The following is a 288,358-nucleotide window of genomic DNA, read 5'->3' as shown; positions in this document are numbered from 1 at the left end:
TGCCATGTAAGCTGCAGACTCTTCATAAAGATTTAGATTAAGAAGATCAATGGGTTTTGAAAAAGCAGAGCAGTGTAGAGCCGGAAAGCATGGATACTTTGTGCAAAGGGACTTCCAACTGGCTATTGTTTTAAAATTGTGGTCTCAATACAGTCAAATTACAATTTAGTTATTCTAGTAACTTTAAAATGAAAATGGAAAATGATCTTGAATACTACTGCCATGCTACAGGACGTATTGAACTTGGCAAGCTGCCCTCTTCTCACCATTATCTCCAGCAACAGACACAAAATGCTGGAGGAACTCAGTAAGTCAGGCAGCATCCATGGAAGGGAATAGACAATGTCATAGCTCACGTACGCTGCACTGCTTAGTTCTACCTCTGACCCAAGGTCCACAAACCTAGCTGTCGCTGTAGCAATATTTTTTTTGCCTATTCCTGCCTCCCTGCGCTTGCATCACCATACCTTGACTCCATTTAGCCATCTTTGTTCAATCCCTTCTTACTTATGTTCAGGAAATTTCACATGCCCTTCATCACTTCAACAACTTACCCAGCCCAGATTGCTTTATTTTCACTATAGATGTCCAATCTCTATTCATATCCATCCCCTACTGGGAAAGGCTTAGAACTCTGCAATTGTTTCTTAACAGCCCTAACCAGTTCGCCTCCACACCACCCTCCTCCATCAGACAGAACTAGTCCTTATCCTCAACAATTTCTCTTTTGCAGTCTCCTCTGCATACGTGAGGCTCAACAGAGACTGGGGACTGACCGCTTCATTGAGCACCTTCTATCTGTTTTCCTCTCAAGGCAAGATCTCCCCGTGAGAGGCCTCTCTCTCGTCTGCCTGCTATGGATTTCTCCGACATTTCATTCTCTACTGGATCCATGCCTTCCGCCATCAGTTCTTTGCCTTCCTCACCTCAAAGGTTTCAAAGGTACATTTAATGTCAGAAGAATGTATACAATATACATTCTGAAATGTTTTCTTCGTAATCATCCACAAAAACAGAGGATTGCCCCCAAAGAATGAATGACAGTTAAATATTAGAACCCCACAGCGCCCCCAGCTCCCCCTCCCATGCATAAGCAGCAGCAAAGCAATGATGCCCCCTCCCCCATCAGCAAAACAGGCATCAGCACCCAGCACCGAGCACCCAAGAGTGCAGCAAAGCAACAGCAAAGGCATAGACCAGCAATACCCAAAGACAACTTGTTCACCCAGTATTCAACATACCACAGGCTGTATGTCTCTGTCTGTCTCTCCCTCTCCCTCTCCCTCTCCCTAATAAGGGAGAAAGAAGTATCTCTGTTTCACTGTGAGAGGGGAGACATAACAAACAACTCGCTGATTTACGATGTTAAAAATCCGTTGCATTACTTTTTCCGAGCTCTGTGCACAAAGATCCCGGGTCTCTGGCCACACAGCCAGAGAACTTCTGTCTCCCATGACACATTGATTTCCAGCCGGGACACCAACCTTCGGTCCACCTGTCTTCAGAGACACGACATCCCTGAACTCCAAAGGTGAGCTAATCTCTTAGGACACAATCTTGGCATATCGAATAATGGCCAGTCATGAAACCCCGAGAGCTGGTTCCATTCCTGCAAAGAACTGAAGTCAGCGTGTAACTCCAGGTCAGGGTCTAAAAGAACCCTGAAAGGAAAAAAATAGAGATATTAAAGATGGAAATAGAGCTGTTCCCGAAGATGCAAGCAAAGGAGTTTAGGCACCATTGTCTCCTCCTAAGCTCCTCCTCTGACTCCATGAAGGATCGGAAGATCGCCTGTCTCCAAACCATGGATCCTGCCTCCAACTCTGGTTCTTGGATGCCTCTATATCAAAGACACAATCGTCGCCATCTCTGGTTCCAATAACCCCAGGCGGCTCCAGACCTTGGATTCCATTGCCGTCAACTCCAGTTCCAAAAACTCTGCATGCCTTCAGACTGCAAATTGCACAACTGCTAGCTCTGGCTCCAGCCAGGATCTCAGCAGCCAGCAACTCCAGGCCAAGATCTTCCTCGCTGTCACAGGGCAACATGGCACCCCTTCTACATCTCCATTCTCCAGCCCCAGGTCTTTCAAGCTCCAGTGTCACCTCTTGGGTACTAGGAGCCTCCATCTTCCTCCCACCCTACCTCTCCTGAACATCCCAAACTTCCCTGCTCCTCTGACACCACCAACTCTCTTCACAACCCCCCCCATGCCACCAACTCTCCACCCCTCTCATCCCAGCTGTAATCCCTGGCATGTCTTCACCATCCCTTCTGACCTTTCCTTTTCTGAGGTAGAATGTTCTGTCCTCAGCGGGGGCCTTACTTTTGTCCCTTTTCACCGGCACTTCAATGAGTTCTGCGTCTGCCATGATGCTGAGCTTTTCTTCTGCTGCTTCTGTCTCTGATCCCACTTCTTTGGCAAGAATTTCCCATACCTCACCAATGACCTCTTCTCCCATCTCCAACTCTCATAGTCATACTTTACTGAGCCCTTTCTCTTCATGGACATACTGCACTGGTTCTCTGCCTGCTCTGTATCTTGTTTTTTAATCTCAAATTGCCAACGAGAAATCAACCAACTTGACTTCAGCACTTCTCACTCTTCTTCGAATCTTACCCCCTCTGAACACACTGCCCTCCACTGTCTCTGCAGCAATCCCATCCTTACGACCAAACCCCACAACGGGGCTGCTGTTGTCGTGTGGTGGACTAAACTCCACCTTGCTGAGGCCAGGTGGCAACTCTCAGACACCTCCTCTTGCCTACCCCTTGAGGAGGACCCCACTGTGGATCATCAGAAATTGTCTCTGACGATCACTGACCTCATCAACTCTGGAGGACGCCTATCCTGTGTCGCCAGTCTTATAGTCCCCTTACCCTGCTCTGCTCACTTCTATGTCCTACCCAAGTTCTACAAACTGGACTGTCTGGGTAGGCCTATTGTCTCTGCCTGCTCCTGCCCCACTGAACTGCTGTCCTTATACCATGACTCCATTCTATACTTCTTGGTTCAATTCCTTCTTACCTACATCTGCAACATTTCACACGCTGTCAATCTCCTCCACAGCTTTAATTTCCCTGGTCCTGAACACTTCATCTTCATCATGGATGTCCCGTCTCTATACACTTCTATCCCACTTCAAGAAGGCCTTAAAGCTGTTGGTTTCTTTCTCAATAAAAGAACCTGCCAGTTCCCCTCCACCAACACCCTCCTCCATCTGGCAGAACTCGTGCCCACCTCTAACAAGTTCTTCCTCTGCTCCCGACACTTTCTCCAGACTTGAGCTAAAGCCATGGACACCAACATTAGCCCCAGCTGTATCTGCCTTTCCATTGGCTATATAGAACAGTCCATGTTCCAAGCCTTTCCTGGTAATGCTTCCCATCTCTTCCTTTTCTACATTGGCAACTGCATTGGTGCTGCTTCATGCACCCATGCCAAACTTGTCAATTTCATCAAACTTTGCCTCCAATTTCCACCCTGTCCTTAAATTAATCTGGTCGATTTCTGACACCTCTCTCCAGGTGTTCCATAACTTTTTGTGCCATGGAATAATGCCATTAAGCAATGAGTCTGTGCACCCCAGGTTGGGAGCCCCTGCCTTCCACCTCTTTCTCTAACTCTCTGTCTCCAGCTCTGGCAACAAACTATCTACCGGCATCTTTTATAAACCTACAAATATTCACGGTATTGACCGTAGCTCTTCCCACCCTGTCTCCTGTAAAAATACTATTCCTTTTTCTTTGTCCCCTCATCTCCACCACATCTGTTCCCAGGATGAGGCTTTCCTTTCCAGGTCATCAGAGAAATCCTCTTTCCCTAAAGAATGATGCTTCCCTTCCTCTACCATTGAGGTTGCCCTCACCTGCATCTCCTCCTTTTCCTGGACACTCTCACTCATTTCATCTTCCTGCGCATTAACAGGAAAAGAGTTTCTTCTCCTAACTTACTACCCCATGAACCTGTGCATTCCACACATCATTCTCCCTCCCCGCCCACTCTCTGCTTTCTGCAGGGATCACTCCCTCCATAGTTGGCTTGTCTATTCATCCAGAAGGCCATATGACATAGGAGTAGAATTTGGCCATCTGGCTCATTGAATCTGCTCCGCCATTCAATCATGACTGATCGTTTTCTTTTCTCCTCCTCCACCCCAGTTCCCAGCCTTCTCCGCATAACCTTTGATGCCAATCAAGAACCTATCAATCTCTGCCTTAAATACGCCCAACGACCTGGCCTCCACAGCTGCATGTGGCAACAAATTCCACATCTCTGTTTTGAAAGGCGACTCTCTATCCTGAGGCTGTGCCCTCTTGTCCTATACTCCCCCACCATGGGAAACATCCTTTCCACATCTACTCTGTCTAGGCCTTTCAACATTTGAAAGGTTTCAATGAGATCCCCCTCATTCTTCTGAAGTCCAGCGAGTGCAGACTCCCCATTAACCTCCCTCCTGGTGCTTATCCCTGCAAGCAGCCAAAGTGCTACACCTACTCTTTCAACTTCTTCCTCACCTCTATTCCAGACCCCAAATAGTCCTTCCAGGTGAGGCAACACTTCACCTTTGAATCTTTTGGGGTCATCTACTGCATCCGGTGCTCCCGATGTGACCTCCTCTACATTGGTTAGACTCGTCGAAATTTGCGGCATCACTTTGTCGATCATCTCCACCCTGTGCACCAAAAGCAGGGTTTTCCAGTGGCCAGCCATTTTAGTTCCTATTCCCATTCACATTCCTACATGTCGGTCCATGACTTCCTTCTGAGCCACGATGAGGCCACCCTCAGGGTGGAGGAGCAATGCCTTATATTTCGTGTCAGTAGCCTTTAACCTGATAAGATGAACATCAAGTTCTCCCTCCAATAATATTTACCTCCCATCCCCTTTTCTTCTTTTCCCCCATCTGGCCCTTACCTCTTCTCATCTACCTATCACCTGCCCCAGTGTCCCTCCTGCTTCCCTTTCTCCCATGGTCACTTCTGCTTTCCCATCAAATTCCTTCCGCTGCCATCCTTGACCTTTCCCACCTATCTAGCTTCACCTATCATCTAGCTGCCCTCCTAACCCTCTCCCATCTTTTTATTCTAATGTCTCTCCCCCTTTCTTTCCATTCCTAAAGAAGGGTCTCAACTCAAAATGTCGACTACTTATTAATTTCTATAAATGCTGTCTGTCCTGCTGAGTTCCTCCAGCATCTTATGTGTACTGTTTTGAATTTCAAGACTGTGCATAATTTCTTGTGTTTATCTCTCAGTGACCACTCATTTCAACTCAACTTCCCATTCCCATTCTGAAATGTCTGTCCATGGCCTCTCCGACTGCTATGATGATGCCAAACTAAGGTTGGAAACTCAGCCTCTAACCTAATGGCATAAATATCCATTCCTCTAACTTCCTGTAATTTGTCTCACTCCCTCCTTAGCTCTTCTTCCATTCCTCACTTGGATTAAAATCTCACCCCTTTCCTTCTCCTTACCTACCCATTTTCTCCTTCCCTTCCTTCCATAGTCCACTAACTGATTAGATTTCTTCTTCACCAGCCCTTTATCTTTTCCACATATCACCTCCCAGTTTCTTACTTCATCTCGCCCACCACTTCCCCAACATAATGCCTTTTCCCTCATCGGGACTCACATATCACCTTCCAGCTTGTACTCCTTTCACTACCCCACCCTCTTATTCAGTTTTCTACCCCTTCATTTTCATTTCTGAGGAAGAGTCTCAGCCCATAATGTTGGCTGCTTATTCCTCTCCATAGATACTGCCTGACTTGTTAAGTTCCTATAACATTTTGAATATGTTGCTTAAGATTTCCAGTATCTGCAGAATCTGTTCTACTTATTGTCTCCGGCAGTGTTATAAGAACAAAAAGTGGACCTAACTAGTATGGATTGTAGTTCTGAGGTGCAAGTGACAAGGAATGCAGCTCCATGGAGTCTCCTTCATCTTCAGCCATCCTTTAGGATTGAGGATTTAGGACTGATGATGGAGCCATTGTGAGAAATGTAGACTCACCCAGTGGTAACAGGTTGATGAAACTTTGTGAAGTGGAGCATTTCATCTGCCATTTAGGCTGGGCTTTTATATGCTACAGATGCATCAAGGCAAGTTTTATCCTAAATGCTACATCTTCAGTTTGAACAGTCATGAGCCAAATATTTTCAAGGATCTGGTAGGGTCTTTGAGAATATCCATGAATCTTTTCCTCGATCTGCCTGTTAATTACTTCCTGTGACAGAGCATAGAGTGTCTGCTTTGGGAGTCTTGCGCTGGTTATGTGAAGAAGTTGTCTTCCCAATGTCATATCTGGGTCTCAGTACTGGGGGCATTAGTCTGGGAGAGAACACGTTGGGGTACTACATCTATAGGGCATAAAATTCTGGATTTTGGCAACAACGGGATTTCAAAGCAGTGAAGGGAAGCAATGTTTTTCGGGTTTCTGCTGAGTGAGCTAATCTAATGAATAGTAGAATGGTAGGATGCCTTAGACCTGTAGAATGTATACCTGGTGCCATATGGGAATTCCAGGATGACAACAGCCGGAGGTGATTGAGTTTTGGATTTTGGAGAGTGAGCAGCAACTGAAGTCACTGTGGTTTAGCTTCAAGGCAACACTGTTACATGAATAACTTATTTCAGGAGGTAATTATCTTACAGAGCAATAGAATGCAGGCAGAAGAGGAATTAATGACTGCCAGACAAGCAAAAAGTGCAGGCAGGTAGTTCAGGAAAGCTCTGTGCTTGGTTCCAAATGCTGAGCTATGAAAAAATTCATTTTGCTTTTGTCTTGCAACACTTTACCTTTTCTTTTCTATCAATTCCCTCCAGCAGCACACAAGCCTAGCTATTGACATAATAGGGTGATGAAGGGAATGTAGTAGAAGTCAACTATGTATGTATATATTCAGAAGGAATTTGAAAAAGTCCAGCAAAAGAAATGTTATTTTGGAAAACTGAGGCCAACAGATTAAAATAAAAATCATTAGTAACATATATAAGAAAATGGCTTAAAGACAGGAAGTACAGTACTTGATGGCTAGTATGGACATGGTGGTACGAAGTGACAGGCCTGCACAGGCAGGCACCTCCTAGTTTCCATCCAGCTAACAGAAGTCATTTGTCACTCATTTCCAACTCATCACCTGCAGCCAAATGAAACCCAGCTCTCATCCATAGTCCTTGTTCACTCATTCAACCAGGCAGTCTCGAACAGTTGCTTTTAGTCTTCAGTTACATTGTTGCCTTGTCATATTAAGTATCTGTTCTCTCTTATTTTAAGGCCCATCATAGCTTATTATTTTGCATTTTAAATGCTAAATCATCTCTGCTGCTCTGATTTTGGGTCAGGTCTCCTTTACATTTCGTGACAGGATGGTGAAACAACAATCGACACAGCAGAGTATGCTCACCAAAAGGAAGTCATCCATTGACAGGAGCACAAGGTCTCAAAGCAGCAGAAAACCATTGACCATCTGCTCACCACTCTTACCCAATTCTCCATCTTGATACAGCAAACCCGTGCCAGACAACCTCCTTCCTTGTAGCCTCTGATTCTGGTGCCTGAAAGCATTGTCGTATCCCCAACCTGACGCTGCAAATTCCTGTCTCACTGCACCTTACACTTGAACTCCAGCCATCTCTGTATTCTACAGCCTGAGACAAAATTTCCTTTGTCATCTCTTTCCTGAATACAGTCTGAGCTCTGAGCTGGGCTATTGCTAACTGGGACAATAAAACCACTATTTGCAATAAATATGAGGAAATCACTGTTGAGATGCACCAGGTATTCAACATCCGGGAAGTGGAAGGGGGTAGCAGAAGATCAAATAATTCACCTGTATCAAGTCTTACGTTTGGCGTTGAATATCACCATGGAATTTAGCACCCTTGTAAAGGGCTGCAGGGCTGCTGGCCCATTACCATCAAGGCCTCTCAGAGCACTTGAAAGGTGAGTTGCCTGTCCAGAAGATGCCCACCAACCTCGAAAGCCTCATCACTCTGGCCCTTAAATTGGCAAGCATCTTTTAGAATGACCACCTATATCATTAGCCAGAACCCCAGTTCCATTCCCAAATTGATTTCAGACTGCAGTACCCTCATCATCAATGCCCCTTGCAGGTAAGGAGAGCTTATTTATCCCAACAAGCGTGTGAGTGCTGGAGGAGAAACAACTTCTTCTCTTACTATGGAGCCACTGATCACACACAAATCAAATGCAAACTGAGTTCAGGAAAATGACACCACTAGGGAGTTGAGGGGCCTTCTATCTAATAAGCTTCCCCCAGCCTCTCATTCCAGCACCATAGACTGACTCACTGTCTCTGTCCTCCTTCATATCCTGATGGCTTTACACACACAGGAGGCTCTGGTGGATACCAGCACAGCAGGAAATTTTCTGGACCGGGTTGGAGTACAGCCTGGACTCACTACTGAGCCTATCTCTCAGCCTTTCTACATCATGACCACTGACAGACTTCCCTTGGAGTTTGGGATGATCAAAGCATGCACCTGGCCTGTGCACATGAGCATCAGAGAGCACCACAAGTCCAACCAATTTCTCCTGATCGACTCACCCAACACTCCTCTCATCTTAGCTTGTGACTGGCTTTCCACTCATGACCCTCACTTTGCCTGGTCATCTGGTTCACTGGAAAGTTGGGAACCCACCTGCCTACAACCTCAGTTGACTTCACCTCAAAGATCCATAGAGATGGAGGAAACTCTCATCCTCACAAAACTCTGACAGGAATATCACAACTTAGCCATCACCTTCAGTAAAAGGGAAGCTAACACTACTACCTCACAGACCAAATGGCTATGTCATTGACCTCTTCCCAGGCACCACTCCTCTCCAAGGTCATCTGTTCTTCCAGGCCATGAATGGCAATATTGTCGAAGCACTACAGCAAGGCTTCACCCAGCTATTGCAGTCGCAAGCCAGTGCAGGATTCTTCCTTGTCAATAAGAAAATTGGGGATCTTTATCCAAGCATCGACTACTGTGGACTCAACAAATCACCTTTAAGAACTGATGTCCTCTTCCCTTGATGGATAGTGCATTCGAAGCATTCCACATGACTCATATTTTAACCAAACTGGAGCTATGGAGCACGTACAGCCTGCTCCACATCTGCCGGAGAGATACATGGAAGACAGTGTTCGTAACTCCCACTGGCTAGAATGAATATTTGCAATAATGCCATTGGGACTTTCCAAGCCTTTGTCAAAGAAATGCTCTGAGACATGCTGCACTGGTAGGTGTTCATCTACCTTAGAGACATCATCATCTTCTCGAAGGAACCCAAAGACCACATCTGTCACATCCATTCAGTCCTTCAGCATTAACTTGAAAACCAGCTATGCTGCAAGTTAGAAAAATGCCAGGTCCTCACCCCAGTCATTTCCCTTCCTGGCATTCGTCCTTTCACCCCGAGGCAAAACCATGGACCCAGAGAATGTCCACACCATCATTGAATGGCCTTGGCTGCACTCCCTCAAACAGCTTACAAGTGTTTCTTCGACTTCTCCAACTTCTACCACCATTTCATCAGGAATTATAGCTAAATCGCCACTCCTCTCACCTCCCTCACCAATAGCAACACGCTCAAAATGCTGGAGGAACTCAGCAGGCCAGGTAGCCTGATGAAGGGTCTTGGCCCAAAACATCAACTGTTTATTCTTTTCCATAGATCCTGCCTGCCCTGTTGAGTTCCTCCAACATCTTACAAGTGTTGCTTTATATTTCCAGCATCTGCAGATTTTTTCATGTTTGTGATACCTCACAGATAACCTGCCCTGCTGCTGTGGACCACGTTTTTGAGGAGTTGGAGAACCCTGCACCACCACTCCCATTCTCTGCCATCTGAGCCCCTCTGTACCTTTGAAGCATCTGACGAGAACGCCAGAGCGATCCCCTTCTGCAAGGACCAGATAGGAAGACATACCTTTGTGCCTTCTTCTCAAGCATGTTCAACTTGACACAGTGCTGTTATGGAGTAGAGACAGGGAGCTACTTACCATTAAATGGGCCTTGGAGGAATGGAGACATTGGCTGACAGAAGCCCTTCCTGATCTGAACTGACCACTAGAACCTCACATCCATACAATAGCCCCACCAACGCAACCCATATCAGGCTTGTTGGACTCTCTTCTTCGAGCAATTCAACTTCTCTATCTCCTACCAACCTGGCTCCAAATACACCAAGGCAAAGACCCTGTCATGACAGTTTGACACAGCTGAAATAACAATCGATCCTCATCCCATCATTTCATCCTCACAGATCCTAGCCCCAATCATCTGTGGCCTTGAGAAACAGATCCATCAGGCCCTACAGCATTAGCCTGCTCCAGCTGACACACATAACATAGGTGCCGGTAGCCATGCATTCTGGGACACTCTAGTAGACACACTCTTCACCCTTCTCTGGCCATCCAGGTGCATGACAGACACCAGATTTTCTGTGACACTGGTTCTTCTGGACCATTATGATCACAGGTATATGTCAGATCATCATTGCCAGTACTCAAAATGTCCAATACAATTCCTCCAACCAGTGGCCCTCTGGGGTCCTGCAGCCCCTACCAGTCTCCCAATTCCCAAGTACCCACATAAGCATAGTTTTCACCATTGGTTTGACACCTTCCGATGAAGCCATGGTGATTATGACAGGGATTCTCCAAGTAGCCCACTTCATTGCCTTCTGCTAACCTATATCAGCCATTGAGTCAACGGTCCTGCTTTTCCAACCTTTAGTTTGCCTTCAGGACCCTCAGAACATTGTCGGACCAAGACCCACAATTCATCTCCTACTCCTGGCGAGTCTTCTACTCCCTCCTCTGCACCTCATTGAGTTTGTCCTCTGACTATCAGCGCAGACCAACGATCAATCAGAAAAAGCCAATCAGCAAGTGGAGAAGTTTCTGCAATGCTTTGGTACTTCTAACCCTTCCACATGGGTCTAACGATCTACATACCTCCTCTGCTACAGGTATGTTACCCTTTGAAGTGCTTCATGCCTACCAACCCCTTTTGCTTCCACGGAGGAGACAACAGTGGAGGTCTTGTCTACCTGGCCCTGATTCGTCAATACCAGAGTTCTTGTATGAGGCCACAGAGGGCAATTCTAGCTGCCAACCACACCTACCACGACCTGGCTAACTGCTGTCAGCACCCAGCCAGACTACTCCGGTCCTGGGACTATGTCTGGCTGTCCACCCGAAATCTGCCCTGCACAAGCTCTCACACCTGTTTGTTGGTCCCTTTAAGATTACCCACTGGATCAACCCAATTATTTACCTTCTCCAGCTGCCACCTTCCCTCAGGATCACACCTACCCTCCATCTTGGATCCTTCACTCATCGAGGTGTTCTACCAGAACCATCCGGATCATTCTGGGCTGTTGGGTACCGGCTATAGGAAGGGTATTCTGAAAGGCCTGCACAGGCAGGCACATCCCAGTCTCCACCCAGCAAACAGGAGTCAGCTGCCGCTCATTTCCAATTCATCACCTGCAGCCTATTTAACCCCATTTCTCATCCCTAGGCCTTGTTCACACATCAGACCAGCCAACCTCAACCAGTTGCTCAAACCTTCTGTTACCGTGTCTGGTTAAATATCTGTTCTGTCTTGTTTTGTGGAATGTTGTGGCTTGTTATTTTGAAGTTTATTAGTAAAATATCATTTACTGTTATATCGTCTCTATTTTTGGGTCAAGCCTCCTCTACATTTCCTGACCTGAAGGGCCTTCATTGTTGTGTGCCTCTGTCTCTATGGTCACTTGGATAATCTATGTCACTCAATTGGCTGACAGTGACTCATAAAGCACTCTATGCTGAGTGCTTGCATGGGAAGAGATTACCAGGTGGATGGAGAAAAAGATTCAGAAATATGCTCAAACACTCCTTAAGGAAATGAGTCCTGGCTTAAGTGAGTACTGAATATAAAAATCTGGAATTCACACTGCATTTGTTGAAACATTGGTTAGGCTAGCGTTGGAAGTTTCTGTGCTTTTCTGGTCGCCACATCACAAGGAGGCTTTGAAGTGCTGCAAAACTGATTCACCAGGTTGGATTAGAGTCTGCATTAGAGTATTAGCTCAAAGGAGAGTTTGTACAAACTTGGCTTGCTTTCTTTAGAGCATCAGAGACTGAGTGGCAACCTGATTGAAGTATATAAAATTTGAGAGAGACAGACAGGGTGCATTGAGTCTTCACCCCCCCCCCCACCTCAGGGTGAAATAGTCTAACACTGGCAGTTATGGCTTTAAGGTGAAGGGAGGCAAGTTTAAAGGAGATTTACGAGGCTTGTCTTCTTTTTCTTTAAACAGTGAGTAGTGGGTGCCTGGAACACACTGACAGGGGAGGTGGTGGAAGCAGATACATTAAAACATTTCAGAGGCATTTAGAAAGGCACATGAATAGAAAGAAAATAGAAGAATATGGACCATGTGCTAGTAGGTGGGATCATTATTGACATCATAGTCAACACAGAAATTGTGGATGGTTCCTTTGCTCCTGTGTTCCAAGCTATATTCCTTGGCTTCAATAACTTTCCTTTCCTGAGGCTGAGTGAAATAGAATTGTGGGAGTTGTTTGGCATGTGAGAAAGAATAGGATAGAGAGACATAAGTGGGGGAGTGGGACTGATGAAGACCAGATATAGATTCAATGGGTCAAAAAGCATCCTTTTGCATTTTGAGAAAAAAAAACAACATCCCATTGACTTCCATTAATCTCTGTCCAATAATCATGAAAGTTTGGCAAGGAGCGTTCAGGATGCTATTGAGTACCCTGAGTCTACATTTGAAGATTAGACAAGACTGCATCAGTAATGAAGAAGAGAACAATTTCCCAAAATTATCAACCTATCTGCCTTGTCAAAAACTTCCTTCTCCAACTGGGATAGTTCCCAAGGAGACATTGGATTGCATTGCAGAAGACAGAGTCCAAAAGAAGCAAGCAGTTTTCTGGAAATGTAGAGGTGTCTTGAGCCAAAAGCAAAACAGCAGAGAACATTTATCAGTTAACAATAGTTTAATAGACCACAAAATAACAAGCCACGAGGGGATACAAAACAAGAAAAAACAGAAACTAAACACAGTCGGCAACAAGTTAAACTTTAGGCAAGGAGAAGGGAGGCTGCTGGCAACTGGTTCAGGCTGGCTGGTTCAATTGAACAAGGACTGTACAGAGAGCCTGGTTTAACTGGGCTGCAGGTAATGAGTCTAGAATGAGTAGCAGATGAATTCTATTAGCTGGGTGGAGACTAGGAGGTGCCTGCATGTATAGGCCTGACAGGACACTGCAACCCCACTCCAACAGCCGAGGATGATCTGCAATGGTCTAGTGTAACTCATCGGTGAATGATGGATCCAGTATGTACTTGCATGGCACCCAAGACCTCTTCTCCAGGCCGTATCCTTCCTACTGCACACCCCATCCATGGACATGAATCCATCAACCGGTGAACTGCATGCACTAGGTCACCTTCCACCGTCCTAGGTTTCAGAGGTACAAGCTGAGGTGGGTTGAGTTTCCATAGAGAATGGCTTGGGGCAGGACATGTGGAAAATAGATGTGATCTTGAGGGAGGAGGCAGGTAGAGATGGGAAGTAAATGGATTGATGCAATGGGTGATCAGGAAGGGACCAATGAACAAGGTGAAGGCACACAGGAGTCAATACATAGGAGCAGATCTTGGGTTGATAGCTAAACACATTCCCCAGGCTGGAGTAATCTCGCTGAGTGCTGACGCCAGTGGCCTAGTAGCAGTTGGCGTGGTTGGTGGCTAGGATGGCCCACTGTGCCCATCTCCAAGCATTCTGACAGCGGAAAACCAAAGTCCTGGCAGATGGGACCTCCACTGTGGGCTCCTCCTTGGGGATAAATGATGGTTGGTACCATGAAGCACTTCAAAGGGTGATATACCTGTGGTAGAGGAGATGTCTAGATTATGGATCAGCTCGGCCCAGAGCAGTACCTTCTTCCATGTGAAAGGGTTAGAGATGACGAAGAAGCACAGAAACTTCTCCACTTTCTGATTGACTGTTGTTCTGCGGCTGATAGCCGGAGGACAAACTCAGAGGTGCAGAGAAAGGCCCGTCAGAAGCGGGAGAAGAATTGTGGGCCCCGGTCTGACACAATGTCCTGAGGGAAATCGTGGAGGTGAACTACAAGTTGGAGAATCAGGTCCCCTGTCTCAGCGACTGATGGAAGCTTGGGGAGGGCAAAGAAGTGTGCTACCTTGGAGAACCAATTCACCACTGTCGTGATCACCATGGCCTCATCAGAAGGTGGCAAACTCGCGATGAAATCCAGGCAATATAGGACCATGGGTGCTGAGAGACCAGAGAGGGCCAGAAAGACCAGAGGCCCGCTGGAGGAACTGGACCAGGCACACAGAGTGTAGGTAGCGATGAATTGATGCACATCTATGATCATGGTGAGCCACCAGAACCAGTGCTGCAGAAAATCCAGTGAGAATGTGTCCAGTGGAGTGCATGAGAGCTCACAGATGCCAACATGTACAAGTGGCTGTTAGATGTGTCGGCTGGAGCAGTCTGAGCTGTAGGGCCTGGTAAACCTGGCTGTCAAGGTCCCAGGCGACTGGGGCAAGGATCTGAAAGGATGGAATGATGGGCTGAGGTTTGGTCTCCATTTCAGCTGGGATGACTTGCCATGACAGGGCAATTGCCTTTGTGTTCTCAGAACTGGATCAGTAGGAGGCAGTGAAGTTGAATTGTTCAAAAAAAAACTGGCCCAGCAAGCCCAATATATGTTGTTATGAGGTTCTGGTGGTCATTCCAGTACAGGAAGGATCTATGTTTCCAAGATCCAATGTCTCCATTCCTCCACAGCCCCATTTAATAGTGAGTATCTCCCGGTCTCCAACTCCATAACAGTAATGACTAGGGTTGAACTTCTGTGAGAAGTCACAAGGATGCATCTTCCCATCCACTCTTCATCTCAGCATCCACATCAGATGTGTCCACCTCTACCACAAAGGCTCTGAAGGATTTTGGATGGTAGAGAATGGGAGCATCTCTTGAACTCCTGGAAAGCCTGGTCTGTGGCAGCAGAACAGGTTTTCCGTGAGGTAGGTGGGAGGAGCATTAATTTGGCTGTAGTTTCTGATGAAGGGGTGATAGAAGTTTTAGAATCCCAAGAAGTGATATAGCTGAGAGTGCTCAATCAAGGCCATTCAACGATGGTACACACTTCCTCCGGGTCCATGGTTTTGCCTTGGAGTGAAAGGATATAACCTTGGAAGGAACTGACTGGGTGTGGAACTGGCATTTCTCTAACTTGCAGCATAGTTGATTTATGAAGAGATGCTGAAGAACTGAATAGATGTGACAGGCATTGTCTTGAGGTTTCTTGGAGAAAATGAGAATGTCATCGATGTAGGCAAACACATACTTGTGTAACATGTCTCAGAGGACCTCCAGCTGGGTAAATAGCTGGACTGCTAAACATTCTGAAAGGCATTACCAAATATTCATAGTGACTAGTGGGAAATATGAACACCGTCTTCCACTCAACTCCCCCGGTAGAAGCAGATCAGGTTATATGCACTCTGTCAATCCAGTTTGGTGAAGATTTAAGCCCCACGGAGTGCTTCAAATGCATTTTCCATCAAAGGGAGAAGGTAGCAGCTCTGAATGGTGATTTTGTTGAGACCATGGTAGTCAATCCAGGAACCGTACTTTTTGACAAAGAAGAATCCTGCTCTGGCTACGGGCCGGGTTGGGCAAATGAAGCCATACTATAGTGTTTCGGCACTCATGGCTTGGGTTTCATGACAGATGGAGAACAGATGGCCTCGGGGAGGAGTGGTGCCAGGATGGAGGTTGATTGTATAGTCATTTGGTCTGTGAGGTGGTGGGGTACTGGCTTCCCTTTTACTGAAGGTGATGGCTAAGTCACGATATTCCTGTGGGAATTTGGTAAGGTCGAGGTTCCCTCATTTCCTTGGATTTACAGGGTGAAGTCAACAGTGCAGGTAGTTGGGTCCTTGACTTTGAAGGTTATTGGATGTTTTGTGAATTGAGGTTCATGAATGGAGAGACAGCAGTAACCCAAGATGAGAGGAGTGTTGGGTAAGTCAATCAAGAGGAATTGAATGGACTCATGATGCTCTCAGATGCCAAAGCACATTTGCCGTGTGCACGCTTTGACTATTCCAGGCCCCCTGGGATGCCCATCAATGGCCGTGATGTTGAAGGAGTGAGAGAAAAATTCAGGAGGGATTCCAAGACGCACACACAGGATCCAATCCTGAAAGTTGTCTGCTGCTCTGGAATCCACCAAAGACATCTGTGCATGTAGAGCCGACCTGGTGTGGATGAGGACAGAGAGACGGAGAGGAGCTGTCATGCTGGAATGAGGGGCTAGGGTGAACTTGCCAGATAGGAGTCCCCTTGTCTCCACTTGGAGGCACCGTCCAGTCCCAGATGCGGTGGGCTGCTCTGTAGTAAGTGCACACAAGTTGTTATTACACTGACGCTCACGCTCCTGGGGGAAGGGGTTGTTAAGGAAGCTCTCACTAACTGCCTGAGTTCTGCAGGCATTGGTAATGAGGGCGTTGCAACATTAAATCATTCCGGGAACAGAATTAGGAATTTGGCCAATGAGAGTCCATGATGGTAACAGGCCCACAGCACTTCCATACTCTGACCGCACTCTGCCGCGAGGGTACTGAATTCCACCGTGTAATCCACCACAGAGCGTGAGAATTGTGCAGCTGAAGTATCTGATCTAGTGTCTCCCATCCACTTCCTTCGCAAATGGTCAAAAACCCAGTGCATCTCAGCAGCAAAATCCTCAGAACTGTTGCAAATGGTGGCTTTATTTTCCCAATTAGCAGTGGGCTAGATCAGAGCAAACCCAGTCGGAAGAGAGATGTGGAAGGTGATCTTGGTCTGCTCTGTAGAATACAGGGATGGCTGGAGCTCAAAGTGCAAGAATCACTGGGACAGGAAGTTGCGGCATTAGGCTGGAGACCCATCGAAGTATCTAGGCATGGGAATCCAGGGCTCAGAGGGAGGAAGTTGACTGGTGCAGAGTTGCTGCACCAAGACGGTGACCTGGATGAGAGTGGCGGGCAGATGGTCAAAGGTTTCCTGCTACTTCTAGGCTGTCTGCTCATATCAGTGGATGACTTCTTTAGGTAAGCATGATCTGCTGGGTCAATCAAAGGTTCACTCATCTAATCAGGAAATGTAGACCCAAAAGCAGAGCATTGGAGATAATTTAGTAGTTAATGATACTTTAAGAATAGACTGCAAAATAACAAGCCATGATTGTAAATAAGGAGAGCATTTAAAAAAAATCAGAAGTGCAGAGGGATTTTGGAGTCTTCATGCAAGATTCCCTAAAGGTTAACTTGCAGGTTGAGATGGTGGTAAGGACAGCAAATGCAGTGTTAGCATTCATTTCAAGATGACTAGAATATAAAAGCTGAAGCTTTCTGAAGCATTGGTCAGACTGCCCTTGGAGTATTGTGAGTAGTTTGGGCTCTTTCTCTAAGGAAAGATGTACTAGGATTGGAGAAGGTCCACAGGGTGTTCATGAGAATCATTACAAGAATGAAATGGTTAATATATGAGGAATGCTTGATGGTTATGAGCTTGTACTCACTGGAATTTAGGAGAATGATGAGGGATCTCATTGAAACATATCGAATATTGAAAGGCTTAGATAGAGTGGACATGGAGAGGTTGTTTCCTATAATGGGGGAGTATAGAATCAGAAGGCACAGCCTCAGAATAGAGAGACTTCTATTTAGAATAGAGGTGAGGAAGAATTTATTTAGCTAGATCGTAATTAATATATGAAATTCATTGCCACAGAGAACTGTTGAGGTCAATTCATTGGGTGTATTTAAAGCGGAGGTTGATGGGTTCTTGATTAGACAGAGTGTCAAAGGCTATGGGGAAAAACAGGAGATAACAAATCAGCCATGATAGAATGGTGGAGGACACTCGATGGGCTGCTCCAATGTTTTATGGTCTAACTGTGAAAGATTCTGCAGTTTCCACATTTGCCTTATCGGTCACCTCCAAACATATGGAACAGGAGAGGAAGCCTTATCCTCATTCCTCTGTGATTACTTCAGGAGACACTTCTTTAAAATATATGTTTTGGACATGGGAATGCAAGCTAAGTTCCTATGTTTTAAACTGATACAGAGCTTGGAAGTATGATAAACAATGAGACAGTTAGTATCAGTCTGCATGAAGGTGTATCTAGGCTGGAAGAATGTACAAACAAGTGGCAGATGAAAATTAATGCAGAAAGATTTGAAGCCACACACCTTGGCATAATGAATAAGAGAGAACACAGACTGAAAGAAACACTGTTAAAGGTTGAGTGCGAACAGAGGGACTTGGGTTTTATATGTACAAATCTTTCAAAGTGGCAATGCATATTAAGAGTGTTTATGAAGGACATGGGATTGTAGGATCCATCAATTGTGACGTGGAGTATAAAAACAGGGTACATGTTATTTGTAACTGGTGTGAGAGCAGACAGAAAACAAAATCTAAAATACTTCCAGTTATGACAAATTTCAGGTGCAAATTTCAAAAACAGAACGAGCAGTCATGCTTCTTGGAGCAACAAATTTGAAGGGAGATTTCATAAATGCGTATAAGATAATGACTGGTTTAGTAAGGGTGAATAAAGAAAAGTTGCCCCCATAGTGGATGGCTAAAGGACAGAGGTCCACAGATATGTCATCTAGAGCAAACAACAGAAAGATATGAGGACAAAAGTTTGTTCCAAGAACGGGCAGATATAGAATTCGCTGCCTGTGAGTGATTGGAATCAGAATAAATCAGTGCTCTCAAAAAGTACTTGGGAGACAATTTTAAGAGCAATGAGTAAAGAATCATGAAGTGGGACTGAAAAAATTGTTCTTTGGTGAGCCTACACAGACTCAACAGGATGAATTGTTTCCTTCTACTGAATTTCATAACTATTCTATGATCTATTGTGTATTAAGATTGTTAGTAGTTTTATTTCATCCTCTCCTCTAAAGCAAAGGCTGTTTCAATAATGACGGTAGTTTTTAATGTTCTGGATGAGATCCCCCACTGGTGGAGTCTTCTCTTACTTCTCAGAATTATATAATGATTTCCTCCAGAGACGCAGGACTCCAATCCATGGCCAGCTGTCTTGTCATGATTCACCATACAGGAGGATCAGATTTAAAGTGTCATGTTGCAGCACTTTAACAGATAATTGCTGTGCAGCAATCTGCTCCCACATAGTCCCCACCGGCGTTAAGGAAGCTCCAGCAGCAGAGGAATGGGTGGAACTGGCAGCATGATGGAACTGTACACTTCTACTTGCTAGATTTGATGGATATCATCTGTTGTTCCTTGGAAGGAATGAGTGCCTAAATTATTCAAGGTATTGGTAACCTTGATAATCAAATATCTTTGAAACAGTTTCAAGGTCTAGCCTCAGGAACCTGCAGAGTCCGGAAAAATATTGCTTTTGGATTGTCATCTCTGAGTGGAGAAGTCTTTGGTTATTTTTTTTCCCAGATGCTTTTGTTTGTGTATATGGATGGCAGGTTAAAACGGCATCCACGTTGCCAGGCTGTGTTTCCCTCTGACTTCCAGAATCAGTAGGTAGAATACGATTTTGTGTGGCCTTTCCATGATTATTTCTAATGCTTTCATAGAACAGCACAGCACAGCAACAGGTATTTTGGCCCACAGAGTTGTGCCAAACTTATTAAGCTGATAGTTACAAATCCCTTTCGTCTGCACATGGTCCTTCTCTCTCCATTCTCTACTGATTCCATGCAGCCACCATTCACCATGCAAAAGATTGCCCTTGACCTTGAGGATCAGATAATGGTTTATGAGTACCATGTGAGCACTATGCTACCTATATTAATCTTAAATATTCAGCCTCAACACACCAATTCATGAGATATTAAAATTACTCTGACTGAAACAATCAGGAAATGTATTTAAAAGTAATTGAAACTCAGCGAGATGTAGTCAGCTCCAAAATATAACTGGCTTCAGAGGTTGTCTAACAGAAGATAAAGCACAGTAAAGGTCATTCAAGTTGTGAAGAGAGTAGGTAGGACAGTTCCTCAAAACTTATAACGCTAGTGATTAATTCCTAGCAGTCAGAGCACAGCTTCTGTTCTGTTAAGATTGGTCAGATCAGCAGTCTAGGACACCATGGAACTCCATACTCGCTCAATGATCCCCAAACCATGCTCCCTTTATTACTGCTGGATAGATGATTCCATGTATTTTCTTTTCTTAACATTGGGTCTCTTCACCTCTGCATTGTTTCCATGAGGACTTCACACCCACGATCTCTGGTCACCAGCGAATAAGATAACACAGTGGTCAAAAGGCAGAATCCCCACCCCCCTGTCCCCTCCCCCCACACAACCCACCATACCAGATTTTTGCCTCTTCTCAGTGTGTGCATCTCCAATAATAAAATGAACAGATAGCAAACATTTAAATAGGATACTATTATTACATATTTTTCATTACCCAACTGGATAATTCAACAGTTTACTGAAATGTAATGTGCACACAGCCTAGGCACCTGTACTTGTCAGAGGTGCCTTTAGTGGGGCACATGACAGTCCTGACTACTTTGACAAAACAAAGAAAAATAGGCTTACATATCCGTGTCATAGGACGTTTCTGATCCATCGATGCTAAATCCTAACGAGTCAGCACAATGTTCACCGAACTGTTAACAGAATTGAACTCAACCGAAAACTGTAATGTATTCAATATTTCAGTACTATGAGTAATGTTGTAAATATATTGTTTGATTAAGCATTCTTTGCTTGTTTACATAATTCATTATGTAAGTAGTACATGAATGGTATACATCATTATGCCACCACGTCAAATGTGAGACCACCTACTTATAAAAACAAAGTAGTCCAATACCCTAGCTCCTGTGCTCTGCCATTCAATTAGTTTCTGAAGTTACAAAAATATAACCATGATGATGAGGAAGTTTTAAAATGAACCCAAGATGACTATCTACCAGTTAAAGGCTAACACATCTTTCTTCAGAAGAGAGAGCGAGGCGCTCAAGTTAAAAAAAAAGCACAGCAAGATTTTCTTCAGAATGGGAAAGAGATGTTCGAATCTAAAAAAAAAGTCAGAGATCAGACTTTTCGGTCTGAAACTTTGACTGTTTATTCATTTCCGTAGATGCTGTCTGATCTGCTGAGTTTCTCCAGTATCTTGTGTGTGTTGCTTTGGATTTCCAGTATCTACAGATTTTCCCATAGTATATAGTATACTGTTTGTGTAGAGATAGAGATCATTCTTTGTTTACATAATTAGTATGGATTATATGTCATTACACCACCATGTCATGTGTGAGTACCTCACTTAAAAAAAAGGAAAAAGAGCAATATAGAACAATATCCTGACTGCTGTGTTTTTCTTTTGATTAGTTTCTGAAGTTACAAAACATAACAAAATAATGAAATGTCTTTTCCCCTCCAGATTTTCAACCTGTTGAGTTCCTCGAACAATGTACAAAGTGGTGGAGGAACTCATCGGGCAAGGCAACATCTATGGAGAAAAATTCCCAGTTGACATTTCAGGTCAAGACTAGACTGGACACAGACGCTCCACATTCAAGTATCCAGTCTCTTATGTCTCCAATAAAAATCTTGTCCTGAAAACAGCTATTGTTTTCTTCAGAGCTGGGATCAGAACAAGAGGACACTGGATTTTGTGCAAGCAATAGGTCTTCATAAAGCACAACAAACCAATAAAGAAATGTTGCCTGAATCTTTACTTCCTACCCCACGTGTTCAAATGCAAGATGTGGGAGGAATTCATTCAATTATTATGACCATTGGCATTAAGTAATACAAATCAATTCCTGACATCCTGCTACCTGTTACACCAGTTACATTAACCTAATACTATTTGGAGGAGGCTATCTGGACAAATGGTTCTTAAAGGACAAAGAAACTACTTGGTGTTGTGAAATGTTGAATGAAATCAGCATATCAATATAAGAGCATGCCGTGCATTGAGAATGTATGTACATGATGTTGTCTGCAGACATGAAACAACCCATCTCAAATTTATTCAAATTATAGTTGGCCACTTTAACCAAGCTTGTTTGAAGAAACCCCTGCCCAATTATCACCAGCATATAACCTGTAGCAGCAGAAGTCCCAACATACTAGGCCACTGCCACTCTAAGGTAAGGACTGTCAACCGTCCTTGTCCAGACTGCATTTGGTAAATCAGATCATGTGACTGTCTTTCTCCTACATACATACAAGCAGATCCTACAAAGCAAGGCTCCAGAGACTAGGACAATTAAGAGGTGGTTGTGGGAGGCAGAGGAATGATTAGAGGATTGTTTTGAGTCAGTGGACAGGGGCTTGTTCAAGTATTCATCTGGAGATTTCAATGAATAAACCATGGTTTTAATGGTTGTACAGACTTTATTAAAACAGCTGTACATGAGTGTGTTCCCACTAAATCATTCAGAATCTTCCCTAATCAGAAGCCCTGAGATCTGAAATTTGCTGAAGGCCAGATTGGAGGCATTCAAGTCAAGAAAGCTGCACGAGATTTAAGTATGACCTCTGGAAAGCCATCTCATGGGTAAAGTGGAGATTCCGGACCAAACTTGAATCAACGAGGGATGCTCAATAGCTGTGACAGGGCTTGAATATTATCATCTCATACAAAGATTAATCAAGTGACATGGGAGACAGCAAGGCTTCACTTCCAAATGAGCTTAATGACTTCTATGCTCACTTTGATTGTCAGAACATGGAGGAACCACCATGAACCTCCACAGCTTTTGTTGATCCTTTCATCTCAATATTTGAAGTTGAAATTGCTATTAAAATAGAAGATACATCATGCTTGACGATTTTCATAGACGTTCCATGTATTCTGACTCATTTTGCTTGCAAAGTCTCTTTGTACATCTCGCCTCAGTCATTATCAGGTGCGAGGTGCCAGTCAGATCAGGATAGAAACTGTAGTTTAACAGCGATTTTCTTTAATTCTCCTGCTGTGGAAGATTACATTTTTTGCAACAATGGCAGAAAAAAAAACCAAAAAAATTTAGATTCAATTTAATTTGGAGAAAACAATTTTCTCTTGGTGTGAATTCCTCTGGGAGCTCAAGATTGTTATTATATTTAACTAAGAAAAAAGTTGATTATAAAAAGCCACCAAAACAAATTCTGTGAAAAACTAAGCTCAATGTAATTATAAACACAAGTGATGCTGCAGATGCTGGAAATTTTGAGCAGCATGCACAAAATGCCAGAGGAGCTCAACAGGTCAGGCAGCATCTATGGAGGGGAATAAGCAGTCGACATGCTGATGGCTTCATAAAGCATTGGTCAGAACACACTTGGAATATGGTGAGCAGTTTTGGGCCCCATATCTAAGAAAGGATGTGCTGACATTGGAGAATGTCCAGAAGAGGTTCATGAGAATGATGCCGGGAATGAAAGGGTTAACACACGAGGAGAGTTTGATGACTCTGAGCCAGTACTCACTGGAGTTTAGAAGATTGAAGAGAGATCTCATTGAAACCTACTGAATATTGAAAGGCCTAGATAGAGTGGACATGGAAAAGATATTTCCTACAGTGGCAGAGTCTAGGACCAGAGGACACAGCCTCAGATTACAAGAACGTCTCCTTGGAAGAGAGATGAGGAAGAATTTCTTTAGCCGTAGGGTGATGAATATGTAGAATTCATTGTCATGGATGGCTGTGACGATCAAGTTATTGGTTATATTTAAAGTGGCAGTTGATAGTTGCTTGATTAGTTAGGGAATAAAGGTTATGGGGGTAAGGTAAGAGAATGAGGTTGATAGGGGAAAGAACCAACACAATGGAATGGTAGAGCAGATTCAATGTGCTAAATCATCTAATTCTGCTCGTATATCTTATAAATATTTCAGGCCTCCTCGATATCAGTGAGACCTGACACAGACTGGGGGACAGTTTTGTTGAGCAACTTTGTTCTGCCCACTGCAAAAGACAGGATTGCGCTGCGCTATCTATTTGAATATGACTTCCCATTCCCATTGTGAGAAGTCTGTCCATGGCTTCCTCTACTGCCATGATGAGGCTAACTCAGTTTGAAAGAAAAACACCAAGCTCCTCCAAACTGATTTCATGAACATCAATTTTTCTAACTCAAAATATTTTCTCCCTTCCCTCATTCTCTCTCTTTTTCCATTCCCAATTCTGGTTACTCCCTTTCCTTCTCCTCACCCATGTATCTCTCATTCTACTTCCCCTCCTCCTTCCTTTTCTTCCATGGTCCACTATCCTCTCCTATTAGATTCCTTCTTCTTCAACCTTTTACCTCTTCCATTGTCCCTTTCCAGCTTTTTCCTTTATTCCCCCTCTCCCACCCACCTATCACCTACCAGCTCGTACTCATTCCCCTCCCCACCTTCCTTTTCTGGCTTCTGTCCCCCTTCTTTCCAGTGCTGATGAAAGGTTTGGGCCCAAAACATTGATTATTTATTCCTATCCATAGATGCTGCCTGACCTGGTGGGTTCCTTCAGCATTTTGTATTTGTTGCTCTCCGTTTTGTAGTTAGTCATTTACTATAAAGATCTGTATGCCACACTTCAAATTTGTCAGTCAAGCAAAACTTCCTATGCTTGAAAGTGAATTTGAACAGGTTACAATAATCAAAAGGGATATCATGTCCCTACGGAGTTACTTATGTACACAATTAAAGAAATTCACAAAATGAAAGGAATGTAAATGCAAATTTAGGAATTTTTGTTGATAACCAACTTATTTGGTGAAAATTTTCTTTCAACTTATTGTAAATTTAGTTTCTTGTCACTTGAGAAAGATGGTAAAATTCTGAAAATGACCTTTTTAGTACTAACACGAAACTGTTGAATAATAAACTATTTGCAAATTCCTTCCACTGAATTACTGTACATTTTGAAAACTTTGATCAAAAAATTATATCATAGAAAATTTTAATTATAATTATCAAGTGAGGAAGTTCCAAATCCACAACAGGAATATGCTAAGTGTCAGAATGACCTAAACTAAAGAAACATAATAACTTACACAATACTCCATGTGTGGACTCACCAGGGGCTTGCACAGCTGTAACAGGGTGTCCCAGCTCTCATACTCAATGTCACAATCAATGTGGTCAAGCATGCCATATGCCTTCTTCAACGCCTTGCAGCCACTTTCTGTGAAATACCTGTTTGTATGATGAATTCTGTTCAGTAGGGCAGTGAATCAAAATCAAAGTTTGATTGGTGAAAATATAATTGAACAATTGTAGATCTCAGTTTATTTATTTATTCATTTATTTATTGAGATACAGCACCCGATAGGCCTTTCTGGCCGTTTGAGCCGCGCCACCTAGCCATCCCCCGATTTAATCCTCGCCTAATCACGGTACAATTTACAATGACCAATTAACCTACTAACCAGAATGGCCTTGGACCGTGGGAGGAACCAAGAGCTCCTGGGGGAAATCCACGTGGACACGGGGAGAATATTCAAACTCCTTATAGGCAGTGGCAGAAATTGAACCTGGGTCACCTGTACTGTAAAGTGTTATGCTAATCACTATGCTACCATGCTGCCCTTTAAATTCCAGATGTTTCAGTTTAAACTTATGACCACAAATTATGAAGAAATTAAACCAGACGATGACAAAATGTATGGAGAGAAAAGCAGTTGAAGAGAGCACATGAGGGACATTGGGTTGTTAACTAGGTTGACTGCAGAAAGCTTAGAATGGAAGTAAAGATGGGAATCAGAAAGGCAAAGCGAAATCATGAGGAAAGGTTGATGGTGAATCCAAATCAAAAAAATTTCAGAAGATTTGTAAAGAAAGAGGTAGAGCCAAACGGAAACCAAAAAAGAAATTAACTTATGGGGGTAATTGGCCTAGATGAGGTCCAAAAAAACCACATTACCATCAATTTTCATTGAAAAAGAAGTTGCCATTGGACCAAAAAAGACAGATGCCCTTCAGGTTCTGAATAGGTAAGGAAACTGAAGAGTAGACACTCGAAAGGATGGCTGTGTGTAACAGAATTAAAACATCTGGTCCATGCAGGATACACCTTTGTCTGCTAAGAGATGTATGTTTGGATGCACTGACTGTAATCTTCCCAAAAACAGGTATAGGGATGGTGCCTAAGAGCTGGAAAATTTCAAATGTTACATCCTTCAGAGATTCAAAATACTTTCATTATCAAAGTACAAAGTACGTATGCAGTTTACGACTCTGATATTTGTTTCGTGGCTGTGGGGAAGTCAAAGAAGAACTATGGGACCTGATCAAAGAGAGAAAAAAAATCAACCCCCCCCCCCCACCATTACATGCACACTCAAAATAAAACAAATCACACAAACGGCAACAAAAAAAAATGAGCGGTAGCACAGAATACAAAAGCACAAAATCAAAAGACATATTCAGTATAGCTGATTGTACGTTATCTGCTGGCTGTCCTGATTCAAAATTGCCCAAACTAGCAACAAAAATAGGAATGACCAGAAAAACTATAAACACACCATGCATGAATTGAAGTCCACAATCCACAAACTGTGTTTAAACCTTGCTCTGGCGCTATCCTTTGACAGCATTGAGGGAGAGCGAGTGAGGGACCTTCCCTCAGGACCAGCGAGAGAAAGGGAGAGAGAGAACCTCAGACGCAGATACCTTCTCTGATAGCAGTGAGCGAATGGCTGGCAGGTGGTGCTTCAAAAAGTGTGCAGGAATAAAGGCTCTAGAAATTAAGGACAGAATCAGCAGCCATTTGAACAAAGTATTGATTGTTTATGGCAAGAATCTGGTTTGATTAGTCAAAGGTAAATAATATATGATTAACTTGGTATATTTTTAATGAAATGAGGAGAGGCCTATGATATGTTATATGTGGACTTCCAAATAACAAGTGTTATGGTCTTTTCTTCAAGACTGAATCCCAATGGATTAAAGTGAATGGTGCAAAATGAATAGCGAAATGCCTAAGAAACAGGCAACAGAGAATAGTAGGAAAAACACACAAAATGTTGGAGAGAATCAGCAAGTCACACAGCATCTGTGGAATAAACAGTCAACTTTTCAGGCTGAGTCCCTTCTTCAGGACTGAGAACGTAGGGGGAAGATGCCAGAATATCAAAGGCCGGGGTTGGTGGGAGGGGAAGGAGGCTAGCTGGAAGGTATGTGTTGCTTTGGATTTCCAACATCTGCAGACTTCCTTGTGTTTATGTACTAGAGGAAAGTTGATGATTGGACAATAGGGAGGTGTACGGTAGTGTTCCTAAGGACTGGTATAAGGTTTACTATATTTTTAACACGCATTAATGACTTGTACGTAAGTGCACAAGGCACAATTTTTAACAGTGCAACAACACAAAACATTAAATTATATTTAACTATGAGAAAGTGAATATTAGACATCAAGGAGATAAAGTCAGGCCAGAGGAATGGGTGGATAGGTGTCAGATAAGATTTAATGCCTAAAAATTCACATTGCATTTTGGTAGAAAGGATGAGGATAAACTGGAGGGCAAATTTCAAAAAGGATGCAAGGAAAGTGAAATCTAGGGTATGTTTCCATTGTTCCTTGAAAGTTGGAATAGGTTGAGAAATATATATTTAGTAAAATATATTGCAACTTAAGTTCTTTTAAAGAACTAATATAATGATATTATGATGAACTTTTATAATTTACTGGTTTCACCACAAATGAATTTTATCCAGTCCTGGAACCTTCCATTTGGGAAGACTTAAAGGCCATTGAAATAATGTAGAGATCCACAAAATAAATTCCATGGATCAGGGATATTAGTTGCATTGATAGATGGAAGAGGCTAGGGTTATTCAGCTTAAAATAAAGATTGTGAGGAGATCTGCTTGAGCCTTTACTATCATGATGTGTGTGATACTGTTACAACTTGGAGCATCTGAGTTTGTTGTTCAATTCCAGCACTGCCTGTAAGAAGATTGTATGTACTTCCTGCAAGTGCATGGGTTGCCAACCTGTTAATTGATCGTATAATATGTCCAATCCATATATTTCAGTATTTGTATTATTTTACGCTTTATTTTAGTGCAGATTCTTTGGGTAAAATAAATGATTTTGACATATTTAAATTTGTACACTGAATTTAGCATAAAAAATAAACAAGTAAATATGTCTGTTTATAGATTTAGGACCTCCTAAATGTCCCAAAACAGCATTGACTTAGTTTGTTTTACAGTGTACAGAGAGGACATAGAATACATTGCTCTGCTTATCATATACCAGTGTCTTCTACTAGGTGCAAAAAGGATTGCAGAAGTCCTTTGTGGCAAATATTCAAGCTGATACCAGTACTGTGTCCATTGTTGACATCAAAGGAGAACATTGCTGAATGGCCAAAAAAACACCTTAGGATCCACCAAAATGTATATATTAAGCTGATCACCTTTCAGTGTGTGATAGAGTTAAAGAGGAGTGTGTTTGCAATTCCAGTCCTTTATCTTTTGGGTTGGAGAGGACAATGATACAAATCAATATAGCCTGGTTTCTTGGGTGCAAAAGAATTGGATTCAGACTTTGCAATGGAGCCTTCATATTCTTTGATAACCATATGCATGATGAATGGGCTGGTGTTTCTGTGAGGTTCTTCTGGATGTACCAGCATAATTTAACTCAAGATAATGGAAAATATCACAGCACCTTAATCACAAGTTACATTCAGCAGAGTTAATGTCTGTTTCCAAATATCAATTAAATAGCTACCCTAGAAAGTACCTTTGCCCATAAAATGGTGCATAATCTCATACTGATTTAAACATAATGACAAATTGAATTTACATCATAAGACATGGCAACAGAATTATGGCATTCAGCCTAGCGACTCTGCTCTGCCATTCCATCATGGCTGATTTATTACCCCTCTATCACAGGGGTCCGCAACTTGGGGTCCACAAACCGCTCGGTTAATTGTAGGAGTCCATAGCATAAAAATGGCTGGGAACACTTGCTCAAACCCATTCTCCTGCCTTCTCCCCATAACCTTTGATGCCACGATTAATCAAGAATGTAGCAACATCCTCCTCAAGTATATCCAATGACATGGCCTCCACAGCTGTCTCTGGCAATAATTTCCAGATTCACTACTCTCTGGCAAAAGATAGTTAACCTCATCTGTTCCTCTTTGACTTCCTTTTTTAAAGAAAGGGGCTTCCCTTCCTCCACTATCAACTCTGCTCTTAAATGCATCTCCCCCATTTCACGTACATCTGCTCTCAGTCCATCCTCCCGCCACCCCACTAGGAATAGGGTTCCCCTGGTCCTCACCTACCATCCCACCAGCCTCCGGGTCCAACATATTATTCTCCGTAACTTCCGCCACCTCCAACGGGATCCCACCACTAAGCACATCTTTCCCTCCCCCCCCTCTGCATTCCACAGGGATCGCTCCCTACGCGACTCCCTTGTCCATTCGTCCCCCCCATCCCTCCCCATTGATCTCCCTCCTGGCACTTATCCGTGTAAGCAGAACAAGTGCTACACATGCTCTTACACTTCCTCCCTTATCACCATTCAGGGCCTCAAATAGTCCTTCCAGGTGAGGCAACACTTCACCTGTGAGTCGGCTGGGGTGATATACTGCGTCCGGTGCTCCCGATGTGGCCTTTTATGTACTGGCGAGACCCGACGCAGACTGGGAGACAGCTTTGCTGAACATCTACGCTCTGTCCGCCAGAGAAAGCAGGATCTCCCAGTGGCCACACATTTTAATTCCACATCCCATTCCCATTCTGACATGTCTATCCACGGCCTCCTCTACTGTAAAGATGAAGCCACACTCAGGTTGGAGGAACAACACCTTATATTCCGTCTGGGTAGCCTCCAACCTGATGGCATGAACATCGACTTCTCTAACTTCCGCTAATGCCCCACCTCCCCCTTGTACCCCATCTGTTACTTATTTTATAACATTCTTTCTCTCACTCTTCTTTTTCTCCCTCTGTCCCTCTGAATATACCCCTTGCCCATCCTCTGGGTCCCCCCGCCCTTGTCTTTCTTCCCGGACCTCCTGTCCCATGATCCTCTCGTATCCTTTTTACCTATCACCTGTCCAGCTCTTGGCTCCATCCCTCCCCCTCCTATCATTTTGGATTTCCCCCTCCCCCTCCAACTTTCAAATCCCTTACTCACTCTTCCTTCAGTTAGTCCTGACGAAGGGTCTCAGCCTGAAACGTCGACTGCACCTCTTCCTAGAGATGCTGCCTGGCCTGCTGCGTTCACCAGCAACTTTTATGTGTGTTTCTTTCAATATTTGATAGGTTTTAATGAGATCCACTACACCCCACCCCCCATCTTCTAAACTCCAGCAAATATATCCCCAGAACCACCAAATGCTGATCACATGTTATCACTTTCATTTCTAGGATCATTCTCATGAACCTCCTCTGGACCAACATTTCCTCTATTTTCTATTTTTACAGCTGCTTGGAGCAACCATCACTTTGAACAGGAAATTTTTACAACATTTTGATTTGCATACTATGAATATTTAGAATGAAAATTGAAAATCATATATTTTTGATTTTATTTATTAATTGAAGGATATAATGAAAAACAGTACAAAGAAAGTGTTCACATTTTGTAAACCTTTTCCTCGGCTGTCATTATTACAAATCCATTGTCTATAAACATTGTCCAGAATAAATAAACATTTAGATCATCCAAACGTTTTAATTCTAATCTGTTTCTGGATCTACATTTGATTGAATTCAACAGACTGAATCCACATTCGCAGTCAGCGCCAGGCCCATAAGATATAGGAGGCGAACTTGACCCGTCAAGTGTGCTCTGCCATTTCATCGTGGCTGATCAATTTCCCTTTCCTGTCGTCTTCCCATAACTCTTCATACCCTGACTAATCAAGCAGCTATTATCCTCTGCCTTAAATATACCCAATAACTTGGCCTCCACAGCCACCTGTGGCAATGAATTCCAGATTCACCACTCTGTCTGAAGAAATTCCTCTTTTCTCCATTCTAAATAGACATCCCTCTATTCTGAGTCTTGCCCTTTGGTCCAAAACTCTCCCACCATATGAAACATCCTCTCCACATCCAATTTCCTTTCAACATTCAGTAAGTTTCAATGAGATTCCCCCCCATTCTTAAACCCCAAGACATTAAGACATAGGATCATAATTAGGCCATCTGGCCCATCGAGTCTGCTCTGTCATTCAATCATCGCTGATCCATTTTCCTATCTTCTCCTCAACCCCAGTTTCCGGCCTTCTCCCTGTAACCATTGATGCTATGCCCAATCAAAAACCTATCAATCTTTGCTACTACTCAAAGGAGGATTGGGAAACTTTTAAAGAGCAACAAAAGGTAACTAAAAAGGCAATACACGGAGAGAAAATGAGGTACGAAGATAAACTAGCCAAGAATATAAAGGAGGATAGTAAAAGCTTCTTTAGGTATGTGAAAAGGAAAAAAACTGTTAGGACCAAAATTGGGCCCTTGAAGACAGAAGCGGGTGAATTCATTATAGGGAACAAAGAAATGGCAGACGAGTTGAACAGGTACTTTGGATCTGTCTTCACTAGGGAAGACACGAACAATCTCCCAGATGTAATAGTGGCCAAAGGACCTAGGGTAATGGATGAACTGAAGGAAATTTATATTAGGCAGGAAATGGTGTTGGATAGGTTGTTGGGTCTGAAGGCTGATAAGTCCCCGGGACCTAATGGTCTGCATCCCAGGGTACTTAAGGAGATGGCTTTAGAAATCGTGGACGCATTGGTAATCATTTTCCAATGTTCTATAGATTCAGGATCAGTTTGTGTGGATTGGAGGGTGGCTAATGTTGTCCCTCTCTTCAAGAAGGGAGGAAGAGAGAAAACAGGGTATTATAGACCGGTTAGCCTGACGTTGGTGGTGGGAAAGATGCTGCAGTCAATTATAAAAGATGAAATTACGACACACCTGGATAGTAGTAATAGGATTGGTCTGAGTCAGCATGGACTTACGAAGGGGAAATCGTGCTTGACTAATCTTCTGGAATTTTTTGAGGATGTAACTATGAAAATGGACAAGGGTCAGCCAGTGGATGTAGTGTACCTGGACTTTCAGAAAGCCTTTGATAAGGTCCCACATAGGAGATTAATGGGCAAAATTAATGCACATGGTATTGGGGGCAGAGTACTGACATGGATTGAAAATTGGCTGGCTGACAGAAAACAAAGAGTAGCGATTAATGGGTCCCTTTTGGAATGACAGGCGGTGACCAGTGGGGTACCGCGGGGTTCAGTGCTGGGACCACAGCTGTTTACAATATATACTAATGATTTAGATGAGGGAATTAGAAGTAACATTAGCAAATTTGCCGATGACACAAAGCTGGGTGGCACTGTGAAATGTGAGGAGGATGTTATGAGAAAGCAGGGTGACTTGGACAGGCTGGGTGAGTGGGCAGATGCATAGCAGATGCAGTTTAATGTGGATAAATGTGAGGTTATCCACTTTGGTGGCAAGAACGGGAAGGCAGATTATTATGTAAATGGAGTCAAGTTCGGAAAAGGGGAAGCACAACGACAGCTAGGTGTTCTTGTACATCAGTCACTGAAAGCAAGCATGCAAGTACAGCAGGCAGTGAAGAAAGCTAATGGCATGCTGGCCTTCCTAACAAGGGGAATTGAGTATAAGAGCAAAGAGGTCCTTCTGCAGCTGTACAGGGCCCTGGTGAGACCACACTTGGAGTACTGTGTGCAGTTTTGGTCTCCAAATTTGAGGAAGGACATTCTTGCTATTGAGAGAGTGCAGCATAGGTTCACAAGGTTAATTCCGGGATGGCGAGACTGTCATATGTCGAAAGATTAGAATGACTGGGCTTGTATACTCTGGAATTTAGAAGGCTGAGAGGGGATCTTATTGAAACATACAAGATTATTAAGGGATTGGACTCGCTGGAGGCAGGAAGCATGTTCCCGCTGATGAGTGAGTCCAGAACCAGAGGCCACAGTTTAAGAATTAGGGATAGACCATTTAGAACAGAGTTGAGGAAAAACTTTTTCACCCAGAGAGTGGTGGATATATGAAAGCTGTGGAGGCCAAGTCTCTGGATACTTTCAAAAAAGAGATGGATAGAGCTCTTAAAGATAGTGGAAACGAAGGTTATGAGGATAAGGCAGGAACTGGATACTGATTGTGGATGATCAGCCATGATCACAGTGAATGGCGGTGCTGGCTCAAAGTGCTGAATGGCCTACTCCTGCACCTATTGTCTATCGTCTATTGTCTATTTGCCTTAAATACACCCAATGACCTGGCCTCACAGCTGTATGTGGCAACAAATTCCACAAGTTCACCACCCTTTGGCTAGAAAAATTTCTCCACATCTCTGTTTTGAATGGATGCCCCTCAATCCTGAGGCTGTGCCCTCTTGTCTTAGACTCCCCCACCATGGGAAACTTCCTTTCCACATCTACTCTGTCTAGGTCTTTCAACATTCGAAAGGTTTCAATGAGATCCCCCCTCATCCTTCTGAATTCCAGTGAGTACTGACCCATCAAACATTCCTCGTATGATAACCCTTTCATTCCTGGAATCATCCTTGTGAACCTACTCTGGACCCTCTCCAATGCCAGCAAATCTTTTCTAAGATGAGGGGCCCAAAACTGTTCACAATACTCAAGGTGAGGCCTCAACAGTGTCTTATAAAGCCTCTTGTATTCTAGATCTCTTGAAATGAATGCTAACATGGCATTTGCCTTCCTCACCACAGACTCTATCAGCAAGTTAACCTTCAGGGTGTTCTGCACAAGTCCCTCTGCATCTCAGATTCCTGGATTTTCATCCCATTTAGAAAACAGTCAGCACAGTTATTTCTATTACCAAAGTGCATGAGTTACGGGGTCACCAGCAGTCAACCACAAAAGGCTGCCCTTATTCCCAATCTTTGCCCACTGCCTATCAGTCAATGCTCTATTCACTCTAATATCTATCCTGTAATACCATGGGCTCTTATCTTGTTATGCAGCCTCATATATGGAACCTTGTCGGAGACCTTTGAAAATCCAAGTGCACAACACCACCAATTCTCCCTTGTCTATCCTGCTTGTTATTTCTTCAAAGAATCCCAACAGATTTGTCGATCAAGATTTTCCCTTTAGGACCATGCTGACTATGGCCTACATGATCACACTAACTGACCTATAATTTCCTTTCCTCTGCCTCTCTCCCTTCTTGAAGAGTGGAGTGACATTTGCAATTTTTCAGTCTTTGGAACCATGCCAGAATCTATTGATTCTTGAAAGGTCATTACTAATACCAGCACAATCCCTTCAGCCACTGCTTTCAGATCCCTAGGTGTAGTCCATCTGGTCCAGGTAACTTATCTACCTTCAGACCTTTCAGTTTCCCAAGCACCTTCTCCTTAGCGATAGAAATGACACTCACTTCTGCACCCTGACACTCTTGCATTTCTGGCCCTCTGCTAGTGTCTTCCACAATAAAGACTGATTCAGAATCCTTAAGTACCTACACCATTTCTTTGTTCCCCGTTGCTACCTCTATTAGGTAATTTTCCGGTGGTCTGATATCCATTTTTGTTTCTCTTTCATTCTTTATATATCTGAAATAAGTTGTATAATCTTTTATATTATTTGCACACTTAACTTCATATTTTAATCATGAGAAAATCTGCAGATGCTGCAAATCCAAAGCAACAAACACACAGTTTCTGGAGAAACCAAGTCAGGCAACAACTATGGAAATGAATAAAGAGTTGATGTTTCGGCCCAAGACCCTTCCTCAGGTTCATCTTTTCTTTTTTTATAGCTTTCTTAGTTGCCTTCTTTTGGTTTTGATATGCTTCCCAATTCTGTACCTTCTCCCTAAATTTTGCTATATTATATGCCCTCGCTTTTGATTATATGCTAAATTTGACTTCCCTTGTCAGCCACAGTTATCTCATCCTCCCTTTAGTATACTTCATCATTGGATGCATCTTTCCTGTGCTTTCTGACTTGCTCTCAGAAAGTAGTGTTCCCTTCCAATTAACTTAGGCTGACATGCTTCTGTGATCTCCTTTACTCCACTGTATTACTGATACATCCAATTTTAGCTTCTGCTTCTCAAATTGCAGGCTTTATTCTACCATATTATGATGACTGTTCCTAATGTTTCCTTTACCTTAAACTCTCTAAGAAAATCAGGGCAATTACAAAACATCCAATCGAGAATTGCCTTCCCCCGAGTGGGCTCACCAGAAGCTATTCTAAAAAGCTATCTTGTAGACATTCTAGAAACTCCCTTTCTTGGGATCCAGCACCAACCAGATTTTCCCAATCTACCTACTTATTGAAATCCCCCATGATTATTGCAACATTCCCTTTTTTAAATGCCTTTTATATCTCCTGTCATAATTTGTAGCCCTCATCCTGGTACTGTTCTGAGGCCTGTATATAACTCTCATCAGGGTATTTTATCCTTGCAGCTCTTCAAAGTTTAAAGTAAATTTATTATCAAAGTACATGTATGTCATCATATATCTGTAAGCACATTAAATCTAACAAACACTATAGAATCAATGAAAATCTGCACCCAACAAGATGGACGAACAACCAATGTGAAAGGACAACTAACTGTGCAAATTCAAAAGAGAGAATAGTAATAATAATAATAATAATAATAACAACAACAACAAAAACAAATAAACAATAAGCATTGAGAACATGAGATGAGGAGTCCTTGAAACTGACTCCATAGTTTGTGAGAACAGTTCAGTGGTGGGGCGAGTGAAGTTGAGTGAAGTTATCCCCTCTGGTTCAAAAGCCTGATGGTTGAGAGGTAATAATATTTCCTGAACCTGATGATGTGGGTCCTGAGGCTCCTGTATCTTCTTCCTGATAGCAGCATTGAGAATAGAACATAGCCTGGGTGGTGGGGATCATTTCTGTGACAACACTCCATGTAAATGTGCTCCATAGTGGGGAGTTCATTATCCGCGATGGACTGTAAAAGTGTCCACTTTTTTTGTAGGATTTTCCATTCAAGGGCATTAGTGTTTGCATACAACGCAGTGATGCAACCAGTCAATAAGCTCTCCACCACTTCTCTACAGAAGTTGGTCAGAGATTTTGATGACATGCTGAATCTTCGCAAGCTTCTAAGTAAGTCGAGGAGTTGCAATGCTTTCTCCATAATTGCACCTACGTGTTGGGCTCAAGACCAACCTTCCAAAACAAATACACCAAGAAATTTAAAGTTGCTGACCCTCTCTACTTCCGACCCACCAACGAGGACTGGCTCATAGACCTCCAGTTTCCTCCTCCCGAAGTCAATATTCAGCTCCTTTGTCTTGCTGCCATTACTGCTATGGCAACATTCTAGCAGATTTTCAACTTCTCTTCTATATGCTGCTTTGTCACCACCTATGGTTCGTCCAAAGACAGCCATGTCGTCAGCAAACCTAAACATGGAATTGCAGATGTGTTGAGCCTCACGATCGTAATGGTGTGCACTTTTGGTTTCCTACCTACAGGAATATGTCGTCAAAGTTGAAAGAGTGCAGAGAAAATTTACAAGGATGTTGCTGGGTCAGGAGGACTTGAGTTATAAGGAAAGACTGTATAGATTAGGACTGTATTCCTTAGAACATAGAAGACTGAGAGATTTGATAGAGTTATGCAAAATTTTGAGGGGAGTAGGTCAGGTAAATGCAAGCAGACTTTTTCCAATGAGTTTGGGTGAAAGGTGAGATGTTTAAAGGGAACATGAGGGGAAACTTCTTCACTCAGAGAGTTGTGCTGGAATAAGCTGCCAGCACAAGTGGTTCATGCAAGCTCGATTTCAAATTTTGAGAGAAGTTTGAGTAGGTACATGGATGGTAGGGACATGGAGCGCTTTGGTCCTAGTGCAGGTCTATGAAAGTAGACAGTTTAAGTATTTTTGGCATGGACTAGATGGACCAAAGGGCCTGTTTTGGTGCTGTACTTCTCTATGACTCTATGAAGCGAGTAGAACAGAGGACTAGGCACGTAGCCTTGGGGTGCATGTGTGCTGGTGGAGATGTTGTTGCCAATCTGAACTGACTGGGGTCTGCAAGTGAGGAACTTGAGGGTCCAAGGCCTTGAAGTTTATTTATTAGTCTCAAGCCAAGCTGTAGTTGATAAAGAGCATCCTGGTACTGTCCAGATGTTCCAGAGATACCTTTGCTGTCCAGATGTTCCAGAGCTGAGTGAAACGCCTATGAAGTGGCTTCTGCTGTGGATCTGTTTTGCAGGTCAGCAAATTGGAACGGATCCAAGTCGCTTCTCAGGCAGGAATTGACATTTCATCACCTACCCCTCAAAGAACTTCATCTAATTACTACAAGATGATAGTCATTCAGGATGGTTCACTCATTCTTCTTAGGCACTGGTATAATTGAAGCCAGCTTGAAGCAGGAAGGTACCTCAGACTGCCGAAGCAAGAGGTTAAAGACATCAGTAAACACTCCAGCTAGCTGCTCAGCACAGGTTAGCCAGGTACCCTGTCTGGGCTGGATGCTTTCCATGAGTTCACCCTCCTGAAGGATGTTCTCACGTTGGACTCACGAGACTGAAGTCACAGGGTCACTGTGTGACGATTCCTCCATGTTTTGATGGTTAAAGTGAGCATAAAAGGCATTGAGATCATCTGAAGGTGAAGCCCTGTTGTTACCTACATTGCTTGGTTTCACTTTGTAGGAGGAGATTGCATTCAAACCCTGTAGGAGGAGATTGCATTCAAACCCTGCCGAACATCCTTCAGTGATTCAGTTTGGTCTGGTATTGTCACTTAGCATAAGAGATGGCTTTCCAGTGATTGCACCTGGACCTCTTATATTTTACTTGGCCCCCAGATCTGAACGCCATTAATCTGCTCCTCAGCAGATTGTGGATCTCATGGTTCATCCAGGGATCAGGTTGATGGACACTGAATGATTTTGTGGGGACACACTCGTCATGACTGTTTCAATGAAGTCTGTGACAACCGCGGTGTATTAGTCATAGTCATAGTCATAGTCATACTTTATTAATCCCAGGGGAAATTGGTTTTCGTTACAGTTGCTCCATAAATAATAAATAGTAATAGAACCATAAATAATTAAATAGTAATATGTAATTTATGCCAGTAAATTATGAAATAAGTCCAGGACCAGCCTATTGGCTCAGGATATCTGACCCTCCAAAGGTGGAGTTGTAAAGTTTGATGGCCACAGGCAGGAATGACTTCCTATGACGTTCAGTGCTGCATCTCGGTGGAATGAGTCTCTGGCTGAATGTACTCCTGTGCCCATCCAGTACATTATGTAGTGGATGGGAGACATTGACCAAGATGGCATGCAACTTAGACAGCATCCTCTTTTCAGACACCACCGTCAGAGAGTCCAGTTCCATCCCCACAACATCACTGGCCTTATGAATGAGTTTGTTGATTCTGTTGGTGTCTGCTACCCTCAGCCTGCTGCTCCAGCACACAACAGCAAACATGATAACACTGGCCACCACAGACTCGTAGAACATACTCAGCATCGTCTGGCAGATGTTAAAGGACCTCAGAAACCTCAAGAAATAGAGATGGTTCTGACCCTTCTTGTAGACAGCCTCAGTGTTCTTTGACCAGTCCAGTTTATTGTCAATTTGTATCCCCAGGTATCTGTAATCCTCCACCATATCCACACTGACACCCTGGATGGAAACAGGGGTCACCGGTACCTTAGCTCTCCTCAGGTCTACCACCAGCTCCTTAGTCTTTTTCACATTAAGCTGCAGATAATTCTGCTCACACCATGTGACAAAGTTTCCTACCGTAGCCCTGTAGTCAGCCTCATCTCCCTTGCTGATGCATCCAACTATGGCAGAGTCATCCGAGAACTTCTGAAGATGACAAGACTCTGTGCAGTAGTTGAAGTCCGAGGTGTAAATGGTGAAAAGAAAGGGAGACAAGACAATCCCCTGTGGAGCCCCAGTGCTGCTGATCACTCTGTCAGACTATGTCAGATTCATTCAGGTCCTCTGATTATTCCTTGAACACGGCCCAGTCAACCAAATTGATCAATCCCATAGCTGTTCCTCTACCTTCCGCGAACACCTCTTTGTTGTCCTAATTTCTGGAGCCTTGTTCTTTAGCTTCTGTCTGTAAGCACGTAGGAAAAGGACAGACAAGTGATCATATTTCCCAAAATGAGGACTAGGCATGGAATGGTAGGCATTCCTAATTGTAGTGTTCTAGTGCACTGGGACCCCTGGTGCTGCAGGTTGTATACTGATGATAACTGGGCAGGGATTTCTTCAAAGAAGTCTGACTGAAATCTCCAATCGTGATTTGAAATTCATCAGAGTGGGCAGTTTCTTGTTTGATAATGGTGGTATTTATGAGTACTTGGTTACCATCGGGTTTCGGTGGTATGAGCATGCTCCTTTGAATTAGTTACTCATTTTTGATGATTGTTTGCTTGCTGTTTTTAAATGTTTTGCACCCAGGCCCTGGAGGAACACTGTCTTGTGCAGTTGCATCTACGTATGGCTTGAATGATAATTAAATTTAATTGGTTTTGATCTTAACATGGGCCCTCAGTCTTGTTCTCCAGCAACTATACATTTGCTAACAAGATGCTGGGTAGAGGAAGAACTTTCTTGGTTTGGTGATTCAGCCTCGCTTGGAGTCCTCCCTTCCTCTGTCTCTTCTGGCTTTGGCAATGTACCTTCATCCACTTGAAGGTGCTGTACCTACATTTCTGAGAGTTAACTTTGCCGAGTCCTACAGAAGATCACTAGTTCATTAAGATGGTTCAAAAGTATGTTGTTTCAAGTGAGATCATATGGAGAGTAATTCAGAAGAGGTATATTCAGACATTTTGTAAGCAGCCCACAACACATCACTATGGTTCATCTGCACCACCTTGGCATCTTAACTCTATCCAGAAAGATTCAACATCTTCTGACCCTATGTCACCTCTATATTAGGAGTTGATTTCATCTTCTTACCAACAGAACCACCTCATCCCCTGTGCCTACCTGTTTGCTCTTTCAATGCAATGTGATTCCTTGGAGGTTAAGCTCCCAACTATGATCTTCTTTCAGCCATAGCTCAGCAGTGCCCACAACATCATACCTGCCAATCTTTAACTCCACTGCAAGACCATCTACCTTATTCTGTAAAAAAAGCATGCATTCAAATATACCTTTAGTTCTGTATTCATCACAGTTTTGGTTTTAGCCACATGTAACACTTTAGCTCATTTAACTGACTGCAACTTTGCTCCATCATCTGCTTTCCTCACGGTCTCACCACACTCTTCACCTACGTGTATACCAACTTAGCCCTATCACTCTGGTTCACATCCCCCTGCCAAATTACTTTAAACCCTCCCTAACAGCTTGAGTAAACCTAATTGCAGGGACATTGGCCTCCCTTGGGCTCAGGTGTAACCCGTCCCTTTTGTACAGGTCATACCTTCCCCAGAAGAGATCCTAATGATCCAGAAATCTGAAACCCTGCCCCATCACCAATTCCTCAGCCATGCATTGATCTGCTGAATCATCCTATTCTTGCCCTCATTAGCTGTGGCACAGGCATCAATCCAGAGATTATGACCCTGGACGTCCTGCTTTACAGTTTTCTACCCAGTTCCCCATATTCTCTCTTCATGGCTACCTCCCTTTTCCTGCCTATATTGTTGGTATCAATATGTACCAAAACTTATGGCTGTTCACTCTCCCCCTTTAGAATGCTATGGACTCGATCTGAAATATCCCTGACCTTGGCATGTGGAAGGCACCATACCATTTGCAGGCCATCTACTTTTTCAGCTCAACAGAGTCCAAAAGAGATTCTTAGCTTTTTCATTTGGGTGCTAGTATCTTTTCAAAATCACTATTGACAACATAACCAAGTATGGCAATTGTAATTTAGCATTCTTAGTAATTCTTGGCTGGTCTGAAACTTTTAGAATATAGAACGATACAGCACAGAAATAAGCACTTTGACCTACAATGACAGTGCCAAACATGGTGCCAATATAAACTAATCCTGTCTACTTGCATATGGTCTACATGCATCCATCCATCTTTCGTGTCATGAGCCCTGCTGGCCTCTATGGCTTGCCATATAGCTTTGGACTGTTGGGTTTCTTGCGCACTGTATTCACTAATTGTTAGAGCCAGTATACCCAGGTGCTTTTGGTTTAATCTTATCAAGTTAATTGTGACTGCATGTGTTGCCCACATTCTGTGATTATTTAAAGGAGATTCCCCATGTACCCTGTAAGTGGAATCCTACTGTGTTTGTGGAGAATGATTTCTCATGCAGTGTCACACAGTTGTGCCTCTGATGTTCTATTGGTATTCTTATGTCTAACCTTCTGTTTCCATCGCTAAATGGGGATTCTGCCACTCTCTGCCACTGAGCTGAGTCAGTGCCAACGATCACCATGGCAGAGAGAGTTTCCCATTCCTCTGCACTTGTCCAGTCTAGCAAGTGTACACCATGACACTTTGTCTATCATGGGCTTGTCTCTAATGCCTTTTAAATGTTGTCATTATATATGTTTCCACCATCACCTCAGACAACACATTCCGGGCACCTACCAGTCTCAGTGTAAATAAAACTTCCCTAAATATCTTCTTTAAACTTTCCTCCTCCCTCCTTAAACCGATTTAACATTTCCATCTTGAAATAAAGGCTCTGATTGCCAATGTTACCTATGTCTCTCATCATGTTATATACTTCTGTCGAGTCACTTCTCAGTTTCTGTTGCTCCGGAGACGATGATCTAGGATTGTACAATTTCTTTTTATATCTAATACCTTTATACCTCCTAATCAACCAACATCCCGATGAACCTCCTCTGCATGTCCAACACCTCCACATTCTTCATATAATGAAGCAACAAAACATTTACACAATACTCCAAATGTGGTCTCATTGATGTTTTATATAGCTTCAATATGATTTACTAATTTCATACTCATTGTCCCAAATGAAGAAAATAAGGCTGCTGTACTCCTTCTTTATCACTCCATGTACTTGTGTTACCATACCATCCTCCTCCAAAGACTCCAGCAGTTGGGTGGGATTTCACTGGGCAGTATCCATTCTTACCTAACTAGTCATAACCAGCAAATCACCTACAATGGTTCCTCTGTCCCACCAACCTCAGTTCATCTAACATCACCCAATCTAGCCTATGCTCCATCTATTTTCCATTTTCATGGTTCATCTCAGCAAAGTTATTTGAAATCATGTTATCCTGCTCAAAATGCTTACTGATGACACATAAACCTACTTTATCAGTCCCTCTCATAGCTTTGCTTCCATCTCTAAATAGTCAGACTACTGTTCCAACGTGGCAGTAGATGTGTGTAACACTTCAGTGAAGTTTAGATAGGTACATGGATAGAAGGAGTTTGGATGGATATGATACAGGTGCACGTAGATGGGACTAGGTTGGAAATCAGGTCGGCATGGACTAGATGGGTTGAAGGGCTTGTTTCTGTGCTATATTACTCCTTGTCTCTATGATTCTATGGAGCATTGAATGAACAGCTTTCTCTATTGGCCCAATCCTCCAAATGTTTGTGATTTCCTTTGGCCCTCCAACGTTCTTTATAATCCCTGGATTTAATTGCTCCAATATTAACAACTTCTGGCTTGAACTACTCATGTCTTCAGTAGTGTTATTCACAGTCTATTTCTCTCCACTTCTTAACCTCTCTAACCACCTTCAAGATAAGAGGTTCCTTAAAATTTACATCATTCATTAAAGTTTTGAACCACTGCTCCGACTTCTCCATGTAGCATGTTGTAATTATTGGATAAATGACTTTGTGTAACATTATTAAAATAATTTCAGCTATTTAAAATTGTGTTACTCACAAAGTGAAATAAATCCTCTGACTTTTCTTTTGAGAAAAATATATTTTCAGTAGTATCCTTGCAATTACATCAGCATGTTACCATTAATGTGCATTGGAAAACTATACCATGATAAAAACAAATAAAAATATTCTGAAATGCTATCTGTTCATTTGGTTTCATGGGAAGGGGAAGTTTTATGTCCACGCTTTTGCAAATGAGTTTGAGCGGAAGCATGAAAACAAAATCTTTTTCAAAATGCTAGCAACTGTGATTGCAACGGTGATGGTCAATTATACTAAAAGTTTACAGTCCTGGCCAATTGTATTGCTCTAATGCACTTTTTGCTCTAACTTCCCATCATTGTTCATTTTATCGGCATGGGGAGCGATGAATGAGGAAGTGTGAGGAAGACAGATTGGGAATAGGAAATGAGATAGTTGATGAAGAGGAAGTAGATTTTGCCCAAGTAGTGGTCCAGTTAAGGTTAACACATTTAACTAAAAGACCCCAATGTTTCAGTTATGATGTGTTTCAGTACCAAACACCCAAGTTATTTCTGAGTCTTGTTTACCACGCATAGTAGAATTTCTTGAAAACAAATGCAATGATAAAATGTGACACCATTTGTGAGGTGTGTGAATCTGTTGCATGAAAAACTAGATTGAACAGATGTAAATTCCCTCTGAATTATTTATTATTGATTATTAATATCTCTTTCAAACATTTAATGATCAATCATTTTAACCAATATTAACTAATAATAATTATTATAATACTAATATCTCAAAGAAGCTCAGTGTTAAAAGTGGGTCTGCAAAACATTTTTGGCGATCATCCTCACAGCCTGCTATGTCCTATCTGTAAGAATGGGATGCGTGTATGGTTAATCATAGTCATACTTTATTGATCCCGGGGGAAATCTGTTTTTGTTACAGTTGCACCATAAATAATTAAATAGTAATAAAACCATAAATACTTAATAGTAATATGTAAATTATGAAAATTATGCCAGGAAATAAGTTCAGGACCAGCCTATTGACTCAGGGTGTCTGACCCTCCAAAGAAGGAGTTGTAAAGTTTGATGGCCACAGGCAGGAATGACTTCCTATGACGCTCTGTGTTGCATCTCGGTGGAATGAGTCTCTGGCTGAATGTACTCCTGTGCCCAACCAGTACATTATGTAGTGGATGGGAGACATTGTCCAAGATGGCATGCAACTTGGACAGCATCCTCTTTTCAGGCACCATCGTCAGAGAGTCCAGTTCCATCCCCACAACATCACTGGCCTTATGAATGTGTTTGTTGATTCTGTTGGTGTCTGCTACCCTCAGCCTGCTGCTCCAGCACACAACAGCAAACATGATAGCACTGGCCACCACAGAACATCCTCAGCATTGTCTGGCAGATGTTAAAGGACCTCAGTCTCCTCAGGAAATAGAGACGGCTCTGACCCTTCTTGTAGACAGCCTCAGTGTTCTTTGACCAGTCCAGTTTATTGTCAATTCGTATTCCCAGGTATTTGTAATCCTCCATGTCCACACTGACCCCCTGGATGGAAACAGGGGTCACCGGTACCTTAGTTCTCCTCAGGTCTACCGCCAGCTCCTTAGTCTTTTTCACATTAAGCTGCAGATAATTCTGCTCACACCATGTGACAAAGTTTCCTACCGTAGCCCTGTGCTCAGCCTCATCTCCCTTGCTGATGCATCCAACTATGACAGAGTCATCAGAAAACTTCTGAAGATGACAAGACTCTATGCAGTAGTTGAAGTCCGAGGTGTAAATGGTGAAGAGAAAGGGAGACAAGACAGTCTCCTGTGGAGCCCCAGTGCTGCTGATCACTCTGTCAGACACACAATGTTGCAAGCACACGTTCTGAGGTCTGCCAGTCAGGTAATCAAGAATCCATGACACCAGGAAAGCATCCACCTGTGTCGCTGTCAGCTTCTCCCCCAGCGCTGCAGGGCGGATGGTGTTGAACGCACTGGAGAAGTCAAAAAACATGATCCTCACAGTGCTCGCTGGCTTGTCCAGGTGGGCATAGACACAGTGCAGCAGGTAGACGATGGCATCCTCATCTCCTAGTCGGGGCTGGTGGCGAACTGGAGAGGATCTAAGTGTGGCCTGACCATAGGCCGGAGCAGCTCCAGAACAAGAGTCTCCAGGGTCTTCATGATGTGGGAGGTCAATGCCACCGGTCTGTAGTCATTGAGGCTGCTGGGGCGCAGCGTTTTCGGCACAGGGACGAGGCAGGATGTCTTCCACAACACAGGAACCCTCTGGAGCCTCAGGCCTCATGAATACATGGCGAAGTACTCCACATAGCTGAGGGGCACAGGCTTTGAGCACCCTGGTACTGACATCATCCAGTCCAGCAGCCTTGCTTGGGTTGAGACGTTTCAGCTGTCTTCTCACCTGTTCAGCTGTGAAGCCCACTGTGGTGGTTTCGTGTGGGGAAGGGGTATAGTCATGAGAGCAGAGTGGGGGTCTGTGAGGAGGGGTAGGAGGGGAGAGTGGAATATGTGTTGGTTGGGGGCCAACAACAAATGACTCATGTAGGGGATGGGCAGGGGCCACAATGTCAAATCTGTTAAAGAACAGGTTGAGTTCGTTGGCCCTGTCCACACGGGTTGAGATAGTAAGCAATAGATCTAACAGAACTTGTGCAAATAATTACATTATTAAAATTCCATAACTAATTTATGTTGCAGTTGAAGATAACCTACTCAATTTCAAAGAATATTTTTGAGTGACATCATCAATGTGCTTGACCAAGGAAATTATGTAACTGGTATAATGGACCAATACAAAACTCAAAATGTATCTTGTGTTTGCATTTGAACAGATCCTCTGTCAGGTGAGAGCAGCAGTTGCCACTTATGCTTTCAATCAATGCTAGCGGTGAATTGGAAAGCCTTATTGATTGAAGTTCATGGATTATTATATGAACTGTCTGAAAATCCCCTTTCAGTTTGTGATTATCTGAAGATGTCAGTAGTTGTAGAAAGAATATAATTGGAAAAATCCAATATAAAACACTCTGCTATAAAACACATATACCACCTCTTTGAATATGATGAAGTAGGAAAGATTGAAGATTTAACTTACTGAGCAGTGCAACTTGAAAGACTAAACTGAGTTCCGAGGCTACGTGGAAGTAAACAGTGAAGAGACAGAGAGTGAAGAATAGAGTTTCCATGGGGAACAAGGTAAATGGAATAAATTACAACAATCTCTCCAGCTGAATAAAAGAGATGACAGCATTGAATGTTGGTGGTAATCAGGAAAGATTGGGCGTGGAAGTTGAAATGACTGATGAAGATGTGGAAATGCCAGCAAGTCAGGAAGTGATGTGCTTTGATGACCAACCTCTTTCAGTATCAATTACTGCCTGAGCAGTGACCTTGATCTTTTCCAATTACCCTATTGTCACAACAGGTCAACAGCAAATGTCATTTCTTTGGCTCTTCACTCAGTTCTGGAACTCCTGAATAATGAAGATGCATTCATCAGGACACTCTTCATTGACTACTGTTCAGCATTCAACACTGCTCAGCATCCCCTCAAAACTCATCACTAAACTCAAAGACCTGGCCCTTGGTACCACCCAGTGTAACCGGATTTTCAATTTTCTAAACTGTCAGAGCCCATTTAGTACAGATCAGTAACATCTCCTCCACACTCATTGTCAGTACAGGTGCACAACAGGGCTGAGTGCTTAGCCTTGCTCAACTTATTTTATACTCATGACTGTGGCAAGTACAGCTCGAATGTCATATTTAAGTTTGCTAATGACACCCCTGTTGATAGCCAAGTCAACAAAAGCGATGAATCAGCATATAGGAGGGAGAATGAAAATCTGGCTGCGTGATAGCACAACAACAACCTCTCACTCAACATCAGCAAAACTAAAGCACTGATTATTAGCCACGGTAGGAAAAAGCCTATGGTCCATGAGCCAGACCTCAGTAGGGGAGCAGAGTTGGAAGGGCCAATAGGTTTAAATTCCTGGTGTTAACTTATGAGGGGATCTGTCCTGTCCCTAGTACATACATGTCATCTTAAAGAAGGCATGACAGCACCTTTACTTTCATAGAAGTACATGGTAGGTGTGCCATATCACCAAAAGTCTTGACAAACATCCATAGATGCGCAGTGGAGAGGATCCCAATTGGTGCATCATGGCCCAGTATAGATACTCTGATGCCCAGGAGCACAGAATGCCAGAGAAGGTGATGGATACAGCACCGCCCATCACAGGAAAATCCCTTCCCACAACTGAGTACATTTACGTGGAGCACTGTCAGAAGAAAGCAACACCCAAAGATCCCTGTCATCCAAGTCACGTTCTCATCCCACTGTTACTATTAGGCAGAAGGTAGCGAAGCCTTAGGTCCCACACCACCAGGTTCAGGAATAGTTATTACCCTACAACAATCCGGCTTCTGAACTGGCATGGATAACTTCATTCACCACTACACTGAACTGATTCTACAATGTAGAGACTCATTTTCAATGAACCTTTACAACTTATATTCTCAGTATTATTTTAATTTGCACAGTCTTTCTATAGTTCATCATGAAATTCCATTGCATTTATTTTTCCCCCCCAAAAGTTTCTGCAAGCAAATGAAACTCAAGGCAGAATATGGTAACATAGAAACATAGAAAACATAGAAAACATAGAAAATAGGTGCAGGAGTAGGCCATTCGGCCCTTCGAGCCTGCACCGCCATTTATTATGATCATGGCTGATCATCCAACTCAGAACTCCGCCCCAGCCTTCCCTCCATACCACCTGATCCCCGTAGCCACAAGGGCCATATCTAACTCCCTCTTAAATATAGCCAATGAACTGGCCTCAACTGTTTCCTGTGGCAGAGAATTCCACAGATTCACCACTCTAACATATCAATAGGTACATATAATGTCAGAAATGTATACAATATACATCCTGAAAGTCTTTTTCTTCACAAGTATATACATACTTTGATGACAAATTTACTTTGAACTTGAAATTAAACTTTGAATTGCAGATTTTCTGGACTATTAAATGTTACTCCCAGTTAATACTTCAATGCTTTTCATTAATTTCATGTTTTTTAACATTGCAGTAGTATAATAAATTTTCCAGTTACCCTGTTTCAAAGGAATGTGGGAACAGGGCCTAGATGAGTTTAAAGGGAACATCAGAAACAAGACCCCACTGTATTAGAGGGAGTTCAGGAACAGGCACCGGGTGTATCAGTGTCAGGGCACTGAAGCAGGGACCCAAACGCAGACCAAATACTGTGCGAACTGTGATATTTACTGACTAACAAATCCAGAGGGGCAACAAAGTCAGCATTAAAGTTCAGGCAGAGATCAAAACTTCCAGAGAAATCCAAAAACCAGAATCGGGAAACAGGCAGGGTCGATATTCGGACGGACAGAGTACGGATATGAATTCTGGAAAGACTCAGGAAAACTCATTGGCACAATCTGGCCAAAAACAGGTGAAAACAAGACTGAAATACACTGAGCAATAAACAGAGAGGCAGATGATAGGTGAAGCACAATGAGACAGAAGTGGCAGCAAAACAGGTAATAATGAGAAACTTGATGAGAGGCAGAGTACTCAGTAATACAGGGGCTGGAGTAGAGCAGGACCAGGGACAGGAGCATATGGGGCATGAAAACAAACAAGAGTACATGGCAATACAAAACCACAGACTGATGGCTAGGGGGAAAATACACAAAAAGACAGAGTTCAACTGGAGGTACTGACAGTACCACCCCCCCCCCCCCCCAGACACTTCCTGGCATCACGGCAGGTAGATGAAAGTCCCTGATGAGAGAGGGACCAGGATGTTATGGGTGGGGACCCAGCACCTCTCCTCAGGACCATAGCCCTCCCAGTGCACAAGGTACTGGAGGCCACAGCCCCAGCAATGAAGATCCAGCAGCAGATGCACCGTGAAGGCCTCTGACCCATCGATGAGCCATGGGGGGAGGGGGCGTGGGGTGCAGGGTTTGGAGACTGGACACAGGGGGTGGCTCATGAAAATCTTGATGCGGGACACATGGAAGGTGGGATGAATGCAGTAGAGAGTGGAGGGGTGCTTGAAATGGACGGCAGCAGGGCTGATGACTTTAGCAATGGGAAAGGGGCCGATGAGGCGGCTGGGGGGGGGAGCGAGCTTGCAGGAATCCACCTTGAAGAGCAGGTCTCGGGTTGAAAGTCACACACGCTGTCCCTGGTGGTAACATGGGACCTTGGAGTGATGGTGGTCAGCTTGACATTTGATCCTAGCAGAGGCACGGAGAAGGGCAGAGCGAGTGCACCTCCACATCCACTGACAACGGTAGATGAATGCCTCAGCAGATGGAATGCCAACCTCCTCCTCCTGGGCAGCAAACAGTGGAGGTTGATAGCCAAAGCAGCACTCAAAGGGGGACAGACTCGTGGATGAGGATGGTTGGGAGTTTATGGTATACTCAGCCCAGGGTAGTTGCTGACTCCACGCGGAGGGGTTCTGGGAGCCCAGACACCGCAACACAGTCTCTAGTTGTCAGTTGGCCCACTCAGTCTAGCCATTGATCTGTGGGTAGAATCATGAAGACAGACTCACAGAGGCACCCAGAGGATTACAGAATACCCTCCAGAAGGTGGATGTGAACTGAGAGCCCCTGTCTGACACAACATCTACAGGTAAACCATGTAATTGAAAAACATGCAGTACGAGTAATTTGGCTGTTTCTTTGGCAGAGGCGAGTTTAGGTAAAGGAATTAAGTGTACAGACTTGGAGAAATGATCAACTATTGTGAGAACGGTGGTGCAGTGTTACCATCTGTTGGAGGAAGACCTGTGACAAAATCCTGGGCAATGGGGACCAGGGTCTCTTGGGGATAGACAGGGGTTGTAACAGACCAGCAGGTGACTGGTTAGACTTCTTGCCTTGAGCACAGACCAAGCAGGCTGAGTCGAAGTTGAGAATGTCATCTCCCATGGAGGGCCACCAGAACCGCCGACTGATGAAGGCCTGAGCATGCTTGGTTCCAGGGTGACAGGATAACCAGGAAGAATGACCCCACTGCAATACCTGTGAGCGGACAGAGCTGGGAACATTAACATGGTTAGTGGGGCATTGACTGGGGGCTGACACGCTCTGTTGAGCAGCTTGCACAATGGATTCAATGTCCCATTGCGCTGCACCCACGAGGCAGTGAGCAGGGAGGATGACATCGGGTACCTCAGGGATCTCAGAGGAAGGAAGTCTTCGGGAGAGGGTATCAGGTTTTCCATCTTTAGAACCAGGCTGGAAGGACAGAGTACAATTAAATCTTGAGAAAAACAGGGACCAACGAGTTTGATGGGAGTTGAGATGCTTGGCCGTATGGCTATATTCCAGATTCTTGTGATCAGTCCAGACTAAGAATGACACCTTTGCTCCCTCCAGCCAATGCCTCCACTTCTCCAGAGCTAGCTTCTCAGCCAGCAGCTCCCGGTTTCCGATATCGTAATTCCGCTCTGTGGGAGTGAGGCAGTGCAAGAAGAAGGTGCAGGGTGTACCTTCTTATTCTTGGCCGAGTGCTGCAAGAGAACAGCTCCTACACCAATGTCAGACGCATCCACCTCCACAATGAACTGCCGGTCGGTGTCGGGTTGAATTAGGATGGGGCAGAGGTGAAATGTTCCTTCAGGTCAGAAAATGCTTTTTCCACCAGCAGGGGACCAGGAGAATCTGATAGCAGATGAGGTAAGAGCAGTGAGTGGTGCAGCCCAAGAAGGTGTACTGTAATTTCTGATGAAGCAGCGATAGAAGTTAGCAAAGCCCAAGAAGCGTTGCAACTCCTGACGAGTCGAAGGTTTGGAGCCATTCGACCACCGTCTTGACCTTCTGTTGGTCCATCTAAATGGAACCGCCTGAAATTACATACCCCAGGAAGGAGACGGTATTGCAATGAAGCTCACATTTCTTAGCCTTCACAAAGCACTGGTTCTCCAGAAGATGCTGGAGAACTCTGTAGATGTGACCTGTGTGTTCAGCAAGGGACTTAGAAAAAAAATCAAAATGTTGTCGAGATACACAAAACAAATTGGTTCAGCATGTCCCTGAGAACGTTATTTACCAGGGCTTGGAAGACAGCAGGGGCATTGGTGAGACCAAATGGCAAGACAAGATACTTGTAATGGCCTGATGGGGTGTTGAAGGCCGTCTTCCACTTGTCCCCTTCACAGATGCAGACAAGATAGTAGGCATTACGGAGATCAAGCTTGGTGAAAACTGAGGCTCCCTGCAGTAGTTCAAAATACTAAGATCATGAGCGGAAGAAAGTAACGGTTCTTCACAATGACTTCATTCAGTCCCTGGTAATCAATGCATGGACGCAAAGACCCATCCTTCTTTTCAACAAAGGAAAAAATGGGCACTAGCAGGGGAGGAAGACAGGCAGGTGATGCCCGTAGCCAGAGACTCTTGAACGTACTTACTCATGACTTCTGTTTCAGGTACGGACAGGGAATACAGGTGGCCCCTTGGGGGAGATGTGCCAGGCAAGAGGTCAGTGGTGCAGTCATATGGACAATGAGGCTTCAGGGAAGTGGCCCAGGACTTGTTAAACACAGCCTTGAGGTCCATGTATTCAGGAAGGACAGCATTCTGGTCCAGAAATTTCTCGGGGGGATCTGAGCTTGGAGACAGGGAGATCTGAGCATGGTGGAGGCAGTGGGAGTGACCGAATGGGTTTCAGCCTACAATCTTGCGACTGAGCCAGTCAATGGGGGTGGGGGGGCGTTGTGTTTAACTAACCAGGGATGGCCCAGGACAATGGGAGCTTGAGGAGAGTCAATAACATAAAGGGTTAACTGTTCATGATGGTTGACAGATAAACTGAGACTCACCGGGGCCGTGACATGGGTGATGTTAGCCAGTCTCTGACCATTCAAGGCGTTGGCCACCAATGGTTACTGGAGTGCAGACGTTGGTAATCCACACTGGGCAGCCAAGCTGGAATCGATAAAACACCACTCTGCACCAGAATCGACCAGGACGGAGACTGCTCACCGCTGGACGCCCCACTCCAGAGAAACAAGTATGAGAGTGAGTGGCGTCGAGGAAGGCCGGACAGGGGTCACGCTCACCAGTACTCTTCATTCTACTGGTGAGCACTTGGCTTTTACTGGGCAGGTGGAGATGAAGTGGTCTGGTTGGCCACGGTACAGACAGGAACGGGTGCTGATTCTCCTTTGTCTTTCAGTTGGCATCAGGTAGGTACAGTCAACCTTCATAGCTTCGGGCTCTAGAACGGGAATTGTAGATGGGGGCAAATGGCAGGGCGATGTAGACTGATGGGGAGCCTGGAACTCATCCAGTGCCCCCAGGGACCCTCTGAAACCCTTCTCTCTGCGGTGCTGCTGAAGGCGAACATCAATACAGATGGCCAAATCCACCAGGGCTTCAAAGGTGGTAGAAAGGTCCTGGGTGACCTGATCATCTTTGATGTCTTCAAAGAGGCCATTAAGGAAGTGTTGTAGCGTGCTTCCGAGTTCCAGCCGCTGGAGGTGGCTAGGGTCCGGAACTCTACGGTGTAATCTGACACAGATCTGCGCCCCTGGTACATGTGCAGCATTTCACAGGCAGTCTCTCTCCCACGTTTGGAGCAATCAAACACTTTTCTCATTTCCTCAGAAAATAACTGAAAGCTGATGCAGAAAAGTGAGCCTGCCTCCCAGACGACTGTTCCCCATTCTCTCATACAACCGGACATTTGAGTGACGACATAGGCCACCTTGGCTCGATCAGTCTGAAAGGTCATTGGTTGTAAATCAAAAATGAGGGTGCACTGGGAAAGAAAAAAGTGGCAAGTACTGGGTTCACCTGAATGCTTTTCTGGAGGAGGCAGACAGGACTCTTAGATGGGAGGAGCAAGCAAGAACACAGAAGGCAGGGTGGAAGATGCAGTCGCAGAATGTTGATGGGCACTTGGACAGCTGGAGTGACTGAGTCTGGGCCACAAGATCGGCTACATTGAGAGAAAGCGACTCCACTGCCCTGAACACGGAATGCAGCTGGTCCTGGTGTCTCCCCAGCATCACTCCCTGTTGTTCCAGGGCAGCTCTCAGACAACTGGGGTCTGCTGCATCCATTCTGGCCAAATTGTACTGTCAGGGCACTGGGGCAGGGATCCAATCACAGACCCAGTACTGTGCACACTGTGATATTTACTTACTAACAAATCCAGAGGGGTAATGAAATCAGCATCAAAGTTCAGGTGGAGATCAAAAATTCCAGAGAAATCCAAAAAACCAGAATCGAGAAACGGGCAGAGTCAATATTCAGACTAATAGAGTACAGATACAAATGCTGGAAATGCTTAGACAACAAACAGGTGAAAACACAGGACTGAAATACACTGAGCAATAAACAGAGAGGCAGATGATAGGTGGAGCACAATGGGACAGAAGTGGCAGCAAAACAGGTAATAACGAGAAACAGGTGAGAGGTGGAGTACTCAGTAATACAGGGGCCGGAGTAGAGCAGGAGCGGAGACAGGAGCACATGGGGCATGAAAACAAACAAGAGCACATGGCAATACAAAGCCACAGACTGACTGCTAGGGGGAAACACACAAAAAGACAAAGTTCAACTGGAGGTACTGACAATCAGATACCAAAACACTGGGAATTCTGATCAACTGTTTAGTGGGATATCAGAGAGCTTCTAGATTTCTATTCGTCCCTGAAACACAAGTATTTGTTGCAGTCCACTAGATTTTTTTTTGTGATTCATATTCTGTAATTAGATTGAAAAGTGTGTCTATCGTCAAGTGGCTAAGTGATTTAAAGCATTCTTTTTACTAAAAAGTGAACTATGAAATGTGGGAAAACCATGTTATTTGCTGCACCTCATTGCACAAAGCCAGTGTAAACGTTCTAGGATGTCAGCTGCAGATACTTGGCAGAGATGGTTGTGATCCTGTGCAAGCAGCATGATTGCATTATCAAGGAAGGAATTTCTCATGAGTTGTTTGCACAGCCGTCAAATACCCACACAATAAATATTAACTGATAACGTTCACCACAATAATATCTTCCATTTATGTCGTCATCATTTACAAGAATGTTTTAGTTTGAGAAGTTTTGAGTGATGAATTTAGATACTCTGCTCTTTATCCTGTTAGAATGAAATTTGCCCTTGGACACATATCACTGTAACAATTTGAAAGGGTGATCGATTACATTAAAAACTGTTTATATGCACTGTTGCAAAGGGAAGTATTGCTGGAGGAAGGTCAGAAAGATTACTTTGAAGGAGTATAAAATACGAAGACCGAATAAATACAATTTCAAAATATAAGATATGTCTGCTTTTTCTGCTTTTTTATACTGTATATGTACCTTCAAGGCTTTCTATAATTCTGTCTGTGAAAACAAAAGAAAACCAAACATTTACAGGAGAGGAAAAAATTGTGAAATTATTATTTTGTTGATACAACAGATGGACACTAATCTTTGCTTGCAAGACCATACCTATCAATAATGCAAGATTTTTGATCAAAAAATAAACATATTTTAGTGTGACTACAAATTCAAGAATACAGCTAGAGTATTCATACCTTCACTTAGACTTAAGATATCATTCCTTCACAGGGTGTGATTTTCAGTCTGCTGCTTTTCAAGATGGTGTATCAATATAAGAAAGAAGATTTTATATTGTAAGAAATTAAGAGATCTGGATGAAAATTCCATCCTGCTTGGATGTTCTGAATGTGCAATGAAATCAATGAAATCAGTGCTTCACTTCCAAAAACATTGTTCCATTAAGGTCAATCTGAAGGCAACAGAACTGAATCTGAGAGGAACATAGTCAGTTATGCAAGACAGTCATTAAACAAGCAACACACATGCACATGTGCTGCCTCAGTGGTTCTCCAAAATTGACAAGACATTCATTTTCCATCTAAGGAATATGTAAGTAATGCAAACCAACAATTCTTGTTATGTTCTTACTGGCATCTCGACTTTTTTTCATTAATTTTACTACAGTTTAATTACATGTTGTTGCTTAATTAATTTATATAACACAGCAGTGTACTTGGATCTCCTTTATGTACTCAAGTAATCATGTTGCATTTCCTCTTCAGCACCTTTGAGGCAATCACTTCCATAGTCTTCCTTTTGCTCTCCTTTGTCACATCGCTAAAGTGATGTTGCACCGTTTCCTGTTCAGTCCTGATTTCCATTCAGTTTGCCATCTTTTTCACTTGTCTCTTCCAAAGTCCCCAAAGGCTGTCTAAAATGCAAATTCCTCAGAAGAAATATTGATGAGATTGGTATTGCAATAATGCAAAATGCCAATGGATGGCTCTGTTCTGCAATATGAACAGCTTCAAAACTTCAAAAACATAAGAGTATATTGATTAGACACAATGCAAAATGGATGATCCTTATCTGAAATGTGGACAATAATATGTACATGTACTGTTTGTGACAGGTGTTTGCATCTTGCACATGGACTAACTCACCTTCTCCAATCCAACTGTCCTGTCAGAATTCACTCTTCATACTTCTTAATTATACACTCTGTGTCATGTATTAGAAGTTAATTAGACAAAGAATTAGATAAAATTAATTAGTTAAAGGGGTTAAAAAGATAGATTTAATGCAGCACTGGATTCCTCGGTGGTTTGGTTTTAGTGCAGCTGGATACAGTGTCATTACTAGTTACTTTATTGTTTTGTGAGGTGAATTTAGTTTAATTATAAGGAGATCAATGAATTAATTGATTAGAATGCTTCATGAATTATGCAACATGTATATCATAGTGTATATTACATTTAAAGTAAGGCATTGATGTATCATCAAACTATCTCATATCCATGTGTTCCAATCATGAGCAGGATACTTTTTTAAAAAACACTTTTGTGGAAAACTGTGGTCATTTGTTATAATGCTAACATACCTCAAAAGGACCTGAGTGACATAATGTGCATCCTTTGCTGATTAGATAAAATATCTTGTTGTGCCTTAATCCCATTAACACATTATTTCAGAGATGCTGAGCTGAAGTTAAATCTTTCTGACCTCACAAGCATTGCAGTTCTCTCTCTCTCTCTCTCTCTCTATGTCTCTCTTTCGCTTTATGTGCTAATGAAGATAGGAACTTGCTTGTCATAAATTGCTATCATCATTTGTAGGAAAGTAAGTTTGCTGCCAATACCAGCAGATATACAGTGCAAGGAGAAACTGGTTCCTAGTCTGTACCAATATGAAGATTATGAACGTTCATATTCTGCAATGCACTCTGGAAAAAAATTGGCAATGTAATGTGGTAACAAAAGTACAAATCGTAGATTCAGATGTTATTTTTGTCCAGAATCCATGTACCTTTTTAATTAAATTTTTTATCATATCAGATTCCTGCAAGTGGGACCATTGGTACTCGGAGACACTGGTGCTCTGACATAAGAAGAAGGTTTAAAATTTCTACATCTAGTTTAAGTTATGTGGCCTCCTGAGAGCTGGTTATTATTCTTCTGTAGAACTGCAATTCCTGAAGTTCTAGTAGCTGTAACTTCAGGGTTCTCCTTTGGGTGTCGTGGCAGATATAGCATCCATGGAGATCTGCAAAGATCATCTTAAAAATATTTAACATTTAACTCCTTAAAATGAAATGCAATTCCAGCAAAAGGTCCTCCATTTTGTTTTCTGGACAAGCCTCCCCACAGAATGAACAAAAAAAATTCTGAAGGAAAGTTATTAAAGGAAGTAGCACATTTGCTTGTCAGTCGTTCAGCCCCTATTTAACACTGACACAATCTTGTGTTGATTTCCTTTACCAATGCATACCAACCTAAAATCCCAAACTGCTATTGATCATTTCAATCGCTTTTAACACATTTTACACCAAGGCAATTCATTGGCTACCCATTAAACAATTACAATACTCCCCTCAATATGTTACATCTCATTCCATTTGTATTTTTTGCACTAGATCATGAACTGGACATATCAAATGTATTATGACTCTAATTCTAAATTGATGCAAATAAATGTGATTGATAAATGCCTCAAATCATCCCAACCATGCTGCAGCCTTCATACTAATATTGTGATGAAGACTGGGTTATTTTACAATAAACAGATGTCTCTTTCCCAGTGTGAGTAGCTGCCTGGATGTGACATAGATGCAACTTATTATTGACATTGCCAATATGAATGAAAGTCAGCATTCACTGCTCGATGAGCATGTGGTGCAATAGCAGTGATGATGTACTACTTTGCATATTGATATAGTGCAAGCTCCATTAATATGCAAGATAACAGGAAAAGGAAAAGATGGATATCAGTGGTCGCAGCCATAGAATGACTTGGCTGCTTTGCTCATTCTTCTCATGTCCTCTGGGTTTAACAGTGTAATTCCTACTGACAAGTATCCTAAATAAAAATACTATTTGAGCAATAATGAGCCTCCCCACCAGGCACACAGCTGAAAACACTGACAAACTTCAGCATAAATATAGCAGGTAGCTAAATTGACTTCCATAGGGAATCAATGTCTGCTTAAAGAAGTGTGCAAAAGCCTTGTTCTCACCATTCCTTTTGACAGTAGTAGCTTGGGGCAGCAGCAGCGTTGTCCATAAACAAAAATTTATGTCACGTCTTTCTCAACCTTGTTAGAGTGTGGCAATGTCTCCAAGTGATTGCTTCGAGTGAGGAATGGATAGTGACACAAAAAAAGTTAGGCTGTGCACAAGCTAACTACAAGAATAGGAATGCCAGCATTACTTCCTGGAAGTTTTATGCTGTTTTTACATTCAGAAACCATAATATTAAGAAAGCATTGTTATCCAAATGCAGAGAGGTTGGATGTAATGGAAGAGGTTAATATATAAATTTAAGAACTAAAAAAAATGAACCATTGATTGTGTTAGGCTTTCAATATATCCAAATGACCTAGCAACTTACTCTTGCTATATTTTATAATGACCATTCAGTCCATAGAGTCTCAGAGCAATTCCATCATACTCAATTGCCCCCTCAACACCACGGCCACCTTATTTTCCTATAACCCATCTCCTTCACCTCTGAATATTATGTTTTTGCTTTCAATCCATTGACAAGCTGGTGTCTTCACTGAGAACACCGGGAATTAATGCCCAGTCCAATTGCCCTTGAGAAGGTGGTAATGTTCAATCATCTTGAAACCCTCTATCCCCTAAGATTGCAGGTATTCTACCATAAATATTTCTCAGATAATAACCAAGCAGCAGTGAGGGATTGGCAACACACATCCAAATCAGAATGCTGTGCAATTATATTGTTCATGTAACTTCTTACCTTCTAAGACGCATAGATTGTAGGTTCAGGAAGTGGGCATTTTTTTGTAGTGCGTATTGCAGTTGAGGTGGTCTAATGATAAAAAGGAACAAGTGTTTTGAATGGTGGCCTGAATGCCAATCAACAGGGTTACTGCATGTTCCCATGCTTCTTCAGTCTTTCTGGAGCCAGACAGATCCAAAGAATTTACCCAGACTTCTTGTATTCATAATGCATCATAATTGTTCAAATTTTGGTTAAGTAAAGGTAGATAGAAAACTGATGCTTGCTTTTGTCATTTACTTACATGTGTGGACATACAGATGCTGAGAAATTTGGTAACAGACTAACCGAAGTGAGAACTGAGGTGGTATGAGAAGTCTTCATTTTCATTTAATGGAAGATTTGGACTTTACTGATCCATGAAAATCCCCATTTGCTATGAACTTGTTATCCTGGTATTTCTATGCAGTGGAGATCATGGTGTTTCAATAGAGAGCCATTGTTATGCATTTAATAATCTGTACATATTGTAGTCAGGGTTTTTCCCGTAATGGATGGAGGGAACTCTTAGGGTAGATGGTGGAAATGACAGACATCTAGGATGTTCTTCAAGTTGCATTCATCCAGGTATAGGGAATCTTTTATCATATTCCCCTATAAGAATGGTGAAAAATCAAGAGCAGCGTGTCTACAATGATTAGTCCAGTTAAGTTTCTAGACATTGATGATACCCTGGATATTGAGATTGGGGAGTACTGTGATCAAGATGTATTTGAATGTCAGGAGAAATAATAAAGGTTTTAGCATTTTGTTTTTTATTGATTGTTTCCTGACTGATATTATTTATCACTTATTAAAGCATGTGTTGGTAATGTGGCCAAGTGGTTAAGACATTTGTCTAGTGATTTGAAGGTCGTCAGTTTGAGCCTCAGCTGTGGCAGCATGTTTGTGACCTTGAACAAGGTACTTAACCACACATTGCTCTAGTGTCTGTGCGAGGAGTGGCACCCCACATAGACTTCCAATCTGCACCTTGTAAGGCATGAAAATGCCCGACACAGGCCTCTCATGGTCTGAGTTGACATTCCCTCCCCTCCCTCCAAAGCATGACCTAATATTGTTTAGCTCTTGCTGCACTCAGCCTTCATTCAGCCCTTTTATAGTGATGCGGCTCATGAGATAGATGTAATAAAATGGTTAAACGGTCTTTTGCAACACATCCACACAGAAAGCTTTTTGACATCACGTCCAGCCCAGAAATTCATCCTTATTAGGTTGTGCCAAATTGAAATTAATTAAATGAATATCAAAAAAAAAATCAACATCCAGATACAATTATAGAGTGCATTTAATGCTGGGCAACTACTGTATGTATGCATTTTAAGGATTATTAATCGTGGTTATGAATGAGTAACATTGAGGAGATCTTGTTGACCTGCTTCATTTTGGAACTAGTCATCCACGAAAGAGAGAAGGTTCTGTCTGGAAAATTTTAGATTGCAGTTATAAAGTGGGACTTCACAGGATTACAATCTGTACCATGTATCAATCACATATTGATAAACATATGTTTAATTAATGTTTTAAATTAATTTACAAAACATTACAATTGGGGAAGTCTAACAGAAAAGAAAAAAGAGCAGAATTAATAGAAAGCTAGAAACAGAATCCAGGTGGAAAAGGCAAAAGAAATCAATCAGAATATAAATCAACCAGCTGTGGAAACAAATATAGATGACAGAATTTATTTATTTATTTATTTATTTATAAAGGCCTATTCCATGCCGTATCTCAATAAATAAATAAATCAATAAATAAATAATCCCTCAATTTAATCCTAGTCTAATCATGGGACAATTTACAATGATTAATTAACCTACCAACAGGTATATGTTTGGACTGTGAGCACCAGGAGGAAACACACACAGCCACGGGGAGAACATACAAACTCCTTACAAGCAGTAGTAGGAATTGACCCCGGGTTGCTGGTACTGTAAAGCGTTGTGCTAACCACTGTGCCACCCCTAAATGTAAATAGTAAATTACTTGGAATAAACATCCAAAAAAATGAAGGTATCTTAAATTGGAAGCATAGATATTTAAAAGAAAACACTTTGCAGAGAGAGGAGAAAGGCATGAGAACAAAAGTGTAGGGCTGTGGAACCTGGAGATATAGAGACTGTACAGTTCCACTGGCTGAAAGAGGGAGATAAATACTTCAAATAATTGTAAATAAGAAACAATAAAATAAATGCAGTTGATAAGAAGAGCTAGAAGATAAGACAGTGTTGAAGAGTTGAATGAAACCTGAAATTTCCATATAGAAGAAAAAAAATGTTTTTGTAAAAATATGAGATCAGATAGTTGATTACTCAAAATTATTGAATTTTATGTTGAGTCTGGAAAACTGTCATGTACTCAATCAGAAGATGAGTTACTATTCCCTCATTTGACATCGAGCTTTATAGGAATAATGTAGGATGTTAAAACCAAGGTCAGAATTAAAGTGAGATAGAAATTAAAGTTACAATAAGATGGATGTCCAGTGTGAAATTAGGTTGTTGGCAACCTCATTCTGATTTGCCCAGAGTACAGGACACCACCTCAAGGACACATTAATCACAGCAATACCCTGAAGAATTGATTGTGCCCCTAGATATCTGGACAAGAAAAGGTAACAGCCCAGGCATTGCATGAGTGGTATTGGTAGGGATGCAACAGTACATCCAAACAAACCATTGGGAATGATTTCTATGAAAGACAAAAGTAGTGGAAATTGGAAGAGGTGTCTGCTGGCGGGTTCACACTGAAGATGCTAAAAATTTCAGAGGATAGTATGTGGTGAGTAAGTGGCAGGGTGGAAAGTAAGGAGAAGGGGAAAGCTGAAGTGTGAGAGAGACTCATACTTGAGACATGTGTCACATACACCAGAGAGGCAATCATGGATGGAGGAAATGAACATCTTGTGACATCACCAAACAAGTGTGACAGAATGGAGAAACAGAGAGAAACTCTTTGCTCATTTTTTTTCTTCTGGAAATCTCTAAACTTCACCAGATCTGATGAAGAATCATTCACCCAAAATGTTTCTCTCTTCTTCTGTGCTGCATAACCTATTGTATATATCTGAAATAAAACAGAAAATGCCAAGGTTTCCAGCTTTGTAGTGAGCAATCAGGGGATTTTTTCATTGGAATCTGGTGAACAACTTGGTAGGGGATCTTAAGGTTACTAAAATTTTAAACAGTCTTTAGCAAAGTCTTTTGATTTATGTAGTAGAGCAGAAGTAGGTTCAAAAATGTGTCAAAAATAAATCATATTGGTAACTGAGTATTTTCACAACAAAATAAACTAACTAACAATGAGAAGTTTTTATCAAAGCTGTACAAATGGATAAGGAGAAAATTCATTGAAGAATATGCTGATAGAATTTGATGTAGAGTGGTTTAGAGCATTTGGCCATTTGACCTCTCTCTGTATTTTCTAGGTGCTACGTAAATATAAATATATTTATATGACCTAAATTAATATACCAACAAGCACTATTTTAACTGGGTGCAAAACTAGATAATGATAAGACAGCTCTAAGCTGGTACCACAATTAATCAAAATTTTTGTTGGATGAATTGGAAAACTAATTTTAAAATGCTGATGTAAGGCCTTTGACCTGAAACATTAAGTTTATTTTTCTCTCTCACTTTGAAAATAATGATTTACCATTCCCTAGCCTGATTCTAAACTGAGAAGCCTATTTTAATTTTCAATTTTTTTTAACCTTATTGTATAAGCTTAAAATAAGAATTAATCAAACTGGTGAAGGTTAAGTTTGTACTTCCTCCTCATTTGTTCATAGAGGCTCTACAGAATCATACAGATTCTACTTGTAACTTGCTAATCTCTGAAAGTAGTAGTAGTCACAGATAAACTCAGCTCTCAATGAATGGATGCAGAAAATTTTATAAACACATGTAACTAGATGTTTCTGAATTTTTTTATGTGATTAGAAATATATTGTTGACTTTATATAGTAAATTGAAATGACATTAAAAAATATTCAGACTTGAGTATTTTTTTGGTGGAAATAATAATGAAGGAGAGTGGCAGGCTGCCATATGTCATGCATTAATCATCAGCGAACAATTCTAATAGTAGAAGCATTTGACACTTGCTTGTATGCAGTAGAGTCTGTGGAAAACTCACTGCACAGTAAGGCACCAAATCAAGCAGTCACAGTGCAAGCTAAGAATAGATGACAGCGTTGATCATGTACAGCTGTTCCACACTGGTTTGTTCTACTTAATGCGCCTGTACTGTGTTAAATGGAGAAGCATTCTTTGGGCACAATTGAAAACGTTGTCTCACTTTTTCGATTTACGGTGAAGAATACGGCATCTGTAACTTCCAGTTGCAAATAATTTCATCTTTCTCTAGGAAAACCTTTTGATGTTGCAGTTATTAAATGTACATTACAGCAGCTTCAGTGGCTGTTTAATTACTGAATAATGCACACAAAATACTGGAGGAACTCAACAGAATTACTGAACTTAGGACTGAAATCCAACTGCCCAAGCAGGTGGTCTGCTAAAAAGAGATAGGCTCCCTACCCTGTCATATATTATTTAATTCCCTTTCCAAATGGCAACTCTCCCATCCTAACTAGTAGATAGCCAGAGCCCACCGGGTCTTTGACATAAAAAAATCCACCTGCTTTATTTCCACCTATTCTTTGAATACAGCTAATCTTAACATCACCAGAAAGAATATTCAGCCCTCCTTTTTCTCCTCAAAAACTCTGACTTTCTTTAAATGGATACAAACCTGATTTTTTCCTTTCACTGGTCTGCATTCTGAAGGGCTGTCGATACAGTTGATATTGCCCAGGGGGGAATACAAATTGTCAGCATTTTGATGAGGACATACTAATACAGGAAGGTATGCATTAGGTACAGGAATAGTCCATTCAAGCTTTCTCTGCCATTCAATAAGATCATGACTGATCTGATCGTACCCTCAGCTCTACATTTGCATCTTCCTCCAGTAACTTTTTATCCTCTTACTGTCAAGAATATAACTACCTCTGCCCTTCAGGTATTCAAAGACCTCACTTCTATCACACTTTGCAGAAGAGAGTTCTAAAGATTCAAAATTCTTCCACTCATAAATTGTCTGATTTAATTGGTAATATGATTTTTCCACATTCACCTTCTCAAGACTTTATCATATACATTTCAACTAATTCCTGATTTATTTTCCTAAAATGCCAGTAGAGACAAGGCTTCCCAAATTTTCCTCATAAAACATCTTTCAGATTCCAGGTACGTGTAGTAAATCTCAGAACTGCTGCTAACATATCTATATTTTTGATAATTAGGGGAAATGTATACTGTACGCAGTACTTCAGATTTTGACTCATTAATGTTCTACATAACTGAAGTATCATCATTAAGACTTTGACAAACTTCTATAGATGTGTGGTGGAGAGTATATTGACTGATTGCATCATGGCTTGGTATGGAAACACCAATGTCCTTGAATGGAAAGTCCTACAAAAATTAGTGGATACGGTCCAGTTCATCACAGGCAAGGCCCTCCCCACCATGGAGCACATCTACACAGAGCACTCTCGCAGGAAAGCAGCATCCATTGTCAAGAATCCCGAACATCCAGGCCATGCTCTCTTCTCATTGGTGCAATCAGGAAGAAGGTACAGGAGCCTCAGGACTCACACCACCAGGTTCAAGAACAGTTATTGCCCTCAGACATCAGGTTCTTGAACCAAAGGGGATGTTCACTTGCCTCCATCCCTGAACTGTTCCCACAACTTATGGACTCACTTCCAAGGACTCTTCGTCTTATATTCTCGTTATTTATTATTTTTTAGTGTATTTATTTTCTCTCTTTGGTATTTGCACAGTTTGATTTCTTTTGCACATTGGTTGTTTGTCCATCCTGTTGGGTGTGGCCTTTCATTGATCCTATTGCGTCTCTTGGATTCACTGTGTATTCCCGCAAGAAAACGAGTTCAAAAGTTGTACCTGGTGTCATATACAGCATGTATTTTGATAATAAATTTACTTTGAACTTTTGAATTTGAACCTACCTAGATATTAAATTCACTTTGTAATAAAGTACAGCATTGTATAAACTTCAATCATTTTCCATATCTGCAACCATGATCCCAGGACTCATGAACCTGGGAATGCACAAGATTCTTTTCATCTCAGAGTTCTTCAATCTAGCACCATTTGTAATTATTTGTTTCTTTTTTTGTAAGTTTTCTGCTAAAATTGACAATGTCTACATTAAATTTTTTGCAAGATCTTTTCCTATTCACCTACGTGCCTTTGTAATCTCCCTATGTCCACTTCAAAACTTATTTTCTGATATATCATTGTGTCATTGGCAAATTTAGCAACTACCTTTTTGATGCCTTCAAATTATACAAATGGCAAAATGTTGATTCTCTAGTAATGATTCCTTTGGCCACCAATTGTTTTGCCTTGCCAACCAGAAAAAAAACATTTATGACTACTTTCTAATTGATGTTAACAAGTCAATTTCCTTTCTAACAATTTCCTAATGGCAGATGTTGGCTAATTTCCCGGTAGTTTCCTGCTTTCCTTTTCTGTCCCATTTGAATATAGAAGTTAAATTCACAAATTTCCAATCTAATGTGAACATCTCTGATTCCTGGGAGTTTTGGAAGACTAAACTGGACCAGCTAGGTCAGTAGCCATTCTTTGTCAGACCCTTAGATAAAGTCCATCAGGAAAGTTCTTGCCGGGTTTCAGCTCCAACAATTTTTTTCAATTCCACTGCTCTGATGATTGTACATTTTCTCTGCTCTTTGCTTCTTTCCAGTGTATAGCTATTCATAGAATGTTACTTGTTTGCTCTAAAGTGGTGACCAATCTAAAATGCATGTTTAATGAATCTATATCCAGCTTACTTTCACGTATTCATTTATCATTCCCTTATTCGGTGGGACCCGCACTAACTTAGTTAGCTCTTTTCATTTTAAGTATCTGTAGACACTGTTATTTTGTTATTACATTTCTTCCTAATTTGATTCGTTCCTTGCAGTTTTTCCTAATTTTTAAATTGTACTGTTTCCTTCCTTGTTTAATCTTTCAGTCATCCTTTTCTTTTTAATATTCTGTCTCATTTTTGACCTGCTACCTATCTTTTCATGATGACTCATCAAAGGCCACCAATTGCCACCAATAAGCAGCATGTTAATCAGTTGGAGCAGTTCCATTTGGTAAATGATTTGAGTTATCGATGCATTTCAAACTTTTATTTTTTTTTAAACCAGGCAGTGTTTTGCAACTTGACGAAAAAGGATGTCAGACACCCATCTTCAGCTGGTGAAATAAGTTTGCAGAATCTGCAATGGGTGTGACAAAGGATTCTTTCCAAGATGCTATTTAGCACGCAAGTGCTAAATGGTTGCTTTTGCAAGTTGGACCAAGAAATTGCTGCTTAATTAAAATAGTAGAACAGCATCAAGGTAGAACTGTGACAATTGTACTTTGTGCAGATGCCTCTGTTTTAAGTATAATGAGAATTATAGCTGGAGGCGAAAAAGGCAAACATGTCTGTCTCTCCATGCCAGAAAACAGAATTAAACATTAACACCACATCAGACCCCTGCTTATCATCAACCTCACTATTTCTGTACTGACCCTAATGTGCATAAGCAATATTTTCATCCGCTTCCCCTTGAGATTTATCTGGCTGTTGAAGTAGAAAATGAATATTTTACAGTTCACTTGTCTGATCAATTACCTACAAGCTGTTGCAGTATTTTATAGCCACTGGGAGAGCTGTGTAGGTGATGATAGAGAAATCTAGTGGGAATCTGCTAACTGGCTATAGAAAGGATAATGGATGAGCTGCTTGAAGGAAAGCCTTTATTTGAAAAAAAAGCTTGCTCTGAAATTAAGGTATAACCCATAGAAGCATTTAAATGATAATCAAGAAAATGTGAATTCCAAAGGTGAATAGATTGGTTTGAATGATTGAAGTATAATGAAGTGCAAGCCAGTTCAAAGCCACTGCAAGTTAATAATGCAGCCTTCCTTTATAGTCAAAGTGTAATTTTTGACTGCAGTTAATTAAGTTTAAACTCTTTAAAGCTAATTATTTTGTAAAAGTCCAAGAAAGTCATCCGTACTATTCCTATTTAGTGTTATAGCTTGCTTTATCAAAGATAAAAAATAAAATGAAATTTGATTTTATTGTCAGCTGGCGGTACACAACATAACTGGATACTTTTGCAGAGGTGAATTTACATTCTGTGTTAGGAAATAAAAGCTGATTCACATGTAAATTAATTTTCATTGGTGAACACTTTGCTACCGTAAAAGTACACCAGAGCATGAATTTTAGTGTGCAATGTATTTCAATAGCAGTCCTTGTTGTACAGTTGCTGTACTCCAGCAGTTTGTTAATGGTATTGGCTGCTTACTCAGCTGGATGGCTACAAGTATAATGTCCTGTGGTGCTGTGTTACTACTCACGTACTAACCCATCAAATAGTTTTCCATTTATTATAGTGTGGAGCTTTGGTATTGGGAAACATCACTTTTCAAGTTCAAGTTCAAGTTTAATCGTCATTCAACCATACAGATGAATACAGCCTAACAAAATAGCATTCTTCAAAGCCCAAGGTACAAAACACAGTACCAAAGGTCACACACAGCACAAATATCGCATAAAGCACATATTATTATGATAGTAGAAAAACATTGCAACAAAAATATAATATAACCGAGTCCTTGAGTGTCATGGCCTGTAGATTGATGGTGTGTGATCATTACAAAAATAAGTTATAATCTATAACATTCTATGATGTAACTGGTTCTACCTGAAGAGTCAGCAACAGTAATACAATATTCCCAGATTACAAGCAGTGATGATTTCCTCAAATAAAATACGTTAATTTCTGTCCTTTTTGATTGGATTTATTTGGTTTTATTTATTTTTACTGATCTCTCTGGTTGTAGGTGTTGCTGGCTATATTCGAAACTCCCGTTATACTGGCCACTTGAAATTGAACTAGTTAATGGTTCAAATTCAAACACCATATATACTGTATATACTCTGCTCTATTACTTTCCATATCCATTTTTCAAACACTGACATTTTTGGTTCAGCTGAAGAATGATATACAGCTGCTAAAAATTTGGTGCTATGGTCAATCTCTGACCAATGGACTGAAACCAGCAGAATATATCATGTCTGTGGCCTTTCAATGGGAAAAAAAATCTTTTATCTGTCTATGAAAGGTCAAGGGGCATCAGGTCCCGGGACTGCATTAGACAGAGTTTATTCTGCTTTGCTGCACCAGCAGTGGTTATAGATTCCTGCAAGCCTTACACTTGATATTTGAAACATTTTCAACTTGAGTTATGATGATGACACTAAGCATTGGACAGGTTAAGACCAGTACCGGATAACTATGACATTTCCTCAACAATTTGGTTTCAAATCCAATCTAAGAAGTGCAGGCTCAGGTTCATCAGTTTTCATTTTAGCATTGTACAAGCCAAATCTCTTAAAACTAAGATTATATCATAAATCAGTATTCAACTACACTGACATTTTATGCAGCTGGCTCCAAGCAATTTAACTTTTTAAATCTTTTTCCTGCTCTAACCTTTTCATATGCTAAGGATTTTGCAGTCCTTTGCAGTACCAGTTAATCCATATTAATTGCTCTGCCTCTCAAATCTTATTCTGCAAAGTCCAAAATTCTTCTTAAGCTTGAATGATAAGACAATAAAGATTAGGTTTACATTTCAGACTATGGGAGTTTAATAGATATAAGGAAGTACATCATATTTCTTTCAGGAAATTTACTTTTTCCCTGTGTTGTCTGCATTAAACAGGTTAATAACCTTTCAAAAAGGGAATTTAATCTATTTTACTGAGCTATATTGAAACATACCACGAAGAAATTTGATGGTTTTTAATCTAAAAATTTATCTTTGCAAAATAGCTTTCCCTAGTGAAATGTTTAAGAGTATGAGAGAACAGCATTAAGGCACCAAAATATCTCATGTGGAATTACATTACATTTTTGTTGAAACAAAGCGTATCTTAAATAAGATTGTTGAAATGCAGATGTAATTAGCTATATAGGATTGTGATATTGTGCCAGTAACCAAGAGGGGCACAGTGCAGTACAAAATAGGTTTAACATGTATTGGGAGCCACTTTAATATCCACACAGTAAACTACTCATATTATAAAATGAAAATAACATTTGCCCAATTTGTGACATGTAAGTACCTGCACCATAATCTCAAGTGCAATTTATAGATAACGTGGCACAGTTTATCAATGGTTGCATTGTGTTCCTGGATTCAGAAAGATTAGGAAGACAGCAAAAGACTGAAAAGTACTGATTGGAAAGGATACTGCAGTCATGAAGAAAGAGCATGTGCGAGATTGATCAAAGACAGAATTTGTTTAGAATAAAAAAACAATAGACATATGATTATACAACCAGCAAAGAGCCCACTGCTGGATAGAATAGCAAGCAACAATTCTGCAAAGAAGTTGCAGGGATATGTGAAAGCTTTTGAATAATGATAATGAGGAAATAGAATATCCAAAGCTAGATTGAGCAAGCAATAAAATAACAAAGAAGTGTAAAGAGCAGGGATAATTTTATAACTTGTACTCCAGAGAACCTTTTGAAGCGTATCTTTCAAGCCCTGCGCCAGAGTGAATATGGTTCTAGGAAATGCACAAATAAAACAAACTGGGGAACTTCTAGGAATATCTAGTTTAGAATAGCAATAGAAAAAAAATATAAATCATACCAGATGACAAATTTTAATTGGAAAAGGACCCATTTTCAAGGGGATGAGAACAGATCTGGCCAGTGCAAATTAGATTGAAAGCTCACTAGGCGAAACTGCAGAGGTGATGTTTCTGGTTATTGTCGAGGTACATTTCAATGAACTGTAAGGGTAGAAAAATTAAAGCTACAGCCGCTTGGACAACTGAGTAGAATAAAGCAGATAGAATTCAGAGAGTGGATGGTAAACTTTGGACAGCAAGAAGGTGTACAGTGGAGTTATACAAAGATCAGTACTGGAATTATTTCTTTTCTTAATATATATTCATGAGTTAGACCTGAGTGTCTAAGCCAGACCTTTCAACTTTGGAGATGACACAAAATTTGGAAGTGTGGTGAACTATGAGGAGAATAGAATTTACTTCAAAGAGATATAGATAGGTAAATGGAATGGGCAGATATGCAGATGATGTTGAGGAATACAAAATGTTGCATTTTGATATGAAACGTGTGAAGGGTGAAGATTAGGAAGACATTAAAGAATACATTGAAACTAGCAGGATAGACTGAGAAATTAGTTAAAGAACATAGTGGATCTACTGCTTTATAAATAGAAGTATAAAGCACAACACCAAGGATGTCTTGACGAATTCGATGTATCCCTCTAAAGCACTGATTTAGCCATGGCTGGAGTGCAATCCTGGACACCATACTTTATGAAGAATGCAGGGTAGTTAGAAAAGGTGCAAAAGAGATTTACCAAATTAATTTGAGGGACAAGGGACTTTGTTATGTACATACACAAGGTTTATTCTTCATGCGGAGGTCGAGGTTCCACTAGTTAAGTAAGGAACTTAGAATAAAGCTGATTGCTATAAACACAAAAGCACAAAGAAGAATTTGTAACACTGCAAATGGTTAGGGTATGGAATGCACTGCAAGACTAGTAAAATTGGTAAATTGATAATTCAGTTGTAAAGGTCAAGGAAGCTGGATAACTATCAGTAAAAAGAAAGAATTGCAGGCCTAAGGGTAAATATCTAAGAGGTGGGATTAGCACATAGATCCTACATAGATTGGATGGCGCAAATAACCTCATTTCCTGTTGTAATCTTCCTGCGAATTATTATCACAAATCTAAATGCTGAACTCAATCAGTTTACACTAATTTTACAGGGCAATATGTTCCCAGTTTTGAGAATTAATGGCAACTTTGAACCCAATGCAAGTATAAACAATTGAAGTTTAAGCTTGCACAAAACTTAAAGAAAATTCTACACACTGGAAAAATATGCACCATTAGTCAAACAATAAAGAAGAGAACATACTTACAAACAGTATGTCTTCACACATAATTGGAAATCAAATCAACATCTAATTATAAAATGTTTCTGAAACAGACACTGTAGTTATACTTGAATAATCAAAACTAAATTATCTCCGCAAGAGAACTTTGTTAAATTATGTTTAGTCAAGCTTTTATTGATCATAGAAAGACTTCCTTCCTACTAGGAGAGGCAAAATCTCTCTCTCTCTCTCTCTCTCTCTCTCTCTCTCTACCTACCCTCTCTCCCTCTCTACCCATCCTCTCTCTCTCTCTACCCTCTCTCTCTCTCTCTCTCTCTCACTCTCTACCCACTCTCTCTCTCTTGCTCCTATCTTTCTCTCTCTCTCTGCTATCTCCTTCTCTCCTCCCCCCGCACCTCTCTCTCTCTTTTCAAGTTTAAATGAAGAATGTGCAGCATTTTATAATAAATGCTTTGACAATAGGGTGAATATGGCCAAATGAATGCATGAACCAAGATACACTATTAATTTAAAGCAGCAGTCACTTGTATGTCAAGGCAGTGATCTGCAGCTATTTCGATGAAAGCACAGTGTTTCGACCAAACTGTTGACAATTACTTCCTCCCACAGATACTGCCTGACACAATGAGTTCATCCAGCAGATCGTTCATTACTATTTGGTTGGATTTTGCCACAGACATTCCCACATCTGGCTTGACCCACGTTATAAAGTTAAGCAAAATGTTATGGCAATTGCACATGGGAAACCCTACAAACAAAGAACCAAATCACTTTGACGTACCTTTTGTTTCAAATTTCCACATAAAGGTCAAAGGTGACAACTTCTTTCAAAAACATGAGTGGTTTTTATAACAATCCAGCAGTTTCATCTTTATATTACTGAGCCTAAGCCTTTTTAAAAAAATCCAGTTTCAATTAGTTACTTAAATTGAAATTCCCCAGTTGCCAAGCGTGGATTTGAACTCATGTCACTAGATCAATAGACCAAACTACTCGTTGGCAGTCTAATAACCTAACCACTATATTCCAATCATACCTTTGCTAGCCCTCTGCTCCCTCTCCTGCAGAAATGATTAGTCTGCATGGCATCTGGTCTCACCATTTCGACCTTAAAATCACAAGCAAGTTGAAAGGACCTTGGTTTGGTAATTGAAATGAGCTTATCACTTGAGGCAACGCAGAAAGGTTCCAGTAACAGTGTCAAAATGGCACCGTTTGCATGGTTAGCTATTGAAACCGTTAACACAAAACAATACACCCATGTGACCTTTACATTTTTACTTTTAATTATTTTAGCATTAAAAGAGATTTGCAATCATTTACAAACATTTCTGCACCATCTGTAATCCATTGAGATTTTACTCAATAGGAACAGAAATTCAGGCCACTCCATCAGTCTTTCACAGAAATTACTATCTTGCTGTTAAATAAGCCAATAATTAGTTGGTAAAATATAGCCTGTTTCAAATGATAACTTGCAGTTCAAGATTTTAATTTTGTATATCACTTAATCTTTTGTTTTACTGATTTTCCATTCCCTGAAGGAATCAACTCCAATCTGAGATAGGAATCTACAGTACATCTGTTTTACACTTTCTAACACACCACAAAATGGTCATTACATTTGAACAGGCAGTCTACTTTAATAGATGAGTCATTATAGCACATCAGAATTATACCTCGCTCAGTTTCAGCTGTTCTTTCTGACATTGTCAAAAATGTCATTTATCTGGCCGGTTTCTAATCCATAATCCCGAGATGCTGCCTCCAATTAAAGCAGATCTACAAAGTAACCTGACATAGCCTTAAGTCTCACTACCTCAGTGCAGAGCAGAGACCAGACTTAACATTTTCCTCTGACTGTGAATTAATTCATCATAGGATAAACTGAATGAGCCATTGGTAGTTATGACTCTTAGAACAGCAGTGAGGTGAGATTGCCATCCTCCCACCCAAGAATCAGCATTTATTACCCTTGCCTTTTCAGTCCGAAGGCTGTGAGGTCTGGCCTCATTCCAGAGAGTTGAGCACAAATGTGTGAGATGATGGTGCAGCAACACTTTGGACTTTGAGATAGGCTTTGGGTTTATTTTCTCCTTTGTATGGTTTCCCAGCAGCATGACCACTAATACCATCAACCAAAGGGGAAAAGATGGGCTGCAGGATATCTGCTCTCCCTGCTTGTCTCGAGGGGGGTGACGGCGCTGCAGTGTGATGGCAGCAGGAAATGAAATGTCTGGAGAGTTACCAAGACCTATCTTCCTGCCATTATTTTGTTTAACACATGCCCTGAACTTGAGTTGTACATTGGATGGAAATGCTGCATATCCAGTTAACCTATACTGCATTTCTATCTGTAATTTACTGAGGCTGGAATTTTTAGTTGCTGAAATAATATAGTAGCACAATTCATTCATTTTTATGTTTATTTTGTTCTAATACCATGTATTGTAATTACTGAAGGTTTAACCTTTTGCAGATGATAAAAAGGGAGCTAGTGATTTGGAATTCCATTTGGATTTCTCCTGAATTTTGCTATCTGTCATTTGACGCCACTAATTCAAAGTTGCCCTTAAAGAGCAATATGCAGGCATTTTTGATTAGGAGATATTAAGTTTTGTTGCTCAAAGTTAATAGCTTGTAGATGGAAAATGTTTTCTGGAACATAAACAAAATTGTGTTTTCCTTTTTAGGCTATTACTAGTATATAATTCACCAAATGAAAAGCAGTGTTAGGGCATATGTTTGGGAAATATATCCCAATTAAGACAAGCAGCAATTTGCTTTCTCACTCTAGCTCCCATCATGTGTTGACAGGTGTCAGTGCAAGAACATGTTGCAATGAATTGCTATATCCAGCTGCATTGATCATATCATATATCTGGAGCATGGACTGTTGTGGGTTCAACACTTCATCAAACTGATCAAGGCCACTTCATTTAGTCAATTCTGCTTCATTAAAATTAGTGTTTCAGTGCAATAAATATAATTAGAATAATAACATTGCACAATTCAATAACTCACTGATAAAATAAACAAAAATGATGATAAGTTGTCTCTAAACAATATAACAGTTAGATTTGCATTTCGAATGTTTCATATTCTTTCCCAGCTCTAATCCTTGCTGCATCTTCACCATTCCTTCCAACCTTCCCCTATCTGAGGCAGAACACTCTGTGCTCAGCAAGGGCCTTAACTTTGTTCCCATTCGCCCAGACCTCTGCACACCATGGTACTGAGCTCTTCTTCTGTCGCCTCCACCTTGGAACACACTTCTTTGGCAGGGCTTTCCCACGCCGATGACCTCTCTCCTATCTCCAGCCCTCCTTCTCTTCTTGGATATGCTGCTCTGGTTCTCTGTCTGCTCTCGATCTCTTCATCCCTAATTGCCACTTAGACGTCAAGCGGCTCGGTTTCAGCATTCCTCTCTCACCCTCGACCTTACACCCTCTGAATCCACTGCCGTTTTACTCTCTCTGCACCACTCCCAAACCTGCAGACAAAGGTGGTGGTGTTGTACTGTGGCAGACTGACCTCCACCTTGCTGAGGTGAGGCAGCATCTCTCAGACATTTCCTCTTACTTAACCCTTGAAAATGAACTCACTCCAGACCATCATCCCACTGTCTCCCATACCATCATGAATCTCATCAGCTCCAGAGATTGCCCACCCACTGTCTCCAAGCTCCTACTCCTTTACCCTACACTGCTCATCTCTACCTCCTACCCAAGATCCACAAACCTTACTGTCTGAGTAGGCCCATTCTCTCTGCTTGCTCCTTCCCCACTGAACTCTGTTCTATCCCTCTTGGTTCACTCCCTTCCTACCTATATCCACAAAACTACACATGCTCTTGATCTCCTCAACAACTCAGATGTCTAGTTTCTACACACTTCTATCCTGCATCAAGAAGACCTTAAAGCTCTCCATTTCTTCCTCAATGATGGGTCCAACTAGTTCCCTTCTACAACCACACTCCTTCATCTGACAGAACTGGTCCTCACCCTCAACAAATTTTCCTTCAGCTCTTCCAATTTATCCAGACTTGAGGTGTAACTATGGGCATCCATATGGGCCTCGGCTATGCCTGCATTTCATTAACTATGTGGAACAGTCCATGTTCCAAGCCTTCCCATTAGTGTTCCTCAACTCTTTTTGCACTATATTGTCAACTACATTGGTGCTGCTTCATGCCAACATGCTGAACTCATTAATTTCATCAACTTTGCCTCTAACTTCCACTCTGTTCTTAATTTCATTTGGTTCAATTCTGACATCTCCCTCCCTTTTCTTGATCTCTGTGTCTCCATCTCTGGAGTCAAACTGTCTACCAATATTTTTTATAAACCTACTGATTCCCACAGCTGCATTGACTCTACAACATCTCACCCTGTCGCCTATAAAAATGTTATACCTTTTTCTCAGTTCATTTGTTTCTGCTGCATCTATTCCCAGGATGAGGCTTTCCTTCCCAGAACATCAGAGATGTCTCCCTTCATCAAAGAATGGTGTTTCCTTTCCTGCACTATTGATGTTGCCCTCACCTATATCTCTTCCATTTCCCAGACATCCACGTTCACTCCATCTTCCTGCCATGTTAACAGGGATAGAGTACCTCATGTCCTTACCTACCACCCCATCTTCAAAAAGATTCTTCTACAAAACACTTTACCTCCTCCAACTCTCCACTTTTTGCAGAGATCGCTCCCTTGTCCATTTGTCCCTCCCCACTAATGTCCCTCCTGTCACATAGCCTTCAAGCAACAAAAATGCTACACCTCTCTCACATCTCCCCTCTCACATCCATTCCGGGCCCCAAACAGTCATAGAGTTGAGGCAATACTTCACCTGTGAATCTGTTGGGCTTCCTCTACACTGGTGAGACTATACGTAAATTAGGGGACCACTTTGTCAAGCACCACTGCTCCATCCACAAAAAGTGGAATTCCCCAGTGTCCAACCATTTCAATTCCATTCCCCATTCCTGTTCCAAAACAACAGTCCTTGGCCTCTCTCATGATGAGGGCACTCTCAGGTTGAAGGAGCAACACTTCAAATTTTGTTTGGGTAGTCTCCAACCTGCCGGCATGAACATTGGTTTATCCTTCTGGTAATTTGTGCCCTCCCCTTCCCTCTTCTTCTAGTCCCCACTCTGACCTCTTACTTCTGCTAATCTGCCTGTCACCTCATCCTGGTGCTCCTTCTCCTTCCCTGTCTCCCATGGTCCACTCTCCTCTCCTACCAAATTCCTTCTTCTCCAACCCTTTGCCTTTTCCACCTATCACTTCCCAACTTCTTAGTTCATCCTTCTCCCCCACCCACCTGGCTTCACCTATCACCTACTAACGTGTTCTCCTTCCCCTCTCCCAACCTTTTTATTCTGGCATCTTCCGCCTTGCTTTCCCGTCCTGATGAAGAGTCTCGGCCTGAAACATCGTTTCCATAGACACTCTCCTACCTGCTGAGTTTCTGCAGCATTGTGTGTGTGTGTGACTCTGCATATTCATTATTATCTCTTTCTGATTTTCCACCTTCTTTTACTCCGAACACTGATAACTTCCTATTGAAATATAATTATACAATTATTAAACTACTTGTAAGATGTCACCTAAGTGGATATTTCCTTTATCTTTAACCTATTTTAACATCAAAATTCTGTCCTCACACAGCTTCAGCAGTACACCTCTTGAGATGAGGTTGCTGAACAGCGTTTACTTAGGCCAGTGTTCTAATCTCTATGCCAGGGCTGCCGACACTGAAAAACACCATCCTACGTTACAACCTGACTTAAAGTCTGACTCTATCAGCAGAGAACAGGAACCAATTTTGGTGCCTTCCTTTCTCCGTTGCTGGGATTTTAATGGAATAAACACGCTTTTGGAAAGGTATGACACTTAGAATAGTAAAATGCCTACCAACGGGGGACTGCATCCACTCACTAAAAGTTACTTTACCTGGCATTAATATACTGCATTAAATAGTTTGTACAATTCACTGTGACAACAGCACGACAGAAGATTTAACATGAAATGCAAACATTTTCTCTCATCTGTACGTCAATGTCAAAATTATTGGCACTCAAAACAGACTCCCAAGTATTTTTTTATCTGCCAAAATCTAATAAACTTACTAAAAGTATTATTATTAATTATTTTTATACTCAAAAATATTAGTAGAACTCTGAGTTTTCAGAATAAAATGTCTCCCATTCTGATTTGGGAGGTGTCCGTGCGTGAATGTGTCACAATGCATTGAGACATTGATCATATCATAAATCTAGAATGCAGTGCCATAGCCTTATTGCTTTATTAGACAGATCAAGGCTACTTCATTCAGCTTTCTGAATAAGGTCAGTGAAAATAAAAGTCTGAAGTACTATATAATTGATTCTTCTCTCTTTAAAATAGTTTAAAAGGCTTGTGCAACTCAGACTGGTGCTTCCTGTGCAATAATCTGTCAGCTGATCATCTTATTAATTTGATCAGCTTGCTTGGTTCAGATCATTATCCAGTGATAGCTGCCCACATCTTTGGACAGCAAGTAAGGATGGATGTGATACTAACACTGTCAGAGTTCAGACAAGAGTGATGGCCATTATTTGAGTGGCGTACCAGACAATGATTGGTACCCCTGGAGCCATACCACAAACAAGGAGACAGTCCCTTCAGGAGATGAAAGGAAGAAAGAAAATTTGAGAGCTTTTTAATATAAACGTGCAATAAAAAGTACTTAGTTGTTAAATAGGAGGCATTTTACATTGTGAACCTTTCTGACGAGTAGATTACATTAGAGTGATTATCCATCTTCTATGATGTTGGAGCAGGAACATAATGCTGAATCTACCTGTTGGTATTTCAGTTAATTGGAGGGGGATACTCAAAATAGCTGTAGCACTCAAATGGCTGCAGGTGCTATTTAGAAGACAAACCGTAGTTGGATATAGAAACAGGCATCTGAAAATATCTTGCAGACAAGCAGAAACACAATGCCACACTGGGAAAATGCCACTCATTAATGTAACTGTGGAGCTACGCTAAGTGAAGTGTATGAAACGATAGTTACCTTATCGGATGTGTGGATAAAGGTGACAGTTAGAAAGAACTCATCAACAACTGAAAGACCCTGAAAACAAAAGAGGCAGAAGAATGAACGCCTCAGGACATATTCTTTTGGAACAAGATGAAGCGCTGTCTTAAACCAACTAATGGACAAGATATGCAGGCACTAGAGGTTTCTTTTGTATCTGTTGCATCTCACGTAAATACAAGGGCAACAATACTCACAATCTAAAGCTTACTTGGAATAATGGGACAATATTGATTTTGGGTGAATCTATAAAATAATGAAGTGAAGGGACATGAAAAGGTGTAATTGGAGGCTGAAACAATATTAAGCATTTCACACCATTACCCATGGCCAATTAGGAGGTTAGTTTGTATTCCACGCCAGAGAACAGGTCTTGTAAGACTCCAGTGAGAGCTGCATCTACCTATCTTCAAGACTCCCATGGTGTAAATTTAGGTTTCTGGTTATAATGACATCAAATATTGTGGATTCATCTTACAGTTAAAAGTCTTCTTTCTCGGTCATCTCTATTTTCTCCATTTTGAGCCAAGGCCGTGAATTAAGATGCATTTTTCTAAAAATGTAGTTTATTTTTTTAACAAGCAAACTCTTCAGTGCCCTTGACTTGATTAAGAATAAAATTAGTGTTATTCAATTTCCAGATTAGATGTACATTTCAGATCACTGGTCTGGTTACAACAATCATATACAACTTTTCCAATTCAGGAAACTTTTATCACATTAAATAAATTGATCAAGCTGCCAGTTGTGTTGTTGCAAAAAAATAATTCAAATGGTCATACTGTTCCACCTTTAATTTGGGATTGTTGGGTTTTGTCCTTAGGTTTCTGACAGAATTATAGATTGTCTCATTTTGTAATGTAGTTCTTGTACCTCATTTTCCACCAAATTTCCTTAGAAATAACTCAGAAAGTCCTCACTGTTATCTGCAACTTCAGCAGAACTCAGACAAAGTTCACATGTATCAGGAGGCAGGCCTGTCATTGGCCATTGATAGCGACTTGATAGATTTTGACAAACTGACTAATCTTATCATTGTCGCTTGATGAGACACTAAACTTGAATAATTTCAGACTTAATGTGTGGTAAATAGAAATGTTGTATATTAATAAGTCTATTATAAGCATATCTACTTACTGCTTCATGCTATTTCTGTCTCATTTCATAGATCTGAAATTAGCCCTTTTATCTGCCAGCTGAATAAGGAGGTAGACATTATCTGCAGCTGCATTTGTGGCTTAATCTAACTCTTTTTAATAACTGGAACATAGCATTACAAACAATTGTCAAATTTATTCCTTCTTTTGCTGGAGTAGGTTGTGGGATGCTAATACATTCTTTAGATTTGTTTGTATGTGTGCACTGAACACCATTCGCAGTATCATTAAGTGGCAATGGGTGTGTGGCCATCTTTTTTTTTCCTATGGTTCTCATCCAAATAGTTTTCAACCATATGCTGTGATCCATTCAGATGCAAGCTTGATTAGCCTGGAGTTAAGTTCCAATCTCACAAGTTTACCATTTGTTGAATTGTGATATTCAGTGGCATTGCTCCATCCCGCCTTCTAGTTGCCTTCATTTTTAAAGAAGGAGTGATCTGTTATGGTGGTGGCAAGGTTGCGTGACTCCAGGGACCCTTTCTCAAGCTTGACCATGGTATGGAGTTTGCATGGGCTCTCAGCGACCCTGTGGATTTCTTCCAACATCATAAAGGTGTTGTAGATTAATGTTACTGAGGGTGGACGAATGACTAAAAAATCAAAGGGAATTGGTGAAAGATAGTGGGTTGCAGGGGCATGAGAGGTGGGGAATGGGGTTAATATAATTGCTTCCCTGGGTGCAAATAGAACACGAAGGGCTGATATACCTCCTCCTGCATCATTATAAACATAAACACAAAAGGTTCTGCAGATGCTGGAAATCCAGAGTAATGCACACAAAATGCTGAAGGGACATATTATAATGTGGCATTAAACTTCTAAATATAAGATTAATGTCACATTTTTGAGAAATGAAGAAGGAAGTTCAAGAACTGGCCTGTATTGGAGTTGTATAGCTTACTAAATGGCTCAAACTAGCACTACTTCAGTCCAGTCTGAATGTTTCTTAAAATGTTTTGATCATATTTTCTGCTCATAGAGAAGTGGCTGTACAACTTCGTTGATGTGTAAGAGGGATGGAGTAATGGAATTATACAGAACAGAAGAAGGCACTTTGGCACACCAAAAACAAAAAAAAATTATCTCCTCCAAGCTTTTTATGCCTGAACTTAAATGTAAGCCCTCTAGTTATAGACACCTCTGCAATGGCGAAAAAAATTATCACTACCTTACCTACAACCCTCAGTTTGGTATACCTCTATCAAGTCCTCAGCCTTCTTTTTCCCAAAGAAAACAAACTTAGCCTATCAGTCTCCCCTCACAATGAAGACATTTCATCCTAGCAACATTCTAGTGCAGGGGTTCCTACCTTTTTTATGCCATGGACCCCTACCATTAACCGAGGGGTCCATGGACCCTAGGTTGGGAACTGTTGTTCTAGTAGATCTCCTTGTATTGTCTCCAGAGCAATCACGTCCTTTCTATCCTGTGATGACCAAAACTGCATACAACATTCAAGATATAGCCTCACCGATGTTCTATAAAGCTGTACCATAGCTTCCCTGCTCTTATATCCTACTCCCTGGCTGATGAAGGCTAGCATTCTGTAAGTGTTCCACACTATGCTTTCTATGGCTGTTGCATTTTCAGAGATCTTTGGACTTGTACATCAAGTTCTTCAGCTTGACTGATAATTACTAAAGTATTAGGGGCTAGATGGAACAGGCTGAAAGTAATCTCAGGCGACCTCAGGCAACTGAAGAAGTTCAGCATAGGCCCCAAAAACTTCAAGACCCTCTACAGGGGCATCATTGAGAGCATACTGACTGGCTGTATCACCACCTAGTATGGGAACTGCACCAACCTTGATCGCTGGGCGCTGCAGAGAGTGGTATGGACAGTCCCACACATCTGTGGATGTGAACTTTCCTCCATTGAGGACATTTACAGCAGCAGGTGCAGAAAGAAGGCCTGGAAAATCATTGGGGACACCAGTCTCTCCAACCATAAACTGTTTCAGTTGCTTCTGTCTGGCTAAGGCTACCGCAGCATTAAAACCAGGACCAGCAGGCTCTGGGACAGCTTCATTCTACATGCCATTAGACTTTTAAATTCACATGTCTGTACATTGCAATGGAGTCATAATACAAAGATGTTTACTCCCTCATGTTGCAGGATGGATGTAAGTTTTAAATAAATTCTAAATTCTAAGACAATGGACAATTAATCTTTTAAGATTTACAGACTTACTATTCTATTTGGCCATCTGTTTCATGCTCTATCTTTGGACCTGTACCTCCACTGTTCAATTACTAGACTACTGTAAAATTATAGGCCTGTTCAATACAACCAAATAAGCAAAATAAAGTACAAAGCAAATAAATTGGCAAATTAGAGTAGGGGATCACACTGTCAAGGTTCTGGTGAGATAATTATGCCCTAGCTAGGAAGATCTCACATACACAATCCATCAACATAATGTACAAACAAATAAATATTTATGGATATTATAAATACACACTGTAGATAGTTTCCATGAATCAATATACTGTAGGTCCTAGGGGCAAAAGATAATATACTTTACCCATTTTAAAAATCTGCACCACGGACAAACAGAATTTTTATAGATATTAAGAAATAAGACATAAGACACAAGACATAGGAGCAGAATTAGGCCATTTGGCCCATTGAGTCTGCTCCACCATTTCATCATGGTTGATCCATTTCCCTCTCAACCCCATTCTCCCTGCCTTCTCTCCATAACCTTTCACACACTGACTTAACAAAAATCGAACAAGCCTCTGCCTTAAATTCACTCAATGACCTGGCCTCCACAGCGGCCTGAGTCTTCAAATTCCACAGATTCATCACCATTTGGCTAAAGAAATTCCTCCTCATCTCTGTTCTAAATGGACATCCCTCTATTCTGAGGTTGTGCCTTCTGGTCCCAGACTCTCCCACTATAGGGAACATCCTCTCCACATCCACTCTGTCTAGGCCTGTCAACATTCAATAGGATTCAATAAAATATCTCCTCCTTCTTCTAAATTCCAGTGAGTGCAGGCTCAGATCCACCAAACACACCTCAAATGATAAGCCTTTCAATCTTGGAATATTTTTCATGAGCCTCCTTTGAACCCTTTCCAATGTCAGCACATTCTTTTTACAGATAAGGAGCCCAAAACTGCTCACTAAGATTTATAAAGCCTCAGCATTACACACTTATTTTTATATTCTAGTCCTCTCAAAATGAATGCTAACATAGCATTTGCCTTCTGCACCACTGACTCAACCTGCAAGTTAACCTTTAGGGAATCTTGCACGAGGTCTCCCAAGTCCCTTTGCACCTCAGAGTTTTGAATTTTCTCCCTGTTTAGAAAATGGTCTGTGCTTTTATTCCTTCTACCAAAGAGCACGACTATACACTTCACAACACTATATTCCATCTGCCACTTCTTTGCCCACTCTCCTAATCTGTCAAGTCCTTCTGCAACCTCCCTACTTCCTCAACACTACCTACCCCTCCACCTATCTTCGAATCATCCACAAACCTGGCCAGAAAGCCAACAATTCCATCATCCAAGTTATTGACATACGGCATATAAAGAAGCAGTCCCAAAACTGACCCCTAAGGATCACCACTAGTCATTGGCAGCCAATCAGCAAAGGCGCTCTTTATTCCCACTCTTTGCCTCTTGCTAGTCAGCCAATGTTTTATCCATGCTAGTATCTTTCCTGTAATACCATGGGCTTTTATCTTGCTAAGCAGCTTTATGTGTACCATCTTGTCAAAGGCCTTTTGAAAATCCAAGTACACAACATCCACCAATTCTCTTTTGCCTATCCTGCTTGTTATTTCCTCAAAGAATTCCAGAAGATTTATCAGGCAACATTTTGAGGAAACCGTGCTGATTTTGGCCCATTTTATCATGTGCCGCAAAGTATCCCAAAACCACATCCTTAAAAATTGACTCCAACATCTTCCCAACCATTGAGGTCAAGCTAGCTGGACTACAAATTCCTTTCTTCTGCCTCACTTGAAGAATGAAGTGGCATTTGCAATTTTCCTGTCCTCTGGAATCATGCCAGAATCTAGTGATTCTTGAAACATACACAAAATGCTGGAGGAACTCAGCAGGCCAGGTAGCACCTATGAAGAAGAGTACAGTCAATGTTTCTGGCCGAGACCCTTCATCAGGACTGGGGGGAAAAATGAGGAGTCTGAGTAAAAAGTGGGGGTAGGGGAGGAAGGAACACAAGATAATAGGTGAAACCGGGTGGGGGGGCAGGGAGGGGTCAAAAGAAGAGCTGGGAAGTTTTGAATACCACCTTTTCTGTCTACCTGCCTGTGCTTTTGATACAATGTGTATCGTCAGATGTTAAACTCCCAAATATAACCTTCTTTCAGTCATGACTCACTGATGCCCACTATTTCATATTTGCCAATCTCTAACTGCGCTACAAGAGTTTCAACATTATTTCATATACAGCATGCATTCAAATATAACACCTTCAGTCCTGTCTTCATCACCCTTTTTGATTTTGTTCCCATTACCCTGCAACTCATTCCACTGACTGCATACAGAATCATCAAATGTAAAAGACCAGTCATTATCTAACTGAATAGCAAAGCAAGAACAAGAAACTGAATAACTTACTGCTGATTCTATTTCTTATGGTTTTATGCTGTCTGCTCCAAATTTCAGTTTGGTCTAAATTCTCAGTTTTTATTGCCCGATGTTTTTGGCTGTCACTTTTTATGAGACACTCGGTTTATGATCATACTGTGTAGTTCCACTAACAAGCGGGATGACTGGTGTTATGCTTGCTCCCAGGATATGAGTGTCTTGATAACATGTAGCCTGCATGTTGGCTTCCAGAGGCTGAAAGCCAAGTGTTAATTAACCTGTCATCCATTGCCACTTGAGTGCAACCTCTGTTGCTATTGATATCTACAGTGAGCTGTAAGGAGAGGCTGGACAAACCTGGATTATTTTCTCCGCAGTGTCAGAGGCTAATGCATAATCAGATCAAACTCTGCATATTAAAATTATAATTTTACAAACATTGATCTACATGGAAACAGAATAGATAATCAGACTCCTTTTCCCAGGATGGCAATGTCAAATATGAGAGGAGATAGCTTTAATGGGAGATGGGAACAGCTTAAAGGATACTTACAAGGCAAATGTTTCCAGAGAGTGATAGGTGCCTGGGATGCACTGCCAGAGGAGTTGGTGGAAGCAGATATGACATCAGCATTTAAGAGGCAATTATACAGGCACATGAACATAGAGGGGATGGAGAGACATAGACCACATGCAGTTTAAATTGACATCACATTTGGCACAGACTTTGCTGGCCAAAAGCCTGCTTCTGCATTGTACTGGCTGAGGTTCTATGGCCTTTAGACAAATCCTTCCAGATATTGTTGCCAATTAGTGTGAGAGTCTAGTGACACACTACTACAGAAGCAGTCAATAATTTCTTACAATAGCAGATCTGAAGTTTAACCTAATGAGAATTGGACGTAGCTCCGCAGGGGTTCATGGATCTCACAGCCGAAGAGTGTGATAAAGCAGAGTGACTTATACTCATGTTTGATTTGATTTTATTAACCAAGAGTGTGCAATTATTCCACTTAGCACATTCATAGGAATTCACTAGGAAAAACCTTTCTCTCTCCTCCCTACAAATAGCTCGGCGCTATCTTCAAAGGTTCAAAGGTTAAATTTAATGTCAGAGAAATGTATACAATATACATCCTGAAGTGCTTTTTCTTGGCAAACATCCACAAAAACAGAGGAGTGCCCAAAAGAATGAATGACAATTAAACGTAAGAACCCCAAAGTCCCCCCAGCTTCCCTCCCTCCCACGCGTAAGCAGCAGCGAGCAACAATCTCCCCTCCCCTCACCAGCAAAAAAAAACAAGCATCTGTACCACCACCGAGCACTCAGTGTGAGCAAAGAATAGCAAAGACACAGACTTGCAGTTACCCCAAAGACCTTGCATTATACCTGGCATTTGAAGTACCGCAGATTCTTTCTCTCCCTAATAAGGGAGAGGGAGGTGTCTCCGTTTTTCACCAGTGAGCGGGGAGACATAACAAACAACTCGCTGGTTTATAATGTTAAAAGTTCATTATGTCGCTTTATCCGAGTTTTGTGCCCGAAGATCGTGAAGATCTCAGGTCTTCGGGCCCACAGCAGATATCCTGACTCCCCCGATGACACACGGGTCTCCTTCCGTGACACCGACCCTCGATCCACCCGCCTCCAGAGCCCCGAGACCTTACACTTCTGAATTGGAGCCGGACTCTCAGGCCGAACCCTTGGCCTGCCGAACAACGGCCCATTATGGAACCCCGAGAGTGGGTCCCATCCCCACAAAGAACCAAAGTCAGTGTGTAGCTCCAGGTCAGGGTCTTCAAAAGAACCCTGAAAGGGAAAAATAAACATATTAAAGATGGAAATAGAGCTGTTTCTGAAGATGCAAGCAAAGGAGCCGCTGTTTAGCACCATCTTAACTTTGCCCTACTTTCCACTAATTGTCACTTTAAGATGCCACATCTGGGTTGATTTATCTCCACTCCAGCATTCTTAATCATCTCAGGGACAGGATATTCTCTGTAAATCCATTTAATGTAGAAGAAAGGCCAACTGAGGGAATTGCTGTAGATTCAAAAATATTCATATTTCTAGGGAGCATTTTCACTCTATCATGAACCTGTTAATCTTGTAAGAGAGTTCCCTTGAATGCAGACACTAAGCTAATGCAAATATAACCTCAGCCACATCCTCGTGGTTCCAAATGTTGTGATAAATAACATTAAAGTCACCTGTAAAGCTAAATGGACTTTCTGAAGCTTTGAATCTACATTTATGTTTTGATTTCCTCAGTGAAAATAGAATCTTAATCCACTGTTGGATTTTAATTCAAACTGGTTTAGCTCAACTTCACAGCTGTACTTGCGCTTGCAGCAGGCGCTCTTGTCAGTCACAGAACTAAAGCTGCGTCTAGCCATGTACTGCTGGACAGCAGCTCACAGAGAGGTGATTAAAAAGAATGTATTCAGAGATCTCACAACATGGAGATTTAATAAATATTCTGAAATTCAGACTCAATCAATGAGAAATGAAGTCTTTGTAGCAATACAAAATAAGCAAGAGTGAAGTCGTCATTTTTGTGCACCCCATCCAATTTCTTTTGTTTCTCGTTAATTGGGGAGGGGCGTGATTTGCTGTTCAATGTATGTTCTCTTTAACTCTTATCAATATGATTAACTGTTAAAATATAAAACAATATCTGTAATTCTTAAAGTATCCCCTATTTGGTTGACAGAATTAGCCCGCACCTACCAAGTATCTTTTATTTCACATAACACATTTGCATTACGCTCAGCAATACAGCTTTTATATCCTCAGTGATTTACAGCCTTATAACATTTGACCACACTCACAAAGCAAGTGTAAAATCCATTCTGTGCAGCACCATTTATCTCTGCAGTGAGGTTAACCTGCTCTTTAATAGAAAGCCAGGGCCGGAAAGGAACTATTTGTACTTCAGAATGGCATTTCACAGACTTAAGCCAAATGGTCTGAGCAGACAACTTGTGACCTTTATAGATATTTCAGCTCCACCAACAGTTCGCTGCAGCTGAATACTTTTAACTGTATGGCTACCAGAGATAGAAGCAGAATCAGCAAAATGTTCTGATTAAATATCCTAAAATATCTATGCATTGAAGTAAAATATAAATTTGCAATGATCCTTAGTTATTCCCATGGATTGCCGCAATAGAAAAAAAAGGGAAACAAATAAATACCCCGTCTATATCTGAAAACAAAAATATAACTTATCAGATTGGTTAGGATCGGCCTTCAAACCTGGCAGATTGTGAGGAAGGATGTCTAGCTAAAATATTAGTTTAAAATTTTGCTTTATAGACCCCCAAGGAACCTAATCTGTATTTATATATAGAGAGTGTAGCGTCATTATTGTAACACAGCATGGAAAAATGTCTTTCAGCCCAGCTCGTCCATGCTGACAATGATGCCTACCAAGCTAGTTCACTTTGCCTGCATTTGGGCCCTATTTCTCTGAACCCATCCTATTCATGATCTTACACAAATATCTTTTAAACATTGTTATTTTGCCTATCTCAACCACTTTCTCTGACAGCTTATTCCATAGATGCACTGTGACGAAGTTGCCCATCAAGTTCCTTTTAAATCATCCATCTTAAACCTAACTCCCGTAGTTTTTAGTTGCCCTTCCCTGAGAAAAAAAAACTGTGTTTGTTCATCCTTACTATACTTCGTACAATTTTATACACTTCATTGACTGATATCACACAGCTCAATTTCCTATGTTATAAATTAAGCCCTTTCCTGCTCAACCTCTCCCTAAAACCCAGGCCCTCCAATCCTGGCAGCATTCTCGTAAATCTAATGACATAATAATAAGTCTTACATATATGTCAGAGTTGGACCTAAGTTGTGGAATAAATTTTATATTCTCATTGTCTGCATTTGAAGAAATAAATCATAACATCAGACTGAGAAAAGAATTGCATCATGGCAGCAAGGTTTCAGTTTCTGGGCATCACGGGTGAGGCCACTATTCATTGTCTATCCTTTATTGTTCTTGAGATGGTGGTGGTGAGCAACCTTCTTGAACTGCTTCAGTGCTTCTGGTAGTTACAGCAAGATTGCCAGGACTTAGATCCAGCAAAGAACATCAATACATTTCTGTGACTTGAAAAACTACAGGTGCACTCTCTCTATTCGGTCTGGTGAACGAGGTAGAAGTCAGACAAGATTCAAGATTGTTAAATGTCATTTCCAGTACACAAGTGCAAAGATAAACTAAATAGATGATATTCCAGATCCGATGCAGCACAGAAAATAATCACAATAAGATAAAGAACACAATAATTAAAAACCGCAATAAAGATAAATGCAGAAGATAGCTTATTTACATAGATCGATCATATGTCCACAAAGTGCGCTAGGCACAGGAGCATCTGAACATAAGGTGGCTGACAGGAAATGATAAAGTCGTGGTGGTGGGGTTGTGGAAGGAGAGTTTAGTGGGTGCAGGTGTTGATCAGCCTCACTGCTTGGGGAAAGGCAAGCTGTTTTTGCTGGATGGAGTTGAGCTGTGGGGCCAGAACTCATCCAGGCAAGGGAAAAGTATTCTCCTGATTGTACCTTGCATTTGGTGGAAATGCTCTGGGGTATCAGGAGAGAAGTCACTCACAGCAATTTACCTTAACCCTGACCTTTTGCTGAGATACACTGGAAAACTAGGCTAGAAACCGGGAATTCTAGATTAACAGTTTAGAGCTCAAATCCCTCCATGACAATTGTGGAACTTAATAACAAGGGAAAAAAAACTTACTAGATATCTTTAAACAACCATTCGGTTATCTAATGCCTCACATAAATCATCATTGAAAATTTCATAAGTCATTAAGTAATGTGAATAATATGTCACAAGAGCCTGCAGCTGCTGTAATCTGGGGCAAAAATGTTGTAGGAGGAACTCAGCAGGTCAGGATGATAGTTGTCTGAAGACTCATAGTGATGTGGTTGTTCTTAAAACATACTCTGAAATGATCTGTTCAATATGCTTAAAGATGGGCAAAAAAAAACAGTGTTACTAATAACATCATCAGTGAATAAACTCTAAAGATGTTTTTCAGGCACACCACTGCTGGATGATGTTCCCAGCTGTTCACAGCCAGGTTCCTGACATAGTTTGGGATAGACTGTCAGATGTGAACTCATCATACTCCTCTGCCACTTTCCTGATGGATCCAGTCGTGATATCTTTATTACTCATTGTTTGACTTTTTAAATATAATGCCTCTGAATTATTAAATCCAGTAATTTATATGATTACAAATATAAGTGGTGTCATTTAGGGACAAAATAGATCTTAACAAGAAAGAAGAATTTCACTTCATGGATTGCCAAGTTTCATCAAAGTATTACGCATTTTCTCAACAAAGCTCAAATAGTATAACATATTTGGTTCTGCTGGGTGTGTCTCATAATATCACAAGACATTGGAGCAGAATAAGGCCATTCAGCCCATTAAGTCTACTCCACTGTTTCATCATGGCTGATTCATTTCCTTCTCAACCCCATCGTCCTGCCTTCTCCCCGTAACCTTTCACACCCTGACCAATCAAGAACCTATCAACTTCCATCTTAAATGCACCCAATGACCAGTTCTGCATGGTCTGATTCCGTGATATTAGAAAACATCATTTTGTTAAGGTCCTTTGCATTGTGTCCATTATTCACTGAATTTGTTGGTAAATGCTGAATCTATATCAGAAGATATTAGAATAAGCTTATAAACAATTTTCCGAATGACTCCAAAGCAACTGTCTGTCAAAAGATAGTGTCTGAAATCAGCACAGAGAATTTCAAGTATCCATTAATTGGTTTGTCTTTGTTGGAAATATATTGCAGTTCTTAGTATTCTGTTAAAATACTGCAGATAAGTTAAGTGTTTTCTTACAGCTGAGTCACCTAGATAGAGAATGGTGATCAGAGACAACATCACTATCAAATCCTAGCTCCATTTTATACTTAAAGATAGCTTAGTGATGTGTTGCTGTGATTGCTAATCAAATGAAAGTTAATATTGATTAAAGTTATACTTTCTATTTCTTTTCTAATACCAAAATCTACAAGTTAATCAGTGTAGCCAATGGAAATGCATAAAACAGTCTGCCAATTAGCAATTATTTTAAATGATAGCAAAATATCAAAATTAACAGCACTGTTTCTACTTCCCTGCTTCTGCAAGCAACTTGACCATTTCAAAGCCTTGCCATAGGCAGGACCCTAGCAGCTGCCTAAGCCAGCCCTGAAAAACTGACACCCCCATGATTATAGTACTTCCACTGCTACAACTGTAAAAGTAAAGATAAAAAAATAGCTTTATTTGTCACATGTACATTGAAACATACAGTAAAATGTGTTGTTTTCTTCAAATAAAATCATCAAGGACAGTGTTGGGCAGCCCACAGGTGCTGTCAGACTTCCGGCACAACATTGCATGCCCACAACCATTAACTCCAGCCGTACATTATTTGGAATGTGAGAGGAAACCAGAGGACCCAGAGGAAACACATGCAGTCAGTATGGCCACAGTATCAGGTGAAGCTTTCTGGAATTCCATATCTTCAACAGATATCTGCATCACTACAGGTGCCTGAGAACCCATTGCTCCCACACTTGCTGCTTCAATCTTTTTTGAGTTATTGTCTCACAGACTTTGGGTATAGGCCATTTGGCCTCTATATCCAGTTGACCAGTGAGCAACAATCTGTACTAATTTCATCTTCCAGCCTAGACAATTCAAGTGCTCATCTTAAATGCTGTCAGCAACTCTGCTTTCACTATTCTCTCAGATATTCAACACTCTCTGGGTAAAAATCTTTCCCCTTTACCCTTAATCTGTGTCCTCTAATTCTATGCTTGTACCACACACATCCTAGGTCACCTCCAGCTGCATCAGAGGAATCTCTCACCAAAGATGCTTCACCTGCCACTCATGCACCTTGTGACAATGGTGATTTTTAAAAGGGGTGGGGGGGAAATAGTGATCCCAAATCTACCAGACAAAAAAGGACAAGGTACGACCCAAGAGATGACATAACACATGTATAAAGATTAAACAAGCTAGGGTTTTTTTCTTTAGAGTGATGGAGGATGAGAGGTGTATGAGATTATGACAGGCATAAAAAGACAGCCACTCCCTTTATCCCATTATGGTAATGGCCAACACCAGAGGAAATTCATTTAAGGTTAGAGGAGAAAAGTTTAGGGGAGATGTCAGTGTTATTTTTTTGAAACAGAATGTTATAAAACACTGCTGGGGTTGGTGGTAGAAGGTGAACCAATAGGAACATTTAAGAGACTCTGAGGTAGGTTCATGGTTTAAGAAAAATGAAGAGTCATAGGCTGTGTAAGAGAGAAGGGTTAGGTTGATTGTGGAGTAGGTATTTATAGATTAGCACAACATTGTGGGCCCAAGGGTCCATATTGTTCTAGTCTATATTCTGTTCTAAGTCCTACAATTACACAATATGCTAGCTGAATTTTGCAAATGTAATGGGGCTTAATAATGAAAATCACACTGGGGATTAAAATGGTAGTACATCTTATTTGTTAAAACCCATCATATACAGAATTATGTCCCTAAGTCAGTTAAATGCTCTGAATATACCAACATCAATAAAACAAAATGAATTACACCCTATGCTTCATTCAGGAACATTTCCACACCTTATCGTTAACTAGTGGTTTAATTTTTCACAGAATGCAAACACAAAATGGCTATAATTTTAGAAAATCTCAAACTTCTCTCAGTTTAATATAGGAAATTTCAGAAAGTAAATTGCAAGGGTTAACATGATCATTTGGAAAATCTTTAAAGCAAAAATATAGCAGAAGTGCACAGATTGATGTAGAAATTGAAACTGCAATTCAATAGCTAATTCGCAACATAATTAACACAGGAATCAAATAAGACTTTTCTTGCAATTTTATGTGTGAAGGTTCAGAGCATCGCAATATTTTTAATACTTGTTTTAATGAATTTATTTAATTTAAAAAGGTGCTTTTAAATCATTAATATTTATCTCTTAAACCAGGGCAAAGAAACAGAATGTATATGTGTCAAGTTTTCATAAGATAATGTTACACAATATAATTTCCAGACTTACAAGTCTGATTTTATGAATTTGCAGTTGTGAAGTTAAGCCTTATTGTCAAGTTTGAAACTCAGTTACTGCATTTATGTCATGTTTATTTTGACAATCATATTCTTAGCCAATAGTGACAGAGAAATATTCACAGTTAATTAAATATAAAAAAAATTGTAGCTGCTGCTTGTAACATTGCAAAAGTGGGGCAGCAATTAAATTGTATTTGAATTCACAGGAAAACAGTTTTTGAGCTCTTTTTAATTTAATGCTATGCCAGTTTTTGGGTTAGGTAGGCAATTTTCCACAGAAAGGATTTGGAATTATTTCTAATGCTAAGCTTTTAAAAGCTTAGTGACCTAAATTGGATCATGGTCAAAAACAGGATTGTGATATACAATTAACTGTATGGTTCAACGTAATAAGGGGAGAAAAGTGTTATCATGTTGCCTACTCATTATCATGATTCTGGATACAGCCTTGCTCTTAGTTACTTGCACACTTAAGCAAGGTTCCCAAAAATGTTACTGTACATGCTGGCAATGCTTAAAGTTGACCAGTAGAAATTAGAGGGATGTCATGGAACTGCTTTGCTGGGTAGTTTGAAATGCTGTGAGAACAAAAGTGCATTGGACTTTTTCAGATGACATATTGGTGAAATTGGAATGGAGAGATCCATTCCAAAAGAATGAAAAGAATGCCATGGTGGTCAAATCCTGAAGGGTAACTTTAAGGGTCTGGAAGCAATGTTGCCAAGGTTTAATGACATCACAATGGTGAAATTTGACATCCTGCCTGATCCCCTAAACTTTCAAATACCACTTAACTTATTACACCTCAATCTCAACCAGTAACCCCTCGATCAAATGCAAGTGCAACTATAGTGCATCTGACTGTTTACCCTCACCCATGTAGCTTCATACTGATGTAAACCTTATATGACCTGTTAGAACTTGCACATGCTTCTGTTTATGAAATCATGTCAACCTGACCACTCTAACATAATCTGCATCACTCGTGCAGAAATTGTATATCCCGCAGCTAAGTATTGCACTAGTTCAGCTTCCTAAACCATCTCTTGTCTCCTTCATGGAAAGTCAACAAGTCACCATCCTCCTGCAGTCAATAGGGCAGTATTATATGAGTGTTGGACAATATAAAATACATTTTGCAATGTTGAATAGTTTATATGTCTGTGAAAAATGATAAGATTTCATTTGCAAATATAAGTTCTAATGCCTAATTTGCTTTGGCTAGATTGGTGTTTTAATATTCTGTCTAAGGTACTGAGCAGTAGAGTGAGAAACCATCTATCAGCCTCAATATCCATGCTATGGTTCATCCTGGTCATTGAATTAAAGTTGGACACAATGGCCTACTGCAGTGTCAGGGCGATAACCCTCATGATTTGGTCTCACACCAGTGGGACACTGAGGGAAGAAATTCCCACCTTGATTTTGGTGCATGGCATAATTGACACCCTGTGCTCATAAGGTGACATGCGAAAACCAAAGAGCACCTTTCACCCAGGAGAAACTTGCAAGGCTTGCAGATATTTGTTCTCATGTGGTCTTCTCCACCAGTGGAGAACTTCTTCGTTGTAGGGGAAAGAATAGTGAGGGCTACTAGGGATGTGGATTGTGCTAATATGGTAACAGAGAAACATGGACAAAGCCTAGAAGTAGAGACATGGACAGAAGTTGTGAATGAAAAAGGATCTCGTGCTTTCCTGGCTCATATGATACATAAACTCTTCTCGGGCTTCCAGCCGGGTACAGAAGTCAATTTCAATCAAGGAAAAGAATTTCATTCTTTATGCAATGATTCAAAGCAACAAAAGTTTCAGGAACTTAATTAGTGACATGTACCCGTTGTTGTAGTATATACCTGTAGATAATTATTTTATTCTGTAATTAGGACCTACAATGCTATTTAATTAAGTCTTTCTGTAACCATCATTCTGTTACCAAAATGTAGTTTTGCTGGGATTCTCACCAGCTAAGAGTATAAAAGCTGTACCAAGTTCATGCTCAGGTACATCAGCTTTGACTGGCCTCTTGGTTCACACCAGTATTTTTAACAGATTGTCCATTATTTTGAGCACCAACTCAGTGTGACCTTTCAGTTTCTCCTACATAACCCAACCCAACCTTCGAAATGCCATTCCTTCCATCACCATCGATGCTCCAAACTACTCCAATCCCTCTAACCTATGCTAGGGTTACTTCCTCTTCACCCCACACCTCCCCACTGTGACCGGACATGGATTCATTACTTGCCTATTTTCCTTTGCACACACAGAAGTTGCAGGCGATGCTTCGAGATATTTGTTGGGCCATGATAAAATAAAAACAAAATATGCTGGAAGTACATGCAGTTTAGGAAGCATCAATTATCTTTCTGATGAAAGGCTAACAAGAAGAAATAATAACTCCTTTTCACACTCCGCAGACTCTGTTTCTGGCATTATCTGTTTTGCGTTCACGTTTCCAGCATCTGCAGCTTCTTTTGATTTTCTGTTTGCTGAGTTATTATGAACTGCTTGTTGAACATGTCCTTACAGACATCATACATTTTTTAGACCTTGGTATATTGCTAAAATGTAAGAAGGACAATAATAATAAGAAATGTTGATATCATAGTGAGTTAGACCAGGGGTCCCCAACCTTTTTTGCACCGCAGACCGGTTTAATATATTGACAATATTCTTGCAGACCGGCTGACCAGCGGGGGGGGGGGGGGGGGTGCGGTGTTCAAGTAGGGTTAAACTCATCTCAACATCCCTTTTACAGTTAGGGTTGCCAACTTTCTCACTCCAAAATGAGGGACAAAAGTAGCAGTCAAACCGGGACACTTTACCCCAGAAAAGACTAGCATGACCATGAAGACTTGCGCGGGCACCTGTGTGTGTGTGCGTGATATGCACATGCATGTCCGTGCTGATTTTTTCTCCCATAAATTGGTTTTGCCTTCATCTTCCCGACTATACTGTATATACATTATTTCTACTTTATAAAGACTGTGTATTTATCATATCATTCCTGCTTTTACTATATGTTAGTGTTATTTATTTTTGGTTTTATGTGTTATTTGGTATGATTTGTTAGGTTATTTTTTGGGTCTGGGAACACTCAAAAAATTTTCCCATATAAATTAATGGTAATTGCTTCTTCGCTTTATGCCATTTCAGCCCGAAAGGTTTCATATGAACGCTTTACCTTAGCGGGAGAAATACGGGACAAACCAATTTAGCCCAATATACGGGATGTCCCAGCAAATACGGGACAGTTGGCAACCCTATGTTCAAGTTCAACAGTGTGTGACAGAGAATGAGGAAATGTGCAGCTGACTCATATCGTTTCCTCATGGCCCAGTAGCACGTGCTTTGCGGCCCAGTACTGGTCCGTGGCCTGGTGGTTGGGGACGGCTGAGTTAGACCATTACTGCTGAACTGTATTTTTACGTCATTGTGAAGCAAAGGATCTTATCAGGTCTCATCACATCTTTTGTGATTCACTTTCAAGAAATCTGTAAAACTGTTGTCAAAAAGCATGAATACCTGGATTATATCAGAAGGGGTGTAATTGCAATGTCCCTGCTTATATCTTTATGTAATTTCATAAATTTCATCTATCAAGAAAGTAATTATGGTAGATCGGATTTGTAGTAGTTGATATAGTTATATTCAAAGCCAATTTAGTCTCTACTGTTAAACATTAAAAGATGTTCTAATTGTCATTCATATGTGATATAGCAACAAATGTATTCTTACAAATATGGAAGCATTAGTGGACAGGTTACACTGAATAAAATGAGAAATGAGCATTAGACTGTAGCAGCAGAAGGAATGTATCTGGAAAGGAGGATTGGGTGTGAAAAATTGTGAGAAGCAATGTCCATCAATAATAAGGAATGGAAAGTACAATAACAATTATTTCATAAATATCATCTATAGAGTTATATCCCTCAAAAATCAGTTTTTTGGTATGTGATTTAACTTTTTTAGATGTTATGGCATTATTTCAATGAAGTAAAAGGAGAGTTCAAGAAAGATGCAAACGGAGTCTATCCAGCAGTTAAAATAAAGTATAGGAGCAAAAGTAGGCCATTTGGCCCATCGAGTCTATTCTACCATTCAGTCATGGGCTGATCCAATTCTCCCAGTCAGCCCCACTCCTCTACCTTCATCCCATAGCCTTTGATGCCCTGACTAATCGAGAACCTATCTATCTCTGTCTTAAATACACCCAATGACTTGGCCACCACAGCCGCTCATGGCAACAAATTCCACAGATTTTCCATCCTCTGACTAAAGTAATTTCTCTGCATCTCTGTTCTAAAGGGATGTCCTTCAACTCTGAAGTCATGCCATCTTGTCCTAGACTCGCCTACCATCGGAAATAACTTTGCAATATCTAATCTGTTCAGGCCTTTTAACATTTGGAATGTTTCTATGAGATCCCCCCTCATTCTCCTGAACTCCAAGGAATACAGTCCAAGAGCTGCCAGACATTCCTCATACGGTAGCCCTTTCATTCCTGGAATCATTCTCGTGAATCTTCTCTGAACCTTCTCTAATGTCAGTATATCCTTTGTAAAATAAGGGCCCCAAAACTACACAAAATACTCCAAGTGTGGTCTCTCGAGGGCCTTACAGAGCCTCAACATCACATCCCTGATCATATATACTATATCTCTAGAAATGAATGGCAACATTGCATTCACCTTCTTCAACCTGGAGCTTAACCTTTAGTGTATCCTGCACAAGGACTTCCAAGTCTCTTTGCATCTCTGCATTTTGAGTTCTCTCCCCATCTAAATAATAGTCTGCCTATTTTTTTCTTCCACCGAAGTGCATGACCATACACTTTCCAACATTGTATTTTATTTGCCACTTTTTTGCCCATTCCCCTAAACTATCTAAGTCTCTCTGTAGGCTCCCTTTTTCCTCAACACTACCCGCTCCTCCACCTATCTTTGTATCATTGGCAAATCCATTACTCCCAAAGTCCAAATCATTGACATACAAAATCAGAGGAAATTACTTTAGGAAAGGGAGTGATTCTTACAGGGGGATGAATCTCAACATCATTATTGGATAGCTATTTTCCATTAACTATCTTTGCACATTCCTCCAACATCCACCAGGCCACTTACAGTCCTTTTTGGTATTTTTGTCATACACTACTAGCAGTAATTGTGCACAGCTATGGATGAAAGCATCATGATTCATAATTAATTCTGGGTACTTTAGTCCAGATTAAAAGTACCATCAGGCTTCAGTTAGCTGATTCCTCTCTGCAGAGGAGAAAATGACAGAACGACTGGACAATGTCATAAACATAATTAGTTCCTTTTTAACCTGAAATTGTTTGCTTCAGATTGAATTTACATTTGTTTGCTTGATCATACAGTGCTAACAGTGGCATATTTGTTTTCAATGTCCATCAAAGAAACATTGAATGTATTTTGATTATGTCAAAAGCTCCAGAGTATATAGTCCTTTCCATTCAAGCCAGAACCTGATTACCATAATGCAAAAAAATCATTCTTTGTTCACTGGAATAAATTAACTCACCTTATGAAAGTAACTGACATAATGAACTTAGATTATACAAGCAAAAGAAAATGTACACTCTCTCAAAGAGTAAGTTGATCTATAAAAGATTACAGTGCGTACAGCCTTATCAATCATAGTCTTCTGTTTCTCAGAGATTACAATCCTGTTATTCTGATGTCTATATCCATTTTGAATGCCACACATCTTTTCAAATGAATACAAAGTACTACAAGCTGGTGATTACACAAAGTTTATAAAATACCTGCATTGCATTTGGTCTGCCTGTAGATATTTTGCTGGTTCTATTATCACAGTGCACTGCCATGAACATCTACAAGTATTAAAATCAATTCACAAAAGAGAAAGCTTTATCTACTCTATGATGGCTGTATGCAGAAATATTGCAGCTCATATGTAAAGATCATTGTACAGCAAACAGTATGGTCTGAAAAGATAGGGCACATTTTTAGAACTGTTGCAAAAAGTCCAATGTCCAATCTTCATTGTAAGCTGAAGCCTATTTTTCAGCCTTCTAAGCATTGACCAATAGAGTGACAGAAAAATGAATTAAGTTTGAAAGAAATGACCAAATTTAAGGATAAAATTGAAATGAAAGTACTTTGAAAGACAGATGTTTAGATAACTAGCATTGTACCTAAGGAAAATTCAAGCATCATTGTATCCTGATGAGGCAAGTAAACACAGCCAAAAAATGAATTCAACCCTCCAATTCTGCCCCATTTACAGACATTAACTTTGAAATTACTCTGTAAGTATTAGCTTACAAATGCTTCATGAGTTTGTAAAACATTTTTGAATTTTAACTTTTTACTAACCAGTTTAACTTCAACCCCAGATCTAGAAACTGTCCCCTCCCTTCACATGCACCCACAATATAAGAGAAAAATGGATTGAAAATTATAATAGATTTCTATCTGACAAGTAGCTTCTCGACTTCAATGGTACTAATTCAATATCTTAAAGCAATTTCAGTTCAAATTATTTTAGCTACAACAGCTGTTTTATTGAATACTTTTGATGTAACATGGATTTGTACAGCCACAAGTATAAGATTGTTGTAGTCCGCAGTGGAAAAAAAAGCTTCTCATAGTTTACCTTCGTCTATAGGAAATTATGTCAATGACTATGTGAGATAATAATTAATTGTGGGTATTTCATAAAGAGAAATAAAGGAAGAAATGTTTACAGCAATTTCTTTGCATCTGGAAAGCACTGTTTACAACAGTCAGAGTCGATTCAATAGTACTTTAATAAAGCATATTGGATACAAATTGAAAAGATTCTTTTGTAATTTACAAAAAATAGAGAAAGATTGTAGATTAATTTGGTAGCCTTTTCAAAGATGTGACACAGGTATGGTAGATTGAATAGTCTTCTGCACTGTAGGATTCTGTGATTCTAAGTGGGCAAGTGATGTCAGAAAAGTTGTCAAAATGAGATCATTGCCATCAATTGTTTTGTATTTGATAAGCACTTTAAATTGTTTGAATTATCCACATGCCTGCTTCTGTAACTCCATAATGTGTAAAACAGCACAAGGACTTGTATTTCTCTATGTGGAGTAATCTGTCATTGACATAGTTTCCATGGAATTGGTTTGCTGTTGATCAGCTTACCTTCATCTGATCAAAAATGGCATTATTCTTCTATTGATGAGCTGCCCAATGAGCATAATGAAAGCTTCCACCTATGACTCAAATCTTACCATTTATTCTATCCACACCACAATGTTTCTTGTATTTTGCAGTTATAATGCTAGTGAAAATTGGACAATTATTATATTAATTACGAGAGGAGTTGTATTCTCACTTGAATATATTAAAACCCTTGTCTTTATTTTAGCAAATTAAAATTAATACTGTACATAGAGTATCTTCTGTAAAATATTAACTAATGCTAAATTTTAACTTACTGTATTTTACATTAAAGAATCAGAAATAAATATGCTTGTTAATGATCATGTTATATTACTTGAAATACATTGCTTTAATGGTGATAACATCTATCCATAAACTTCAAAGGAGTATATTAATTGGGTTTTCTTAATTAGGAATTTGTCAATAAGCTTCCATGACCTTGATACTTCAAATTCACTTCTGCACAGAAGAAAAACAAATGCCACTGCAACACCATGCCACAAAAAATGCAAGTTATTCCAGCAATAATTCCTAATCATGTGCCCTGCCCCAATCACTCTAGAGTCTCCCCAGCATCTGTTTGTTTTCTCCTTCTTCTCTGTTATCCACATAATTAAATTTATTGGAAGACTTGGGCTTGTTTTTTTCCCAAGTGGGACTTGCACTTGTTACCCATGTCTCCAAATATCCCAAACATAATTTATCTAGTTCCAGAAAGCCTGCCTTGTTGACGCACATGGTCTTGGAGCCAAGCAGCAATGGCCTGATTGGTAGCAGACCCTTCAACAACAAAACTGAATTAATGGGTAAAGCAAAGCAAGTACCAACCACAGAACTCTAGAAGCCTTCAACAAGCAGCAAAGCCCCACACTCTTTTTTGGCAGTTGTCAAAGTTGTCAAGAATTTCAAATGCTTCTGAATACTTCACAAATTGCCAACAATTAAATAGGTTTTAAAATCATTACATCTGAAATATAACATCAACTAAAACACTTAAAATACATTTTAAAATAAGAGTTGACATTAGTCAAAACATAAATAGCTGGAAAAAGCATCTCTCATTTCATTCTTAGTTGACCCTACAGTTTTACAATGACCATTGAAATGAAAAGACTTACAAATTAGCAGATCTAACTAAGTACAGAATTCAAGAGCAAATTCATCTGTAGGAATGACTCAGGAAATGACTCAGTGGAGCTGGATTAATGAGTTCAGAATATCTGCACTCACATCGGGTACCTGAAACACATCAACATTTATGTCAAAAATACTGCATAATTCAAGCCATAGAAATCAGTTGGATATACATGCTGATTCCACACAAATATCTCCATCATTTGACTCCTCCATTGCCTTGAGTCCCATACCCTGGAGACCTAGAATAGCCTGAATTATATTTTCTCTGCAATCCACCCTTTCCAGTCAATATAGCATACTCTAAACCCTTTCAAAAAGTAGAGAACTATTCTACAAGTGGCACAACAGTGGACTTACCTCTTTACTAAATTGATAAGATCTTACTTGAAAGAAATAACTTCCCACAGTATAACCCTGGATGGCAATAGAGATTATTTATTTAAAGCCCAGGATTAACACAAACTCAAAAAGAGTACAACTGAATTGAATCAGCCAAAAAGGTACAGTGAATATGTGATTTCCAGCTCTGAAGTCCAGTAGAATCTGAGAAGCCATTCCAACACTATAATGCAAGTGATAACCCCTTGCTTTTGGAGTACTCAATACAACATACATATCAGGAAATTCATTAGTCCAAGTAATTTGCAGTATTTGTTTAAATATATCTAATATGTTTACTAATTTAGTAATATTCTCTGCATAAGTACTACATTTAATTCAACTTGCTCACACACGTAACATTATGCAGTTTAATCTGGATTGGCTGAATTCTGTGCTCATGAGCATGTTAAACTATATAATAAATGGAATTTCCCACTTATCAGCTTAAACTCTCTCCAGCTTGACACAGCAAAGTTTTAATTGCGGACATCCTCACTTCAGAGATGAATTACTGACACTGTCATTAATGTTGTTTCCACTCAGGTGCCACAATATTTTGATGCAGGTCTCAAAATAAGAAAGAAGAACAGAAAGTACACAGTATACCATTAGCAAGAACATCATTAGAGGTGAGAGCTTCCCATCTCATCTTCAATGGGAGGAGGCAGGAGGAGAAGATGGCGACACGACGCAGCTTCCATCAGCCACTCCGGTGAATGATACCTGTTATCTATCAAGTAGGGTGCCGTGCACAATCCTGATCTGATGGAGACAGACGTGAGAGCACGGAGGAACATCTGTGAAACTCCTGAAATGCCTTCTTCGCTGCCACTGCTATTGTGTGATCTAGAATCTCCGGAGGGGAAGTCCCCGAGTCCTTGGCTTTGTTTGTTGTTCGGCGGGCGGGACGGGGTCGAAGCGCTTGGCAGAGATGGTGCTCGGTGCTTGGTGTCGGAGGCTCGAAGTTTTCGGATGGGCTCAGAGTCGGCTACAGTCGGGTGCTTCCAATGCATCGGCAAATTTGCGGTGCGTGGAGTTCATGGCAGGGAGAGTTTCTCCCTTCTACTGTCTGAGTAAGATGATGGAGCTATCGGGACTTTTTTTTACCGTGCCCATGGTCTGCTCTTTATCAAATTACGGTATTGCTTTGCACTGTTGTCACTATATGATATAATTATATGGTTTTGTCAGTTTTAATCTTGGTTTGTCCTGTGTTTCTGTGATATCTTTCTGGAGGAACATTGTATCATTTTTAGTGCATATATTTCTAAATGACAATAAACGAGGTCTGAGTGTCCTCATAATCTAAAAAAAATACCACCATGAGGCCAAGAAATGGCATCTTACTACACCATGTAAAAATAAATGTTGACAACTTTTTAATCTGAGATACATTTTGCATCTCAGAGACATAGAAATGAATCAGATAGACCTGAATAAGGAATTCTAGAGCTTAAGACATGTAACTTTATTTCATTTTTAATTGCATTTTGTCCAATGCAGTGATTTACAAAGTGCAATCACATATTCCTTTGGTGGCATGACAGTTAACTAGTTCCCTGTAAGTTCCCATGCTCAGCAATATGATATTGACTAGATAATCCACATATTTTCTTTGCTGGGTAAAGGATAAGTATCTCCATGATGTCAGGAATAATTCTTTATGCCAGTTTTGGCAGTATATTCACATCTTGTGAAAGGAGAAATAAAAAGCATGTGGTTTTGATGATTTGATGCTCACCAACAGAAGTTTGATACCTGGATAGGTGGAGTCCGTAGCAGGACTGCCATTGAAGAGAATACCTCTATAGTTCAGCAAAGACACTGTGAAGCACTGGCAGATGTTATGTTCATTGATCACTTTTGCAAAGAGATGGAAGGAGTTTATCTCAAGTAAGAGAGGTATGGCTTTACTGAGCCTTCCAAAATATTTCCATCCATGGAATGAAGGGTTACCACAATGGGTCATCAGAAAGGGCAAAGTCCTAATACAGGATCTCAATGCAAAATATCAACCATCCCTTTGGCTCGACAGATAATACTTGACCTGCTGTTTGCTCTTACTTGCTGAGAGAGAGGCTAGAAGCTCCTACTGATCATCATATGATGAATCATAGATATCCCACCCTTAGTTGTTTGGATTTTCATTGACAGCAATACTGTTAATAGGGAAATCTGAAAAGGATTGAAAAACCAAAAATAAAGCTGCAAATCTGATAAAGGCCTTTGACCAAATAAAAATGAATGCCTGTTTCTCTTTTCATAGTTGCTATTTGAAAATGAAAGGAGCGATGGTAGTAGGGATATGGAAATATGAGCACCTGAGACTATTAAGAGAACGGGTAAAGAGATGAGGATCCTTTACCCATACTAATAGCAGGTGTTAGGTCTACTGCACATGCACTGGAAGGGATAAGAACACCCCGTAATTTTTCCATTATTTCCAAACCTGTTCTTCCTTTCAAACCATAACTGGTGCTCTGTACGATTCTATGAAAAAGAATTGCATTTTCATTGCAATATTCATGAGTTAATTTTCCTTATAGCCAAAGAAGAACTATTTAGTTCAGATCACCATTATGAAAGAAAAACAGCAGGAGGTTTGCACACAACCTGCAATATGGCAATGGCCTGGTGATAAATTTCATAAAGCTGAGGGATAAATGTACCTGTCATTTTTTTTTTCAAAACAATGCCAACTATGTACTACATCAACGGAAGACAGGAGTGTTTCATTTAATATCCACCATGAAATATAACATCTACAACACCACAATGTTCTTTTAATCCATTGGTATATTATTGTCACATGTACTAAGGTTCAGTGAAAACTTTGTTTTGCATGTCATCCATACAGATCATTTAACCACACCAGAACAAGGGAGAAGCAACAACAGAATGCAAAATCTAGTGTTACAGTTACAGTGCCGAAATATCTGCCCACGTTCTTTTTTTCTCAAGTCTCTGGAGTAGGACTTGCATATTTTTCCTCTGGATCAGAAGTAAGATAGTGCGACCATAGAGGACACTGGAAGAATTACTCTTCAGTATCTTTCCTGAGGAGCTAATCCAAATATTAATGATTAAGTAGGCGTTATGGACAGGTGATTGACCATTCAATATGCATGGATATTCAACTAATCTGATTTATTTTCCTCAGCTAAGTCAGTGATTAATGTAAATTATAACAATTCAAGTGCTGTACTGATTGAAAGTGAAAGACAGAAGGAATTTTGAAATGTATGCAGTTTTTCTACTTATCGGAAGAACTTATCAAGCCATCATTAGAGATGTCATGAACCTGACTAAATATGACTTCCATTCAACTGTTTGTAGAACAAACAGGGCAGCAGCAGATGGACACAATATGATATAGATCTGGCTGTTCTGTACATCTCCATTACATTAAACTTATCCCATAGTGCACCAACAAACAAGAGATGGCACTTCATAAAGAACATGTGTATGAGCATAAATATTGCATACATGATGCAGATAAGCTAGAATCAGCTAAGGAATATGTTGTAACGTGAATAAGGTCCCCAGAAAGACACTGAAGCTAAAGATACAGAAGCGTATAATTCAACAAAATGAAACACTCTCGGGAGAAGAGGCCTGTTCAACCCAATATTACATTATATTTCACATACTAAAGATCAAAGTACAATTCTATCATTACAGTGTATCTACAATTCTTCCTTTGAATTACGTATAATTTTCACACCTCCTTCTTCGTACCCACATTTCAGACACCCAAAATGAACGTTAATCAGCATTATCTGGTTTTCATTTAACTGCTGTCCACAGCTTCAGGAAGCTATTATCCAGAGCCGCAATTTAAATTTAATCTACAATCCATGTTCAGGTCTATAGATTGGTTGCTGAAGTTAATATTTTGCTATAAACCCTAACTCCAGAATACGCCTTAACAGAATACAATTATAAACCTTAATAGGACCATGACTGATGATGTCAAGAAGAACATCAGAAAATAACAAGGTCGAATAGCAGCAAATACTATTTCAATGGATGATTTGAAAACTTAACTCAGAGAACAACTATCTGCAGGGAAGGCACTTTAATAAGACTACATATAGATTTTCAGAAAACTTCTGCCTATCAAGTAAGTTATTTTATTACAATCTATATTGATAGCCAAGGAAGTTGAAAGCCCAAAAATGCACTTCTGATGTTATTTGTGCCATTAATATTGACACAAAGAGACTGGAAATCTTTCTATATCTTCCCATTTCTAAACACATGTAGAATTAAGTTAAATACTCCTTCAATAATGATGCTGTGTGAATTATGTCACATACTATTTTAACACAGCACCATCTCTCAAACAACAATTCAGCCGGGAACTATTGACTATCAACCAATCACTTTTTCTTCACGTACGCAGTGAAACATGGAAGTGGCAGATTCACTTGAGGTCAGATGTCACCCTATCTCACTGTCTTTTCTGCTACTGGACACACCTTGAAGCCCAAAGTCAGTACAATAAATTGCTGAAGCGAGGCCTGAATGAACTGTATATCTGACACTTACTTTTGCACCTAGGAGCACTTCACATCAATGACAATAAATTTGGTTGCTGACCATATAGCAATAGTTAAGTTCAGGTAAGCATTTGACTTACTTCAATGTTTTGAAGTATTTAATTGTTTAATGTACAGTACTGTCAAGAGTCTTAGGCACATACATATTATATATAGTGTGTGTGTACAGTACAGTATATATAACGGGACCTTTTCAGAATGGCAGGCGGTGACTAGTGGGGTACTGCAAGGCTCAGTGCTGGGACCCCAGTTGTTTACAATATATATTAATGACTTGGATGATGGAATTAAATGCAGCATCTCCAAGTTTGCGGATGACACGAAGCTGAGTGGCAGTGTTAGCTGTGAGGAGGATTCTAAGAGGATGCAGAGTGACTTGGATAGGTTGGGTGAGTGGGCAAATTCATGGCAGATGCAATTTAATGTAGATAAATGTGAAGTTATCCACTTTGGTAGCAAAAATAGGAAAACCGATTATTAGCTGAATGGTGGCCGATTAGGAAAAGGGGAGGTGCAACGAGACCTGGGTGCCATTATACACCAGTCATTGAAAGTGGGCATGCAGGTACAGCAGGCGGTGAAAAAGGCAAATGGTATGCTGGCATTTATAGCGAGAGGATTTGAGTACAGGAGCAGGGAGGTACTACTGCAGTTGTTCAAGGCCTTGGTGAGACCACACCTGGAGTATTGTGTGCAGTTTTGGTCCCCTAATCTGAGGAAAGACATCCTTGCCATAGAAGGAGTACAAAGAAGGTTCACCAGATTGATTCCTGGGATGGCAGGACTTTCATATGAAGAAAGACTGGATGAACTGGGCTTGTAATCATTGGAATTTAGAAGATTGAGGGGGGATCTGATTGAAACGTATAAAATCCTAAAGGGATTGGACAGGCTAGATGCAGGAAGATTGTTCCCGATGTTGAGGAAGTCCAGAACAAGGGGTCACAGTTTGAGGATAAAGGGGAAGCCTTTTAGGACCGAGATTAGGAAAAACTTCTTCACTCAGAGAGTGGTGAATCTGTGGAATTCTCTGCCACAGGAAGCAGTTGAGGCCAGTACATTGGCTATATTTAAGAGGGAGTTAGATATGGCCCTTGTGGCTACGGGGATCAGGGGGTATGGAGGGAAGGCTGGGGCGGGGTTCTGAGTTGGATGATCAGCCGTGATCATAATAAATGGCGGTGCAGGCTCGAAGGGCCGAATGGCCTACTCCTGCACCTATTTTCTATGTTTCTATGTTTCTATATACATGTACCTAAGACTTTTGCACAGTACTGCACTTCCATTGTTTTTAAATTGTTTTATGATTTTTTTAAATTTCCTGATCACCAAATCAATTTCAGTTTCTTTTATCCATCAGAGACTTTTAAAATGGTTAAAAAACCTATGGCAGACAGGGAATTGATGAAGGCTCTCAGGATTCCTACTCAACTGGACACTTGCTGGGAACATTAATTCAGATAAGTGACCGTCGGTAAAGTGTTGGTCAGTGGGACTCACAAACGGAGAGCGTGGGAAATTAGCTGAACTCAGGATGGCATGACCTAATATTTTATTTTCCCAAGTAGACTTTATAATAACAAATGAGTTAAGTTTAGTCATTTTTTACCATCAGTTTTAAAACTAATTCCATCCTTTAAAGAAATAACCAATCTGACGATAATCTATTCTTGCTTTCTGGTTGTGAATTACTGGTTTACATCCCATTCCAATATGTCTGCACATTAACCAATTGACTCTCACACTCCAGTGCAAGGCCGATGAAATACTTCATTTAATATACCAGTTCAGGGCTGATGAAATGTGTCATTTTCAATGAGACTACTTTCTGTTTAGGATTCTAATCCATGGTCCTCTCCATCTCTTCATGAAGATGAAAAATGCAACTCTTGAAGGTGAAGATGCAAGTCTTACTCTTACAAGACACACAGACAGAAGATTTTGGGTGGAATCATTTAGTATGATGGAAATCCATGAAAATTCCTGGCTTATTTATTCAACAGATTGTTCTGAAAGCAAGGAGTTTGAATATACCCACAAATATATTCACAGAAGATGCTGGCACTTATGGATTGCCACCACTAACCACTGGACGAAAGATCCTTTAGTGAAAACAACAACTCTCAGCTGACGAGCAGTGTTTAAAGTAATATATAACTTGACGTAAACCAGATTTTGAATAAAAGCCGAAAATGTTAAAAATACTCAACGGGACAGGCAGCAACTGTGGAGTGAGGAGCCATCTAACATTTCAGACCCTTCATAAGAACTGACAAAAGTTCAAAATGAAACATTTTTTTCCATATTAAATTGTTAAAAGTTTTTGATCATTTGATTATGGAGAATACACTCAAGATACAAAATGATGGATCAGAAACAATGGTTCATTCCTCGGTAAAACAACATCCAGGTGATCTACACATGTCCCTTTTATCCATTCTCTCTTCTTATTGTGACTGTTATCTGTGTCACTCTGAATTTTACCTTGCTACCTTACAAACATCTGCCACCACATGAAGTCACAGCCTAAACCTCCTCAGAGACTGGAGTTCAACCATGTTGAAAATGCATGTTCTTTGTTTGTAGACCATAATTCCCAGTAATAACTCCTGCCGCTGCAACTCTTAGATCATCCCTTTCCTCATGTGGATCTCCAGTTTCTGGGCTGCAGGCCCAGAACTGCTGAGAACAATGTTTTTTTCAGATTTAAATTTGGAGATACAGCACAGTAAACAGGACCACCGGCCCAATGAGTTCAGTTCAACCTATGTGACCAATTAACACACTAACCCATACATCTTTGCTGGAGGAAACCAGAGCGCTGAGAGAAAACACACATGTTCATGGGATGAATGTATGATATCCTTCAGATAGCGGTCACAGGCACTGTATAAGCATTATGCTTACCAGTGTGTTACCATGCCAACCCCTTATGGAGCATCTTGTTCCTGATCTGGGATTCAGAACAATGGGAATTCAAAGGTCATTCACTCTGATCTAATAGATCCAGGAGTAGATCAGAAGCTATCCCATAATTTGCATACACCTCCAAAGTGTTAGAGTATCTTCTAAATTGCTTAAAGTCACTTCTCAACAGTTCAGTAATGTTTTTCCCACATGCACTTCAGGATGCTGCTGTGTGAGTATTTATTGGCATATAACCCGTTACGCCATCAGCCTTTTAATTGCTCCAGCGTACTCACTTTGCTTTCACTGATGAATTTCAGGAGGCCAGGGGAATCCATGGACCCAAAGTTAATCTGAAAAGTCTAAGTCAATATTTCCCTAATTAAATGATTGATACAAGTTAAGTGAGCAATCCTCCTCTCTCACGAGAGTGCATGTGCATATCTTAAATTACTATAATGAATTCCCAGCGATGCCAGGATAAAGCAGACTTCCCGAAGGGCTGTGAATTTCATGGTTTATCCTCCCCTGCTCCTGCACTTTAAAATTCACCATTGGCTTCAGCACCTTCTTGTAAGGTAGACAGAACTGCAAATTAGGAGGAGCTGTAGAGTTACTGTGGGTATTCATGAAACATGGAATCAGTTAAGCAACACATTTTAGTGACAGCTCAATAGCAGTCAAATACAAATTACTGCATTTTGGAAGCAAGAATATAAATACTTCAGCATTTGTTATATAGTTCACCACAATTCAAGGAAATCCCATTATTCATAGCAAATTAAGATATTGACATATATAGTATTTTGAGGCCAGACTGACTAACTTGTGCAGCCTGTTCATTATGATTGCCCACAGAACTCCTTTGTGATTTTTACTGGAACAAACAGCAAGGAGAAAGTTATTTTCATGTAATGTTCCTCACAGATTCATCTATGTGAAGAACCTAACCAATGTATTTCCTGAATCAATCTCATTGAAACATCCTCCTGTAGCAGACAATCTGAACCAGGTGACAGAAGGTAGAATTCCACTTCAATACTTGATCATACAAAGAAATAAAAATAAACAGAAGGAAAAATAAACATGGAGAGAAGAGAAAAAAAAGGAAGGTTCGATTGGAGAAAAATTGAGAAGCCAGAAAGTACATTAGCTCCTTAATCGGACCATTAAAACCATTCTATTTTTTTTTCCTAAGCTGCCTATTCTTTAGGATCACAGCTTTTCCTTGCAATCCTAATGCAACTTCACAGAGGTGCTTTGCTTTGGCAAAGCTGCCAAATACAGGATACATTCTGAATGTCAAAATGTATTTGCACACCTGTTGGCATTTAGCTACACACCTGGCATGTCTGGGATCTGGCCTTAAAAAGACACACTCTATGAAACCATAGGTTTGCTTCAAGTGATCTGTGTGGAACATTGTTGCAGAGGGAAGACAGCACCCTTTATTTTACAGCCTGTGGAATAATGATCCTCTTGGACATAACCCATGATGAGAAGGAAAGGATCTGCAATAAATGTGATATAAGGCCTTCAAGAGCCATAGTAAGGCCTGGGAGGTGACAGACCAGTCATCCAGAAGAACTCCAAAAATAAGAAAAGATGCAGAGTAAAATGACTTTTTCTACCTGCTGTTATAATATTCAAAATTTCAGGTACCTCAGCTCACAAATGTCAAATGCAGAAAGAGGCAGACACTCACATTTAGTCACATACTCACACTCTCTATAGAGGCAGTACCTATTATCGATGCCAATGTTATCTGTAGTTGCCTGCTACCTGAGCAGAAAGAGAGGATTTCCTTTCATTATATAGCATGATTATGTTGGAGGAGAATGCTCTTTTTCTAAAACACAGTGGAACAACCAAACCACATGCCTAAGGAGCTGGAAAGGAAGACATTAATCTCTTTGGTATGCAAATATCAGAAGGGTTCTCATCATCCTTCTCTTTTGCATTGAAGGTATTATTCTATTTTATTTTTTCTACAACAAGAAAGCAAAAGGTATGTAAAGCACCTAAATATCCAAGATGGAGAATGAATCATTTGGGTATGCAGAATTCAAGATGTGAAATGACCAGTCAAGTTTCAAAAGTGATGCAATCCAGTCAGAAAACCATAATTATCACAATGTCCTTCAGGAAAATTTGATTTCATGTATGTAATGCTAAACGTAGTCAAATGTCATCACATTTCTAAGAAAACAACAGGAATTCTGCAGATATTTTTCATTGACTACAGCTCAGCATTCAATACTATCATCCCCTCAAAACTAATCAATAAGCTCCAAGAACTAGGCTTCAATACTTCCTTGTGCAACTGCATCCTCGATTTCTTCCCTTGCAGACCCCAGTCAGATCGAATTAGCAACACATTTCCTCCACAATGACCAACAATGCAGGTGCACCACAAGGCTGTGTGTTTAGCACTCTAATCACTTTATACTTGTGACTGTTAGTCTAAGCACAGCTCCAATGCCATATTTGAGTTTCCTGAGGACGCCACCATCATTGGCCAAATCAAAGGTAGTGACGAAACAGTATATAGGAGGGAGATTGTAAACCAGGCTGAATGGGGCCACAACAACAACTTGCCACTGAATGTCAACTAAACAAAATCAGAATCAGGTTTAATAACACCATTATATGTTGTGGAATTTGTTAACTTTGCTGCAGCAGTACAATGACACATGATAAATAAACAAAAGAAAACTGAATTACAGTAATTATATCCAGTATATGTATATTAAATAACTAAATTATGAAATGTAGTGCACAAAACAGACATAAAACAATGAGTAATGTCATGTCCATAAGGTAGAATTGTTTCAATGTCCATTTAGAAATTGGATGGCAGAGGGGAATAAGCTGCTCCTGAATTACTGAGTGTGTGCATTTAGGCTTTTGTTCCTCCTTCCTGATGGTAAGAATGAGAAGATTGCATGCCCTGGGAGGTGGGGAGTCGATAATGGAAGCCACTTTTCTGAGGCATCGCTCCTTGAAGATAAGATAGTAAGACATAAGAGCAGAATTAGGCCATTCAGCCCATCAAGACTGATTCGCCATTCCATCATGGCTGATCCCAAATCCCACTCAACCCCACACACCTGCCTTCTTGCCATGTCCTTTGATGCCCTGACCAATCAGGAAACGATTAACATCTGCCTTAAATATACCCATGGACTTGGCTTCCACCACAGTCTGTGGCAGAGCATTCCATAGATTCACTACTGTCTGGCTAAAAATTCCCTCCTTACCTCTGTTCTAAATGGTCACCCCTCAATTTTGAGATTGTGCCCTCAAGTTTTGGATATCCCCACCATAGGAAACATCCTCTCCACATCCACCCTATCTAGTCCTTTCGGCATTCGGTAGGTTTCAATGAGCTCCACACACGTTCTTCTAAATTCCAGTGACTACAGGCCCAAAGCTGCCTAACACTCCTCATATGTTAACCCTTTCACTCCTGCAATCATCCACATGAACCTCCTCTGGACTCTCTCCAAAGACACCACAACCTTTCTGAGATATGGGGCCCTAAACTGTTGACAATACTCCATGTGTCCTGACTAGCGTCTTATAAAGGCTCAGCATTACCTTTTTGCCTTTATTGTCTATTCCCTTGGAAATAAATGCCAACATTGCATTTGTCTTCTTTACCACAGACTCAGGATGTCTCAGATAGTACAGAGTCTAGCACCCATGATGGAGCTGACTAATTTTATAACTCCCTACAGCTTGCTACGATCTTGTGTAGTAGCTTCCCTCCATAGCCGATGGTGATGCAGCCGGACAGAATGCTGTGCATGGTACATCTGTAGAAGTTTTCGAGCTAATTATTGACTACTAGAGGAGGAATCCAGAGGACCATGAGTCAGTTCTCATGAGGGGATCCAAGATGCAGAGAGTTAGCAATTTTAAATTTCTTGGTGTTCACATTTCAGTGGATCTATCCTGGGTCCAGCATGTAAATGCTATTACAAGGAAGACATGCCAGTGCCTTTATTTTGTTAGAGCTTTGCCAACATACATCATGTCATCTAAAACTTTGACAAACTTCTATAGTTGCACACTGAAGAGTATGCTAACTGGTCGCATCACTGTCTGGTAAGGAAACAACAAGGCCCTTGAACAGAAGATCCTATTGAAAGTATTGGATGCAGCACAGTTTAGCATAGGTAAAGTTCTTCCCTCAATGGAGCACACCTACAAGGAATTCTGAGTCTGGAAAGCAGCAAAAATGATCCTGGACCCCACCATCCAGGCTATGTTCTCTTATTGCTGCTATAATCAGGAAGAAGGTACAAGAGCTTCAGGACTCACACCACCAGGTTCAAGAACAGTTATTACCCCTCAACTATCAGGCTCTCAAACCAGAAGGGATAACTTCATTCAACTTCACTCAGCCCAATACTGATCTGTTCCCACAACCTATCGACTCACCTTCAAGACTCTTCATCTCCTGTTCTTCTTGTTGATATTTATTGTTTATTTATTATTATTATGATTATAAAAATTAAAAAATATTTTTTCTCAGCTCAAGCTGGTAAAACCTGAGGTATGGGCATAGCCAAGCATGCTCAATTGCTAGGATCTTTCAAACTTTTCTAGTAGTGTTTAGTATTGTAGCTTCATGAGATTAAATAGATATGACTGTGTAGCCCTAATTGCCAAATGCTATTGTGTAGTGCCTTTGGGATGACAGCAAATGTAGGTATTACTTTTGGGACAATGTATACCTTGTTCATGTTACAAAGTCTTTCAATTTCCTCTTTTCATTCAGCATATTTCTGGTGTGTTTCACATTATTTTCTGTAAATTATGTGTGCTTGAAATGGTTGTTACATAAGTTGTTTTTGCTTGTTTATCCTGACGTATTATATCCAGATGGTTATTATGGATTGTCTCATCTATAATAACTGATCAGTCATAATATAATTTGTGGTATTCTGACTCTAAAAATGGATCAGGCTTGTATTTATAGTTAGGTGAGATTTCATTTATGAGTTTCTATTTTAAAGCAAGCTATTGATGAATGATGTTTGCCTCTTGATTGTGCCTGTGTAAGTAATCAGATTGAGTTAAAATGCTATAGGATCCTGTAATGTGGTGTATTGTTTCTGTTTTTCTCAGCATTTTCTACATTTATGTTCTTGAATTTGTTGGTCTTTTCTTGTGTATTTTTGATATTTTTGTGTTAACCTCCTGGCCCTGCATTACCACAAATAACCCTTCCGTTTCTGGGAAGAGGTCACCAACTCTGAGCCAAGCAATTCGATGTTTCCTCGTCTACATCTACTCTGTATTATTATGATTTTCTTTGTTATTTCTCTTTTTGTATTTGGACACTTTGTTGTCTTTTGCACAATGGCTGTTTGCGTTGCTTGTCTTTTTTTAATGAATTCTATTGTGTTTCTTTCTATTTACTGTGAATGCCTGCAAGAAAATAAATCTTAAAGTAGTATATGGTGACATATATGAAATTTGATAATAAATGCACTTTGAACTTTAAACTTCATATCATTTTTGGAATGTAAATGCCAAGTCATCAAGATAATGCTATAGCACCCAGAGCATCTATTTCTCCCAATTGTCTGTGCTTATATATCATCAGAAGTTGCTTGCAATTGGAACTTTAGGTAAAATGAGCACTGAAGGCACCCTCATTATTTCTCTGCAAGATCAAGACTCCTGCATCCATTTTAATAATCATATTGACTATGATTTTACAACACCGTTAATTTCAATATGCAGTTATGGCAGAGTGAGAGAAGAATTCTTAGGCATCCTGACATCCTAGTAAGTGTGTAGTACTGAACAAAGCATATCTTGACAACTTATTAGTGGGCAAATCCAATTAATTTTAATAAAACTGCAGAATTTCAGAGGCAAATAGTCATAGAACTAGGTGCGGGCAGTGTTGTTGATACTTACTGGCCTTACACTTCACTTTTCCAGTCAGGAGAAAGCTCTGTGCTCAATTATACAGTGGTCTAGTTCAGTTTTTATGTTTTAAGTGCATTAAGAGCAGAACCTTGGAACAAATACTTTGTGAAAAAGGCATTTAAAGCAATTCAGTGATTTAAAGCAACAAAGTACTCAGATGGTCATCGGGATTTAGTCAGGAGTTACACCATACCAGATTGATACTCTGTGCAGTCTCAAATACAGTGATACTACTCCCTTCTTCAGAGTTCACATGATTTCCTCCAAATAATAAATTAATAATCTCTTCAGTGCACCAATAAAGATTCAATATACAGTAACTGAAGCTAAGATCTGAAGACTTTCAAACAATCAAAGGCTATAGACTAATTATGGGCTTCTACTTGGAGGCACGTTGTCTGCCATGGCAGCAGTACAGAAAAAAAGGTAAGTTTGTTCACAAATTAATTAACCATACAGAGAGGCAAATCAAATGGATCATGACAATAAGATTTATCCATTGTACCTTCTTCTAGTACTTGAATCTGATTAAGCTGATATTGGCAAAGCTCAGTTTCTCAACAGTCTCATGAACAAGGTGGATGTTATGCATTTTAATTATAAGTGAACTTGGAATCTATAGAAATTAAAACAGATAGTAATAAATACATCATGTCTGTAAAATTGAATCTCTCGATATCTAGGCTTGGTGTGATAATAGAAGAAAATTCATATACAGTGTACCTCCAGATACATTCAAGATTCAAGACTCATTTATTATTAAGGAATGTATGAACTATACAACCTTGGGATTTGCTTGCTCCAAGCAAAAAACCCCAAAAAACCCAACGAAAGAAAGAAAAGAATTATAATAAAAATAAAGGACCAACGCTCAATGAAAGAAAAAGAATCATGAAACAATCAAAACGAACAACAACAGCATTCTGAGACAAAATTGAATCCTCAGATCCAAACCCTGGAGTAGGCCCAAAGCCTCACTTAACAGTTTGGCACATTACCGAGCCTGAAGCACAGCAGCCGAGTCATTCTTCATAGCCTCAGTGCCATGGAGGTGTCCACCATGGAGAATGAGTGAAATCAGCTCTCATCCTGACCAGCACCCTTTCTTTTCAGTCTATCTGGCCTGGTGTTTAAAGATACATATTGTATATTTCTGCTGCCTGCCTATAGTATTCCTCAAAGAATACAGAGTCTGAGTATTGTTTCACCTAAATTTGTAAGCTATTTTAGTTATGGCATCTTGCAGGTCCCCATTTGAATTGTTCTCATCGTGGTGGTTAAGTTACACTTAGTTCAACCGAAAGCTCTGCAAATGACTTCCCAACATGTTCAGCTCCTCCTCTTTCTCCTTAAAAGTTAATTTTCTGCTGTAGATTATGGAAGCTAAGTTAATAACTGCTTCCTCAGATCAACTTCAAATATTGCTTGATGGCATTCTTGTGAAATGCTGTGATATGGTTTACTACTATAGGATGCTGTACTAATGGCAGTTGCTTTTTAGGATCCTAGAGACAATAACGATTGCAGCACTTGGTTAATAACTCTAAATTCAGAGGATACAGTATGCACATGAGGCAAATAAATTCAAAATCATTCCACAGAAACATTGATTCAGAGTGAACACAATAACTCAAGTCCTCTCAGGCGAAAAGTCAAAGCAGATACCATTGATTTATTCAAATGTGTTTATATTTAATATATAAATATAATGGTTTGGTATATATAATATTTTGGGAAGCAGTGGATAATTAATTTGAATTAAAACGGCCTAAAAATTGGACTTCATCCTTACTTTGGAAAGTAAACAGATTCTGCACTTAATGCTAAAGTCCAGTTGAAGCACCCTCAAAAAAATTATTTAAAGGGAAACCAGTATTTTGGGGTTAATGCTCCTCAAAATATTTCCCCTTCTTATATCTGCAGAATAATTGTTAAAGAGGGTTTAAACAATAAAACTGTCATCAATTGACCTCTGAGATAGTTACAATGAATTGAATAGATCTACCATATAGCTCAAAGCCTACATTGTTCCCAATTATGTGATTGATAAAACTAGTCCGATTGGACTTATGAGCATTGGTGTTCTAATTGTGATGATGCACTTAATTATATTGCCAAGTCTTAATAACTGTTCTCTTGGCTCCCAACAGAATTACCAAATATTCCCAACATGTTCAATACCACCTGATACATGCTCAATATAATGGCCATCCCAATCTTCACTAACAGTTTCTGTCTACTTTTCTACATTTTCACAATAGTGGAAAACAGCTTCTCAATATATTTCTTAATCAGAACAGGATCTCAGAGTATCATTTTATTTTCCTCCTACCCACTCACTTAAAAAAGTACATTAGGGACTGACAGATTCTTGTTTATGTTTGTTTCAATATAAGTTTCACTTCCTCTATGTATTCATCACCCAGAAAATAGTCAGACAGAGTCATCAAGCACAGAAACAGGCCGTTCACTCCACTCTGCCCATTCCAACAATCAGGTGTCTATCTGTACTAATCCCATTTACCAGTACCTCATCTATAGTCTTCCACACCTTGGCAATTCAAGTGTTCACCAAGATCGTTTTTACAAGTTATGAGAATACAGCCCCACCACTGTCTAAGACTCCAGATTCTAATCACCCTCTTATTGAAAATTGTTTCCTTAGAAACCTACTATACCATTCATCCTTTACATTAAACCTATGCCCCTTAGATTTAGATACTTCTGGAAGGGGAACGTTTTTCTTTTATCTCACTGATCTATATTCCTCACCATTTTATATACATTAACACCCCCCATGGCAGTTTGAATAACGAAATATACTCTTACAAAATTCAGAAATCTTTACCGAGTAAAGGGATATCGAATAAATGTCTGACAGAATTTATGTGAAAAAGATGTATGGAGAACCAAACTAGTTTACCAAGGACAACAATACAGGCTGCCAGTTCACAGCAGGAGGCCAGTTAAGAGATTTGCTTTTGAAAATGATAGGGTATTCTTTGACTGTTTTGGCTGATATATACAGTGACACTTAATCAAATAGTGTAATATTAATCAAATAGTTAATCTTATTAATTAAAACAACTCTTTCTCTTCTGCCTACAAAGCAATCGAAATTTCCTTAACTATATATACCGTACAACTGCAGATGCATTCCTGTTGAGAGAAAAACTTCCGTTAGAAACACATCTCCATGTCTAACATGAGTTTCAATGGGAAAAGGAGGGTGTACATAACAGAACGTCATGATATGAACAGTTTGTAAGAATACAATCCACTCCTGGAATGCATTCAACACTGCTCTTTATTTGTTTAACAAAATGAATTTCATCGTAACATCAGATGGGAACTGTCAAAGCATTTTTTACTTTTACACTATGATGAAGAATTTTGTTTTATGCAATGAGGTTGTATATTGAAATTAAGGTGAAATATGAAATATTCTGCATAGGTTGATTGATTAATAACAAAATTATAAAATATTTTAAAATGTTCAATTATTTTAGGATTTAAAAAAAGCTGGACTAAGTTGATAGTCATGATGTAAATCAGTGATGTAGAAAGCATTTTGTGATAAAAGCTTACAAAATTAACAGGAGTACATGAAATATATTAGAGGAATATTTTCCACAATACAAACTACTTCTGAAGAACAAATATGCAGTTAACCAGACTTTTAAAGATGTACTTAAAATGTTGAATAATTTGCTAAATTAATTAGTGGTATTCTTGATTCTGGGTCAGATGGAATTTAGATTAAACCTACTGGAGAATAAAACGTATAATCTAACCTCAAACAACAGGAATTCTGCAGATGCTGGAAATTCAAGCAACACACATAAAAGTTGCTGGTGAACGCAGCAGGCCAGGCAGCATCTCTAGGAAGAGGTGCAGTCAACGTTTCAGGCCGAGACCCTTCGTTAGGTCCTGCCTGACGAAGGGTCTCAGCCTGAAACGTCGACTGCACCTCTTCCTAGAGATGCTGCCTGGCCTGCTGCATTCACCAGCAACTTTTATGTGTGTTGTATAATCTAACCTGATACTTTAGGGAGTTCTCCAATATTGCTGGTACTGTACTTTGCATGAAAAGTTAAATTGGAGTTCTGTCTGCCTGCTCAGTTCGACATACCTGCAGTGTATGCAATACTTTATTTAAAAAGGAAGAGGGAATTCTCCTGGCATCCTCAATCAATTGTATAGTTCTCTCTGAACCATTTTTAAAAATTTAATTATTTTGTATATTTTCACAGTAAAACTTTGGTAATTTTTTCTCCAAGGACCACCAGGTCATTTATTTTTTATATATTGGTTATTGGTTAACATGTAAATAAAAGTGTCTTTTTTAAAAAATCCAAACAGATGTTTTTAGGTAGACCACATAGTGAGCAATTGCCTGTCATGGCAGTCTGCTTAACAAACTGACCACAATTCACAAGTTCAAACATGATCGATTTGTTGTGAAGCCTGAGGCCATGCAAGGCACTTACATTATTGCTTTATTTGTAATGTCGTCCCGTTGACTTGCTAAAACTCTAACTCTCAAACTGAGAACGATATTTGTAATTATCAAGAACCAGATCTTCAGCCTTAAGGGGAGGCATGATTTGAACCATCCCCGCTGTATTTCTACACCAGGTATATTGCATATCAACACTTGTAGTCTGGGATTAGAGCCTAATGATGCCTCCTGCCTGATAAATTCTTTGCAGCATATCCATAGCATTTCTGTCATCCGACACACACGCCACCCTTTACCGCAATCGAGGATTGAACATAGAACATAGACTATAGAACACAACAGCACAACAAGTCCCTTTGGCTTACAATGCTGTGCCAACCTATGAACCTACTGGTATGTCAACATAATGCTTCCCTCCCACGTAGCACTCCATTTTTCTTTCACCCATGTGCCTATCTAAGAGTCTCTTAAATGTCCCTAATGTATCTGCCTGTACCACCATCCCAGCAAGACGTTCTGCGCACCTACCACTCTCTGTGTAAAAACCTACATCTGACAACCCCGCTGTACTTTTCTCCAATCACATTAAAATTATGCCGTCTTATATTAGCAATTTGCCCTCGGGGGGGGGGGGGGAAGCTGCTTGCAGTCCACTCTGTCTATGCTGTTTCATTTGGCTGTATTCATGGGTATTCATGTATGACTGAATGACAATTAAACTTGAACTTGAAGATCAATGGCAAAAGGTGCAGAAAACTTTCTTTGGATCCCACAGTAGCTTAGGGTATAATTTGTTTAGACCTGGGAAATTATCTATTCTAATGATTTCCAAAAGTTACAGCACATCTTCTTTCTTAACGTCAGCATGTTCCAGCATATTAACTTTTTCTATGCTGTCCTCACATTCGTCAAGGTTCCTTGCACTGGTAAATAATGAAGTGAAGTATTTATAAAGAACATCTCCTACCTCCTCTTTCTCTAGGCAAATGTTTCTGCGTTTATCCCTGATCAGTCCTATCAACAGTCTAGTCATCCTTCTGTTCTTCACACATGCCTTGTGACTCTCTACAGCCCTCTCTGATCCCTCTTTCCTAATCCTTAAGTATGCTTCTTTCTTCCTCTTGACTAGATTTTCCACATCCCTTTCGACCATGGTTCCTTCACCCTACCATCCTTTCCCTGTCGCAATCGGACCAACCCATCCAGAACCCCATGCTAGTACTCCCAAAACAACCTACAAAAAGCTGCAGATACAGCCCAGTCCATCACAGGGAAAGCCCTCCCCACCATTAAGCTTATCTACATGGAACATTGTTGCCAGAAAGCAGCGTCCATCATCAGGGACCCCCACTACATGGGCCATGGTCTCTTCTCGCTACTGCCATCAGGAACAAGATACAGGAGCCTCAGGACTCACATCTCCATGTTCAAGAACAGTTAGTACCCCTCAACCATCCGGCTCTTGAACCAGAGGGGATAACTTCACTTGCCCAATCACTGAGCTGTTCCCACAACCTATTCAGATTCAAGAATTCTTCATTTCAGGTTCTCGATATCTATTTCTTATTTATTTCTTTATTATTTATGTTCTCTCTTTCTTTTTGTACTTGCACAGTTTGTTTTCCTTTGTGCACTGGTTGTCCAGCCTGTTGGTGCAGTTTTTCATTGATTCTATCATTGTTCTTGGATGTATTGAGTATGCCCGCAATGAAATGAATCTCCGGGTTGTATATGCTGACAAATATGTACTTTGATAATAAATTTACTTTAAACTTCACTATTCTGTTGTGCATTTCCCTGAATACTTTCGTTCCCAATTTATGCTCCCAAGTTCCTGCCTAATAACATCACCATTTGCCCTCCTTCAATTAAATACTTTCTCATACCATCTGCTGCTATCTTTGTCCACGGCTGTGGTGAATGTTAGGGAGTTGTGGTCACAGTCTCCAAAATGCTCTCCCACCTAGAGATCTGTCGCCCAACCAAGTACATTGCCTAGTACTGGCCCCTTCTCCTGTTGGCAAGTCCATGTTGTGTCAGGTATCCTTCCATGGCTAACATATTCTGCCCCATTGAAACCTCTTGCACTAAGGAGGTGTAAATCAATATTAGGGAAGTTGAAGTCCTCCAGGATAGCAAACCTATTGTTTTTACACCTTTCCAAAATCTGCCTTCCAACCTGCTCCTCAACCTTTCTGCTGCCATTGAGGGGTCTATAGAATACTTCAGATTGAGTGATGGTTCTCTTCTTATTTCTGACTTCCACCCGCACTGACTCAATTGAAGATCTCTCCATGACATTCTCCTTATCTTAGCTGTGATACTATCCCTGATTAGCAATGCTACTCCCCAACCTCTTTTGCCTCCTTCTCTGTACATTTTGAAGCATCTAAACCCGGGAAAATGCACCAGCCATTCTTGCCCTTGGTGACAACCATGTACTGATCCTTGCTCTCAGCTGATCACCCACGCTACTGCTACATTAAAGTGGACATTTTTCAACCCATCTGCCTGCATTTATGCCCTATCTATTGCCCATTCTCCCTAACAGTTTCTCTATACACTGCATCTACTTCTGCACCAATTGCTCTGTTCTCAGACCTAACAATCTTGTTCTCATCCCCTTGCCAAACTAGTTAAACCTTCCGCAACAACTCTAGAAACTCTGCCTATAAGGATGTTGGCCCCCATCGAGTTTGGGTGTAACCCATCCCTTTTTAGAGGACATTCCTTCTCCAGAAGGGATCCCATGATCCACAAATCTGAAACCCCACCCCCTGCACCAATTTTTCAGCCATACATTCATCTGCCCTGCCATCCTATTCATACCCTCACTGGTGTGTGGCATCAACAAAAATGCAGTGATGACCACCCTTGAGGTATTTGGTTCTGAGTTTCCATCTTAGTTCCCTATATTCGCTCTTCAGGACCTTATCGCTTTTCCTACCTATGTTATTGGTGCCAATGTATACCAGAACTTCTGGCTGCTCTCTTTCCCCTTAAGAATGTTATGGATCGGATTGAAGACATTCCCAATCCTAGTACCTGAGAAATAACATCACATACAGCAACACACACAAAATGCTGGAGGAACCCAGTAGGCCAGGCAGCATCTGTGGAAAGGAGTGAAGAGAGTCAACTTTCTGGGCTGAGACCCTTCAGCAGGACTGGAACGGAAGGGGAGAAGTTAGAATATGAAGGTGGAGGAGAGCAGGAACTACTACAAGGTAACAAGTGATTGGTGAAACCGAGACAGTGCAAGGGGATGAAGTAAACTGCTGCGAAGTAGATTGGTGAACGAGATAAAGGGATGGAGAATGGGGAATCTGATAGGAGAGGACAGAGTACCATGGAAGAAAGGGAAGAGGGAGGGACACCAGAGAGAGGTGATGGGCAGGTAAGGAGATAACCACATGTAGATCCAACCAGATTTGGCCCTACAACAGCAAGTCCCTCTTTTGCCTTTGACAGAACTTAGTCCCTCCCCTCTTAAAGAACCTCACTTTCCACAGACATTTTCCTTCAGAAAAGTCGGCTCAGGATCTCTGTTCCAAAAATATCCTGGGCCATGGCCTATTCCAGTTCCTTCCTCCTGGCAGTTTGGTTTTACTTTTGGGTATTTTTCTCTTTCTCCAATCCTTACCACTCATCTCATGCTGGAGCTCCAATATGTGGCCACAAATGCTGCCGTTATCCAATGAGGATATTTTTAGACAGCACAGATGGCTAACTTCTCCAAAATGATCACACAGCAGTGTTACCTCCAACTATTTCTACTCCTAATCATTCCCTTAACAATTTCCAATGGATTGAATATACCATAAAATTGCACAACTGCAGAGGGGTTTTCTTGCAGGCAAAGACAAGTACCCCCATGCATATTTAACATATAGCATTAGCTAGATCACTGCAGGTCAATTTGGCCAGGTAGGTAACAAAATAGTATGATGAGAGGACTGGATGAATCACAACCACTCTGCACTCTCCTGTTAATTGCTTTTAGTGAATGAGCTACTACTCACAAGTAGTACATGTTATGTTAAAATGTATTTCATAATTACTCAGGCAAACTGGAAGCTACTTAGCATCTCTAGTGATAAAAAAGGAGAGCTGCATATGCAATACACGCAGAATGCTGGAGGAACACTACAAGTCAGGAGGTATCTATGGAGGGGAATAAACAATTGATGTTTCAGTCTGAGACCATTAATTTATGTGTCATCACACCATTGTCTCAGTGGGACAAGAATCATGACAATAATGGGAAATCCAGAAAAAAAGGGAACATATGACCAGAACAGAGAATGAATTCAGAAATCTGAGGTGAAAAGGGATTAGGAGTCTTTGTGCAGGATTCCCTGAAGATTAACTTACAAATTGATCCTGTGGTATGGAAGGTAAGTACAATGTTTGCATTCTTTTTGAGGGGATCTAATATTAAGGCTTTTAAGGTAATGCTCAGACAGTATTTGGAGTATTGTGATCAGTGTTGGCAGCCTTATCTAAGGAAGGACGTGCTGGTATTGGAGAGGGTCCAGAGGAGGTTCATGAGGATAATCCCAGCAATGAAAGAGCTCACATAAGAGGAGTGCTTGATGGCTCTGGGCCCATACTCATTGGAGTTAAGATAAATAAAGGAGACCTCCATGAAATCTATTGAATATTGAAAAGTTTCAATAATTGTGTGGACATGGAGAGGATGCCTCTAATACAGTAGTGGGATAGCCTTCCGTAGCCAGAGGGTGGTGAAACTGTGGAACTAATTGTTACAGGAGGCTGTGGAGACTAAGACATTGGGCATATTTAAAGCGGAGGTTGATAGCTTCTTGCTTAGTAAGGGCATCAAAGGTTTTGGAGAGTAGGCAGAAGAATGGGGTTGAGAGAGATAATATATCAGTCATGCTCGAATGGTGGAGCAGACGTCATGGGCAAGATAGTCTAATTCACCTCCTATGTCTAATTATCTTAAGATCTTATAGAGGAGGCCATAGACATTCATGGGTATGGAAAATCAAACTGAAATGGGTAACCACAGGAGATCCTGCCTTTACAGCCACTGTTTCCATTCCCCATTCTGGTTATCCTCTTAGCCATCTTTTTCTCCTCATCTGCCCATCACCTGTCTTTGGATCCCCACCTCCTACCCTTTCTTCCATTGTCCACTGTCCTCTCCAATTAGATTCCTTCTTCTTCAGCCCCTTTTCCACATATCACCTCCCAGCTTCTTACTTCACCCCCTCTCCTACACCCACCCACACATGGTTTTACTTATCACCTGCCTGCTTATTCTCCTTCTCTTCCCCTCACCTCCTTATTCTGGCTTCTTCCCCTTTCCTTTAATTTCCAATCCTGATAGAAGGTCTTGACCCAAAACATCAAATGATCATTCACCTCCTTATATGTTGCCTAACCTGCTGAGTTCTTCCAGCACTTTTTCTGTGTAGCTCAAGATTTCCAGCGGCATCTGCAGAATCCCTTGTGGTCATCGGGAACTTCTGTAACTGAAAAGTTCAATAGGTACCACTCAGGTGCATTTAGGACATAATTTCTCTTGATTACTAAAAGAAGATGTTCATGTGAAGAAGATGAAAAATCAGCTTTTAGTTCTTCATTGATTATTGCTATGTTTCACTCTGAAATGCCATGGTGACTGATGAAGAGAATATGTGAAGGAATGGATTACAGATTGTAAGGTGCATTACATGAGGAGAATTTTTAGACATTGATTTTATATTGTTAAGGACTTCCCAACCCAATCTGCCGGAAGAAGTAAATTATTTCTAGATTTAGAACCTTATACTTTCAACCAGAGTCAGAATGTATTGAAACTTATTATATCTATAATAGTTAAAGAAACATCATCATGAGCTAAAAAAAAATTATGAGCAGACCAGGAGTGTCCCTTTCCATTCTGGTTATTTCTCTGCCTGAGGCAAGGTATCCATTTTAGGACTCCTGCATATGTGACAGGTCTATATTATGTAAATATCTTAAAAGCACATTCTATCAGGTTTAATAGCAAGAAAAAAACAGAGATAGTTCTTCAGAGTTTGAGTTGGCAGATGAAACATAGCCTGCCAATCACAACTGCATGTAATCTACATTCATATAAATGAAAGGCTTATCTGTCCATAGTCATATCTTTGAGGATAATTCTAAATCTTCAAATTAACTGCAAGAGTACAGCTAATGCCCTCCGAGAATTGTTTAGACTTTGATATTTGACAGTGGTTTAAGAGGATAACGTACAACTCAAACATACTGCGGTAGTGATCCTATTTTGGGCAGAATCACTACCACAGAAATTAGACACAAATTGTGCTTGAAATTGCTCGGGTTAGTTACAGTTCATATAAAGTCATAATATAATTATGGCACAGAAGGAGGCCAATCAGCCCTTTGAATTCATGTCAGCCTCCTGTAGAACAATTCAGTCAATACCATTCACTCGCTCCATCTCTGCAAGATTACTTCCTCAGGTGCAAACCTCCATTAAGATCTCCAGTTAAGTCATTATAAATACTCAGATAACAGGCACCTGTTAATTCCTTGCAAATTTCCCCCTGCTGCTTTAAGATTCTCCTCTTCATCTACAAACCCCAGGAAGTAGCTGTGAAGTTTTAATCTCCACGCCTTCTCACAACATTACCCCTAACTGTAGTCTCTCCTCAACCATGCATGCCACCATTATGTTAGTATCTGCCTGTCAGTTACGAATCACCGGGTCAAAATCTAACTGGCCCATAATTTAGTCCTAGCAAAGTGGAATAGATCAGCTTGTGTATAATAGAATGTTCTGCAACAGTGCAGTCTCAGAAGAAAAAGATGCTTAAGAACCTGCCTTCAGAAATATTGGCAGACTTACTGCCGTTGCTACTTTATGCATGAACAGCCTGGAGGATGTAAAAGGGAGATAAGAATTAGTAGTAGCAAAATAGCAATGCTGTCATTCAACATAATCAGCCTTAACATATTTCCATTGTGTCTGAAATAAAATCAGCGTGATTTTGCCTTATATGAAGTATGTACTGTATATATATTCAATGCTGACAGCAATCACCTGTGAATTGCTAAAGCCTCTGTCATTGATGGTCAGGAGTAATGAGATGACAATCTCCAAAGTTTCCTCTTCTGCATCTATTAGCTACATGATCTGTAATGTGCCACTTCCAGTCCACTCTCTCTACTTTGTGCTTTGCAGTCAGTTCTTCAGCAGTGAATGAGAAAACAGACTGCTGAGTGGAGGTGATGTTGTGTATCAGATGGTAAATATTCACTGCATTCACTGAGGATGATTATCAGCTGGTTCCTGAGAACAGAAATAAATACTACTGAAACTTTGCCTATTGTGAGCAGGACCATTGTGGAGTATCTTTGACAATCCAGCCTGGATCTGGGGTCAAAGTGGTTGCATACTACAGGAATGTACTACCCTAACACTTCTAATCACTTAAAGGCTTCTGGCACTAAATTGAGGTAGGAGTTGTAATACTTCTGTTGATTAACTGCTTAGCAGTCTCCAACTCTACATTCTTTGTAAGAGAAGCAGCTATCTGCATTCAGTAATGGAGAGGATTATCATCTTCTATTTTCCAATGCACCCAACAGTACATATGAGTGAATGCAAGCAGGCTTTTTCCACTGAGGCAAGGGGAGAAAAAAACCAGAGGACATGGGTTAAGGGTGAGAGGGGAAAAGTTTAAAGGGAATATTAGGGGGGGCTTCTTCACACAGAGAGTGGTGGGAGTATGGAATGAGCTGCCAGACGAGGTGGTAAATGCGGGTTCTTTTTTAACATTTAAGAATAAATTGGACAAATACATGGATGGGAGGTGTATGGAGGGATATGGTCCGTGTGCAGGTCAGTGGGACTAGGCAGAAAATGGTTCAGCACAGCCAAGGGCCAAAGGGCCTGTTTCTGTGCTGTAGTTTCTATGGTTCTATGGTCCTATGATCATATAACCATATAACAATTACAGCATGGAAACAGGCCATCTCGGCCCTTCTAGTCCATGCCGAACTCTTACTCTCACCTAGTCCCACCGACCAGCACTCAGTCCCTAACCCTCCATTCCCTTCCTGTCCATATATCTATCCAATTTAACTTTAACCGACATCGAATCTGCCTCAACCACTTCTGCTGGAAGCTCGTTCCACGCAGCTACCACTCTCTGAGTAAAAAAGTTCCCCCTCATGTTACCCCTAAACTTTTGCCCTTTAACTCTCAACTCATGTCCTCTTGTTTGAATCTCCCCCACTCTCAATGGAAAAAGCCTATCCACGTCAACTCTATCTATCCGCCTCGTAATTTTAAACACCTCTGTCAAGTCCCATCTCAACGTTCTACGCTCCAAAGCATAAAGACCTAACTTGCTCAACCTTTCTCTGTAACTTAGGGGATGAAACCCAGGTAACATTTTAGTAAACCTCCTCTGTACTCTCTCAATTTTATTGACATCTTTCCTATAATTCGGTGACCAGAACTGTACACAATACTCCAAATTTGGCCTTACCAATGCCTTATACAATTTCAACATTACATCCCAACTCCTATACTCAATGCTCTGATTAATAAAGGCCAGCACACCAAAAGCTTTCTTCACCACCCTATCCACGTGAGATTCCACCTTCAGGGAATATGCACCATTATTCCTAGATCCCTCTGTTCTACAACATTCTTCAATGCCCTACCATTTACCATGTATGTCTTATTTTGATTAGTCCTACCAAAATGTAGCACCTCACACTTATCAACATTAAACTCCATCTGCCATCTTTCAGCCCACTCTTCTGACTGGCCTAAATCTCTCTGCAGGCTTTGAAAACCTACTTCATTATCCACAACGCCACCTATCTTAGCATTATCTACATCAAATGATGTTTGATAGTCTTCATATATTGTTTTTAACTGGTACCTGATCTGATTAAAATTCTTTCTCCATTCACACCAAGTCCATAGGTCTTGATGCTTGTCATCAATACCAATATACTCTCTTCCTTCTTCTACAGTATGGTATGCCTTGATAATTTTCAACCCTTTTCTGGGAAGAGGATTTTAACCACTCCATCTTGCCCATTACTACAATCAGTGCCATATTGGAGAAAGGGCAGATTGCTCCCCACTGAGGTCAGCTCTTAACTTTTGCAATCTGTCACATCTGTGAAGTGACTTTCCTCACTATCCAACTATGTGGCAGAGCCAAATGACCCTCCGCAGAAAAAGGTACAATTACTATTGGCTAGCGCCAACCAGAACTGACTCCTGGCTCTGATCATGAAAATAAAATCAAAGCACAAAAGATCCACCAGCACATCATAAGATGTTCCTTGCCAAGGTTCAGGCAGAGCATTGCTTTCAGAGTACTCTGGGCAGAATGCTCCTTTGTTGAGTGCTTTACCCCTTTTTCTGAGAGAACTTTATGATTTCTACTCTTTTTCCCAGTCATGTTATTTTCCAAAGGAACACCCACTGAGCCTGGGATCAAATGACCCCTGAGTAGATAATGATAATGTGTCTCAACAGGCAACAGGACAATGAATAAGGCAAATGTTGTTCTTCAGTTATTTCAATTGAAGATTCAAGATTAAGATACATGATTAAAATTTATTTATCACATGTATATCAGAACGTACAGTGAAATTGATTGTTAGCATTAAAAACTAACTCACGTGAGAGTGTCTTCGCAAATTTCCACACACATTCCAGCACCAACATAGCATACCCACAATGCTCAGCAGAACAACACAGAATACAACTAGCAACAAAGCAACAACATCAAAACAAACCCCTTTCCCTCCCCACTCACCTATGCACATACACAATCCTCCAACCCAAGGATAGGCCATCTTTGGCCTCCAGCCTCCTGCAAAATCAGACCCGCAGACAAAGAGCCTTTTTCCTTTTCTTGCAGAGTTTAACAACGATTCCTATCATCCAGAGTTTTTTTGTCAATGCTCCTTTTTTGCATTGTTAATAAATGCTACGTAGGTGATTATGTCTTGATTATCATTTTCCTTAAGTAATGCTGCTCAAATCTGATCTAATCAAGTTGGCTGTGCATTGAGTTATTTAGAAGAGATTCCAGCCCATTGACTCTAATTTTTTTCGACCATCGTTTTCTTGGTGAGCCACCTCTGTAATTCAAGTATAGTCAATCCAACTCTTTGAGTAAACATATTATTGAAATATTTTCCTTCTAGCTTGGTGAAATCACCTATTTCTTTTAGATGTGGCCTTTGTGGCAGGGCTTAGACTTAGGACTCTCTTAGAAAGACTTAGAAATTTACCAAGAATGTCCAATTGTAGGTTCTATCACAAATATTGTCAGGTGAACTGATTTGCAATGAAACTGTCAATTACGTTCCCATAAATTCTACCAACCTGAACTGGCTTACTTTCACACTTGCTAGCAAGTCTACAAATCTGCATCTGCCTCATTCACAATCAATCTGCACCCACATCAAACTGGGCTGTATCATTACTCAACAGTATTCTCACTACAATACTGCACCCATCTTCCACAAGTTTCCTGTTGGACAAATGATGAATTGTTCAACTGATATCAAATATCTAAGGTCACACCAACTTCAGTCATCAACCTACAGTATGCAAGTCACCCATGAGTATGCAAAGATTTGGTAGCAAAGCTTAATCCCATTATTGACTAAGGTGAACAGGAGAATGGATCTTATCTTTAAGAACCAGAAAACATAAGGACCTCTACCACCTGTCCCTACTATGCATCTTCCAATACTAGATGCCCCCAGTGAGACTCTGAGAAACATGAAGCATTTCTCAGATCATAGGAGCCAGCTCTCAGTGAATGATGAAATTCACAATTGTCTTCCATGTGCTATCACAGCTTTAAGCCACCTGAAGAAAGGATCATTTGAAGTTCAAGACCACAACCCCAACACAGTCCTAATGGTCTAAGAGGTGTAAGTGAAACTTGCAAATATTTGTTTACAAACTGAGGTTTTCCCACAGCTATCATCTCAGAGCACTGGAGAGATACTAACAATGTTGCCTTAACATAGTGCTCCAAATCCACTGGCAGTATAAGTAAACCAACACCAGCACCCCCTCCCAGGCCAACACTTCCTGCATTGTGTCCTTAATTAAACCCAGAATTAATTGGAAAAGAACATTGGCAGGGATGATGCAGCAATGATGGAACTTCTGGAAGCAAATTGGAAGGCACTGCATATATACATCCCAAAGAGGAAGAAGCATTCTAAAGGAAAAATAACATTACCATGAGAAGTCAAAGCCAACATAAAAGCCAAAAAGGGGGCATATAATAGAGCAAAAAGTAGTGGGAGGTTAGAGGATTGGGAAACTTAAAAACCAACAGAGGGCCTATTTTATCATGTGCCTCCAAGTACCCTGAAACCTCATTCTCAATGATGGACTTAAAACATTATTAAAACTGAAGTCAGGCCAGCTGACCTATAATTTCCTATCATTTGCCCCCTCCCTTCTTAAGGATTGGAGTGTCATTTGGAATTTTCCAGTCTTCTGGAACCATTCCAGAATGTAGTGGTTCCTGATAGATCACTACCAATGCTTCCATAATCTCTTCAGCTACCTCTTTCAGAACCTGGCAGCAGGGGCGTATCTATGGAAAATAGCGCCAATGGCAAGCACTGAAATTGTGCCCCTGTCCAAACATCTGACACCTATCTTTTAGATAACTTTTCCATAATATCAGCTCAAAAATACAAGTCAAGCTCGTTAATCTTTTAATTAACAAATTATGTCACTACATGAAAATTATAACTGCACCTTCCTTGCTTTCACTGAAGCAAACATGATCAAAGTCAGTTTTTCTCTTTCTACACTCAGCAGAGCAAGATCACATGGGTCTTCCTTGACCCATGGTGGCTCTCAAATACGAAAGTATTAGTTTTAACTTGCTGAATGATCTCCCACAGCTAGCCGATGGAAACTGTGATGATTAGCATTATTTGAATAGCAAAGCAAAGATTGGGGAAGACACTCTCATCTCCATACTGAACAATAAATTCAAGAAGTTCTTCAGGTCTTGATATTTCTGGATATATATATCGTTCTAGACACCCAGTGAAAGATAAGACATGGATTCAGGATGATTTTCCAAATGAGTGAGGTGTTCTTTTATGACAGGATCAAAGGTGGCCAGTAGTTTCAGTAAGCCAAGGAAATTTCCCACTTTGGAGTCATTGTCTAGCTGAAGTGACTCCCTGTGTCTTCGCAAAGCCAGGTTCTGAGTCACAGGGAATTCTATGCAGTGAAGGATTCTCGTCAAGATATCACGCCACTTCTGTATTTCCTTCTGAATCTGTAACTGAAATAACGCGTCAATAACTCTTCTGTTTCCAGCTAAATTTCTTCCCATTTCTTTCCACTGTGTGAAGCATTCCCAATGATTCTTGGCATTTTCATGAACACTAATCCTTTCAGATGCTTTCCACTGATTGAATCCACTTTCCTGCTCCAATGAGGATTGAAGGTCTGACCAGGAATAGAGAAGACAACAGATACAAAATGCAGACTTTTTAGAAGGGAATAGACCAGCCATGAGTGAGTCACTTCCTCACCACAAGCATTTCCCAAGATCCTCTTGAACCAAGTTTAGTTCATTGAGTGGTTATTTGTTGGTAGGAAAGGCCCCTCACTGTTCTGGAAATACTTTGAACCCAGCTTTATTATTTCTGTTCTCAACGCGTCAGGCAGAATTGCGTTTCCAGTATCCTTGTCGAACTTCAGATGTCCAATGTCACGTTTTTCAATCACTTCCGGTATGACTGTTCGAGGCTCTTTGACACCATACAGTTCACTAGGTTCAGGGTCGTCAGGTTCAATCTCGTCAGGTAAAATCTCGTCAATAAACTCAACATCACCACCACCACCATCGTCTTCCCCTCCTATCATGTCACGTTCTCTGTGGCAGCCTCACTCTTAATCCCATCATACTCGGATTTATCCGACTTGACTTCCTCCTCGGCTTGTGACACATTTGTACTTGATTTGTACTTAAGGGTCAGAGCCGTCTCTATTTCCTAAGGAGACTGAGGTCCTTTAACATCTGCCGGACGATGCTGAGGATGTTCTACGAGTCTGTGGTGGCCAGTGTTATCATGTTTGCTGTTGGGTGCTGGGGCAGCAGGCTGAGGGTAGCAGACACCAACAGAATCAACAAACACATTTGTAAGGCCAGTGATGTTGTGGGGATGGAACTGGACTCTCTGATGGTGGTGTCTGAAAATAAGATGCTGTCTAAGTTGCATGCCACCTTGGACAATGTCTCCCATCCACTACATAATGTACTGGGTAGGCACAGGAGTACATTCAGCCAGAGATTCATTCCACCGAGATGCAACACAGACCGTCATAGGAAATCATTCTTGCCTGTGGCCATCAAACTTTACAACTCCTCCCTTGGAGGGTCAGACACCCTGAGCCAATAGGCTGGTCCTGGACTTACTTCGTAATTTACTGGCATAATTTACATATTATTATTTAACTATTTATGGTTTTATTACTATTTATTATTTATGGTACAACTGTAACGAAAACAAATTTCCCCTGGGATCAATGAAGTATGACTATGACTATGACTATGATGATCCACCTTTGGATTCTAACAAACTTGTAGCAGGTGCAGGTGTCTCCATGGAACGTGTCGAACTACTTGTTCTGGGTTTTTCAAAGAAGGACATGAAGAACTTGCTCAACTTCTTGGCTTCCTCTGTCTCCAACTTTTGTCTCTTCTGTCCTTCAGCTCCACTTTCCTTCTTCTTCGTGAAGAAGCATCTCATGGTCTTCTTACACAATGCTCTGAAATAAGGCCATCCTAGTGCTTCTCACCCATGATAATCAAAGACAGATCATACATCTGAAGAAGTTTCTTTTTTCACAATCCAAGGACGGCTTGTCTGACTTTAATAGAAACTGCTCAGTGGCGGCCCCTTCAAGTGGCGCCCAGGGCAGGTGCCATACCCGCCATACCTTAGATACGCCACCGCCTGGCAGTGTAGTCCATCTGGTCCCTTCAGACCTTTTAGTTTCCCAAGCACCTTTTCCTTAGTAATAGCAACTGCACTCACTTGGCCCACTGACACTCTTGAATTTCTAGCATTCTGCTTGTGTCTTCCACCATGAAGACTGGTACAAAATACTTATTAAGCTCATCCGCCATTTCTTTGTCCCACATTGCTAACTGTCCAGTATCATTTTTCAGCAGTCCAACATTCACTCTCACCACCCCATTACTCTTTATATTTCTGAAAAAAATATTTTGGTTTCATCTTTAATATTATTATTGACTAGTTTGCCTTCATATTTCCTCTTTTCTCTCCTTATTACTTTTTAAAAACTTGCTAACTTCCTATTACTTATTTGCTAAATTATATGCCCTCTTTTAGGCTTTTATGCTGTCTTTGACTTCCCTTGTTGGCCACAGTTGCCTCATCCTCCGTTTAGAATACACCTTCTTTGATATGTATCTATCCTGCACCTTCCAAATTGCTTCCAGAAACTCTAGCCATTGCTGTTATGCTGTTATCCCTGCTAGTTTCTCCTTCCAATCAACTCTGACCCACTTCTCTCTCATGCCTCCGTAATTCCCTTCACTGTAGTACCAGTACATCTGATTCTAGCTTCCACCTCTCAAACTGCAGGGTGAATTCTATCATATTATGATAACTGCCTCTTAAGGACTCTTTTATCTTAGGAACCCTAATCAAATCTGGTTTATCACACAACACACAATCCAGAATTGCCTTTTCTATAGGGAGCTCAACCACAAGCTGCTCGAAAAAACCATCTCGTAGGAACTCCACAAATCCTTTCGCTTGGGAACCAGCACCAAACTGATTTTTTTCAATCTACTTACACATTGAAATCCCCATGACTATCGCAGCATTGACCTTATTACGTGCCTTTTCTATCGCCCATTACAATTTGTTGTCCATATCCTGGCTACTGTTAAGGGCCTGTATGTAACTCCCATCAGGGTCTTCTTACTCTTGCAGTTTTTTTTAAAACTCTACCACAAGAATTCTACATCTTCAAATTCTATGATACCTCTTTCTAAGGATTTAATTTCACTTATTACCAACAAACCCATGCCACCCCCTCTGCCTACCTGTCTGTTCTTTTGATACTATGTGTATATTTGGATATTAAGCTCCCAACTATGATCTTTTTTAGCCACAACTCTGTGAAGCCCATAATGTCATACCTGCCAATTTCTAACTGCACTACCAGATCATCTGTTTGATTCCATATAGTGCATGCATTCAAATATAATGCCCTCAGCCCTGTATTCATCCTGCTTTCTGATTTTGCTCCCATATTACACTGCAACGTCCAATTTTGCCCTTTCATCTGTCTATCCTTCCTCACAGTCTCATTATACACTGCACCTGCTTGTATACAACTGACCCATCTTCATCCCTATAAACAACAGGAATTCTGCAGATGCTGGAAATTCAAGAAACACACATCAAAGTTGCTGGTGAACGCAGCAGGCCAGGCAGCATCTGTAGGAAGAGGTGCAAGAGCTGCCTGACCTGCTGCGTTCACCAGCAACTTTGATGTGTGTTGCTTCATCCCTATAACTCTGATTCACATCACACTGCCAAATTAGCTTAAACTCTCGCCGACAGCTCGAGTAAACTTGCCTGCAAGGATATTGTCAGCATCGAGTTCAGGTGTAACCCGCCCTTGCGTATGGGTCATAACTTCCACAGAAGAGATCCCAATATTCCAGAAATCCCAAACCCTGTCCCTGCACCAGAGAAGATGATGGATGAAGGTGTAGATAATGGACAGGTCATGAGGCCAGGGCGGGGAAAGAGAAGGGGTAAAAAGGCCAGAAGGATAAGGGAAAACAAAGGTGTGGTGGGTGTGAGGGACGGGTGGGGGGGGGGGTGTGGAAGAACAACAGAGAGGAGTGATACCAGAAGCTACATGTCATTAGGTTGGAGACCACCTATACAGAATGTGAGGTCTTGTTCCCCTGATCTGTGCCTGGCCTCAATGTGGCAGCAAAAGAAGCCATGGACTTGCTTAACTGACATTTCAGTGTGGGAATGGGCAGTGGAATTAAGATGGCTGGCCACTGGGAGATCCTGGCTGTTACTGAGGATGCAGCAAAGGTGCTCAATATAAATTGGATCTCACCAGGACTACCAGATATTATAAACAATCCCAATGGATTCACATGTGAAGAGCTGCCTCACTTCGAAGGCCTGTTTAGGGCTTTGAATGATGATGAGGGAGGAGGTACAGGGGCAGGTGTAGCACTTGCATGGTTGCAGGGATATATGCCCGGAGGAGGAATCAACGGTGAGGGACAAGAAGACAAGGGACTTGTGGAGAGATGAATCCCTGCAGAAAGTGGAGACAGGAGGGGAGAGGAAGATATGCCTTTGGTGGGATACTGCTAGAGATAATGGATGCTGTGGACAATGATACAATTGGATGCGGAAGCTCGTGGGGTGGTGGGTGAGGATAGGCATAGTGGATGACATTGAGGCAGTGGAAGAAAGATACTTTTCTACACTGAACACTGTGACTCTGTGAATCTCTAATCAAAGCGATTGCCTTAGAAAAAGAGACAGATTTCCTTGCTTGTTTTCATTTACCCTTAAGCTTGTTTATCAATGTAATTTCTCACATCAGTAGTTGCTGATCATTTAATTAGCTTAACTTTGTCTTTGAATTCTTCCCCCTTTCATTGTGTCTCAGAGATATAGCAGAACTTGGTTTAATTTTTGCATTCATTGATCAAAACCAATGTTCGTACAAAATCATTTCTTGCTTTGTTTTTCATCTGGTCCAATGCCAATTTAACACAAAGCTTTTTTTAATCGCATGCCATACGCTATCCAATTTGTTAAACATAATCAAAACAGTTTTGCGAAGATTTTGAAACTGTTTGGCAGTCTCCATATAACTTAAAACTTTGTCTCTCATTCTAGTAAAGTTGAAATATTGAGTGGGTTTTGTAAGTGCAGTTTCATCAAGTTAATATCCAAACCAAAAATGTACAAGTGGTGGTCTTTGGCCCCTTTATATTATGAATAAATGGGAGTAATGTGCAGAGAGCATAATATTTCCCAGATTTTGCAAGGAAATGCTATCAGTTCCATAACTCAGAATATTCAGGATTATCAAATATGTGGTGAAAACCAGCAAAGATAAAATTGTTGATGGCCCGACAACCTCCTGCTGCATTCTGATACACAACTCCTTATGGAATCAAACTACAAAAACCAATGTTATATGAGTTTCCCATCACTTATGGTGAGGATGCTACTCAAGTATTCTGAACAGGTTTTACCCCAGTCCAAGAACAGTAATTTTTATTTGAATGAAAAGAAACAACTGCCAGGAATAAACATACGTATTTAAACTTTGTTTTCAATATTTTAGTAGTGTTTTCATTTTTAAATTTACTAATATGTTTTTATTTCAACTATTTAATATGTTTGATTATTCTGGAAACACTTTTCCACTTGAATATTATTGTTGGTGTGCTGTTGCTTAACTATCTGTTGATAATTTGCAGTTACTTTATTTATCAGAATTAGAATCTGGTTTAATATCACTGTTGCAAAATTTGTTGTTTTGTGACAGCAGTACATTGCAGCACATAAAAAATAAAAGCTATAAACTACAATAAGAGTTATATATACATATATATAATAAAATTAAGTAAGTAGTGCAGAAAGAGAGGAAAAAAATACTGAGGTGATATTCACAGGTTCATTGTTCATTGAAAAATCTGATGACTGGGAGGGAAAAAGCTGTTCCTAAAATGTTAAGTGTGTGTCTTTAGGCTCCTGTATCTCCACCTTGATGGTAGCAATGAGAAGAGGGCATGTCCTTGGTGATGAAGGCCATTAACGATTGCTGCCTCCTTTTCAGGACGTTGATTTTTGAAGGCATTCTGGATGCGGGGAGGTTAGTACCCATGATGAAGCTGGTTGAGTTTACAACTTTCTGCAGCTTTTTCCAAACCTCCATTACAGATCATGATGGAGCCAGTTAGAATGCTCTCCATGGTGTGTCTGTAGAAATTTGCAAATGTCTTTAATGACATACCAATTCTCCTCAACTTGTAATGAAATATAGCTGCTGTCATGTCTTCTTTATAACTACATCAATATATTGGGCCCAGGATAGATCTTCAGAGATGTAGACATCAAGGAACTTGAAGCTGCTCAATTCTTCCACTGCTTATTCCTTCATGAGGACCGGTGTGGTTACCTCGACTTCTCCTTCTTGAAGTCCATAATCAACTCTTTGGTCTTACTTATGCTGAGTGCGAGGTTGTTGTTGCAACACCAGTCAGCAAGCTGATTTATCTTGCTTCTGTATCCCTCCTTGCCACCACCTGAAATTCAGCCAACAATATTTGCGTCATTGGCAAAGTTATAGATGACATTTGAGCTGTGCTGAGCTGCACATTTGTGGGTGTAGAGAGAATTAAGCAATAGGCTAAGAATGCATCCTTGAGGTGCGTCAGTGTTGATTGTCAGTGAGGAAGAGATGGGGTTTGGTAAAACAGTGGCGCTCTTGGTCACAGCAGCTTCTATGGGGACAACTAAGGGTGTTAGTGTAATTTTTAAACATATTTTTTACAATCACAGGACCCAGCTGGACATCAAGGACTTATAGTACTGCCGGGCTATCTCATCAGCGGGTTGCTCGTTGAAGAAACTGAAGGAGCTGGACTTGGTGCGGCTCGTGCTGTTGCCTGCATCAGAAAGGCGTTAAAGGGGTCGGTGCATGAAGGCAGTATGCAGTCTAACAGCAAATAATCACCTTAGTCACTTTTCTTTTTCAAGACCCTGTTGGATATTATTAATGTGGAATGCTGCAAGTCCAATTCACTGATTTATTGGTGGGCGGCAGGGGTGGAAGGCGGGTGAGCCAAGTGACCTTGGTCATAGTAAGCGCAAGGCCTTGAGTCGCAGTGCCGCCTGTTCATAGCCAACCAGGAGAGAGGAGTTGGAGTCAGTTCACTTCACCAGATTGTCGGGGGTAGAGTGGTGTGACGTCCAAGCTGGAGTTGGTGTTTCCCCCTAGTGGTCATTCGACAGGAGACAATCCTTATTGTGTTCGATTGCAAACTGCTGCAACATTCATGGACTCAGGGTCTGGGACTATATTTGTTTGTGTGACTGTATTTTACTGATATCTTATACTGTATGTGCTTGCTATCTTAAACTTTCTATATATGTCTTGTGCTGTATATGACTGTTAGTACTGTGTTTTGTACCTTGGCCCTGGAATAACACTGCTTCGTTTGGCTATAGTCATGGTTATTCATGTATGATTGAATGATAATTAAACTTGAACTTGAACTTCTGATCTGCACTGACTGTAGTTGCCCACTGAGGAAGTCTAGGATCCAGTTGCAGAGAGAGGTATAGATACCCAGTTGTTGGAGCTTGTTGATTAGAACTGAGAGTATGATAGTTTTGAACAGTGAGTTGTAATCAACAAACAGCATCCTGATATATGTATTTCAATTGTCCAGCTAATCCAAAGCCAAGTGGAGAGCTAGTAAAGCTGCATCCTCTGTAGACCTACGGTGGCAATAGGCAAATTGCAGTGTGACCAGGTCCTTTTTTAGGTAGGAGTTTTTTTCTAGCCATTCACAAAGCACTTCATCACAGTAGATGTGTGCCACTAGGCGATAGTACTTATTCCTAAAAATTTCAAATTTCCCCTTTATGCTGTGCAAATCAATCAAGTTAGAACTTCCCTGAATTGAAGAATTGTCTTATTGTAATTACTGTGTTTTGCTTTGGAAATGCAATATAAGACAGTCAATTTGATGAAAGATATCTGGATCTTAGCACTTGACAGCCTGTAAGTTTTAGTCTCCATGTCATGAGCTGCTTTCAACTGCATAATCTGACCCACAAGCCAGCAATCAGTGCTGTCCTTGCCAGAATTGTCGTTCTCTTCATGTTGCCACATGACTAGACCCGTAGAGCTGCTCGTACTTTACTGAACTGGTGACTTCAGAATATCTGCTTGCACACCAGGCCTCACCAAACCACACCAACCCAAGGAAAACCAGGGGACTCCCGGCCTTCCTTTGTGCCAATGGTCAGCATTGAATCAGGCTCCAATGAAACTTTTTGCCACACTTGGATTGCTGAATGGTAGGAGGCCTCTGGCTGAGCAATACCCCAGGATTGTACAGAGTTTTTAACTCTGTATGGGACCTGGTTAGGGAAGTTAAAGTGTCAGTGAATTCATGACATGGCGGGTCAGGGATTGGTGGTGGCTGGGAGTAGGTGTAGGGAATACTAAGTTGGTTTTGGCAAAAAGTTAAGTGTAACTTTTGTTCACATAGCTATGATTCGCAACTCAACTGACAGTCACTTTCCCCATGACAGCCAATAGTTAATTATTTTTAACAAATCGAAGAATTTGAATCAGAATATCACTGCCATATGTTCTGTAGTTTGTTAACTTGGCAGCAGCAGTACAATGCAATACATGATAATATAGGGAAAAAAATAAATAAGTAAATCAATTTTGTTGTGCCTGAACGGCACTAATATGTTCATTCCTAACTTTATTATTCGGCAGATCCAAATTGATGAGAAACGTTTCTAGGAAGTGATTAAATTTGTAATTGTTATGATTCATGCCTTAGTAAAATGGCAATAATTGGAGGGGTTTGATGACTCATGAGTATGCTTAACATCTGGTGCTCCAGATATTGCCTTCCTATGAATAAATTTAGATTTATTCAGATTCAGATTTATTTATTAATCACATGTACATCAAAACATACAGAGAAATTTGTCATTTGTGTTAACCAGAGCACTTAGGATATGCCGGAGCAGCTTGTTAGTGTTGCCACACATTCTATTGCCAATATAACATGGCCACAATGAGTCTATCATGTTCATCCTTATTAACTCTATCTGGTGTGGAAGTTGAACCCAAGAATGGCTGAACAGTATTTTCTGCTCTTCCTAGTGACGCAGCCCATCCTTGAGTATCCATTGGCTTAACCACTTTTTTCCTTCCATTTAACAGAGCTGTTTCTCCCCCTTTTTTTTGTGTCTCCTACCCTTATTCCTATTTTGATTAACATGAAATACCAGCAATCTCCCAACTCCATTTATGTCTGATCAACTCTTGTAACCAGTGCTCTATTCCTTTCACACCAGCCTTGGCAGCAACTATCACAATATTTCTAATGGACTGGAATCTAAGACAAATTCCTTTTATCCAGTCATTTCAGGAAGATTCTGTTATTTAAAAATTAAAACCTTTTTTGATAATATTTTCCACAGTTAATTGGACTACTCGCATGGTTTTTAGGCCTTGCTGTTACTAATATATAATACTAAGACATGTGGCACAAGCAAGTATGTCTGTTCATCAAACATAATTACCAAAGATTATGCCATCATTATATAGAGAACCAGACACACGGCCATCAGAACACCAACTACAGTTGCGCCTCACAGGATTTGCTGATAGGTTGGAGTAGGGCATTCTAGCCCGGTGAAGTTGAAAATACAGGTTTAATGGAGACAGTCAACTTTCACGGTTTGGATATTTGGCCCCATGATGGCATTCTTGCCTCTAGGTCTTTGGCTTAAAGCACTCTTCTAAGGAAATGACCACTTACTAAGAGGGATTATGATATGACAGAGGATCTATTGGAATGAGATTGACCCCTTTCTACTCAGGTGGATGTAAGAAATGCACATGTTAAACAGTTCCAAGACAAATGATTTGGACTTTTACATTATTGGTGTCTCTGGAAACTTATTGATGTTAAAATAATTGACAATTTTGGTTATACTACAATGCATATCATGTCAGGGGTATTTGAAGATATCTTATGGAAGTGAAAGGCAGTAAATGGATGCAGAGTAATTATCAACAGCCCCTGTACCTTCAGCTTTGCTCGCTGCTCCCCTCTGTTCTTCCAATTCCTTCTTTTGGTGGGCAGCTATCTGAATGGCAATCATGTGGAAAAAATGGAGCCTTAAAAATTTCAGATATTCAACATGCACTAAAACTAGAACTACCAATGGTTTCATCTCTTGTTCACTTATTGGATGTGGCCATCACATGTAAGCTTGGAATTTACTGTTTATTTTTAATTGCCTTCAAAAAGATGCTGGTGTCTGACTACAATTTGTTTTGCGAAGTTATTCCCTCAATTCTTTTGATAGGGAGCTGTAGGATTTAAATAATAAAAGTGGTGGTAGATGGTTGTCTCTCTGACTGGAGGTCTGTAACTAGTGGTGTGCTGCAGGAATCAGTGTTGGGACCATTGTCGTTTATCATCTATATTACTGATTTAGATGATAATGTAATCAACTGGATCAGCAAATTTGCAGATGACATCAAGACTGCGGTGTAGTAGACAGAGGGAAGACTATCAAATCTTATGGAGTAATTTGACCGGCTGGAAAAATGGGATGAAAAATTGAAAAGGGAATTTAATGCAGAAAACCGTGAGGTGTTATACTTTGGGAGGAGAACCAGGGTAAGACTTACACAATAAATGGTAGGGCACTGATTTGTGCAGTAGGAAAAAAGGGACCTGGGAGCACAGAACATTTAGTACAGGAGTTGGGATGTTATGTTGAATTTGGGTAAGATATTGGTGAGGTCCAATTAAGAGCATTGACCATAGACAAAGGAACCAACTTAGGTCATTCAAAGCATCAAATATTCTCTGCCATTCAATCATGGGTGATTTATTATCCCTCTCAACTCCATTCTCCTTCTTTCTCCTTGCAAGATTTGACGTCCTTACTAATCAAGAACTTGTCAACCTCCACTTTAAATATACTCAATGACTCAGCCTTCACAGATTCACCAGACAATGGCTAAAGAAGTGCCTCCTCACCTCTGTCCTCCTGGTTAGAGTTTGTGCCCTCCAGTGCTAGATTCCCCTACTATAGGAAACATTCTATCCAATTCCACCCTATCTAGGCCTTTTAATATTCAATAGGTTTCAGTAAGATTCTTCCCCCTCCCTCCCCATTCTTCTAAACTCCACTGAGTACAGAACCATTAAAAGCATAACCTTTCATTCTTGGGATCATTCTTGTAAACCTGCTCTTGAACCTCCCTAACGCCAGCACTTCCTTTCATAATTAAGTGTCTCAAAACTATGCAGACTATTCCAGGTGCACTCTGACCAATGACTTATAAAGCCTTACAATTACATGCTTGCTTTCATATCCTAGTCCTCTCAAAATGATTGCGTTTGCCTTCCTTAACACTGACTCAACCTGCAAGTTAATTTTTAGGCAACCCTGCACAAGGACTCCTGACTCCTCAAGGAGACTTCTGATCAATGAATTTGCTCCCCATTTAGAATATAGCCTATGCCTTTATTCCTTCTACCAAAGAGCACGAGCATACTCTTCCCTGAGCTATACGAAGAGGAGAGGGGAGAAAGTTGCAACAAGGACCAAAAAGTGATCAGTGGATTGAGGAGGGGTGATGGACGATGGGCAGATGGCAAAGAAGGGGAAGGGGTAGGTGGAGTTCAAAGACAGATACAAGAAAGAGATAAAGAGGAATACAAAACCTATTGTGAACCACTTTGAAGCCTACCAAAGATTGAAAGGTCTAGATAGAGTGGTCATGGAGAGGATGTTCCCAATAGTGGGGAGTCTGTAACCAGAGGGCACAGCCTCAGAATTCAAGCACATCCCTTTGGAGCAAAGATGAGGAGGAACCTCTTTACCTAAAGTGTGGTGAATCTGTGGAATTCATTGCCACAGATGACTGTGGAGGCCAAGTCATTGGGTATATTTAAAGTGGAGTTTGGTAGGTTCTTGATTAGTAATGGTGTCAAAGGTTATGAGAAGAAGACACGAGAACAGGGTTAAGAGGGAAAATTAACCAGTCATGATCGAATGGCAAAACAGACTCAATGGACCAAATGGCCTAATTCTGCTCCTTTGTCTTATGGTCCTATGGTTTTATCAGCCACTTATTTGCCTATTCTCCTGATCTGTCTAAATTCTTTTGCGGACACTCTTCTTCCCAACTCTACTTGCCCTCTACCTATTTTTTTGTCCATAAACATGGCCACAAAGCCATCAATTTCATCATCCAAGTCACTGACATATAAAAAAGAAGTGGTCCTAACACCGACCCTTGTGGAACACCACTAGTCACTGACAGCCAACCAGAAAAGGCCCCCTTTATTTCCACGCTGCCTATCAGCCAATCTTCTAATCATGCTACTATTTTTCCTATAATACCATGGACGTTTATCTTGTTCAGCAGTCTCATGTGTGTGGTACTTCATCAAAGAAATTTGGAAAATCCAATTAAGCACCTTCCCATGACTCTCTTTTGTCTATACTGCATCTATTTTCTTGAAGAATTCCAGGCAATATTTTCCCCCAAAAGGAAACTATGCTCACTTTGACTACTTTGTGTCTCTAAGTACCCTGAAATCTTATCCTTAATAATGGACTCCAACCTCTTCCAGAACACTGAAATCATTCAAAATGCTTATGATTTCCTGTCTTTTGCCTTTATCCCTTCATAAAGAGTGGAACATTTGCAATTTTGCAGTTTTATGGAACCATTCCAGAATCTAGTGATTCTTCAAAGATCACTGCTACTGCCTCCATAATCTTTTCAGTTACCTCTTTCAGAATGCTGCTGTGCAGTCCATCTGGTCCAGGTGACTTATCTATCTTTAGATCTTTCAGCTTCCCAAACACTTTCTCCTTGTTGATAGCAACTACACTCAATCCTGCTCCCTGACACTCTTGAATTTCTGGAGTACTGTTGAAGACTTCCATAGTGAAGGCTTATGCAAAATACTTATTAAGTTTGTCTGCCATTACTTTGTCCTTCATTGTGTGCAATTCGGGTCACTTACTTACAGGAAAGATATCAATAAGCTTGAAAGAGTGCGGAGAGAGCTTCAAAGAAATTATGAGAGGTATAGAGAGGGTGAATGCTTGCAACCATTTTCCCTCAGCTTAGCTGAGACTAGAACTAGAGATCACAGATTTTGGATAACAAGTGAAATATTTGAGGGGAATCTGAAGGGGAGCTTCTTCAGTTTAAAAGTGGTGAAAATGTGTCATGAGCTGCTAGCAGAAGCCGTGAGTGCAAATTCAACTGTAAAATTTCAATGAAGTTTGGATAGGGACACGGATGAGAGAGATATGGAGAGCTATGCTCTGCGTGTAAGTAGATGAAATTAGGTGGAAGACCACAGGAGCACAGGTTACAGGGGTTGAAAGACCTGTTTCTGTGCTGTAATGCTGTATGATTCAGTGATCCTTGAAGAACAATAATGTATTTTCTTTTTTTTAACCAAAATAAACTTTATTCATAATAAAATTTTATTTACAAGAATAAACTATTCAATGCCTTTTCATATTTCACATACATGGCCGGAGCTTTCCATACTGTTCTATTACACTCATACACATTAATAGGAGTGTTGCCATGCATGAGGCATCATGGGGTGGTATACTAATGACTACAATAATTGAGGGGCTTCCTTCCTCCACCTGGCTCCAGTAGGAGAAGAATCCTACACCAATATCCTTCCCTACGGAGCATGCATCCCTCAGCATGTACTTCTGCAACATGTTGGCAGCACTCTTCCATGGATATCTTGATGTACTAGTAGATCAACAAATTTCACGCAGGCCAACGAGCACCTTTCAGCGAGTTAATGATTTTTCTGCAGCACTTGATGTTTATCTCTGTATGCGTCCCTGGAATCAGCCCGTAGATCAAAGAGCACTCTGGCACATACAGTAGCTGCTCGGGATGAAACATGGCACAAGCCCCTTTATTTTTCTCCAGACCCTCTCTACAGTTCCCCGGTCCACAAAGAGGCGAGTTACTGTCTGTTCCCCACAACAGTCATCTTGCAGGCAGTGGGCCGTGGGAGTAATGCTCCAGCCATGCTGGAAGACTCTGACTAGGAGGACTGATCTCACCTTATTGCCAGGCCTTCTGTTGAGGCCTGGTGATAAGGCATCTTGCTAGATAATGTGGGCATTCTGCTCTGGGAGCCACCCCACTGTGTCCAAAGGTGGTGGTCCAGAAGAACTTCTCAACGAATGGCAGGTAGAGCAGCAGCGTCCAGCTGACTGGGACGTTGCACAGCAATGGAGCCGTACCCATTCCTCGCAATACTGGGGACAGATAGAACCTCGGCACATAGTGGTACTTGGTGTCCACGTATTTAGGCTCCACACACAGCCTGGTGCAGCCACTCACAAAGAAGGTCATCAGGGTGAAGGCAACATTGGGACCACTTTTGCCTCTGTTGTCCAGAGACTTGTGCATTGTGACCCGACTGACCCACTCCATCTTGGATTGCCAGATGAACCTGAAGACAGTTCAGGTGATTCCCACGCTGGAGAAGTGGGGGATGGGTCATATCTGCACGTCCAGCAGCCTGAGGGTACGTCACAACTGATGACCTGGTTCTTCACAGCTACTGATTACTCTATTTCTGTTCTCAATTTCAGTTGTGACAATTGTCAATTGAGACAATTTGAGTCTCAGTTTCTTCTACCTTCCCAGTCCGTTCAAGCTAATTCTTGATACACATCTCAGCCTCACCACGTAATCGGACCTAACGGTGAAAGGGACAGTAGATTGGCCAGGCCAGTTACCAAAAAGTATGGCCTCGCTCTTTGTGCAGTTAACCCTGGTCCCTGATACCAAGTCAAACTGATCACAGACGCTGATGAACCTGTGAACTGACCTTGGACTTGAGCAGAAGATGGTGACATTGCCCATGTACACGTGGTTCACTTGGTTCCCTCCACTGTCTGGTAGCATCACCCCTCTTATGCTCTTGTCCTTCTTGATGGTTTTGGCAAAGGGTTCTATACAGCACACAAACAAGACAGGACTCCAGCCTTGGTGGGGAACCTGTCTGCTTCCCACCCATTGACTGGACTGCACTGCAGATGACTGTGTAGAGCATGGGTCCCCAACCTTTTTTGCACCGCAGACCGGTTTAATATTGACAATATTCTTGCGGACCGGCCGACCGGGGGATGGAGGGGGTGGTGTTCACGTAGGATTAAACTCACCTCAACGTGTCTTTTACAGTTAGGGTTGCCAACTTTCTCACTCCCAAATAAGGGATAAAAGTAGCAGTCACTTTACCCCAGGAGAGACTATCATGACCATGAAGCCTTTCGCGGACACCTGTGTGCGCATGCGTGACATGCGCATGTAATGTGCGCATGCGCGTGCTGTTTTTTTTCCCAGAAATCGGTTTTGCCTTCATCTTCCCAACTATACTGTACATACATTATTTCTACTTTAGATAGGCTGTGTACTTATCATATCATTCCTGTTTTTACTATATGTTAATGTTATTTACTTTCGGTTTTATGTGTTATTTGGTATGATTTATTAGGTTTTTTTTGGGTCTGGGAACGCTCAAAAACTTTTCCCATATAAATTAATGGTAATTGCTTCTTCAATTCACGCCACTTCGGCACGAAAGGTTTCATAGGAATGCTCACCTTAGCGGGGGAAATACGGGACAAACCAATTTAGCCCAATATACGGGATGTCCCGGCAAATACGGGACAGTTGGCAACCCTATGTTCAAGTTCAACAGTGCATGACAGGGAATGAGGAAAGGTGCAGCTGACTCATATCGTTTCCTCACGGCCCAGTAGCATATGCTTTGCAGCCTGGTACCGGTCCACGGCCCGGTGGGTGGGGACCACTGGTGTAGAGCAATTGGATTCACTTCCTGATTCCCTCCCCAAATCCCACATACGTGTGTGATATTCTGTCAAAGGCTTTCTTCTGATCCAAGCTGACCAAGGAGGCATCCACATTTCTGTCCTGCTCATGGACGATGGTGTCGCTCAGAAGCACAATTTTGTCTACAGCACAGATCACTTGTCCTAGAATAGATATGACCTTGTTGGCAATTACCTTTGACAGGATCTTAATGTCTACATTCAAGAGCAAAATGGGTCTCCAATTCTTGCTGTCATCCCTTTCCCCTTTCTGCTCATCGACTGAGGGAAATGGTGCCCTTCCTTCTGGACTCTGACATGCTGCCAACTAAAAGCATGCCATTGTATACTTTCAGCAGCTCTGGCCCGTCCAGTCCCACAGAGCCAAATATAACTCAGCTTGTAAGCCGTCGCTTCCACGAGTTTTATTCGAGACAAAGGAATGGATGAAGCCAGTTAGCTCCTCCAGCTCAGTGGCTAGTCCTGTGTCTCCCACTTACTGTGATAGATGACAGGAAATTCTGGAAGGCTGTGGTGTCTGTGGCCTTTCTATCATACAGACTGGAATAGAAGGATCTGCAGATCCTGAATATGTTTGTCAGAGAGGATGCCCTCTTCGTAAAGGGTGTGGATCACAGGGCTACCCTGCGAACCTTTTGGAGGATGAAATGTGAGCACACCTCATCCTGTTCCACACTGTGGACACTGGATCGGAAGATAATCTTGAAGATTTGGTGATGAATTGTTGGGGTTGCTGGCATATCGCCTTTTGTAACTCCTCCCTCTCATCCACCCCATTCCAATGCAGAAGAAGAAGTTGATACAACTTTGACTAGAGTTCTCTCTCTGATCCTGCCAAGCTTTCCAAACCCCTTACAGAATGAAGAATCTCTTAATATTCTCCTTGGTCACTTCCCGGGACAATCAAAGAAGGGTTTCAAGGTTCTCCACCCAGCATATTCTTCTCTAGTTCCTTAATGTTCTCTGGGATCAGGAGCTTAATGTTCTGCTTCCACATCTCCCTGCTTGCTTTCTGGTCCTTGGAAGCTCAGAGAAGGCAGTGGCCAGAGATTCCCTGCCAACCCTTATAACCACTACAAGGGCAGTCATAGTGACAGAAGACAGAGCTTGCCTGATGGCAGCCGAGATGACAACTTCAGTAATTAGATTTGCTGTGGATTCTTTCATTACAGTGAAAACTGAAGCAGTAATTACTAAATATCATGTGTGCTGTTGGAATGAGCTTCCATTCAATGAACTTTGAATCAATGATCAGAACCAAGCTCTGCATGAAACTCACTGCAGGTCTGATATACTGTAAGTTTCATTAACTGCGTGATTAATGGTTGATGTGGAACACAGATTTTTGACAAGCCACCAATACACCTAACACTGAACTAACCAATTTGAAATCCTCATTCTGAGACCACTGTGACACCACCCACATCGAGTTTTACCCTTTAAGGGAACTGGCTTCAGTCTTATTCTTGCCTCCTGCCTTGGCTGCAGGCCACCAGAAACCATTTGTAAGTTGCCCTGTGATGGATATTTACTACCTGGTGTTTTGCTAATCTCGCTTTCTAAGCACAACTGCTACCACTTGTAAGATCGCACACAGTTGTAAGTAAACTTCAGACTAATATTACTTCGTTTAGTTTCTGGATGTAAAGTAGGAGTCAATCTTCAAATGTAAATGGAAAGCAGTAATCAGCTCGAAGCAAAAGACACAGCTTTGCAACCAATCTCTATTTATAGCACAGATACTCTTAAGATATAGCTCACCGTATCTGCTTTATTACTGCTTGAGATGCAGAGTAAGACAACGAGCATTTTAATTTAGCTTGTTTCAAACAGACAAGCTGACTAAGCTGCTTAGCTCAAGGATGCTTGTAGACCAAATGGATAATATCATTTAGAATATCAACTATATTTAATGTTGGAAGGTTCATATACTCAAAGAATTTACCTTTACAGCATTACAAGGTCCATATCTCCAATATGCTTTGGACTGTTTGTGTTAAAAGCTTATCTGAGGGAATACTGCATCATTGTGTGTGAAGTCACCCAAGTGGAAGAAAAGGGTTATAAATGTAGAGAACAGTTCAGGCTTATTTGGAATGAGGTAAGTATCATCAAGAAACCTGGAAGGATCACGGAGTGAACTAGAATCCATTCCTCTAACTTTGATGACTGACGGATAACTTGTTTGTCTGCATCATTGTTATGCCCTTTATGTTTATAGAAATAGTGCCTGTGCTTTGGAAATCTCTCATTCTTTGTCTTGGAAATGCTTTGAGTTTTAGAAATGTTTGTGTTTGAGAAATGTTTGGTGTTTTATAAATGGGTTGTAATTTGGAAATGTTTAAGACAGAAATCCACTGAGTTTTAAATGTGATTTAAGAGTGTTGTTTGGATTTAAGCTTGTATCACTGAAAGTAAATGAACTGTGTTTTAAACTACTTTGTTAGTTGGAAGGATCTTCTCTTTAGTATGGAGAGGAGACCCACCATTAGAATAGTGGGTACTGGCAGCTGAACTCACTGGGGAGAATACACAGGGATTTGAACTCGACTTTGAAGGTTGGGTAGTTTCAGAGTTATCTTCCTTTAGTGAGAGTAATCATGGCTGTTAATATCTAATAGGGCTTAAAGTCTTTGAGTTCAGAACATTACAGTCAGCAAATGCAATACCATCAGACCCCCTCTAAACAATATCCAAACCCTTGCTATATGAATTTTCCACAAGAAGCTAATACATAGTAAATTTAATCCCTGGCATATTATAGCTGAGCTTCCTTAACTACATCCTTGGCTGTTCCTCCTCCTTTTCTAAGATAATGGCCAACGGCCTACCTATAGGGAATTCCTTATCTACTCCTGAAACTGTGGTGGGTAAGCAGTCTGAAAATCTGTTCTCTTATTTTTGGCCCCTTGTGCCTTGTTATTTTACAGCTTATTAGTAAAATATCATTTACTGCTAAATTGTCTCCACTGCTCTGCTTCTGTGTCAAGTGTCCTCTACATTTCCTGACAGGATGGGTGAACCAATGATTGACACAGCAGAGTACGCTCACCTAAAGGAAGTCATCCATCGACAGGAAAACACGATCCTGAAGAAGCAGGAAACCATTGACCATCTGCTCACCACTCTCAATCAACTCACCATCTTGATACAGCAAACCCGTGCCAGTCAACCTCCTGCGTTGGACCCCCAGATTCTGATGTCCAAATGATTAGATGGATCTCAACCCTATGCAGCAACCTTGAGTCTCAGTGTGTCTTACACTTGGAGCACCAGCCATCTCTGAAATCACAGACTGAGCCAAGATCATCTCTTTCCTGACTTGGCGGGCTCTGATCTATGCCGTCGCAAACAGGGACAATAAAACTACAATTTGCAATAAATATAAGGAATTCACCAATGAGATGTGTCTGGTTTTTGACCATCTGGGAAATAGAAGAGGGGCAGAAGATCAGATAATCCACTGGCGTAAAAGCCTATGTTTGGTGCTGGGTTACCCCATAGAATTCAGGACCCTCATGGTGAAATGCATTTGGAATGGAGAAATGCTGCTGGCCCATTACTGTCATGGCCTCTCAGAATGCTTGAAAGATGAGCTGTCTATCCAGGAGACACCCACTGAACTAAAAGCCTCACCACTCTGGCCCTCTAAATTGACAAGTATCTTATGCAACAACTCTTCAGATCATCAGCCAGAACCCCATTTCCAATCCCAGCTCCATTTCAGGTTGCAAGACCTTCCTCAGCAAAGCATCCAGACCATGAATTAGGGAGACAGTAAGCATAAGCATCAGTGGAGAAGCAACTTGTGTGCCTACCGCGGAACCACCGATCACCCATGTATCAAAGCCCAATGTGTCCGGAAAAATGGCATCACCAGCTAGAAGCAAGCAGCCTTCTACCTGGTATGCTCCCCCCAGCAGCCCCTCATTCCAGCACCATAGCCCAATGCACTGTCTCTGTCCTTCTCCACACTCTGATAGTTCTCTACACTCAGGAATCTCTAGTGGATTCCAACACAGCAGGCAACGTACATTGTGTGAATCTTGGGCTTCCTACTGAGCTTATCCCTCTCTCTTTTTGCATTGTGGCCATTGATGGAACTCCCTTGGGGTCTGGGACGTTTCAAACATGCACACAGCCTCTCCACATGAGCATCAGAGAGCACCATGACTCCATCCAAATTCTCCTTATTGACTCGCCCAACACTTCTCTTATCTTGGGTTCGCCCTGGCCCTCTATTCATGATCCTCACTTCCCCTGGTCATTTGGTTCACTGGTGAGTTGGAAACCCACCTGATGGACCACCTGTTTGCAAACTCAGTTGACTTCGTCGTGTAAATCCATGGAGGCAGAGGAAACCCTCATCCACACCAAGCTCCCACAGGAATACCATGATTTAACCATCGCTTTCAGTAAAAGAGAGATCAGCTCCCTGATGCCTCTCAAATCATATGACTGCTCAATCCACCTTCAGCCAGATACCACCCCTCCCCGAGTTCATCTATTCTCCCTCTCCCCACTGAGAACCAAGTCATGGACAACTGCATTGCTGAGGCACTACAGCACGGCTTCATTCAACCATCCCAGTTCTTGCGTCCTTGCGTTGACCACTGTGGACTCAGCAACTCACCATTAAGAACCACTACTCTCTTACCTTGATGGATAGTGCATTCAAAACACTCTGTGGGGCCCTGATCTGCATCTGCAAGAGGGATGAGTGGAAGACAGCATTTATAACAACCACAGGCCACTACGAATACTTGGTGGCGCCTTTCAAACTTTTCAACAGTCCATCCATTTTCCAAGACGTTATCAACAAGATCCTCTGAGGCATGCGACAATCGTATGTGTTTGTCTATCTCGATAACATCCTTATCATCTCCTAGGACCCACAAGACCAAATCTGCCATGTCTGATCAGTCCTTCAGCATCTCCTTGAAAACTAACTGCACTGCAAGTTGGAAAAATACCAGTTCCACAGCCCAAGCATTTCCTTCCTGCTTTATGCCCTTTCACCCGAAGGCATAGCCATGGACTTAGAGAAAGTGCAAGACGTCATTGAATGGCAAAGATCATGTTCCCTCAAACAGCTAAAGGGCTTCTTAGGTTTCACCAACTTCTTCTGCCATTTCATCAGGAACTACAGCCAAGAAGCTGCTTCTCTCACCTCCCTTACCAACTCTCCTACCTCATAGATAACCTGGCCTGTTGCCTCAGACTATGCTTTTGGGGAGCTTAAGAGACGCTCTACCACCACTCCCTTTCTAGGCCATTCATACCCCTCTGGATTTTTGTGGTAGACGTGGAAATATCTGACATGTGTGCTGGGGTCATCCTCTCCCAGAGAAGACTAGATGGGAAGACACATACTTGTGCTTTCTTCTCACACAAGTTCAACTCTCCATGGTGCCATTATGGAGTAGGAGACAGAGAGCTACTCACCACTAAATGGGCCTTGGAGAAATGGAGACATTGGATGATGGGAAACTCTGAGTCCTTCCTAATCTGGACTGACCTCCAGAACCTCATATCCACAATGAGACCCACCAACTCAACTCACATCAGTCATATTGGGACCACTTCTTTGAGCAATTCAACTTCATCATCTACTACCGATTTATCTCCAAGAATACCAAGGTGGATGCTCTGTCATGACAGCGCGACCCAGCTGAAATGGAAATTGACCCTCGACCCATCATTCCATCCTCGCAGATCCTCGTCCCAAACGTTCGGGATCTTGAGAACCAGATCCTCCAGGGCCTTCATCATGAGCCTGCTCTGTTCAACACACCTGACAACCACACATAGGTGCTCTGGCCTTGCGCTCTGAGACTTTCCAGCAGAGATCTTCAAGGAAGTAACAAGCAGCATGAACAAGGGAGAGGCAGTGCATTTCATTTACTTGGATTTTCAGAAGGCATTTGATAAGGTGCCACACATAAGGCTGCTTAACAAGATTAAAAATACTATGGCATTACAGGAAAGATACTGGCGTGGATAGTGAGATGGCTGACAGGCAGGCGGCAGAGAGTGTGAATAAAGGGGTCCTTTTCTGGTTGGCTGCCACTAATTAGTGGTGTTCCTCAGGGGTCAGTATTGGGACCACTACTTTTCATGTTGTTTGCCAATGATTTGAATAATGGAATTGATGGCTTTGTGGCAAAGTTTGTGGATAATATGGAGATAGGTTGAGGGTAGATAGTGCTAAGGAAACAATGTGATTGCAACAGGACTTAAACAAATTGGAAGAATGAGCAAACAAGTGGCAGATGGAATACAATGTTGGGAAATGTATGATAATAGATTTTGATAAAAGGAACAATAGTATGGACTATTATCTAAATGGAGAGAAAGTTCAAACACCAGAAGTACAGAAGGTTTTAGAGGTCCTTGTGCAAGACTTCTAGTAAGTTAATTTATAGGTTGAGTTTGTGGTAAAGAAAGAAAATGCAATGTTGGCATTAATTTCAAGCAGAATAGAATATAAAAACAAGGAGATAATGCTGAGACTTTATAAGACACTAGTCAGGCTGCACTTGAAGTATTATCAACAGTTTTGGGCCCCATATCTCAGAAAGGATATGTTGTCATTAGAGAAAGTCCAGAGGAGATTCACGAGGATGATTCCAGGAATGAAGCGGTTAACATATCAGGAGAATTTGGTAGCCTTGGACCTGTATTCGCTGGAGTTTAGAAGAATACAGGGGGTGTCATGGTCCGGATCGGGGTCCCTTTAAGTTTAGCTTGTTTATGTTACGATCTGGACAGCTGATTCCCTGTTTTCCCGTGTCCCTCGACTTTGGTGATTAGAGGCAATTAACACTCGGCTGAACCAGTAGTTTATAGTCTCCGGCTTTCAGCCGTTCGGTGCAGGAGCGTCTGCAAAGTCACGGCGTGCCAATGTCATCTGGCCGGAGCAAGCCTAGTCTCTGCCAAGCGAGTGCCGGTAATTCGCCCTTCCTCACCGGAGCAAACTAGTCCAGTTACCTTGCCGAAGTGAGCCTGCAAAGTTTCCTCATCAAGGTGGGTCCGTCAGTTAACCTGCCGGAGGGAATCAAGAACCGCTGTCTTCTGTTCCCGGGCCGAGTTGAGAGCTCGCCACTACCCAGAGGTTCCAAGTCAAGTCCTGGTTCTGGCCGGCGTTCAAGTACCATGTCAAGTCCTGGCCCTGGTGGCGTTCAAGTACCATGTCAAGTCCTGGCCCTGGCGGCTTCCCAGTTCTGAGTCATGTCTTGGCCCTGGCGGTCTGTGATTCCTGTCCTACCCCCTTGTCTGAAAGCCTTCTCTGCCCCTCTCGCCCTCATCTGCAGCCCCCGCCTGCACTTCGGTCTAGTTCCATTACCAGAGCTAGATAGGTACTGTGTGGTGTTCATTCATGTTGGTCTTGTCTTGACTTGTCCTCGCCTCTGTGGGGTAAGACAGGCCGCCTTGCTGTTGCCCCGCAGGGAGTTATGTCTTGTCTTGTCCTCGCCTCCATGGGATAAATCAGGCCGTTTTGCCGTTGCCCTGTGGGGAGTCTTGTCTTGTCCTGTCCTCGCTTCTGTGGGGTAAGTCAGGCTGTCTTGCCGTTGCCCCGTGGGGAGTCATGTCTCGTCCTGTCCTTGCCTCCGTGGGGTAAGTCAGGTCGTCTTGCCGTTGCCCCGCAGGGGGTCATGTCTTGTCCTTGCCTCCATGGGGTAAGACAGGCCGTCTTGCCGTTGCCCCGCGGAGGGTCATGAGTCCCGGCCCTATATCCGGTACCCAAGGAGGGGTCCCGGCTCTCTGTTCTGTGTATGTGTCCAAGGTTCCATGTATCTGCTCTTCCGAGACCGAGGCTCCGTATTCCTATGTTCCTCCTCTCCCTAGCCCATGTCATGTCTATGCCTGGTTCTGGGGTCCGAGCCCGAGGCAAGACCCAGGTACTGGGTCCTTGCCCAGTCTCTGGCTCGGAGTCCATACCCTAGCCTCTTCATACCTCCTCTAGTTCTGGGAGCCGATTCCGAGTCCTAGCCCAGACCCTTGGTCCCAGCCTAGTCGTAGTCCTGAGTCCTTGTCCAGTTCACTATTTCCTGTTCCTGCCTTGCTCTCCTGTTATCGAACAATAAACTAAATCTAAGTAACCTCATAAGATGTGTCTTGCATTTGGGTCCACCCTTGCTCCCAATGCCCCCGCCATTGTGACAGGGGGATTCCATTGAAACCTACCGAATGTTGAAACGACTAAATAGGGTGGATGTGGAGAGATGTTTCCTCTGGTCTGGGTATCCAGAACTAGAGGGCACAGCCTCAAAATTGAGAGCCGAACTGACTCACACTCTACACACCTCCTCTGTGACAGATATGTCACCATTGTAAGTGCTTCATGGCTTTTAACTCCCTATGGAGGAACCAGTGGTGGAGGTCATGTCTGCCAGGATACAGACGGACTTTCTAGCTGCCAGTTGCACATACTGCCACCAGGCTCACCGGTATCAGTGCCTAGCCAGGCTGTGCTGGGCTGGAGACCAGCTGTACACCGACTCCCACAAACTCTCACTCCATTGGTTCCTTCATGTTTTCCCATCACATCAATCCTGTCACTTTCTGCTTCCAGCTGCTACTGTCCCTCAGGATCACACCTACCTTCCATGTGTCCTGCCTAAAGCTGTTGCCCATGGATCTCTCAACCCACCTGAGCCTGCATCACCAGAATGAAAGATGGTGGAGGGTGGTTCAGTTTTGTCCAGTTGATGGATTCACATCATTGTGGATGGATGTACAGTACCTGCTTGACTGGGAAGGAAACGGTCTGGTGGAGAGATCTTCTGTGCCATCCAGTTTCATCTTGGATCCATCACTTATTGAGTTTCACTGGACCACTGGACCTATTTGGATTGCCCTGGGTAGACAGATGCCAACTATAGGAGGGAGGGTCCTGTCAAGTTTGCAAAGACAGGCCCTTCTCGGCCTCTCCCCAGCCACCAGGAAATACCTACCACTTGAATCAACTCTTCTCAAGCTTCCAGCAGAGTACAGACATCAATTATAACCGACGTTTCAATGACCAACTCTGAAATCTTCTTCAGGGATGATGCCTGGGCATGTCTAGTCTGGTGGTATTTATACCCCTGTATTCCGTCCTTCCACTAGCTGAGACATGCCTAGGCATCTTCCCTGAAGAAGGTGGCAGAGTTTGTCATCGAAACATTGGGTATAATCGATAACTGTTCACTTCTGGAAGCCCAAAAAAAGTTTATTCGTAATATACCGCAGGAAAGCACTCGATCCTTTTTCACTTACCTAACATTCATTTCCAACTTATCACCTATTTAAACCCCACTCTCATCCTCAGCACTTGTCCAGGCAATGAATCAACAAGCCTCAACCAGTTGCTCCTAGCCTCTGTTACCTTGCTGTGTTGTTGTGTTCAATATCTGTTCTCTCTTGTTTTGTGGCCCCTCATGGCAAGTTACTTTGTAGGCTATTAGAGGCTGTTGATAGGGCAAAATTGCAAGCAATGGGATGAGTTGCAAAGCAAAAGGCAGACAAAATTGAAAAGGGTGAACACAGGACTGAAGGTGTTGTATTTGAATGCACGCAGTATATATGTAGTAAGGCCGATTAACTTGCAACACAGTTTCAGTTTGGCATGTATGATGTTGTAGGCCTCACTGAATCATAACTGAAAGAAGATTATATTTGGGAGCTTAATGTCCAAGAATACACATTGTATTGAAAGTACAAGCAGGTAGGCAGAGGGGGTGGCATTGCTCTGCTGGTAAAAAATAAAATCAAACCATTAGAAAGATGTGACATAGAGTCAGAAGGTATTGAATCATTGTGGATAAAGCTAAGGAACTGCAGGGGTAAAAAGACCCTGATGGGGGTTGTATACAGACCTCCAAACAGTAGTAAGGATGTGGCCTACAAATTACAGTGGGAGATGGAAAATGCATGCCAAAAGGCAATGTTACAATAGTCATGGGGGTCTTCAATATGCAGGTAGATTGGGAAAATCAAGTTGGTGTTGGATTCCAGGAGGGTGAATGTCTAGAGTACATCCAAGATGGTTTCTCAGAGCAACTCGTGGTTGAGCCCACAAGAGGATCAGCTATTCTGGATTGGATGATGTGTAATGAACCAGATTTGATTAAGGAACTTAAGGTAAAAGAAGCCTTAGGAGAAAGTGATCATATTATGTGATTGAATTCACCCTGAAATTTGAGAAAGAGAATCTAAAGTCAGATGTTGTCAGGTTTAGGTGGGACTCAAGTGCAGACCAATGAATACTTTTTCACCAGGATTTATTAGGGAGCACAAAGGCAACAGTCTTTCAAAAACAGAAGGCAGGCACAAATCCAAAATGGTAGGCAGAGGTCTTACCAGGAAAGGCAGTCAGGTGAGGACAGACAATTCAGAGCATACAGGCAAAAATCAGGTCCAAGAACATGCAAAAACCAAAACACAGAATCAGGCAAAATCAGTTGGCAGAAGTCACAGTGACAGGCTAGAATGACACAGGTCAGAACTGAGGCAAACTGGCAGAGAATGCTAGTCAAGGCAGGGTTTAAATGGACAGGGTAATGAGTGAAAATGAGAAACAGGTGGGTGCATATGAGGAGACAAGCAGGTAATTGGAGGAAGTCTGAAAAGGAAAGGGGCTGGGCCAGAACCCACATGGCCAGGTGAAAGAAAACAGAAATTAAAGACTGTCGTAATCCAGAGCTACCAGCAGAGGCCCTTCGACCCAGTGTTCAGGCCGGATCCTTAACAGATGTATCAGTATTACAACTCAGTAAAGAGAATTACAGAGGCATGAGAGAGGAGTTGTAGAATTAGAACATAGAACATAGAACATAGAACATAGAAATCTATAGCACATTACAGGCCCTACGGCCCGCAATATTGTGCTGACCATGTAACCTACTCTAGAAATTCCTAGAATTACACTAGCGCATAGCCATCTATTTTTCTAAGCTCCATGTACCTATCTAAGAGTCTCTTAAAAGACCCTATTGTATCTGCCTCCGCCACCATTGCTGGCAGTGCACTCCACTCACCCACCACTCTCTGTGTGAAAAACTTACCTCTGACATCCCCCCCTAGTACCTGCTCCAAACACTATAAAACTATGTCCCCTTTTGTTAGCCATTTCGGCCCTGGGAAAAAGTCTCTGGCTATCCACACGATTAATGCCACTCCTCATTTTATACACTTCTATCAGGTCACCTCTAATCCTCTGTCACTCCAAGGAGCAAAGGCCAAGTTCGCTCAACCTATTCTCAAAAGGCATGCTCTCCAATCCAGGCAACATCCTTGTTAATCTCCTCTGCGCTCTCTCTATAGTATCCACATCCTTCCTGTAGTGAGGTGACCAGAATTCAAGTGGAGTCTAACCAAGGTCTTATATAGCTGTAACATTACGTCATGGCTTTTGAACTCAATCCCACAGTTGATGAATGCCAACACACCATATGCCTTCTCAACAACACTGTCAACCTGCGCAGCAGCTTTGAGTGCCCTATCGACACGGACCCCAAGATCTCTCTGATCTTCCACACTGCCAAGAGTCTTACCACTAATACTACACTCTGTCTTCAAATTTGACCTAACCACTTCAAAGTTATCTAGGTTGAACTCCAAAGATTGGAAAATAACACTGGCAAGGATGATAGCAGAGCAGCAATAGCTGGAATTTCTGGAAGCAATTCGGAAGGCACAGGATATATACATCTCAAAGAGGAAGAAGTATCCTAAAGGAAAGATGACACAACCTTGTAAGCAAGAGAAATCAAAGCCAACATAAAAGCCAAAGAGCTATAACAATGGATTGGGAAGTTTTTGAAAACCAACAGAAGGCAACTAAACAAGTCATTCAGAGGGTAAAGATGGAATACGAAAGTAAGCTAGCCAATAATATTAAAGAGGATACCAAAAGTTTCTTCAGATGCATAAAGTGTAAAAGAGAGGTGGGAATGGATATCAAACCACTGGAGAGTTAATAATGGGGACAACGAAATAGCATTTGCATCACTCTTCACTGTGGAAGACACCAGCAGTATGATGGAAGTTTCAGGTGTTGGGGTCATGAAGCATGTGAAGTTACCATTACTAGAGAGAAGACTTTTGGGAAACTGAAAGGTCTAAAGTTAAATAAGTCACCTGGACTAGATGGTGTACACCCCAGGGTGCTGAAGGAGGCGACTGAAGAGTTTGTGGATGCAGCAGTCTTGACCATTCAGGAATCACTAGATTATGGAATGCTTCCAGAAGACTGGAAAGTTGCAAATGTCACTCCACTCTTCAAGAAGGGAGAGAAGCAGAAGAAAGGAAACTATAGGCCAGTTAGTCTCACCTCAGCAGTTGAGAAGATGCTGCAAATGATTATTAAAGATGAAGCCTCAGGGTACTTGGAGGCACATGATAAAATAGGCCCTGCTTGGCATGATTTTTTTTTCATGGGAAAATCTTGCCTGAACATCTGTTGGAATTCTTTGAAGAAATAGCAAACAAGATAGACAAAGGAGAATCAGTTGATGTTGTGTAATTGGATTTTCAGGAAGCCTTTGAGAAAACATGAGGCTGTTTAAGAAACATGTTATTACAAGAAAGGTTCTAGCATGGATAAAGCAGTGGTTGCTTGGCAGGAGGCAAAGAGTTGGAATGAAGGAAGCCTTTCCTGGTTGGGTGCCAGGAACTTGTGGTGTTCCACAGGGTCTGTGTTGGGACTGATTCTTTTTATGTTACATGTCAATAATTGATGACTTTGTTGCAAAGTTTGCAGATGAAGTGAAGATAGGTGGGGGGGACAGGTACTTTTGAGGAAGTAGAGAGGTTACAGAAGGGCAGACAGATTAAGAGAATGAGCAAAGAAATGCCAGATGGAATAGAGTGTCAGGAAGTGTATGGTCATGCACTTTGATAAAAGAAATGAAAGGGTTGTCTATTTTCTAAATGGGGAGAAAATACAAAAGATTGAGGCACAAAGGGACTTGGAGTCCTTGTGCACGATTCCTTAAAAGTTCATTTGCAGGTTGAGCCTGTGTTGAGAAAGGCAATTGCGATATTAGCATTAATTTCAAGAGGACTGGAATATAAAAGCAAAGATGTAAAGTTGAGACTTTATAAAGCAATGCTGAGGCCTCACTTGGAGTATTGTGAGCAGTTTTGGGCCTCTTATTTTAGAAAGGATGTGCTAAAACTGGTTCAAAGGAGCTTCACAAAAATTATTCCAGGATTGAATGGCTCGTCATATGAAGAGTGCTTGATGTCTTTGGGTCTGTATTCACTAGACTTCAGAAAAATGAGGAGTGACCTCACTGAAACCATCGAATGGTGAAAGGCCTTAATAGAGTGAAGGTGGAGAGGATGTTTCCTATGGCAAGGGAGTCTAAAACTAGAGGAAACAGCCTTAAAATAGAGGAACGTCCTTTTAGAATGGGCATGAGAAGGAATTTTTTTAGCCAGACAATGGTGAATCTATGGAATTCTTTGCCACAGGCAGCTGTGGAGGCCATGTCTTTATGTATATTTAAGGCAGAGATTGATAGATTCTTTAGTGGTCAGGGCATGAAGGTATACGGGGAAAAGGCAGGAAAGGAATACTGGATCAGCCATGATGAATTGGCAGAGCAGACTCAATGGGCCAAGTGGCCTAATTCTGCTCCTGTATCTTATGGATTTAAAGCCTAAAATATCTTTCACTGCTAAATCGTCTCCACTACTCTTCCACTGTGTCAAGCCTCCTTTATATTTCCTGACAGGTAGTTGGTATGCCTCACTTCCCTCGGTCTGACTTTTGAGGTTTACCCTGTACCAACATCATCTACTCAGAAGGCCTTTAGCTGCTCTGTCAGTCAATATCATTTTAACACATGCAAACAAGGCCAATTGTCACTCCACAGCCAGACTGAGAAATGGCTCAAAAAATTGTAAAATCATATAGGATTCAGCCCAGTGAGTCTGAATCGATCATCAGGCACCCAATTACCTACAAGATTCAAGATTGTTTAACGTCATTTCCAGTACACCGGTGCAAAGGAAAATGAAAACATTGTTACTCTGGATCCAATGCAGTACAAAAATAAAAACAGTAAGATAAAGAACTCAATAATAAAAGAAAACACAATCATATAAATACATAACATAACCTATGTGCATAGCTACCTATAAAATGATGCTAGGCACAGGAGTGTCTGTAAATAAGATGGCTGACGGGAAATGACAAAGTAATGGTGGGGAGGGGTGTAAAGCAATGGGTTAGTAAGTGGAGGTGTTGATCTGCTCTAATGCTTGGGGAAAGTAACTCTGTTTGTGTCTTGAGGCCCTTCTGTGGATGCTACAGAGCCTTCTCCCTAATAGGAAGAGGAGCAAACAATCCATGAGCAGGGTGGGTGGGATCCTTCATAATGTTACTGGCCCTTTTCCAGCACCTTTCTGTGTATATGGCCGTGATGGCAGGTAGGGTGGTGCCAGTGTTACAATGGACAATCTTGAACACTTGTTGTGGAGCTTTCCTGTCTGCTGCAGTGCCTTTTCGGCATCATGCAGTGATGACACATGCTCTCTACCACATATCTGAAGAATGACGTGAATGTAGATGTGCACAATCCAGCTCTCCTCAGCCTCCTCAGAAAGTAGAGGCACTGGTGAGCGTTCCCGATTGTATGGAATGTGTTCTGGTACCATGAGAGGTTGTGGGAGATGTGCACTCCAAGGTGCTTGAAACTGCTTGCCATTTTCACTGCGGTATCACAACTGTAAAGAGACATGTGAGTGATACAGTTCTCCTGAAGTCAAGGAAAGTACAAACGTACTTTAATGGCACACCATGGACAAAATAGGGCGTTACCAGTGCCTAATAAGAATAATGTGAGCTGCCTTAATAAATATCGCCCAGTAGCACTCACAACGACAGTGATGAAATGTTTCGAGAGGTTGGTTATAACTAGACTGAACTCCTGCCTCAGTAAGGGCCCAGATCCATTGCAATTTGCCTATCACCACAATAGGTCAACTGCGGATGCAATCTCAATGGCTCTCCAGATGGCTTTAGACCACCTGGAAAACACAAACACCTATTTCAGGATACTGTTCATCGACTGTAGCTCAGCATTTCATACCATCATTCCCACAATCCTGATTGAGAAGTTGCAGAACCTGGGCCTCTGTACCTCCTTTTGCAATTGGATCCTCGACTTCCTAACTGGAAGACCACAATCTGTGTGGATTGGTGATAACATCTCCTCCACACTTACGATCAACACCAGCGCACCTCAGGGGTGTGTGCTTAGCCCACTGTTCTACTCTCTCTATACCCATGACTGTGTGGCTAGTCATAGCTCAAGTACCATCCATAAATTTGCCGACAATACAGCCATTGTTGGTAGAATCTCAGGTGGGCGTACAGGAGTGAGATATGCCAACTAGTGGAGTGGTGCCGCAGCAACAACCTGGTACTCAAGATTGTGGACTTCCGGAAGGGTAAGATGAAGGAATACATACCAATCCTCGTAGAGGGATCATAGAAACATAGAAACATAGAAATATAGAAAATAGGTGCAGGAGTAGGCCATTCGGCCCTTCGAGCCTGCACCGCCATTTATTATGATCATGGCTGATCATCCAACTCAGAACCCTGCACCAGCCTTCCCTCCATACCCCCTGATCCCCGTAGCCACAAGGGCCATATCTAACTCCCTCTTAAATATAGCCAATGAACTGGCCTCAACTGTTTCCTGTGGCAGAGAATTCCACAGATTCACCACTCTCTGTGTGAAGAAGTTTTTCCTAATCTCAGTCCTAAAAGGCTTCCCCCTTATCCTCAAACTATGACCCCTCGTTCTGGACTTCCCCAACATCGGGAACAATCTTCCTGCATCTAGCCTGCCCAATCCCTTTAGGATTTTATACGTTTCAATCAGATCCCCCCTCAATCTTCTAAATTCCAAAGAGTACAAGCCTAGTTCATCCAGTCTTTCTTCATTTGAAAGTCCTGCCATCCCAGGAATCAATCTGGTGAACCTTCTTTGTACTCCCTCTATGGCAAGGATGTCTTTCCTCAGATTAGGGGACTAAAACTGCACACAATACTCCAGGTGTGGTCTCACCAAGGCCTTGTACAACTGCAGTAGTACCTCCCTGCTCCTGTACTCGAATCCTCTTGCTATAAATGCCAGCATACCATTCGCCTTTTTCACCGCCTGCTGTACCTGTATGCCCACTTTCAATGACTGGTGTATAATGACACCCAGGTCTCGTTGCACCTCCCCTTTTCCTAATCGGCCACCATTCAGATAATAATCTATTTTCCTATTTTTGCCACCAAAGTGGATAACTTCACATTTATCTACATTAAATTGCATCTGCCATGAATTTGCCCACTCACCCAACCTATCCAAGTCACCCTGCATCCTCTTAGCATCCTCCTCACAGCTAACACTGCTACCCAGCTTCGTGTCACCCGCAAACTTGGAGATGCTGCATTTAATTCCCTCATCCAAGTCATTAATATATATTGTAAACAACTGGGGTCCCAGCACTGAGCCTTGCGGTACCCCACTAGTCACTGCCTGCCATTCTGAAAAGGTCCTGTTTATTCCCACTCTTTGCTTCCTGTCTGCTAACCAATTCTCTATCCACATCAATACCTTACCCCCAATACCGTGTGCTTTAAGTTTGCACACTAATCTCCTGTGTGGGACCTTGTTAAAAGCCTTTTGAAAATCCAAATATACCACATCCACTGGTTCTCCCCTATCCACTCTACTAGTTACATCCTCAAAAAATTCTATGAGATTCGTCAGACATGATTTTCCTTTCACAAATCCATGCTGACTTTGTCTGATGATTTTACCGCTTTCCAAATGTGTTGTTATCACATCTTTGATAACTGACTCCAGCAGTTTCCCCACCACCGACGTTAGGCTAACCGGTCTATAATTCCCTGGTTTCGCTCTCCTTCCTTTTGTAAAAAGTGGGGTTACATTAGCCACCCTCTAATCCTCAGGAACTAGTCCAGAATCTAACGAGTTTTGAAAAATTATCACTAATGCATCCACTATTTCTTGGGCTACTTCCTTAAGCACTCTGGGATGCAGGCCATCTGGCCCTGGGAATTTATCTGCCTTTAATCCCTTCAATTTACCTAACACCACTTCCCTACTAACATGTATTTCGCTCAGTTCCTGCATCTCACTGGACCGTCTGTCCCCTACTATTTCTGGAAGATTATTTATGTCCTCCTTAGTGAAGACAGAACCAAAGTAATTATTCAATTGGTCTGCCATGTCCTTGCTCCCCATAATCAATTCACCTGTTTCTGTCTGTAGGGGACCTACATTTGTCTTTACCAGTCTTTTCCTTTTTACATATCTATAAAAGCTTTAACAGTCAGTTTTTATGTTCCCTGCCAGTTTTCTCTCATAATCTTTTTTTCCCCTTCCTAATTAAGCCCTTTGTCCTCTGCTGAACTTTGAATTTCTCCCAGTCCTCAGGTGAGCCACTTTTTCTGGCTAATTTGTATGCTTCTACTTTGGAATTGATACTATCCCTAATTTCTCTTATCAGCCACGGGTGCACTACCTTCCTTGATTTATTCTTTTGCCAAACTGGGATGAACAATTGTTGTAGTTCATCCATGCAATCTTTAAATGCTTGCCATTGCATATCCACCGTCAATCCTTTAAGTGTCATTTGCCAGTCTATCTTAGCTAATTCACGTCTCATACCTTCAAAGTTACCCCTCTTTAAGTTCAGAACCTTTGTTTCTGAATTAACTATGTCACTCTCCATCTTAATGAAGAATTCCACCATATTATGGTCACTCTTACCCAAGGGGCCTCTCAAGACAAGATTGCTAATTAACTCTTCCTCATTGCTCAAAACCCAGTCTAGAATAGCCTGCTCTCTAGTTGGTTCCTCGACATGTTGGTTCAAAAAACCATCCCGCATACATTCCAAGAAATCCTCTTCCTCAGCACCTTTACCAATTTGGTTCACCCAATCTACATGTAGATTGAAGTCACCCATTATAACTGCTGTTCCTTTATTGCACACATTTCTAATTTCCTGTTTAATACCATCTCTGACCTCACTAATACTGTTAGGTGGCCTGTACACAACTCCCACCAGCGTTTTCTGCCCCTTAGTGTTATGCAGCTCTACCCATATCGATTCCACATCTTCCCGGCTTATGTTCTTCCTTTCTATTGCGTTAATCTCATCTTTAACCAGCAACACCACCCCACCTCCTTTTCTTTCATGTCTATCCCTCCTGAATATTGAATATCCCTGAACGTTGAGCTCCCATCCTTGGTCACCCTGGAGCCATGTCTCTGTGATCCCAACTATATCATAATCATTAATAACAATCTGCACTTTCAATTCATCCACCTTATTACGAATGCTCCTTGCATTGACACACAAAGCCTTCAGGCGCTCTTTTACAACTCTCTTAGCCCTTATACAATTATGTTGAAAAGTGGCCCTTTTGATGCTTGCCCTGGATTTGTCGGCCTGCCACTTTTACTTTTCTCCTTACTACTTTTTGCTTCTACCCTCACTTTACACCCTTCTGTCTCTCTGCACTGGTTCCCATCCCCCTGTTGTGAACTAACCTCCTCTCACCTAGCCTCTTTAATTTGATTCCCACCCCCCAACCATTCTAGTTTAAAGTCTCAGTAGCCCCCGCTAGTCTCCCTGCCAGGATATTGGTCCCCCTAGGATTCAAGTGTAACCCGTCCTTTTTGTACAGGTAATGCCTGCGCCAAAAGAGGTCCCAATGATCCAAAAACTTGAATCCCTGCCTCCTGCTCCAATCCCTCAGCCACGCATTTATCCTCCACCTCACCGCATTCCTACTCTCACTGTCGCGTGGCATAGGCAGTAATCCCGAGATTACTACCTTTGCAGTCCTTTTTCTCAACTCCCTTCCTAGCTCCCTATATTCTCCTTTCAGGACCTCTTCCCTCTTCCTACCTATGTCATTGGTACCTATATGTACCACGACCTCTGGCTCCTCACCCTCCCACTTCAGGATATCTTGAAAACGATCAGAAATATCCCGGACCCTGGCACCAGGGAGGCAAACTACCATCCGGGACTCTGGACTGCATCCACAGAATCACCTATCTGACCCCCTTACTATCACAACTGCCCTCCTCTTCCTTTCCCTACCCTTCTGAGCTACAGGGCCGGACTCTGTGCCGGAGGCACGGCCACTGTCGCTTCCCCCGGGTAAGCTGTCCCCCCCAACAGTACTCAAACAGGAGTACCCATTGTTAAGGGGCACAGCCCTTAAGGATCAGAAGTGGAGAGAGTGAGCAGTTTCAAGTTCTTGGGTGTCAAGGTCTCCGAGGATCTAACCTGGTCCCAACATATCGATGTAGTTGTAAGGAAGACAAGACAGCAGCTATACTTCATTCGGAGTTTGATGAGATTTGGCATGTCAACAAATACACTCAAAAACTTCTATAGTTGTACCGTGGAGAGCATTCTGACAGGCTGCATCACTGTCTGGTATGGGGTGGGGGGGGTGCTACTGCACAAGTCTGAAAGAAGCTGCAGTGGGTTGTAGATCGCGTCAGCTCCATCTTAGGTACTAACCTACAAATTACCGAGGACATCTTCAGGAGCGGTGTCTCAGAAAGGTAGCATCTATTATTAAGGACCTCCAGCACCCAGGGCATGCCCTTTTCTTACGGCTACCATCAGTGGGAGGTACAGAAGCCTGAAGGCACACACGTAGGGATTCAGGAACAGCTTCTTCTCTTCTCCCATCTGATTCCTAAATGAACATTAAATTCTAGGACCTTTATTGAACTATTTTCAAAATCTTTGATTTGCCGTTAAAGCACAGATGATGGCTAATAATATACTTTTTTTTCTTTTTTCTTCTTTACTAATCATCTTCGGTCTTGGTAGTGGGTTAGTTTTTTTTTCCATATAATAAAGTACTATATTTCAATATCATGAATTAATCAATTTGTATGAATGTAGAGTAAGAAATTTGTATGTGCGATATTTGATATATCTTTTTTCTTGAACTCTGTATTCTCCTATGTAGAAAATTAATTTAAAAAAATTGAAAAGAACTCTTGGACACCACCTCACTTTTTTAAAAATATACAGTATTTCTGTTTTTTTTCAATTTTTAAAATCTATTCAATATACATCTACTGTAATTGATTTACTTATTTATTTATTTATTATTATTGCTTTTATTTAATTTATCTTTTTTTTCTATATTATGTATTGCATTGAACTGCAATAGTTAAAGTTCATGTCACATACCAGGGATAATAAACCTGATTCTGATTCTGATTCTTACTGGCTCAGACAATTATTGCACTACTAATTCATGAGGGAAAGCTGATGAAATAGAATCAATTCATGTAAATTTCTTAATTGGTAAGAAAAATTTCTAGTGCAAAAATAAGGAAACATAACAGAAAACATAACAAAATAAATGAATTTCTGAGGCTGATCTACTGGTAAGGGATGAGCCTGATATTCTGTTATCCTACAAAAAAAACTACATACTTAATTTGCACATTTGTGATGAAGCGATATTTGTTTCAAAAGGTAAGATGACTCAAATAATACAGTCATGTGTGTGTACCTCTTCAGATTACACTGGTGCTAATATTGCTCTCGCTAAGACTATTATATAAATATGGCATATACTAAATTATTATGTAATTTAAACATGGAGTACATATCTTAGGATATAAGAGCGGATTTCATTTCCAACATAACGTAGCTGTGATTTTACACCAAATGGTATCATAGAAGATGTCAAACAGCGATAGAGTTGCCATGGGAACCTTTTGTGTGTAATTAGCAAAATATAGTGTACGTCTAGTTTTAGGTTTATATGATTTTCCTATAGACTCCCATCAGCAAAGTGCATGGCCAAGTGGTTAGGGTGTTGGACTAGCGATCTGAAGGTTGTGGGTTTGAGCTTCGGCTGAGGCAGCGTGTGTGTCCTTGAGCAAGGCACTTAACCACACAATGCTCCAGTCTATCCAGCTGAGAATGGGTACTGGCAAAATGCTGGGGGTTAACCTCGCAATAGACTGGCGGCGTCCTATTCGGGGGGAAGTCTTGTACTCTCATTCGCTTCACGCCACGGAAACCTGCCTAAGCACCGGCCTGATGAGCGACAAGGCTCGTGACAGACTTTAAATAGACTCCCATCAGCAAAGACAATAGGTCAGGTAAATTCCTTTCTGATGGGAGTGACATGTTCAGTTATGGAAGGAAATATGAAATTTTAGAAGTTATGTCAAAGAGGAAGCACAAAACAAAAATATAGCGATATGACATAACTTTGACTGTTATTTTGACTGAACAAATAATTCAAGTAAAATTTATCAACTAATTCCTCTAATCTACAGATAAGGAGTTTTTAAGGAGTTCTCAGCAGTTCTACATTCTTTTGACGTTTTTTTAAATTATTTTCAAATTAAAGATTTAATTTCATTTTAACCACTCCAGCATGATTCAATCAGATTAATATTTTATATACCATTGCTCAATTCATTCAAAAGGAGTGTAATATAGGTAAAATAGCATATAATTTTACTTGGCTATTTTATTCTTCTTCAGTTTACCTTACATGCATGTTGTAAATGAAATGCCCATCTCAGGCCACAATAGATTAGTGAACAAGGCCGAAGCATGCAAGAAGCAGAGATAATGCACTAGTTTAGACTAAGTGTTGGTTAATGGACAGAAAAGAAAGAACAGGAATGAGTGGTTCTCCCTGAGGTTATGGCACCACAGGGATCATTGCTAGCTCTCTATTTATTGAAGTAGCACAAGCTATTTCAGTGATTTGGTTGAGAAGACAAAATGTAATATTTCCAAATTTGATGATTCAACAAAACTAAATGTGAGTAGTGAAGGGTATGTAAAGTGGCCTCAAGGAGTTCTGGACAAGCTGTATGACCGGAAACAATGCAGTAACATGTGGAAAATGTAGATGTTATTCACCTTCGTGAAAATTATAACAGAAATGTTAGAGTAATAGAGTCATAGAAAAGTACAACACAGTAACAGGCACTATGGCCCATCTGTTCCATGCTGTACTATTTAAACTGCTTACTCCCATCAACCTGTACCGGTCCATAGTCCTCCATACCCCTACCGTCCATCTACCTATCCTAACTTCTCTTAAATGTTGAAATCGAGCTTACATGCACCACTTGCACTGTCAGCTCGCTCCACATTCTCATGAACCTCTAAGTGAAGAAGTTTCTCCTCATGTTCCCCTAAAAAAATTTACCTTCACCCTTAACCCATGACCTCTAATCTTAATCCCACCCAACATCAGCGGAAAAAGCCTGGTTGCATTTATCCTGTCTAAACCCCTCATAATTTTGTGCACCTCTATCAAATTTCCGCTTATTCCCCTATGTTCTAAGGAGTGAAGTCCTAACCTAATCAATCATTTCTTATAACTCAGGTACTCCAGTCCTACCAACTTCCTTGTAAATTTTCTCCGTACTCTATCGAAGTTACTTATATCTTTCCTGTAAGTATGTGACCAAAACTGCATACAATATTCCAAATTAGGCTTCACCCACATCTTATACAACGTCAATAATACATCCCATTTCCTGTACTCAATACTTTGATTTATAAAGGCCAAAGTGCCAAAAGGTCTTTTACAACCTTATCTACCTGTGCTACCACTTTGAATGAATTATGTACCTGCATTCTCAGATCCCTCTGTTCTACCACACTCAGTGCCCTACCGTTCATAGTGTAAGACCTACCCTGATTGGTCCTACCAAAGTGCAACACCTTGCAATTGTCTACTTTAAATTCCATCTGCCATTTTACAGCTCGTTCATTCAGCTGGTCCAGATGCCACTGCAAGCCATGATAATCTTCCTCCTCCACTTCACCTCCAATCTTCATGTCGTCTGCAAATTCGCTGATCCAGTTTACCATATTATTATCCAGATCATTGACATACATGACAAACAACAACGCACCTAGCATTGATACATGCATCACTCCACTAGACACAGGCCTCTAGTAAGAGAGACAACCATCTACTACCATTCTCTGCCTTCAACCACAAAGTCAATGTCTAATGTAACTTATTCTCTCATCTTTGATGCCAAGTGACTGAATCTTCTTGACCAACCTCCCATGCGGAACCTTTTCAGATGCCTTACTAAAGTCGATGTAGACAACATCCACTACTTCGCCTTCATCAACTTTCCCGGTAACTACCTTGAAAAACTCTATAAGGTTGGTTAGTCATGACCTACCGCACATGCAAAGCCATGCGGACTATCCTTAATCAGTCCATGACTATCCAAATACTCGTATATCAGATCCAATACTGATGTCAGGCTCACTGGCCTATAATTTCCTGGTCTATTTTTTGTGCCGTTCTTAAACAGCAGAACAACATTAGCTAATGTCCAATCCTCCAGTACCTCACCTGTTGCTAATGTTGATTTAAATATCTCTGCTAGGGCCCCTGAAACTTCTACACGAGCCTTTTACAGGGTCCAAGGGAACATCTTGTCAGGTCCTGGAGAGTTATTCACCCTGATTTGCCTCAAGGCAGCAAACACCTCCTCCTCTGTAATCTGTTTCAGTTCCAAGAGCCCACCACTGCGTTGCCTCACATCTCTGGACTCTGTGCCTATCTCCTGAGTAGATACAGATTTTAAAAAAATCTATTTAAGATCTCCCCCATCTCTTTTTGCTCCACACATAGCTTACCACTCTAATAATCCACAGGACCAATTTTGTCCTTTTGCTCTTAACCTATCTGTAGAATCCATTAGGATTCTCCTTCACCTTGTCTGCTAGGGCAACTCATGCCTTCTTTTAGCACTCCTGATTTCTTTCTTAAGTATTCTCTTGCATTTTGTATACTCCATAGATACCCTATTTGTTCCTACCTGTCTATACCTGCTATGCACCTTCTTTATTTTAACCAGGGTATCAATATCTCTTGGAAAAATTAGGTTCCTTAAATCTGTTATCTTTCCCTTTCTTGTCTGACAGACACATACAAGCTTTGTGCTCTCAAACCTTCACTTTCAAAGGCCTTTCACTTAACCAAGTACACTTTTGCCAGAAAACAACCTGTCCCAGACCATACTTGCCGGATCCTTTCTAGTACCATCAAAATTAGCCTTTCTTCAATTTAGAATCTGTGGACCAGATCTATCTTTTTCCATATTTACTTTGAAACTAATTCACTAGATGCAAAGTGTTCCCCTACACAAACCTTTGAAACCTACCCCATCTCATTCCCTATCAGCAAATCAAATATCACAAACTCTCTCTTTGGGACTTCCATGTACTGATCAAGGAAACTCTCCTGAACACATTTGACAAACCTTATTCCATACCGTCCTGTCACAGTCTGGGAATCCCTGTCAATATGTGGAAAGATAAAACCATCTACAAGCTTATGTTTCTTGCAACAATCTCTGATCTCTGTATAAATTTGTTCCTCTAAATCCCATGGGCTGTTGGGTGGTCTATAATATAGCCTCATTAATGTGGTCATACATTTCTTATTCCTCAGTTCCACCTATATAGCCTCACTAGACAAGTTTTCCAGTCAGTCCTGACTGAACATTGCTGTGACATTTTCCCTGACTAGTAACACCACCCCTACCCCTTTAATCGTTTGTGCACTGTCGCATCTAAAACAATGGATCCCCATTCATCATTTATATAAGTATTGACAGATTTGAAAATGTTGATCTTCAAAGGGACTCAGGTACCTTTGCACACCAGGTGTCCAACAGCTAATATTAAAGGCATTGCATAACCAAGAGCCCCAGTTAGCTGAACGTGATATGGTATGATTTTAGATATGAACAATATAGCCTGGATAAAACTGGAACTGTTAGAATTGCATTGCAACAGTCTAGTTTAGCAACATAAAAGACATAGGGGATTTGGGATCAGATGTAGAGCAGAGGCAGACTAAGGAAGCATAGCCGAGCCAGAAGTAATCATAATGTTTATGGATAGTCAAGTCAGAACTCCATCAAAAAGACAAATGTAAAGAAGAAGTCTGATGCAGCTTCTTTTGTTGCCAAGGATTGTGATGGAGCTGGTGGCTGAGAATATTTTGTAGCAGTCTTAAAACTAAAGGTCAGATGTTTATATTTAGTTGTAGAAAATTCAGCTCATCCTTCATTAGATTTTAGACAGGAGGTCTAACACGTAAATGCAAGCCTTTTGGCACAACAAACCTTTGTTGATTTTTGATCCACACATGGGGATATATATTGAGGGAGCAGAATCACGTTTTCATTTGCTGTGACACACGTCAAAGTTGCTGGTGAACGCAGCAGGCCAGGCAGCATCTCTAGGAAGAGGTACAGTCGACGTTTCAGGCCAAGACCCTTCGTCCTGGGGTCTCGGCCTGAAACGTCGACTGTACCTCTTCCTAGAGATGCTGCCTGGCCTGCTGCGTTCACCAGCAACTTTGATGTGTGTTGTTTGAATTTCCAGCATCTGCAGAATTCCTTGTGTTTGTGTTCACTTGCTGTGATATTGTTCTTGTGCTCGTCGAAGTTTAGCAAGTGTTGCTTGTGATTAAAGAAATGATTATAGAAATGCACAAGAGTTACAATGAATGAGGAACATAGAGGATCTGATTTTCCTTTCACTATCCTGGTCTGCATGCAATACAATGGTGGGTTAGCTGTGCCAGATGTATGGCCAGGGACTACGATAGGGGGCCAGATGTCTGCGAGCCTGAGTCTGAGGCCAAGGACTAGAGACTCAGAGGTGGCCTATCCTGGGACTGGAGATCTGTCTGTGTGTGTGATCAATTGGTGGGAATGAGACTGGTTTTGCTGCAAACGGTTCATTTTGTTTCATCGTAGTTGTTGTTGTTATTCCAGGTTCAAGGTACAGATACTGTCAAAGCATGCATGCATTATTCAACTCTGACGTTCATCTTCTCCAGACAGCCACAAAACAAAGAAAACCATGGAGGTCATTCAAAGAAAAATATCAAGCCCCTCCCCCCATGCACACAAAAAAAATTGCACAAACAGCAAAAAGAACATCAACCCCTGCTCAAGCAAAAAAAACAGATCAAGCAAACGGCAACATGAACATTAACCTCCCCCCCATAAAAAATCAAACAAATGCTTGTGTTGTTTCACTGAATGTTGTGAGCATGATTTATATGCACCAGAATGTGTGGCAACAGTTGCAGCCTGCCCCCAGCACATCCCTAGGTACATTGGTTGTTAACACAAACAACACATTTCATTGCATGTTTTGATTTAAATATAATAAAAAAAATCTGAATCTTAATCTTCAAGAGGCGGTACTTCAAGAAGGTGACATCACCATTGAAGTCTCTCACCATTGAGGACACACCCACTCCACGTTACTACCATCGAGTATGAGGTATAGGAGCCTGAAAATCCACATTCAGTGTTTTGAGTACAACTTCTTCCCCTCTACCATCAAATTTTTCAGCATCCATGAATACTGACCCTTTTTTGTTGTCTTTTGCACTATTTATTTAGTTTGCAACTTATTTGCAATTTCCATGTCTTATGCCATATTGTTGTCAGAAAACAACAAATTTCATGACATACGTCAGTGACAATAAACCTGATTCAGATTATGATTGTGAAATTAGGGGCAGAAAACTGCAGACAACTTTGGAGTCATAGCTCTAAGCCTGTTCACTTCCCATGCAATGTGCCACACTCTTGTCTCAAATTGCCCATATACCCAATTACGAAATGTACCTTCCCAGAACTATTTAATTCACTTTCAAAATAATAATATCAATTGCTTCCAGTGTATCTCTGGAATGCCTGCTCTAAAGATTTAGCCAATACACACTGAAATAACAACCATGACATTTCTAGGTGAGGTGAGAATGATGTACGAGAGGCCAAAATCAGATAAAGAAGCTGACAATGTTGTAAACAAGGTTGATCTTTCAGGTGCACACAAGTTGGGTTGTGGTCATATCTTAAATATTTCATATTTCACTGAATCTCTCCTATCTTTGAGAAAGACTTATAGGGGGTCAGTTAATATTGAAACCCACACTGGTACTGTTTTGTTTAATTCTACATGATAAGCCTAGTTTCCCTAATGCTCCAAAATGACGAGCTGCATCCTTTATTAATTTATATTTTCTTCAAGTACACGAGAGAATTGATATCCCCGCATTGTTACAGTAAGGAATAAGAGAATTCTGTGGATATTCTGGACTATTTGACTTAAAACTATTCAAGCAGGGAAGAAAAATTCCTTCCCTTGGACATCAGTGAAAGATGGCAAACCAAGTACAATATATAAATTTTCTACAAACCCTTAAATAGGATAAATTTTATTCCAAACTTATTGCAAAGAATCTGGCTGCAATCAGTTCTAATAGCTCTAAAATGCCTCCATGTTCTTTACATCTTGTTATATATTTTGGAATTTCAAGAAAACAATTCTTGTCATTGTAAAGGATCTACACATAAGTGAGATGGTCCTTCTTAGATCTGTGTCTGTTTGACTGGATATTCCAATTAACAAACATTGTAAGTCAATTTGTAGGACTTACTTTCAAATGAACCTGTCTGAATATCCTTCTAGACCTAGGAAAATTACCATCTATCACTGTATCTCAAATTGCTTTACTCATCAAGCCATTAAACAAACCACCTTACAAACCAAATATGTTTTTCTTTATCACTGTTCATAATTTTTTTTGAAATCATGTCTCTCTTCATGCAGATTGGTCAAAATTATTTTCTTGCCTTATTTTGCTATTTAATTAATATAAAAAAAACTGTGATAGAACTACTTATTGCACCAAAGTTCTCAAAATATTAGGACATTATTGAAAAGTCCTAACTACATGAAGAGATCTTTGAAAAATTTGCTTAGAGTGCTGCAGTTACAGTAATGATTCTGGGTAGATAGCTGGTGAAAATTATTCCTATGTTTTAGTTAAAGAAATGGACAAAATCTTGAAAATTTTGGTTACTTAATACGCATTTTAGTGGTGAAGATTAAATTGTAGAAATAAGTTATATTATCAATGTTCATTCAAATGTAACATACTGTACTTAGTTGTAGTTATTTCATCTGGATAATAGCAGTCTCTGGTATATTTCTGCTGAAATCCAAGCTGAAATGATTGCCCTTATTGAGCATCACTAATGGAGCAAAAGGGATAAGATTATACTTTAAAGTTTGTAAAAGCACGGTAATAGACTAACTGCTTTCCAATGAACAAAGGCAGTCATATTTAGTGTTTCACTACTTTTGTAGTATGAGAGAGATCAAGAACAAGTTGAGAACAATAGGTAATGGGTTTTACAACAGTACAAATTCATATTAGGATATTTCAAGGAACATTCTTCCTTTATTCAGGCAGCATGCAGCAATGCTATCCATTAAATGAGATGTAAGAGTGATGTCAGCTACCTTTGAACTCTTGGATAGCCTTAAGTAAATGTAAAAATGATTATCAAATGCTAAGTAAGGTTGAGATAATTCTGCATAATCATGATTGCTAATACATTTCAGAAAACTGAAACCATAACATGATTATCATCTGCTTCATTCGTACTGAAGGCATTGGTGGAGTTAAGCAAAATACATATTCAGATAGCCTAGAGGAATAATTTTCTTGTTATTAATAGACCATGAGCCCCAATTTACAAGACATATTGATACAAATAGCAGCAGCAATCTATAATGACATTTCTATCAATGAGTGCATGATCTGCAACTCCAGGAAAAGTGAAGGAAGAAAACCAATAGAGAAATTGGAAGTTGATATAGACATGATATAATGATACTTCCACTGTCAATTTATATCTTTATCATGTTTATATAATACCTAGTAAATGTTGAACACAAGATGCAATATAATTAAATAAATTGTAAATAATGAGAGAGAAGATTTTTTCAGTGTTTTAAACTGGATCATATGGATTTTGTCATGATTGGCTTTGCTTCACAAATTAATCTTGGCACCAATGTTTTTTCCAGTGGGAATACTTTTATCCACAGGGCTGATGATGACCTCAGAAAGCAGTTGTGCCAATACTCACTGAAACAAAATAAAAAGTATTTTCTATGACAAGTGAATGTATAGGATCCTCATTTTATCATACTTAAGTACTGATTAATTTTGATATCAAAGCTAGATTGGAATTTAATATCCTTATGGATAACATTATCCCTGATCCTATCAAATGAGGCCACAATATTGCTAAGTCACCATATTCAAACTCAATAAAGAGCAGTGGTTGAAAACAAGGAATGTTTGAAATGCATCTATCCTTCTTTAAAAGGGAAGGTTAGCAAAAATAATGCTTGCCTGAAGAATCTTATGCCTAGAGAGACAGGAATATGTGCAATCCAGATAACTGTCATGGTGTGATTTTGTGCACACTACTTATCATGACTACAAATACTTTGGTTAACCGTTTAGTATTTCATTCATCTCGTAGGTCAAAATTTATTGGTGAACTCTAATTTTTCTTGAGAAGGTGCTGGTGAACTCTCTCCTCAAACTGCTGCAGTCCACCTGGCACCTTCATGGTGGTGGAGAATGGGAAGTAACAGGATGTAGGCTCGGTGACAATGAAGGAGTATGAATTAATTTTCCAGTCAGTATGTGTGATTTGAGAGGAAATTCCACATTCCTAAAGGCTCACTGCCTTTGTCCTACTGACTAATAATGTGCAATATTACACCAAAGCCCATAGTCCAGAATTCCAGAATTTACAGTGCTGGTTTTGGACTTTGAGAGCAGAGCAGCTTTAAGTGCAAGCAACACAGATCAAAGTTGCTGGTGAACGCAGCAGGCCAGGCAGCATCTCTAGGAAGAGGTACAGTCGATGTTTCAGGCCGAGACCCTTCGTCAGGACTAACTGAAGGAAGAGTTAGTAAGAGATTTGGAAGTGGGAGGGGGAGGAGGAGATCTAAAATGATAGGAGAAGACAGGAGGGGGAGGGATGGAGCCAAGAGCTGAACAGGTGATTGGCAAAGGGGATATGAGAGGATCGTGGGACAGGAGGTCCGGGGAGAAAGACAAGGGGGGGGGAACCCAGAGGATGGGCAAGGGGTATAGTCAGAGGGACAGAGGGAGAAGAAGGAGAGTGAGAGAAAGAATGTGTGTATAAAAATAAATAACGGATGGGGTACGAGGGGTAGGTGGAGCATTAGTGGAAGTTAGAGAAGTCGATGTTCATGCCATCAGGTTGGAGGCTACCCAGACGGAATATAAGGTGTTGTTCCTCCAACCTGAGTGTGGCTTCATCTTTACAGTAGAGGAGGCCGTGAATAGACATGCCAGAATGGGAATGGGATGTGGAATTAAAATGTGTGGCCACTGGGAGATCCTGCTTTCTCTGTCGGACAGAGCGTAGGTGTTCAGAAAAGCGGTCTCCCAGTCTGTGTCGGGTCTCGCCCATATATAGAAGGCCACATCGGGAGCACCGGACGCAGTATATCACCCCAGTCGGTGAAGTGTTGCCTCACCTGGAAGGACTGTCTGGGGCCCTGAATGGTGGTAAGGGAGAAAGTGTAAGGGCATGTGTAGCACTTGTTCCGCTTACAAGGATAAGCTTTAAATGCAATTGTGCAATGCAGTAATAGTTAAACTTGTGAATATAAGCTTTAATCTCAGCAAAGATGATGGGCATTGGTAATGGAGAAAAACTTTGCAAAGCATTTTACACGTGTTTGAATAATGCCAGCTACAAATTAAAAAGAAAATTGTAATAGTTATGTAGACATGATTAATAATGAGTTCAAAATGAACACGAAACAAAATGAGTAAATTGTAATTGTCATGACAGGCAGAAGTTAACCATGACACTTCATTAAACACCCAGATTTTTATGACGACGATTTTTCTTCTAAAATGAAAAGAACATATCAGCATGGATGGCTGATTTCATAATGAACTTTGATGATATTTTTTGAAGTACATTAAATTGACTTCTATCATTCTTAAATACTTTTATAAAATACATCTCAGATATTCCTTCAGATGCATCCAGAAAGAACTAGTTTTACAGGCATGAAGACTAGCATTTCCTGCTTTGCAGCAATAACTTTAAACTGCCTGGAATGTTATGAGTACCTCTTAAAAGTCAGGTATTGTACTGAGTTGGAGATTCTCACATACAGAGAAGGGTAAAGAGAGAGAAAAAAAATCAAACCTTTTTTTGAATTGGGCCCAAATATCCAAGGTTAATTTTCTCAGAAAGCTGCAGCAGCTAGATAAGGCCGTCCCCTGTAAATTAGTTTTGCCTGCCTGGATTACAGCTAAATTTATGCAGCTGCCTTATCCTTCCAGGAGCAGCTCTGAAGTGCTGTAATTAACTGGCACACATAAAATGTGCAAATTTTCTGCTTGGTGGCAGCAATCCCTCGTCTCCATCTTTTCATTTTTGACCCTGTTGAATGGTTAGTTTATTTCAGTAGTTTTAACCCCTGAGGTCTGTGGCACAATTTGTACACCATTTCTAGATGATTGAAACTGCTTTAGTTTGACAGATGCAAAGGACAATTTGTTTGTATATTTTTCTCATCAGATTTTTGTTTCCTTTAACAGATTAGCATCGGGCAAACAGCAAATACAGGATTGTGTGGGGTATTCAGTGAGAAAGCAAATGATTTTGTTGGCAGTTTGGTTTCTTTTGTATTTTTGCACATTATCTTGATGTTATAATCTCCAGAAACTGGACTATTTCTTTAAACTATGTTACTCATTGCAAGGTATTTCTGCGGAAGTTCACAAAGCACATTAGTTCTGAGAAACTATTTAGCATTCACTTGATTTCACCTGCACAGACATATTTCCGTACAAAAAAAACACTAATCCTTGAGTCATGACTTCAATAGGTGCCAATCCACTAACACATCTCCTCTTCTATCATTCTGGATTTTTGAACGTCAAAAGGAAACTGGATATGCAGTGAGAGAGAAGAGAACAGAGGGTTACACTGACAGGGTTAGACAAGGAAAGATGAACCATTACGCCATAAGATATAGGAGGAGATTTAGGCTATTTGGCCCATCAGATCTACTCCGCCATTTCATCATGGCCATTCCTTTACCCTCCTGCCCTAATCTCCTGCCTTAAACCATAAAACCATAAGACATAGGAGCAGAATTAGCCATATAACACATCGAGTCTGCTCCACCATTTCATCATGGCTAATCCCAGGCCTCATTCCTCCCATACTTCTGCCATCTCACTATATCCCTTGATGCCCCGACCAATCAGGAATCTATCAACTTCCACTTTAAATAAACTGATGGACTTTGCCTCCCCTGCATCTGTGGTGAAGCATTCCACACTCACCACTCTTCAGCTAAAAAAAAAAATCCAATTTACTTCTGTTCTAAAAGGTCACCTCTCAATTTTGCGGCTGTGTCCTCTAGTTCTGGATACCACCCACCAGAGGAAACATCCTATCCACCTTTTCTGGTCCTTTCAACATTCAGTAAGCTTCTATGAGATCCCAAGCATTCTTTTAAATTCCCGTGAGTACAGGATCAAAGCTGCCAGATGCTTCTTATATGTTAACCCCTTCATTCTTGGAATCATCCTCACGAACCTCCTCTGGACTCTCTCCATTGACAATACATCCTTTCTGAGATAAGGTGCCCAAAACTGTTGACAAGACTCCAAGTGCAGCCTGACACTATCCAAGTGCAGCCTGACTAGTGTCTTATAAAGCTTCAGCATTACCTCCTTGTTCTTTTCCCTTTTAAATAAATGTCAACATTGCATTTGTCTTCTTTTACACAGACTTAACCTGTGAATTAAGCTTCTGGGAGTCTTGCACAAAGACTCGTAAGTCCCTTTGCACCTCTGATGTTTGAATTTTCTCCCCATTTAGGTAATAGTCTGCACTATTGTTCCTCCTACAAAAACACATTATCATACATTTTCGAACACTGTATTCCACCTGCCACTTTTTTGCCCATTCTTCCAATTTGTTTAAGTCCTGCTGCAATTACATTGCTTCCTCAGCACTACTGCTCCTCCATCTATCTTTGTTTCATCTGTAAACCTTGCCACAAAGCCACCAATTCCACTATCTAAATCATTGACAAGCAATGTGAAAGGTAGTTTTCCCAATACTGACCCCTGAGGAACACCAACCACTGGCAGCCAACCAGAAAAGGATTTCTCCCCATTACCCATCATGCTCTGACTAATCAAGAACCTATCAAACTCTGCCTTAAGTATATGCAATGACTTGGCCTCCACAGCTGCCTATGATGGCAAATTACACAGATTCACCACTCCCAGGCTTAAGAAATTCATCCTTATCTCTGATCTAAATGGATGTCCCTCTATTCTGAGGCTGTGCCCACTGGTTCTAGACTTCCCCACCATAGGAAACAACCTCTCCACATTCACTCTATCGATGCCTTTCATCATTCAATAGGTTTCAATGAGATGTGTCCTTATTCTTCTCAATTCCAGTGAGTATAGGCCCAGAGCCTTCAGTCGGTCTTTATATGGTATCCATTCACGGAATCATTCTCGCAAACCTCCTCTTAATACCCACAAACCTCCAAGTCAGGCCTCACCAGTCCCTTATAAAGAATCAACATTACATCCTTGCTTTTGTATTCAAGTCCTCTCAAAATGAATACCAATATTGCATTTGCCTTCCTCATCACCAACTCAACCTGCAAAATAACCTTTAGGGAATCCTGCATGAGGACTCCCAAGCCCCTTGCACCTCAGAATTTTTGTATTTTCTCTCCATTTAGAAACTAGTCTACACATTTGTTTCTTCTACCAAAGTGAATGACCATTCACTTCCCAACACTATATTCCAATTGCCACCTCTTTGCCAATTCTCCTAATCTGTCCAAGTCCTTCTGCAGCCTCACTGCTTCCTCAACACTACCTGTACCTCCACCTATCGTCGTATTGTTCAGAAAGCCATCAATTCTGTCATCCAAATCATTGGCATATAACATAAAAAGAACTGGTGTCATAGTCCGGTCCATGAAGTCCGTTTTCCGGTTCACAGTCCGGTCCATGGTTCCTTGTTCCGGGGTTTCTGGTTTTCCCCAATTTCTGTTGTGGGCACATGTCTCTCGTTTTGGGGGTGCGTATAAATACCTCTGCAAACCAGGGATTCCCTGCTGGACTGTTCTGTTCCCCTCCTTGTTTTCCCACCCCGTCACCTGACTCTCTGTCTGGATACCTCGCTTGACTCTCCGCCTGCTCACCTAGCCCGGTTACCCCACCTGTATAACCTGCCTGTACCACTGAAGTTTTTACTGCCAGAGCAATATTGGAGCCTTGTTAATTCAAGATAAGGAACTGTCTTTTGTTGTGTGCAATTGGATCTCTGTGCCCATGCCTTCGTTAGGTAGGTCTGGCTGTTTGTCGTTACCTAGTGTTGGGATCTGTCTCTGTGTCCATGCCTTTGCTAGAGGGGTCCAGCTGTTTACTGCCACCTAGTGTTGGGATCTGTCTCTGTGTCCATGCCTTTGTTAGGTGGGTCCAGTTGTTTGCCGCCACCTTGTGTTGGGATCTGTCTCTTCATGTTCAGTGCTTGGTGTATGAGTCACGGCCCTACGTCCTGTTCCCAAGTAAGTGTCCCAGCTCTGTTATGTGTGTGAGTCCTGGCCCTATGTCCTGTTCCCCAGGAGGGGTCCCGGCTCTGTGTTATGTATGTGAGTCCCGGCCCTACGTCCTGTTCCCAAGGAGGGGTCCCGGCTCTGTGTTCTGTGCTCCTGTCTCTTCTTGTCCAAGGCTCTGTGCTCCTGAAGGCCCTCGTCCAGTCCGTGCCTCGTCCAGTCTTATCCCGAGTCCTGTCCATGTGCCTTTACCTGTCCTTGTGTCTCGCCCTGTCCAGGAGTTCCACCCCCAAGCCATGTCCAGTCCTGTAGCCTTGTTCTGTCCTCACCTAGTCCTAGAGTCCGAGCCCGAGTCAAGTCCCAGGTTCTGGGTCCTTGCCCAGTCTCCGGCTCAGAGTCCATACCCAAGCCTCGAAGTACCCTAGACCCTAGACCCAAGACCAGGACCCCAGCCTGCAGGCTTCAAGACCAGGACCCCAACCTGTCTCCAAGCTCAAGCCACAAGACCAAGACCCCAGCCTGTCTCCAAGCCTCAAGCCTCAAGACCCCAGCCTCCAGTCCTGTAGTCATGTCATGTCCATGCCTGGTTCTGGGGCCCGAGGCAAGGCCTAAGCTCAGGGTCCTTGTCCAGTCTCTGGCTCAGGGTCCAAGCCCTAGTCTGCATTCTTGTCCCTGCTCCTTGTCTGTATCCTGTCACATCCCTGCTCGAGTCAAGTCCTGTTCCTTGTACTTCAGTGTCTGTGTCTTGCATTTGGGTCCATTCCCAACGCCCCCCTTTGTGACAGAACAGTCCAACCAGACTTGGACCCAGCGACACAGACACTGTCGTTTTACTCTTGCCTTCCTGGTTCTCTCCTGTTCAATGGCCCCCCACCCGCCCGTGTCATACATAGTCTGGGAAAGCCTTTTGGGTCACCAGGAGGCTCCCATAGAGGGGGGGTGGTACTATCATAGTCTGGTCCGTGAAGTCCGTATTCCAGTTCACGGTCCAGTCCATGGTACCTTGTTCCGGGGTTTCTCGTTTTCCCCAGTTTCTGTTGTGGGCACATGTTTCTCATCTTGGGGCTGTGCTTAAATACCTCTCCAAACCAGGGATACCCTGCTGGACTGTTCTCTTTCCCTCCTTGTCTGTTGCCCCCACCTCGCCTGACTCTCTGCCTGGATACCTTGCCTGACTCTCTGCCTGCTCACCTAGCCTGGATAACTCGCCTGTATAAACTGCCTCTACCACTGAAGCTTTACCGCTGGAGCAAGACCAGAGCGTCAAACCTCAAGCTCGAGCCTCAAGACCAAAACCCCAGCCTCAAGCTTGAGCCTCAAGACCAAGAACCCAGCCTTGAGCTCGAGCCTCAAGACCAAAACCCCAGCCTCGAGCTTGAGCCTCAAGACCAAGAACCCAGCCTCGAGCTCGAGCCTCAAGACCAAGACCCCAGCATCGAGCCACAAGACCAAGACCCCAGCCTCGAGCCTCAAGACCAAGACCCCAGCATCAAGCCTAAAGACTAAGACCCCAGCCTTGAGCCTCAAGCTCGAGCCTCAAGTCCAAGACCCCAACCTGTCTCCAGCCTCGAGCCTCAAGGCCAAGACCCCAGCCTCAAGCTTGAGCCTCGTCCAAGAACCCAGCCTCGAGCGTCAACAACAATACCCCAGCCTCGAGCCTCAAGACCAAGACCCCAGCCTCAATCCTCAAGCACAAGCCTCAAGCTCGAGCCTCAAGACCAAGACCCCAGCCTGTCTCCAAGCTCGAGCCTCAAGACCAAGACCCCAGCCTCAAACCTCAAGACCAAGACCCCAGCCTCAAGCCTCAAGGCCAAGACCCCAGCCTCAAGCTTGAGCCTCGTCCAAGAACTAAAGACTAAAGACTAAGACCCCAGCCTTGAGCCTCAAGCTCGAGCCTCAAGTCCAAGACCCCAGCCTGTCTCCAGCCTCGAGCCTCAAGGCCAAGACCCCAGCCTCAAGCTTGAGCCTCGTCCAAGAACCCAGCCTCGAGCGTCAACAACAATACCCCAGCCTCGAGCCTCAAGACCAAGACCCCAGCCTCAATCCTCAAGCACAAGCCTCAAGCTCGAGCCTCAAGACCAAGACCCCAGCCTGTCTCCAAGCTCGAGCCTCAAGACCAAGACCCCAGCCTCGAGCCTCAAGACCAACACCCCAGCTTCGAGCCTCAAGCTTGTCTCAAGACCAAGACCCCAGCCTCGAGCCTCAAGACCAAGACCCCAGCCTGTCTCCAAGCTCGGGCCACAAGACCAAGACCCCAGCCTTGAGCATCAAGCTCGACCTCAAGACCGACCACAGCCTCGAACCTCAAGACCAAGACTCCAACCTCAAGCATCTAGCTCGAGCCTCAAGACCAAGACCTCAGCCTAGAGCCTCAAGACCAAGACCCCAGCCTTGAGCCTCAAGACCAAGACTCCAGCCTCAAGCCTCAGGCTCAAGCCTGAAGACCAAGACCCCAGCCTGTCTCCAAGCTTAAGTCTCAAGACCAAGAACCCAGCCTCGAGCCTCAAGCTTGAGTCTCAAGACCAAGACCCTAGCCTCAAGCCTCAAGCTCAAGCCTCAAGACCAAGACCCCAGCCTGTCTCCAAGCTCGAGCCACAAGACCAAGACCCCAGCCTCAAGCCTCATGCTCGAGCCTCAAGACCAAGACCCCAGCCTAGAGCCTCCAGATCAAGACCCCAGACTCGAGCCTCAACTCCAAGACCCAGCCTCGAGCATCAAGCTCGACGTCATGACCGACCCCAGCCTCAAACGTCAAGACCAAGATCCCAGCCTGTCTCCAAGCTCGAGCCACAAGACCAAGACCCCAGCCTCGAGCCTCAAGACCAAGACCCCAGCCTCGAGCTTCAAGCTCGAACCTCAACACCAAGACCCCAGCCTCGAGCATCAAGACCAAGACCCCAGCCTGTCTCCAAGCTCGAGCCACAAGACCAAAACCCCAGCCTCAATCCTCAAGCTCGAGCCTCCACACCAAGATCCCAGCCTCGAGCATCAAGACCAAGACCCCAGCCTCGAGCCTCAAGACCAATACCCAGCCTCGAGCCTCAAGACCAATACCCAGCCTCGAGCCTCAAGACCAAGACCCCAGCCTCGCCTCAAGCTCGAACCTCAACACCAAGACCCAAGCCCCGAGCATCAAGACCAAGACCCCAGCCTCAAGCATCAAGACCAAGACCCCAGCCTGTCTCCAAGCTCGAGCCACAAGACCAAGACCCCAGCCTCGAGCCTCAAGACCAAGACCCCAGCCTCAAGCATCAAGACCAAGACCCCAGCCTGTCTCCAAGCTCGAGCCACAAGACCAAGACCCCAGCCTCGAGCCTCAAGACCAAGACCCCAGCCTCGAGTGTCAAGCTCGAACCTCAACACCAAGACCCCAGCCTCGAGCATCAAGACCAAGACCCCAGCCTGTCTCCAAGCTCGAGCCACAAGAACAAGACCCCAGCCTTGAGCATCAATTTCGAGCCGCAAGACCAAGGCCCCAGCTTCGAGCTTCAAGCTTGAGCCTCAAGACCCCCAGCCTGTCTCAAAGCTTGAGCCTCAAGACCAAGACCCCAGCTTCGAGCCTCAAGAACAAGACCCCAGACTCGAGCCACAAGTCCAAGACCCCAGCCTCGAGCCTCAACACCATGTCCCCAGTTGCGAGCCACAAGACCAAGACCCCAACCTCGAGCCTCAAGGCAAGACCCCAGCCTCAAGCATTAAGCTTGAGCCTCAAGACCAAGACCCCAGCCTGTCTCCAAGCTGGGACCCCAGCCACAAGCCTCAAGCTCGAGCCTCAAAACCAAGAACACATCTCGAGCCACAAGACCAAGACCCCAGCCTCAAGCTTCAAGCTCGAGCCTCAAGACCAAGACCCCAGCCTCAAGCCTCAAGCTCGAGCCTCAAGACCAAGACCCCAGCCTAGAGCCTCCAGATCAAGACCCCAGACTCGAGCCTCAACTCCAAGACCCCAGCCTCGAACCTCGTCCAAGAACCGAGCCTCGAGCCTCAAGAACTAGACCCCAGACTCGAGCCTCGTCCAAGACACCAGCCTTGAGCCTCAACACCAAGACCACAGTCTCGAGCCTCAAGACCAAGACCCCAGCCTCGAGCCTGAACACCAATTCCCCAGCTGCGAGCCACAAGACCAAGATCCCAGTCTCAAGCCTTAAACTCGAGCCTCAAGACCAAGACCCCAACCTGTCTCCAAGCTGGAGCCACAAGACCAAGACCCCTGCTTCGAGTCTCAAGCTCGGGCCTCCACACCAAGATCCCAGCCTCGAGCGTCAAGACCAAAACCCCAGCATCGAGCCTCAAGTTCGAGCCTCAAGACCAAGACATCCGCCTCGAGCCTCAAGACCAAGATCCCAGCCTGTCTTCAAGCTCGCACCTCATGAACAAGACCCCAGCCTCGAACCTCAAGATCAATATCCCAGCGTCGAGTCTCAAGCTCGAGCCTCAAGACCAAGACCTCAGCCTTGAGCCTCAAGACCAAGGCCCCAGCCTCGAGCCTCAAGACCGAGACCCCAGCCTCGAACCTCAAGACCAAGAACCCAGCCTCAAGCCTCAGGCTCAAGCCTCAAGACCAAGACCCCAGCCTGTCTCCAAGCTCGAGCCACAAGACCAAGACCCCAGCCTCAAGCTTCAAGCTCGAGCCTCAAGACCAAGACCCCAGCCTCAAGCCTCAAGCTCGAGCCTCAAGACCAAGACCCCAGCCTAGAGCCTCCAGATCAAGACCCCAGACTCGAGCCTCAACTCCAAGACCCCAGCCTCGAACCTCGTCCAAGAACCGAGCCTCGAGCCTCAAGAACTAGACCCCAGACTCGAGCCTCGTCCAAGACCCCAGCCTTGAGCCTCAACACCAAGACCACAGTCTCGAGCCTCAAGACCAAGACCCCAGCCTCGAGCCTGAACACCAATTCCCCAGCTGCGAGCCACAAGACCAAGATCCCAGTCTCAAGCCTTAAACTCGAGCCTCAAGACCAAGACCCCAACCTGTTTCCAAGCTGGAGCCACAAGACCAAGACCCCAGCTTCGAGTCTCAAGCTCGGGCCTCCACACCAAGATCCCAGCCTCGAGCGTCAAGACCAAAACCCCAGCATCGAGCCTCAAGTTCGAGCCTCAAGACCAAGACATCCGCCTCGAGCCTCAAGACCAAGATCCCAGCCTGTCTTCAAGCTCGCACCTCATGAACAAGACCCCAGCCTCGAGCCTCAAGACCAAGACCCCAGCCTCAAACCTCAAGACCAAGGCCCCAGCCTCGAGCCTCAAGACCAAGACCCCAGCCTCGAACCTCAAGACCAAGAACCCAGCCTCAAGCCTCAGGCTCAAGCCTGAAGACCAAGACCGCAGCCTGTCTCCAAGCTTGAGTCTCAAGACCAAGAAGCCAGCCTCGAGCCTCAACCTTGAGTCTCAAGACCAAGACCTCAGCCTCCAGCCTCAAGCTCAAGCCACAAGACCAAGACCCCAGCCTCAAGCCTCAAGCTCGAGCCTCAAGACCAAGACCCCAGCCTAGGGCCTCCAGATCAAGACCCCAGACTCGAGCCTCAACTCCAAGACCCCAACCTCGAACCTCAAGTCCAAGAACCGAGCCTCGAGCCTCAAGAACTAGACCCCAGACTCAAGCCTTAAGACCAAGACCCCAGCCTCGAACCTCAACACCAAGATCCCAGCCTCGAGCCTCAACACTAATTCCCCAGCTGCGAGCCACAAGACCAAGATCCCAGTCTCAAGCCTTAAGCAAGAGCCTCAAGACCAAGACCCCAACCTGTCTCCAAGCTCGAGCCACAAGACCAAGACCCCAGCTTCGAGTCTCAAGACCAAGACCCCAGTTTCGTGTCTCAAGACCAAGACCCCAGCTTCGAGTCTCAAGCTCGGGCCTCCACACCAAGATCCCAGCCTCGAGCGTCAAGACCAAGACCCCAGCATCGAGCCTCAAGTTCGAGCCTCAAGACCAAGATCCCAGCCTGTCTTCAAGCTCGCACCTCAAGAACAAGACCCCAGCCTCGAGCCTCAAGATCAATACCCCAGTGTCAACCCTCAAGCTCAAGCCTCAAGACCAAGACCCCAGCCTCAAGCCGCAAGCTCAAGCCTCAAGACCAACCCTCCAGCCTATCTCTAAGCTAGAGCCTCAAGACCAAGACCCCAGACTGTATTCAAGCTCGAGCCTCAAGACCAAGACTCCAGCCTCAAGCCTCTAGCTCGAGCCACAAGACCAAACCCCAGCCTCGTGTCTCAAGCTTGAGCCTCAAGTCCAAGACCCCAGCCTCGAGCCTCAAGTACAAGACCACAGCCTCGATCCTTAACACCAAGACCCAAGCATTAAACCTCAAGCTGGAGCCTCAAGACCAAGACCACAGACTCGAACCTCAAGCTCGAGCCTCAAGACCAAGACCCCAGCCTCGATGCTCAAGACCAAGACCCCAGCCTTGAGCCTCAAGCTCGAGCCTCAAGTCCAAGACCCCAACCTGTCTCCAGCCTCGAGCCTCAAGTCCAAGACCCCAACCTGTCTCCAGCCTCGAGCCTCAAGTCCAAGACCCCAACCTGTCTCTAGCCTCGAGCCTCAAGGCTTGGGGTCTTGGACTTGAGGCTCGAGCTTGAGCCTTGAGGCTGTGGTCTTGTTATTGAGGCTCGAGGTTGGGGTCTTGGACTTGAGGTTCGAGGTGGGCTCATGGACTTGAGGTTCGAGGCTGGAGACTTGGACTTGAGGCTCAAGGCTGGGGTTTGGTCTTGAGGCTCAAGCTTGAAGCTCGAGGCTGGGGACTTGATCTTGAGGCTCGAGGCTGGAGACTTGGACTTGAGGTTCGAGGCTGGGGAATTGGTTTTGAGGCTTGAGTCTGGGGTCTTGGTCTTGAGGCTTCAGCTAAAGGTTTGAGGCTGCGGTCTTGGTGTTAAGGATCGAGGCTGTGGTCTTGGACTTGAGGCTCAAGGCTGGGGTCTTGGACTTGAGGCTCGAGCTTGAGGCACGAGGCTGGGGTCTTGTTCTTGAGGCTCGAACTAGATGCTCGAGGCTGGAGTCTTGTTCTTGAGGTGCGAGCTTGAAGACAGGCTGGGGTCTTGGTCTTGAGGCTTGAGCTTGAGGCTCGAGGCTGGGAACTTGGTCTTGAGGCTCGAGCTTGAGCCTTGAGGCTGTGGTCTTGTGCTTGAGGCTCGAGGCTGGGGTCTTGGACTTGAGGTTCGAGGTTCGGCTCGTGGACTTGAGGCTCGAGGCTGGAGACTTGGACTTGAGGCTCGAGGCCGGGGTTTGGTCTTGAGGATCAAGATTGAAGCTCGAGGCTGGGGAATTGGTTTTGAGGCTTGAGTCTGGGGTCTTGGTCTTGAGGCTCCAGCTAAAGGTTTGAGGCTGCGGTCTTGGTGTTAAGGATCGAGGCTGTGGTCTTGGACTTGAGGCTCAAGGCTGGGGTCTTGGACTTGAGGCTCGAGCTTGAGGCACGAGGCTGGGGTCTTGGTCTTGAGGCTCGAACTAGATGCTCGAGGCTGGAGTCTTGTTCTTGAGGTGCGAGCTTGAAGACAGGCTGGGGTCTTGGTCTTGAGGCTTGAGCTTGAGGCTCGAGGCTGGGAACGGTCTTGAGGCTCGAGCTTGAGCCTTGAGGCTGTGGTCTTGTTCTTGAGGCTCGAGGCTGGGGTCTTGGACTTGAGGTTCGAGGTTCGGCTCGTGGACTTGAGGCTCGAGGCTGGAGACTTGGACTTGAGGCTCGAGGCTGGGGTTTGGTCTTGAGGATCAAGATTGAAGCTCGAGGCCAGGGACTTGGTCTTGAGGCTCGAGGCTGGAAACATGGACTTGAGGCTCGAGGCTGGGGAATTGGTCTTGAGGCACGAGGCTGGGATCTTGGTCTTGACTCTTGAGCTTGATGCTTGAGGCTGGGGTCTTGTTCTTGAGGTGCGAGAGAGGCTGGGAACTTGGTCTTGAGGCTCGAGCTTGAAGCTCGAGGCTGGCGTCATGGTCTTGAGGCACGAGGCTGGGATCTTGGTCTTGACTCTCGAGCTTGATGCTTGAGGCTGGGGTCTTGTTCTTGAGGTGCGAGAGAGGCTGGGAACTTGGTCTTGAGGCTCGAGCTTGAAGCTCGAGGCTGGCGTCATGGTCTTGAGGCTCGAGGCTGGGGTCTTGGTCTTGAGGCTTGAGTCTGGGGTCTTGGCCTTGAGGCTCAAGCTTGAGGTTTGAGGCTGGAGTCTTGGTGTTGAGGAGCAAGGGTGGTGTCTTGGACTTGAGGCTCGAGGCTGGGGTCTTGGACTTGAGGCTCAAGCTTGAGGCTCGAGGCAGGGGTCTTGGACCTGAGGCTCGAGCTTGAGGCTCAAGGTTATGGTCTTGGATTTGAAGCTCGAGGCTGGGGTCCTGGACTTGAGGCTCGTGCTTGAGGCACGAGGCTGGGATCTTGGTCTTGAGTCTCGAGCTTGATGCTTGAGGCTGGGGTCTTGTTCTTGAGGTGCGAGAGAGGCTGGGAACTTGGTCTTGAGGCTCGAGCTTGAAGCTCGAGGCTGGCGTCATGGTCTTGAGGCTCGAGGCTGGGGTCTTGGTCTTGAGGCTTGAGTCTGGGGTCTTGGCCTTGAGGCTCAAGCTTGAGGTTTGAGGCTGGAGTCTTGGTGTTGAGGAGCAAGGGTGGTGTCTTGGACTTGAGGCTCGAGGCTGGGGTCTTGGACTTGAGGCTCGAGCTTGAGGCTCAAGGTTGTGGTCTTGGTCTTGAAGCTCGAGGCTGGGGTCTTGGTCTTGAGGCTTGAGCTTGAGGCTCGATGCTGGGGTCTTGTGCTTGAGGTGCGAGCTTGAAGACAGGCTGCGGTCTTGGTCTAGAGGCTCGAGGCTGGGGACTTGGTCTTGAGGTTCGAACTTGAGGCTCGAGGCTGGGCTCTTGGTCTTGAGGCTTGAGCTTGGAGACAGGTTGGAGTCTTGGTCTGGCAGCTCGAGTTTGAGTCTCGAGGCTGGGGTCGGTCTTGAGGCTCGAGCTTGATGATCGAGGCTGGAGTCTTGGTGTTGAGGCTCGAGGCTGCGGTCTTGGTCTTCTGGCTCGTGCTTGGAGACAGGCTGGAGTCTTGGTCTTGAGGCTCGAGCTTAAGGCTTGAGGCTGGTGTCTTGGTCTTGTGGCTCGAGGCTGGGGTCAGTCTTGAGGCTCGAGGCAGTCTTGGTCTTGAGGCTCGAGCTTGGAGTCTTGGTCTTCAGGCTCAAGCTTGAGGTTTGAGGCTGGAGTCTTGGTGTTGAGGATCAAGGCTGGTGTCTTGGACTTGAGGCTCGAGGCTGGCGTCTTGGACTTGAGGCTCGAGCTTGGAGACAGGCTGGGTCTTCGTCTTGAGGCTCTAGCTTGGAAAGAGGCTGGAGGGTTGGTCTTGAGGCTCGAGCTTGAGGATTGAGGCTGGGGTCTTGGACTGGAGACTCGAAGCTGGGGACTTGTACTTGAGGCTTGAGGCTGGGGAATTGGACTTGAAGCTCGAGGATGGGGTCTTGGTCTTGAGGATCGAGGCTGGTTTTGGTCTTGAGGCTCAAGCTTGAAGCTCGAGGCTGGGGTCTTGGTCTTGAGGCTTGTGGCTGGGGACTTGGTCTTGAGGGTCGAGCTTGGAGGCAGGCTGCAGTCTTGGTCTTAAGGCTCGCGCTTGAAGCTTGAGGCTGGGGTCTTGGTCTTGAGGCTCGAGACTGGGGTTTTGGTCTTGAGGCTCAAGCTTGGATACAGTCTGGGGTCTTGGTCTTGAGGCTCTAGCTTGGAGATAGGCTGGAGGGATGGTCTTGAGGCTTGAGCTTGAGGCTTGAGGCCAGGGAATTGGTCTTGAGGCTCGAGACTGGGGTCTTGGTCATGAGACTTGAGCTTGAGTCTCGAAGCTGGGGTCTTGTTCTTGAAGTGCAAGCTTGAACACAGGCTAGGGTCTTGGTCTTGAGGCTCCAGCTAGAGGTTTGAGGCTGCGGTCTTGGTGTTAAGGATCGAGGCTGTGGTCTTGGACTTGAGGCTCGAGGCTGGGGTCTTGGACTTGAGGCTCGAGCCTGAGGCACGAGGCTGGGGTCTTGGTCTTGAGGCTCGAGCTAGATGCTCGAGGCTGGAGTCGTGTTCTTGAGGCTCGAGCTTGAGCCTTGAGGCTGTGGTCTTGTTCTTGAGGCTCGAGGCTGGGGTCTTGGTCTTGAGGTTCGAGGTTGGGCTCGTGGACTTGAGGCTCGAGGCTGGAGACTTGGACTTGAGGTTCGAGGCTGCGATTTGGTCTTCAGGTTCAAGCTTGTAGCTCGAGGCTGGGGAGTTGGTCTTGAGGCTCGAGGCTGGAGACTTGGACTTGAGGCTTGAGGCTGGTGAATTGGCCTTGAGGCTCGAGTCTGGGTTCTTGGTCTTGAGGCTCAAGCTTGAAGCTCGAGGCTCGGGATTTGGTCTTGAGGCTCGAGGCTGGGGCCTTGGACTTGAGGCTCGAGCTTGAGGCACGAGGCTTGGTTCTTGGTCTTGAGTCTCGAGCTTGATGCTCGAGGCTGGAGTCTTGTTCTTGAGGTGCGAGCTTGAAGACATGCTGGGGTCTTGGTCTTGAGGCTCCAGCTTGAGGCTCCAGGCTGGGGTCTTTTTCTTGAGGCTCGAGGCTGGGAACTTGGTCTTGAGACTCGAGCTTGAAGCTCGAGGCTGGGGTCATGGTCTTGAGGCTCGAGGCTGGGTTCTTGGTCTTGAGGCTCGAGCTTGAGCATCGTGGCTGCGGTCCCAGCTTGGAGACCGGCTGGAGTCTTGGTCTTGAGGCTCGAGCTTGGAAACAGGTTGCGGTCTTGGTCTTGAGGCTCGAGCTTAAGGCTTGAGACTGGGATCTTGGTCTTGAGGCTTGAGGCTGGGGTCTTGGTCTTGTGGCTCACAGCTGGGGACTTGGTGTTGAGGCTCGAGGCTGGGATCTTGGTCTAGAGGCTCGAGGCTGGAGTCTTGGTCTAGAGGCACGAGGCTGTGGTCTTGGTGTTGAGGCTCGAGTCTGGGATCTTGTACTTGAGGCTCGAGTCTGGGGTCTTGTTCTTGAGGCTCGAGGCTGGGGTCTTGGACTTGAGGTTCGAGACTGGAGGATCGAAGTTGGGGTTTGGTCTTGAGGCTCAAGCTTGAAGCTCGAGGCTGGGGACTTGGTCTTGAGGCTCGAGGCTGGAGACTTGGACTTGAGGCTCGAGGCTGGGGAATTGGTCTTGAGGCTCGAGTCTGGGGTCTTGGTCTTGAGGCTTGAGCTTGAGGCTGTGGCTGGGGTCTTGTTCTTGAGGCTCGAGGCTGGGGTCTTGGACTTGAGGTTCGAGGTTGGGCTCGTGGACTTGAGGCTCGAGGCTGGAGACTTGGACTTGAGGTTCGAGGCTGCGATTTGGTCTTGAGGTTCAAGCTTGAAGCTCGAGGCTGGGGAGTTGGTCTTGAGGCTGGAGACTTGGACTTGAGGCTTGAGGCTGGTGAATTGGCCTTGAGGCTCGAGTCTGGGTTCTTGGTCTTGAGGCTCAAGCTTGAAGCTCGAGGCTGGGGATTTGGTCTTGAGGCTCAAGGCTGGGGCCTTGGACGAGGCACGAGCTTGAGGCACGAGGCTGGGTTCTTGGTCTTGAGTCTCGAGCTTGATGCTCGAGGCTGGAGTCTTGTTCTTGAGGTGCGAGCTTGAAGACATGTTGGGGTCTTGGTCTTGAGGCACCAGCTTGAGGCTCCAGGCTGGGGTCTTTTTCTTGAGGCTCGAGGCTGGGTTCTTGGTCTTGAGGCTCGAGCTTGAGCATCGTGGCTGCGGTCCCAGCTTGGAGACCGGCTGGAGTCTTGGTCTTGAGGCTCGAGCTTGGAAACAGGTTGCGGTCTTGGTCTTGAGGCTCGAGCTTAAGGCTTGAGACTGGGATCTTGGTCTTGAGGCTCGAGGCTGGGGTCTTGGTCTTGTGGCTCACAGCTGGGGACTTGGTGTTGAGGCTCGAGGCTGGGATCTTGGTCTAGAGGCTCGAGGCTGGAGTCTTGGTCTAGAGGCACGAGGCTGTGGTCTTGGTGTTGAGGCTCGAGACTGGGATCTTGTACTTGAGGCACGAGTCTGGGGTCTTGTTCTTGAGGCTCGAGGCTGGGGTCTTGGACTTGAGGTTCGAGACCGGAGGATCGAAGTTGGGGTTTGGTCTTGAGGCTCAAGCTTGAAGCTCGAGGCTGGGGACTTGGTCTTGAGGCTCGAGGCTGGAGACTTGGACTTGAGGCTCGAGGCTGGGGAATTGGTCTTGAGGCTCGAGTCTGGGGTCTTGGTCTTGAGGCTTGAGCTTGAGGCTGTGGCTAGGGTCTTGTTCTTGAGGTGCAAGCTTGAAGACAGGCTAGAGTCTTGGTCTTGAGGCTCCAGCTTGAGGTTTGAGGCTGGAGTCTTGGTGTTAAGGATTGAGGCTGTGGTCTTGGACTTGAGGCTCGAAGCTGGGATCTTGGTCTTGAGTCTCGAGCTTGATGCTTGAGGCTGGTGTCTTGTTCTTGAGGTGCAAGCTTGAAGACAGGCTAGAGTCTTGGTCTTGAGGCTCCAGCTAGAGGTTTGAGGCTGGGGTCATGGTGTTAAGGATCGAGGCTGTGGTCTTGGACTTGAGGCTCGAGGAAGGGGTCTTGGACTTGAGGCTCGAGCTTGAGGCACGAGGCTGGGGTCTTGGTTTTGAGGCTCGAGGCTGGGCACTTGGTCTAGAGGCTCGTGGTTGGGGTCTTGGTCTTGAGGCTCGAGCTTGGAGACAGGTTGGGGTCTTGGTCTTGAGGCTCGAGCTTAAGGCTTGATACAGGGATCTTGGTCTTGAGGCTCGAGGCTAGGGTCTTGGTCTTGTGGCTCGCAGCTGAGGACTTGGAGTTGAGGCTCGAGGTTGGGATCTTGGTGTTGAGGCTCGAGGCTGGGGTTTTGGTCTCGAGGCTCGAGGCTGTGTTCTTAGACTTGAGGCTTGAGTCTGAGGTTTTGTTCTTGAGGCTCAAGGCTTGTGTCTTGGACTTGAGGTTTGAGGCTGGGGTCGTGGACTTGAGACTCGAGGCTGGAGACTTGGACGAGGCTCGAGGCTGGGGAACTGGACTTGAGACTGAAGGCTAGGGTCTTGATCTTGAGGATCGAGGTTGGGGTTTGGTCTTGAGGCTCAAGCTTGAAGCTCGAGGCTGGGGAATTGGTCTTGAGGCTCCAGGCTGGGGTCTTGGTCTTGAGGCTTGAGCTTGAGGCTCGCGTCTGGGGTCTTGGTCATGAGACTCGAGCTTGATTCTCGAGGCTGGGGTCTTGTTCTTGAAGTGCAAGCTTGAGGACAGGCTAGGGTCTTGGTCTTGAGGCTCGAGTTTGAGGCTCGAGGCTGGGAACTTGGTCTTGAGGCTCGAGCTTGAGCCTTGAGGCTGTGGTCTTGTTCTTGAGGCTCGAGGCTGGGGTCTTGGACTTGAGGTTCGAGGTTGGGCTCGTGGGCTTGAGGCTCGAGGCTGGAGACTTGGACTTGAGGCTCGAGGCTGGGGTCTTGGTCTTGAGGCTCAAGCTTGATGTTTGAGGCTGGACTCTTGGTGTTGAGGATCAAGTCTGGTGTCTTGGTCTTGAGGCTCGAGGCTGGGGTCTTGGACTTGAGGCTCGAGGCTGGGGTCTTGGACTTGAGGCTCAAGCTTGAGGCTCGAGGCAGGGGTCTTGGACCGGAGGCTCGAGCTTTAGGCTCGAGGTTGTGGTTTTGGTCTTGAGGCTCGAGGCTGGGGTCTTGGTCTTGTGGCTCAAGCTTGAGGCTCATGGCTGGGGTCTTGGTCTTGATGCTCGATACTGGGATCTTGGTGTAGAGGCTCGAGCTTGAGGCTCGAGGCTGGGGTCTTGGTCTTGTGGCTCGAGCTTGGAGACAGGCTGGAGTCTTGGTCTTGAGGCTCGAGCTTAATTCTTGAGGCTGGGGTCTTGGTCTTGTGGCTCGAGGCTGGGATCTTGGTGTTGAGGTTAAGGCTGGGGTCTTGGACGAGGCTCGAGACTGGTGTCTTAGACTTGAGTCTGTGGTCTTGTTCTTGAGGCTCGAGGCTGGGGTCTTGGACGAGGCTCGAGGCTGGAGACTTGGACTTGAGGCTCGAGGCTGGGGAATTGGACTTAGGACTCGAGGCTGGGGTCTTGGTCTTGAGGATTGAGATTGAGGCTCGAGGCTGGGGTCTTGTTCTTAAGGTGGAAGCTTGAAGACAGGCTAGGGTGTTGGTCTTGAGGCTCCAGCTTGAGGTCTTTGTCTTGAGGCTCGAGCTTGAGGCTCGGGGCTGGGAACTTGGTCTTGAGGCTCAAGCTTGATCCTTGAGGCTGGGGTCTTGGTCTTGAGGCTCGAGGTTGGAGTCTTGGACATGAGGCTCAAGCTTGAGGCTCGAGGCAGGGGTCTTGGACCTGAGGCTCGATCTTTAGGCTCGAAGTTGTGGTCTTGGTCTTGAGGCTCGAGGCTGGTGTCTTGGTCTTGTGGCTCGAGCTTGAGGCTCGTGGATGGGGTCATGGTCTTGATGCTCGATGCTGGGATCTTGGTGTGGAGGCTCGTGCTTGAGGCTCGAGGCTGGGGTCATGGTCTTGAGGCTCGAGGTTGGAGTTTTGGTCTTGAGGCTCAAGCTTGAGGTTTGAGGCTGGGGTCTTGGTGTTGAGGCTCGAGACTGGGGTCTTGGACTTGAGGCTCAAGCTTGCGGCTTGAGACAGGGGTCTTGACCTGAGGCTCGAGCTTTAGACTCGAGGTTGTGGTCTTGGTCTTGAGGCTCGAGGCTGGTGTCTTGGTCTTGATGCTCGATGCTGGGATCTTGGTGTGGAGGCTCGAGCTTGAGGCTCGAGGCTGGGGTTTTGGTCTTGTGGCTCGAGCTTGGAGACAGGCTGGAGTCTTGATCTTGAGGCTCGAGCTTGGAGACAGGTTGGTGTCTTGGTCTTGAGGCTCGAGCTTAAGGCTTGAGGCTGGGGTCTTGGTCTTGTGGCTCGAGGCTGGGGTCTTGGTGTTGAGGCTCAAGGCTGGGGTCTTGGTCTTGAGGCTCGAGCTTGAGGCTCGAGTCTGAGGTCTTGGTCATGAGGCTCGAGCTTGAAGACAGGCTAGAGTCTTGGTCTTCAGGCTCCAGCTTGAGGTTTGAGGCTGGGGTCTTGGTAAGGATTGAGGCTGTGGTCTTGGACTTGAAGCTCGAGGCTGGGGTCTTGGACTTGAGGCTCGAGGCTGGGGTCTTGTTCTTGAGGTGCGAGCATGAAGACAGGCAGGGGTCTTGGTCTTGAGGCTCGAGCTTGATGCTCGAGGCTGGAGTCTTGTTCTTGAGGTGCGAGCTTGAGGCTCAGGGCTGGGAACTTGGTCTTGAGGCTCGAGTTTGAGCCCTGAGGCTGGGGTCTTGGTCTTGAGGCTCAAGGCTGGGGTCTTGGTGTTGAGGCTCGAGGCTGGGGTCTTGGTCATGAGGCTCGAGCTTGAGGCTCGAGTCTGGGGTCTTGTTCTTGAGGTCCAAGCTTGAAGACAGGCTAGGGTCTTGGTCTTGAGGCTCCAGCTAGAGGTTTGAGGCTGGGGTCTTGGTAAGGATTGAGGCTGTGGTCTTGGACTTGAGGCTCGAGGCTGGGGTCTTGGACTTGAGGCTCGAGGCTGGGGTCTTGGATTTGAGGCTCAAGCTTGATGCTCGAGGCTGAAGTCTTGTTCTTGAGGTGCGAGCTTGAGGCTCGGGTCTGGGAACTTGGTCTTGAGGCTCGAGTTTGAGCCTTGAGGCTGGGGTCTTGGTCTTGAGGCTCGAGGCTGGGGTCTTGGTCTTGAGGCTCGAGCTTGAGGCTTGAGTCTGGGGTATTGGTCTTGAGGCTCAAGCTTGAGGTTTGAGGCTGGTGTCTTGGTGTTGAGGCTCGAGGCAGGGGTCTTGGACCTGAGGCTCGAGCTTTAGCCTCGAGGTTGTGGTCTTGGTCCTGAGGCTCAAGGCTGGTGTCTTGGTCTTGTGGCTCAAGCTTGAGGCTCGTGGCTGGGGTCTTGGTCTTGATGCCCGTGCTGGGATCTTGGTGTAGAGGCTCGAGCTTGAGGCTCGAGGCTGGGGTCTTGGACTTGAGGCTCGAGGCTGGGGTCTTGGATTTGAAGCTCGAGCTTGATGCTCGAGGCTGAAGTCTTGTTCTTGAGGTGCGAGCTTGAAAGACAGGCTGGGGTCTTGGTCTTGAGGCTCAAGCTTGAGGCTCGGGGCTGGGAACTTGGTCTTGAGGCTCGAGGCTGGGGTTTGGTCTTGTGGCTCAAGCTTGAGGCTCGTGGCTGGGGTCTTGGTCTTGATGCTCGATGCTGGGATCTTGGTGTAGAGGCTCGAGCTTGAGGCTCGAGGCTGGGGTCTTGGTCTTGTGGCTCGAGCTTGGAGACAGGCTGGGGTCTTGGTCTTGAGGCTCGAGCTTAATTCTTGAGGTTGGGGTCTTGGTCTTGTGGCTCGAGGCTGGGGTCTTGGTGTTGAGGCTCAAGGCTGGGTTCTTGGACTTGAGGCTCGAGGCTGGTGTCTTAGACTTGAGTCTGTGGCCTTGTTCTTGAGGCTCGAGGCTGGGGTCTTGGACGAGGTTCGAGGCTGGGGTTGTGGACTTGAGGCTCGAGGCTGGAGACTTGGACTTGAGGCTCGAGCCTGGGGAATTGGACTTAGGACTCGAGGCTGGGGTCTTGGACTTGACGCTCGAGCTTGAGGCACGAGGCTGGGGTCTTTGTCTTGAGGCTCGAGACTGGGGTTTGGTCTTGAGGCTCAAGCTTGAAGCTCGAGGCTGGGGTCATGGTCTTGAGGCTCGAGGTTGGAGTCTTGGTCTTGAGGCTCAAGCTTGAGGTTTGAGGCTGGGGTCTTGGTGTTGGGGCTCGAGACTGGGGTCTTGGACTTGAGGCTCAAGCTTGAGGCTCGAGGCAGGGGTCTTGGACCTGAGGCTTGAAGTTGTGGTCTTGGTCTTGAGGCTCGAGGATGGTGTCTTGGTCTTGTGGCTCGAGCTTGAGGCTCGTGGCTGGGGTCTTGATCTTGATGCTCGATGCTGGGATCTTGGTCTGGAGGCTCAAGCTTGAGGCTCGAGGCTGGGGTCATGGTCTTGAGGCTCGAGGTTGGAGTCTTGGTCTTGAGGCTCAAGCTTGAGGTTTGAGGCTGGAGTCTTGGTGTTGAGGATCAAGGCTGGTGTCTTGGACTTGAGGCTCGAGGCTGGCGTCTTGGACTTGAGGCTCGAGCTTGGAGACAGGCTGGGTCTTCGTCTTGAGGCTCTAGCTTGGAAAGAGGCTGGAGGGTTGGTCTTGAGGCTCGAGCTTGAGGATTGAGGCTGGGGTCTTGGACTGGAGACTCGAAGCTGGGGACTTGTACTTGAGGCTTGAGGCTGGGGAATTGGACTTGAAGCTCGAGGATGGGGTCTTGGTCTTGAGCATCGAGGCTGGTTTTGGTCTTGAGGCTCAAGCTTGAAGCTCGAGGCTGGGGTCTTGGTCTTGAGGCTTGTGGCTGGGGACTTGGTCTTGAGGGTCGAGCTTGGAGGCAGTCTGCAGTCTTGGTCTTAAGGCTCGCACTTGAAGCTTGAGGCTGGGGTCTTGGTCTTGAGGCTCGAGACTGGGGTTTTGGTCTTGAGGCTCGAGCTTGGATACAGTCTGGGGTCTTGGTCTTGAGGCTCTAGCTTGGAGATAGGCTGGAGGGATGGTCTTGAGGCTTGAGCTTGAGGCTTGAGGCCAGGGAATTGGTCTTGAGGCTCGAGACTGGGGTCTTGGTCATGAGACTCGAGCTTGAGTCTCGAGGCTGGGGTCTTGTTCTTGAAGTGCAAGCTTGAACACAGGCTAGGGTCTTGGTCTTGAGGCTCCAGCTAGAGGTTTGAGGCTGCGGTCTTGGTGTTAAGGATCGAGGCTGTGGTCTTGGACTTGAGGCTCGAGGCTGGGGTCTTGGACTTGAGGCTCGAGCCTGAGGCACGAGGCTGGGGTCTTGGTCTTGAGGCTCGAGCTAGATGCTCGAGGCTGGAGTCTTGTTCTTGAGGCTCGAGACTGGGGTTTTGGTCTTGAGGCTCGAGCTTGGATACAGTCTGGGGTCTTGGTCTTGAGGCTCTAGCTTGGAGATAGGCTGGAGGGATGGTCTTGAGGCTTGAGCTTGAGGCTTGAGGCCAGGGAATTGGTCTTGAGGCTCGAGACTGGGGTCTTGGTCATGAGACTCGAGCTTGAGTCTCGAGGCTGGGGTCTTGTTCTTGAAGTGCAAGCTTGAACACAGGCTAGGGTCTTGGTCTTGAGGCTCCAGCTAGAGGTTTGAGGCTGCGGTCTTGGTGTTAAGGATCGAGGCTGTGGTCTTGGACTTGAGGCTCGAGGCTGGGGTCTTGGACTTGAGGCTCGAGCCTGAGGCACGAGGCTGGGGTCTTGGTCTTGAGGCTCGAGCTAGATGCTCGAGGCTGGAGTCTTGTTTTTGAGGCTCGAGCTTGAGCCTTGAGGCTGTGGTCTTGGTCTTGAGGCTCGAGGCTGGGGTCTTGGACTTGAGGTTCGAGGTTGGGCTCGTGGACTTGAGGCTCGAGGCTGGAGACTTGGACTTGAGGTTCGAGGCTGCGATTTGGTCTTGAGGTTCAAGCTTGAAGCTTGAGGCTGGGGAGTTGGTCTTGAGGCTCGACGCTGGAGACTTGGACTTGAGGCTTGAGGCTGGTGAATTGGCCTTGAGGCTCGAGTCTGGGTTCTTGGTCTTGAGGCTCAAGCTTGAAGCTCGAGGCTGGGGATTTGGTCTTGAGGCTCGAGTCTGGGGTCTTGGTCTTGAGGCTTGAGCTTGAGGCTGTGGCTGGGGTCTTGTTCTTGAGGTGCAAGCTTGAAGACAGGCTAGAGTCTTGGTCTTGAGGCTCCAGCTTGAGGTTTGAGGCTGGAGTCTTGGTGTTAAGGATTGAGGCTGTGGTCTTGGACTTGAGGCTCGAGGCTGGGGTCTTGGACTTGAGGCTCGAGCTTGAGACCCGAGGCTGGGATCTTGGTCTTGAGTCTCGAGCTTGATGCTTGAGGCTGGTGTCTTGTTCTTGAGGTGCGAGCTTGAAGACAGGCTAGGGTCTTGGTCTTGAGGCTCCAGCTAGAGGTTTGAGGCTGGGGTCATGGTGTTAAGGATCGAGGCTGTGGTCTTGGACTTGAGGCTCGAGGAAGGGGTCTTGGACTTGAGGCTTGAGGCACGAGGCTGGGGTCTTGGTTTTGAGGCTCGAGGCTGGGCAGTTGGTCTAGAGGCTCGTGGTTGGGGTCTTGGTCTTGAGGCTTGAGCTTGGAGACAGGCTGGGTTCTTGGTCTTGAGGCTCGAGCTTAAGGTTTGAGGCTGGGGTCTTGGTCTTGAGCCTCGAGGCTGGGGTCTTGGCCTTGAGGCTGGAGGCTGCGGTCTTTGTGTTGAGTTTCGATGCGGGGGTCTTGCTCTTGAGGCTCGAGGCTGGGGTCTTGGTGTTGAGGCTCAAGGCTGGGGTCTTGGACTTGAGGCTCGTGGCTGGGGTCCCAGCTTGGAGACAGTCTGGAGTCTTGGTCTTGAGGCTCGAGCTTGGAGACAGGTTGGGGTCTTGGTCTTGGGGCTCGAGCTTAAGGCTTGATACTGGGATCTTGGTCTTGAGGCTCGAGGCTGGGGTCTTGGTCTTGTGGCTCGCAGCTGAGGACTTGGAGTTGAGGCTCGAGGTTGGGATCTTGGTGTTGAGGCTCGAGGCTGGGGTTTTGGTCTCGAGGCTCGAAGTTGTGGTCTTAGACTTGAGGCTTGAGTCTGAGGTTTTGTTCTTGAGGCTCAAGGCTTGGGTCTTGGACTTGAGGTTTGAGGCTGGGGTCATGGACTTGAGACTCGAGGCTGGAGACTTGGACGAGGCTCGAGGCTGGGGAACTGGACTTGAGACTGAAGGCTAGGGTCTTGATCTTGAGGATCGAGGCTGGGGTCTTTGTGTTGAGGCTGATGCTGGGGTCTTGGTCTTGAGGCTCGAGGCTGGGGTCTTAATCTTGAGGCTCGAGCTTGGAGACAGGCTGGGTATTCGTCTTGAGGCTCTAGCTTGGAAACAGGCTGGAGGGTTGGTCTTGAGGCTCGAGCTTGAGGATTGAGGCTGGGGTCTTGGACTGGAGACTCGAAGCTGGGGACTTGTACTTGAGGCTTGAGGCTGGGGAATTGGACTTGAAGCTCGAGGATGGGGTCTTGGTCTTGAGGATCGAGGCTGGTTTTGGTCTTGAGGCTCAAGCTTGAAGCTCGAGGCTGGGGTCTTGGTCTTGAGGCTTGTGGCTGGGGACTTGGTCTTGAGGGTCGAGCTTGGAGGCAGGCTGCAGTCTTGGTCTTAAGGCTCGCGCTTGAAGCTTGAGGCTGGGGTCTTGGTCTTGAGGCTCGAGACTGGGGTTTTTGTCTTGAGGCTCGAGCTTGGATACAGTCTGGGGTCTTGGTCTTGAGGCTCTAGCTTGGAGATAGGCTGGAGGGATGGGTTTGAGGCTTGAGCTTGAGGCTTGAGGCCAGGGAATTGATCTTGAGGCTCGAGACTGGGGTCTTGGTCATGAGACTCGAGCTTGAGTCTCGAGGCTGGGGTCTTGTTCTTGAAGTGCAAGCTTGAACACAGGCTAGGGTCTTGGTCTTGAGGCTCCAGCTAGAGGTTTGAGGCTGCGGTCTTGGTGTTAAGGATCGAGGCTGTGGTCTTGGACTTGAGGCTCGAGACTGGGGTCTTGGACTTGAGGCTCGAGCCTGAGGCACGAGGCTGGGGTCTTGGTCTTGAGGCTCGAGCTAGATGCTCGAGGCTGGAGTCTTGTTCTTGAGGCTCGAGCTTGAGCCTTGAGGCTGTGGTCTTGTTCTTGAGGCTCGAGGCTGGGGTCTTGGACTTGAGGTTCGAGGTTGGGCTCGTGGACTTGAGGCTCGAGGCTGGAGACTTGGACTTGAGGTTCGAGGCTGCGATTTGGTCTTGAGGTTCAAGCTTGAAGCTCGAGGCTGGGGAGTTGGTCTTGAGGCTCGAGGCTGGAGACTTGGACTTGAGGCTTGAGGCTGGTGAATTGGCCTTGAGGCTCGAGTCTGGGTTCTTGGTCTTGAGGTTCAAGCTTGAAGCTCGAGGCTGGGGATTTGGTCTTGAGGCTCGAGGCTGGGGCCTTGGACTTGAGGCTCGAGCTTGAAGCACGAGGCTGGGTTCTTGGTCTTGAGTCTCAAGCTTGATGCTCGAGGCTGGAGTCTTGTTCTTGAGGTGCGAGCTTGAAGACATGCTGGGGTCTTGGTCTTGAGGCTCCAGCTTGAGGCTCCAGGCTGGGGTCTTTTTCTTGAGGCTCGAGGCTGGGAACTTGGTCTTGAGACTCGAGCTTGAAGCTCGACGCTGGGGTCATGGTCTTGAGGCTCGAGGCTGGGTTCTTGGTCTTGAGGCTCGAGCTTGAGCATCGTGGCTGCGGTCCCAGCTTGGAGACCGGCTGGAGTCTTGGTCTTGAGGCTCGAGCTTGGAAACAGGTTGCGGTCTTGGTCTTGAGGCTCGAGCTTAAGGCTTGAGACTGGGATCTTGGTCTTGAGGCTTGAGGCTGGGGTCTTGGTCTTGTGGCTCACAGCTGGGGACTTGGTGTTGAGGCTCGAGGCTGGGATCTTGGTCTAGAGGCTCGAGGCTGGAGTCTTGGTCTAGAGGCACGAGGCTGTGGTCTTGGTGTTGAGGCTCGAGTCTGGGATCTTGTACTTGAGGCTCGAGTCTGGGGTCTTGTTCTTGAGGCTCGAGGCTGGGGTCTTGGACTTGAGGTTCGAGACTGGAGGATCGAAGTTGGGGTTTGGTCTTGAGGCTCAAGCTTGAAGCTCGAGGCTGGGGACTTGGTCTTGAGGCTCGAGGCTGGAGACTTGGACTTGAGGCTCGAGGCTGGGGAATTGGTCTTGAGGCTCGAGTCTGGGGTCTTGGTCTTGAGGCTTGAGCTTGAGGCTGTGGCTGGGGTCTTGTTCTTGAGGTGCAAGCTTGAAGACAGGCTAGAGTCTTGGTCTTGAGGCTCCAGCTTGAGGTTTGAGGCTGGAGTCTTGGTGTTAAGGATTGAGGCTGTGGTCTTGGACTTGAGGCTCGAGGCTGGGGTCTTGGACTTGAGGCTCGAGCTTGAGACCCGAGGCTGGGATCTTGGTCTTGAGTCTCGAGCTTGATGCTTGAGGCTGGTGTCTTGTTCTTGAGGTGCGAGCTTGAAGACAGGCTAGGGTCTTGGTCTTGAGGCTCCAGCTAGAGGTTTGAGGCTGGGGTCATGGTGTTAAGGATCGAGGCTGTGGTCTTGGACTTGAGGCTCGAGGAAGGGGTCTTGGACTTGAGGCTTGAGGCACGAGGCTGGGGTCTTGGTTTTGAGGCTCGAGGCTGGGCACTTGGTCTAGAGGCTCGTGGTTGGGGTCTTGGTCTTGAGGCTTGAGCTTGGAGACAGGCTGGGTTCTTGGTCTTGAGGCTCGAGCTTAAGGTTTGAGGCTGGGGTCTTGGTCTTGAGCCTCGAGGCTGGGGTCTTGGCCTTGAGGCTTGTGGCTGGGGACTTGGTCTTGAGGGTCGAGCTTGGAGGCAGGCTGCAGTCTTGGTCTTAAGGCTCGCGCTTGAAGCTTGAGGCTGGGGTCTTGGTCTTGAGGCTCGAGACTGGGGTTTTTGTCTTGAGGCTCGAGCTTGGATACAGTCTGGGGTCTTGGTCTTGAGGCTCTAGCTTGGAGATAGGCTGGAGGGATGGGTTTGAGGCTTGAGCTTGAGGCTTGAGGCCAGGGAATTGATCTTGAGGCTCGAGACTGGGGTCTTGGTCATGAGACTCGAGCTTGAGTCTCGAGGCTGGGGTCTTGTTCTTGAAGTGCAAGCTTGAACACAGGCTAGGGTCTTGGTCTTGAGGCTCCAGCTAGAGGTTTGAGGCTGCGGTCTTGGTGTTAAGGATCGAGGCTGTGGTCTTGGACTTGAGGCTCGAGACTGGGGTCTTGGACTTGAGGCTCGAGCCTGAGGCACGAGGCTGGGGTCTTGGTCTTGAGGCTCGAGCTAGATGCTCGAGGCTGGAGTCTTGTTCTTGAGGCTCGAGCTTGAGCCTTGAGGCTGTGGTCTTGTTCTTGAGGCTCGAGGCTGGGGTCTTGGACTTGAGGTTCGAGGTTGGGCTCGTGGACTTGAGGCTCGAGGCTGGAGACTTGGACTTGAGGTTCGAGGCTGCGATTTGGTCTTGAGGTTCAAGCTTGAAGCTCGAGGCTGGGGAGTTGGTCTTGAGGCTCGAGGCTGGAGACTTGGACTTGAGGCTTGAGGCTGGTGAATTGGCCTTGAGGCTCGAGTCTGGGTTCTTGGTCTTGAGGTTCAAGCTTGAAGCTCGAGGCTGGGGATTTGGTCTTGAGGCTCGAGGCTGGGGCCTTGGACTTGAGGCTCGAGCTTGAAGCACGAGGCTGGGTTCTTGGTCTTGAGTCTCAAGCTTGGTGCTCGAGGCTGGAGTCTTGTTCTTGAGGTGCGAGCTTGAAGACATGCTGGGGTCTTGGTCTTGAGGCTCCAGCTTGAGGCTCCAGGCTGGGGTCTTTTTCTTGAGGCTCGAGGCTGGGAACTTGGTCTTGAGACTCGAGCTTGAAGCTCGACGCTGGGGTCATGGTCTTGAGGCTCGAGGCTGGGTTCTTGGTCTTGAGGCTCGAGCTTGAGCATCGTGGCTGCGGTCCCAGCTTGGAGACCGGCTGGAGTCTTGGTCTTGAGGCTCGAGCTTGGAAACAGGTTGCGGTCTTGGTCTTGAGGCTCGAGCTTAAGGCTTGAGACTGGGATCTTGGTCTTGAGGCTTGAGGCTGGGGTCTTGGTCTTGTGGCTCACAGCTGGGGACTTGGTGTTGAGGCTCGAGGCTGGGATCTTGGTCTAGAGGCTCGAGGCTGGAGTCTTGGTCTAGAGGCACGAGGCTGTGGTCTTGGTGTTGAGGCTCGAGTCTGGGATCTTGTACTTGAGGCTCGAGTCTGGGGTCTTGTTCTTGAGGCTCGAGGCTGGGGTCTTGGACTTGAGGTTCGAGACTGGAGGATCGAAGTTGGGGTTTGGTCTTGAGGCTCAAGCTTGAAGCTCGAGGCTGGGGACTTGGTCTTGAGGCTCGAGGCTGGAGACTTGGACTTGAGGCTCGAGGCTGGGGAATTGGTCTTGAGGCTCGAGTCTGGGGTCTTGGTCTTGAGGCTTGAGCTTGAGGCTGTGGCTGGGGTCCTGTTCTTGAGGTGCAAGCTTGAAGACAGGCTAGAGTCTTGGTCTTGAGGCTCCAGCTTGAGGTTTGAGGCTGGAGTCTTGGTGTTAAGGATTGAGGCTGTGGTCTTGGACTTGAGGCTCGAGGCTGGGGTCTTGGACTTGAGGCTCGAGCTTGAGACCCGAGGCTGGGATCTTGGTCTTGAGTCTCGAGCTTGATGCTTGAGGCTGGTGTCTTGTTCTTGAGGTGCGAGCTTGAAGACAGGCTAGGGTCTTGGTCTTGAGGCTCCAGCTAGAGGTTTGAGGCTGGGGTCATGGTGTTAAGGATCGAGGCTGTGGTCTTGGACTTGAGGCTCGAGGAAGGGGTCTTGGACTTGAGGCTTGAGGCACGAGGCTGGGGTCTTGGTTTTGAGGCTCGAGGCTGGGCACTTGGTCTAGAGGCTCGTGGTTGGGGTCTTGGTCTTGAGGCTTGAGCTTGGAGACAGGCTGGGTTCTTGGTCTTGAGGCTCGAGCTTAAGGTTTGAGGCTGGGGTCTTGGTCTTGAGCCTCGAGGCTGGGGTCTTGGCCTTGAGGCTGGAGGCTGCGGTCTTTGTGTTGAGTTTCGATGCGGGGGTCTTGCTCTTGAGGCTCGAGGCTGGGGTCTTGGTGTTGAGGCTCAAGGCTGGGGTCTTGGACTTGAGGCTCGTGGCTGGGGTCCCAGCTTGGAGACAGTCTGGAGTCTTGGTCTTGAGGCTCGAGCTTGGAGACAGGTTGGGGTCTTGGTCTTGGGGCTCGAGCTTAAGGCTTGATACTGGGATCTTGGTCTTGAGGCTCGAGGCTGGGGTCTTGGTCTTGTGGCTCGCAGCTGAGGACTTGGAGTTGAGGCTCGAGGTTGGGATCTTGGTGTTGAGGCTCGAGGCTGGGGTTTTGGTCTCGAGGCTCGAGGCTGTGGTCTTAGACTTGAGGCTTGAGTCTGAGGTTTTGTTCTTGAGGCTCAAGGCTTGGGTCTTGGACTTGAGGTTTGAGGCTGGGGTCATGGACTTGAGACTCGAGGCTGGAGACTTGGACGAGGCTCGAAGCTGGGGAACTGGACTTGAGACTGAAGGCTAGGGTCTTGATCTTGAGGATCGAGGCTGGGGTTTGGTCTTGAGGCTCGAGCTTGAGGCTCGAGTCTGGGGTCTTGGTCATGAGACTCGAGCTTGATTCTCGAGGCTGGGGTCTTGTTCTTGAAGTGCAAGCTTGAGGACAGGCTAGGGTCTTGGTCTTGAGGCTCGAGTTTGAGGCTCGAGGCTGGGAACTTGGTCTTGAGGCTCGAGCTTGAGCCTTGAGGCTGTGGTCTTGTTCTTGAGGCTCGAGGCTGGGGTCTTGGACTTGAGGTTCGAGGTTGGGCTCGTGGGCTTGAGGCTCGAGGCTGGAGACTTGGACTTGAGGCTCGAGGCTGAGGTCTTGGTCTTGAGGCTCAAGCTTGATGTTTGAGGCTGGAATCTTGGTGTTGAGGATCAAGGCTGGTGTCTTGGTCTTGAGGCTCGAGGCTGGGGTCTTGGTGTTGAGGCTCAAGGCTGGGGTCTTGGTCATGAGGCTCGAGCTTGAGGCTCGAGTCTGGGGTCTTGTTCTTGAGGTCCAAGCTTGAAGACAGGCTAGGGTCTTGGTCTTGAGGCTCCAGCTTGAGGTTTGAGGCTGGGGTCTTGGTAAGGATTGAGGCTGTGGTCTTGGACTTGAGGATCGAGGCTGGGGTTTGGTCTTGAGGCTCGAGCTTGAGGCTCGAGTCTGGGGTCTTGGTCATGAGACTCGAGCTTGATTCTCGAGGCTGGGGTCTTGTTCTTGAAGTGCAAGCTTGAGGACAGGCTAGGGTCTTGGTCTTGAGGCTCGAGTTTGAGGCTCGAGGCTGGGAACTTGGTCTTGAGGCTCGAGCTTGAGCCTTGAGGCTGTGGTCTTGTTCTTGAGGCTCGAGGCTGGGGTCTTGGACTTGAGGTTCGAGGTTGGGCTCGTGGGCTTGAGGCTCGAGGCTGGAGACTTGGACTTGAGGCTCGAGGCTGAGGTCTTGGTCTTGAGGCTCAAGCTTGATGTTTGAGGCTGGAATCTTGGTGTTGAGGATCAAGGCTGGTGTCTTGGTCTTGAGGCTCGAGGCTGGGGTCTTGGTGTTGAGGCTCAAGGCTGGGGTCTTGGTCATGAGGCTCGAGCTTGAGGCTCGAGTCTGGGGTCTTGTTCTTGAGGTCCAAGCTTGAAGACAGGCTAGGGTCTTGGTCTTGAGGCTCCAGCTTGAGGTTTGAGGCTGGGGTCTTGGTAAGGATTGAGGCTGTGGTCTTGGACTTGAGGCTCGAGGCTGGGGTCTTGGATTTGAGGCTCGAGCTTGATGCTCGAGGCTGAAGTCTTGTTCTTGAGGTGCGAGCTTGAAGACAGGCTGGGGTCTTGGTCTTGAGGCTCGAGCTTGAGGCTCGGGGCTGGGAACTTGGTCTTGAGGCTCGAGTTTGAGCCTTGAGGCTGGGGTCTTGGTCTTGAGGCTCGAGGCTGGGGTTTGGTCTTGAGGCTCAAGCTTTAAGCTCAAGGCTGGGGTCATGGTCTTGAGGTTCGAGGCTGGGGTCTTGGTCTGGAGGCTCGAGCTTGAGGCTTGAGTCTGGGGTATTGGTCTTGAGGCTCAAGCTTGAGGTTTGAGGCTGGTGTCTTGGTGTTGAGGCTCGAGGCAGGGGTCTTGGCCCTGAGGCTCGAGCTTTAGGCTCGAGGTTATGGTCTTGGTCCTGAGACTCGAGGCTGGTGTCTTGGTCTTGTGGCTCAAGCTTGAGGCTCGTGGCTGGGGTCTTGGTCTTGATGATGGTGCTGGGATCTTGGTGTGGAGGCTCGAGCTTGAGACTCGAGGCTGGGGTCTTGGTCTTGTGGCTCGAGCTTGGAGACAGGCTGGGGTTTGGTCTTGAGGCTCAAGCTTGAAGCTCGAGGCTGGGGTCATGGTCTTGAGGCTCGAGGCTGGGGTCTTGGTCTTGAGGCTCGAGCTTGAGGCTTGAGTCTGGGGTCTTGGTCTTGAGGCTCAAGCTTGAGGTTTGAGGCTGGAGTCTTGGTGTTGAGGACCGAGACTGGTGTCTTGGACTTGAGGCTCGAGGCTGGGGTCTTGGACTTGAGGCTCAAGCTTGAGGCTCGTGGCAGGGGTCTTGGACCTGAGGCTCGAGCTTTAGGCTCGAGGTTGTGGTTTTGGTCTTGTGGCTCAAGCTTGAGGCTCGTGGCTGGGGTCTTGGTCTTGATGCTCGATGCTGGGATCTTGGTGTAGAAGCTCGAGCTTGAGGCTCGAGGCTGGGGTCTTGGTCTTGTGGCTCGAGCTTGGAGACAGGCTGGAGTCTTGATCTTGAAGCTCGAGCTTGGAGACAGGCTGTGGTCTTGGTCTTGAGGCTCGAGCTTAATTCTTGAGGCTGGGGTCTTGGTCTTGTGGCTCGAGGCTGGGGTCTTGGTGTTGAGGCTCAAGGCTGGGTTCTTGGACTTGAGGCTCGAGGCTGGTGTCTTAGACTTGAGTCTGTGGTCTTGTTCTTGAGGCTCGAGGCTGGGGTCTTGGACGTGGTTCGAGGCTGGGGTTGTGGACTTGAGGCTCGAGGCTGGAGACTTGGACTTGAGGCTCGAGCCTGGGGAATTGAACTTAGGACTCGAGGCTGGGGTCTTGGTCTTGAGGATTGAGCTTGAGGCTCGAGGCTGGGGTCTTGTTCTTGAAGTGCAAGCTTGAAGACAGGCTAGGGTGTTTGTCTTGAGGCTCCAGCTTGAGGTTTGAGGCTAGGGTCTTGGACTTGAAGCTCGAGGCTGGCGTCTTGGACTTGAAGCTTGCGGCTGGCGTCTTGGACTTGAAGCTCGAGGCTGGGGTCTTGGACTTGAAGCTCGAGCTTGAGGCACGAGGCTGGGGTCTTTGTCTTGAGGCTCGAGACTGGGGTTTGGTCTTGAGGCTCAAGCTTGAAGCTCGAGGCTGGGGTCATGGTCTTGAGGCTCGAGGTTGGAGTCTTGGTCTTGAGGCTCAAGCTTGAGGTTTGAGGCTGGGGTCTTGGTGTTGGGGCTCGAGACTGGGGTCTTGGACTTGAGGCTCAAGCTTGAGGCTCGAGGCAGGGGTCTTGGACCTGAGGCTTGAAGTTGTGGTCTTGGTCTTGAGGCTCGAGGCTGGTGTCTTGGTCTTGTGGCTCGAGCTTGAGGCTCGTGGCTGGGGTCTTGATCTTGATGCTCGATGCTGGGATCTTGGTCTGGAGGCTCAAGCTTGAGGTTCGAGGCTGGGGTCATGGTCTTGAGGCTCGAGGTTGGAGTCTTGGTCTTGAGGCTCAAGCTTGAGGTTTGAGGCTGGGGTCTTGGTGTTGAGGCTCGAGACTGGGGTCTTGGACTTGAGGCTCAAGCTTGAGGCTTGAGGTAGGGGTCTTGGACCTGAGGCTCGAGCTTTAGGCTCGAGGTTGTGGTCTTGGTCTTGATGCTCGAGGCTGGTGTCTTGGTCTTGTGGCTCGATCTTGAGGCTCGTGGCTGGGGTCTTGATCTTGATGCTCGATGCTGGGATCTTGGGTGGAGGCTCGAGGCTGGGGTCTTGGTCTTGTGGCTCGTGCTTGGAGACAGGCTGGAGTCTTGATCTTGAGGTTCGAGCTTGGAGACAGGCTGGGGTCTTGGTCTTGAGGCTCGAGTTTAAGGCTTGAGGCTGAGGTCTTGGTCTTGTGCCTCGAGGCTGGGGTCTTGGTGTTGAGGCTCAAGGCTGGGGTCTTGGTCTTGAGGCTCGAGCTTGAGGCTCGAGTCTGGGGTCTTGGTCATGAGGCTCGAGCTTGAGGCTCGAGTCTGGGGTTTTGCTCTTGAGGTCCAAGCTTGAAGACAGGCTAGGGTGTTGGTCTTGAGGCTCCAGCTTGAGGTTTGAGGCTGGGGTCTTGGTAAGGATTGAGGCTGTGGTCTTGGACTTGAGGCTCGAGGCTGGGGTCTTGGACTTGAGGTTCGAGGCTGGGGTCTTGGACTTCAGACTCGAGCTTGATGCTCGAGGCTGGAGTCTTGTTCTTGAGGTGCGATCTTGAAGACAGACTGGGGTCTTGGTCTTGAGGCTCGAGCTTGAGGCTCGGGGCTGGGGACTTGGTCTTGAGGCTCAAGTTTGAGCCTTGAGGCTGGGGTCTTGGTCTTGAGGCTCGAGCTTGAGGCTTGAGTCTGGGGTCTTGGTCTTGAGGCTCAAGCTTGTGATTTGAGGCTGGTGTCTTGGTTGTTGAGGATTGAGGCTGGTGTCTTGGTCTTGAGTCTCGAGGTTGGGGTCTTGGACTTGAGGCTCAAGCTTGAGGCTCGAGACAGGGGTCTTGGACCTGAGGCTCGAGGCTGGTGTCTTGGTCTTGTGGCTCAAGCTTGAGGCTCATGGCTGGGGTCTTGGTCTTGATGCTCGATGCTGGGATCTTGGTGTGGAGGCTCGAGCTTGAGACTCGAGGCTGGAGTCTTGGCCTGGTGGCTCGAGCTTGGAGACAGGCTGGAGTCTTGATCTTGAAGCTCGAGCTTGGAGACAGGCTGGGGTCTTGGTTTTGAGGCTGTGGTCTTGTTCTTGAGGCTCGAAGCTGAGGTCTTGGACGAGGTTCGAGGCTGGGGTCGTGGACTTGAGGCTCGAGGCTGGAGAATTGGACTTGAGGCTCGAGGCTGGAGACTTGGACTTAGGACTCGAGGCTGGGGTCTTGGTCTTGAGGATCGAGCTTGAGGCTCAAGGCTGGGGTCTTGTTCTTGAGGTGCAAGCTTGAAGACAGGCTAGGGTGTTGGTCTTGAGGCTCCAGCTTGAGGTTTGAGGCTAGGGTCTTGGTAAGGATCGAGGCTGTGGTCTTGGACTTGAGGGTCGAGATTGTGGTATTGCTCTTGAGGCTCGAGTTTGAGGCTTGACGCTGGGGTCTTGTGGTGCGAGCTTGAAGACAGGCTGCGGTCTTGGTTTTGAGGCTCGAGGCTGGGGACTTGGTCTAGAGGCTCGAGGCTGGGGTCTTGGTCTTGAGGTTCGAACTTGAGGCTCGAGGCTGGGGTCTTGGTCTTGAGGCTTGGGCTTGGAGACAGGCTGGAGTCTTGGTCTTGCGGCTCGAGCTTGAGGCTTGAGGCTGGGGTCTTGGTCTTGAGGCTCGAACTTGAGGCTTGAGGCTGGGGTCTTGGTCTTGAGGCTCGAGCTTGAGGCTTGAGTCTGGGGTCTTGGTCTTGAGGCTTGAAGCTGGGGTCTTGGTCTTGAGGCTGGAGCTCGGAGACAGGCTGGGGTCTTGGTCTTGAGGCTCAAGGCTGGGGTCTTGGACTTGAGGCTCGAGGCTGGGGGCTTGGACTTGAGGCTCGAGACTGCGGTCTTGATCTTAAGGCTCGAGACTGGGGACTTGGTCTTGAGGCTCGAGTTTGGAGACAGGCTACAGTCGTCGTCTTGAGGCTCGCACTTGAAGCTTGAGCTGGGGTCTTGGTCTTCAGCTTGAGACTGGGGTTTTGGTCTTGAGGCTCGAGCTTGGAGACAGACTGGGGTCTTGGTCTTGAGACTCTAGCTTGGAGACAGGCTGGAGGGTTGGCCTTGAGGCTCGAGCCTGAGGCTCGAGCTTGAGGCTTGAGGCTGGGGTCTTAGACTTGAGGCTCGAGGCTGGGGACTTGGTCTTGAGGCAAGAGCTTAGAGACTAGCTGCAGTCTTCATCTTGAGGCTCGCGCTTGAAGCTTGAGGCTGGTGTCTTGGTCTTGAGGCTCGAGGCTGCGGTCTTGATCTTAAGGCTCGAGACTGGGGACTTGGTCTTGAGGCTCGAGCTTGGAGACAGGCTGCAGTCTTCGTCTTGAGGCTCGCGCTTGAAGCTTGAGCTGGGGTCTTGGTCTTCAGCTTTGGACTGGGGTTTTGGTCTTGAGGCTCAAGCTTGGAGACAGGCTGGGAACTTGGTCTTAAGGCTCTAGCTTGGAGACAGGCTGGAGGGTTGGTCTTGAGGCTCGAGCCTGAGGCGCGAGCTTGAAGCTTGAGGCTGGGGTCTTGGACTTGAGGCTCGAGGCTGGGGTCTTGTTCTTGAGGCTCGCGCTTGAAGCTTGAGGCTGGGGTCTTGGTCTTGAGGCTCGAACTTGAGGGTCGAGATTGTGGTCTTGCTCTTGAGGCTCGAGGCCGGAGTATTGGTCTTGAGGCTCGAGCTTGAGGCTCGACGCTGGAATCTTGTGCTTGAGGGCGAGCTTGAAGACAGGCTGCGGTCTTGGTTTTGAGGCTCGAGGCTGGGGACTTGGTCTACAGACTCGAGACTGGGGTCTTGGTCTTGAGGTTTGAACTTGAGGCTCGAGGCTGTGGTCTTGGTCTTGAGGCTTGAGCTTGGAGACAGGCTGGAGTCTTGGTCTTGTGGCTCGAGCTTGAGGCTTGAGGCTTGGGTCTTGGTCTTGAGGCTCGAACTTGAGGCTCGAGGCTGGTGTATTGGTCTTGAGGCTCGAGGCTGGGGTCGGTCTTGAGGCTCGAGGCTGGGGTCTTGCTCTTAAGTCTCGAGGCTGAGGTCTTGGTTTTGAGGCTCGAAGCTGGGATCTTGGTCTTGTGGCTCAACTTGAGGCTCGTGGCTAGGGTCTTGGTCTTGATGCTCGATGCTGGGATCTTGGTGTGGAGGCTCGAGCTTGAGGCTCGTGGCTGGGGTCTTGGTCTTGATGCTCAATGCTGGGATCTTGGTGTGGAGGCTCGAGCTTGAGGCTTGAGGATGGGGTCTTGGTCTTGTGGCTCAAGGCTGGGATCTTGGTGTTGAGGCTCGAGGCTGGGGTCTTGGACTTGAGGCTCAAGCTTGAGGCTCGAGGCAGGGGTCTTGGACCTGAGGCTCGAAGTTGTGGTCTTGGTCTTGAGGCTCGAGGCTGGTGTCTTGGTCTTGTAGCTCGAGCTTGAGGCTCGTGGCTGGGGTCTTGATCTTGATGCTCGATGCTGGGATATTGGTGTGGAGGCTCGAGCTTGAGGCTTGAGGCTGTGGTCATGGTCTTGAGGCTCGAGGTTGGAGTCTTGGTCTTGAGGCTCAAGCTTGAGGTTTGAGGCTGGGGTCTTGGTGTTGAGGCTCGAGACTGGGGTCTTGGTCTTGAGGATCGAGCTTGAGGCTCAAGGCTGGGGTCTTGTTCTTGAGGTGCAAGCTTGAAGACAGGCTAGGGTGTTGGTCTTGAGGCTCCAGCTTGAGGTTTGAGGCTAGGGTCTTGGTAAGGATCGAGGCTGTGGTCTTGGACTTGAGGGTCGAGATTGTGGTATTGCTCTTGAGGCTCGAGTTTGAGGCTTGACGCTGGGGTCTTGTGGTGCGAGCTTGAAGACAGGCTGCGGTCTTGGTTTTGAGGCTCGAGGCTGGGGACTTGGTCTAGAGGCTCGAGGCTGGGGTCTTGGTCTTGAGGTTCGAACTTGAGGCTCGAGGCTGGGGTCTTGGTCTTGAGGCTTGGGCTTGGAGACAGGCTGGAGTCTTGGTCTTGCGGCTCGAGCTTGAGGCTCGAGGCTGGGATCTTGGTCTTGAGGCTCGAGGCTGGGGTCTTGGTCTTGAGGCTCGTGCTTGATGCTCGAGGCTGGAGTCTTGTTCTTGAGGTGCGAGCTTGAAGACAGGCAGAGGTCTTGGTCTTGAGGCTCGAGCTTGAGGCTCAAGGCTTGGAACTTGCTCTTGAGGCTCGAGCTTGAGCCTTGAGGCTGGGGTCTTGGTCTTGAGGCTCGAGGCTGGGGTTTGGTCTTGAGGCTCAAGCTTGAAGCTCGAGGCTGGGGTCATGGTCTTGAGGCACGAGGCTGGGGTCTTGGTCTTGAGGCTTGAGCTTGAGGCTTGAGTCTGCGGTCTTGATCTTGAGGCTCAAGCTTGAGGCTTGAAGCTGGGGCCCTGGTCTTGAGGCTGGAGCTTGGAGACAGGCTGGGGTCTTGGTCTTGAGGCTCCAGCTTGAGGTTTGAGGCTGGTGCCTTGGTAAGGATCGAGGCTGTGGTCTTGGACTTGAGGTTCAAGGCTGGGGTCTTGGACTTGAGGCTCGACGCTGGGGTCTTGGTCTTGAGGCTCGTGCTTGATGCTCGAGGCTGGAGTCTTGTTCTTGAGGTGCAAGCTTGAAGACAGGCTGGGGTCTTGGTCTTGAGACTCGAGGCTGGGGTTTGGTCTTGAGGCTCAAGCTTGAAGCACGAGGCTGGGGTCATGGTCTTGAGGCACAAGGCTGGGGTCTTGGTCTTGAGGCTCGAGATTGTGGTCTTGCTCTTGAGGTTCGAGGCCGGAGTCTTGGTCTTGAGGCTCGAGCTTGAGGCTCGACGCTGGGGTCTTGTGCTTGAGGTGTGAGCTTGAAGACAGGCTGCGGTCTTGGTTTTGAGGCTCGAGGCTGGGGACTTGGTCTAGAGGCTCGAGGCTGGGGTCTTGGTCTTGAGGTTTGAACTTGAGGCTCGGGGCTGTGGTCTTGGTCTTGAGGCTTGAGCTTGGAGACAGGCTGGAGTCTTGGTCTTGTGGCTCGAGCTTGAGGCTTGATGCTCGGGTCTTGGTCTTGAGGCTCGAACTTGAGGCTCGAGGCTGGTGTATTGGTCTTGAGGCTCGAGGCTGGGGTCGGTCTTAAGGCTCGAGGTTGGGGTCTTGCTCTTAAGTCTCGAGGCTGAGGTCTTGGTTTTGAGGCTTGAAGCTGGGGTCTTGCTCTTGTGGCTCAAGCTTGAGGCTCGTGGCTGGGGTCTTGGTCTTGATGCTCGATGCTGGGATCTTGGTGTGGAGGCTCGAACTTGAGGCTCGTGGCTGGGGTCTTGGTCTTGATGCTCAATGCTGGGATCTTGGTGTGGAGGCTCGAGCTTGAGGCTTGAGGCTGGGGTCTTGGTCTTGTGGCTCAAGGCTGGGATCTTGGTGTTGAGGCTCGAGGCTGGGGTTTTGGACTTGAGGCTCAAGCTTGAGGCTCGTGGCTGGGGTCTTGGTCTTGATGCTCGATGCTGGGGTCTTGGTCTTGAGGCTCGAGCTTGAGGCTTGAGTCTGGGGTCTTGGTCTTGAGGCTCGAGGCTGGTGTCTTGGTCTTGAGGCTCGAGGCTGGGGTTTGGTCTTGAGGCTCAAGCTTGAAGCTCGAGGCTGGGGTCATGGTCTTGAGGCACGAGGCTGAGGTCTTGGTCTTGAGGCTCGAGCTTGAGGCTCAAGGCTTGGAACTTGCTCTTGAGGCTCGAGCTTGAGCCTTGAGGCTGGGGTCTTGGTCTTGAGGCTCGAGGCTGGGGTTTGGTCTTGAGGCTCAAGCTTGAAGCTCGAGGCTGGGGTCATGGTCTTGAGGCACGAGGCTGGGGTCTTGGTCTTGAGGCTCGAGGCAGGGGTCTTGGACCTGAGGCTCGAAGTTGTGGTCTTGGTCTTGAGGCTCGAGGCTGGTGTCTTGGTCTTGTAGCTCGAGCTTGAGGCTCGTGGCTGGGGTCTTGATCTTGATGCTCGATGCTGGGATATTGGTGTGGAGGCTCGAGCTTGAGGCTTGAGGCTGTGGTCATGGTCTTGAGGCTCGAGGTTGGAGTCTTGGTCTTGAGGCTCAAGCTTGAGGTTTGAGGCTGGGGTCTTGGTGTTGAGGCTCGAGACTGGGGTCTTGGTCTTGAGGATCGAGCTTGAGGCTCAAGGCTGGGGTCTTGTTCTTGAGGTGCAAGCTTGAAGACAGGCTAGGGTGTTGGTCTTGAGGCTCCAGCTTGAGGTTTGAGGCTAGGGTCTTGGTAAGGATCGAGGCTGTGGTCTTGGACTTGAGGGTCGAGATTGTGGTATTGCTCTTGAGGCTCGAGTTTGAGGCTTGACGCTGGGGTCTTGTGGTGCGAGCTTGAAGACAGGCTGCGGTCTTGGTTTTGAGGCTCGAGGCTGGGGACTTGGTCTAGAGGCTCGAGGCTGGGGTCTTGGTCTTGAGGTTCGAACTTGAGGCTCGAGGCTGGGGTCTTGGTCTTGAGGCTTGGGCTTGGAGACAGGCTGGAGTCTTGGTCTTGCGGCTCGAGCTTGAGGCTCGAGGCTGGGATCTTGGTCTTGAGGCTCGAGGCTGGGATCTTGGTCTTGAGGCTCGTGCTTGATGCTCGAGGCTGGAGTCTTGTTCTTGAGGTGCGAGCTTGAAGACAGGCAGAGGTCTTGGTCTTGAGGCTCGAGCTTGAGGCTCAAGGCTTGGAACTTGCTCTTGAGGCTCGAGCTTGAGCCTTGAGGCTGGGGTCTTGGTCTTGAGGCTCGAGGCTGGGGTTTGGTCTTGAGGCTCAAGCTTGAAGCTCGAGGCTGGGGTCATGGTCTTGAGGCACGAGGCTGGGGTCTTGGTCTTGAGGCTCGAGCTTGAGGCTTGAGTCTGCGGTCTTGATCTTGAGGCTCAAGCTTGAGGCTTGAAGCTGGGGCCCTGGTCTTGAGGCTGGAGCTTGGAGACAGGCTGGGGTCTTGGTCTTGAGGCTCCAGCTTGAGGTTTGAGGCTGGTGCCTTGGTAAGGATCGAGGCTGTGGTCTTGGACTTGAGGTTCAAGGCTGGGGTCTTGGACTTGAGGCTCGACGCTGGGGTCTTGGTCTTGAGGCTCGTGCTTGATGCTCGAGGCTGGAGTCTTGTTCTTGAGGTGCAAGCTTGAAGACAGGCTGGGGTCTTGGTCTTGAGACTCGAGGCTGGGGTTTGGTCTTGAGGCTCAAGCTTGAAGCACGAGGCTGGGGTCATGGTCTTGAGGCACAAGGCTGGGGTCTTGGTCTTGAGGCTCGAGATTGTGGTCTTGCTCTTGAGGTTCGAGGCCGGAGTCTTGGTCTTGAGGCTCGAGCTTGAGGCTCGACGCTGGGGTCTTGTGCTTGAGGTGTGAGCTTGAAGACAGGCTGCGGTCTTGGTTTTGAGGCTCGAGGCTGGGGACTTGGTCTAGAGGCTCGAGGCTGGGGTCTTGGTCTTGAGGTTTGAACTTGAGGCTCGGGGCTGTGGTCTTGGTCTTGAGGCTTGAGCTTGGAGACAGGCTGGAGTCTTGGTCTTGTGGCTCGAGCTTGAGGCTTGATGCTCGGGTCTTGGTCTTGAGGCTCGAGGCTGGTGTATTGGTCTTGAGGCTCGAGGCTGGGGTCGGTCTTAAGGCTCGAGGTTGGGGTCTTGCTCTTAAGTCTCGAGGCTGAGGTCTTGGTTTTGAGGCTTGAAGCTGGGGTCTTGCTCTTGTGGCTCAAGCTTGAGGCTCGTGGCTGGGGTCTTGGTCTTGATGCTCGATGCTGGGATCTTGGTGTGGAGGCTCGAGCTTGAGGCTCGTGGCTGGGGTCTTGGTCTTGATGCTCAATGCTGGGATCTTGGTGTGGAGGCTCGAGCTTGAGGCTTGAGGATGGGGTCTTGGTCTTGTGGCTCAAGGCTGGGATCTTGGTGTTGAGGCTCGAGGCTGGGGTCTTGGACTTGAGGCTCAAGCTTGAGGCTCGAGGCAGGGGTCTTGGACCTGAGGCTCGAAGTTGTGGTCTTGGTCTTGAGGCTCGAGGCTGGTGTCTTGGTCTTGTAGCTCGAGCTTGAGGCTCGTGGCTGGGGTCTTGATCTTGATGCTCGATGCTGGGATATTGGTGTGGAGGCTCGAGCTTGAGGCTTGAGGCTGTGGTCATGGTCTTGAGGCTCGAGGTTGGAGTCTTGGTCTTGAGGCTCAAGCTTGAGGTTTGAGGCTGGGGTCTTGGTGTTGAGGCTCGAGACTGGGGTCTTGGTCTTGAGGATCGAGCTTGAGGCTCAAGGCTGGGGTCTTGTTCTTGAGGTGCAAGCTTGAAGACAGGCTAGGGTGTTGGTCTTGAGGCTCCAGCTTGAGGTTTGAGGCTAGGGTCTTGGTAAGGATCGAGGCTGTGGTCTTGGACTTGAGGGTCGAGATTGTGGTATTGCTCTTGAGGCTCGAGTTTGAGGCTTGACGCTGGGGTCTTGTGGTGCGAGCTTGAAGACAGGCTGCGGTCTTGGTTTTGAGGCTCGAGGCTGGGGACTTGGTCTAGAGGCTCGAGGCTGGGGTCTTGGTCTTGAGGTTCGAACTTGAGGCTCGAGGCTGGGGTCTTGGTCTTGAGGCTTGGGCTTGGAGACAGGCTGGAGTCTTGGTCTTGCGGCTCGAGCTTGAGGCTCGAGGCTGGGATCTTGGTCTTGAGGCTCGAGGCTGGGGTCTTGGTCTTGAGGCTCGTGCTTGATGCTCGAGGCTGGAGTCTTGTTCTTGAGGTGCGAGCTTGAAGACAGGCAGAGGTCTTGGTCTTGAGGCTCGAGCTTGAGGCTCAAGGCTTGGAACTTGCTCTTGAGGCTCGAGCTTGAGCCTTGAGGCTGGGGTCTTGGTCTTGAGGCTCGAGGCTGGGGTTTGGTCTTGAGGCTCAAGCTTGAAGCTCGAGGCTGGGGTCATGGTCTTGAGGCACGAGGCTGGGGTCTTGGTCTTGAGGCTCGAGCTTGAGGCTTGAGTCTGCGGTCTTGATCTTGAGGCTCAAGCTTGAGGCTTGAAGCTGGGGCCCTGGTCTTGAGGCTGGAGCTTGGAGACAGGCTGGGGTCTTGGTCTTGAGGCTCCAGCTTGAGGTTTGAGGCTGGTGCCTTGGTAAGGATCGAGGCTGTGGTCTTGGACTTGAGGTTCAAGGCTGGGGTCTTGGACTTGAGGCTCGACGCTGGGGTCTTGGTCTTGAGGCTCGTGCTTGATGCTCGAGGCTGGAGTCTTGTTCTTGAGGTGCAAGCTTGAAGACAGGCTGGGGTCTTGGTCTTGAGACTCGAGGCTGGGGTTTGGTCTTGAGGCTCAAGCTTGAAGCACGAGGCTGGGGTCATGGTCTTGAGGCACAAGGCTGGGGTCTTGGTCTTGAGGCTCGAGATTGTGGTCTTGCTCTTGAGGTTCGAGGCCGGAGTCTTGGTCTTGAGGCTCGAGCTTGAGGCTCGACGCTGGGGTCTTGTGCTTGAGGTGTGAGCTTGAAGACAGGCTGCGGTCTTGGTTTTGAGGCTCGAGGCTGGGGACTTGGTCTAGAGGCTCGAGGCTGGGGTCTTGGTCTTGAGGTTTGAACTTGAGGCTCGGGGCTGTGGTCTTGGTCTTGAGGCTTGAGCTTGGAGACAGGCTGGAGTCTTGGTCTTGTGGCTCGAGCTTGAGGCTTGATGCTCGGGTCTTGGTCTTGAGGCTCGAACTTGAGGCTCGAGGCTGGTGTATTGGTCTTGAGGCTCGAGGCTGGGGTCGGTCTTAAGGCTCGAGGTTGGGGTCTTGCTCTTAAGTCTCGAGGCTGAGGTCTTGGTTTTGAGGCTTGAAGCTGGGGTCTTGCTCTTGTGGCTCAAGCTTGAGGCTCGTGGCTGGGGTCTTGGTCTTGATGCTCGATGCTGGGATCTTGGTGTGGAGGCTCGAACTTGAGGCTCGTGGCTGGGGTCTTGGTCTTGATGCTCAATGCTGGGATCTTGGTGTGGAGGCTCGAGCTTGAGGCTTGAGGCTGGGGTCTTGGTCTTGTGGCTCAAGGCTGGGATCTTGGTGTTGAGGCTCGAGGCTGGGGTTTTGGACTTGAGGCTCAAGCTTGAGGCTCGTGGCTGGGGTCTTGGTCTTGATGCTCGATGCTGGGGTCTTGGTCTTGAGGCTCGAGCTTGAGGCTTGAGTCTGGGGTCTTGGTCTTGAGGCTCGAGGCTGGTGTCTTCGTCTTGAGGCTCGAGGCTGGGGTTTGGTCTTGAGGCTCAAGCTTGAAGCTCGAGGCTGGGGTCATGGTCTTGAGGCACGAGGCTGAGGTCTTGGTCTTGAGGCTCGAGCTTGAGGCTCAAGGCTTGGAACTTGCTCTTGAGGCTCGAGCTTGAGCCTTGAGGCTGGGGTCTTGGTCCTGAGGCTCGAGGCTGGGGTTTGGTCTTGAGGCTCAAGCTTGAAGCTCGAGGCTGGGGTCATGGTCTTGAGGCACGAGGCTGGGGTCTTGGTCTTGAGGCTCGAGCTTGAGGCTTGACGCTGGGGTCTTGGTCTTGAGGCTCGAGGCTGGTGTCTTGGTCTTGAGGCTCGAGGCTGGGGTTTGGTCTTGAGGCTCAAGCTTGAAGCTCGAGGCTGGGGTCATGGTCTTGAGGCACGAGGCTGAGGTCTTGGTCTTGAGGCTCGAGCTTGAGGCTTGAGTCTGGGGTCTTGGTCTTGAGGCTCAAGCTTGAGGCTTGAAGCTGTGGTCTTGGTCTTGAGGCTCCAGCTTGGAGACAGGCTGGGGTCTTGGCCTTGAGGCTCAAGCTTGAAGCTCGAGGCTGGGTACATGGTCTTGAAGCTCGAGGCTGGGGTCTTGTTCTTGAGGCTCGAGCTTGAGGGTCGAGATTGTGGTATTGCTCTTGAGGCTCGAGCATGAGGCTTGACGCTGGGGTCTTGTGGTGCGAGCTTGAAGACAGGCTGCGGTCTTGGTTTTGAGGCTCGAGGCTGGGGACTTGGTCTAGAGGCTCGAGGCTGGGGTCTTGGTCTTGAGGCTCGAGGCTGGGGTTTGGTCTTGAGGCTCAAGCTTGAAGCTCGAGGCTGGGGTCATGGTCTTGAGGCACGAGGCTGGGGTCTTGGTCTTGAGGCTCGAGCTTGAGGCTTGACGCTGGGGTCTTGGTCTTGAGGCTCGAGGCTGGTGTCTTGGTCTTGAGGCTCGAGGCTGGGGTTTGGTCTTGAGGCTCAAGCTTGAAGCTCGAGGCTGGGGTCATGGTCTTGAGGCACGAGGCTGAGGTCTTGGTCTTGAGGCTCGAGCTTGAGGCTTGAGTCTGGGGTCTTGGTCTTGAGGCTCAAGCTTGAGGCTTGAAACTGGGGTCTTGGTCTTGAGGCTCCAGCTTGGAGACAGGCTGGGGTCTTGGCCTTGAGGCTCAAGCTTGAAGCTCGAGGCCGGGTACATGGTCTTGAAGCTCGAGGCTGGGGTCTTGTTCTTGAGGCTCGAGCTTGAGGGTCCAGATTGTGGTATTGCTCTTGAGGCTCGAGCTTGAGGCTTGACGCTGGGGTCTTGTGGTGCGAGCTTGAAGACAGGCTGCGGTCTTGGTTTTGTGGCTCGAGGCTGGGGACTTGGTCTAGAGGCTCGAGGCTGGGGTCTTGGTCTTGAGGCTCGAGGCTGGGGTTTGGTCTTGAGGCTCAAGCTTGAAGCTCGAGGCTGGGGTCATGGTCTTGAGGCACGAGGCTGAGGTCTTGGTCTTGAGGCTCGAGCTTGAGGCTTGAGTCTGGGGTCTTGGTCTTGAGGCTTGAAGCTGGGGTCTTAGTCTTGAGGCTCCAGCTTGAGGTTTGAGGCTGGTGTCTTGGGAAGAATCGAGGCTGTGGTCTTGGACTTGAGGTTCAAGGCTGGGGTCTTGGACTTGAGGCTCGAGGCTGGGGTCTTGGTCTTGAGGCTCATGCTTGATGCTCGAGGCTGGAGTCTTGTTCTTGAGGTGCGAGCTTGAAGACAGGCTGGGGTCTTGGTCTTGAAGCTCGAGCTTGAGGCTCAAGGCTTGGAACTTGGTCTTGAGGCTCGAGCTTGAGCCTTGAGGCTGGGGTCTTGGTCTTGAGGCTCGAGGCTGGGGTCATGGTCTTGAGGCTCGAGCTTGAGGGTCGAGATTGTGGTCTTGGTTTTGAGGCTCGAGGCTGGGGACTTGGTCTACAGGCTCGAGGCTGGGGTCTTGGTGTTGAGGTTTGAACTTGAGGCTCGAGGCTGTGGTCTTGGTCTTGAGGCTTGAGCTTTTAGACAGGCTGGAGTCTTGGTCTTGTGGCTCGAGCTTGAGGCTCGAACTTGAGGCTCGAGGCTGGTGTATTGGTCTTGAGGCTCGAGGTTGGGGTCGGTCTTGAGGCTCGAGGCTGGGGTCTTGCTCTTAAGTCTCGAGGCTGAGGTCTTGGTTTTGAGGCTCGAAGCTGGGGTCTTGGTCTTGTGGCTCAAGCTTGAGGCTCGTGGCTGGGGTCTTGGTCTTGATGCTCGATGCTGGGATCTTGGTGTGGAGGCTCGAACTTGAGGCTCGTGGCTGGGGTCTTGGTCTTGATGCTCAATGCTGGGATCTTGGTGTGGAGGCTCGAGCTTGAGGCTTGAGGCTGGGGTCTTGGTCTTGTGGTTCAAGGCTGGGATCTTGGTGTCGAGGCTCGAGGCTGGGGTCTTGGACTTGAGGCTCAAGCTTGAGGCTCGTGGCTGGGGTCTTGGTCTTGATGCTCGATGCTGGGATCTTGGTGTGGAGGCTCGAGCTTGAGGCTTGAGGCTGGGGTCTTGGTCTTGTGGTTCAAGGCTGGGATCTTGGTGTCGAGGCTCGAGGCTGGGGTCTTGGACTTGAGGCTCAAGCTAGAGGCTCGAGGCTGGGGTCTTGGTCTTGAGGTTCGAACTTGAGGCTCGAGGCTGGGGTCTTGGTCTTGAGGCTTGGGCTTGGAGACAGGCTGGAGTCTTGGTCTTGCGGCTCGAGCTTGAGGCTTGAGGCTGGGGTCTTGGTCTTGAGGCTCGAACTTGAGGCTCGAGGCTGGTGTATTGGTCTTGAGGCTCGAGCTTGAAGCTCGAGGCTGGGGACTTGGTCTTGAGGCTCGAGGCTGGGGTCTTGTTCTTGAGGCTCGAGCTTGAGGCTTGAGTCTGGGGTCTTGGTCTTGAGGCTCAAGCTTGAAGCTCGAGGCTGGGGACTTGGTCTTGAGGCTCGAGGCTGGGGTCTTGTTCTTGAGGCTCGAGCTAGAGGCGTGAGTCTGGGGTCTTGGTCTGGAGGCTCAAGCTTGAGGCTAGAAGCTGGGGTCTTGGTCTTGAGGCTCCAGCTTGGAGACAGGCTGGGGTCTTGGTCTTGAGGCTCCAGCTTGAGGTTTGAGGCTGGTGTCTTGGTAAGGATCGAGGTTGTGGTCTTGGACTTGAGGTTCAAGGCTGGGGTCTTGGACTTGAGGCTCGAGGCTGGGGTCTTGGACTTGAGGCTCGAGCTTGAAGCACGAGGCTTGGGTCTTGGTCTTGAGGCTCATGCTTATTGCTCGAGGCTGGAGTCTTGTTCTTGAGGTGCGAGTTTGAAGACAGGCTGGGGTCTTGGTCTTGAGGCTCGAGCTTGAGGCTCAAGGCTTGGAACTTGGTCTTGAGGCTCGAGCTTGAGCCTTGAGGCTGGGGTCTTGGTCTTGAGGCTCGAGGCTGGGGTTTGGTCTTGAGGCTCAAGCTTGAAGCTCGAGGCTGGGGTCATGGTCTTGAGGCTCGAGCTTGAAGACAGGCTGGGGTCTTGGTCTTGAGGCTGGAGTCTGGGGTCTTGAGACTCAAGGTTGAGGCTCGAGGCTGGGTTCTTGGTCTTGAGACTCAAGCTTGGAGACAGGCTGGGGTCTTGTTCTTGAGGTGCAAGCTTGAAGACAGGCTAGGGTGTTGGTCTTGAGGCTCCAGCTTGAGGTTTGAGGCTAGGGTCTTGGTAAGGATCAAGGCTGTGGTCTTCGACTTGAGGGTCGAGATTGTGGTATTGTTCTTGAGGCTTGAGTTTGAGGCTTGACGCTGGGGTCTTGTGGTGCGAGCTTGAAGACAGGCTGCGGTCTTGGTTTTGAGGCTCGAGGCTGGGGACTTGGTCTAGAGGCTCGAGGCTGGGGTCTTGGTCTTGAGGTTCGAACTTGAGGCTCGAGGCTGGGGTCTTGGTCTTGAGGCTTGGGCTTGGAGACAGGCTGGAGTCTTGGTCTTGCGGCTCGAGCTTGAGGCTTGAGGCTGGGGTCTTGGTCTTGAGGCTCGAACTTGAGGCTCGAGGCTGGTATATTGGTCTTGTGGCTCGAGGCTGGGGTCTTGGTCTTGAGGCTCGAGGCTGGTGTCTTGTTCTTGAGGCTCGAGCTTGAGGCTTGAGTCTGGGGTCGGTCTTGAGGCTCAAGCTTGAAGCTCGAGGCTGGGGACTTGGTCTTGAGGCTCGAGGCTGGGGTCTTGTTCTTGAGGCTCGAGCTTGAGGCTTGAGTCTGGGGTCTTGGTCTTGAGGCTCAAGCTTGAGGCTTGAAGCTCGGGTGTTGGTCTTGAGGCTGGAGCTTGGGGACAGGCTGGGGTCTTGGTCTTGAGGCTCAGGCTTGAAGCTCGAGGCTGGGGACTTGGTCTTGAGGCTCGAGGCTGGGGTCTTGTTCTTGAGGCTCAAGCTTGAGGGTCGAGATTGTGGTCTTGCTCTTGAGGCTCGAGGCTGGAGTCTTACCCTTGAGGCTCGAGCTTGAGGCTTGAGTCTGGGGTCTTGTTCTTGAGGCTCAAGCTTGAGGCTTGAAGCTGGGATCTTGGTCTTAAGGCTCCAGCTTGGAGACAGGCTGGGGTCTTGGTCTTCAGGCTTGAGCCTGAGGCTTGAAGCTGGGGTCTTGGTCTTGAGGCTCGAGGCTGGTGTCTTGGTCTTGACTCTGTGGTCTTGTTCCTGAGGCTCGAAGCTGAGGCCTTGGACGAGGTTCGAGGCTGGGGTCGTGGACTTGAGGCTCGAGGCTGGAGACTCGGACTTGAGGCTCGAGGCTGGGAAATTGGACTTAGGACTCGAGGCTGGGTTCTTGGTCTTGAGGATCGAGCTTGAGGCTCGAGGCTGGGGTCTTGTTCTTGAGGTGCAAGCTTGAAGACAACCTAGGGTGTTGGTCTTGAGGCTCCAGCTTGAGGTTTGAGGCTAGGGTCTTGGTAAGGATCGAGGCTATGGTCTTGGACTTGAGGTTCAAGGCTGGGGTCTTGGACTTGAGGCTCGAGGCTGGGGTCTTGGACTTGAGGCTCGAGCTTGAGGCACGAGGCTTGGGTCTTGGTCTTGAGGCTCGTGCTTGATGCTCGAGGCTGGAGTCTTGTTCTTGAGGTGCGAGCTTGAAGACAGGCTGAGGTCTTGGTCTTGAGGCTCGAGCTTGAGGCTCAAGGCTTGGAACTTGGTCTTGAGACTCGAGCTTGAGCCTTGAGGCTGGGGTCTTGGTCTTGAGGCTCGAGGCTGGGGTTTGGTCTTGAGGCTCAAGCTTGAAGCTCGAGGCTGGGGTCATGGTCTTGAGGCACGAGGCTGGTGTCTTGGTCTTGAGGCTCGAGCTTGAGGCTTAACGCTGGGGTCTTGGTCTTGAGGCTCGAGGCTGGTGTCTTGGTCTTGAGGCTCGAGGCTGGGGTTTGGTCTTGAGGCTCAAGCTTGAAGCTCGAGGCTGGGGTCATGGTCTTGAGGCACGAGGCTGAGGTCTTGGTCTTGAGGCTCGAGCTTGAGGCTTGAGTCTGGGGTCTTGGTCTTGAGGCTCAAGCTTGAGGCTTGAAGCTGGGGTCTTGGTCTTGAGGCTCCAGCTTGGAGACAGGCTGGGGTCTTGGTCTTGAGGCTCAAGCTTGAAGCTCGAGGCTGGGTACTTGGTCTTGAAGCTCGAGGCTGGGGTCTTGTTCTTGAGGCTCGAGCTTGAGGGTCGAGATTGTGGTATTGCTCTTGAGGCTCGAGCTTGAGGCTTGACGCTGGGGTCTTGTGGTGCGAGCTTGAAGACAGGCTGCGGTCTTAGTTTTGAGGTTCGAAACTGAGGACTTGGTCTAGAGGCTCGAGGGTGGGGTCTTGTTCTTGAGGCTCGAGGCTGGAGTCTTGCTCTTGAGGCTCGAGCTTGAGGCTTGACGCTGGAGTCTTGGTCTTGAGGCTCGAGGCTGGGGTCTTGGTCTTGAGGCTCGAGGCTGGGGTTTGGTCTTGAGGCTCAAGCTTGAAGCTCGAGGCTGGGGTCATGGTCTTGAGGCACGAGGCTGAGGTCTTGGTCTTGAGGCTCGAGCTTGAGGCTTGAGTCTGGGGTCTTGGTCTTGAGGCTTGAAGCTGGGGTCTTAGTCTTGAGGCTCCAGCTTGAGGTTTGAGGCTGGTGTCTTGGTAAGAATCGAGGCTGTGGTCTTGGACTTGAGGTTCAAGGCTGGGGTCTTGGACTTGAGGCTCGAGGCTGGGGTCTTGGTCTTGAGGCTCGTGCTTGATGCTCGAGGCTGGAGTCTTGTTCTTGAGGTGCGAGCTTGAAGACAGGCTGGGGTCTTGGTCTTGAAGCTCGAGCTTGAGGCTCAAGGCTTGGAACTTGGTCTTGAGGCTCGAGCTTGAGCCTTGAGGCTGGGGTCTTGGTCTTGAGGCTCGAGGCTGGGGTCGTGGTCTTGAGGCTCGAGCTTGAGGGTCGAGATTGTGGTCTTGCTCTTGAGGCTCGAGGCTGGAGTCTTGGTCTTGAGGCTCGAGCTTGAGGCTCGACGCTGGGGTCTTGTGCTTGAGATGCGAGCTTGAAGACAGGCTGCGGTCTTGGTTTTGAGGCTCGAGGCTGGGGACTTGGTCTACAGGCTCGAGGCTGGGGTCTTGGTGTTGAGGTTTGAACTTGAGGCTCGAGGCTGTGGTCTTGGTCTTGAGGCTTGATCTTGGAGACAGGCTGGGGTCTTGGTCTTGTGGCTCGAGCTTGAGGCTTGAGGCTCGGGTCTTGGTCTTGAGGCTCGAACTTGAGGCTCGAGGCTAGTGTATTGGTCTTGAGGCTCGAGGTTGGGGTCGGTCTTGAGGCTCGAGGCTGGGGTCTTGCTCTTAAGTCTCGAGGCTGAGTTCTTGGTTTTGAGGCTCGAAGCTGGGGTCTTGGTCTTGTGGCTCAAGCTTGAGGCTCGTGGCTGGGGTCTTGGTCTTGATGCTCGATGCTGGGATCTTGGTGTGGAGGCTCGAACTTGAGGCTCGTGGCTGGGGTCTTGGTCTTGATGCTCAATGCTGGGATCTTGGTGTGGAGGCTCGAGCTTGAGGCTTGAGGCTGGGGTCTTGGTCTTGTGGTTCAAGGCAGGGATCTTGGTGTTGAGGCTCGAGGCTGGGGTCTTGGACTTGAGGCTCAAGCTTGAGGCTCATGGCTGGGGTCTTGGTCTTGATGCTCGATGCTGGGATCTTGGTGTGGAGGCTCGAGCTTGAGGCTCGAGGCTGGGGTCTTGGTCTTGTGACTCGAGCTTGGAGACAGGCTGGAGTCTTGATCTTGAGGTTCAAGCTTGGAGACAGGCTGGGGTCTTGGTCTTGAGGCTCGAGCTTAAGGCTTGAGGCTGAGGTCTTGGTCTTGTGGCTCGAGGCTGGGGTCTTGGTGTTAAGGCTCAAGGCTGGGGTCTTGGTCTTGAGGCTCGAGCTTGAGGCTCGAGTCTGGGGTCTTGGTCATGAGGCTCGAGCTTGAGGCTCGAGTCTGGGGTCTTGCTCGAGGTCCAAGCTTGAAGACAGGCTAGGGTCTTGGTCTTGAGGCTCCAGCTTGAGGTTTGAGGCTGGGGTCTTGGTAAGGATTGAGGCTGTGGTCTTGGACTTGAGGCTCGAGGCTGGGGTCTTGGACTTGAGGCTCGAGCTTGATGCTCGAGGCTGGAGTCTTGTTCTTGAGGTGCGATCTTGAAGACAGTCTGGGGTCTTGGTCTTGAGGCTCGAGCTTGAGGCTCGGGGCTGAGGACTTGGTCTTGAGGCTCAAGTTTGAGCCTTGAGGCTGGGGTCTTGGACTTGAGTCTTGAGGCTGGGGTCTTGGACTTGAGGCACGAGGCTGGGGTTTGGTCTTGAGGCTCAAGCTTGAAGCTCGAGGCTGGGGTCATGGTCTTGAGGCTCGAGGCTGGGGTCTTGGTCTTGAGGCTCGAGCTTGAGTCTTGAGTCTGGGGTCTTGGTCTGTGGCTCAAGCTTGAGGCTCGTGGCTGGGGTCTTGGTCTTGATGCTCGATGCTGGGATCTTGGTGTGGAGGCTCGAGCTTGAGACTCGAGGCTGGGGTCTTGGCCTGGTGGCTCGAGCTTGGAGACAGGCTGGGGTCTTGATCTTGAAGCTCGAGCTTGGAGACAGGCTGGGGTCTTGGTCTTGAGGCTCGAGCTTAATTCTCGAGGCTGGTGTCTTGGTCTTGAGTCTGTGGTCTTGTTCTTGAGGCTCAAAGCTGAGGTCTTGGACGAGGTTCGAGGCTGTGGTCGTGGACTTGAGGCTCGAGGCTGGAGACTTGGACTTGTGGCTCGAGGCTGTGGAATTGGACTTAGGACTCGAGGCTGGGTTCTTGGTCTTGAGGATCGAGCTTGAGGCTCGAGGCTGGGGTCTTGTTCTTGAGGTGCAAGCTTGAAGACAGGCTAGGGTGTTGGTCTTGAGGCTCCAGCTTGAGGTTTGAGGCTAGGGTCTTGGTAAGGATCGAGGCTGTGGTCTTGGACTTGAGGGTCGAGATTGTGGTATTGTTCTTGAGGCTCGAGTTTGAGGCTTGACGTTGGGGTCTTGTGGTGCGAGCTTGAAGACAGGCTGCGGTCTTGGTTTTGAGGCTCGAGGCTGGGGACTTGGTCTAGAGGCTCGAGGCTGGGGTCTTGGTCTTGAGGTTCGAACTTGAGGCTCGAGGCTGGGGTCTTGGTCTTGAGGCTTGGGCTTGGAGACAGGCTGGAGTCTTGGTCTTGCGGCTCGAGCTTGAGGCTTGAGGCTGGGGTCTTGGTCTTGAGGCTCGAACTTGAGGCTCGAGGCTGGTGTATTGGTCTTGAGGCTCGAGCTTGAAGCTCGAGGCTGGGGACTTGGTCTTGAGGCTCGAGGCTGGGGTCTTGTTCTTGAGGCTCGAGCTTGAGGCTTGAGTCTGGGGTCTTGGTCTTGAGGCTCAAGCTTGAAGCTCGAGGCTGGGGACTTGGTCTTGAGGCTCGAGGCTGGGGTCTTGTTCTTGAGGCTCGAGCTAGAGGCGTGAGTCTGGGGTCTTGGTCTTGAGGCTCAAGCTTGAGGCTAGAAGCTGGGGTCTTGGTCTTGAGGCTCCAGCCTGGAGACAGGCTGGGGTCTTGGTCTTGAGGCTCCAGCTTGAGGTTTGAGGCTGGTGTCTTGGTAAGGATCGAGGTTGTGGTCTTGGACTTGAGGTTCAAGGCTGGGGTCTTGGACTTGAGGCTCGAGGCTGGGGTCTTGGACTTGAGGCTCGAGCTTGAAGCACGAGGCTTGGGTCTTGGTCTTGAGGCTCATGCTTAATGCTCGAGGCTGGAGTCTTGTTCTTGAGGTGCGAGCTTGAAGACAGGCTGGGGTCTTGGTCTTGAGGCTGGAGTCTGGGGTCTTGAGACTCAAGGTTGAGGCTCGAGGCTGGGTTCTTGGTCTTGAGACTCAAGCTTGGAGACAGGCTGGGGTCTTGTTCTTGAGGTGCAAGCTTGAAGACAGGCTAGGGTGTTGGTCTTGAGGCTCCAGCTTGAGGTTTGAGGCTAGGGTCTTGGTAAGGATCGAGGCTGTGGTCTTGGACTTCAGGGTCGAGATTGTGGTATTGTTCTTGAGGCTCGAGTTCGAGGCTTGATGCTGGGGTCTTGTGGTGCGAGCTTGAAGACAGGCTAGGGTGTTGGTCTTGAGGCTCCAGCTTGAAGCTCGAGGCTGGAGACTTGGTCTTGAGGCTCGAGGCTGGGGTCTTGTTCTTGAGGCTCGAGCTTGAGGCTTGAGTCTGGGGTCTTGGTCTTGAGGCTCAAGCTTGAGGCTTGAAGCTCGGGTGTTGGTCTTGAGGCTGGAGCTTGGAGACAGGCTGGGGTCTTGGTCTTGAGGCTCAGGCTTGAAGCTCGAGGCTGGGGACTTGGTCTTGAGGCTCGAGGCTGGGGTCTTGGTCTTGAGGCTCAAGCTTGAGGCTTGAAGCTGGGATCTTGGTCTTAAGGCTCCAGCTTGGAGACAGGCTGGGGTCTTGGTCTTCAGGCTTGAGCCTGAGGTTCGAGGCTGTGGTCGTGGACTTGAGGCTCGAGGCTGGAGACTTGGACTTGAGGCTCGAGGCTGGGAAATTGGACTTAGGACTCGAGGCTGGGTTCTTGGTCTTGAGGATCGAGCTTGAGGCTCGAGGCTGGGGTCTTGTTCTTGAGGTGCAAGCTTGAAGACAGGCTAGGGTGTTGGTCTTGAGACTCCAGCTTGAGGTTTGAGGCTAGGGTCTTGGTAAGGATCGAGGCTATGGTCTTGGACTTGAGGTTCAAGGCTGGGGTCTTGGACTTGAGGCTCGAGGCTGGGGTCTTGGACTTGAGGCTCGAGCTTGAGGCACGAGGCTTGGGTCTTGGTCTTGAGGCTCGTGCTTGATGCTCGAGGCTGGAGTCTTGTTCTTGAGGTGCGAGCTTGAAGACAGGCTGGGGTCTTGGTCTTGAGGCTCGAGCTTGAGGCTCAAGGCTTGGAACTTGGTCTTGAGGCTCGAGCTTGAGCCTTGAGGCTGGGGTCTTGGTCTTGAGGCTCGAGGTTGGGGTTTGGTCTTGAGGGTCAAGCTTGAAGCTCGAGGCTGGGGTCATGGTCTTGAGGCACGAGGCTGGGGTCTTGGTCATGAGGCTCGAGCTTGAGGCTCGAGTCTGGGGTCTTGCTCGAGGTCCAAGCTTGAAGACAGGCTAGGGTCTTGGTCTTGAGGCTCCAGCTTGAGGTTTGAGGCTGGGGTCTTGGTAAGGATTGAGGCTGTGGTCTTGGACTTGAGGCTCGAGGCTGGGGTCTTGGACTTGAGGCTCGAGCTTGATGCTCGAGGCTGGAGTCTTGTTCTTGAGGTGCGATCTTGAAGACAGTCTGGGGTCTTGGTCTTGAGGCTCGAGCTTGAGGCTCGGGGCTGAGGACTTGGTCTTGAGGCTCAAGTTTGAGCCTTGAGGCTGGGGTCTTGGACTTGAGTCTTGAGGCTGGGGTCTTGGACTTGAGGCACGAGGCTGGGGTTTGGTCTTGAGGCTCAAGCTTGAAGCTCGAGGCTGGGGTCATGGTCTTGAGGCTCGAGGCTGGGGTCTTGGTCTTGAGGCTCGAGCTTGAGTCTTGAGTCTGGGGTCTTGGTCTGTGGCTCAAGCTTGAGGCTCGTGGCTGGGGTCTTGGTCTTGATGCTCGATGCTGGGATCTTGGTGTGGAGGCTCGAGCTTGAGACTCGAGGCTGGGGTCTTGGCCTGGTGGCTCGAGCTTGGAGACAGGCTGGAGTCTTGATCTTGAAGCTCGAGCTTGGAGACAGGCTGGGGTCTTGGTCTTGAGGCTCGAGCTTAATTCTCGAGGCTGGTGTCTTGGTCTTGAGTCTGTGGTCTTGTTCTTGAGGCTCAAAGCTGAGGTCTTGGACGAGGTTCGAGGCTGTGGTCGTGGACTTGAGGCTCGAGGCTGGAGACTTGGACTTGTGGCTCGAGGCTGTGGAATTGGACTTAGGACTCGAGGCTGGGTTCTTGGTCTTGAGGATCGAGCTTGAGGCTCGAGGCTGGGGTCTTGTTCTTGAGGTGCAAGCTTGAAGACAGGCTAGGGTGTTGGTCTTGAGGCTCCAGCTTGAGGTTTGAGGCTAGGGTCTTGGTAAGGATCGAGGCTGTGGTCTTGGACTTGAGGGTCGAGATTGTGGTATTGTTCTTGAGGCTCGAGTTTGAGGCTTGACGTTGGGGTCTTGTGGTGCGAGCTTGAAGACAGGCTGCGGTCTTGGTTTTGAGGCTCGAGGCTGGGGACTTGGTCTAGAGGCTCGAGGCTGGGGTCTTGGTCTTGAGGTTCGAACTTGAGGCTCGAGGCTGGGGTCTTGGTCTTGAGGCTTGGGCTTGGAGACAGGCTGGAGTCTTGGTCTTGCGGCTCGAGCTTGAGGCTTGAGGCTGGGGTCTTGGTCTTGAGGCTCGAACTTGAGGCTCGAGGCTGGTGTATTGGTCTTGAGGCTCGAGCTTGAAGCTCGAGGCTGGGGACTTGGTCTTGAGGCTCGAGGCTGGGGTCTTGTTCTTGAGGCTCGAGCTTGAGGCTTGAGTCTGGGGTCTTGGTCTTGAGGCTCAAGCTTGAAGCTCGAGGCTGGGGACTTGGTCTTGAGGCTCGAGGCTGGGGTCTTGTTCTTGAGGCTCGAGCTAGAGGCGTGAGTCTGGGGTCTTGGTCTTGAGGCTCAAGCTTGAGGCTAGAAGCTGGGGTCTTGGTCTTGAGGCTCCAGCCTGGAGACAGGCTGGGGTCTTGGTCTTGAGGCTCCAGCTTGAGGTTTGAGGCTGGTGTCTTGGTAAGGATCGAGGTTGTGGTCTTGGACTTGAGGTTCAAGGCTGGGGTCTTGGACTTGAGGCTCGAGGCTGGGGTCTTGGACTTGAGGCTCGAGCTTGAAGCACGAGGCTTGGGTCTTGGTCTTGAGGCTCATGCTTAATGCTCGAGGCTGGAGTCTTGTTCTTGAGGTGCGAGCTTGAAGACAGGCTGGGGTCTTGGTCTTGAGGCTGGAGTCTGGGGTCTTGAGACTCAAGGTTGAGGCTCGAGGCTGGGTTCTTGGTCTTGAGACTCAAGCTTGGAGACAGGCTGGGGTCTTGTTCTTGAGGTGCAAGCTTGAAGACAGGCTAGGGTGTTGGTCTTGAGGCTCCAGCTTGAGGTTTGAGGCTAGGGTCTTGGTAAGGATCGAGGCTGTGGTCTTGGACTTCAGGGTCGAGATTGTGGTATTGTTCTTGAGGCTCGAGTTCGAGGCTTGATGCTGGGGTCTTGTGGTGCGAGCTTGAAGACAGGCTAGGGTGTTGGTCTTGAGGCTCCAGCTTGAAGCTCGAGGCTGGAGACTTGGTCTTGAGGCTCGAGGCTGGGGTCTTGTTCTTGAGGCTCGAGCTTGAGGCTTGAGTCTGGGGTCTTGGTCTTGAGGCTCAAGCTTGAGGCTTGAAGCTCGGGTGTTGGTCTTGAGGCTGGAGCTTGGAGACAGGCTGGGGTCTTGGTCTTGAGGCTCAGGCTTGAAGCTCGAGGCTGGGGACTTGGTCTTGAGGCTCGAGGCTGGGGTCTTGGTCTTGAGGCTCAAGCTTGAGGCTTGAAGCTGGGATCTTGGTCTTAAGGCTCCAGCTTGGAGACAGGCTGGGGTCTTGGTCTTCAGGCTTGAGCCTGAGGTTCGAGGCTGTGGTCGTGGACTTGAGGCTCGAGGCTGGAGACTTGGACTTGAGGCTCGAGGCTGGGAAATTGGACTTAGGACTCGAGGCTGGGTTCTTGGTCTTGAGGATCGAGCTTGAGGCTCGAGGCTGGGGTCTTGTTCTTGAGGTGCAAGCTTGAAGACAGGCTAGGGTGTTGGTCTTGAGACTCCAGCTTGAGGTTTGAGGCTAGGGTCTTGGTAAGGATCGAGGCTATGGTCTTGGACTTGAGGTTCAAGGCTGGGGTCTTGGACTTGAGGCTCGAGGCTGGGGTCTTGGACTTGAGGCTCGAGCTTGAGGCACGAGGCTTGGGTCTTGGTCTTGAGGCTCGTGCTTGATGCTCGAGGCTGGAGTCTTGTTCTTGAGGTGCGAGCTTGAAGACAGGCTGGGGTCTTGGTCTTGAGGCTCGAGCTTGAGGCTCAAGGCTTGGAACTTGGTCTTGAGGCTCGAGCTTGAGCCTTGAGGCTGGGGTCTTGGTCTTGAGGCTCGAGGTTGGGGTTTGGTCTTGAGGGTCAAGCTTGAAGCTCGAGGCTGGGGTCATGGTCTTGAGGCACGAGGCTGGGGTCTTGGTCTTGAGGCTCGAGCTTGAGGCTTGACGCTGGGGTCTTGGTCTTGAGGCTCGAGGCTGGTGTCTTGGTCTTGAGGCTCGAGGCTGGGGTTTGGTCTTGAGGCTCAAGCTTGAAGCTCGAGGCTGGGGTCATGGTCTTGATGCACGAGGCTGGTGTCTTGGTCTTGAGGCTCGAGGCTGGGGTTTGGTCTTGAGGCTCAAGCTTGAAGCTCGAGGCTGGGGTCATGGTCTTGAGGCACGAGGCTGAGATCTTGGTCTTGAGGCTCGAGCTTGAGGCTTGAGTCTGGGGTCTTGGTCTTGAGGCTCAAGCTTGAGGCTTGAAGCTGGGGTCTTGGTCTTGAGGCTCCAGCTTGGAGACAGGCTGGGGTCTTGGTATTGAGGCTCAAGCTTGAAGCTCGAGGCTGGGTCTTTGGTCTTGAAACTCGAGGCTGGGGACTTGGTCTTGAGGCTCAAGTTTGAGCCTTGAGGCTGGGGTCTTGGACTTGAGGCACGAGGCTGTGGTTTGGTCTTGAGGCTCAAGCTTGAAGCTCGAGGCTGGGGTCATGGTCTTGAGGCTCGAGGCTGGGGTCTTGGTCTTGAGGCTCGAGCTTGAGGCTTGAGTCTGGGGTCTTGGTCTGTGGCTCAAGCTTGAGGCTCGTGGCTGGGGTCTTGGTCTTGATGCTCGATGCTGGGATCTTGGTGTGGAGGCTCGAGCTTGGAGACAGGCTGGAGTTTTGATCTTGAAGCTCGAGCTTGGAGACAGGCTGGGGTCTTAGTCTTGAGGCTCGAGCTTATTTCTCAAGGCTGGTATCCTGGTCTTGAGTCTGTGGTCTTGTTCTTGAGGCTCGAAGCTGAGGTCTTGGACGAGGTTCGAGGCTGGGGTTGTGGACTTGAGGCTCGAGGCTGGAGACTTGGACTTGAGGCTCGAGGCTGGGAAATTGGACTTAGGACTCGAGGCTGGGTTCTTGGTCTTGAGGATCGAGCTTGAGGCTCGAGGCTGGGGTCTTGTTCTTGAGGTGCAAGCTTGAAGACAACCTAGGGTGTTGGTCTTGAGGCTCCAGCTTGAGGTTTGAGGCTAGGGTCTTGGTACGGATCGAGGCTATGGTCTTGGACTTGAGGTTCAAGGCTGGGGTCTTGGACTTGAGGCTCGAGGCTGGGGTCTTGGACTTGAGGCTCGAGCTTGAGGCACGAGGCTTGGGTCTTGGTCTTGAGGCTCGTGCTTGATGCTCGAGGCTGGAGTCTTGTTCTTGAGGTGCGAGCTTGAAGACAGGCTGGGGTCTTGGTCTTGAGGCTCGAGCTTGAGGCTCAAGGCTTGGAACTTGCTCTTGAGGCTCGAGCTTGAGCCTTGAGGCTGGGGTCTTGGTCTTGAGGCTCGAGGCTGGGGTTTGGTCTTGAGGCTCAAGCTTGAAGCTCGAGGCTGGGGTCATGGTCTTGAGGCATGAGGCTGGGGTCTTGGTCTTGAGGCTCGAGCTTGAGGCTTGACGCTGGGGTCTTGGTCTTGTGGCTCGAGGCTGGTGTCTTGGTCTTGAGGCTCGAGGCTGGGGTTTGGTCTTGAGGCTCAAGCTTGAAGCTCGAGGCTGGGGTCATGGTCTTGAGGCACGAGGCTGAGGTCTTGGTCTTGAGGCTCGAGCTTGAGGCTTGAGTCTGGGGTCTTGGTCTTGAGGCTCAAGCTTGAGGCTTGAAGCTGTGGTCTTGGTCTTGAGGCTCCAGCTTGGAGACAGGCTGGGGTCTTGGTCTTGAGGCTCAAGCTTGAAGCTCGAGGCTGGGTACTTGGTCTTGAAGCTCGAGACTGGGGTCTTGTTCTTGAGGCTCGAGCTTGAGGGTCGAGATTGTGGTATTGCTCTTGAGGCTCGAGCTTGAGGCTTGACGCTGGGGTCTTGTGGTGCGAGCTTGAAGACAGGCTGCGGTCTTGGTTTTGAGGCTCGAGGCTGGGGACTTGGTCTAGAGGCTCGAGGCTGGGGTCTTGTTCTTGAGGCTCGAGGCTGGAGTCTTGCTCTTGAGGCTCGAGCTTGAGGCTTGACGCTGGAGTGTTGGTCTTGAGGCTCGAGGCTGGGGTCTTGGTCTTGAGGCTCGAGGCTGGGGTTTGGTCTTGAGGCTCAAGCTTGATGCTCGAGGCTGGGGTCATGGTCTTGAGGCACGAGGCTGAGGTCTTGGTCTTGAGGCTCAAGCTTGAGGCTTGAGTCTGGGGTCTTGGTCTTGAGGGTTGAAGCTGGGGTCTTAGTCTTGAGGCTCCAGCTTGAGGTTTGAGGCTGGTGTCTTGGTAAGAATCGAGGCTGTGGTCTTGGACTTGAGGTTCAAGGCTGGGGTCTTGGACTTGAGGCTCGAGGCTGGGGTCTTGGTCTTGAGGCTCGTGCTTGATGCTCGAGGCTGGAGTCTTGTTCTTGAGGTGCGAGCTTGAAGACAGGCTGGGGTCTTGGTCTTGAAGCTCGAGCTTGAGGCTCAAGGCTTGGAACTTGGTCTTGAGGCTCGAGCTTGAGCCTTGAGGCTGGGGTCTTGGTCTTGAGGCTCGAGGCTGGGGTCGTGGTCTTGAGGCTCGAGCTTGAGGGTCGAGATTGTGGTCTTGCTCTTGAGGCTCGAGGCTGGGGTCTTGGTCTTGTGGCTCAAGCTTGAGGCTCGTGGCTGGGGTCTTGGTCTTGATGCTCGATGCTGGGATCTTGGTGTGGAGGCTCGAACTTGAGGCTCGTGGCTGGGGTCTTGGTCTTGTGGTTCAAGGCTGGGATCTTGGTGTTGAGGCTCGAGGCTGGGGTCTTGGACTTGAGGCTCAAGCTTGAGGCTCGTGGCTGGGGTCTTGGTCTTGATGCTCGATGCTGGGATCTTGGTGTGGAGGCTCGAGCTTGAGGCTCGAGGCTGGGGTCTTGGTCTTGTGACTCGAGCTTGGAGACAGGCTGGAGTCTTGATCTTGAGGTTCAAGCTTGGAGACAGGCTGGGGTCTTGGTCTTGAGGCTCGAGCTTAAGGCTTGAGGCTGAGGTCTTGGTCTTGTGGCTCGAGGCTGGGGTCTTGGTGTTGAGGCTCAAGGCTGGGGTCTTGGTCTTGAGGCTCGAGCTTGAGGCTCGAGTCTGGGGTCTTGGTCATGAGGCTCGAGCTTGAGGCTCGAGTCTGGGGTCTTGCTCGAGGTCCAAGCTTGAAGACAGGCTAGGGTCTTGGTCTTGAGGCTCCAGCTTGAGGTTTGAGGCTGGGGTCTTGGTAAGGATTGAGGCTGTGGTCTTGGACTTGAGGCTCGAGGCTGGGGTCTTGGACTTGAGGCTCGAGCTTGATGCTCAAGGCTGGAGTCTTGTTCTTGAGGTGCGATCTTGAAGACAGTCTGGGGTCTTGGTCTTGAGGCTCGAGCTTGAGGCTCGGGGCTGAGGACTTGGTCTTGAGGCTCAAGTTTGAGCCTTGAGACTGGGGTCTTGGACTTGAGACTTGAGGCTGGGGTCTTGGACTTGAGGCACGAGGCTGGGGTTTGGTCTTGAGGCTCAAGCTTGAAGCTCGAGGCTGGGGTCATGGTCTTGAGGCTCGAGGCTGGGGTCTTGGTCTTGAGGGTCGAGCTTGAGGCTTGAGTCTGGGGTCTTGGTCTGTGGCTCAAGCTTGAGGCTCGTGGCTGGGGTCTTGGTCTTGATGCTCGATGCTGGGATCTTGGTGTGGAGGCTCGAGCTTGAGACTCGAGGCTGGGGTCTTGGCCTGCTGGCTCGAGCTTGGAGACAGGCTGGAGTCTTGATCTTGAAGCTCGAGCTTGGAGACAGGCTGGGGTCTTGGTCTTGAGGCTCGAGCTTAATTCTCGAGGCTGGTGTCTTGGTCTTGAGTCTGTGGTCTTGTTCTTGAGGCTCAAAGCTGAGGTCTTGGACGAGGTTTGAGGCTGTGGTCGTGGACTTGAGGCTCGAGGCTGGAGACTTGGACTTGTGGCTCGAGGCTGGAGAATTGGACTTAGGACTCGAGGCTGGGTTCTTGGTCTTGAGGATCGAGCTTGAGGCTCGAGGCTAGGGTGTTGGTCTTGAGGCTCCAGCTTGAGGTTTGAGGCTAGGGTCTTGGTAAGGATCGAGGCTGTGGTCTTGGACTTGAGGGTCGAGATTGTGGTATTGTTCTTGAGGCTCGAGTTTGAGGCTTGACGTTGGGGTCTTGTGGTGCGAGCTTGAAGACAGGCTGCGGTCTTGGTTTTGAGGCTCGAGGCTGGGGACTTGGTCTAGAGGCTCGAGGCTGGGGTCTTGGTCTTGAGGTTCGAACTTGAGGCTCGAGGCTGGGGTCTTGGTCTTGAGGCTTGGGCTTGGAGACAGGCTGGAGTCTTGGTCTTGCGGCTCGAGCTTGAGGCTTGAGGCTGGGGTCTTGGTCTTGAGGCTCGAACTTGAGGCTCGAGGCTGGTGTATTGGTCTTGAGGCTCGAGCTTGAGGCTTGAGGCTGGGGTCTTGGTCTTGAGGCTCAAGCTTGAGGCTCGAGGCTGGTGTATTGGTCTTGAGGCTCGAGCTTGAAGCTCGAGGCTGGGGACTTGGTCTTGAGGCTCAAGGCTGGGGTCTTGTTCTTGAGGCTCGAGCTTGAGGCTTGAGTCTGGGGTCTTGGTCTGAAGGCTCAATCTTGAAGCTCGAGGCTGGGGACTTGGTCTTGAGGCTCGAGGCTGGGGTCTTGTTCTTGAGGCTCAAGCTTGAGGCTAGAAGCTGGGGTCTTGGTCTTGAGGCTCCAGCTTGGAGACAGGCTGGGGTCTTGGTCTTGAGGCTCCAGCTTGAGGTTTGAGGCTGGTGTCTTGGTAAGGATCGAGGTTGTGGTCTTGGACTTGAGGTTCAAGGCTGGGGTCTTGGACTTGAGGCTCGAGGCTGGGGTCTTGGACTTGAGGCTCGAGCTTGAGGCACGAGGCTTGGGTCTTGGTCTTGAGGCTCATGCTTAATGCTCGAGGCTGGAGTCTTGTTCTTGAGGTGCGAGCTTGAAGACAGGCTGGGGTCTTGGTCTTGAGGCTCGAGCTTGAGGCTCAAGGCTTGGAACTTGGTCTTGAGGCTCGAGCTTGAGCCTTGAGGCTGGGGTCTTGGTCTTGAGGCTCGAGGCTGGGGTTTGGTCTTGAGGCTCAAGCTTGAAGCTCGAGGCTGGGGTCATGGTCTTGAGGCTCGAGCTTGAAGACAGGCTGGGGTCTTGGTCTTGAGGCTGGAGTCTGGGGTCTTGAGACTCAAGGTTGAGGCTCGAGGCTGGGTTCTTGGTCTTGAGACTCAAGCTTGGAGACAGGCTGGGGTCTTGTTCTTGCGGTGCAAGCTTGAAGACAGGCTAGGGTGTTGGTCTTGAGGCTCCAGCTTGAGGTTTCAGGCTAGGGTCTTGGTAAGGATCGAGGCTGTGGTCTTGGACTTGAGGGTCGAGATTGTGGTATTGTTCTTGAGGCTCGAGTTTGAGGCTTGACGCTGGGGTCTTGTGGTGCGAGCTTGAAGACAGGCTGCGGTCTTGGTTTTGAGGCTCGAGGCTGGGGACTTGGTCTAGAGGCTCGAGGTTGGGGTCTTGGTCTTGAGGTTCGAACTTGAGGCTCGAGGCTGGGGTCTTGGTCTTGAGGCTCGAGGCTGGGGTTTGGTCTTGAGGCTCAAGCTTTAAGCTCAAATCTGGGGTCATGGTCTTGAGGCTCGAGCTTGAAGACAGGCTGGGGTCTTGGTCTTGAGGCTGGAGTCTGGGGTCTTGAGACTCAACGTTGAGGCTCGAGGCTGGGTTCTTGGTCTTGAGACTCAAGCTTGGAGACAGGCTGGGGTCTTTGTCTTCAGGCTTGAGCCTGAGGCTTGAAGCTGGGGTCTTGGTCTTGAGGCTCGAGGCTGGTGTCTTGGTCTTGACTCTGTGGTCTTGTTCTTGAGGCTCGAAGCTGAGGTCTTGGACGAGGTTCGAGGCTGGGGTCTTGTTCTTGAGGCTCGAGCTTGAGGGTTGAGGTTGTGGTATTGCTCTTGAGGCTCGAGCTTGAGGCTTGACGCTGAGGTCTTGTGGTGCGAGCTTGAAGACAGGTTGCGGTCTTGGTTTTGAGGCTCGAGGCTGGGGACTTGGTCTAGAGGCTCAAGGCTGGGGTCTTGCTCTTGAGGCTCGAGGCTGGAGTCTTGCTCTTGAGGCTCGAGCTTGAGGCTTGACGCTGGAGTCTTGGTCTTGAGGCTCGAACTTGAGGCTTGAGTCTGGAGTCTTGGTCTTGAGGCTCAAGCTTGAGGCTTGAGGCTGGGGTCTTGGTCTTGAGGCTTGAGGCTGGGGTTTGGTCTAGAGGCTCAAGCTTGCAGCTCGAGAGTGGGGTCATGGTCTTGAGGCACGAGGCTGAGGTCTTGGTCTTGAGGCTCGAGCTTGAGGCTTGAGTCTGGGGTCTTGGTCTTGAGGCTGAAGCTTGAGGCTTGAAGCTGGGGTCTTGGTCTTGAGGCTCCAGCTTGAGGTTTGAGGCTGGTGTCTTGGTAAGGATCGAGGTTGTGGTCTTGGACTTGAGGTTCAAGGCTGGGGTCTTGGACTTGAGGCTCGAGGCTGGGGTCTTGGACTTGAGGCTCGAGCTTGAGGCACGAGGCTTGGGTCTTGGTCTTGAGGCTCATGCTTAATGCTCGAGGCTGGAGTCTTGTTCTTGAGGTGCGAGCTTGAAGACAGGCTGGGGTCTTGGTCTTGAGACTCGAGCTTGAGGCTCAAGGCTTGGAACTTGGTCTTGAGGCTCGAGCTTGAGCCTTGAGGCTGGGGTCTTGGTCTTGAGGCTCGAGGCTGGGGTTTGGTCTTGAGACTCAAGCTTGAAGCTCGAGGCTGGGGTCATGGTCTTGAGGCTCGAGCTTGAAGACAGGCTGGGGTCTTGGTCTTGAGGCTGGAGTCTGGGGTCTTGAGACTCAAGGTTGAGGCTCGAGGCTGGGTTCTTGGTCTTGAGACTCAAGCTTGGAGACAGGCTGGGGTCTTGGTCTTCAGGCTTGAGCCTGAGGCTTGAAGCTGGGGTCTTGGTCTTGAGGCTCGAGGCTGGTGTCTTGGTCTTGACTCTGTGGTCTTGTTCTTGAGGCTCGAAGCTGAGGTCTTGGACGAGGTTCGAGGCTGGGGTCGTGGACTTGAGGCTCGAGGCTGGAGACTTGGACTTGAGGCTCGAGGCTGGGGAATTGGACTTAGGACTCGAGGCTGGGTTCTTGGTCTTGAGGATCGAGCTTGAGGCTCGAGGCTCGGGTCTTGTTCTTGAGGTGCAAGCTTGAAGACAGGCTAGGGTATTGGTCTTGAGGCTCCAGCTTGAGGTTTGAGGCTAGGGTCTTGGTAAGGATCGAGGCTGTGGTCTTGGACTTGAGGGTCGAGATTGTGGTATTGTTCTTGAGGCTCGAGTTTGAGGCTTGACGCTGGGGTCTTGTGGTGCGAGCTTGAAGACAGGCTGCGGTCTTGGTTTTGAGGCTCGAGGCTGGGGACTTGGTCTTGAGGTTCAAACTTGAGGCTCGAGGCTGGGGTCTTGGTCTTGAGGCTTGGGCTTGGAGACAGGCTGGAGTCTTGGTCTTGCGGCTCGAGCTTGAGGCTTGAGGCTGGGGTCTTGGTCTTGAGGCTCGAACTTGAGGCTCGAGGCTGGTGTATTGGTCTTGTGGCTCGAGGCTGGGGTCTTGGTGTTGAGGCTCGAGGCTGGTGTCTTGTTCTTGAGGCTCGTGCTTGAGGCTTGAGTCTGGGGTCGGTCTTGAGGCTCAAGCTTGAAGCTCGAGGCTGGGGACTTGGTCTTGAGGCTCGAGGCTGGGGTCTTGTTCTTGAGGCTCGAGCTTGAGGCTTGAGTCTGGGGTCTTGGTCTTGAGGCTCAAGCTTGAGGCTTGAAGCTCGGGTCTTGGTCTTGAGGCTGGAGCTTGGAGACAGGCTGGGGTCTTGGTCTTGAGGCTCAGGCTTGAAGCTCGAGGCTGGGGACTTGGTCTTGAGGCTCGAGGCTGGGGTCTTGTTCTTGAGGCTCGAGCTTGAGGGTTGAGGTTGTGGTATTGCTCTTGAGGCTCGAGCTTGAGGCTTGACGCTGGGGTCTTGTGGTGCGAGCTTGAAGACAGGCTGCGGTCTTGGTTTTGAGGCTCGAGGCTGGGGACTTGGTCTAGAGGCTCGAGGCTGGGGTCTTGCTCTTGAGGTTCGAGGCTGGAGTCTTGCTCTTGAGGCTCGAGCTTGAGGCTTGACGCTGGAGTGTTGGTCTTGAGGCTCGAACTTGAGGCGTGGGTCTGGTGTCTTGGTCTTGAGGCTCAAGCTTGAGGCTTGAGTCTGGGGTCTTGGTCTTGAGGCTCAAGCTTGAGGCTAGAAGCTGGGGTCTTGGTCTTGAGGCTCCAGCTTGGAGACAGGCTGGGGTCTTGGTCTTGAGGCTCCAGCTTGAGGTTTGAGGCTGGTGTCTTGGTAAGGATCGAGGTTGTGGTCTTGGACTTGAGGTTCAAGGCTGGGGTCTTGGACTTGAGGCTCGAGGCTGGGGTCTTGGACTTGAGGCTCGAGCTTGAGGCACGAGGCTTGGGTCTTGGTCTTGAGGCTCATGCTTAATGCTCGAGGCTGGAGTCTTGTTCTTGAGGTGCGAGCTTGAAGACAGGCTGGGGTCTTGGTCTTGAGGCTCGAGCTTGAGGCTCAAGGCTTGGAACTTGGTCTTGAGGCTCGAGCTTGAGCCTTGAGGCTGGGGTCTTGGTCTTGAGGCTCGAGGCTGGGGTTTGGTCTTGAGGCTCAAGCTTGAAGCTCGAGGCTGGGGTCATGGTCTTGAGGCTCGAGCTTGAAGACAGGCTGGGGTCTTGGTCTTGAGGCTGGAGTCTGGGGTCTTGAGACTCAAGGTTGAGGCTCGAGGCTGGGTTCTTGGTCTTGAGACTCAAGCTTGGAGATAGGCTGGGGTCTTGTTCTTGAGGTGCAAGCTTGAAGACAGGCTAGGGTGTTGGTCTTGAGGCTCCAGCTTGAGGTTTGAGGCTAGGGTCTTGGTAAGGATCGAGGCTGTGGTCTTGGACTTGAGGGTCGAGATTGTGGTATTGTTCTTGAGGCTCGAGTTTGAGGCTTGACGCTGGGGTCTTGTGGTGCGAGCTTGAAGACAGGCTGCGGTCTTGGTTTTGAGGCTCGAGGCTGGGGACTTGGTCTAGAGGCTCGAGGCTGGGGTCTTGGTCTTGAGGTTCGAACTTGAGGCTCGAGGCTGGGGTCTTGGTCTTGAGGCTTGGGCTTGGAGACAGGCTGGAGTCTTGGTCTTGCGGCTCGAGCTTGAGGCTGAAGGCTGGGGTCTTGGTCTTGAGGCTCGAGCTTGAGGCTCAAGGCTTGGAACTTGGTCTTGAGGCTCGAGCTTGAGCCTTGAGGCTGGGGTCTTGGTCTTGAGGCTCGAGGCTGGGGTTTGGTCTTGAGGCTCAAGCTTTAAGCTCGAATCTGGGGTCATGGTCTTGAGGCTCGAGCTTGAAGACAGGCTGGGGTCTTGGTCTTGAGGCTGGAGTCTGGGGTCTTGAGACTCAACGTTGAGGCTCGAGGCTGGGTTCTTGGTCTTGAGACTCAAGCTTGGAGACAGGCTGGGGTCTTTGTCTTCAGGCTTGAGCCTGAGGCTTGAAGCTGGGGTCTTGGTCTTGAGGCTCGAGGCTGGTGTCTTGGTCTTGACTCTGTGGTCTTGTTCTTGAGGCTCGAAGCTGAGGTCTTGGACGAGGTTCGAGGCTGGGGTCTTGTTCTTGAGGCTCGAGCTTGAGGGTTGAGGTTGTGGTATTGCTCTTGAGGCTCGAGCTTGAGGCTTGACGCTGAGGTCTTGTGGTGCGAGCTTGAAGACAGGTTGCGGTCTTGGTTTTGAGGCTCGAGGCTGGGGACTTGGTCTAGAGGCTCGAGGCTGGGGTCTTGCTCTTGAGGCTCGAGGCTGGAGTCTTGCTCTTGAGGCTCGAGCTTGAGGCTTGACGCTGGAGTCTTGGTCTTGAGGCTCGAACTTGAGGCTTGAGTCTGGAGTCTTGGTCTTGAGGCTCAAGCTTGAGGCTTGAGGCTGGGGTCTTGGTCTTGAGGCTTGAGGCTGGGGTTTGGTCTAGAGGCTCAAGCTTGCAGCTCGAGAGTGGGGTCATGGTCTTGAGGCACGAGGCTGAGGTCTTGGTCTTGAGGCTCGAGCTTGAGGCTTGAGTCTGGGGTCTTGGTCTTGAGGCTGAAGCTTGAGGCTTGAAGCTGGGGTCTTGGTCTTGAGGCTCCAGCTTGAGGTTTGAGGCTGGTGTCTTGGTAAGGATCGAGGTTGTGGTCTTGGACTTGAGGTTCAAGGCTGGGGTCTTGGACTTGAGGCTCGAGGCTGGGGTCTTGGACTTGAGGCTCGAGCTTGAGGCACGAGGCTTGGGTCTTGGTCTTTAGGCTCATGCTTAATGCTCGAGGCTGGAGTCTTGTTCTTGAGGTGCGAGCTTGAAGACAGGCTGGGGTCTTGGTCTTGAGACTCGAGCTTGAGGCTCAAGGCTTGGAACTTGGTCTTGAGGCTCGAGCTTGAGCCTTGAGGCTGGGGTCTTGGTCTTGAGGCTCGAGGCTGGGGTTTGGTCTTGAGGCTCAAGCTTGAAGCTCGAGGCTGGGGTCATGGTCTTGAGGCTCGAGCTTGAAGACAGGCTGGGGTCTTGGTCTTGAGGCTGGAGTCTGGGGTCTTGAGACTCAAGGTTGAGGCTCGAGGCTGGGTTCTTGGTCTTGAGACTCAAGCTTGGAGACAGGCTGGGGTCTTGGTCTTCAGGCTTGAGCCTGAGGCTTGAAGCTGGGGTCTTGGTCTTGAGGCTCGAGGCTGGTGTCTTGGTCTTGACTCTGTGGTCTTGTTCTTGAGGCTCGAAGCTGAGGTCTTGGACGAGGTTCGAGGCTGGGGTCGTGGACTTGAGGCTCGAGGCTGGAGACTTGGACTTGAGGCTCGAGGCTGGGGAATTGGACTTAGGACTCGAGGCTGGGTTCTTGGTCTTGAGGATCGAGCTTGAGGCTCGAGGCTCAGGTCTTGTTCTTGAGGTGCAAGCTTGAAGACAGGCTAGGGTATTGGTCTTGAGGCTCCAGCTTGAGGTTTGAGGCTAGGGTCTTGGTAAGGATCGAGGCTGTGGTCTTGGACTTGAGGGTCGAGATTGTGGTATTGTTCTTGAGGCTCGAGTTTGAGGCTTGACGCTGGGGTCTTGTGGTGCGAGCTTGAAGACAGGCTGCGGTCTTGGTTTTGAGGCTCGAGGCTGGGGACTTGGTCTTGAGGTTCAAACTTGAGGCTCGAGGCTGGGGTCTTGGTCTTGAGGCTTGGGCTTGGAGACAGGCTGGAGTCTTGGTCTTGCGGCTCGAGCTTGAGGCTTGAGGCTGGGGTCTTGGTCTTGAGGCTCGAACTTGAGGCTCGAGGCTGGTGTATTGGTCTTGTGGCTCGAGGCTGGGGTCTTGGTCTTGAGGCTCGAGGCTGGTGTCTTGTTCTTGAGGCTCGAGCTTGAGGCTTGAGTCTGGGGTCGGTCTTGAGGCTCAAGCTTGAAGCTCGAGGCTGGGGACTTGGTCTTGAGGCTCGAGGCTGGGGTCTTGTTCTTGAGGCTCGAGCTTGAGGCTTGAGTCTGGGGTCTTGGTCTTGAGGCTCAAGCTTGAGGCTTGAAGCTCGGGTCTTGGTCTTGAGGCTGGAGCTTGGAGACAGGCTGGGGTCTTGGTCTTGAGGCTCAGGCTTGAAGCTCGAGGCTGGGGACTTGGTCTTGAGGCTCGAGGCTGGGGTCTTGTTCTTGAGGCTTGAGCTTGAGGGTTGAGGTTGTGGTATTGCTCTTGAGGCTCGAGCTTGAGGCTTGACGCTGGGGTCTTGTGGTGCGAGCTTGAAGACAGGCTGCGGTCTTGGTTTTGAGGCTCGAGGCTGGGGACTTGGTCTAGAGGCTCGAGGCTGGGGTCTTGCTCTTGAGGTTCGAGGCTGGAGTCTTGCTCTTGAGGCTCGAGCTTGAGGCTTGACGCTGGAGTGTTGGTCTTGAGGCTCGAACTTGAGGCTTGGGTCTGGTGTCTTGGTCTTGAGGCTCAAGCTTGAGGCTTGAGTCTGGGGTCTTGGTCTTGAGGCTCAAGCTTGAGGCTTGAGGCTGGGGTCTTGGTCTTGAGGCTCGAGGCTGGGGTTTAGTCTTGAGGCTCAAGCTTGAAGCTCGAGGCTGGGGTCATGGTCTTGAGGCACGAGGCTGAGGTCTTGGTCTTGAGGCTCGAGCTTGAGGCTTGAGTCTGGGGTCTTGGTCTTGAGGCTCAAGCTTGAGGCTTGAAGCTGGGGTCTTGGTCTTGAGGCTCCAGCTTGAGGTTTGAGGCTGGTGTTTTGGTAAGGATCGAGGTTGTGGTCTTGGACTTGAGGTTCAAGGCTGGGGTCTTGGACTTGAGGCTCGAGGCTGGGGTCTTGGACTTGAGGCTCGAGCTTGAGGCACGAGGCTTGGGTCTTGGTCTTGAGGCTCATGCTTAATGGTCGAGTCTGGAGTCTTGTTCTTGAGGTGCAAGCTTGAAGACAGGCTGGGGTCTTGGTCTTGAGTCTCGAGCTTGAGGCTCAAGGCTTGGAACTTGGTCTTGAGGCTCGAGCTTGAGCCTTGAGGCTGGGGTCTTGGTCTTGAGGCTCGAGGCTGGGGTTTGGTCTTGAGGCTCATGCTTGAAGCTTGAGGCTGGGGTCATGGTCTTGAGGCTCGAGCTTGAAGACAGGCTGGGGTCTTGGTCTTGAGGCTCGAGCTTGAGGCTGGAGTCTGGGGTCTTGAGACTCAAGGTTGAGGCTCGAGGCTGGGTTCTTGGTCTTGAGACTCAAGCTTGGAGACAGGCTGGGGTCTTGGTCTTCAGGCTTGAGCCTGAGGCTTGAAGCTGGGGTATTGGTCTTGAGGCTCGAGGCTGGGGTCTTTGTCTTGAGGCTCGAGGCTGGGGTCGGTCCTGAGGTCGAGCTTGATGCTCGAGGCTGGGGTTTTGGTCTTGTGGCTCGAGCTTGGAGACAGGCTGTTGTCTTGGTCTTGAGGCTCGATCTTGAGACTGGAGGCTGGGGTCTTGGTCTTGAGACAAGGTTGAGGCTCGAGGCTGGGGTGTTGGTCTTGAGACTCAAGCTTGGAGACAACCTGGGGTCTTGGTCTTCAGGCTTGAGGCTGGGTTCTTGGTCTTGAAGTTCGAGGCTGGGGTCTTGGTCTTGAGGCTCGAGGCTGGGGCCTTGGTCTTGAGGCTCGAGGCTGAGGTCTTGGTCTTGAGGCTCGAGATTGGAGACAGGCTGGGGTCTTGGTCTTGAGGCTCAGGCTTGATGCTTGAGGCTGGGGTCTTGGTCTTGAGGCTTGAGCTTGAGGATTGAGGCTGGGGTCCTGCTGTTGAGGATCGAGGCTGTGGTCTTGGACTTGAGGCTCGAGGCTGGGGTCTTGGACTTGAGGCTCGTGGCTGCTGTCTTGATCTTAAGGCTCGAGACTGGGGACTTGGTCTTGAGGCTCGAGCTTGGAGAAAGGCTGCAGTCTTCGTCTTGAGGCTCGCGCTTGAAGCTTGAGCTGGGGTCTTGGTCTTGAGGCTCGAGACTGGGATTTTGGTTTTGAGGCTCGAGCTTGGAGACAGGCTGGGGTCTTGGTCTTGAGGCTCTATCTTGGAGACCGGCTGGAGTGTTGGTCTTGAGGCTCGAGGCTGGGGTCTTGGTCTTGAGGCTCAACGCTGGGGTCTTGGAATTGAGGCTCGAGGCTGTGTTCTTGGTTTTGAGGCTTGTGGCTGGGGTCGCAGCTTGGAGACAGGCTGGAGTCTTGGTCTTGAGGCTTGAGCTTGGAGACAGGCTGGGGTCTTGGTCTTGAGGCTCAAGCTTGAGGCTTGAAGCTGGGGTCTTGGCCTTGAGGGTGGAGCTTGGAGACAGGCTGGGGTCTTGGTCTTGAGGCTCAGGCTTGAAGCTCGAGGCTGGGGACTTGGTCTTGAGGCTCGAGGCAGGGGTCTTGTTCTTGCGGCTCGAGCTTGAGGGTCGAGATTGTGGTCTTGCTCTTGAGGCTCGAGGCTGGAGTCTTGCTCTTGAGGCTCGAGCTTGAGGCTTGACGCTGGGGTCTTGGTCTTGAGGCTTGAGGCTGGGGTCTTGGTCTTGAGGCTCGAGGCTGGGGTTTGGTCTTGAGGCTCACGCTTGAAGCTCGAGGCTGGGGTCATGGTCTTGAGGCACGAGGCTGAGGTCTTGGTCTTGAGGCTCGAGCTTGAGGCTTGAGTCTGGGGTTTTGGTCTTGAGGCTTGAAGCTGGGGTCTTGTTCTTGAGGCTCGAGCTTGAGGGTCGAGATTGTGGTCTTGCTCTTGAGGCTCGAGGCTGGAGTCTTGCTCTTGAGGCTCAAGCTTGAGGCTTGATGCTGGGGTCTTGGTCTTGAGGCTCAGGCTTGAAGCTCGAGGCTGGGGACTTGTTCTTGAGGCTCGAGCTTGAGGGTCGAGATTGTGGTCTTGCTCTTGAGGCTCGAGGCTGGAGTCTTGCTCTTGAGGCTCGAGCTTGAGGCTTGATGCTGGGGTCTTGGTCTTGAGGCTCGAGGCTGGGGTCTTGGTCTTGAGGCTCAAGCTTGAAGCTCGAGGCTGGGGTCATGGTCTTGAGGCACGAGGCTGAGGTCTTGGTCTTGAGGCTCGAGCTTGAGGCTTGAGTCTGGGGTCTTGGTCTTGAGGCTCAAGCTTGAGGCTTGAAGCTGGGGTCTTGGTCTTGAGGCTCCAGCTTGAGGTTTGAGGCTGGTGTCTTGGTAAGGGTCGAGGCTGTGGTCTTGGACTTGAGGTTCAAGGCTGGGGTCTTGGACTTGAGGCTCGAGGCTGGGGTCTTGGACTTGAGGCTCGAGCTTGAGGCTTGACGCTGGAGTCTTGGTCTTGAGGCTCGATCTTGAGGCTTGAGTCTGGGGTCTTGGTCTTGAGGCTCAAGCTTGAGGCTTGAGTCTGGGGTCTTGGTCTTGAGGCTCAAGCTTGAGGCTTGAGGCTGGGGTCTTGGTCTTGAGGCTCGAGGCTGGGGTTTGCTCTTGAGGCTAAAGCTTGAAGCTCGAGGCGGGGGTCATGGTCTTGAGGCACGAGGCTGAGGTCTTGGTCTTGAGGCTCGAGCTTGAGGCTTGAGTCTGGGGTCTTGGTCTTGAGGCTCAAGCTTGAGGCTTGAAGATGGGGTCTTGGTCTTGAGGCTCCAGCTTGAGGTTTGAGGCTGGTGTCTTGGTAAGGGTCGAGGCTGTGGTCTTGGACTTGAGGTTCAAGGCTGGGGTCTTGGACTTGAGGCTCGAGGCTGAGGTCTTGGACTTGAGGCTCGAGCTTGAGGCGCGAGGCTTGGGTCTTGGTCTTGAGGCTCATGCTTGATGCTCGATGCTGGAGTCTTGTTCTTGAGGTGCGAGCTTGAAGACAGGCTGGGGTCTTGGTCTTGAGGCTCAAGGCTTGGAACTTGGTCTTGAGGCTCGAGCTTGAGCCGTGAGGCTGGGGCCTTGGTCTTGAGGCTCGAGGCTGGGGTTTGGTCTTGAGGCTCAAGCTTGAAGCTCGAGGCTGGGGTCTTGGTCTTGAGGCTCGAGCTTAAGGCTGGAGGCTGGGGTCTTGAGACTCAAGGTTGAGGCTCGAGGCTGGGGTCTTGATGCTCAAGGCTTGGGTCGGTCTTGAGGTCGAGCTTGACGCTCGAGGCTGGGGTTTTGGTCTTGTGGCTCGAGCTTGGAGACAGGCTGTTGTCTTGGTCTTGAGGCTCGATCTTGAGACTGGAGGCTGGGGTCTTGGTCTTGAGACAAGGTTGAGGCTCGAGGCTGGGGTGTTGGTCTTGAGACTCAGGCTTGGAGACAACCTGGGGTCTTGATCTTCAGGCTTGAGCCTGAGGCTTGAGGCTGGGTTCTTGATCTTGAGGTTCGAAGCTGGGGTCTTGGTCTTGAGGCTCGAGGCTGGGGTCTTGGTCTTGAGGCTCGAGGCTGGGGCCTTGGACTTGAGGCTCGAGGCAGAGGTCTTGGTCTTGTGGCTCGAGCTTGAGGCTCGAGTCTGGGGTCTTGGTCATGAGGCTCAAGCTTGAGGCTCGAGTCTGGGGTCTTGTTCTTGAGGTCCAAGCTGAAGACAGGCTAGGGTCTTGGTCTTGAGGCTCCAGCTTGAGGTTTGAGGCTGGGGTCTTGGTAAGGATTGAGGCTGTGGTCTTGGTCTTGAGGCTCAAGCTTGAGGCTTGAGTCTGGGGTCTTGGTCTTGAGGCTCAAGCTTGAGGCTTGAGGCTGTGGTCTTGGTCTTGAGGCTCGAGGCTGGGGTTTGGTCTTGAGGCTCAAGCTTGAAGCTCGAGGCTGGGGTCATGGTCTTGAGGCTCCAGCTTGAGGTTTGAGGCTGGGGTCTTGGTAAGGATTGAGGCTGTGGTCTTGGACTTGAGGCTCGAGGCTGGGGTCTTGGTCTTGAGGCTCGAGCTAGAGGCTTGAGGCTGGAGTCTTGGTCTTGAGGTTCGAGGCTGGGGTCTTGGTATTGTGACTCGAGCTTGGAGACAGGCTGTTGTCTTGGTCTTGAGGCTCGATCTTGAGGCTGTAGGCTGGGGTCTTGGTCTTGAGACAAGCTTGAGGCTCGAGGCTGGGGTGTTAGTCTTGAGACTCAAGCTTGGAGACAACCTGGGGTCTTGGACTTCAGGCTTTAGCTGGTCTTGAGGTTCGAGGCTGGGGTCTTGGTCTTGAGGCTCGAAGCTGGGGCCTTGGTCTTGAGGCTTTAGGCTGAGGTCTTGGTCTTGAGGCTCGAGCTTGAGGCTCGAGGCTGGGGTCTTGGTCTTGAGGCTCGAGTTTGGAGACAGGCTGGGGTCTTGGTCTTGAGGCTCAAGCTTGAGGATTGAGGCTGGGGTCCTGCTGTTGAGGATCGAGGCTGTGGTCTTGGACTTGAGGCTTGAGGCTGGGGTCTTGGACTTGAGGCTCGAGGCTGCGGTCTTGATCTTAAGGCTCGAGACTGGGGACTTGGTCTTGAGGCTCGAGCTTGGAGAAAGGCTGCAGTCTTCGTCGAGGCTCGCGCTTGAAGCTTGAGCTGGGGTCTTGGTCTTGAGGCTCGAGACTGGGATTTTGGTTTTGAGGCTCGAGCTTGGAGACAGGCTGGGGTCTTGGTCCTGAGGCTCTAGCTTGGAGACAGGTTGGAGAGTTGGTCTTGAGGCTCGATCTTGAGGCTTGAGGCTGGGGTCTTGTTCTTGAGCCTCAAGGCTGGGGTCTTGGAATTGAGGCTCGAGGCTGGGGACTTGGTCTTGAGGGTCGAGCTTGGAGACAGGCTGCAGTCTTGGTCTTGAGACTCGCGCTTGATGCTCGAGGCTGAGGTCTTGGTCTTGAGGCTCGAGGCTGTGTTCTTGGTTTTGAGGCTTGTGGCTGGGGTCCCAGCTTGGAGACAGGCTGGAGTCTTGGTCTTGAGGCTTGAGCTTGGAGACAGGCTGGGGTCTTGGTCTTGAGGATCAAGCTTAATGCTTGAGGCTGGGGTCTTACCTTGAGACACGAGGTTGGGGTCTTGGTCTTGTGGCTCGCAACTGGGGACATGGTGTTGAGGCTCGAGGCTGGCGTCTTGGTCTTGAGGCTCGAGTCTGGGGTCTTGGACTTGAGGCTCGAGTCTGGGGTCTTGTTCTTGAGGCTCGAAGCTGGGGTCTTGGTCTTGAGGCTCGAGCTTGGAGATAGGCTGGGGGTCTTGAGGCTCAAGCTTGAAGCTCGTGGCTGGGGACTTGGTCTTGAGGCTCGAGGCTGGGGTCTTGGTCTTGAGGCTCGAGCTTGAGGCTCGAGTCTGGGGTCTTGGTTTTGAGGCTCGACGCTGGGGTCTTGTTCTTGAGATGCAAGCTTGAAGACAGGCTAGGGTCTTGCTCTTGAGTCTCCAGCTTGAGGTTTGAGGCTGGGGTCTTGGTGTTAAAGATCGAGGCTGTGGTCTTGGACTTGAGGCTCGAGGCTGGGGTCTTGGTCTTGAGGCTTGAGCTTGGAGACAGGCTAGGGTCTTGCTCTTGAGTCTCCAGCTTGAGGTTTGAGGCTGGGGTCTTGGTGTTAAGGATCGAGGCTGTGGTCTTGGACTTGAGGCTCGAGGCTGGGGTCTTGGTCTTGAGGCTTGAGCTTGAGGCTCGAGGCTGGGATCTTGGTCCTGAGGCTCGAGCTTTGAGACAGGCTGGGATCTTGGTCTTGACGTTCAAGGCTGGGGTCAGTCATGAGGTCGATCTTGATGCTCGAGGCTGGGGTCTTTGAGTTGAGGCTCGAGTCTGGGGTCTTGATCTGGAGGCTCTAGGCTGGGGTCTTGGTCTTGAGGCTCGAGCTTGAGGCTTGAGGCTGCGGTCTTGGTCTTGTGGCTCGAGCTTGGAGACAGGCTGGGGTCTTGGTCTTGAGGATCGAGCTTGAGGCTCGAGCTTGAGGCTGGAGGCTGGTGTCTTGAGACTCAAGGCTGAGGCTCGAGGCTGGGTTCTTGGTCTTGAGACTCAAGCTTGGAGATAGGCTGGGGTCTTGGTCTTCAGGCTTGAGCCTGAGGCTTGAAGCTGGGGTCTTGGTCTTGAGGCTCGAGGCTGGGGTCTTGGTCTTGAGGCTCAAGGCTGGGGTCGGTCTTGAGGTCGAGCTTGATGCTCGAGGCTGGGGTTTTGGTCTTGTGGCTCGAGCTTGGAGACAGGCTGTTGTCTTGGTCTTGAGGCTCGATCTTGAGGCTGGAGGCTGGGGTCTTGGTCTTGAGACAAGGTTGAGGCTCGAGGCTGGGGTGTTGGTCTTGAGACTCAAGCTTGGAGACAACCTGGGGTCTTGGTCTTCAGGCTTGAGCCTGAGGCTTGAGGCTGGGTTCTTGGTCTTGATGTTCGAGGCTGGGGTCTTGGTCTTGAGGCTCGAGGCTGGGGCCTTGGTCTTGAGGCTCGAGGCTGAGGTCTTGGTCTTGAGGCTCGAGTCTGGGGTCTTGGTCATGAGGCTCAACACCAAGACACCGGCCTCAAACCTCAAGCTTGAGCCTCAACACCAACACCCCAGACTCAAGCCTCAAGCTCGAGCCTCAAGACCAAGACCCCAGCCTCGAGCCTCAAGACCATGACCCCAGCCTCGAGCTTCAAGCTTGAGCCTCAAGACCAAACCCCAGCCTCGAGCCTCAAGACCAAGACCCCAGCCTCAAGGCTCAAACTCGAGCCTCAAGACCAAGTTCCAAGCCCCGAGCCTCAAGCTCCAGCCTCAAGACCAAGACCCCAGCCTGTCTTCAAGCTCGAGGCTCAAGTCCAAGACCCCAGCCTCGAGCCTCAAGTCCAAGACCCCAGCCTCAATCCTTACCAAGACCCCAGCCTCAAACCTCAAGCTGAAGCCTCAAGACCAAGACCCTAGCCTGTCGTCAAGCTTGGTCCTCAGGAGCAAGACCCCAGACTCGAGCCTCATGACCAAGACCCCAGACTCGAGCCTCAAGCTCGAGCCTCAAGACCAAGACCCCAGCCTTGAGCCTCAACACCAAGATTCCAGCCTCGAGCCACAAGACCTAGACCCCAGCCTCAAGCCTTAAGCTCGAGCCTCAAGACCAAGACCGCAGCCTGTCTCCAAGCTCGAGCCTCAAGATCAAAACTCCAGCCTGTCTCCAAGCTCAAGCCACAAGACCAAGACCCCTGCCTCGAGCCTCAAGCTCGAGCCTCCACACCAAGATCCCAGCATCGAGCATCAAGAACAAGACCCCAGCCACGAGCCTCAAGATCGAGCCACAAGACCAAGACACCAGCCTCGAGCCTCAAGACCAAGACCACAACCTTGAGCCTAAAGCTCGAGCCTCAGGTCCAAGACCCCTGCCTCAAGCCTCAAGCTTGAGCCTCAAGTCCAAGACCCCAGTCTCGAGCCTCAACACCAAGACCCCAGCCTCAAACCTCAAGCTTGAGCCTCAAGACCAAGACTCTAACCTCGAGCCTCAAGACCATGACCCCAGCCTCGAGCCTCAAGCTCGAACCTCCACACCAAGATCCCAGCATAGAGCATCAAGACCAAGACCCCATCCACGAGCCTCAATCTCGAGCCACAAGACCAAGACACCAGCCTCGAGCCTCAAGACCAAGAACACAACTTCGAGCTTCAAGCTTGAGCCTCAAGACCAAACCCCAGCCTCGAGCCTCAAGACCAAGACCCCAGCCTCAAGGCTCAAGCTCGAGCCTCAAGACCAAGTTCCCAGCCCCGAGCCTCAAGCTCGAGGGTCAAGTCCAAGACCCCAGACTTGAGTCCTAAGTCCAATTCCCCAGCCTCGAGCCTCAAGTCCAAGTCTCCAGCCTCGAACCTCGTCCAAGACCCCAGCCTCGAGCCTCAAGAACAAGACCACAGACTCAAGTCCAAGACACCAGCCTCGAGCCTCAAGTCCAAGACCCCAGGCTTGAGCCTCAAGACCAAGACCCCAGCCTGTCTCCAAGCTCGAGCTTCAAGATCAAGACTCCAGCCTGTCTCCAAGCTCGAGCCACAAGACCAAGACCCCAGCCTCGAGCCTCAAGCTCGAACCTCCACACCAAGATCCCAGCATCGAGCATCAAGACCAAGACCCCAGCTACGAGCCTCAAGCTTGAGCCACAAGACCAAGACCCCAGCCTCGAGCCTCAAGACCAAGACCACAACCTCGAGCCTAAATCTCAAGCCTCAGGTCCAACACCCCTGCCTCGAGCCTCAAGCTTGAGCCTCAAGTCCAAGACACCAGCCTCAAGCCTCAAGTCCAAGACACCAGCCTCGATCCTCAACACCAAGACACCAGCCTCAAACCTCAAGCTTGAGCCTCAAGACCAAGACCCCAGACTCAAGCCTCAAGCTTGAGCCTCAAGACCAAGACCCCAGCCTCGAGCATCAAGACCATGACCCCAGCCTCGAGCTTCAAGCTTGAGCTTCCAGACCAAACCCCAGCCTCGAGCCTCAAGACCAAGACGCCAGCCTCAAGGCTCAAACTCGAGCCTCAAGACCAAGTTCCCAGCCTCGAGCCTCAAGTCCAAGACCCCAGCCTCGAGCCTCAAGTCCAAGACCACAGCCTCAATCTTTACCGAGACCCCAGTCTCAAACCTCAAGCTGGAGCCTCAAGACCAAGACCCTAGCCTGTCTTCCAGCTTGGACCTCAAAAACAAGACCCCAGACTCGAGCCTCAAGCTCGAGCCTCATGACCAAGACCCCAGACTCGAGCCTCAAGCTCGAGCCTCAAGACCAAGACCCCAGCCTCGAGCCTCAAGACCAAGACCCCAGCCTCGAGTCTCAAGTCCAATTCCCCAGCCTCGAGCCTCAAGTCCAAGTACCCGAACCTCGAGCCTCAAGTCCATGACCCCAGCCTCGAACCTCAAGTCCAAGACCCCAGTCTCGAGCCTCAAGAACAAGACTACAGACTCGAGCCTCAAGTCCAAGACCCCAGACTCGAGCCTTGTCCAAGACACCAGCCTCGAGCCTCAACACCAAGACCACAGCCTCGAACCTCAACACCATGTCCCCAGCTGAGAGCCACAAGACCAAGACCCCAACCTCAAGCCTCAAGACCAAGACCCCAGCCTCGAGCCTCAAGTTCGAACCTCAAGACCAAGATCCCAGCCTCGAGCCTCTAGACCAAGTTCCCAGCCTGGAGCCTCAAAACCAAGACCGCAGCCTGACTTCAAGCTCGCACCTCAAGCACAAGACCCCAGCATCGAGCCTCAAGACCAAGACCCCAGTCTCGAGCTCAAGACCAAGACCACAACCTCGAGCCTCAAGCTCGAGCCTCAGGTCCAAGACCTCTGCCTCAACCCTCAAGCTTGAGCCTCAAGCCCAAGATGCCAGCCTCGAGCTTCAAGTCCAAGACACCAGCCTCGATCCTCAACACCAAGACCACAGCCTCAATGCTCAAGCTCAAGCCTCAAGACCAAGACCCCAGCCTCAACGCTCAAGCTCGAGCCTCAAGACCAGGACCCCAGCCCGAAGCCTCAAGCTCGATCCTCAAGACCAAGACCCTAGCCTCGAGCCTCAAGTCCAAGACCACAGCCTCGATCATTAACACCAAGACCCCAGCCTCAAACCTCAAGCTGGAGCCTCAAGACCAAGACCCTAGACTGACTTCAAGCTTGCACCTCAAGAACAAGACCCCAGCCTCGAGCCTCACGACCAAGACCCCAGACTCGAGACTCAAGACCAAGACCCAGACTCGAGCCTCAAGACCAATACACCAGCCTCGAGCCTCAAGTTCGAGCCTCAAGACCAAGACCCCAGCCTCAAGCCTCAAGCTCGAGCCGCAAGACCAAGACTCCAGCCTGTCTCCAAGCCCAAGCCTCAAGACCAAGACCCCAGCCTCGAGCCTCAAGTTCGAACCTCAAGACCAAGACCCCAGCCTCGAGCCTCTAGACCAAGTCCCCAGCCTCGAGCCTCAAAACCAAGACCGCAGCCTGTCTTCAAGCTCGCACCACAAGACCCCAGCGTCAAGCCTCAAACTCGAGCCTCAAGAACAATAAAACAATCTCGACCCTCAAGTCCAAGACCACAGCCTCGATCCTTACCAAGACCCTAGCCTCAAACCTCAAGCTGGAGCCTCAAGACCAACACCCTAGCCTGTCTTCAAGCTTGCACCTCAAGAACAAGACCCCAGCCTCGAGCCTCAAGCTCGATCCTCAAGACCAAGACCCCAGCCTCGATCCTTACCAAGACCCTAGCCTCAAACCTCAAGCTTGAGCCTCAAGACCAAACCCCAGCCTCGATCCTCCAGACCAAGACCTCAGTCTCGAGTCTCAAGTCCAATTCCCCAGCCTCGAGCCTCAAGTCCAAGTCTCCAGCCTCGAGCCTCAAGTCCACGACCCCAGCCTTCGAAACTCAAGTCCAAGACCCCAGCCTCGAGCCTCGTCCAAGACCCCAACCTCAAGCCTCAAGACCAAGACCCCAGCCTCCAGCCTCGTCCAAGACCTCAGCCTCGAGCCTCAAGTCCAAGACCCCAGCCTTGAGCCTCAACACCAAGACCCCAGCCTTGAACCTCAACACCAAGACCCTAGCCTCGAGCCTCAACACCAGGACCCCAGCCTCGAGCCACAAGACCAAGACCCCAGCCTCAAGCCTTAAGCTCGAGCCTCAAGACCAAGACCCTAGCCTGTCTTCAAGCTTGCACCTCAAGAACAAGACCCCAGCCACGAGCCTCAAGCTCGAGCCTCAAGACCCAGACCCCAGACTCTAGCCTCAAGACCAATTCCCCAGCCTCGAGCCTCAAGTCCAAGTCTCTAGCCTCAAGCCTTAAGACCAAGTCCCCAGCCTCGAGCTTCAATCTTGAGCCTCAAGACCAAACCCCAACCTCGAGCCTCAAGTCCAAGACCACAGCCTCGATCCTTAACACCAAGACCGCAGCCTCAAACCTCTAGCTGGAGCCTCAAGACCAAGACCCTAGCCTGTCTTCAAGCTTGCACTTCAAGAACAAGACCCCAGCCTCGAGAATCAAGCTTGAGTCTCAAGACCAAGACCCCAGCCTCGAGCCTCAACACCAAGATCCCAGCCTCGAGCCTCAACTCCAAGTCCTCAGATGCGAGCCACAAGACCAACACCCCAGCCTCGAGCCTCACGACCAAGACCCCAGACTCGAGACTCAAGACCAAGACCCAGACTCGAGCCTCAAGACCAATACACCAGCCTCGAGCCTCAAGTTCGAGCCTCAAGACCAAGACCCCAGCCTCAAGCCTCAAGCTCGAGCCGCAAGACCAAGACTCCAGCCTGTCTCCAAGCCCAAGCCTCAAGACCAAGACCCCAGCCTCGAGCCTCAAGTTCGAACCTCAAGACCAAGACCCCAGCCTCGAGCCTCTAGACCAAGTCCCCAGCCTCGAGCCTCAAAACCAAGACCGCAGCCTGTCTTCAAGCTCGCACCACAAGACCCCAGCGTCAAGCCTCAAACTCGAGCCTCAAGAACAATACCACAATCTCGACCCTCAAGTCCAAGACCACAGCCTCGATCCTTACCAAGACCCTAGCCTCAAACCTCAAGCTGGAGCCTCAAGACCAACACCCTAGCCTGTCTTCAAGCTTGCACCTCAAGAACAAGACCCCAGCCTCGAGCCTCAAGCTCGATCCTCAAGACCAAGACCCCAGCCTCGATCCTTACCAAGACCCTAGCCTCAAACCTCAAGCTTGAGCCTCAAGACCAAACCCCAGCCTCGATCCTCCAGACCAAGACCTCAGTCTCGAGTCTCAAGTCCAATTCCCCAGCCTCGAGCCTCAAGTCCAAGTCTCCAGCCTCGAGCCTCAAGTCCACGACCCCAGCCTTCGAAACTCAAGTCCAAGACCCCAGCCTCGAGCCTCGTCCAAGACCCCAACCTCAAGCCTCAAGACCAAGACCCCAGCCTCCAGCCTCGTCCAAGACCTCAGCCTCGAGCCTCAAGTCCAAGACCCCAGCCTTGAGCCTCAACACCAAGACCCCAGCCTTGAACCTCAACACCAAGACCCTAGCCTCGAGCCTCAACACCAGGACCCCAGCCTCGAGCCACAAGACCAAGACCCCAGCCTCAAGCCTTAAGCTCGAGCCTCAAGACCAAGACCCTAGCCTGTCTTCAAGCTTGCACCTCAAGAACAAGACCCCAGCCACGAGCCTCAAGCTCGAGCCTCAAGACCCAGACCCCAGACTCTAGCCTCAAGACCAATTCCCCAGCCTCGAGCCTCAAGTCCAAGTCTCTAGCCTCAAGCCTTAAGACCAAGTCCCCAGCCTCGAGCTTCAATCTTGAGCCTCAAGACCAAACCCCAACCTCGAGCCTCAAGTCCAAGACCACAGCCTCGATCCTTAACACCAAGACCGCAGCCTCAAACCTCTAGCTGGAGCCTCAAGACCAAGACCCTAGCCTGTCTTCAAGCTTGCACTTCAAGAACAAGACCCCAGCCTCGAGAATCAAGCTTGAGTCTCAAGACCAAGACCCCAGCCTCGAGCCTCAACACCAAGATCCCAGCCTCGAGCCTCAACTCCAAGTCCTCAGATGCGAGCCACAAGACCAACACCCCAGCCTTGAGCCTCAAGAACAAGATCCCAGTATCAAGCCTTATGCTCGAGCCTCAAGACCAAGACCCCAACCTGTCTTCAAGCTTGCACTTCAAGAACAAGACCCCAGCCTCGAGACTCAAGCTCGAGTCTCAAGACCAAGACCCCAGACTTGAGCTTCAAGACAAGACCCCAGCCTCGGGCCTCAAGACCAATTCCCCAGCCTCGAGCTTCAAGCTTGAGCCTCAGGACCAAACCCCAGCCTCGATCCTCAAGACTAAGACCCCAGCCTCGAGTCTCAAGTCAAATTCCTCAGCCTCGAGCCTCAAGTCCAACTCTCCAGCCTCGAGTCTCAAGTCCACGACCCCAGCCTCGACCCTCAAGCTTGAGCCTCAAGTCCAAGACCCCAGCCTCGAGCCTCAAGTCAAAGACACCATCCTTAATCCTCAAAACCAAGACTCCAGCCTCAAACCTCAAGCTTGAGCCTCAAGACCAAGACCGCAGTCTCAAGCCTCAAGCTCAAGCCTCAAGACCAAGTCCCCAGCCTCGAGCCTCAAGACCATGACCCCAGCCTCGAACTTCATGCTCGAGCCTCATGACCAAGTTCCCAGCCTCGAGCCTCAAGAAAAAGACCCCAGCCTGGAGCCTCAAGCTCGAGATTCAAGAAAAAGACCCCAGCCTGTCTTCAAGCTCGCACCTCAAGAACAAGACTCCAGCCTCAAGCATCAAGCTCAAGACTCAAGACAAAGATCCCAGCCTCGTACCTCAAGCTCGAGCCTCAAGTCCAAGACCACAGCCTCGATCCTTAACACCAAGACCCCAGCCTCAAACCTCAAGCTGGAGCCTCAAGACCAAGACCCTAGCCTGTCTTCAAGCTTGCACCTCAAGAACAAGACCCCAGCCACGAGCCTCAAGCTCGAGCCTCAAGACCCAGACCCCAGACTCTAGCCTCAAGACCAATTCCCCAGCCTCGAGCCTCAAGTCCAAGTCTCTAGCCTCAAGCCTTAAGACCAAGTCCCCAGCCTCGAGCTTCAATCTTGAGCCTCAAGACCAAACCCCAACCTCGAGCCTCAAGTCCAAGACCACAGCCTCGATCCTTAACACCAAGACCGCAGCCTCAAACCTCTAGCTGGAGCCTCAAGACCAAGACCCTAGCCTGTCTTCAAGCTTGCACTTCAAGAACAAGACCCCAGCCTCGAGAATCAAGCTTGAGTCTCAAGACCAAGACCCCAGCCTCGAGCCTCAACACCAAGATCCCAGCCTCGAGCCTCAACTCCAAGTCCTCAGATGCGAGCCACAAGACCAACACCCCAGCCTTGAGCCTCAAGAACAAGATCCCAGTATCAAGCCTTATGCTCGAGCCTCAAGACCAAGACCCCAACCTGTCTGCAAGCTTGAGCCTCAAGACCAAGACTCCAGCCTGTCTCCAAGCTCGAGCCTCAAGTCCAAGACCCCAGCCTTGAGCCTCAACACCAAGACCCCAGCCTCGAGCATCAAGACCGACCCCAGCCTCAAGCCTCAAGACCAAGACCCCAGCATCGAGCCTCAACACAAAGACCCCAGCCTCGAGCCACAAGACCAAGACCCCAGCCTCAAGCCTTAAGCTCGAGCCTCAAGACCAAGACCCCAGCATGTCTCCAAGCTCGAGCCTCAAGATCAAGACTCCAGACTGTCTCCAAGCACGAGCCACAAGACCAAGACCCCAGCCTCGAGACTCAACACCAAGACTCCAGCCTTGATCATCAATCTCGAGCCTCAAGACCGACCCCAGCCTCGAGCCGCAAGACCAAGACTCCAGCCTGTCACCAAGCTCAAGCCTCAAGACCAAGAGCCCAGCCTCGAACCTCAAGACCAAGACCCCAACCTCGAGCCTCTAGAACAAGTCCCCAGCCTCGAGCCTCAAGTCCAAGACCACAGCCTCGATCCTTAACACCAAGACCCCAGCCTCAAACCTCAAGCTGGAGCCTCAAGACCAAGACCCTAGCCTGTCTTCAAGCTTGCACTTCAAGAACAAGACCCCAGCCTCGAGACTCAATCTCGAGTCTCAAGACCAAGACCCCAGACTTGAGCTTCAAGACAAGACCCCAGCCTCGGGCCTCAAGACCAATTCCCCAGCCTCAAGACTCAAGTACAAGTCCCCAGCCTCGAGGCTCCAGTCCAAGACCCCAGCCTCAAGCCTCAAACTCGAGCCTCAAGACCAAGACCCCAGCCTCGAGCCTCAAGACCAATTCCCCAGCCTCGAGCTTCAAGCTTGAGCCTCAGGACCAAACCCCAGCCTCGATCCTCAAGACTAAGACCCCAGCCTCGAGTCTCAAGTCAAATTAATCAGCCTCGAGCCTCAAGTCCAAGTCTCCAGCCTCGAGTCTCAAGTCCACGACCCCAGCCTCGACCCTCAAGCTTGAGCCTCAAGTCCAAGACCCCAGCCTCGAGCCTCAAGTCAAAGACACCATCCTTAATCCTCAAAACCAAGACTCCAGCCTCAAACCTCAAGCTTGAGCCTCAAGACCAAGACCGCAGTCTCAAGCCTCAAGCTCAAGCCTCAAGACCAAGACCCCAACCTCGAGCCTCTAGAACAAGTCCCCAGCCTCGAGCCTCAAGACCAAGACCGCAGCCTGTATTCAAGCTCGCACCTCAACCACAAGACCCCAGCATCGAGCCTCAAGTTCGAGCCTCAAGACCAAGACCACAGCCTCGAGCCTCAAGACCAAGACCACAACCTTGAGCCTCAATCTCGAGCCTCAGGTCCAAGACCCCTGCCTCGAGCCTCAAGCTTGAGCCTCAAGACCAAGACCCCAGCCTCGAGCCTCAAGTCCAAGACACCAGCCTTGATCCTCAACACCAAGACTCCAGCCTCAAACCTCAAGCTTGAGCCTCAAGACCAAAACCCCAGACTCAAGACTCAAGCTCAAGCCTCAAGACCAAGTCCCCAGCCTCGAGCCGCAAGACCATGACTCCAGCCTCGAGCCTCAAGCTCGAGCCTCAAGAAAAAGACCCCAGCCTGGAGCCTCAAACTCGAGCCTCAAGAAAAAGACCCCAGCCTGTCTTCAAGCTCGCACCTCAAGAACAAGACACCAGCCTCAAGCATCAAGCTCGAGACTCAAGACCAAGATCCCAGCCTCGTGCCTCAAGCTTGAGCCTCAAGTCCAAGACCCTAGCCTCGAGCCTCAAGTCCAAGACCACAGACTCGATCCTTAACAACAAGACCCCAGCCTCAAACTTCAAGCTGGAGCCTCAAGACCAAGACCCTAGCCTGTCTTCAAGCTTGCACCTCAAGAACAAGGCCCCCAGCCATGAGCCTCAAGCTCGAGCCTCAAGACCAATACCTCAGACTCGAGCCTCAAGACCAATTCCCCAGCCTCGAGCCTCAAGTCCAAGTCTCCAGCCTTGAGCCTCAAGATCAAGTACCCAGCCTCGAGCTTCAAGCTTGAGCTTCAAGACCAATCCCCCAGCCTCGATTCTCCAGACCAAGACGCCAGCCTCGAGTCTTGTCCAATTCCCCAGCCTCGAGCCTCAAGTCCAAGTCTCCAGACTCGAACCTCAAGTCCAAGACCCCAGCCTCGAGCCTCAAGAGCAAGACACCAGCCTCGAGCCGCAAGACCAAGATCCCAGTCTCAAGCCTTAAGCTCGAGCCTCAAGACCAAGACCCCAACCTGTCTCCAAGCTCGAGCCTCAAGACCAAGACTCCAGCCTGACTCCAAGCTGGGACCCCAGACACGAGGCTCAAGCTCAAGCCTCAAGACCAAGTACCCAGCCTGTCTCCAAGCTCGAGCCACAAGACCAGGATCCCAGCCTGTCTCCAAGCTCGAGCCACAAGACCAAGAACCCAGCAACCCAGCTTCGAGTCTCAAGACCAAGACCACAACTTTGAGCCTCAAGCTCAAGCCTCAGGTCCAAGACCCCTGCCTCGAGCCTCAAGCTTGAGCCTCAAGTCCAAGACCCCAGCCTCGAGCCTCAAACCCAAGACACCAGCCTTGATCCTCAAAACCAAGACTCCAGGCTCAAACCTCAAGCTTGAGCCTCAAGACCAAGACCCCAGACTCAAGCCTCAAGCTCAAGCCTCAAGACCAAGTCCCCAGCCTCGAGCCTCAAGTCCATGACCCCAGCCTCGAGCTTCAAGCTCGAGCCTCAAGACCAAGTTCCCAGCCTGTCTTCAAGCTCGCACCTCAAGAACAAGACACCAGCCTCAAGCATCAAGCTCGAGACTCAAGACCAAGATCCCAGCCTCGGGCCTCAAGCTCGAGCCTCAGGTCCAAGACCCCAGCCTCGAGCCTCAAGTCCAAGACCACAGCCTCGATCCTTAACACCAAGACCCCAGCCTCAAACCTCAAGCTGGAGCCTCAAGACCAAGACCCTAGCCTGTCTTCAAGCTTGCACCTCAAGAACAAGACCCCAGCCACGAGCCTCAAGCTCGAGCCTCAAGACCAAGACCCCAGATCCGAGCCTCAAGACCAAGTCCCCAGACTCAAACTTCAATCTTGAGCCTCAAGACCAAACCCCAGCTTCGAGTCTCAAGTCCAAGACTCCAGCCTCGAGCCTCAAGTCCAGAAGCCCAACCTCGAACCTCAAGTCCAAGACCCAGCCTCGAGCCTCAAGAACAAGACCACAGCCTCAAGGCTCAAGCTCGAGCCTCAAGACCAAGTTCCCAGCCTTGAGCCTCAAGTTCGAGTCTCAAGACCAAGACCCCAGCCTGTCTTCAAGCTCGCACCTCAAGAACAAGACTCCAGCCTCGAGCATCTAGCTTGAGCCTCAAGACCAAGACCCCAACCTCATGCCTCAAGCTCGAGCCCCAAGTCCAAGACCCCAGCCTCGAGCCTCAAGTCCAAGACCACAGCCTCGATCCTTAACACCAAGACCCCAGCCTCAAACCTCAAGCTGAAGCCTCAGAGCAAGACCCTAGCCTGTCTTCAAGCTTGCACCTCAAGAACAGGAACCCAGCCAGGAGCCTCAAGCTCGAGCCTCAAGACCAAGACCCCAGACTCGAGCCTCAAGACCAATTCCCCAGCCTCGAGCCTCAAGTCCAAGTCTCCAGCCTCAAGCCTCAAGATCAAGTCCCCAGCCTCGAACTTCAAGCTTGAGCTTCAAGACCAATCCCCCAGCCTCGATTCTCCAGACCAAGATGACAGCCTCGACTCTCCTCCAATTCCCAGCCTCGAGCCTCAAGTCCAAGTCTCCAGACTCGAACCTCAAGTCCAAGACCCCAGCCTCGAGCCTCAAGAACAAGACCCCAGACTCGAGCCTCAAGTCCAAGACCCCAGACTCGAGCCTCAAGTACAAGATCCCAGACTCGAGCCTCAACACCAAGTCCCAGCTGTGAGCCACAAGACCAAGACACCAGCCTCGAGCCTCAAGACCAAGATCCCAGTCTCAAGCCTTAAGCTCGAGCCTCAAGACCAAGACCCCAACCTGTCTCCAAGCTCGAGCCTCAAGACCAAGACTCCAGCCTGACTCCAAGCTGGGACCCAGCCACGAGGCTCAAGCTCGAGCCTCAAGACCAAGTACCCAGCCTGTCTCCAAGCTCAAGCCACAAGACCAGGATCCCAGCCTGTCTCCAAGTTCGAGCCACAAGACCAAGAACCCAGCTTCGAGTCTCAAGACCAAGACCACAACTTTGAGCCTCAAGCTCAAGCCTCAGGTCCAAGACCCCTGCCTCGAGCCTCAAGCTTGAGCCTCAAGTCCAAGACCCCGCCTCGAGACTCAAATCCAAGACACCAGCCTTGATCCTCAAAAGCAAGGCTCCAGGCTCAAACCTCAAGCTTGAGCCTCAAGACCAAGACCCCAGACTCAAGCCTCAAGCTCAAGCCTCAAGACCAAGTCCCCAGCCTCGAGCCTCAAGTCCATGACCCCAGCCTCGAGCTTCAAGCTCCAGCCTCAAGACCAAGTTCTCAGCCTCGAGCCTCAAGCTTGAGCCTCAAGAAAAAGTCCCAGCCTGAGCCTCAAGCTCGAGCCTCAAGAAAAAGACCCCAGCCTGTCTTCAAGCTCGCACCTCAAGAACAAGACACCAGCCTCAAGCATCAAGCTCGAGACTCAAGACCAAGATCCCAGCCTCGTGCCTCAAGCTCGAGCCTCAAGTCCAAGACCACAGCCTCGATCCTTAACACCAAGACCCCAGCCTCAAACCTCAAGCTGGAGCCTCAAGACCAAGACCCTAGCCTCGAGCCTCAAGACCAAGACCCCAGCCTCGAGCCTCAAGACCAAGACCCCAGCATCGAGTCTCAACACAAAGACCCCAGCCTCGTGCCACAAGACCAAGACCCCAGCCTCAAGCCTTAAGCTCGAGCCTCAAGACCAAGACCCCAGCATGTCTCCAAGCTCAAGCCTCAAGATCAAGACTCCAGCCTGTCTCCAAGCACGAGCCACAAGACCAAGACCCCAGCCTCGAGACTCAACACCAAGACTCCAGCCTTGATCATCAATCTCGAGCCTCAAGACCGACCCCAGCCTCGAGCCTCAAGCTCGAGCCGCAAGACCAAGACTCCAGCCTGTCACCAAGCTCAAGCCTCAAGACCAAGAGCCCAGCCTCAAGCCTCAAGACCAAGACCCCAACCTCGAGACTCTAGACCAAGTCCCCAGCCTCGAGCCTCAAAACCAAGACCGCAGCCTGTATTCAAGCTTGCACCTCAAGCACAAGACCCCAGCATCGAACCTCAAGACCAAGACCCCAGCCTCAAGCCTCAAGACCAAGACCACAACCTTGAGCCTCAAGCTCGAGCCTCAGGTCCAAGACCCCTGCCATGAGCCTCAAGCTTGAGCCTCAAGACCAAGACCCCAGCCTCGAGCCTCAAGTCCAAGACACCAGCCTTGATCCTCAACACCAAGACACCAGCCTTGATCCTCAACACCAAGACTCCAGCCTCAAACCTCAAGCTTGAGCCTCAAGACCAAAACCCCAGAATCAAGACTCAAGCTCAAGCCTCAAGACAAAGACCCCAGCCTCGAGCCTCAAGACCATGATCCCAGCCTCGAGCTTCAAGCTCGAGCCTCAAGACCAAGTTCCCAGCCTCGAGCCTCAAGGAAAAGACCCCAGCCTGGAGCCTCAAGCTCGAGCCTCAAGACCAAGACCCCAGCCTGTCTTCTAGCTCGCACCTCAAGAACAAGACTCCAGCCTCGAGCATCAAGCTCGAGCCTCAAGACCAAGACCCCAGCCTCGGGCCTCAAGCTCGAGCCTCAAGTCCAAGACCCCTTCCCCGAGCCTCAAGTCCAAGACCACAGCCTCGATCCTTAACACCAAGACCCCAGCCTCAAGCCTCAAGCTGGAGCCTCAAGACCAAGACCCTAGCCTGACTTCAAGCTTGCACCTCAAGAATAAGACCCCAGCCACGAGCCTCAAGCTCGAGCCTCAGGACCAAGACCCCAGACTCGAGCCTCAAGACCAATTCCCCAGCCTCGAGCCTCAAGTCCACGAGCCCAACCTCGAACCTCAAGTCCAAGACCCCAGCCTCAAGACTCAAGAACAAGACCACAGCCTCAAGGCTCAAGCTCGAGCCTCAAGACCAAGTTCCCAGCCTCGAGCCTCAAGACCAAGACCCCAGCCTGTCTTCAAGCTCGCACCTCAAGAACAAGACTCCAGCCTTGAGCATCTAGCTCGAGCCTCAAGACCAAGACCCCAGCCTCGTGCCTCAAGCTCGAGCCTCAAGTGCAAGACCACAGTCTCAATCCTTAACACCAAGACCGCAGCCTCAAACCTCCAGCTGGAGCGTCAAGACCTAGACGCTAGCCTGTCTTCAAGCTTGCACTTCTAGAACAAGACCCCAGCCTCGAGACTCAAGCTCGAGTCTCATGACCAAGACCCCAGACTCGAGCCTCAAGCTCGAACCTCAAGACCAAGACCCCAGCCTCGAGCCTCAAGACCAATTCCCCAGCCTCGAGCTTCAAGCTTGAGCCTCAGGACCAAACCCCAGCCTCGATCCTCAAGACCAAGACCCCAGCCTCGAGTCTCAAGTCAAATTCCCCAGCCTCGAGCCTCAAGAACAAGACCCCAGACTCGAGCCTCAAGTCCAAGACCACAGCCTCGAGCCTCAAGACCAAGACCCCAGCCTCGAGCCTCAACACCAAGATCCCAGCCTCGAGCCTCAACTCCAAGTCCTCAGCTGCGAGCCACAAGACCAAGACCCCAGCCTCAAGCCTCAAAACCAAGATCCCAGTAACACGCCTTAAGCTCGAGCCTCAGGACCAAGACTCCAACCTGTCTGCAAGCTCGAGCCTCAAGATCAAGACTCCAGCCTGTCTCCAAGCATGAGCCACAAGATCAAGACTCCAGCCTCGAGACTCAACACCAAGACTCCAGCCTTGATCATCAAGCTCCAGCCTCAAGACTGACCCCAGCCTCAAGCCTCAAGCTCGAGCCGCAAGACCAAGACTCCAGCCTGTCTCCAAGCTCAAGCCTCAAGACCAAGAGCCCAGCCTCAAGCCTCAAGCCTCAAGACCAAGACCCCAACCTCGAGCCTCTAGACCAAGTCCCCAGCCTCGAGCCTCAAAACCAAGACCGCAGCCTGTATTCAAGCTTGCACCTCAAGCACAAGACCCCAGCATCGAGCCTCAAGACCAAGACCCCAGCCTCGAGCCTCAAGACCAAGACCACAACCTTGAGCCTCAAGCTCGAGCCTCAGGTCCAAGACCCCTGCCACGAGCCTCAAGCTTGAGCCTCAAGACCAAGACCCCAGCCTCGAGCCTCAAGTCCAAGACACCAGCCTTGATCCTCAACACCAAGACTCCAGCCTCAACCTCAAGCTTGAGCCTCAAGACCAAAACCCCAGACTCAAGACTCAAGCTCAAGCCTCAAGACAAAGACCCCAGCCTCGAGCCTCAAGACCATGATCCCAGCCTCGAGCCTCAAGACCAAGTTCCCAGCCTCCAACCTCAAGAAAAAGACCCCAGCCTGGAGCCTCAAGCTCGAGCCTCAAGACCAAGACCCCAGCCTGTCTTCTAGCTCGCACCTCAAGAACAAGACTTCAGCCTGGAGCCTCAAGACCAAGACCCCAGCCTCGTGCCTCAAGCTCGAACCTCAAGTCCAAGACCCCTTCCTCGAGCCTCAAGTCCAAGACCACAGCCTCAATCCTTAACACCAAGACCCCAGCCTCAAACCTCAAGCTGGAGCCTCAAGACCAAGACCCTAGCCTGTCTTCAAGCTTGCACCTCAAGAACAAGACCCCAGCCACGAGCCGCAAGCTCGAGCCTCAGGACCAAGACCCCAGACTCGAGCCTCAAGACCAATTCCCTAGCCTCAAGCCTCAAGTCCAAGTCTCCAGCCTTGAACCTCAAGTCCAAGACCCCAGCCTCGAGCCTCAAGAACAAGACCCCAGACTCGAGCCTCAAGTGCAAGACCCCAGACTCGAGCCTCAACACGAAGACCACAGCCTCAAGCCTCTAGACCCAGACCCCAGCCTCGAGCCTCTAGACCAAGATCCCACCCTCGAGCCTCAACACCAAGTCCCCAGCTGCGAACCTCAAGACCAAGACCCCAGCCTGTCTTCAAGCTCGCAGCTCAAGAACAAGACTCCAGCCTCAAGCATCAAGCTCGAGCCTCAAGACCAAGACCCCAGCCTCGTGCCTCAAGCTCGAGCCTCAAGTCCAAGACCCCTTCCTCGAGCCTCAAGTCCAAGACCACAGCCTCGGTCCTTAACACCAAGCCCCCAGCCTCAAACCTCAAGCTGGAGCCTCAAGACCAAGACCCTAGCCTGTCTTCAAGCTTGCACCTCAAGAACAAGACCCCAGCCACGAGCCTCAAGCTCAAGCCTCAAGACCAAGACCCCAGACTCGAGCCTCAAGACCAATTCTCCAGCCTTGAGCCTCAAGTAAAAGTCTCTAGCCTCGAGCCTCAAGATCAAGTCCCCAGCCTCGAGCTTCAAGCTTGAGCCTCAAGACCAATTCCCCAGCCTCGTTCCTCAAGTCCAAGTCTCCAGCCTCGAACCTCAAGTCCAAGACCCCAGCCTCGAGCCTCTAGACCCAGACCCCAGCCTCGAGCCTCAAGACCAAGACCCCAACCTGTCTCCATGCTCGAGCCTCAAGACCAAGACTCCAGCCTGTCTCCAAGCTGGGACCCCAGCCACGAGGATCAAGCTCGAGCCTCAAGACCAAGAAACCAGCCTGTCTCCAAGCTCGAGCCACAAGACCAAGATCCCAACCTGTCTCCAAGCTCGAGCAACAAGACCAAGACCCCAGCTTCGAGTCTCAAGTGCAAGCCTCCACATCAAGATCCCAGCCTTGAGCATCAAGACCAAGACCCCAGCATCAAGCCTCAAGTTCGAGCCTCAAGAACAAGACCCCAGCCTCGAGCCTCAAGACCAATACCCCAGCCTCAACCCTCAAGCTCAAGCCTCCAGACCAAATCCACAGCCTCGAGCCTCAAGCTCAAAACCCCAGACCCGAGCCTCAAGTCCAAGACCCCAGACTCCAGCCTCAACACCAAGACCACAGCCTCGAGCCTCTAGACCAAGATCCCACCTTTGAGCCTCAACACCAAGTCCCCAGCTGCGAACCTCAAGACCAAGACCCCAGCCTGTCTTCAAGCTCGCACCTCAAGAACAAGACTCCAGCCTCGAGCATCAAGCTCGAGCCTCAAGACCAAGACCCCAGCCTCGTGCCTCAAGTCCAAGACCACAGCCTCGATCCTTAACACCAAGACCCCAGCCTCAAACCTCAAGCTGGAGCCTCAAGACCAAGACCCTAGCCTGTCTTCAAGCTTGCACCTCAAGAACAACACCCCAGCCACGAGCCTCAAGCTCAAGCCTCAAGACCAAGACCCCAGACACGAGCCACAAGACCAATTCCCCAGCCTCGAGCCTCAAGTCCAAGTCTCCAGCCTCGAGCCTCAAGACCAAGTCCCCAGCCTAGAGCTTCAAGCTTGAGCCTCAAGTCCAAGACCCCAGCCTCGAGCCTCAAGAACAAGACCCCAGACTCGAGCCTCAAGTCCAAAACCCCAGACTCGAGCATCAAGTCCAAGATCCCAGACTCGAGCCTCAACACCAAGACCACAGCCTCGAGCCTCTAGACCCAGACCCCAGCCTCGAGCCTCTAGAACAAGATCCCAGCCTCGAGCCTCAACACCAAGTCCCCAGCTGCGAGCCACAAGATCAAGACCCCAGCCTCGAGCCTCAAGACCAAGATCCCAATCTCAAGCCTTAAGCTCGAGCCTCAAGACCAAGACCCCAACCTATCTCCAAGCTCGAGCCTCAAGACCAAGACTCCAGCCTGTCTCCAAGCTGGGACCCCAGCCACGAGGCTCAAGCTCGAGCCTCAAGACAAGCACCCAGCCTGTCTCCAAGCTCGAGCCACAAGACCAAGACCCCAGCTTCGAGTCTCAAGCTCGAGCCTCCACATCAAGATCCCAGCCTCGAGCATCAAGACCAAGACTCCAGCATCGAGCCTCAAGTTCGAGCCTCAAGAACAAGACCCCAGCCTCGAGCCTCAAGACCAATACCCCAGCCTCAACCCTCAAGCTCAAGCCTCAAGACCAAAACCACAGCCTCGAGCCTCAAGCTCAAGCCTCAAGACCAAGAACCCAGCCTCAAGCCTCAAGCTCAAGCCCCAAGACAATCCCTCCAGCCTATCTCCAAGCTAGAGCCTCAAGACCAAGACCCCAGACTGTATCCAAGCTCAAGCCTCTAGACCAAAACCCCAGTCTCGAGCCTCAAGACCAAGACCCCAGCCTCGTGCCTCAAGCTCGAACCTCAAGACCAAGACCCCAGCCTCGAGCCTCAAGTCGAAGTCCACACCCTCGATCCTCAACAGCAAGACCCCAGCCTCATGCTTGAAGCTTGAGCCTCAAGAACAAACCCCAGCCTCTATCCTCAAGACCAAGACCCCAACCTCGAGCCTCTAGACCAAGTCCCTGGCCTCGAGCCTCAAAACCATGACCGCAGCCTGTATTCAAGTTCGCACCTCAAGCACAAGACCCCAGCATTGAGCCTCAAGCTCGAGCCTCAAGACCAAGACCACAACTTCCAGCCTCAGGTCCAAGACCCCTACCTCGAGCCTCAAGTCCAAGACCCCAGTCTCGAGCCTCAAGTGCAAGACACCAGCCTCGATCCTCAACACCAAGACCACAGACTCAAACTTCAAGCTTGAGCCTCAAGACCAAGACCCCAGACTCAAGCCTCAAGCTCGAGCCTCAAGTCCAAGACCCCTTCCTCGAGCCTCAAGTCCAAGACCACAGCCTCGATCCTTAACACCAAGACCCCAGCCTCAAACCTCAAGCTGGAGCCTCAAGACCAAGACCCTAGCCTGTCTTCAAGCTTGCACCTCAAGAACAAGACCCCAGCCACGAGCCTCAAGACCAATTCCCCAGCCTTGAGCCTCAAGTCCAAGTCTCCAGCCTCGAGCCTCAAGATCAAGTCCCCAGCCTCGAGCTTCAAGCTTGAGCCTCAAGACCAAACCCCAGCCTCGATCCTCCAGACCAAGACGCCAGCCTCGAGTCTCGTCCAATTCCCCAGCCTCGTTCCTCAAGTCCAAGTCTCCAGCCTGGAACCTCAAGTCCAAGACCACAGCCTCGAGCCTCTAGACCCAGACCCCAGCCTCGAGCCTCAACACCAAGATCCCAGCCTCCAGCCTGAACACCAAGTCCCCAGCTGTGAGCCACAAGACAAAGACCCCAGCCTCGAGCCTCAAGACCGACCCCTGCCTCGAGCCTCAAGCTCGAGCCGCAAGACCAAGACTCCAGCCTGTCACCAAGCTCAAGCCTCAAGACCAAGAGCCCAGCCTCAAGCCTCAAGACCAAGACCCCAACCTCGAGACTCTAGACCAAGTCCCCAGCCTCGAGCCTCAAAACCAAGACCGCAGCCTATATTCAAGCTTGCACCTCAAGCACAAGACCCCAGCATCGAGCCTCAAGACCAAGACCCCAGCCTCAAGCCTCAAGACCAAGACCACAACCTTGAGCCTCAAGCTCGAGCCTCAGGTCCAAGACCCCTGCCATGAGCCTCAAGCTTGAGCCTCAAGACCAAGACCCCAGCCTCGAGCCTCAAGTCCAAGACACCAGCCTTGATCCTCAACACCAAGACACCAGCCTTGATCCTCAACACCAAGACTCCAGCCTCAAACCTCAAGCTTGAGCCTCAAGACCAAAACCCCAGAATCAAGACTCAAGCTCAAGCCTCAAGACAAAGACCCCAGCCTCGAGCCTCAAGACCAAGTTCCCAGCCTCGAGCCTCAAGGAAAAGACCCCAGCCTGGAGCCTCAAGCTCGAGCCTCAAGACCAAGACCCCAGCCTGTCTTCTAGCTCGCACCTCAAGAACAAGACTCCAGCCTCAAGCATCAAGCTCGAGCCTCAAGACCAAGACCCCAGCCTCGGGCCTCAAGCTCGAGCCTCAAGTCCAAGACCCCTTCCCCGAGCCTCAAGTCCAAGACCACAGCCTCGATCCTTAACACCAAGACCCCAGCCTCAAGCCTCAAGCTGGAGCCTCAAGACCAAGACCCTAGCCTGTCTTCAAGCTTGCACCTCAAGAATAAGACCCCAGCCACGAGCCTCAAGCTCGAGCCTCAGGACCAAGACCCCAGACTCGAGCCTCAAGACCAATTCCCCAGCCTCGAGCCTCAAGTCCACGAGCCCAACCTCGAACCTCAAGTCCAAGACCACAGCCTCAAGGCTCAAGCTCGAGCCTCAAGACCAAGACCCCGGACTCGAGCCTCAAGACCAATTCCCCAGCCTCGAGCCTCAAGTCCAAGTCTCCAGCCTCAAGCCTCAAGATCAAGTCCCCAGCCTCGAACTTCAAGCTTGAGCTTCAAGACCAATCCCCCAGCCTCGATTCTCCAGACCAAGATGACAGCCTCGACTCTCCTCCAATTCCCCAGCCTCGAGCCTCAAGTCCAAGTCTCCAGACTCGAACCTCAAGTCCAAGACCCCAGCCTCGAGCCTCAAGAACAAGACCCCAGACTCGAGCCTCAAGTCCAAGACCCCAGACTCGAGCCTCAAGTACAAGATCCCAGACTCGAGCCTCAACACCAAGTCCCCAGCTGTGAGCCACAAGACCAAGACACCAGCCTCGAGCCTCAAGACCAAGATCCCAGTCTCAAGCCTTAAGCTCGAGCCTCAAGACCAAGACCCCAACCTGTCTCCAAGCTCGAGCCTCAAGACCAAGACTCCAGCCTGACTCCAAGCTGGGACCCCAGCCACGAGGCTCAAGCTCGAGCCTCAAGACCAAGTACCCAGCCTGTCTCCAAGCTCAAGCCACAAGACCAGGATCCCAGCCTGTCTCCAAGTTCGAGCCACAAGACCAAGAACCCAGCTTCGAGTCTCAAGACCAAGACCACAACTTTGAGCCTCAAGCTCAAGCCTCAGGTCCAAGACCCCTGCCTCGAGCCTCAAGTTTGAGCCTCAAGTCCAAGACCCCAGCCTCGAGCCTCAAATCCAAGACACCAGCCTTGATCCTCAAAAGCAAGGCTCCAGGCTCAAACCTCAAGCTTGAGCCTCAAGACCAAGACCCCAGACTCAAGCCTCAAGCTCAAGCCTCAAGACCAAGTCCCCAGCCTCGAGCCTCAAGTCCATGACCCCAGCCTCGAGCTTCAAGCTCCAGCCTCAAGACCAAGTTCTCAGCCTCGAGCCTCAAGCTTGAGCCTCAAGAAAAAGTCCCCAGCCTGGAGCCTCAAGCTCGAGCCTCAAGAAAAAGACCCCAGCCTGTCTTCAAGCTCGCACCTCAAGAACAAGACACCAGCCTCAAGCATCAAGCTCGAGACTCAAGACCAAGATCCCAGCCTCGTGCCTCAAGCTCGAGCCTCAAGTCCAAGACCACAGCCTCGATCCTTAACACCAAGACCCCAGCCTCAAACCTCAAGCTGGAGCCTCAAGAACAAGACCCTAGCCTGTCGTCAAGCTTGCACCTCAAGAACAAGACCCCAGTCACGAGCCTCAAGCTCGAGCCTCAAGACCAAGACCCCAGACCCGAGCCTCAAGACCAATTCCCCAGCCTCGAGCCTCAAGACCAAGTCCCCAGACTCAAACTTCAACCTTGAGCCACAAGACCAAACCCCAGCCTCGAGCCTCAAGTCCAAGACTCCAGCCTCGAGCCTCAAGTCCAGAAGCCCAACCTCGAACCTCAAGTCCAAGACCCCAGCCTCGAGCCTCAAGAACAAGACCACAGCCTCAAGGCTCAAGCTCGAGCCTCAAGACCAAGTTCCCAGCCTCGAGCCTCAAGTTCGAGTCTCAAGACCAAGACCCCAGCCTGTCTTCAAGCTCACACCTCAAGAACAAGACTCCAGCCTCGAGCATCTAGCTTGAGCCTCAAGACCAAGGCCCCAACCTCGTGCCTCAAGCTCGAGCCCCAAGTCCAAGACCCCAGCCTCGAGCCTCAAGTCCAAGACCACAGCTTCGATCCTTAACACCAAGACCCCAGCCTCAAACCTCAAGCTGAAGCCTCAAGAGCAAGACCCTAGCCTGTCTTCAAGCTTGCACCTCAAGAATAAGACCCCAGCCAGGAGCCTCAAGCTCGAGCCTCAAGACCAAGACCCCAGACTCGAGCCTCAAGACCAATTCCCCAGCCTCGAGCCTCAAGTCCAAGTCTCCAGCCTCGAGCCTCAAGATCAAGTCCCCAGCCTCGAGCTTCAAGCTTGAGCCTCAAGACCAATTCCCCAGCCTCGAGCCTCAACACCAAGACCCCAGCATCGAGCCTCAAGACCAAGACCCCAGCCTCGATCCTCAAGACCAAGACCCCAGCATCGAGTCTCAACACAAAGACCCCAGCCTCGTGCCACAAGACCAAGACCCCAGCCTCAAGCCTTAAGCTCGAGCCTCAAGACCAAGACCCCAGCATGTCTCCAAGCTCGAGCCTCAAGATCAAGACTCCAGCCTGTCTCCAAGCACGAGCCACAAGACCAAGACCCCAGCCTCGAGCCTCAACACAAAGACCCCAGCCTCGTGCCACAAGACCAAGACCCAAGCCTCAAGCCTTAAGCTCGCGCCTCAAGACCAAGACTCCAGCCTGTCTCCAAGCACGAGCCACAAGACCAAGACCCCAGCCTCGAGACTCAACACCAAGACTCCAGCCTTGATCATCAATCTCGAGCCTCAAGACCGACCCCAGCCTCGAGCCTCAAGCTCGAGCTGCAAGACCAAGACTCCAGCCTGTCACCAAGCTCAAGCCTCAAGACCAAGAGCCCAGCCTCAAGCCTCAAGACCAAGACCCCAACCTCGAGACTCTAGACCAAGTCCCCAGCCTCGAGCCTCAAAACCAAGACCGCAGCCTGTATTCAAGCTTGCACCTCAAGCACAAGACCCCAGCATCGAGCCTCAAGACCAAGACCCCAGCCTCAAGCCTCAAGACCAAGACCACAACCTTGAGCCTCAAGCTCGAGCCTCAGGTCCAAGACCCCTGCCATGAGCCTCAAGCTTGAGCCTCAAGACCAAGACCCCAGCCTCGAGCCTCAAGTCCAAGACACCAGCCTTGATCCTCAACACCAAGACACCAGCCTTGATCCTCAACACCAAGACTCCAGCCTCAAACCTCAAGCTTGAGCCTCAAGACCAAAACCCCAGAATCAAGACTCAAGCTCAAGCCTCAAGACAAAGACCCCAGCCTCGAGCCTCAAGACCATGATCCCAGCCTCGAGCTTCAAGCTCGAGCCTCAAGACCAAGTTCCCAGCCTCGAGCCTCAAGGAAAAGACCCCAGTCTGGAGCCTCAAGCTCGAGCCTCAAGACCAAGACCCCAGCCTGTCTTCTAGCTCGCACCTCAAGAACAAGACTCCAGCCTCGAGCATCAAGCTCGAGCCTCAAGACCAAGACCCCAGCCTCGGGCCTCAAGCTCGAGCCTCAAGTCCAAGACCCCTTCCCCGAGCCTCAAGTCCAAGACCACAGCCTCGATCCTTAACACCAAGACCCCAGCCTCAAGCCTCAAGCTGGAGCCTCAAGACCAAGACCCTAGCCTGACTTCAAGCTTGCACCTCAAGAATAAGACCCCAGCCACGAGCCTCAAGCTCGAGCCTCAGGACCAAGACCCCAGACTCGAGCCTCAAGACCAATTCCCCAGCCTCGAGCCTCAAGTCCACGAGCCCAACCTCGAACCTCAAGTCCAAGACCCCAGCCTCAAGACTCAAGAACAAGACCACAGCCTCAAGGCTCAAGCTCGAGCCTCAAGACCAAGTTCCCAGCCTCGAGCCTCAAGACCAAGACCCCAGCCTGTCTTCAAGCTCGCACCTCAAGAACAAGACTCCAGCCTTGAGCATCTAGCTCGAGCCTCAAGACCAAGACCCCAGCCTCGTGCCTCAAGCTCGAGCCTCAAGTGCAAGACCACAGTCTCAATCCTTAACACCAAGACCGCAGCCTCAAACCTCCAGCTGGAGCGTCAAGACCTAGACGCTAGCCTGTCTTCAAGCTTGCACTTCTAGAACAAGACCCCAGCCTCGAGACTCAAGCTCGAGTCTCATGACCAAGACCCCAGACTCGAGCCTCAAGCTCGAACCTCAAGACCAAGACCCCAGCCTCGAGCCTCAAGACCAATTCCCCAGCCTCGAGCTTCAAGCTTGAGCCTCAGGACCAAACCCCAGCCTCGATCCTCAAGACCAAGACCCCAGCCTCGAGTCTCAAGTCAAATTCCCCAGCCTCGAGCCTCAAGAACAAGACCCCAGACTCGAGCCTCAAGTCCAAGACCACAGCCTCGAGCCTCAAGACCAAGACCCCAGCCTCGAGCCTCAACACCAAGATCCCAGCCTCGAGCCTCAACTCCAAGTCCTCAGCTGCGAGCCACAAGACCAAGACCCCAGCCTCAAGCCTCAAAACCAAGATCCCAGTAACAAGCCTTAAGCTCGAGCCTCAAGACCAAGACTCCAACCTGTCTGCAAGCTCGAGCCTCAAGATCAAGACTCCAGCCTGTCTCCAAGCACGAGCCACAAGATCAAGACTCCAGCCTCGAGACTCAACACCAAGACTCCAGCCTTGATCATCAAGCTCCAGCCTCAAGACTGACCCCAGCCTCAAGCCTCAAGCTCGAGCCGCAAGACCAAGACTCCAGCCTGTCTCCAAGCTCAAGCCTCAAGACCAAGACCCCAGCCTCGTGCCTCAAGCTCGAGCCTCAAGTGCAAGACCACAGTCTCAATCCTTAACACCAAGACCGCAGCCTCAAACCTCCAGCTGGAGCGTCAAGACCTAGACGCTAGCCTGTCTTCAAGCTTGCACTTCTAGAACAAGACCCCAGCCTCGAGACTCAAGCTCGAGTCTCATGACCAAGACCCCAGACTCGAGCCTCAAGCTCGAACCTCAAGACCAAGACCCCAGCCTCGAGCCTCAAGACCAATTCCCCAGCCTCGAGCTTCAAGCTTGAGCCTCAGGACCAAACCCCAGCCTCGATCCTCAAGACCAAGACCCCAGCCTCGAGTCTCAAGTCAAATTCCCCAGCCTCGAGCCTCAAGAACAAGACCCCAGACTCGAGCCTCAAGTCCAAGACCACAGCCTCGAGCCTCAAGACCAAGACCCCAGCCTCGAGCCTCAACACCAAGATCCCAGCCTCGAGCCTCAACTCCAAGTCCTCAGCTGCGAGCCACAAGACCAAGACCCCAGCCTCAAGCCTCAAAACCAAGATCCCAGTAACAAGCCTTAAGCTCGAGCCTCAAGACCAAGACTCCAACCTGTCTGCAAGCTCGAGCCTCAAGATCAAGACTCCAGCCTGTCTCCAAGCACGAGCCACAAGATCAAGACTCCAGCCTCGAGACTCAACACCAAGACTCCAGCCTTGATCATCAAGCTCCAGCCTCAAGACTGACCCCAGCCTCAAGCCTCAAGCTCGAGCCGCAAGACCAAGACTCCAGCCTGTCTCCAAGCTCAAGCCTCAAGACCAAGAGCCCAGCCTCAAGCCTCAAGCCTCAAGACCAAGACCCCAACCTCGAGCCTCTAGACCAAGTCCCCAGCCTCGAGCCTCAAAACCAAGACCGCAGCCTGTATTCAAGCTTGCACCTCAAGCACAAGACCCCAGCATCGAGCCTCAAGACCAAGACCCCAGCCTCGAGCCTCAAGACCAAGACCACAACCTTGAGCCTCAAGCTCGAGCCTCAGGTCCAAGACCCCTGCCACGAGCCTCAAGCTTGAGCCTCAAGACCAAGACCCCAGCCTCGAGCCTCAAGTCCAAGACACCAGCCTTGATCCTCAACACCAAGACTCCAGCCTCAACCTCAAGCTTGAGCCTCAAGACCAAAACCCCAGACTCAAGACTCAAGCTCAAGCCTCAAGACAAAGACCCCAGCCTCGAGCCTCAAGACCATGATCCCAGCCTCGAGCCTCAAGACCAAGTTCCCAGCCTCCAACCTCAAGAAAAAGACCCCAGCCTGGAGCCTCAAGCTCGAGCCTCAAGACCAAGACCCCAGCCTGTCTTCTAGCTCGCACCTCAAGAACAAGACTTCAGCCTGGAGCCTCAAGACCAAGACCCCAGCCTCGTGCCTCAAGCTCGAACCTCAAGTCCAAGACCCCTTCCTCGAGCCTCAAGTCCAAGACCACAGCCTCAATCCTTAACACCAAGACCCCAGCCTCAAACCTCAAGCTGGAGCCTCAAGACCAAGACCCTAGCCTGTCTTCAAGCTTGCACCTCAAGAACAAGACCCCAGCCACGAGCCTCAAGCTCGAGCCTCAGGACCAAGACCCCAGACTCGAGCCTCAAGACCAATTCCCTAGCCTCAAGCCTCAAGTCCAAGTCTCCAGCCTTGAACCTCAAGTCCAAGACCCCAGCCTCGAGCCTCAAGAACAAGACCCCAGACTCGAGCCTCAAGTGCAAGACCCCAGACTCGAGCCTCAACACGAAGACCACAGCCTCAAGCCTCTAGACCCAGACCCCAGCCTCGAGCCTCTAGACCAAGATCCCACCCTCGAGCCTCAACACCAAGTCCCCAGCTGCGAACCTCAAGACCAAGACCCCAGCCTGTCTTCAAGCTCGCAGCTCAAGAACAAGACTCCAGCCTCGAGCATCAAGCTCGAGCCTCAAGACCAAGACCCCAGCCTCGTGCCTCAAGCTCGAGCCTCAAGTCCAAGACCACAGCCTCGATCCTTAACACCAAGCCCCCAGCCTCAAACCTCAAGCTGGAGCCTCAAGACCAAGACCCTAGCCTGTCTTCAAGCTTGCACCTCAAGAACAAGACCCCAGCCACGAGCCTCAAGCTCAAGCCTCAAGACCAAGACCCCAGACTCGAGCCTCAAGACCAATTCTCCAGCCTTGAGCCTCAAGTAAAAGTCTCTAGCCTCGAGCCTCAAGATCAAGTCCCCAGCCTCGAGCTTCAAGCTTGAGCCTCAAGACCAATTCCCCAGCCTCGTTCCTCAAGTCCAAGTCTCCAGCCTCGAACCTCAAGTCCAAGACCCCAGCCTCGAGCCTCTAGACCCAGACCCCAGCCTCGAGCCTCAAGACCAAGACCCCAACCTGTCTCCAAGCTCGAGCCTCAAGACCAAGACTCCAGCCTGTCTCCAAGCTGGGACCCCAGCCACGAGGATCAAGCTCGAGCCTCAAGACCAAGAAACCAGCCTGTCTCCAAGCTCGAGCCACAAGACCAAGACCCCAGCTTCGAGTCTCAAGCTCGAGCCTCCACATCAAGATCCCAGCCTCGAGCATCAAGACCAAGACCCCAGCATCAAGCCTCAAGTTCAAGCCTCAAGAACAAGACCCCAGCCTCGATCCTCAAGACCATAACCCCAGCCTCGAGCTTCAAGCTCGAGCCTCAAGACCAAGTTCCCAGCCTCGAGCCTCAAGAAAAAGACCCAGGCCTGGAGCCTCAAGCTCGAGCCTCAAGACCAAGACCCCAGCCTGTCTTCAAGCTCGCACCTCAAGAACAAGACTCCAGCCTCGAGCATCAAGCTCGAGCCTCAAGACCAAGACCCCAGTCTCGTGCCTCAAGCTCGAGCCTCAAGTCCAAGACCCCTTCCTCGAGCCTCAAGTCCAAGACCACAGCCTCAATCCTTAACACCAAGACCCCAGCCTCAAACCTCAAGCTGGAGCCTCAAGACAAAGACCCTAGCCTGTCTTCAAGCTTGCACCTCAAGAACAAGACCCCAGCCACGAGCCTCAAGCTCAAGCCTCAAGACCAAGACCCCAGACTCGAGCCTCAAGACCAATTCCCCAGCCTCGAGCCTCAAGTCCAAATCTCCAGCCTTGAGCCTCAAGACCAAGTCCCCAGCCTCGAGCTTCAAGCTTGAGCCTCCAGACCAAACCCCAGCCTCGATCCTCAAGACCAAAACGCCAGCCTCGAGTCTCAAGTCAAATTTCCCAGCTTCGAGCCTCAAGTCCAAGTCTCCAGCCTCGAACCTCAAGTCCAAGACCCCAGCCTCGAGCCTCAAGAACAAGACCCCAGACTCGAGCCTCAAGTCCAAGACCCCAGACTCGAGCCTCAACACCAAGACCACAGCCTCGAGCCTCTAGACCCAGACCCCAGACTCGAGCCTCAAGACCAATTCCCCAGCCTTGAGCCTCAAGTTCAAGTCTCCAGCCTAGAGCCTCAAGACCAAGTCTCCAGCCTTGAACCTCAAGTCCAAGACCCCAGCCTCGAGCCTCAAGAACAAGACCCCAGACTCGAGCCTCAAGTCCAAAACCCTAGACTCGAGCATCAAGTCCAAGATCCCAGACTCGAGCCTCAACACCAAGACCACAGCCTCGAGCCTCTAGACCCAGACCCCAGCCTCGAGCCTCTAGAACAAGATCCCAGCCTCGAGCCTCAACACCAAGTCCCCAGCTGCGAGCCACAAGATCAAGACCCCAGCCTCGAGCCTCAAGACCAAGATCCCAATCTCAAGCCTTAAGCTCGAGCCTCAAGACCAAGACCCCAACCTATCTCCAAGCTCGAGCCTCAAGACCAAGACTCCAGCCTGTCTCCAAGCTGGGACCCCAGCCACGAGGCTCAAGCTCGAGCCTCAAGACAAGCACCCAGCCTGTCTCCAAGCTCGAGCCACAAGACCAAGACCCCAGCTTCGAGTCTCAAGCTCGAGCCTCCACATCAAGATCCCAGCCTCGAGCATCAAGACCAAGACTCCAGCATCGAGCCTCAAGTTCGAGCTTCAAGAACAAGACCTCAGCCTCGAGCCTCAAGACCAATACCCCAGCCTCAACCCTCAAGCTCAAGCCTCAAGACCAAAACCACAGCCTCGAGCCTCAAGCTCAAGCCTCAAGACCAAGAACCCAGCCTCAAGCCTCAAGCTCAAGCCCCAAGACAATCCCTCCAGCCTATCTCCAAGCTAGAGCCTCAAGACCAAGACCCCAGACTGTATCCAAGCTCAAGCCTCTAGACCAAAACCCCAGTCTCGAGCCTCAAGACCAAGACCCCAGCCTCAAGCTTCAAGCGCGAGCCTCAAGACCAAGACTGCAGCTTGTCTCCAAGCTCAACCCTCAAGACCAAGTCCCCAGTCTCGACCCTCAAGACCAAGACCCCAGCCTCGAGCTTCAAGCTTGAGCCTCAAGACCAAAACCAGCCTCGATCCTCGATCAAGACCCCAGCCTCGAGCTTCAAGTCCAATTCCCCAGCCTCAAGCCTCAAGTACAAGTCCCCAGCCTCGAGCCTTCAGTCCAAAACCCCAGCCTCAAGCCACAAGCTCGAGCCTCAAGACCAACCCTCCAGCCTGTCTCCAAGCTAGAGCCTCAAGACGAAGACCACAGCCTGTCTCCAAGCTCGAGCCTCAAGACCAAAATGCCAGTCTCGAGCCTCAAGACCAAGACCCCAGCTCAAGCTTCAAGCGCGAGCCTCAAGCCCAAGACTGCAGCCTGTCTCCAAGCTGCAGCCTCAAGACCAAGTCCCCAGTCTCGAGCCTCAAGACCAAGACCCCAGCCTCGTGCCTCAAGCTCGAACCTCAAGACCAAGACCCCAGCCTCGAGCCTCAAGTCGAAGTCCACACCCTCGATCCTCAACAGCAAGACCCCAGCCTCATGCTTGAAGCTTGAGCCTCAAGAACAAACCCCAGCCTCGATCCTCAAGACCAAGACCCCAACCTCGAGCCTCTAGACCAAGTCCCTGGCCTCGAGCCTCAAAACCATGACCGCAGCCTGTATTCAAGTTCGCACCTCAAGCACAAGACCCCAGCATTGAGCCTCAAGCTCGAGCCTCAAGACCAAGACCACAACTTCCAGCCTCAGGTCCAAGACCCCTACCTCGAGCCTCAAGTCCAAGACCCCAGTCTCGAGCCTCAAGTGCAAGACACCAGCCTCGATCCTCAACACCAAGACCACAGACTCAAACTTCAAGCTTGAGCCTCAAGACCAAGACCCCAGACTCAAGCCTCAAGCTCGAGCCTCAAGTCCAAGACCCCTTCCTCGAGCCTCAAGTCCAAGACCACAGCCTCGATCCTTAACACCAAGACCCCAGCCTCAAACCTCAAGCTGGAGCCTCAAGACCAAGACCCTAGCCTGTCTTCAAGCTTGCACCTCAAGAACAAGACCCCAGCCACGAGCCTCAAGACCAATTCCCCAGCCTTGAGCCTCAAGTCCAAGTCTCCAGCCTCGAGCCTCAAGATCAAGTCCCCAGCCTCGAGCTTCAAGCTTGAGCCTCAAGACCAAACCCCAGCCTCGATCCTCCAGACCAAGACGCCAGCCTCGAGTCTCGTCCAATTCCCCAGCCTCGTTCCTCAAGTCCAAGTCTCCAGCCTGGAACCTCAAGTCCAAGACCACAGCCTCGAGCCTCTAGACCCAGACCCCAGCCTCGAGCCTCAACACCAAGATCCCAGCCTCCAGCCTGAACACCAAGTCCCCAGCTGTGAGCCACAAGACAAAGACCCCAGCCTCGAGCCTCAAGACCGACCCCAGCCTCGAGCCTCAAGCTCGAGCCGCAAGACCAAGACTCCAGCCTGTCACCAAGCTCAAGCCTCAAGACCAAGAGCCCAGCCTCAAGCCTCAAGACCAAGACCCCAACCTCGAGACTCTAGACCAAGTCCCCAGCCTCGAGCCTCAAAACTAAGACCGCAGCCTGTATTCAAGCTTGCACCTCAAGCACAAGACCCCAGCATCGAGCCTCAAGACCAAGACCCCAGCCTCAAGCCTCAAGACCAAGACCACAACCTTGAGCCTCAAGCTCGAGCCTCAGGTCCAAGACCCCTGCCATGAGCCTCAAGCTTGAGCCTCAAGACCAAGACCCCAGCCTCGAGCCTCAAGTCCAAGACACCAGCCTTGATCCTCAACACCAAGACACCAGCCTTGATCCTCAACACCAAGACTCCAGCCTCAAACCTCAAGCTTGAGCCTCAAGACCAAAACCCCAGAATCAAGACTCAAGCTCAAGCCTCAAGACAAAGACCCCAGCCTCGAGCCCCAAGACCATGATCCCAGCCTCGAGCTTCAAGCTCGAGCCTCAAGACCAAGTTCCCAGCCTCGAGCCTCAAGGAAAAGACCCCAGCCTGGAGCCTCAAGCTCGAGCCTCAAGACCAAGACCCCAGCCTGTCTTCTAGCTCGCACCTCAAGAACAAGACTCCAGCCTCAAGCATCAAGCTCGAGCCTCAAGACCAAGACCCCAGCCTCGGGCCTCAAGCTCGAGCCTCAAGTCCAAGACCCCTTCCCCGAGCCTCAAGTCCAAGACCACAGCCTCGATCCTTAACACCAAGACCCCAGCCTCAAGCCTCAAGCTGGAGCCTCAAGACCAAGACCCTAGCCTGTCTTCAAGCTTGCACCTCAAGAATAAGACCCCACCCACGAGCCTCAAGCTCGAGCCTCAGGACCAAGACCCCAGACTCGAGCCTCAAGACCAATTCCCCAGCCTCGAGCCTCAAGTCCACGAGCCCAACCTCGAACCGCAAGTCCAAGACCACAGCCTCAAGGCTCAAGCTCGAGCCTCAAGACCAAGACCCCGGACTCGAGCCTCAAGACCAATTCCCCAGCCTCGAGCCTCAAGTCCAAGTCTCCAGCCTCAAGCCTCAAGATCAAGTCCCCAGCCTCGAACTTCAAGCTTGAGCTTCAAGACCAATCCCCCAGCCTCGATTCTCCAGACCAAGATGCCAGCCTCGACTCTTGTCCAATTCCCCAGCCTCGAGCCTCAAGTCCAAGTCTCCAGACTCGAACCTCAAGTCCAAGACCCCAGCCTCGAGCCTCAAGAACAAGACCCCAGACTCGAGCCTCAAGTCCAAGACCCCAGACTCGAGCCTCAAGTACAAGATCCCAGACTCGAGCCTCAACACCAAGTCCCCAGCTGTGAGCCACAAGACCAAGACACCAGCCTCGAGCCTCAAGACCAAGATCCCAGTCTCAAGCCTTAAGCTCGAGCCTCAAGACCAAGACCCCAACCTGTCTCCAAGCTCGAGCCTCAAGACCAAGACTCCAGCCTGACTCCAAGCTGGGACCCCAGCCACGAGGCTCAAGCTCGAGCCTCAAGACCAAGTACCCAGCCTGTCTCCAAGCTCAAGCCACAAGACCAGGATCCCAGCCTGTCTCCAAGTTCGAGCCACAAGACCAAGAACCCAGCTTCGAGTCTCAAGACCAAGACCACAACTTTGAGCCTCAAGCTCAAGCCTCAGGTCCAAGACCCCTGCCTCGAGCCTCAAGCTTGAGCCTCAAGTCCAAGACCCCAGCCTCGAGCCTCAAATCCAAGACACCAGCCTTGATCCTCAAAAGCAAGGCTCCAGGCTCAAACCTCAAGCTTGAGCCTCAAGACCAAGACCCCAGACTCAAGCCTCAAGCTCAAGCCTCAAGACCAAGTCCCCAGCCTCGAGCTTCAAGCTCGAGCCTCAAGACCAAGTTCTCAGCCTCGAGCCTCAAGCTTGAGCCTCAAGAAAAAGTCCCCAGCCTGGAGCCTCAAGCTCGAGCCTCAAGAAAAAGACCCCAGCCTGTCTTCAAGCTCGCACCTCAAGAACAAGACACCAGCCTCAAGCATCAAGCTCGAGACTCAAGACCAAGATCCCAGCCTCGTGCCTCAAGCTCGAGCCTCAAGTCCAAGACCACAGCCTTGATCCTTAACACCAAGACCCCAGCCTCAAACCTCAAGCTGGAGCCTCAAGACCAAGACCCTAGCCTGTCGTCAAGCTTGCACCTCAAGAACAAGACCCCAGTCACGAGCCTCAAGCTCGAGCCTCAAGACCAAGACCCCAGACCCGAGCCTCAAGACCAATTCCCCAGCCTCGAGCCTCAAGACCAAGTCCCCAGACTCAAACTTCAATCTTGAGCCACAAGACCAAACCCCAGCCTCGAGCCTCAAGTCCAAGACTCCAGCCTCGAGCCTCAAGTCCAGAAGCCCAACCTCGAACCTCAAGTCCAGGACCCCAGCCTCGAGCCTCAAGAACAAGACCACAGCCTCAAGGCTCAAGCTCGAGCCTCAAGACCAAGTTCCCAGCCTCGAGCCTCAAGTTCGAGTCTCAAGACCAAGACCCCAGCCTGTCTTCAAGCTCACACCTCAAGAACAAGACTCCAGCCTCGAGCATCTAGCTTGAGCCTCAAGACCAAGGCCCCAACCTCGTGCCTCAAGCTCGAGCCCCAAGTCCAAGACCCCAGCCTCGAGCCTCAAGTCCAAGACCACAGCTTCGATCCTTAACACCAAGACCCCAGCCTCAAACCTCAAGCTGAAGCCTCAAGAGCAAGACCCTAGCCTGTCTTCAAGCTTGCACCTCAAGAATAAGACCCCAGCCAGGAGCCTCAAGCTCGAGCCTCAAGACCAAGACCCCAGACTCGAGCCTCAAGACCAATTCCCCAGCCTCGAGCCTCAAGTCCAAGTCTCCAGCCTCGAGCCTCAAGATCAAGTCCCCAGCCTCGAGCTTCAAGCTTGAGCCTCAAGACCAATTCCCCAGCCTCGAGCCTCAACACCAAGACCCCAGCATCGAGCCTCAACACCAAGACCCCAGCCTCGAGCCTCAAGACCAAGACCCCAGCATCGAGTCTCAACACAAAGACCCCAGCCTCGTGCCACAAGACCAAGACCCCAGCCTCAAGCCTTAAGCTCGAGCCTCAAGACCAAGACCCCAGCATGTCTCCAAGCTCGAGCCTCAAGATCAAGACTCCAGCCTGTCTCCAAGCACGAGCCACAAGACCAAGACCCCAGCCTCGAGCCTCAACACAAAGACCCCAGCCTCGTGCCACAAGACCAAGACCCAAGCCTCAAGCCTTAAGCTCGAGCCTCAAGACCAAGACTCCAGCCTGTCTCCAAGCACGAGCCACAAGACCAAGACCCCAGCCTCGAGACTCAACACCAAGACTCCAGCCTTGATCATCAATCTCGAGCCTCAAGACCGACCCCAGCCTCGAGCCTCAAGCTCGAGCCGCAAGACCAAGACTCCAGCCTGTCACCAAGCTCAAGCCTCAAGACCAAGAGCCCAGCCTCAAGCCTCAAGACCAAGACCACAACCTTGAGCCTCAAGCTCGAGCCTCAGGTCCAAGACCCCTGCCATGAGCCTCAAGCTTGAGCCTCAAGACCAAGACCCCAGCCTCGAGCCTCAAGTCCAAGACACCAGCCTTGATCCTCAACACCAAGACACCAGCCTTGATCCTCAACACCAAGACTCCAGCCTCAAACCTCAAGCTTGAGCCTCAAGACCAAAACCCCAGAATCAAGACTCAAGCTCAAGCCTCAAGACAAAGACCCCAGCCTCGAGCCTCAAGACCATGATCCCAGCCTCGAGCTTCAAGCTCGAGCCTCAAGACCAAGTTCCCAGCCTCGAGCCTCAAGGAAAAGACCCCAGCCTGGAGCCTCAAGCTCGAGCCTCAAGACCAAGACCCCAGCCTGTCTTCTAGCTCGCACCTCAAGAACAAGACTCCAGCCTCGAGCATCAAGCTCGAGCCTCAAGACCAAGACCCCAGCCTCGGGCCTCAAGCTCGAGCCTCAAGTCCAAGACCCCTTCCCCGAGCCTCAAGTCCAAGACCACAGCCTCGATCCTTAACACCAAGACCCCAGCCTCAAGCCTCAAGCTGGAGCCTCAAGACCAAGACCCTAGCCTGACTTCAAGCTTGCACCTCAAGAATAAGACCCCAGCCACGAGCCTCAAGCTCGAGCCTCAGGACCAAGACCCCAGACTCGAGCCTCAAGACCAATTCCCCAGCCTCGAGCCTCAAGTCCACGAGCCCAACCTCGAACCTCAAGTCCAAGACCCCAGCCTCAAGACTCAAGAACAAGACCACAGCCTCAAGGCTCAAGCTCGAGCCTCAAGACCAAGTTCCCAGCCTCGAGCCTCAAGACCAAGACCCCAGCCTGTCTTCAAGCTCGCACCTCAAGAACAAGACTCCAGCCTTGAGCATCTAGCTCGAGCCTCAAGACCAAGACCCCAGCCTCGTGCCTCAAGCTCGAGCCTCAAGTGCAAGACCACAGTCTCAATCCTTAACACCAAGACCGCAGCCTCAAACCTCCAGCTGGAGCGTCAAGACCTAGACGCTAGCCTGTCTTCAAGCTTGCACTTCTAGAACAAGACCCCAGCCTCGAGACTTAAGCTCGAGTCTCATGACCAAGACCCCAGACTCGAGCCTCAAGCTCGAACCTCAAGACCAAGACCCCAGCCTCGAGCCTCAAGACCAATTCCCCAGCCTCGAGCTTCAAGCTTGAGCCTCAGGACCAAACCCCAGCCTCGATCCTCAAGACCAAGACCCCAGCCTCGAGTCTCAAGTCAAATTCCCCAGCCTCGAGCCTCAAGAACAAGACCCCAGACTCGAGCCTCAAGTCCAAGACCACAGCCTCGAGCCTCAAGACCAAGACCCCAGCTCGAGCCTCAACACCAAGATCCCAGCCTCGAGCCTCAACTCCAAGTCCTCAGCTGCGAGCCACAAGACCAAGACCCCAGCCTCAAGCCTCAAAACCAAGATCCCAGTAACACGCCTTAAGCTCGAGCCTCAGGACCAAGACTCCAACCTGTCTGCAAGCTCGAGCCTCAAGATCAAGACTCCAGCCTGTCTCCAAGCATGAGCCACAAGATCAAGACTCCAGCCTCGAGACTCAACACCAAGACTCCAGCCTTGATCATCAAGCTCCAGCCTCAAGACTGACCCCAGCCTCAAGCCTCAAGCTCGAGCCGCAAGACCAAGACCCCAGACTCGAGCCTCAAGACCAATTCTCCAGCCTTGAGCCTCAAGTAAAAGTCTCTAGCCTCGAGCCTCAAGATCAAGTCCCCAGCCTCGAGCTTCAAGCTTGAGCCTCAAGACCAATTCCCCAGCCTCGTCCCTCAAGTCCAAGTCTCCAGCCTCGAACCTCAAGTCCAAGACCCCAGCCTCGAGCCTCTAGACCCAGACCCCAGCCTCGAGCCTCAAGACCAAGACCCCAACCTGTCTCCAAGCTCGAGCCTCAAGACCAAGACTCCAGCCTGTCTCCAAGCTGGGACCCCAGCCACGAGGATCAAGCTCGAGCCTCAAGACCAAGAAACCAGCCTGTCTCCAAGCTCGAGCCACAAGACCAAGATCCCAACCTGTCCTCCAAGCTCGAGCCACAAGACCAAGACCCCAGCTTCGAGTCTCAAGTGCAAGCCTCCACATCAAGATCCCAGCCTCGAGCATCAAGACCAAGACCCCAGCATCAAGCCTCAAGTTCGAGCCTCAAGAACAAGACCCCAGCCTCGAGCCTCAAGACCAATACCCCAGCCTCAACCCTCAAGCTCAAGCCTCCAGACCAAATCCACAGCCTCGAGCCTCAAGCTCAAAACCCCAGACCCGAGCCTCAAGTCCAAGACCCCAGACTCCAGCCTCAACACCAAGACCACAGCCTCGAGCCTCTAGACCAAGATCCCACCTTTGAGCCTCAACACCAAGTCCCCAGCTGCGAACCTCAAGACCAAGACCCCAGCCTGTCTTCAAGCTCGCACCTCAAGAACAAGACTCCAGCCTCGAGCATCAAGCTCGAGCCTCAAGACCAAGACCCCAGCCTCGTGCCTCAAGTCCAAGACCACAGCCTCGATCCTTAACACCAAGACCCCAGCCTCAAACCTCAAGCTGGAGCCTCAAGACCAAGACCCTAGCCTGTCTTCAAGCTTGCACCTCAAGAACAACACCCCAGCCACGAGCCTCAAGCTCAAGCCTCAAGACCAAGACCCCAGACACGAGCCACAAGACCAATTCCCCAGCCTCGAGCCTCAAGTCCAAGTCTCCAGCCTCGAGCCTCAAGACCAAGTCCCCAGCCTAGAGCTTCAAGCTTGAGCCTCAAGTCCAAGACCCCAGCCTCGAGCCTCAAGAACAAGACCCCAGACTCGAGCCTCAAGTCCAAAACCCCAGACTCGAGCATCAAGTCCAAGATCCCAGACTCGAGCCTCAACACCAAGACCACAGCCTCGAGCCTCTAGACCCAGACCCCAGCCTCGAGCCTCTAGAACAAGATCCCAGCCTCGAGCCTCAACACCAAGTCCCCAGCTGCGAGCCACAAGATCAAGACCCCAGCCTCGAGCCTCAAGACCAAGATCCCAATCTCAAGCCTTAAGCTCGAGCCTCAAGACCAAGACCCCAACCTATCTCCAAGCTCGAGCCTCAAGACCAAGACTCCAGCCTGTCTCCAAGCTGGGACCCCAGCCACGAGGCTCAAGCTCGAGCCTCAAGACAAGCACCCAGCCTGTCTCCAAGCTCGAGCCACAAGACCAAGACCCCAGCTTCGAGTCTCAAGCTCGAGCCTCCACATCAAGATCCCAGCCTCGAGCATCAAGACCAAGACTCCAGCATCGAGCCTCAAGTTCGAGCCTCAAGAACAAGACCCCAGCCTCGAGCCTCAAGACCAATACCCCAGCCTCAACCCGCAAGCTCAAGCCTCAAGACCAAAACCACAGCCTCGAGCCTCAAGCTCAAGCCTCAAGACCAAGAACCCAGCCTCAAGCCTCAAGCTCAAGCCCCAAGACAATCCCTCCAGCCTATCTCCAAGCTAGAGCCTCAAGACCAAGACCCCAGACTGTATCCAAGCTCAAGCCTCTAGACCAAAACCCCAGTCTCGAGCCTCAAGACCAAGACCCCAGCCTCAAGCTTCAAGCGCGAGCCTCAAGACCAAGACTGCAGCTTGTCTCCAAGCTCAACCCTCAAGACCAAGTCCCCAGTCTCGACCCTCAAGACCAAGACCCCCAGCCTCGAGCTTCAAGCTTGAGCCTCAAGACCAAAACCAGCCTCGATCCTCGATCAAGACCCCAGCCTCGAGCTTCAAGTCCAATTCCCCAGCCTCAAGCCTCAAGTACAAGTCCCCAGCCTCGAGCCTTCAGTCCAAACCCCAGCCTCAAGCCACAAGCTCGAGCCTCAAGACCAACCCTCCAGCCTGTCTCCAAGCTAGAGCCTCAAGACGAAGACCACAGCCTGTCTCCAAGCTCGAGCCTCAAGACCAAAATGCCAGTCTCGAGCCTCAAGACCAAGACCCCAGCTCAAGCTTCAAGCGCGAGCCTCAAGCCCAAGACTGCCAGCCTGTCTCCAAGCTGCAGCCTCAAGACCAAGTCCCCAGTCTCGAGCCTCAAGACCAAGACCCCAGCCTCGTGCCTCAAGCTCGAACCTCAAGACCAAGACCCCAGCCTCGAGCCTCAAGTCGAAGTCCACACCCCTCGATCCTCAACAGCAAGACCCCAGCCTCATGCTTGAAGCTTGAGCCTCAAGAACAAACCCCAGCCTCGATCCTCAAGACCAAGACCCCAACCTCGAGCCTCTAGACCAAGTCCCTGGCCTCGAGCCTCAAAACCATGACCGCAGCCTGTATTCAAGTTCGCACCTCAAGCACAAGACCCCAGCATTGAGCCTCAAGCTCGAGCCTCAAGACCAAGACCACAACTTCCAGCCTCAGGTCCAAGACCCCTACCTCGAGCCTCAAGTCCAAGACCCCAGTCTCGAGCCTCAAGTGCAAGACACCAGCCTCGATCCTCAACACCAAGACCACAGACTCAAACTTCAAGCTTGAGCCTCAAGACCAAGACCCCAGACTCAAGCCTCAAGCCTCGAGCCTCAAGTCCAAGACCCCTTCCTCGAGCCTCAAGTCCAAGACCACAGCCTCGATCCTTAACACGAAGACCCCAGCCTCAAACCTCAAGCTGGAGCCTCAAGACCAAGACCCTAGCCTGTCTTCAAGCTTGCACCTCAAGAACAAGACCCCAGCCACGAGCCTCAAGACCAATTCCCCAGCCTTGAGCCTCAAGTCCAAGTCTCCAGCCTCGAGCCTCAAGATCAAGTCCCCAGCCTCGAGCTTCAAGCTTG

This window comes from Mobula birostris, chromosome 3, assembly GCF_030028105.1.
Source record: "Mobula birostris isolate sMobBir1 chromosome 3, sMobBir1.hap1, whole genome shotgun sequence".
Classification (NCBI taxonomy): Eukaryota; Metazoa; Chordata; class Chondrichthyes; order Myliobatiformes; family Myliobatidae; genus Mobula; species Mobula birostris.
Note: the sequence above shows the minus strand (reverse complement) of the source record.